The sequence below is a fragment of the Pan paniscus genome, chromosome 19 (genome assembly GCF_029289425.2).
Source record: "Pan paniscus chromosome 19, NHGRI_mPanPan1-v2.0_pri, whole genome shotgun sequence".
NCBI lineage: Eukaryota > Metazoa > Chordata > Mammalia > Primates > Hominidae > Pan > Pan paniscus.
This window is the reverse complement of record NC_073268.2, coordinates 58,175,768-58,385,000: the sequence shown is the minus strand read 5'-3', so window position 1 is coordinate 58,385,000 and position 209,233 is coordinate 58,175,768. Positions and strand designations below refer to the sequence as shown.

Here is a 209,233-nt window from a genome sequence, read left to right as displayed (position 1 = left end):
GGGCTCTGGATGCCACAGAATAGTCATTTCAGGACTTCAAGAAAGATGATAATGAGAACATTTTGATAATTAGAACATTTTTTCTCAACTTAGTTCTATCTCACAATAGCAGCACACATAGGCGACCCTCTATTTAGTGTCAATGATTATTCACACAATAGAAAGAATAATAGACTTTTAGATCTGGAAAGGAGGCCAAGTGGCTTTATTTTTATTAATGTTTTATCCTGGCGTGAATATTTTGTTCCCCAGGAAGTGAAAAGTATACATGCTTGCACTTTTATTTTCTGGGAAAGATTAATCGCTGACCTCTTCCTCTTGTTCCACAAAGCAAAGAATATTAGAAATCAAAGGAAACTAAAAATCATCCAGTTCAATCCCATTTCTTTCCAAATGAGGAAACCAAAGTATCACTTGATGTTATCAAGACTGTGTGGGAGTTCATCATCTTCACACCTGGGGATGGACATCTAGGCTTTGCTCTGAACTTTCAGATTTATCAATGTGCAGACAAGCTTCTTGAAGAAATCCCCCACAAAAAGAGGTCCCAATGCAAACTAGATGTAGATCTAGCTGGAAATGACAGGAGGATGAAGTGTCGGCTCACTTTGAAATAAACTTCAGGGTAATAAGGAAATACCAGGTGACCTCAGACTTGAACCACACAAAACACAACACTGAGTAGAGTAAACTGTGTTTAAAGAGCACTTAGAGGGTGCCTTGTCTTGAATAACCTGGCTATGTGACTTTTTAATTCTTTTTAAATTTAAACTTAGCACATGTCTGTATCCTCCTTGTAGCAAGTCAAGTGACACATCAGCTCATGGAAGAAAATCTAACAATTTTCTCATTACTCCCCCTCCTCTCTCACCCCCTTCCTCAAAGGTGAGCACCATTAACAGTCTGTTTTCTCTTTCTGTCATTCTAATGGACTTTTAAAATGATATTCTGGCCAGGCACGGTCAGAGGCCGAGGCAGGTGGATCACGAGGTCAGGAGATCGAGACCATCCTGGCTAATGCAGTGAAACCCCGTCTCTACTAAAAATACAAAAAATTAGCTGGGCGTGGTGGCAGGTGCCTGTAGTCCCAGCTACTCTGGAGGCTGAGACACGACAATGGCGTGAACTCAGGAAGTGGAGCTTGCAGTGAGCCGAGATCATGCCACTGCACTCCAGCCTGGGCGACAGAGCAAGACTCTATCTCAAAAAGAAAAAAAAAAGATATTCTAAATGTGCATAGTACAAAATCCAAAATGTAGCTCTCTGCCTGCCCACTATCCACCCAGTTTGAATGGAGAAGGCAATTTTTTATCAGTTCTTTTAAGTCTTTCCAGAGTTAGCCTGATAAGTATTTATTTATTTACATATTTCACACAATTATTAGTGTTCTCTACATACTACTCCGAATCTTTCTTTATTCTCACACAGACTGATAGTCTTTTCCCATTGATGTGTATAAAGCAGCCTCATTCTTTTTATTGGTGTCATAATTTATTTAACCTGCCATGTTGAAAGATATTTAGATTGTTTTCAAACTTTAAAATTACATTACAAATCTACGTAAACATTTGTAGAGTAAGTTTCTGGAAGTAGAATTTCTGTATCACAGGAGTGTGCATTCATAATGTTGATATCTATTCTGTTTCCCCCCTAAAGACACTGTTTCAGTTTGATTTCCCTCTAGGATTTCCTGGTCCTGCCTGCACCTGCCGCTCCCTCCAAATTTGTTAATAATATAATTGGGATTGAATTAAATGTATGTATGTTTCCCCACCCGTGACCAACATTATGTGTCATTCAACTTTTGGAATTTTGGCAATATGATAGGTAGTTGCATTTATTATTCTCTTATAATTAATGAGCTTGAGTATATTAAAGCCTATTTCTATTTTCTTTTATCAATTGTCTGTTCATATCCTTTGTCTGCTTTTCTGCTGAGTTGCTGGTCTTTTGTTGTTGTTTGTTTGTTTGTCATTCTTTATACCAGCGTTTCCCACCCAGTGAGCCACAGAGTTGCAAATGCGTACTGACCTCTGGCCCCAGGGTGACCAGTGGGACTGAGCCAGCCTGAGAAGCCCATATTCCGTGTGTGCCACAATCTGGAAACATTTAGCCCCAAGTCTGTGCACTGAACCACTATGCATGCATCCTCTTAGGTGTGAGGGTGGATTTAATATATTTTATCATCTGCAGTGGTCCTCAACCTTTTTGGCATGAGGGACCAATTTCCTGGAAGATAATTTTTCCACGAATGGGGAGTGGGGGGGATGTGATTCTTTGGGAATGAAAGTGTTCCACCTCAGATCATCAGCATTATATTCTCATCAGGAGTATGCAACCCAGATCCCTTGCATGCAAGGTTCCCAATAGGGTTCGCCCTCCTTTGGGAATCTAATGGCGCTGCTGATCTCAGGTGGTAATGCTCGCTCGCCCACCACTCACCTCCTGCTCTGAGGCCTGGTTCCTAACAGGCTGCAGACCCGTACCCCCACAACCAGGGGTTGGGGTCCCCAGATAGAGTAAGTATTCACCAATTCCCATTTTCCTAAGAGTTTTCAGCAAGATTACATATTGAATATTTCAAATGTCTTTTTAGCATACACATTTGATTTTTAACTTTTATTTGGTTAATAAGATGAAATACATTAATAAATATTCTTATCTTGAATTATCTTTTACATGTTTATAAAAAGTTTAAAAATAAAATTCTTTTTTTTCTTCTTTTTTTTTTTTTTAATACTCTTGTTGCCCAGGCTGGAGGGCAATGGCCTGATCTCGGCTCACTGCGACCACTGCCTCCCGGGTTCAAGCAATTCTGCCTCAGCCTCCCAAGTAGCTGGCATTACAGGCATGCACCACCATGCCGGGCTAATTTTGTATTTTTAGTAGAGATGGGGTTTCACCATGTTGGTCAGGCTGGTCTCGAACCCCTGACCTCAAGTCATCTGCCTGCCTCAGCCTCCCAGAGTGCTGGGATTACAGGCGTGAGCTACTGCGCCCGGCCCAAAAATAAAATTATAAGAAAAGATTTATAATAATGAAAAGCAGTTCCTTTACCCATCTCTTTTCACCTCCCAGTTCTACCTGTTAATTAATGGGCCAATTTTGTGTGATTTGTTAATGTCCTGCAATAGTAACTGATGATATTTGCATCTTACACCTTCAGGACCACTCTCCCATCCACGAATTCTTACTGTAGAATTTTATTACCAAGAAATTTATTATACCTTAATCGATGTTTACATGATTTCAATTAAGCAAATATTGTTCACTGCAAAGCCAAGTAGTAGTTTCAATATATTAAAATATTTAAACTTGCATATTTTTACTTGCTTATTTTTTCTTCACATAATTTCCTTATATGACTCTGTTCTATTTTGTTCACAACTGCTGCACGCCTGCGAGCCATGTGTTCCATATGCTCAACGTATCAGATCATCTGTCAATTCCATTTTTGTCCCCCCAAGTTCTCAAGACTGGCTGCTCATTAGGACTCTACACAGATTACATCCAGGGATTTCCACTTGCCTTTTTTTTTTCTCTATTAAATACCCTGTTTCTTGGCTCCCTTGCCTTCTTAATGTTTGGTTTTTTTCTCCCATTTTAGTGGAATAAATCCTTATAGCAGCCTATGCAAAGGTTTGTGGTCAGTAAAATTTGCGATTTCCTGTAGAATCATCCATTGCTTAACGACAGGGATAGGTTCTGAGAAATGTGTCGCTGGGTGATTCTGTCCTTGTGAGAACATCTCAGAGTGACATACACAAACCTAGATGGTACAGCCTGCTACACCCCTGGGCTATATGGTCTAGTCTATTGCTCCCAGGCCACAAACCTGTATAGCAGGTGATCATACTGAATACTGCAGGCAATTGTCACACAATGGTAAGCATTTTTGTATCTAAACATATCTAAAAACAGAAACTGTACGGTAAAAATTGGTATAAAAGATTTTAAATGATATACCTGTACAGGGCACTTACTATGAATGGAGCCTACAGGACTGGAAATTGCTCTGGGTAAGTTGATGAGTGAGTGGTGGGTGAATGTGAAGCCCTAGAACATTGCTGTACATGACTGCAGACTTTATAAACACTCTTCACTTCGGCTACGCTAAGTTCATTCAAACAATTTTTTTCTTCAATAATAAATTAACCGGCCGGGTGCGGTGGCTCACGCCTGTAATCCCAGCACTTTGGGAGGCCGAGGCGGGCAGATCACGAGGTCAGGAGATCGAGACCATCCTGGCTAATACAGTGAAACCCTGTCTCTACTAAAAAATACAAAAAAATTAGCCTGGCTTGGTGGCGGGCGCCTGTCGTCCCAGCTCCTCGGGAGGCTGAGGCAGGAGAACAGCATGAACCCAGGAGGCAGAGCTTGCAGTGAGCTGAGATCACGCCACTGCACTCCAGCCTGGGCGACAAGAGCGAGAGACTCCGTCTCAAAAAAATAAATAAATAAAATAATAATAATAAATTAATCTTAGCTTACTGTTAATTTTTTATTTACTTTATACGCTTCACTGTTTTTAAACTTTTTATAATAACACTAAAAACACAAACACATTGTACAGCTATATAAAAATATTCTTGGCCAGGTGTGGTGGCTCGCACCTGTAATCCCAGTACTTTGGGAGGCCGAGATGGGCGGATCACCTGAGGTTGGGAGTTCGCGACGAGCTTGACCAACATGGAGAAACCCCATCTCTACTAAAAATACAAAATTAGCCAGGCATGATGGTGCATGCCTGTAATCCCAGCTACTCGGGAGGCTGAGGCAGGAGAATCACTTGAACCTGGGAGGCAAAGGTTGCAGTGAGCCGAGATTGCACCATTGCACTCCAGCCTGGGCAACAAGAGCAAAACTCTGTCTCAAAAAAAAAAAAAACTCTATATTTATATCCTTATTTTATAAACTATTTTCCATTTTTAATTTTTTACTTTTTAAACTTGTTTGTAAAAACTAAGATACAAACACACACATTAGCCTAGGCCTACACAGGGTCAGGATCATCAATATCATTGTTCCCCATATCCATGTCTTATCCCACTAGAAGGTCCTCGGGGGCACTAACACACAGGGAGCTGTCATCTCCTATGATAACAATGTCTTCTTCTGGAACACTTCCTGCAGGACCTGCCTGAAGCTCTTTTGGAGGAAGTGTCACTCTTTTCATAAATATGTTCATAGTGATTTGCCTGGTTTACTTTTTTATCATAGGTTTGCATGAGTAATGTGTTGTGCTATGACATTACAAAGACTATGATGCCATTAGGTAATACGAACTTTTCACCTCGATTATAATCCTATGGGACCTCTGTTATATGCAGGTTCATTGTTGACTGGAATGTGTTTATGTGGCAAATAATTGCATATCTAAAAATGTCATTATTCTTCACTTATACACTTGATTAGCTATTTGTCTCATTATTAAATTCTAATTTGAAAATATTTTTCCTTCTGCCTTCCAAGGTTGTGTGAAACCACATTGATTCCTAATTCTTTCTTTATGAGACCTGGTTTCCCTCTTTCATCTTTCAGTGTCTTTTCTTAATTCCTATTGTTCTGAAATTTCATAAAAGATAGACTTGCATGAGCTTGTTGTTGTTGTTTTTATTTGTTCATTTTGTTTGTTTTACTTGTAATAGTTTTTGATCCTTGCTTATCTCTTATTACCCGGACTGTCATGTCCTTCAGTTCTAGAAAGTTTTCTTGTACCATGTCTTAGATAATTTCCTCCTCTTCATTTCCTCTGGATCTCCTATTAGATGAATTTTGTTTTTTTTAAATAGATCCTTTAGGCCAGGCACAGTGGCTCACGCCTGTAATCCCAACACTTTGGGAGGCTGAGGAGGGTGGATCACCTGAGGTCAGGAGTTCAAGACCAGCCTGGCCAACATGGTGAAAACCCATCTCTACTAAAATTACAAAAATTAGCCAGGCGTGGTGGTGCATGCCCGTAATCTCAGCTACTCGGGAGGCTGAGGCCGGAGAATCACTTGAACCCGGGAGGTGGAGGTTGCAGTGAGCCGAGATTGCATCACTGCACTCCAGCCTGGGAGACAGAGTGAGACTCTATTTCAAAAAAAAAAAAAAAGAAAACATATATATATATATATATATATATATATGTATATATGTATATATACACACACACACATACGTATACATATATAAATGTTCTTATTGTTTCTCTACGATTTTTCATATCTTTGCATGACATCTTTACATTTTGGAAGATTTTCTCAATTGTATTTCCCAGTCTTCCTCTAATGTTTATTCTGCTGTGATACTTCAAATTTCCAAGAGCTTTTATTGTTGTCTGATTTTTTTTTCTGAGAATGAGGTTCTTATTGTATGAATGCAATGTCACCTCTCACCTCTTTGGAGACATCAGTGTTACAGTATTTTTGAAGGTTTCTCGTCTGCCCTGCATAATTTCTTACCTGGTTTCTTATGTTTGTTTTGGACCCTTCCCCCAAATGTCTGATGAAAGTTGACTGCCCATGTACGTTTCAGAGTCTTAGGGGCACTAAGAAGATGACTGCAGGCTCAAAGTACACAGCCAAGACTTGTCAAGCAGCAGCTGCCACACTTCGGCACCTCCAGGTTTCAATGAATGGAGCTATTTTCTCTGGGTCAGAATTTTCCAAATCACATCCTTGTGTGTGGCTGTGGGCATATTGTGAGCAGAGCCAGGGAAGAGAGCAGAAGGATGCAGAGCTTCATTTCATACCCATTTTCATCCCTGTACCACACCACCTCATTGTGCCTAAAATGTTCAAGACCAGAACTCCTTCTATCTAATCTGTCTGTAATATAAACCTGCAACTTTATACATGGAGCAGAGGTCAGGCTAGATCAATCTGGAGACCCCCAACTCTGGATGAAGTCTGTGCTCCTGTAGCCTTTTTGCAGCCCCTAGCTTGCCTCCCACTTTCTGTGGGACCTGATGCTTTCAAGACCAGACTCTCCAAAGAGTTTTATGGACTCTATGAATGAAGTCACCTGTTTTCTTCCAGTATCCCCTACTCAACTAATTTTAGAATGCAGTTTTTGCCTCTTTGCTAAGTCAGTTCCTCTCTCCCACCTGTTTTCCATATTCCAGAAACTGGTTTAAATCTCTCACACACTGGTGGCTCCTGTCTTGTCTTCTGAGCCCCCCGGGAGGACTCAGAACCTTTTGTGTTTCTATAACGTTACGTTAGAGTGGTCTTGGGTGGAGAGTGGGGAAAAGAAAAAAAGATACACATAGATATTTGATCTGCCATGTTTTAACAGGTGTTTTCTTTTCCTTCTGCTCTTCTCCAGTTTCAAAGTTATGCCTGTGGTATGAATTGAGAACGTTTGCATTTTTTCTATGCTCTGGGAGAGTTAATATCACATAGTCTCTGGTAGAATGTGTCCAAAAAAGGATCCAGGCCTTCTATCTTTTTAAGGGTTAGATTTTTGACTGCCTTTTCAATTTTTCTGTGGTTATTGTTTTATTTAAGTTTTCTACCTCTCCCCAGACCATCTCAAATTTTGGTATTTGGAGCTCCTGAATCTATACATATCTTACCTTTTATTTTATTCTTTCAATGGTTTGTTCTATAGCATAAAAATCAGGGAATGGCATCAATAGTCACAATAGTCACAAGGTAGAAACAACCCAAGTATCCACTGACAGATGAATGGATAAACAAGGTGTGGTATTTCAGACAAGGCAATATTATTCAGCCTTAGAAAGAAAGGAAATTCTGACACATGCTACAATATGGCTGAACCTTGAGAGCATAATGCAGAGTGAAATAAGCCAGCCACAAAAGGACAAATGCTGAATGATTCCACTTACATAAGAGACCTAGAATAGTTAAATTCATAGAGATAGAAAGTAGAATGGTGGTTGCCAGGGGCTGGGTTGAGTTGAGGTGGGAGATTTTTTAACGGGTACAGAGTCTGGGATTTGCAAGATAGGAAGAGTTCTCTGGATGGATGGTGGTGATGGTCACACAACAATATGAATGTACTTAATGCCCCTGAACTGTACACTTAAAAATAATTAAGATGGTAATGTATTTTACAACAAATTAAACTTGTTTAATTTTAAATTTAAGAAAAAATTAGGAAGACTTTCTTGGTTTGGACGTTTAGCCCACTGATTTCGTTTTCACATTTGGTTATTTGCTCACTATGCTGAAGTTTTTTAAAAGTCACTTATTTTAAATTTGTAAAGTTTCTACTTGATTCTTGTTTTATACCAACTATTCTTATTTTGTGGCGATTCCCCCCAAGTAACCTATCATAAGATGTTAATAATCTTTAAAGTATTTGGTCATTTTCACTATTTCCTTAGAAGATAATTTCCTTCTCTGCCTTATTAAGCTTAGTGTTTTGTTGTTTTTTCTGTTTTTGTTTTTTGAGACGGAGTTTCGCTCTTGTTGCCCAGGCTGGAATTCAATGGTGCGATCTCGGCTCACCGCAACCTCTGCCTCCTGGATTCAAGTGATTCTCCTGCCTCAGCCTCCTGAGTAGCTGGGATTACAGGCATGCATCACCATGCCCAGCTAATTTTGTATTTTTAGTAGAGATGGGGTTTCTCCATGTTGGTCAGGCTGGTCTCGAACGGCTGACCTCAGGTGATGTGCCCACCTCGGCCTCCCAAAGTGCTGGTATTACAGGTGTGAGCCACCGCGCCGAGCCAGCTTAGTGGTTTTGTTTCATGTGTTTGTTTTTCTGGAGTGTCTGATGATTTTTGCTCTCTCTTTGTATTGGGAATTTCCTCCTTGCCTGTCTGTGGACACAGTTTATCGTCTGTGTCTCTTGCTCTTGGTGAATGTGCGGAGGGGTTTAATGTGTGTGGACAGGTCTCTATCCCTCTTTAGCTGCAGTAGTAGGCTCCAGGGTACCTCCTTCTTTCTGAGCCCCAGTTGCCCACCACACTATCTGCAGTCATGGCTTCTTGCTGCATAGCAGAAGTTGAGATTGAGGGAAGGGGCTGCCTTGCCTGCCTGGCCTTCCAACTAGTTGTCCTGAAGAAAGCCCCAGGACCCCGCCTGTGCCCTTGTTTCTACCTAGACTCTGGGTCTGGGGCTTCCTTGCCCCACCACATCTGCATAGCAGCCTTTTTCTGGGATGCCCTCTGGTTTACATCTTCTGCTCTTCTGGTTTGCCCCCACCTTGGAGAACTGACTAATGGTACTCATCTTATTTCTTGGTGCTGTCATGAACTTAATATTTCAAGTCATTTTTATCTGGGTGTTCAGTCCACCCCCTTGTGGTGCCCTTCGTTAGTCTTCATAATGACTTCTTGAGAGCTCTCTGAGTCAGGCCAGGTTGCTTCTGAGCTCCACATCAAGCTGGTAGAACTCATACTTATGAATAGTGCTGAATAGTTCTCCACACTTGAGTCATTCACAACTACAAGGGCCCAAACAGACAAAAATGATCCTTACAACGCGTGGAAGGTGCTTTTCTCCATGAGCTGCTGGATAAATGAAGCCTGTCATTTCTTGCATACTGCAGCTTCTCAAGCACTTTCCTGGGACTCCAAGGAGACCAACGTGTTCTGGCGCCGTGAGAGGAAACACTGGCAGTTTTGATACCAGTGCCATAAAGAATCAATGCACAGCCATGGAGTACAGAGAGACATAAGGCATCCTTTTGTTCAGCTGCAAATACTGCATTCCAGGAGAGCCAGTTCTGAGCAGGGGGCAGAGGGAGTAGCCACAAAATGGCCTTTGTCCGAACTCCCATAAAAAAATTCCAGCCAGTGGGAGTGAACACAGACACAGTCCAGACAGTCGATTGTAGATGTCCTGGATTTTGGCTTTTACAGTGAAACTATTCCAGGAATTCATGGACCGTGGTCTATTGAAGGAGGAGGAAAGCAAATACCTCCTCAAGAAAAGGTGCCACTTGCAAAAAAGTTGATTTTTATGGTTGAGGATTTATTGCTTACTAAGAACTTGGTATCTAGAAAATTGGGTGAGTTTTTATTAGTGGTGTATAGATACAGCCAAAGAAAAGTACTTCCCCCCTTTATCTCACCCTCACTCCTATCCTTAGTTCTCTCATGCACACACAGACATGTGAATTCAGCTAAATAATCTTAAAACTGTGTTACATCTTTGGAATTACAGATACACTGGTAAAACTTGTTCACTAGGTAGGTATTATTATTCCTATTTTAGAACTGGGAAAAATGAAAGATCCAAGAGTTTAAGTACCTGGATGAAGGTCAGCTGGCAGAGCTGCAATTCTAACCCGGATCTGTCTACCTGCACTACCTGCATTCCAGATCTACCACACAGGAGCCTCACTGCTAAAAGGAAATACTAGCTTAGTGGTGGGACTGCCCAGGTCCGAATCTTGCCACATTTGCCCAAAAGCTATGAGATAAGCACATCTCTGTACTTTGCCTTTCCCAACTTTATGATAGACATGATGGTCATGCCTCCATCATCATTGGAGCATAGAACTCTGGAAGCATTTAATGATGTAAGATGTGGGAGGTGTAGAACAAACAGTACCTAGTACTTGGTGAACAGCAAATGGACCTACTTCAATTGTGTCAAGGGCCACAGAGGAAAAGCCTACCCAGGATCAGTAGGATGAGCTTTGAAAGACTTTTCCGGCTTGGAAGCATTTGCAGTGATGCATTCATTTTGAGTCACTTTAGATTAGTTACATATAATCAGAAGGTGGCTGGTCAGATGAATGCTACTCAGGCATTAACTGAGCTCAGATACCATCTTAAGTGCTGACCACCGCTAGGCAGAGTGGCGAATATGGACAGAGAACACCCTGGTCTTGCTTTCCTTTCTTCTAAGAAGATAAGATTTGTTTCATAGACTCTAGGGAGAGAGTGTGCTAGGAAGCACCGTGAGCAAAAGTCTTAGGATCTAGGCCTGAGGCCATCTCAGTCACTAAATGGGGGTCTTAATTTCTTCATTTGTATAGATGGGGAAGGGAAATGAATTCACATTGGAATTTTCTTATAAATCTAGAAATACATAATTCTGCAGTTCAGTTTCTTTGCAAAAAAAATGAACCTCATTTATCTCAAGGCCAGTCTCCAACCAACCACCATACAACTTAGAAAATTCAATCTTTGAATGATGAATGGCATCTCAAATTGAATTGAAAAAACTTTAAGATGTCAGACCAGAAACAGCAAGAACAAACTTTTGCAAAATAATAACAGATTACAGTAAGACACAGCTGAGTTCTTAGGTGGTGAATTCACTTTCTTGCCTAGTACAGAATTTTTTTTTAAGAATTTCACCTTTGACCGGGCACAGTGGCTCATGCCTGTAATCCCAGCACTTTGGGAGGCCAAGGCGGGCGGATCACAACGTCAGAACATCAAGACCATCCTGGCTAACACGGTGAAACCCTGTCTCTACTAAAAATACAAAAAAAAAAAAAAATTAGCTGGGTGTGGTGGCGGGTGCCTGTAGTCCCAGCTACTCAGGAGGTTGAGGCAGGAGAATGGCGTGAACCCGGGAGGCAGAGCTTGCAGTGAGCTGAGATCATGCCACTGCACTCCAGCCTGGGTGACAGAGGGAGACTCCATCTCAAAAAAAAAAAAAAAAAAAAAGATTTTCACCTTTAATGATTCATTTCCAGTGACTTGGGCACATCATTTAATTTTTATGAAGCATGAACTTTTTGTTAGTAGAAGGGTAGGAGCAGGGTGTGGGTTTAATGCTTACATTAGGAATCACCTCTCTGTTCCATCCCAATCCACCTGAATTACTCAGAATGTTGTCGTTGTCACCATCATAGTAGCCGTCATCTGTTGGTCACTGTGTCTCAGGTGCCTAAAATATCCTTATGTAATTCTGCAAAGGAGAAGTTTTTGTTTTTGTTTTTGTTTTGTTTTGTTTTGAGACACAGTTTCACTCTTGTTGCCCAGGCTGGAGTGCAATGGCGCAACCTCGGCTCACTGCAAACTCCACCTCCTGGATTCAAGCAATTCTCCTGCCTCAGCCTGCTGAGTAGCTGGGATTACAGGCACGCATCACCACACCCAGCTAATTTTTTGTATTTTTGTAGTAGAGACTGGGTTTCACCATGTTGGCCAGGCTGGTCTCAAACTCCTGACCCCGGGTGATCCACCCGCCTTGGCCTCCCAAAGTGCTGGGATTACAGGTGTGAGCCACCACGCTGGGCCAGGAGAAGGTTTAAAGGTAGTTCCAATTGAGGAGTAACTCTCCCATTCTGTTTTAGAGTTTTCATCGTAATGAAATATTTTGATACTGTTGAAGTTCAGTTATTTTTATAAATATTAATATATTGATAATCAATAATAAATACAGTTAGTTCTTGTCATCTTGACATTTTTGCCAAGCAATAAGTACAAAACCTTGTTTCATATATGTTTTCTTTTAAAGACACTTAGTTTATACATGTTGTGGATTCATTAACACTGACTTCATGGCTAACTGCACTATCACTCATGCCCAGACAAAGCTTGTCTAACACACGCATTTTCTCCATAAGGCACATCGCACCCTTCTTGCACTTAGGAACACTAGACGGCATTTCAGCACTACGCTTGGAGGCCGTTAAAAACAATAAATCACCAACGATAAGCACAAAAAAAGTTAAAATATTGTACTAAAATACCTAAAATACTTCACAAAGGACACTCATTTACAGTATTGAGAGCCAAAACAGGAAAGCAAAGACTTTGTTTACATCTCAGACACTCACATTTTTTGCCACTTTGTTGCATATGTGTGTCTGTGAAGCCGAACAAAGGGCATGAGTATGAATCTTTTTTTTTTTTGAGACAGACTCTCGCTGGTCGCCCAGGCTGGAGTGCAGTGCACGATCTCTGCCTACTGCAAGCTCCGCCTCCCGGGTTCACGCCATTCTCCTGCCTCAGCCTCCCGAGTAGCTGGGACTACAAGCGTGCGCCACCACGCCCGGCTAATTTTTTTTTTTTTTTTTTTTTTTTGTATTTTTAGTAGAGATGGGGTTTCACCACGTTTACCAGGATGGTCTCGATCTCCTGATCTCGTGCTCTGCCTGCCTCGGCCTCCCAAAGTGCTGGGATTACAGGCATGATCCACCGCGCCCTGCCTGAATCTTGAGGTGACAAATACATTTTAGTGACCAGACCAACTCACAAATACAGAATTTGCAAATAATGAGGATTGATTGTAGTTTGAAAGCTATGGTCTTGAATAAGGAAACAGAATAATATACACGTTAAGAGCAAGAGTTTTAGAGGGAGACTACCTGTGCTCGAATCCTGGCTTGACCACATACTAAGTGGGCAAATTCTCCTTCATGTATTGGCTTTATTTCCTGTGAAACTGGACAATAAAAGTACTCACTACATAGGATTGGCATGAGGACTAAAAGAGTTAAAATATATAAAGTTCTCAGAACTGTGCCTAGCATGGAATAAATGCCCATAAATATCAGCTGGTTATCCTCACCTCCCTCCCCTGCCCTGCCTTTCTTGAGGGAGATAGAGAAAGAAAACCCCAAACTGAGAAGACCCCATTCTGGGTTTCCATACTTGAAAAAGCAGAAGCAATTCCCCCATTTTCCATCTAACAAAGAAAAACTCAAATAAAGTATTAGAATATTCAGTTGGATAATAAATATGCGTACTTGTGAGTTTCTAGAAGTTTCTGAGACTATTTCCCCATTCACTTCTGTAATAACTTATTTCCACTGAACTTCCATATATCATTTGCTTTTTATGAAGCTTGATATGCTGCTCACTGGAAGAGTAGGAAATGGGAACGAGGCTGATGTTTACACAACATGGCAGAGCTCAAAGATATGATTCACTGTATCATACCTAGCTGTTTAATCCCCAGATAAGTCTTCAAGAATGCACCTGCCTTATAGTCTGGACCATGTAGCAGAACCACCATCAGGTGACACCTCATCCACATCACAATTCCATTTTCTTAGAGAATAAATAAACTCCTTTTCATAAGATTGAATTTGCAAACTATGTGTATGGCTAGAGAGTAACTGAGAATCAAGAGATAAGAAAACGTACAAATAACATCATTAACAGTAACTTCAAGGATTTATTACTAAGAATTAATAATATTCACTTTAAGGTTACTTTCATCTAGTAAACAAGATTCTTGAAGGTATCAAAAGAAAGAAGATTTCTGCTTAGAGTTGGTGTTTGGAAAAATAATAATAATAATGAACTTTATTTTTACCACCATCCCTTATTAACGTTAGAGCTGGCCCTGTCCCTCTTTCTGAGGATGATTGAGGTGACCAAAGAAGGACGAGAGCAAGACAGTTTGCAGGAGATGGCACAAGGCTTATAAGGGAAGTTGCTTTCAGCTCAGGAATGGGAAAAGATAGCCACATACATTCACAGCTTGCATCTTCATTTGAAATTACAGCATCAGAACACCTAGGAAATGGTAGCACAGAGATAGTAAATACATCAGTTCACCATATCAGCTCACGTTCATTGGTGGTGATCTCTGGAGCCCTGTTGGGAAGGGGTCTGCAACCGAGATCTGAGGGACACAGTGCCAAAACATAAATTGGTAAATTATGACTCCACCTGGGTGCTGTGATGCTTTTTATGCTGTGATGCTCCACCTGATGCTTTTTATGCGTCAGCTCATTGCTTCCTCACAATGGGCGTGATTAAGATTGCCATTTTATTGAAGAAACATGCACAAGATCACATTGATTAACAAAGCTAATTGCTAATAGATGTCCTTGGATATTGTCATGGTGTTTCTTTGGTCAGAACCCCCTGGCTGGGAGCCAATACATTTGACTATAGTAGCTCCTGGTTATACCACTTGATAGCCATGGGACCTTGGGCACTTTTCTTTAACCCTTCTATACCTCCACTTCACTTAATAGAGGTGATAAATAGTTCCCTATTGCAGGGTTGCTGTGACTACGATAGTGTTGTGGAAAGTCTTAGCATAGTGCATGGCAGACAGTAAGTGCCCAATAAAAATGTCAGTTTTTATTATTGCCATTATTAGCTTTCCAGGGTGCACTGAGAGTCACTAATGCTGCATTTCTGGCCCCACCCAAGCAGTTAGCATCCAAAGTCCCTTGATGGGAACATATTGCAGACTCAGCCAAAAGGGATGTAGCTCACTCTTGGTGGATAAACTTTTATCAGACTAAGTAAAACTGCACCTCAGGCCCAGATCATATGTCTTTATGGAAAAATCATCAAACTATACCAAACGGTGCAAAACTCCTTTACCGATTTCCTTAGGAATTATATCAGGTATGTAATTGGAATATATGTTATTTCATTTTATGTATTCCATCTTTTCCCGTGAATTGATCACTCCTGCCATCTTGGGGCCCGCAGCTGTCTCAAGCACTTGTCAGATTTTCCTGACCCAGTGAGGCTGGCATCATTACAACCACTTTAAAAATGGGAAAATTAATGTTTTGAGAGAGTAAGTAAATTTGCCAAAGTCCACAGAGCTAGCAAGCAGCAGACCCAGGCTTCATCCCAGGCACCAAAGCCTGTTCCCTAAACCAGATGGTAGACTTCTAGCATAACCTTTGCAGTGGCTACATCTTGCATCCATTGTATCCACTGAGACTGAACCAGTATTTATTTGGCCAATACCCCATTATTGTGCATTTATAATGTTGCCAGTTTTTCCACTATTATACCTGTGACATCAGATACCCTTATATACTCTTTGGTTTTTTTCTTAAAACAGTGTCCCTAGAAGGGGAATTGCTGTTTTAAAAGGCTTGCTGAGTTTTTTAAGTTATTGATAAATAATGACAGATTGGCCTCCAAAAATAATCTGTCATTTAAAACTCCCACTAATGATAAATGAGTGTTAATTTCCCTTTTCTTTATTATGTGTTCCTTTAATCAACAAGAAACTTAAGCACCTATTAAGCAAGGCACTGATTAACCATAGTTCATTTATATGTGCTGATTTTTTTATTATTGTAATAGGTGAAAAATTATACATTTGTTTAGGGGTCCTCCAATAATCGAAGAGAAAGGCAGCTAAGAAAATTCTACGGAAGAGGAAACAGATATGATGTGCGTTTCAGTAGTACATCCAAGGTCGCGCAGCTGGTGAGGACAGAGCTGGGATTAAAGCCATCCAGCTCCAAAAGCAGTGCTCTCGCCCTTCTGCCTCCCTGCCAACCCCCTGGAACCAAGAGTATCCAAGGGTTTTTGTGCAATTTCCTGTCCCTTCCCCCACAAACTGCATATTTTGAGCAAAGTCAGTAAGGGGAAACAAGGGGAAGAGCTGACGGAAGAGAAAGTTGAAATGGGGTGATACTTTACAAGCTTCCAGGCTAACTTGAATGTCATGGATATCCTGATTCTGTCTGCCTGAGGAATCCCAGCAGCTGATAGATGCCAAGGCGATGGCTCTACAGTCCCGTGGCAAATGATATCGAAACTGAATCAGACTCTAGAAATCATCTGCACAAAACCCTTCATTTTCAAAATGTCAATACAGAAGCCCAGAGGGAATGGCTGCCTGGCACCCTGTCAGGTGCTGAGTGACAGCAGCAGAGGGATTAGAATCCGGGGCTTCTTAAGCTTCAGATCTGTTCTCCTTCCTTATATTCTTTTCTGAACAAGCCCAGATGGCTCTTGACCCTTTCCACTAATAACCAGCCCTCTTCTCATCTTGGCAGTCCCAGTACGAGAAGGAAAGGCGAGGTCCCTGTCAGGTATCTGGGATTTTTATCTCTATCTCTCACCCTTCACAATCCTTCTCATACAATTTAAAATTCCTCTGTTGAAAAAAAAAGAAAAAAGAAAAAGAAAAAAACAACAATAATCCCAGCCCTCTGGGAGGTCAAGGCAGGAGGATCACTTGTGCCCAGGGGGTTGAGACCAGCCTGTGCAACATAGGGAGGTCTCATCTCTACAAAATAATAATCATAATATAAAAATTTTAAAAGACAAAACCACCAACAAAACAACAAACTGGAAAAATGTTTGCAATTCATATTCAGATATATATGCAAATATTAATTCATAAGGAGGTCATACATAAATTTTTGAAAGATAATTCCATGAAAAATGGCAAATGGAGATAAGCAGCCATTTCAGAAAAAAAGAAACACAAATGGCCTTATAAGAAGCAGAGTCTCACTCATAATTAAATTCAAACAAGAATAATAGCAATTACTAAATGATGAAAGAGCAAAAAAAATGATAACTCATTTTAAATAAAATTAGCAAACGTTTAGAAAATACCTATCAATCTTTGGCTTCTCTTGCTTCTTTGCCGTGTTGTTCCAGTAATAGAAGGAAATGCTTGCCAGTATTTGCTTTACTGGTTAAACAATTTAATCTCTCTTGTCTTAATTCCAGTCAAATGAATAGAATAGTTTGTTTTTCTCCCAATAAATAAAATAAAACCCAGTTCTCATAAGGAAAAGATGTTTACTTAAAGCATAGCTTGCCTTGCCACAGACTAGGAGAAAATATTTGCAATACATACATCCCATAAATGATTTGTATGTCCTTATATAAAGTACTCTTATAACTTAATAAGAAGAAAACTCAATAAAAATTGACAAACTAGTTGGACAAACACTTGACCAAAGAAGATATGCAGATAGCAAATAAACATATGAAAAGATGCTCAGCACCATTAAACCATTATGGAAAAGCAAATTAAAACTATAATGAGCTATCACTACACATCCACTAGAATATCTACGGTTAAATAGACTGGTATACCAAGTGTTGGCAAGGATGTAAAGAAACTGGAACTCTCAAACTTTGCTAATAGAATGTCAAATGGTGCAACCGCTTTGCAAAACAGTTTGTCAGTTTCTCAGAATTGAAATATATGTTAAGAGTATAAAAAGATAAATTAGAGACTGGGAGAAAGTATCTTCAAACCATATATCTGGCAAGACTACCATCTAAAATATATAAAGAACTCCCCAAATTAACAAAACAAACAATTTGATTAGAAAGTGAGTAAAAAACATGAACAGATATTTCACTGAAGAGGATGGACAGAAGACACATAAGCACATGAAAAGATGTTCAAAACCATGAGCCAGGAGGGAAATGCAAATTAAAACCAAAATAAGATCTCACCACACGCCTATCAGAATAGCTAAAATAAAAAATAATGACAACACCAAAAGCTGGCAAGCATGTGGAGAAACTGGTTTATTCACACATTGCTGGTGGGGATCTAAAATGGTACAGCTGTTATGGGAAACAATTAGGCAGTTTTTTGTTGTTTTTGTTTTGTTTTTTGTTTTTGTGTTTTTTTGAGATGGAGTCTTGCTCTGTCGCCAGGCTGGAGTGCAGTGGTGCAATCTCGGCTCATTGCAACCTCTGCCTCCAGGGTTCGAGCGATTCTCCTGCCTCAGCCTCCCAAGTAGCTGGGACTACACCACGCCCAGCTAATTTTTGTATTTTTAGTAGAGACGGGGTTTCACCATGTTGGCCAGGATGGTCTCGATCTCTTGACCTCGTGATCCGCCCTCCTGGGCCTCCCAAAGTGCTTGGATTACAGGCGTGAGCCACCACACCCGGCTGGCAGTTTTTTTAATAAAATTAAACATACGACTACCAGAGAACCCAGCAGCTGCACTCTTGAATATTTAGCCCAGAGAGATGAAAACTTATTTTCACAAAAATCTGTACACAAATGCTCATAACAGCTTAATTCATAACAGACAAAAACTAACAACCAACTGTCCCTCAATTAGTGAATGATTAAAAGGCACAACTCGCATGTGCAGACTGAGATGAATGCGCAACTTAGACGAATCTTAAGGGAATTATTCTGAATGAAGAAAAGTCAATCCCAAAAGGTCACATACTGTATGATTCCAATTACATAACATTCTTGGAGTAACAAAAATTGAGAGATGGGAACAAGTTAGTGGGTTCCAGGGCCAAGGGCAGGGCTGGGTCACGGGGAAGGGAGGTGAGTGTGGATGTCATGGGCGCACACATGATCCTTGTGGGACTGGAACTATTTTGTATCTTGGCTGAGGAGGTGGATACATAAACATACACATGTGATAAAACTGCATAGAACTAAGTACAAATCTACAAAAATGAGTACAAACGAGCTAGGGAGATCCAAACAAGATCAGTGGATTATATCAATATCAATATCTTGGTTGTAACATTCTACTATAACTTTGTAAAATGCCACCATTGGGGGAAAATGAGAAAGATATTGTTTTTTACAGTTGCATGTAAATCTATAATTTTCAAAAAATTAAAAGTTTAACGTAAAAATATTAAACGTACTCTTACCATATGGACAAGCCATTTCATTTCTAGGTAATTATCCCAGAGCAATGAAAGTTTATGTCTACATGACAATCCCAGATCAAGGAAAGCCTATGTCTACCAAAACCTGTGCCAAAAAGTTTATAACAGTGTTATTTCTAACAGCTAAAAATTTAAAACAATCCAAATGTTTCTCAATAGGTGAGTAGATAAACAAATTGTCGCGTACCCATACAATAGAATCCTACTCAGCCATAAAAAAAAGAAGAAACTATTGCTACACACAACCACACAGATGAATCTTAAAATCATTATGCTTTAGTAAAAGAGAGTACGTACTGTACTGTGTGATTCTCTTCGTGTAAAATCCTAGATAATGAAAACTAATCTATAGTGCCAAAAAACAGATCAATAACTCCCTGGGGAAAGGGTTAGAGCAGGAAAGAGTGGGAGGGAGGGATGACAAAATGGGTCAAGGAAATTTTGGAGTGTAATAAATATGTTCATTATGTTGATTTTGTCACAGATATATATGCATGTATAGTATATGAAGAAACAACAAATTGTTTATTATGTATCACTTATACCTCCATAAAGCTGTTAAATGAACAACAATAACAACAGCACAGCTTGCCTTAAAGTTTTCCATTTCACCAACATACCCGGCACTATTCAATTCTTTCCAGTATCTCTTGCCCCAGCTCTTGAGGATTAGGTTCCTTACAGCGGTGTGTGCTTCTTGACTTGTTGAACTGTTACTGCATGGATTTCCTTCATGTTTCTATATCTTCCTATCAGATCCTCTTAGGAGTTTGTATCAAAAGAACTGGAAATAATAATAATATCATCCCAACAGACTCAAGGCAAGGAGAGCAGAAGCTACTGTCATCTGCCATGGAGAAGGAAACTCGAGCTCAGAGCAATTGAATGATCCAGATAAGATACAAGTCCAGGGCTGAAGCATCCTGGTCCAGTGCCCTTTCTAGCACACCTCATGGAACAGGGGAGAATCCTTTTCCTTCTTTCCCCATACTTGAGCCAGGAAGGTCAGGGAATTATTGAAACCTTCGTGAGATGATTCCCAAGAGAGGAGGGGCTGATCATCTAATTGATCTGTCTGAGTCTGAGAAATTCATCGGGTGAAATTTGACAAGAGGATGGGTAGTCACTGAACGAAATGTGGAGGATATTCACACATGGGCTCTCTTTCCAGTCCTCTGCCTCCAAGCCTTGGTGATTATGTCCAGTCCCATCTACTCTGGACAGACCATCCTAGATCCGAGGAGCAGGAATCAGTGAGGTCTCCTGAACCAAAGCTACATTCAACTGTTCAGTTTTACTGGGGAGCTCTGCCTCGGGAGTGAGGAGGATTTGGTATGTTCTTAGGTGTTTCTCACTCTGTCTTGGCAGGGAGAAGGGGTGTGTATCAGAATTCAAGCATTAAAAACCAGTTTGCAAATCCCTAACTGCACATCTCCATGGCTCTGCCATGCCCCACCTCCCCCAAAAGCCCAAGCCTTGCCTGCAGCTCGGGCGCTACTTCCCTTTTGGGAGAGAGACGCAGAATCTTAAGTAAGGTTAACTTTATGATCCAAGTGGACTCCTCAGAGCTTCTCAAATGGGGTTAGTGTGGCAAAAGCTGCTAGTTGACTACATTAACCCTTCCCTCCTTGGTAACAGAACTCCAAATGTGTACATTGCTAACTTTAAAAAAATAGACTACTTCCAGTCTTCCCTGCAGTTAAGTATGGCCTATGGCCATGAGACCAAGTTCTGGCCACTGAGACATGAGTGGGAGTGCTGTGTTGGGCTTACAGAAGGAAGGCTGCTTAAAAGAGCTGCCTGAGATGAGAGGGGCTTGTCTTTCCTCCTTTCTGTCACCTGGAATGTGGAGGTCTTGGCTGAAGTTCTGTTAGCCATCTAGGACTAAATATTGAGGGAGCCACGTGCTGAAGACGGTGCAGCAGAAGATAAGAGCTTGGCATCCTGATGCCCATGAGCCCTCCAGCCTGAATCACCCACTTCTGGACAATGTGTGTGCGAGAGAAATAAACTTCTATCTTGTGTAAGTCACTGTTATTTCTTGGGTTTCTGTTGCATACATCTAATCCTAATCTTAAATTAGTGAGCCTTCTCTCTTTCTTCCCATAGCACTTTGATGGCTCATTGGGTTCTGCTGGATTATCTCTTTACACATATTTACATTTCTCTACTAGTCTATGGCTTTGGTAACAGAGGGGACCATATATTAGTCATCCGCAGGTGCCTGGTACCTTCCTGCCTTGCACACAGCAGGTACCTTTTGAATATGTTTGAATATTTGAAGGAGAGAAGGTCCAAGATAAAATTCAAAAGCTGTCTGGAGTTGGAATGTCCTATAACCTTCACCCCTGGGGTAACTCTTGCTCCTCTATAGACGATTCATGAAGACCGGCCCCAGGGTTTTCCTTGCTGGCAAACTCAACTAGCGGGGCCCAGAAATAAGGGTGTAAAAAAGCCATTGTTGGCTCCCCTCCCACCCATCCAGGACCTTCCCCCTCACTCACAGATGACAAAGCCAAGGCTTTGTTTAGGCAAAGTGCAGCATTACATTTCTGACCTCTTGGTCCCCAACCAAAACTCTAGAAATGGAGAGAAAAAAAGTCTCCATTCTCCCATTATTCCTTGCATATCCAAGTCAACATTTATTTAAAATATCCAAACACTATTTTGGTATAGTTTTCTCCCTCTCAGATTTCTACCCTGGTATTGAACCTTCTATCTCCTCTTCTATCAGCTGCACATTCAACATTTCCACCTCTTTATTTACTACTCTCCTTTTTTCTGTAAATGAATTCATTAAATAAAATTATGTTGGAGGCACCCAATTAATGCTTCACATTGTACAAGGTGCTTGGAATATGAAGACAAAAAATATCATTCCAAGTTGGGTTTCTCCACTAGATGCAAACAAACAAAACACAACTTGGACGGTAGCTATCCTGGCGCTCAGTGCCACACACAGTGGTGGCCTTGAGGAAGGACCCCCTAAGCTTTTCCCAGACAGTTGGGAGAGGCTTTGTGGAAACAATGGAAATTGGGCTGACTCTTAGAGGACAAGTAGGATTTCACCAGGATAAAAGGGGAAGGGCAAGGATTTTGTGCAAATGTGAGTCGAACGAGAAATACCCTATAGGGTCTGAGCTCATGCTGAATGAGGCAGATTGTGGCAAGAAGAGGGATGGTCAGAGGTGCAGCTGGATTGATGGACAAAAGGCCAGGCCAAGCAGGGTCCAGGGAGCATTATATCCCAGTTTGCACTTGCACCTGTAGGCAGTAGAGAGACATGGAAAGGATTTGTGCAGTGGAGAACTGAAGTCCTCACCATTATGTCCCACTTTAGAGCAATCTTTCTGGCAAGAACATAGAGGATACAAAGAGATGAGGCCAGTAGCAGGTAGCACCCATGACGCTCTCAGTGAGAGGTGGTGGACGGGTCAGCATAGGAGAAGGATGGATCTAAGAGATATTGAGGCCTTGGAAACAACAGGACTCAGTGCCCACTTAATGTGGGTGCTAGTTTGACTGTGTGAGAGGGTGCCTCATTGATAAATGCAAGACAGAAAACACCCCATTGTTTCTATTTTGTTTTCATATTATCCTACCTGAAAGAAGAAGAGGTTACAGATAGAGGAAGAGATCTACGTGGCACAGGCAGCTCTCAGCAGAGGCTGAGCAAGGAGAGATGCCAGCCCTTCATTTTATGCTGCCCAGCCCTCCCCCTCCCTCTCCTGACTTCAGGCTAACCCATACCTATCTCCGCCTTCCTAAGACCTGACTTGTTGCCCAGATAATCCTAATCTCTAATTTTGAGAGCCTTTCATTTTCAGATGATAACACATGGTGGACGACGTGCTGTCTCCATGATGTGAGCACCCAAGAAACAGGGGAGTTGGCACTTGCTTCTTTACTGACAGATGGTCAAACGCACAGTGGTCAGCACCTGTGAATCCCAGGGGAGGCCCCAGCTGGCCTGAACTCCAGTGCATGACAAGAGGGATGAGAAACATATCACTCTACAGGGCTCTGGCAGCATCCGGAACTGGCATACCATTGTCGAACAGAGTCCAGGGGTGTGTTGGGCACAAAGACGTGCCACACAGATGACCACGGGCCTTGGGGCTTGGACAACTAAGAAAGTTGCCTGGGCCAGACCCATGCTCCAGCCAGCACAGTTCCATCCTGGCAGTGAGAAGGACTTCCTATTTGTACTACCTGGGGAAGAAGAGAATTTGTGGGTAAGTTGATATGGTTTGGATGTTTGTCCCTTCCAGATCTCATGTTGAAATATGATTTTCATGTTGGAGGTGGGGCTGGTGAAAGGTGATTGGATCATTGCAGCAGATCCCTCATGAATGGCTTGGCACCATCCCCTTAGTTATAAGTGAGTTCTCATCCAGTCGGTTCATGCAAGATCTGGTTGTTTAAAAGAGGGTGGGACACACACCCCCTTGCTCCCACTCTTGTCATGTGATATATCAGCTCCCTCATGCCTTCCGCTATGATCATAAGCTCCCTGAGGCCCCACCAAAAGCTGATCAGATGTTGGCACTGCACTTCCTCTACAGCTTAAAGAACTGAGAGCCAATTAAACTTTTTTTCTTTATAAATTACCCAGCCTCGGACATTTATTATAGTAACACGGTAACAGTTTAACACACAAGTTGAATCCCTCTTAGGCAGAAAATAAGAAGAATACATTTTCATATGAAAGCAAGTAAGTTAGGCATTCATACCTTGCTTGATGGAGATACAGCAAGGGGTCCAGGTATGAAAAGTCTTAGACTCCTTCTGCCTCTTCTATTCATTCACTTATGGGAAGCTCCAGTTGAAGTCTAACCATGAAGGAGCCTGACCAGGAACCACGGACCCCTCTGGATTTGGCAAACTGGACAGATTATCCAGAGCCAAGCTGAATACGGTGTTCTGGCTGCTGCAGCTAAAACACTGTTGTCAATCCCAGAAAACTGTCGAGGCAACTGCCAAGAACATCTCCCAGCTGCTGTGTCCTCAAGCTCCAGTGAGAAGGCGTGGGTTAACTCTTTAAGTCTGGCTCCTGACTCAGTCCTTTAGGCTTGCCCGTGGGCACTCCCTTGGATTCAAGACTGGGCGTGATGCTTTTTGCCCGGTGACCACAAGGTAGTAAGATGTGTTCATAACATCCTAGAGGGTTAGGGCTGGAGTTGACTTCATCATGATGTGGCTGGGGCCTTTAATTTATAGAGGAGGAAGCTACAGCACAGAGAAGAGATGTGACTCATTCTATGAGCTAAGAACTGTGCCCTGGCCAAGTAATGCTGGTGTAGCCAAAGATGTGTGGTCCAAACATCATCTAGAAAGTGTGTTTGTGTTTATCCAGCTCTCCATTGTGGAAGGAGACAGGGAGGGGATGCATCTGACAACTTCAACTAAACCCAACACTGGTGTGGCCCATAGTGGAGTGATATGCCTCCCAGTGAATGCAAGGCAACCTCTAAGCCTAATTTTTTCATTGCTCTGAGTATTTGTTCACAAAACACTCTTGACTACTAGATCCCAAGGTGTCTTGATCGTAGAACACAAGTTCCTTGGAAAGTGATATGAAGCCATAGAGATAGATATCCTACTATAGCCTCATATTCATTGGCACATCAGGCCCTTACGAGTTTGCTAAATGTGAATTACTTTTCCCAGAGTGAGATGATCCTTGTATCCATCCTTCTGCAAGGGTGACCCCACAGGCTCTGCCTGGAGGAGCCAATGAGATCTTCTCACTCTACTACCTCTCAATGACAACAAGCAGCAGATAGCTTCTCTCATCTAGTGGATGTTAGGTGATTTTGGTTAGTGTTGTCTCAGAAAAGTAGTGAGTGAGTATGCCTCATGCACCACCAACCATGAACACTGACCATATATAAGGAGGCAGATCATAGAATCCCATTCTTTATCCAGTAGCTGATTAATCTTCAGATGCCCCCAATGCCCCATTCTCTACCCCTCCTTCTTCTGAGTGATCCCTCTTTTCTCTTCTTTCTGTGCTCCAGTCTCCAATACGTTTTCTTATTCTTCCTTTCCTAATAAAATGTCTCTCAGAAGAATTATCTGAAAAATGCCTTGGGGGCAATATCTGAGGCTCTTATCTCTCCTCTCCATTCCCTCTGCCCCTGGCTTTATTCATTCCCGCCCCTTTCCACACCCAGATATTAAAACAGCCCTGCAACCGGTTTCACTGCCTTCATTGCTATCCGACTCAGCTCTGTTCTCATCAGGACACTTCCTTACCTAGATATAGTCAGTGGCTCCTCACTGCATATGGAATAGATTCTAGACTCCTTCATTCATTGTGCAGAGTCTTGCACAACCTGAACTCAGTGGTTCTTTTTAGTCTCATCTCCTTCTCTTTCCCCTTCACTGGCCTTCCCTCCGGCCAGCACATCCCTCTGTGTTTTTCCAGTTCTTACTTACACAGCCTTCCATTTCCTGGCTTCATGCTCACTCTGCTTGGAATATTTTTTCCCCAACCCTCACTTCCGTTTATCTAAGTCTTACCCATGTGTATGAGTTAGGATTCATTAGGAACAATAGAGACTAGAAATAACAGGTTTAACCATGATCAGAGTTTTTTTCCCCTCATATAGACATTTGGAGACTCAGGCTCCTTCTAGTCCATTGCCCCATCATCCTTGGAATGGTCCAGGATGGGCCAGGTGTGGTGGCTCACGCCTGTAATCCCAGCAATTTGAGAGGCTGAGGTGGGTGGATCACGAGGTCAGGAGTTTGAGAGCAGCCTGACCAATATGGTGAAACCCCATCTCTACTAAAAATACAAAAATTAGCCATGCATGGTGGTGTGCACCTATAATCCCAGCTACTCAGGAGGCTAAGGCAGGAGAATCGCTTGAACCCCAGAGGCAGAGGTTGCAGTGAGCCGAGATCACACCACTGCACTCCAGCCTGAGTGACAGAGCAAGACTCCGTCTCTCAAAAAAAAGTCCAGGATGGAGCCTAGAGTTCCATTCACTACATCTGTTATTTCATGAATCTGGGTGCAAAAAAAAAAAAAAAAGATAAAAAAAAAAAGGAAAAGGTGTGTACCAGCTGTCTTTTGGGGAAAGTTCCTGGAAACTGACAGTTCTAACATTTCAGCTTACGTCTTTTGGAACTTAATCATGTGATCACATCTAGCTACTACAAAGGCTAGGAAATGACTCAATTCCAGGTGACTACATTCCCAGTTAAAAATTAGGTGCTCTATCATTGTAGACAGAGAGAACAGCTATTCATGTCTGCTGCACCCTCGTTCAGCGCTACCTATCCTGCCCAATTTTGTTTCTGCACCCCCTCCTCCACAAGCCTTCTTTCCATCTCCTGAACTCCTAGAGTAGTTTATCTCATCTTTCCTCCTAGCACATGACACTTCTTACCCTCTTATGACCACCTATGTTCTTTTATCATGTCCCCTGCTGACCTATGGTCACCTGCAGGGCAGGATTCTGTGCTGATTCATTTGAATGCCTCCTGTCCTCACCACCAGTGGCTAGAGAGGGGTCAATATTTACCACGGTGGTCCACAGTTCCCTAGCTGTTGGCAAACCTTCTCATTCTGACCCACTGTAGATGAGCATCCTTAAGAGCATGGATCCATTTTACTTTCAGATCCTCTGTTTTTCTTGAATCCAGATACATGTTCACATGTTGCACAGTGGATGAATTTGAGTGACACCCACACAGACTTACCCCTCCCTTCCAAAAATTGGAAAAAGCTTTAGCACACCTGGGTCCTCATGCCTTAGGATGGGCTCCCTCCCAGGATCCACTTCAGGCTCTCATGAAAATACTCTTGCCAAGGTTCACCCCATTCCTCTTTCATGGACATGTCTGGATTCCATCTTGGGCTTGTAAGTGGTTACATAATCATAAGCTGTAGCATAAATAATCACAGACTGTTATATAAACAGTACCCAAAGCCTCTGGTGCTGTGCATACAGGGTGTGATAAACATTTGATGGATGGATAATTATTGTCTCCAATTTGCCAGTTCTCCGGACCATTTAGTCAGGCTTAATGTGGACCAGTTTTTGAAATGCGGGTAGATAACCGTGGAATCTCAGTTGAATGTACAGATGATGACAGTGAGGGGATGTATTATAGGTAAGTCAACAGAAACCTTGTCATACAAGTGGAAGGTAAGGATAACCGATGGTGTGCAGGCAGAGAAACCTGTTCTGTCTTCAAAAATGGTTTCCAGAGTCTTGTTTCATGAGAGATGTTAGGTGCTTCTTGGACGTTACATCTTAGCCCCACAACAACTTGAGGCTATGAGCTCCATTTTACAGATGAGAAAACTGACACACAGAGAACAGAACAACCGGTTTGACCTCTGCTACCTAAATCTAGATTTATTTCTCTCTTTTTGCCCAGGCTGGAGTGCAATGGTGAGATCTCAGTTTACTGCAACCTCTGCCTCCCAGGTGCAAGTGATTCTCCTGCCTCAGCCTCTGGAGTAGCTGGGATTACAGGCACACACCACCACACCCGGCTAATTTTGTATTTTTAGTAGAGATGTTAGCCAGGCTATAAATCTATATTTTAATTTAAGCTTGGATCTGTCTTATCTGAGCTCAAATTATTATTATCCAAGCAGATCCAGTGGGGTTTTTGCTACTGCATGGCCGTTTGGATACTTGATGAGCCTTTTGGAACACGCAGGGGTGGATGGGCAACGACCATCGACCCATACAGCAAGGCCATGCAGAGCAACCCATACAGAGAGGCCGCTAGGGTTCAGCAGCATGAGAGTGGCCCAGGAGGGAAATGATCCCTTCACTGAGGGCTGAACATCAAGGGCGGGTTTGAGCAGAAGTCTCCTGACCAGATGTCAGGAGGCCACGGAGAGGGTTGCATTTCACAAGATTGGTGTCTATCTCCCTACTGACTCCAGGACCGTAACCAAAGCAAAGGTTCTTCAGCCAAGAGGAGAGCAGGTTGCTCATGAAGAATGTGGATGAGAACACGGACTTAAAAAGTCAATGGAAAATGGAATGACAATGTGAAGGTACTTAGAGCCTTTTGAAATGTACCCTTAAAAATGACTGGGTAGGCCGGGCATGGTGGCTCACGCCTGTTATCCCAGCACTTTGGGAGGCCGAGGAGGGCGGATTACAAGGTCAGGAGATCGAGGGCATCCTGGCTAACATGGTGAAACCCCATCTCTACTAAAAATACAAAAAAAAATTAGCCAGGTGTGGTGGCAGGCGCCTATAGTCCCAGCTACTTGGGAGGCTAAGGCAGGAGAATGGCGTGAACCCAGGAGGCGGAGCTTGCAGTGAGCCAAGATCGCGCCACTGCACTCCAGCCTGGGCAACAGAGCAAGACTCCGTCTCAAAAAAAAAAAAAAGAAAGAAAGAAAGAAAAAAAAGAAAAAATGACTAGGTAAATTTTATAATAAATTGTATGTTGTGGGTGTTTTACCACAATTAAAAAAAAAAAGTCAGGAGAAGAAAAGTGACAAATTCACACCTAGATCAAACTGGCCCAGTGTGATTTCCAATGTTATAAGAGGGAAGGCTATTTGGTTTCATCCTTTAGACTCTAGGCAAAAAGAAGCAACTTTGGTATAAGACTGGACACCATGTCCTGGAACTGGAATAAAGAAGGATGAAAAAAATTGGTCTATAGCATTCTCTGCCCACCTACTGAGCTCACGCAATTAGCTCTGTGATGCAGGCCACCCTGAGTCCAGCTTCCCTGGTAAGTCAAAGGTTGTTCCATCACGGACTTTGCCATGATAATGAAAAACAACAACTGGGGCCAGACGCAGTGGCTCATTCCTGTAATCCCAGCACTTTGGGAGACCGAGGTGGGTGGATCTCGTGAAGTCAGGAGTTCTAGACCAGCCTGGCAACATGTTGAAACCTCGACTCCACTAAAAATACAAAAATTACCCAGGCATGGTGGTGGGCGCCTGTAATCCCAGCTTGGTCAGGAGACTGAGGCAGGAGAATTGCTTGAACCCGGGAGATGGAGGTTGCAGTTAGCTGAGATTGCGCCACTGCATTCCAGCCTGGACAACACAGTGAGATGCTGTCTCAAAAAAAAAAAAGAAAAAGAAAAAGAAAAAGAAACCAAAAAGAAAGAAAGAAAAAAGAAAAAAACTGGGTTTCTTATGCACTTACTACCTGCCAAAAGGTGCTCTGGTAAGCCTTGTGCTAACTCGGGCTGAGGGACTCAGGGTCAGCGTTAGAGAGGAGACAGTCGGGCCTGAAGGAAGGGTGGGAGAGGATAGGGCAGAGAGGATCTAGGGGAGGCCACAGACCTAATAAATGGGGTGGGGGAAGGGTGACGCCCTGCCTTTCTGGACAGGCTCTGCCCCTCTGAATGTGAGGGAACAGCACATTCAGTTCTCTGTGGTTGGCTGAAGACTGATAACAGATCAAGAAGTCTCTTAAGACCGTATGTATTTTCTGTTTAAATTCAAGTTCATTTTTTGGCTAGGATTCCTTCAATAATTCAAAGAACTGAGATTTTGCTTTCATAAATCTAGTGTTCTGACCTGCCAAAAATATTTGCATTTATGAAGAGCAGCAGTGTCCTTGGAGAGCAAATGAGCAGAGTCACGGGAATGGGCAAGCACTTGCCATGGCCAGGCGAAGGGTTTGCCAGTGTGCTTGCGCTCACCACCACCCCACCCCTGTCCTAGCCCTTTGTTGCCACATCCCTTGGTTATAGTCAAAGGCTTTTTCCTGGGGTCCCTGCTACCAGCTTCTCCAGACCCCAGTCTACACATTCAGGTGCAGAAACGTCTTCATCAAAGGCTGCTTCGGTCTTTTGCTTTCTTGCTTCGGAACCCAGCAGAGATCTTCAATCCCCCATCTGAGCCTCATCACTGTCCTCAGATCCCAGTTCACCTTCATCTCTCATTCCTGTCACCTCTCACTGTCTCCATTAGCACCAGCCAAGCCCATCTCATTAACAACCACCGCAGACAACTGGTCTTTTCTGGCATCTGTGCTTTGTCATGAGTCATTTCCTCCGTTATAAAACCTCCTCCCTCTTCATCAATTCAGGGCCACCACCTCCTGCAGGACTCAGCTCACCGCCACTGGGAAATGTTCCAAAACAGCCATTTGAGAATTGGTTCATTGTGCCCGGTGTCGCTCAGCCCAGAGACCTTCAGTTTCACCATCTCCAGAAGGAAAAATAATGTCTGGTTTCCTATCAGCACGGCGTACAGGCAGTGTCCTGGCTGTGCAGATGGAGGAGGAAATGGGGGGGTGCGGGGTCTCTAACATTTTCTTAAACAGTTTTTCAAGGCATGTTCCCTTTTTTGACCTCTGCTTCTAAAGGCACATGGTGCTGCCATTCCTGGGCCATTAGAGGGTTCTCTGGTCTCAATTGGACCTGCTTTTTGTCTTTCTTCACTCATGGTTAGCAACGAGTTTTCCACATCTGCTGAATCAGTTGCTATTTGTCCATGTGCTTTATACCTTCCAAAAAGCTCCTGCAACTGACTCCACCCTCCTTTTCTGTATCCTCGCAGCTTTCTGCCTTTTTGTTCCTTAACCCCTCTCTGTAATGTTGACAGAGTTCCACGAACATGTGGCCAAGCTGCCTCTTTAACTGGGAATCCCAAGTGACCGTCTGCTCTTTGCTGCCATGTTCTCTCTCCCCTGAATGTACCTCCCCTCCCCGGCTGTATAATAGACTCCTGGTCACTGTGCCTGCCATTACAGAGTGCAGCTCTCTAGACACACACAGAGATGGCTTTTAACGGATGCCTCAGCAGCCTCTGTTGACTGTGAGCCATTCCAGGGCCACGTGAGTCACTGAGCTTCCTCCAGTGTCTTGTTCTGTCTGCCAGGGCTGGCCAAAGCCCTGGGGAGAGAAACTGGTGTCCCTTCACTCTTTCCCACGTGGCAAGTTATGAAGTACATTCATTGAGCTACGTCCTCTGTCGTGTCACACGTTTCCCATTGGGTCTGTGTTGGGATATGGAGGTACGGTGTCAATCAGACAAACGCAGCCCTCAGCCTGATGTTCTTATTTCCCCCAGAGAAAACAGAAGATTCTTGGGGTTAAGACACTCAGTAAGAAGAGCTTCATACCCCTGGGCCTACACTGACTGATGACACCCTGGTATCGGATCTATTTCTGAACATTAGGGAGAATTGCCAAGGTCCAGCTCTGTTCTGGGCTCCTGCCCTTCCCCATGCACACATCTGGTATACACTGTGCTCTAATCTGCCAGGTGCCCCAGAGACAGGCAAGGAAGAACTGACCCAGGTTGGCGGGTTATTCCTTCCTTCTACCTATATTGTTGGAGTTATGGGCCTTGATTGGTGGAGAGTTTGGGCCTTGATTCAAATAACCAGAACTGGCCAGACTTGGTGGCTCATGCCTGTAATCCCAGCACTTTGGGAGGCTGAGACGGGTGGATCAATTGAGCCCAGGATTTCGACACCAGCCTGGGCAACATGGTAGAACCTCATCTCTACTAAGACACAAAAATTAGCCAAGCATAGCGGTATGCACCTGTAATCCCAGCTACTCAGGAGGGTGAGGCCTGAGAATTGCTTGAACCCGGGAGGTGAAGGTTGCAGTGAGCCAAGATCCTGCCACTGCACTCACTCTAGCCTGGGCAACAGAGTGAGACTTGTTCTCAATACTACTACTATTAATAACAAATAAATAAATAAATAAATAAATAACCTGAACTGCAGACCCCAGATTTAATCAGGTCTATTAGAGAGAGGGCAGCATCCCAAAATTCGGACCCAAGAAAGCAGAAACAGGGTGACTGTGGTCTCACATTGGAGTGCATGATCAATTTGCTCATTTCTTAAGTATGCATTGAGTCCCTTCTCTATGCAAACTCTGTGGTTAGATGCTGGGGGTTCAAGAAAAGCAAGTAGCCTTGGCCCTGTACTACAGGAGATTAGAATCTATAGAAGATGCAACCAGGTAAATGGGTACACTCTGTGTGGCAAGTGTTATGCCAGGGTGCTAGAGACAAGTACCAGGAGACTTCAAACTGTTCGTGGAAAAAATGGAATTAAAACATAAATGTTAAAAATGTAATCTTTATTTCTCAACATAACCTCCATCAAGTTCAACACACTTTTGTAAGCAATGATACCAGCCATTTAGTCCATCCTTAAAGAAATGAGTGTCTTGGCCAGGCGCAGTGGTTCAAGCCTGTAATCTCAGCACTTTGCGAGGCCGAGGTGGGCGGATCACAAGGTCAGGAGATCGAGACCATCCTGGCTAACACGGTGAAACCCCATCTCTACTAAAAAAGTAAATACAAAAAATTAGCCAGGCGTGGTGGCGGGTGCCTGTAGTCCCAGCTACTCGGAAGGCTGAGGCAGGAGAATGGCATGAACCCAGGAGGCGGAGCTTGCAGTGAGCCGAGATTGCGCCACTGCACTCCAGCCTGGGTGACAGAGTGAGACTCCATCTCAAAAAAAAAAAAAAAAGAAAGAAATGAGGGTCTTGAGAATTTAACCATGTTAGTGCAGTCTTTTTTTTTTTTTTTTTTTTGAGACAGAGTCTCACTCTGTCACCCAGGCTAGAGTGCGATGGCATGATCTTGGCTCACTGCAACCTCCGCCTCCTGGGTTCAAGCTATTCTCCTGCCTCAGCCTCCCAAGTAGCTGGGATTACAGGCGCCCGTCACCACGCCCAGCTAATTTTTTGTATTTTTAGTAGAGATGGGGTCACCATGTTGGCCAGGCTGGTCTCAAACTCTTGACCTCAGGTGATCCACCTGCCTCGGCCTCCCAAAGTGCTGGGATTACAGGCATAAGCCACCACACCTGGCCCCAGTGCAGTCTTTTTACATTATTAACTGAAGAAAAATGGGTGCCCTTTTCATTTTTTTTAATTAGGGAATGAAAAAACAAAGACAGAAGGAGCCAAATCAGGACTGTAAGGTAGATGCCTAATGATTTCCCATTGAAACCCTCACGAAATTTCCCTGTTTGGTGAGAGGAATGAGCAGGAGCATTGTCATGGTAGAAAGGACTCTCTGGTGAAGCTTTCCCAGGCGTATTTCTGCTAAAGCTTTGGCTTTCTCAAAACAGTCTCATAGTTAGCAGATGTTATTGTTCTTTGGCCCTCCAGAAAGTCAACAAGCAAAATGCCTTCAGCATCCAAAAAATATTGTTACCATGACCTTTGCCTTAGACTGGTCTGCTTTTGCTTTGACTGGCCCCCTTCCACCTCTTGGTAGCCACTGCTCTGATTATAATTTGTCTTCAGGATCATTCTAGTAAAGCTGTGTTTTATCTGCTGTTATAAGTATTTGAAGAAATGCTTCAGGATCTTGATCCCACCTGTTTAAAATTTCCATTGAAAGCTCTGCCCTTGTTTTCAGCTGATCTGGGCACAACAATTTAGGCACCCATCAAATGGAAATTTGCTCAACTTTAATTTTTGAGTCATAATTGTATAAGCTGAACCTTTGAGATATCTATGGTGTTGGCTTTGGCTATCGTCTCTGCTGTTATTCATCAGTCCTCTTCAATTAGGACGCAAACGGTATTAATTTTTTCTTTGAAAACTGATGTGGATTGTCTGCTACCGTGGGTTTCCTCTTCAATATCATCTCATCCCTTCTTAGAACAATTTATCCATTTGTAAACTGGTGATTGCTTTGGGGCATTGTTCCCATAAACTCTTCATTAAAAAAATCAATGATTTAATCATTTTTCCACCCAAACATTACCATATATTTAATGGGGTTCTTTTTGTCTGTTTTTTTTCTTTTTTTGTTTCAATTTTAATAGAATTCATGTTGCTCTGGTGGAGGCTCCTTTCAAACTGATGTCTTACTCTTCTTACTGCCTCAAACTAGATCGTGTTCACGCACATCATAACAAGTTAGTGCAAGTTTCTTTTGATGCCAACAAATTTTGAATTCATACATAGTTTTTTCACCATACCCACTTTCCATGAACTTTTTGAAGGCCCCTCTCATGTGATCCCAGTCTAGGGATCAAGGCTGACTCCAAAGAAAGGTGGCATCTGATGTGAATGATGAGTGAGACTTAGGCAAGCAGAGGAGGCAGCAAGAGGCCGGAGCTGAACCTAGAATTCCAGCATTGTTCCATGTGGCCCACTGGAGGGTTGTGGTGGAATGATGGGAGATGAGGGAGCTGCAGCTCGCACAGGCTTAGGGGTCAACAAAGAGTGTGAACCTAGCCCAGAGAACAATGGAGAGCCACCAGGCAGTCCTATATAGGGACATAATTTAAATTTTGGAAAATGTCTCTGATAGCTGAGTGCAAAATGAATTGCAGGGAGAGGGGTCCAGGTCGTGGCAGGAAGACGAGGCCTCAGCAGTGGTCCCAGGGAGAGAAGACGGTGGCCTGCACATGGGAATACAGTGGAGCTGGACTCTGAGATCTTCAGAGGGGGAGAATCAGTGGGATTTGGTGATGGATGCACTAAGGGGGATGAGGTTTAGGGAGGCGGCTGGATGGTGGTCCTGTTTCTGGTTTGGGCATCTGTGTGGTGACATTTACCAAGACAGGGAACCCCAGGAGCAATTCTGCAGGATTCGCTCTATCTTCTTTACTTAAAAAAAGGCGACAGTGAGAACTGAAGATGCCTCTTCCAGGAAACTGCACTCCACAAACTTGAGGAAGGGGCCAGCAGCACCTTGAATTCACCAGTCCTTTCTCAGCACTGCTCACTGTCAGTGCACTGCCCTGCTCCTCAAACTGTCTCTATAATTGGACTTTGTGTACAATAAGTAGTCAAGAAAACCCAGCGCCTTTGGCTGACTCCCATAGCATCCCAAACCCAGCCACAGCTATACTTGATGATTTCAGGTGTTACTCTCTGGCCCCTCACTGCCCTGTACCGACACACACACATATCTCAGGCACCGTAGCAGCCTACAAACCCACCAGGGCCTCTTCACTCCTGAGTCATGGGTGCACACCTCTGCCTGGAGCTCAGCCCCCAGCCACCCTCTCCCTATTCTCAGGCCTATGCTCAAAGCCTACCAGATCCCCAGGCCTCCTGAAATGTCTCTTCTAGCTGAAAGCCGAGCAGCGAATGCTGTGTCAGCCTGAACCTCCTCTCCTGCATTCCTATGTTCAATCACACAGAGACAGGTAAGCAAAAAGACACAACCCATCCTCCCACCATACAAAGATAACCACCTGGTTATCTTGGCCCATAAGGTCCAGACTCTCAGAAAAGGGAGTGTCCCCTTAATAGTGCTGAGCTGAACTTAACCCAGGGAAGAACACAGGGCTGACTCAGATGCAGTCTCTATCAGCCAGAAGGGGAACAGGCACTCACCTAACTCACTGCAGTTTAAAGTTAACTGTCATTGGTACCGTTATGGGCTGAAGTGTGTCACCTACTCCAAATTCTCATGTTGAAGCTCTAACTTCCAATACCTCAGAATGTGACTGTATTTGAAGACAGGGTCTTTAAATGGCAATTAAGTTAAAATGAGATCTTATGCGTGGGCCCCGATCCAATATGACTGGTGTCCCTATAGGAAGAGGAGATTAGGACACAGACACACACAGAGGGCAGAGCATGTAAGGACACGGGGAGAAGATGCCATCTACAAGCCAAGGAGAGAGGCTTCCAGAAAATGGTTCAAAAACCTGCTGACACCTCACTCTTGGACTTCCAGTGTCCAGCACTGTGAGAAAATAAATTTCTGTTTTATAAAATACTCTAGTCGCCCATCTATGGTATTTTGGATGGCAGCTCTGGCAAACTAACACAAGCGCTACAACAGAGGCACAGAAAATGCTGCAGGAACGCAAAGAAAGAGACAGAAATCCCCAGGAGAAGCGAGTCAGCACAGGGGTTACTTGTGTGGGCTCCAGAGTGGACTGGCTGGGTTCCAACCTCCCTGATCTGCTATTTCCCTCGTGAGAGTCCCCACCTGGCATGGTGGTTGGAAGGATTAATAAAATGAAGCAGGGACAGCAAGGATCAGAGAGTGAGGCACCGTAAGGCCAGCTATTTACAGAGGAAACCTGTGTCACCTAAACTGGGAACCCGGAGACAGAGGAGACTGCAGGGGTGCTGGTGGAAGAAAGGTCCTGTCCAGCAGAGGGGACCCCATGAGCCAGGGCTCGTGGTTGGGCTGGGCAAGGTCCAGGAAAAGCAAGTCACCTGGGGGAGCTGGGGCCAGGGGAGGGAGGCCTGGGCAGGAAAATGGGGGTGAGATGGCAGAGGGGAAACTGGAACACCAGACTAGATTCTGTTCCCAGGGAAGGAGAAACCATCAGAGGTTTGTAAAGCAAGGAAATGGCAAGATGGGAAGGGAATCCCGACAAAGCCGCCAGAAACAAGATTGGGATAGAGGAAGGAGAAACAGTTGCAGGCTTCTGTGATGCAGAGGAGAGGCCAGTGAGTGATTTGCATTCTTCTATTTGCTCATCTGAAATATTAATTTCAATGTTTGCATGCATAAGCAATGCGAGAGCCCAGACGCAGCCGCTCCTCTCCAGCTCTTAAAAGACTTTCTGTGAAGTGTTCCTGGAAGAGACAGTTAATGCCTTGCCCCTCTTGCCCCGAAATTGATTTCTGAGAAACAGGGCCCTGCTTTTATGAGCTGCCGCGGGGACGGAGGATTTCTCAGCCCAGCCCCTCGGCCCGTCGCACCTCCTGGGCATGGGTATGTAAGGAGACTCAGGAGCTCAGGTTGCCAAAGAGAGAGTAGTCTTTAGGGAATTCAGTGGGCAGTGGCTAATGAATAAATCGAAGACTGCCCTCTGTGCTCCTCCGTTTAGCAGTGCCATGCTGTTTAACCTTTGATCAGACAGTGTGAGCACGTGCCCTGTCTTTCTGCAGGAATGGAGACTGGCTGTGCCAACTGTCATTTCTTTCTAACTTACCCATTATCTGGGTAGCAGAAAAGTCGAAAGTTGCTGGTAGGTTGGATATTATCTAGTTCAACTCTCCTGTTCTGCAGATGAGGAAACGGAGGCCCAGAGAAGAGATTTACTCAAAGCTTTCCAGGTTTGTTAGTGCGACAGATGACACTGGAACTCGGATGCAGTGACTCCCAGCCCGGTGTATCATAACATTTCACGTCCACTGAAAAAGTGTTGCCTAACACAAATACAACACAAGCCATGTATGCAGTTTTAAGCCTTCAAGGAGCCACATTAAAAAGATAAAAAGAAACAGATGAAATTGGCCTTAATATACAGTCACACCACAGATATGTTCTGAAAAATACGTGATTAGATGATTTCATTGTTGTGCAAACATCATAGAGTGTACTCACACAACCTTAGATGGTATAGATCCGTTATCATCTTACCAGACCACCGTTGTATATGTGGTCCATCATTAATGAAAATGTCACGATGCATGACTGTATGCTGTCGAATGCAGTATACGCAAAATATACAGATTCTGTCTGTGTACACCTTCCCCTTCACTAGGTCAGATCACTTTCTGTACCTGCTCAGGCCTAGCCAGGCTGAGGGTGGAAAGGTAGGAGTCAGACTCCAAATAGAAGCATGAAGGCCTCTCCAAGGAAAGCCATCAATTGCAAGCCCATGAAGCCACACATTTAGCAGAAAATGTGCACTTCTCTCAGGAGCATTAAGCATATAGGGAAATATTCCCATAATCAAAGTGTAGGCTGTGGTAGACGCTGTCCCAGCCAACAACAGACAGAGGACCTTTTATCCAGCCACCCATTTCCAGGGTGCTTTTTGCTGACAAGGGACGCCTGTGGGCTGCTGGTATTCCATCTATCTCTTGAGGTGGCTGGACGTGGGTGGCCATGCCAAATCCTGGGCAGAATACTTGAACAGAAGTGCCTGGGGGGACAGAAGACTGCCCCTCACCCTGGGGCACTTATGAGGTCAGCCCAGATGACTCATATGGAATCCCCAAGCCCCCTGGATCCAGGAAACTACTCCAACCTCCGGAGTTCATTCTGGAACTATGCCAAGTGCCAGAAATCCACTTCTATCCAAAAGTTCAGAATTCCATTTTAATTCTCCTACAAGCTGCTGCCTGCTGACTTGGCCTCCGCCCTCCTCAAAGGTGTCAACGTGCTTTGAGGGCCAAGTGCTTCTTCTCCGACCCTCCAAACAAGTTCCCATATTGGCGCCACAAATCAGGTGGACCAACTAGAGCTGCTGATAAGCAGCGGGTTCCCACAATAACAAACCCCTAAAAGCAAAGTTGGCCTTTTCCCCACCACCAGCTGGTCCATGGCGCGGCTTACCTGAGTGCTGATCAAGGCAGATGCTCCCATCAGAGGAGTTAAGAAGCTCCTGGGACAACAGGTGGTCCCAGTTTGATTGTGCAGAGCTTGAATCTGCAACTATGCTGACCAATCCATGTGGGCTATTGAGTCCCTGAAGTGTGTGACTCGACCAAACGGAGACATGGTTGGTGTAAGTGCAAAATATGCACCAGATATCAGACATAGTATGGAGGGGAAAAAAGGATATAAAAATTTAAAATACCTCACTGAAAATATTTCTGTTGATTATAGGTTGAAATGATATTTTTTTATGTATTGGATTAAACACAATGGATTATTAAAATTACTTTTACCTATTTTTAATTTTAAGGAAACTATTTTAAAATTACCTATGTGGTTCACGTTTTATTCTCATCAGACCGCACTGTTCTAGTGGAAGCATTTCATTTTGGGGTGCAATTCTGATGGCATTGGCTGAGATTTGGCTAGCAGTGTGGGGACGGATGGCATGAGCCTGGTGGTCACTATCCAGGACATGGGATGTGAAGTGGGAGGACTGGCTGGGAATGCTGTTGGACATGAGAGGCCACACCCCCATCCCCTGCTCCATTCACTGCCCTGAACGTGCAGCTGAATTCATTGCCCCAGTTTAAACCATGGAACGAGAAGCCATCAGCCTAGGCCCAGGTCTCTCCACTGCTACCACTGTGGTATGCCCCAGAAAACCTAGAACACGATGCTCCAAAGGAGGGGCTGAGCTGTTTATTGCTTCTCGCCCTTTAGAAATGGAAGCTAAAATTTAGGGCTGAACTTGGGGGCCTTGTCAACACAAAGGATCCTTGCTCTGTATCTTGATTTTGGTGATGGCCATATGAGCCTACACAAGTATAAAATTGCACAGAACTAAATACATGTACACACACACACTCCCCTATATTATTTCCTATAACTGCATGTGAATCTACAATGATCTCATAGTTTAGGTCCATATTTGTACACCCATATTCATACCACCATTATTTGCAATAGCCAAAAGGTGGAATACCCTAAGTGTTCATCAACAATGAGTGGATAAACAAAATGTGTCATATCCATGCAATGGAATCTTATTCAGCCTTAAAAAGGAAGGAAATTCTGCCAGGCATGGTGGCTCACACCTGTAATCCCAGCACTTTGGGAGGCCAAGGCAGGCGGATCACCTGAGGTCAGGAGTTTGAGACCAGCCTGGCCAACATGGTGAAACCCCGTCTCTACTAAAAATACAAAAATTAGCCGGGCATGGTGGTGCAAGCCTGAATCCCAGCTACTCAGGAGGCTGAGACAGGAAAATTGCTTGAACTCAGGAGGTGGAGTTTGCAGTGAGCCGAGATCCCACACTGCACTCCAGCCTGAGAAACAGAATGAGACTCTGTCTCAAAAGAAAAAAAAAAAGGAAGGAAATTCTGACATCCACTACAACCTGGATGAACCTTGAGGACACTATGTTAAGTGAAATAACCCAGACCCAAAAGGACAAATGCTATATGATTCCACTCATATGATACATACTGAGTAGTCAAATTCGTAGAGAAAGTAGGATGGTGGTTGCCAGGGCCTGGGGGAGAGGGGAGTGGAGAATTGTTTAGGAGCTGTGGTGTTTCAGTTTGGGAGGATAAAAAGAGTTCTATGGCTGGGTGGCAGTGATGGTTGCACAACAATAAGAATGTACTTAATAATTAAGATGGCCAGGTAAGGTGGCACACACCTAGCTGTGGTCCCAGCTATTCAGGAGGCTGAGGTGGGAGGATTGCTTGAGCCCAGGATATCTAGGCTATAATTCTGGGCTATGCCAATCGGGTGTCCGCACTAAATTCCACATCAATATGGTGACCTCTTGGGAGCAGGGGACTACCAGGTTGCCTAAGGAGGGGTGAACCAGCCCAAGTCGGAAACGCAGCAGGTCAAGTCTCCCATGCTGATCAGTACTGGGGATGCATCTGTAAATACCACTGCATTCCACCCAGGGCAACATAGCAAGACCTCATCTCTAAATAAATAAAAATGTTTAAAATGGTAAATTTTATGTCATGTGTATTTTACCACAATTTTTTAAATCTAAAAATTAAAAAAAGTCAGAGCCTTTTGACCTAAAGATCAGTGCCTCTCTTTTACAGTTCACCCTGTTCAAGGAGGTGAACCCAAAAGCTATGGAGCCCATTAGAAGGAACCAGACTTCCAGCACCTGGGTAAATAACCTGTAAGGGAAGCAGGAGCAGAGAGTGGTCCTTGGTGAGGTGCTGGGTGCCGGGGAAGGTGGGGGCCAGGTTGGTGCCTGGTGCCTGTGCTTCACCCCAGTCACCCCAGCACACTGAGTACCCAGGTGGAGCTCTTGTGCCACCCAAAGGTGAAATTAACCTGTGATTACAAAGTTAGCTTTGATCAAAATTGTTGGTAAATGTAGGGGTTAGGGAAGTGAAAGCGCTAGAAGGAGGCATGAATGCCTAGGGCTGAAAGGGGATGGAGAAGGCAAGGACAGATCCCAGGGTCAGCAAATCGAATCTACTTAGGGTGCGAGATGCGGTGGGCATTTGGGGACATATTCTTCTATACCATATCACCAGAGATACAAAGGTTTTTTGTTTGTTTGTTTGTTTGTTTTGTTTGTTTTGGCAAACGAAAGGGGTTGACTTTATAGACCAACCCTGTTGTACCATTGAAACAGCCCCAGTTTTCCTAATTCATGGGAAGGGCATGAAGAACCTCCTGCGTAGGGCAGGGCAGGGAACCCATCTGCACTCCAAGCAGTTGGCCACCGAAAGGAGATAACTTCAAGATGCTTCCATTGAGAATCTCTGAGACAGTAGTTAGGAGAAGGGAACTGCCAGGCTGAGATTTTTCCCTCAACCGATCATGACTGAGTACAAGATAACAGGAGTCCGTTTTTGGTAATGGAGGCATTTCAAAAGAGAATGATTTTGTTTCCCTTAAGTTCACATAGGTTGGCCAGAAGCCCCCAGACTGCCTGGAATATGCATTAAAAACGCCAGCTATCTCAGCAATAATTTCCAGCCCCAGGCCATTTACTAAGACACGCAGCACCTCTACCACCCTGCTCTGATGCACCGCCACGGCCATCCCGCAGACCTGTGCCAGACGGCAGCGCCGGTGCCTCTGCACCCAACCGCAGCTGAGAATGTGTAGATGCCCGTATGATTCTGCTCAGTTCATGGTGTCTCCTCAGCCACTGTGTCCTGAGCCAAGAGATTTGAGTGTTTATGAAAACCAGCATTGTTTTCCCTCTTGGTCATGTAAGTCATGGGAAATTTTTGTGTGGTGATGCATAAATCCCAGAAAGTTTGGTTTAAAAAGTTCCCTAAAGTGTGGGTGGTTCCTCAAGTATGTCCAGATTTAGTGAATATCCTGAATCCGTAGAACAAGCCTGAGAGTTTCACCTAAATGCCATCTCCGTGAAGAGGCCCTCCAGATTCACGGACACCCTCATTAGTGAGTTCTGGCAGCTGGCCGTTAGATGTAGGACTTTTAAACTCAAATTTAAAATGAGTCTGCATGCCTGAGTGAGCAGAGTTGCTGGGAAATATTATGCTTCAAGGCAGTTCAGGCCAACTCTCCCATGATCTAAAATCCTTCTATTAAAAAAGTTATAATTCATCCCGAATAAATTAGCTGTCCTCTTTGAGAAATCTTCCTTTAATGTTTTGCTTAATCCATCAACAATTATTTCACGAGCACCTGCGCATCCAGGCTTGGCAATGCCACGGATTCTAATTCCTTCTCCTATCCTCACTCCTCATCCTCATCAAGAAGAGGATTTGCCTCTGATCCTCCACCATGACTTGGGCAGCCACTGAAAATGATGCTTTAAATAAATGTGTTGATGTGGAAAGACGGCAGGGCTTATGAAGGAGTATGTATTTCATTCCATTTTCATAAATATGTAAATAGTATGTGTTTAATCCCACTTTTATAAATATATATTCTTAGGCAGATTAATATATATTCATGTGTATATTTCAATAAAACAAAATCTAAAAGGATATATACCAAGGTGTTAGCAGTGATGATCTCTAAGTAGTGGAATTTTCTTTTCTTTTAGCTTCTCTGTGCATTTTTTCTAAAGGAAACACATATTATATGTTAAATCAAAAACGGAAAATGTTGTAAAGGAAACAGTGGCATTGAGAGAAGATGGTAGTTAAGTTTGGTAGCCATTTAAAGAGGTTTACGGCTGGGTGGAGTGGCTCATGCCTGTAATCCTAGCACTTTTGGGAGGCTGAGGCAGGAGGATCACTTGAGTTCGAGACCACCCTGGTCAACACATCAAGATCCCGTCTCGACCAAAAAAAAATAGCTGCACATGGTGGTGCATGCCTGTAGTCACAGCTACTCGGGAGGCTAGGGTGGGAAGATCACTTGAGCTTGGGAGGTCGAGACTGCTGTGAGCCGTGATCACGCCACTGCACTCCAGCCTGGGTGACAGAGCGAAATATTATCTAAAATAATATAAATAAATAAAAATAAAGAGGTTTATATGTTTCTGGTTGGGGAACTCAAAGTTTTTTCTGAGACTAAAGCCTTCTGTACAGGAACATTTTAGGCCTAAACAAAGAGAAAAGGTAAAGTTTATATTTTTCCTATGTGACTGGGACTAAAAAACATACATACATAAATATAATTTTATATTTTTAAAATGATGCCTTTGCAACCTCCTCCTTAAAATGAGGAAGGAATCTTCTCTAGTCTGGTCCAGCTGATTCCTGGCGCTGCCTTTGTTGTTCTTACTGAAACAAAGGCTGCAGAAGAGACTAGAAAAAGCAAAGAGAAGCTAAATTGATCTGCATACGGAAGAGCATAACGCTAGCAAAAACGGGGGAAATACACAAAATGGGGAAGGAAGTTGACAGAGCTGGAACAGAGAAGGGAAGGGAAAGTAGGGCAGAAGAGGTGCAGCTGGGATTTTAGGGGGGAAAAAGAAGTAGAGAGGAGAGAGAGCGAGAGAGAAGGCATTGAGCAATTGCTCTGTCTTGTGGCCTTTGGAGCAGGAGGAGAGAAGGGAAGTGGAAGAAGCGGAGACCTCATTCATCAAAAGAAACTGTAGCAGAGCACGCACTTTGCCTCCTCCTCCAGAAAACCTTCAGTGAAGACAGGCATTGCTCTTGAGGGTTGGGGCTCTGGTTTGTACCTCTGGGGATGGATTAGCTGAGATGAGACTTACAGCTGAAGCAAGAAGGCCCAAATTTAGTTGGATCTGAAATTTTGTTTTGCAAAATTGGAAATCCAGTCAGCCGAGAACTCCCTAGGACTCCACCTCATCTGGCAAGATCAGGAGACAGCCCCACCCTGTCTTTGCTGAGCAGTGAAGGGCAGTCAGATGGGCCATTGGGATGGGCCCTAATCCTGTGTGATTCTACTAAATCTGGGCCTTCTTGCTTCAGCTGAAAATCTCATCTCAACTAATCTATCCCCAGAGACAAAAACCAGAGCCCCAGCCCTCAAGAGCAATGTCGTTCTTCACTGAAGGTTTTCTGCAGCCCCTTTCCAGGGACTCCACCATCTCATCGTGAGCCCCAGCAACAGTATTTCCACTTCGCTGGCATCCTGGGTGCCGGTCCAGGGTACCCATCTGGATTAGTTTCCTAAGGCTGCTGTAAAACTGACACAAGCTGGCTGGCTTTAACTACAGGAATTGGCTGTGTCACAATTCTGGAGGCTGGAAGTCCAAGATCAAGATGCTGGCAGGGCAGGTCCTTTCTAAGGACTGTGGGAAGGAGCTGTTCCGGGGCCCTGTCCGGGCGTATGGATCCATCTTCATCACGGCATGGCCTTCTCCCTGTATGTCTGTCTCTGTGTCCAAATTTCCCCTTTGTTTGAAACCAGTCACACTGGATTAAGGCCCACCCCAATGACCTCACTTTAACTTGATCACATTTATAGAGACCCTATCTCCAAATGAAGTCACCTTCTGAGGTACTGGGGGTTCGGACTTCCACGTGCCAATCTGGGGTGGAGGAGACACAATTCCACCACCATGCGCACTGACAGCCCCATGGCCGGCGCACACCCTTGGTGCCAGCCCCAGAGTGACTGGCGGTCACTCTGGGGGCCCCTCCCTTTTCTTTCACACGTGCTCACTTTGCAGCTGTCCAGGCCATTCTGCCCTCATCTGAGGAATTTGCAGAAATTCCCCAGAACTCAGGCTTGGTGATTTCACCCTTCCCTGTTTTCAGCCAGCACAGAGTTTTGTCCTAGGCTTCTGTTTCTCTGCTGAATTCAGTAGGGATTGAGGAGGGAGCAGAGACTCATGGGTGGGTTCAAACCCCTTCCTTGAAGCTGATGTTGCTTTAAATCTGCTTCCCTGGAGGGCCACAAGTGGGCCAGGACGCTGTGTATGGTCCTGCAGACAGCTTCCTGCTCCTGCCCCGTCCTGCCCTTGGACAGAATTGGGCCGTGGACTCATTTTCTTAGGGGACTCCTCCAACCCTCATGGGGACACATCTGCTCCTTAAAGCGTGGGTTCTCTGCTACAGATTCTGAGGGAACGGTCTGTAGCTGGAGAGACTGAGGAATGAAAGGTACATTCAGGCCATGCAGAGTCACTTAGCTGAAGGGTGGGGCGGAGATGGACAGCTGGACAAAGGGGCACAGAGAGGTTCGGCCTGAGGAAAGTTGAGAGGAGGGACTGCATTATCACGGAAGGACAGGCTGCTTTGATCCGGATGAAGGAGCTCCCACGTCTTCTAGTCATCTAGGTGCAGCAAAAGATTTGCATTAAAACCCAAGTTACTGGAGTGAAATACTGAGGGGAATGTGGTTCATGAGAATAGCAATTTACATTTGAAAAACATTTTAAATCATGTCTTAAAGGATTCATAATTGTAGGGCTTCTTAAAACTAGTGGTTTTCATTCAGAGGCCCCAGGGCATGCTTGGATTTCCCGCACAGGCTCCTGTGGCCTCCTCCAGGGAAAAAGGAGAAAGGATTGGAGCAGATGCCAGAAGCACCCCGCTCTTTCCTCTCCAGCTCACCCTGGCTTGGAGCAGAGACGTCATCTATCACTTGTTTGGTACAACAAGCTCCCACATAGGATTTTATTTGGTAAAAGATCTCCATGATTACAAAAAATAAATGCATGCATGCATACAAGAATATATACATTAATTCCACTGGTTTAGCTAATTAGTTTTCCATGCATATATTTTTATAAGACTATATACATGGAAAACTCATTTACACAGGTACTCAACTATACAGTACAGATACTCAACATACCCGTGATTTCAAGGTCGTAACTGCTGCTTGAAGTTGGACATGTGTGTCTATAGTTCATTCCTAATAAGAACGATCATCTTCAACACGATAAGGAACACAGTTTAACCTAAGAGGGGTGTCATCTCCAGAGAGGATGTTCCAGCCATTGAAAACAAGAAGTGTTCTGAAGCAGATCGAACTCTGGCTTGGATGCTCTGGCAGAGTCCTGTGTGTACCAAATTAGCATTTCAAAATGAAGCCAAGTAAGAGAACCAGCTCCTTCCTGAAAGAGGCCATGAGAGTCTAAATGTCCCACGGATCTGGCTGTCTCTGTGGGAAACCACCTCTTGGAGAAGGAAGATCTGAGCTTGCAGGGCCGTGCATCTTCCCGAAAGCTCCGTGTTCCTGCTTCAAGGCTATGCTTCCCAAGAAAGCAGATCACGGGGTTATTTTCCTGACGCTCCCCTCCTGGGGGATTTAAATTCTTATATTTTGACATGGGGGCAGTGAGCAGAGTGGCCAGAAGGACAGTCTTTGGTGGCTGCTTGGCCCCTGGCCTGGTTTGATTCTGTTCCCGAATCATTAGTGGAGAACTCCTATATTCAAAGCACAGTGGTAAGAGCTGGGAGTACAACAGTGAGAGGGAAAAAAAAAAAACCATCTTTGCTCTTAAAGGGGCTTTGGTGTATTTGCAGGAGAGAGTCTCATGAACAGATGACTGAACGTCACGTGGAAAGTGCTATCCTAAAAGTGCACTCTAGCACCAAGGGGCACCAAGGTGAGGTAGAGTCCAGTGCAGAAGCTAGAGGCGGCCTCTGGAGCAAATTCACCTCCACTTCCTCACAGGACTCTATGGATTATTGGTCTATAAATACCTCTAGCCATCACAAATGCACTTTCGCAGAAGGATTGAATTTCAGCATTAGAAGCAACCTTCCTAGCCATTAAACCCTTCACAGATCTGATGCTGGAAGCCCCTCTAGGACACACCCACCAAATGGCTTTTTTGAGTTGCTTTTAGGACAGGATACTCACTACCATGTGGGGAGGTGCTTGGACTACCTGGGCGCCCATTGAGAGGCGTCTGGCTTTTAGAGCTTGCTGCCAGCTTTGGGGAGTGTGAAGGCTGAGGAATGACGCTCTGTGTGTCTGGCTCCGCCAGCAGGCACAGGGCTCCAAGCACGGGGATTCCAGGGCCTCAGGTTGCATCTCAAGGGGTGTAACTGAGCAGTCAGCTGCTGGCAGTCACTCTGAACACACGCTGCTCCTCAGGGCACGGCATGTGCCTCCTAAGGCAGCCAGCCCATTCCAAAGGGTCAGAGCAAAGCACACAGTGCCCTCAATAGTCTGCTCCCTTATTCAGCCTTGGCCTATGGTAACCTAAGCCTAGGCAGGGGCTGTGGGCACCGCATCCCTCAGCTCAGCTCAGCCTCTAAGTGCATTGTGCTCTGTTTCCACGTGCTGCTCACCTTGTTTTGGGGATTTCTAATCTCACTCACATCCTTCTATTTCTCTCATGGCCTGCAGGTCCCCTTTTACTATTCCAGGTGCATCAGAAGTTACGGTTCCCATGAGCATAGGGGCTGTGTCTCTAGTGAGCTTTTCCCAGTAAAGTCATATTATCCATGTAAGTTCCACCTTCAACCCCAACATTCCCTGACTTTGTCTTTCATCTCCCTTGTCCCCTATGGATCCCTCTTTTTCACAACTTCTAAGACACTTGCAGTCCACACCTTGTTAGCAAGTTCTCCATTATATGCTGCTTTGTGCTATTTTCCACTGGTTTCCTCTCTGCCATCCTCCCTCCAGCAAGCCCTTAATAAAGAAGAATTTTGTTTCATCCACCTCTGATATTCTTTGAAGGACATGTAGGTTTCAATGAATGTTTGTCGAATGAAGAAATGAATACACAATTTGAGCCCTGCTCCCCCAAATCTTATATACAGGGGCACAGAGAAACAATAATGAACAATTACAAAGAAGCAGGAGGAGTATGTGCAGGATATGGAGGCAGCCCAGAATTCAGACGCAGTAAGTACAGGTCCTCAGGAGGCATTAGATTGCTGGACAAGCAAGACATACACAAGATCCATTTCTTCCACCTCTGCTTATTATCCATTCCACACAAACACCAAGCCACCGTTCTTTCCTTACAACATGCATCTTGGCTTGATGCAAAAATAAGAAGAAAATCTTACCATGAAAATCACGGTGACTGCTTCTGTTCAATGCTTTATAGTCTTCAGGGCATTCTGTGAACAAATCACTTGTGTATGCCAATGATGGATGAGATGCCTTCTGCAGCTCTTTCTACATCAAATCCCTTGATTTGTGGAAAAAAGCAGAGATCACAAGTGACTTTCCTGAGTCCCCACAGGCAGGTCAACATGGGACTGGAACCAGGATCCAAGGAGCTCCACGTTATCCCACACTAAATCTCCTCTGTCCAGCTGCCTCTCCTGGAGTTGGAATGAACTCTTTCCACAGTCTGCCTCAAATGATCAGATTATTGGACAGCATCTTTGCTTTCAGGAAAAATGCTATGGCGGCCACAGTGACACCCAACTTACCTAGTGATGACAAATTATATGTGGCATTCCAAGCTGTACCTGGGGGTTTTCAGGGCTATTTGCACCTAATTATAGGCCCCCTCTAAGACTCCCACAGTTGAAGTCCATTACAGTAAAACTCTTCCCTGATTGCATTTTTTTTTTTTTTTGAGACGGAGTCTTGCTCTGTTGCCCAGGCTGGAGTGCAGTGGCACAGCTTTGGCTCACTGTAAACTCCACCTCCTGGGTTCAAGTGATTCTCGTGCCTCAGCCTCCCAAGTATCTGGGATTAGAGGTGGACGTCACCATGCCTGGCTAATTTTTGTATTTTTAGTAGAGACGGAGTTTCACCATGCAGGCCAGGCTGGTCTCAAACTCCTGACCTCAAGTCATCCAAACTGCTGGGATTACAGGTGTGAGCCACTGAGCCCAGACTCTCATTGGATTTTATTAGTAATATAGTGACAGAAGGGTGCAAAGAACCATGTTTCCACCATTAAAGAAATTTGGGGTCTGGGAGCGGTGGCTCACGCCTGTAATCCCAGCACTTTGGGAGGCCGAGGTGGGCGGATCACGAGGTCAGGAGATCGAGACCATCCTGGCTAACACGGTGAAACCCCGTCTCTACTAAAAATACAAAAAAATTAGCCGGGCGTAGTGGCGGGCACCCGTAGTCCCAGCTACTCGGGAGGCTGATGCAGAAGAATGGCGTGAACCCGGGAGGCGGAGCTTGCAGTGAGCCAAGATAGCACCACTGCAGTCTGGCCTGGGTGATGGAGCGAGACTCCGTCTCAAAAAAAAAGAAATTTGGGAAGGATCTTCTCTTTTAGTGTATTGACTTTAATAGGAACCAATTCCAAGATTATTCCTACGTCAGTAGAAGTATAATATTAGCAGTCATGGTGGTGAAGTGGTCTCTTCAGAAAAAAAGAAAAGAAGCTTGTAGCCTTTGCCAGTTGCTGTAGTGTAAATTCTCCCACCATGGCCAATTTTAAGCTACCAATGCAATGTCACCGTACACACACAGAGTTGGAAAGAGATTTACCTAGTTGGCTCCATGAGCCAAGACAAGTGGCTGCCACAGCCACCACCTTCACTGAGATTTTACTATGAGATAGGCACCCTTTCAGGCTCATTGAATCCTAGCACTTCACTATGATTTATCTATAACAATAGGGAAAATAAAAATAGGTGCTTACAGGTTTTGTGACGATTGATTGAAGTCATACACACTAACTGGTTGAGAGCAGTGCCTGGCAGATAGTGAGCATTCAATAAACAGAAACAACCAGAATTGCCATTATTACTGCCTGCATTGAATCTTCTCATCAGCCATGGGAAGCAGATGCCCCTCCCACAGCCGACAAGAGCCGCTCCTTGGTAAGCATGTGTGTGGCTACAACTTGGAACATTGTGCGTGGTCTTCTGGCCTCCTAGGGAGGGCCATGTCACAGTTCATCTTTTGACCCTGCCCCCCAATTTCCCAGTCCTCCCTGAGGATGACAAAGTGGAGTGCTCTGGGAAGACAGAAGCAACAAAGGGGACCTTTTGCGACAGAGGAGAGCATTTAAAAAGAGAGACACAGAGGGCAAGGCAGGAGTGACCTCAAATGGCCAGAGCTAGAGCCCTGGGGCAGCAAAACAGGAGGCAGGTGTGGCTTAGCAGCAGCGCCCATTAGGACATCCCACAGGCGAGGCCTCCTACAGGGGTGTCTGCCCCACCTGCCCCACCCCTACAGCAGGTCCTGCAAAACCACCTGTGAGCTGTGGTTGACACTGAACTGCAGGGAGGATGCTAAGGGTGCACTGAGCTGAAAGCAGGTGACTTCCTTTCCACCTGGACAGTACACATAACTCATTCACTCAAAACAACCTTCCAGTTCCCCTCACCTGCCCTTCTCCATTGCAGGCACACATTAGCGTGGTCTCTGAGAAAGGAAGGAGAAGATGCCCAGCTGTGTTCGCTGATATGTGTGTGAGGATGGAGGTGCTCATCTTGGCTTATAAGTACCAAGCTGTGGGCACCTTTCTACCCTGAAGTTTGAGTGATTCTGCAGCAATAGACGCTCAGGGGAGGATAGCAGAGGCATCCAACAGACAACTCCTGTGGCTCACCCAGGTCAGGGTGGGTACATTTCAGGCTGTCTTGTAGCTGCTTCTCTGAGGAGCTGGGTTCTGCTCCCCAAGCTCTTCACACACTCTCAAAGATGGTCTCTCCTGAGGCCACAGACGGCATCCTTGCCAAACTGCCCAGGGCAGGGGTACACAATGGGGGCCTGTTCCCGTGGAAGCCAGGAATATTCCATGAGAAAGAAGCAGAGAAGAAAAAAATGTCTAAATATCTGTTTTTGCTTCCTACACCTCACCCACTCAAAACATTAACTTCATACCAAGCTCCCACTGCATCAGTGTCCAGGGACTTCAGGAAGCCCAGGAAGGAGCAGAGGAAGCCGCGTCTACACCAGCTCTGGCATCATGTCAGCCCCACGGCCTCAGCCCCAGGCTTCACGAGCTTTGCATTTTCTTAAACGTTTGATGGAATCACGTGCACCAGCTGCAGGCCAATGATGCCAAGGGCCAGACATTTTTGTGTTTTGCATTTTTTTTCTATTTTGCTTTCTCTTTAAGTGGAAAACTTATATCTTCAGACTGCTACATTCATTGGTAAATTCAAGTTTTGACCCATCCCATTGCGTCTGCTACCGACAATCCAAGCCATAGCCCAACTTCAACGTGTCAGATTGCAGGAAGGGTTCTAACTTCAGGGGAATCAAAGGAACAAAGATGACTAGCTTTTATTTTACTATCTCCTTGTTATGAAGTTTGACTTTTCAGCAGGGAAACGGGGCTTGTTAAATAATAGGATCAAGAAGCATATATTCCATGCACTATTCTGGGCACCTAAAAGAAAAGAGGGCAACTGTACCCCCTAAAACTGCTTTCATTCTTACCAAAAGGCTCAGTAGCAATCAGAAAAAAAAAAAAAAAAACCACTTCAGAAAGGCCTTGTGTGCTTACTCTTACCAGAAATTAAAAGAGATTTCAAAGCTACATTAATGAAAATATTTGATTCTGGTGCATAAATAGACAGATGCATCAATGAGCCAAAGCAGAAAGCCCCAAAAGAGACTGGAAAATATAAAATAATGCATAAAGCAAATTTCACCTCATTGCAGGAAAGATGGATGATTCAATAAATATTGTTGGAAAACCTGGCCAATCATAGAGGGAAAAAAAAGTCACACTAAATCCTCCTTCATGTCTTTACACTAAAATAAATTACAGGTAAAAAAAATATTTAATTTTTTTTAAGTTTCAATGCATCAGAAATAAACATAAGGTAATCTTTTCACATAATCCTGAGAGAGTAGAAAGTCCTTCTAATCAAGACAAAACTCAAAAGCCATACATAAAAATATTGATAAGGTTGACTATATAAATATTTATAATTTCACATATACCAAAAATACTAAAGTGATATCAAAATACAAATGAAAAGGTGGGGGAAATATTTGAAAGACAAATTATGAACAAAGGACTAATATATAAAGGGTTTAATATAAAAACAGGACTGTGAACCACAAGTAAAAGGCCAAGGACTCATTTTTTTAATGAGTAAAACACATAAACAGGCAATTCACATAGAGAGAACAAGTGAAAGAAATGAAAAGAAGCAGCAAATTAAAATTGGTAAAAATGTTTTACCGAATACGTTAACAAAGATTAAAAAGTTTGTTGGCTGCATAAATGTCTTCTTTTGAGAAGTGTCTGTTCACATCCTTCACCCACTTTTTAATGGGGTTGCTTGTTTTTTTCTTGTAAATTTGTTTAAGTTCCTTGTAGATTCTGGGTAGTAGACCTTTGTCAGATGGATAGATTGCAAAAATTTTCTCCCATTCTGTAGGTTGCCTGTTCACTCTGATGATAGTTTCTTGTTTTGTTTTGTTTTGTTTTGTTTTGTTTTGTTTTTTGAGACGGAATGCAGGTCGGAATGCAGTGGCGTGATCTCATTTCACTGCAAGCTCCGCCTCCCAGGTTCACGCCATTCTCCTGCCTCAGCCTCCCAAGTAGCTGGGACTACAGGCGCCCACCATGCCTGGCTAATTTTTTTTGTATTTTTAGTAGAGACAGGGTTTCACCGTGTTAGCCAGGTTGGTCTCTATCTCCTGACCTTGTGATCCACCCGCCTCGGCCTCCCAAAGTGCTGGGATTACAGGCATGAGATAGTTTCTTTTGCTGAGCAGAAGCTCTTTAGTTTAATTAGATTCCATTTGTCAACAGTGTGGGATGTTCCCCTCCCTGTGTCCAGGTGTTCTCGTTGTTCAACTCCCACTTACGAGTGAGAACATGCAGTGTTTGGTTTTCTGTTCCTGTATTAGTTTGTTGAGGATGATGGTTTCCAGCTTCATCCATGTCCCTTCAAAGGACATGAACTCATTCTTTTTTTATGGCTGCATAGTGTTCCATGGTGTATATGTGCCACATTTTCTTTATGCAGTCTATCATTGATGGGCATTTGGGTTGGTTCCAAGTCTTTGCTATTGTAACAAATAACTAATGCATGCAGGGCTTAAAACCTAGATGGTGGTTGATAGGTGCAGCAAACCACCATGGTACATGTATACATACCTGTGTAACAAACCTGCAAGTTCAGCATATGTATCCCGGAACTTAAAGTAAAATTTAAAAAAAAGTTTGATAATGCACAGTGTTGACTAAGATATATGAAAACAGGCATTCTGACCAGCTATTGGGGAGAGTGTAAATGGGTGTGATGTTTTTAGAGAGCAACTTGATAGCATCTGTCATATGAGTCCATCTGCAAGATGAGTGAATTCGCAAAGGTCTAGGATTCTCTGCAACACTGTTTGCAAGGGCTAAAGACTAGAAACAATCTCAAAGTTCCTCAAGAAGAAACTGGTTAAATACATTCACACAACCGTATACTCCAAAGTGTTTAGAAGAATAAGATGATTCCATATGTTCTAAGAGAAACAATCTCCAAGATTGCTAAGTGGAAAAAGTGGGGGACAGAACAATATGTGTACTATATAATGTGTGTGCGTGTGTGTGTGCATGTTCGTGTGTTTGGTGGTGGGGTCATACCTGTGTATTCATTCAGCTAAGCTTTACTGAGCAACTGCTACATGCCAGGCACTGTTCTAAGCACAAGGGATGCAGCAGTGAACAAAACAGACAAACCAGCTGGCTCATGCCTGTTATCCCAGCACTTTGGGAGGCTGAGGTGGGTGGAGAACCTGAGGTGAGGAGTTCGAAACCAGCCTGACCAACACGGTGAAACCCCGTCTCTACTAAAAAAATACAAAAAGAATTAGCTGGCTGTGGTGGCGGGTGCCAGTAATCCCAGCTATTCGGGAGGCTGAGGCAGGAGAATCACTTGAACCCAGGAGGCGGAGGTTGCAGTGAGCCAAGATTGCACCGTTGCTCTCCAGCCTGGGCAACAAGAGCAAAACTCAAAAAAAAAAAAAAGAAGAAGAAGAAGAAGAAGAAAACAAGAAGAAAGAAAAAGACAAACTCCTCTGCCCTCGTGGAGCTTATTCTTTTTTTTTTTTTTTTTTCTTTTTTTGAGACGGAGTCTGGCTCTGTTGCCCAGGCTGGAGTGCAGTGGCATGATCTCGGCTCCCTGGAAGCTCCGCCTCCCGGGTTCACGCCGTTCTCCTGCCTCAGCCTCTGGAGTAGTTAGGACTATAGGCGCCCGCCACCATGCCCAGCTAATTTTTTGGATTTTTAGTAGAGATGGGGTTTCACCGTGTTAGCCAGGATGGTCTCGATCTTCCGACCTCGTGATCCACCCTCCTGGGCCTCCCAAAGTGCTTGGATTACAGGCGTGAGCCACCACATCCAGCCTATGGAGCTTATTTTCTAATGAAGAAGAGCAACAGTAAGCAGTAAGTGGACTCTGTGATGTGCCGCGTGGTGCAGAGTCATATGAGGAAAAATAAAGATGGGAGTATGTGAAGGAATCCAGCAGCAAAAAAGTTTCTTTGAAAAAAGCTTCACCGGAAAGCGGGTATTTGAGCCAAGACTTGTAGGAAGTGAGAGAGGGCACTATGCGCTCAGATGGGGAAGAGAGTTCCAGCCAGAAGGAAGGGAACTGCTACGATTGAAGTGAGGGTGCCTGGGAGCTGGGGCGGGTGAGTAAGAAGGAGAGGATGGGAGAAAAGGTCCACAGAAGAGGAAGGCAGAGGTCCTTGTAGGGGCTTGACAGACTCTGACTTCCACCTCGAATGCCATGTGACATGATCTGACTTAAAGTTTTTAAAATATGCAGAGAAGACTTCCAAAGAGATGCATACCAACCCGTGACAGTGGATGCCTCTGGGCAGATGGATGGTGGCAGGCAGGCAGGAGGTGTTGGGGAATTCCTTTGCATTCTATTCAGTGGGCTGTTTCATTTGGTTCTCCTCTTCCCCAACCTGAGTGCATAGTTCCCTCCTTGTTTTCTTGTTTTATAATGCTTTCTCGTTTTTTAAAAGAGCGTGCTATGTGCAGTGCAAAATAAAGAACTTCCCCTGCAAAAGGATCTTTTTATTCCTGGATAGCTTAATAATCTAGGGCTCGTTAGGATGATGACTTAGATTGGGTTCCCCAAAGGCAGAGCCTGAGAAGAGGGTTGGAGGACATCCCAGGTGAGGAGTCTATTTCCGAGGTGAACCCAGGAGACACTGGTAGAGGAGTGAGGAAGTGAGACAGAGAAGGCAAAAAGGGCAATACGGGGTGCATTCTTGAGCAGATTACTATTTGGGTAACTGAGGCACTTTCCTGCTGGGAACTCTGGGAGACTGTGTAGAGTACACCTCAGAGTTATTTGCTCAACTTAAGGATAAGGAAGCTGGGCTGTTTATCCACCAACTCATATTTGCTGTTACGAGAGAAGCTCTGTGGGAACTTAGCTCCATTTCCCATCCAGGGGATCAGGGCAAAGCTCCCAGGTGGAGTATGTTGGGTGCCTGGACCAGGGCGCCATGGGCAGGTGCTGAAATGGAGGGCACGTGGGCTCTCTGCTGCAGGGTGTGCTTTGCCTTTTTAAAAATACGTACGATGGTTTCACCTCAAGTTCTTTTCACCCTACTGTCCAAAATAGGCCGTGCTTTGACCGGGCGTGGTGGCTCATGCCTGTAATCCTAGCACTTTGGGAGGCCAAGGCAGGTGGATTGCCTGAGCTCAGGAGTTCAAGACCAGCCTGGGCAACATGGTGAAACCCTGCCTCTACTAAAAATACAAAAAAAATCGCCAGGCATGGTGGCATGTGCCTGTAGTTCCAGCTACTCGGGAGGCTGAGGCACAAGAATTTCTTGAACCTGCAGGGTGGAGGTTGCAGTGAGCTGAAATCATGCCACTGCACTCCAGCCTGGGTGACAGAGTGAGACTGTCTCAAAAAAAAAAAAAAAAAAAATAGACCCTGCTCTTTAATTCATGTCACACGAAGATGGAACAATAAGAAGAAAATGGGGTGGGCTTAGAGCTGCACTTGGGGAGTTGCATAAACCAGCAGTCTCTTGTACCTCTCCTGTAGCCCAACCAAGAAGGCCCTGGAACGGGGCCGTGCATGTAAACACTATCTGTCCATTCTGCTCTGGTGAGGGGAGAAAAAGCTTTGAAAACATGCCTTTAGGAAAATTTATGGTTCACTATTTTTTTAAGAGAAGAAATTGTAGATAGCAATGCACTTTTGGATTGAGCCAGGATGCCTCACCCTCCCCTGCACGCCCATTCATGTCACTCCGCTTCTTCAAGCCCAGCACTAAAATGCCTGTCTCTCTCAGGAAGCCATCCCAGAAGAAATCCACCTGCCTCCCTCCAGTCTACCAGGAGATGCTCAGCACACAGGCCACCAGGCATCAGCAGTGAGCCTGGAAAATGTGGGTGTATTGAATCCAAATACTCAACAAAATCACTGGGGCTCTCTGACCATGTCTCATCATCTTCAAAATGATTGGTGAGATTAAAGGATCTCTGTAAAATGATCTCAAACAATCAATCCTTCTAGTCACTTGATCTTTCTATGGTTTTAAAGCAACTGGTTTTGGGAGTCGACCGTGAACTGACTCAGAAAATGATTACCAGAAGTGGGGTTCAAAAAAAGCTCTGGGCAGCCCCCGCTTTGTTAGAATGAGAACAACCTTTCACGCCGGTAACTTTGAAGGAGAGAGCTCTCACTTGGGGATGCAAGTTCTTGTGTATACTTTTAAAAATTATCTGTGAGTCCTTCAAAGGCAGGCCTTAAATCCTACTTGTCTTCACCTCTCCATATTTAAGGTTCTGTGTCAAGCTGTTGATAAGCCAGTATTCACATTGCCAGGTCAACAAGAGAAGAAAACCAAGCAGGCTTTATCCTCTGCTTATAGCTTTAGCTGCTGTCCCGCCCAAAACCCTACATGGCTGTTCATTATTCTCAGGAAAAAGGTTTGTCTTTTTGTTTTGTTTTGCTTTTTAATGTGATGCACATTAGACCTCTACTTATTATCTTCCAGCCACAACGTGGGTCACCCAGCCCACAAGTCCTCCCACACAGGGTCCTCTCAGAGTGTCCTCTTCAGGTGAGCTGCTTGTGAATTACCCAAGATGCTTGTTTAAAATGCAAATATCTGGGCCCCAATCAGATCTACCAATCAGACTCTGAAAGTGAGCCCCAGGAATCTGCACTTCTAGCATGTGCATAAGGCAATTCATAAGAATGCTGAAGTCACTGCTTCCACTAGGCCATTTTGACCTCCTTTTAATGTCTTGAATGAGCTGAACTCCCTCCTCCCTGAATTAGTTATCTATTGCTGCATGAAAAATTACTCCAAAATTTAGCCTCTTAAAACGACAAACATTTGTTATGTCATAGTTAGGTTAGCAATTCAGGAGCAGCTTGGCTGGTGGTTCTGCCTCAGGATCTCTCATGAGATTGCAGAGATGTTGACCAGGGCTTCAGCCCTTTGAAGGGGCCACAGAATCTGTATTCAAGCTCACACCGACAGCTGCTGCCAGGAGGCTTCAGTTGTTCCTCCAGCATGGGCCTCTCCACAGGACTGCTGGAGTGAAATGTCAGCTTGTTTCCCCCAGAGCAAGTGATCTGAGGCAGAAAGAGTGGGCACCCACTATTAAAGCCAAGGTCTCTTTATAACCTAATCTTGGATGTGACATCCCCTCACTTCTGCCACATTCAGTTCATCAGAAGTGAATCACGAAGTTCAGCCCGCACTCCAGAAGAGGGGAATTAAGCTCCAACTCTGGAAGGGAGGGGTATCAAATAATCTATGGACAAAATGTTAGAAATACTACACACCGGCTGAGCACGGTGGCTCCAGCCTGTAATCCCAGCACTTTGGGAGGCTGAGGCAGGCGGATCACGAGGTCAGGAGATCGAGACCATCCTGGCTAACACGGTGAAACCCCGTCTCTACTAAAAATACAAAAATTAGCCGGGCGTGGTGGCAGGCGCCTGTAGTCCCAGCTACTCAGGAGGCTGAGGCAGGAGAATGGCGTGAACCCGGGAAGCGGAGCTTGCAGTGAACCAAGATCGCGCCACTGCACTCCAGCCTGGGTGACAGAGCAAGACTCCATCTCAAAAAAAAAAAAATACTACACCACCTCCACACCTTCTCCAATGCTGTTTTTCCTAAGTGTAATGTCCCCCTACCCCCAACACACACACACACAGACACAGACACACACACACACACACACTTGCTAGGCTAAATCTTACTTGCCCTTCAGGTATGAAATTAAGCACCACTTTCTTCCAGAGCTACCCTGTGTGGTGGCACAGGAAGTGCAATCGTACAGCTCCAGATGGTGCTATTCACCTGGCAGCCATTGCAGATTTGTGTGTTTATTAAGACCGTTTTCAGCAGGTGACTGACAATATAAACCTCATGCACATTCAGAACGGTCTACTGTTGTAATGGTAGTATGTAAGAGGCCTCACATCCTCAGATCTGTCCCAACTCCAACTAACAGGGAATCTTCACCTGCCTGAAGACAGTTGAAGCCCCATATCAGGAACCCCACAGCCCATCTTGGTTCTAACAGGGCAGAATTCTATGGCTATTTGCCAGGTGCATGTGTCCTGGAGCACAGAGGCTGCACCATGCCCTCGTGAAAGAAGCTGGGAGCTCTCAGCCTGCAGATGATCAAAAGCAAGTATTGTGGGACAGGCAGGGGTGATGATGATGACGCCTGCATGGGGAGGCCATGCTGTCTGGTTAAAAAAAAGCTGAGGCCTGAGGGACAGATTAGCCTCTCTGGTTGTGTGAACTTAGGGTGTTCTCTTAACATAAGTCTTCCTGATCTGACAGTGGTTGGGGCATCAAGTAAAGGTGAACACACTGAGAATAAACACAATCCATACAAATTGAGGGCGTTGCTAGGGTCTGCATATTTGCATGCCCCCAAAATTCATGTGCTAAAATCCTAATCCCCAAGGTCATGGTACTAGGAGGTGGGGCCTTTGGGAGGTGATTAGTTCATGAGGGTGGCGCCCTTATGAAAGACATTAGTGCCCTTATAAAATATGCCCCAGGAGCCCTTTTGCCCCTTCTGCCATGTGAGGACACAGCAAGAAGCTTCCATCTATGAACCAGAAAGCAGGCTCTCTCCAGATACCAAATCTGCTGGCATTTTGATCTTGGACTTCCCAGACTCCAGAACTGTGCCAAGTCTGAGGGTGGGGAGGCAGAAAGTAACACTAGAGATCTGGGACTTGAACTTGCCAAAATCAAATGATCAAATCAAATGAGGAAGCATTGATTACTATGGGGCATTACTCAGCTATTGGGAAGAGTGAGTTAGAGCTCTATCCGTTGACTTTGAGGATATCCATGATGTATTGTTATATGAGAGAATCAAAAGAAAGGTACTTTGTAAGATCTCATCTTTGTAAAAACAGTATTTTTTTAAAAAAGAGAACATTTACTTAACCATTTCTGCTATAAAGCCAGAGTTGTCATGTTACACTATTCCAAAGAACTCCATTTTCATTATGGTCCATGTGAAATTGTGTCTCCACTCCCATCATTCTGAAATTGTGCAGTGCTCAGCATGTGCAACTGTACAAGGAATCCTGTAATAAGACATGCAGAGACCTGGAGGATGTGGGAAAAAAAGAGTGAGGCAGTCATTACCCCTGCTTTGCTTCATAATTTGAAACATGATTTATATTTTGAGATCACTCAAGCACCAGGATCTCTGATCGTCCTGTTTGTGCATTCTAGAAGCCAGGACTCCCCCACCACCAAGCACATAGGTTTCTAAAGAACCTACAGGAAAAGAAGCTCAAATATGAGGTGCCCATACATCCCACTGCTTCAATTTCCTCAGGAATGAGCCCCAGAAAGCCACTGAGACACTCAAGGAAGCAGCATGGGAAGACGAGGGGATGAGCTGCCTCAGGAAGCTCATTTCAGCAATGGTTGGAGTGGAGAAAAAGTGGAACCAGCCTGAATACCCATCAGAAAGAGAAATGGATACATGAGCTCTGGCATTTCTCTGCAATCCAAAAAATCCAGGCAATTTTACATTAACAGGGAGAGATGTTAAGTGGAAAAAGCAAGTTGCAAGATATGTATAGTGATCTCATTAAAAACAACTGTGTGTATTATGTGTATACATACATTAAATATATATGTGTATTTGTACTGAAAAAGACGAGTCTGAAAGGATATATGCCAAGCTGTAGACAGTGGTTACTCCTTGGGGTAGATGTCAAGGGAGAGAAGTTTCCACCATTTACTTCAGATACGCAACAGAAGCAAGATTTGATAGGTGTTGAAGTCAGAGGAACTGACCTTATGTCAGGGGTTCTTAAATTTTTTTTAATAAAATACATAAGAATAAAAACAAACCCATTTTGTTGAAACTAAATAATCAAAGTTTTTTTAAACACAGATGTGTGCTAAGTATACTTTGGGTTTTCTTTACTAATGCATTAAATAGCAAGATGTAGCAGCAAGTCCAACGACTACCATCATTTCAAAGAAGCAATGAGCAGACGCAATATTTCAAGATATCTGCAACTGTCATGTGGTATGAAAATTTCTGTGATTCCCAGTGCCAACAAAGTCACAGGTATTGGTAATACTTCACTGAAGGAAATGCTCATATCCAGTGAGAGGTTTAATAAAAACAAAGCTATAATTTTTTTTCCCACCCAAGTGCAAGGACTCCTGAATTCTATTTGTGGATGTCTTGAAAGTCCGCGGGAGCCAGGTTAAGAACTCTGAGGATTTCTGCATTCTAGAAAGTCAGCATTCATTTCTTGGTCAAATCCTGCTTTTCTTCTGAGAGGGCTCACTTTGGAGTTTATTTGTGCGGATTTATGTTTTGGGGGTGTCCAGAGTTAGTGAGGTAACCCAAAAGCTATTGCCTTTGATGCGGATGTAAAACATTCTATTGGGTGATATGAAATCGGTCTTTTATTGAGACTGGGCCTTTGCTAATTTACAGAAAGATTTTTCAATAAAGAAAGAAATAAAGGCTACACTTTCTTTTTTATTTTATTTTTTTTTAATTTTTATTTATTTATTTATTTTGAGATGGAGTCTCACTCTGTCGCCCAGGCTGGAGTGCAATGGCACAATCTCTGCTCACTGCAACCTCCACCTCCCGGGGTTCAAGTGATTCTCCTGCTTCAGCCTCCCAAGTAGCTGGGATTACAAGTGCCCACCACCACACCCAGCTAATTTTTGTATTTTTACATTTAGTATTTCACATTTAGTAGAGACGGGGTTTCACCATGTTGGCCAGGCTGGTCTCGAACTCCTGACCTCAAGTGATCTGCCCGCCTCAGCCTCCCAAAGTGCTGGGATTACAGGTGTGAGCCACCATGCCCAGCCTAAGGCTGCACTTTCATTATTTTATTCAGTGTTTCTGGTGGTGATGGTGGTGGTCATTGTGATGGTGATGTTGACAGTAGAGGTGGAGGTGATGGTAATGATGGTGATGGCAGTGATGGTGGTGGTGGTCATGGTGGTAGTGCTGGGGTTGCAGGTGGAGATGGAGGTGGTGGTGGTGGTGATGGTGGTAATGAAGGTGGAGGTGGAGGTGATGGTCACAGTGATGGTGGTGGTGATGGTGGTGGTAGTGGTATGGTGGTGATGGTCATGGCGGTAGTGGTGGGGTTGCAGATGAAGATGATGAAGGTGGCCATGGTGGTGGTGGTGGAGATGCTATGTGTGTTCTGTTTGAAAGCTATGGGTGATTATAAGTCTTAACTTCCCCCATGTTCTGGCAGTGGGACTCTAAAGAGGACCAGACAAAAGCCCCCTGCTCTGCTAAATCATTCTGATGCTCCAAATGCACTGTATTTCCTGACTGAACAAGTCATGCAACAGAAAATGTACTCTTGGATGTTGCAGTTTTCTTTTCCACACCAGGAAAACTAAACTACATCTCATGGATGAGGCTGTTGTTGTTCCCAGGGGTAATTTTGTCTATGATCAAGAAAAGAGGGAACCCATGGACAGGGCAAAGTAAGGTGCAGGACGCCCCAATACCTCCAGGATTAAGGAAAAACTAGACCTGGATTTTGAGTTATGCAGATACACTGAGATCCATGTTGAAGGGTGAGCCGGCCCTCACCAGGGAACAGAAATCACATTTAGGTTGTGATTTAGGCCACCACCCTCCGCCCGCCATCCACCACCCCATCCAGAGTAGCCACTTATGGTAGCAATTGTAATTTACTCTGTTTAGCTTCTGATATCCCCAATCCATCACAGCAGACATGGTTGGCTGTGGTGAACCTAGCAGAGCTGTGCTTTGGGAAGCTGCAGGGGGACCGAATAGCTATGGTGGGAAAGGGCAGAACAGCAGTGGCCTGGGATCCTGCAGCAGCTGCTTCAGGGAGGAGATGGGTGGCCGGAGGGGACCAGTGGCCATTAGGGTGGTTTTGTGGAATACGCAGGCATTTCTTAGAGCTTCCCAGAAAGTAGGCGGAAACTCCCTTTTGTCCTCAGGCTGGAGCTCCTACTCCTAATATCTGAGTATTAAAGAACATATGCTCCCCCTAAAGTTTGACACGGTCAGCGTCACTTGTCAATTACACTTCAAGAAAACCTAAGTTACTTGCAACAAGCATCATTTAATTTTGCAATTTAAAAAATAATCAATGAAGCTCAAAAGGTAGAGAAGAAGGGAAAGGAGGGAGGGAGGCAATGGGAAGAAAGAAAGTTGAAGAAAGGAAAGGAAGGAAAGAAGAGTAAAAGACAGAGTGAGGAGTACTATGGCTATAACCAAAGAGGTTGGAAGGAGATAGAACGAGGGCAAGGTCACGGTTGAAATGCACCCCACACCGCAGTCTACAGAGAGGCCCCCGGAAACCTGGCCACGCCAGTAGGGAGCAGGGGCTGTCTGCCACAGTCAAGAAATGAGAGGCAGAGCTAGTCCTTTTGCTCTGGAGAACTAGAAATGTGAGGTGGGGTCCAGCAGGCCAGGAGCCAGATGCTGAAGGCTTAGACCTGGCACCTGTCCCAGGTCTGGAGAGGACATTGAGGGAGGCTTGAGGTCTCCTTTGTAGCTGCCCAGCTCAGCCCTCTAGGATAGAGAGGCAGTCAGGGAATAAGAGTCCTGGAACAAACAGTGTACACATGTTTGACACTTCCTCTGTGCTGTCACTATACAGGGCTACAGACAGAGATGCCCTAACCTAAAGCCTGTCTGAACCAGGGGTCGCTCCATGGTGCTACAGAAACAGACCTGGATGTAGGGGCTGAATATAACCCGAAAGCAGCTTTGCAAAGTTTTAAAAACTTACGCAGCCACTCACATTCAACTTGGCCAAAAATTCGCCATGACCTCACTCCTTTTTATGAGCAGCTGTCCTGATACTAATCCTGCCTCTTTCCATAATCCCTCTTTCATGAGACTGAGAGAACACGTCATGAGCCTAAAGCAAATACACTCACAGAGCCCTGCACTTCGTAACTCGCATCACCACTGCAATGTGATCATGCGCTTGTCTAATGCCCCACTGCCAGAACGTAAGCTTGATTGCGTCTCCTGTGTCCACGGCTGGGGCCCTGGCACCAAGCCTGGCACAGGCAGCACTGGGTGCATATTTGTTGGACGCCTGTTGGCATGCTGCAAACATGGGAACAAGGAACAAGCTGGGTCTGGGAAATTACGTCCCTTCTGATGAAGGCTAAAGAAAAGGAAATCTACTTGGAATTCCATCAGATAGGTATGGATTGGTCATTTAAAAGAATAGAATCACTATATGTTAAGTTTTTTGAACTTGTGCCTCCCGTCCCTTCTCTCTCTCTAATATCCCATAAGGAAGGGTACATGAAAGGAACTTACTGAAGAGTTCACTCAAATCATACTCTTGGGTCTAGACGGAACCTTCATAACCTTCATAGCAGAGCTGCCTACTCAGTGCTTCAAACTTTACAAAAAGCCAAGTGGTTTTTCCAGCCTGTGGACATGATGAAAGAAACCACCTCTTCCCAGTGCACTTTAGATTGGGTGCTAAGACTTGTTCTCACAAATCACTTGCTCAGTAAATACTTGAGCACCAACTCTGTGCCAGGCCGTTGCAGGGCTCTGGAAATATAACAGCAAACACAGCTGACCTCGCCCAGGTCTCATGGGACCTTCAGCCTCACCATCCTACCTCTGCTGGTCCAGGGACACACGGTAAATTGGCCACATGAAGAGGGGTCTCCAACGGGGCTGCTTCACAGTAGAGGAGCCATGGCTGAAACTGGGGTCAGCAGCCACTGGACAAACACATCTGCTCTACTTGAGGACACCAGCAGGGTTGTCATGGGTAACACCAATGAAGAAGAGATCTGAATTTAGGGGAAGCTGCCTGCACTTGGAGTTGAGAGGCCCAAGTTCCAATCTCGAAAGGGCTCTCCTCCTTCCATAATTATCTAATCAACTAGGGAGCATAGGCCTAAGCCTATGGGAGCTTAAACAAGCTCCAAAATGCAAAAATGTGAGCAAGAGACCTTGGCACACTGAAGGCCACCTTTCTTCCTTCCAGAAGTTAGAACTTCTGGAACTAACTTTGCTCTCCATAAAAACCCTCCCCATTGGCAGACACACAGAAACAACCCCAAGGGTCAGGTTTTTAACTTGCCTGAAATCCTGTGGCCTCTCACATCCCTTTGTCTACCAAAAATAATGGAATGCTCCGGGTGGCTGACCAACTGAATCTAGAAAGGAAGTGAATTGATACCATGAGCTTTGCTGGGCCCCCAGCAATAGAAGCTTCCTAGAAAGGCCATAGATGGGGTTGGGATTTCCATTGGCCCTGGAATATAGGGCCTGGGAGAAAAGACAAGGTCTCAGCACCAAGTCCAAGGTCTTTTCCATGCCATCTGCTGCCCTGAGCAGTGTGCTAACAAGAGTGGGCACCTGTATATTCTGGCCTGCCCCATAAAGAAATCAGATCATTGTCAGGCTCAAGGCAGAGAATATGGGGTGGCTTCAAGCCCCACCTAACGTGAGGTATTCCTTCATCTCCATCTGGCCCTGCCCAGCATGCCCCCATGTTCCCACACACATGCTCAGAGCTGGGGACAGGCCCAGCCTAGCCATGCCTTACAGATCTAGGACACTGTTGTGGGGTTTGCAAGCACCACAGTAGCTGGCTGAAGCCTTGGGTTCCTGGTGAGAGACAGAGGGAAGGTGATGTGGGGATGTGTAGTGAAAGAAGAAGACGGAGGTTTTCCTGATTGCTTGACAAACATAAGCCCAGCCCTTAGCTTCAGCCCAGGCTCTGACAACATCGGATCACAATAAACCTCAGGTTGTGTTTACTCCCCTTCCCTGGCTCTACCTCCCCTGGTTTCTCGATCTGTCTACTCTTATCTGGCACTGATAAGGTGTGGGCTCTGAAAATGTGCCCTTTGGTCTAAAAGTGTGGGGATTCCAAAAAGCCTCCAAGAATGAATGACTCAATCAAGGCTGAAAAGAGCCACATTGTCCAGATGTGTACATCTGCTTGGACCCAGCTCGCAAAGCACTTTAACAATCTTTTCACAACCGCTGTCCACATGGAGTGAGGCTGCAGGGCCGGCATTCCTACTCCTAGATTCTCGTCTTCCTGGATGCGTCGTCAGTCCCTGGTTGGGATTCCACCACCGAGAGCTGCGCTGCTCCATGTGACTCCTCCACTGCCTCTGAAGACCCCCTTTAGGACCCAAGGATCAAAATCCCTACCTCAGGGTGCCCGTCTTGTTTTCCCTGTCCTAAAAAAAAAAAAAAAAAAAAAGACTAAGGGACTGGTCATACTGCTCTGGTCTCATTCCAAAGTGGCTCTTACACTTGCTGTTGATAAACTCGACAACTGCTCCTTGTTTAGGTCTCACCTGACCTCTATTCCAGTTAGAGGGCTCCTGGGCCACCCCCAAATATCTGGCTTGCCCACATCTGCACTGCGCCTTTGTTTATGCAGTTACCTCCTTGAACACTTTCCTGCAGCCTTTTTTTTTTTTTTTTTTTTTTTTTTTTTGACACAGTTTCGGTCTTGTTGCCCAGGCTCTAGAGTGCAATGGCGCGATCTTGGCTCACTGCAACCTCCACCTCCCGGGTTCAAGTGATTCTCCTGCCTCAGCCTGCTGAGTAGCTGGGATTACAGGCACCCAACACCATGCCTGGCTAATTTTTTCTGTATTTTAGTAGAGACGGTGTTTCACCATGTTGGCCAGGCTGGTGTCAAACTCCTCACCTCAGGTGATTCATCCATCTCAGCCTCCCAAAATGCTGGGATTACAGGTGTGAGCCACCGTGCCCAGCCTCCTATCTGTCATGCAGACTAATCTCCTTTAAGACACGCTCCCAGGCCACTGCTAAAAAGGCTGCAGAATGTGGAACTATTTGATGTCCTAATAGCCCCTGCCAACATGAAAATGACCAGCAGGCTCAGTCATGTTGCCGAGGTTAAACTTCAACTGTTTAAACGCCAACCGTGGAATTTGCAAATGGGTAAATACCATACTCTGTACAGGGAGCCAAAGAATCTGCTCAAAGCAGCTGCTCAATGTGTGTCAGACGGGGCCTTAGTTACAGAGCAACACAGATGGACTAACAAAATACATATTCTGATGTTTCATGAACCTACTACATCAGGGAGACTAATTGAAACAGCTCTCCTGCCAAGCAGACAATTCCATATGGAGAGGAGATAAATAAAAAGAGGCTGCGGGCTGTGGAACATTAGAGAAAGCCAGGTCCCTCTGAGAGATGTAAGTTAAATATGTTTAGCGTAACCTGAGATACCCCGGGCCTCTCCAGCTTGGAGAGACCGATGAGGTTACATTAGGAATAACCTGCATTCCACTCCATGCCCTGGCTGCTCGTGATGAACTTCAGGCCTTAGCAAGGGCTCCATGTCTATTTCTGGGAGTGCCAAGGATGTCTCTTGGTTCCTCATGAGCAAAGCTGGTCCTGCCAACCACCCATTGGGTCTACCAGACCTGGCTGTTTCTTGTCCATACCCAGAGCGGTGGGACCTGCTTGTTGATGCATTGTGAAGTCAAGATCTCGCCCCACTTTTTATGTGTACCCCAGGGCCTTCCAGGATTTTTAGTGAAAGAGCTGTTTGAGAGTTTGAATCATTGATCGCCACGCACATGGCACTCAGGAAGAGCTGAACCAAGGGATAAATCTGAGCATCAGACATGGCAGGTCATCCTCCTCCCCCAGGATCAGCCTCCTCCCCCAGTGACCAAGGCTTCATTACTGGATCCAGCTGCTTCTTCTCTGGCAGAATTCATATAGTCATGGCTGGTTAAGTCTCAGTGTTAGCCAGACCTGCGAGTCCCAGCTCGGGCTTAAGCAGAGTTCCCCATTCAAAGGAATTAGACTCTTTTTCTTTGTTAAATTGCCTTAGGAGGTAATGCTTCTGGACCACAGTCACGGAACACAGACAATTTCTACCACAAATCAGATGTTAATGATATCCTAGGCTCATGCTTGTGTTGTTATAATAGGCTGAGAATTAAATTAATTTAAACAATGATATCTATAGAAAAATTATTTTGCCGGGTGCGGTGGCTCATGCCTGTAAATCCCAACACTTTGAGAGGCCAAGGCGGGCAGATCACCTGAGGTCAGGAGTTCAAGACCAGCCTGACCAACATGGGGAAACCCCATCTCTACTAAAAATACAAAAATTAGCCAGGCCTGGTGGCGGGTGCCTGTAATCCCAGGTACTCAGGAGGCTGAGGCAGAAGAATTCTTGAACCTTGGCAGTGGAGGTTGCAATGAGCAGAGGTTGTGCCATTGCCCTCCTGCCTGGGTGACAGAGCAAGACTGTGTCTCAAAAAAAAAAAAAAAAAAAAAACCCACACACAGAAAAATTATTTTAATTTATAGAGTGCATACTTTTCTAAAAACTATTAAATGCTTAGAAATTTTAAAAAACCAACTGTGCAAACTTCAGTAAGTTACCATACCACTCTGCCCTTGAAGGTATTAAAAGAAATAACCCCAAATTCCAATAATCTCTAGCACTCAATGAGTCTCTGTAATCCATACCTTCCCAAATATAACCTAGAAAGAAACACCCATAAAAGAACAAGAGATAAAAAAATTATTGGAGGAATTTATTGCCTGCCTCCATGTCTATAAATGTTCCATGGACACAAAATACAATCATTCAAATTCCCTGGAAACCACCTATATTTTTCCAAGAATTCATTCTGGCCAACAGCTGGGAACAAAGAACAGGTCTAGAGCTCCTAATTTAGGCAGCTGTCCCAACATAAAAGCACAGGAGCCAGAGGTGAGTTCTCTAAAGCTGCACCTGTGTCTGCAAACGTTTACACAAGACCCTTGAATGGAGAACATGCCTTGTAGGGCAAATTCAACTTTTCCAAATGACACTTCTATAAGTTACTACATCTCATCCTCTACATCTCTGTGAGGGATGATGGATTAGTATTAACTGTCTTGCAAATACGCATACAGAAACTCAGGTAAGGTCAGCCTTACTCAGTAGATAAACCCCAAACATGAAACCAGCTGGGTCAGCCTGTCATAACTGGATCCCTCTTGCATGTAAAGACAAAGGTTGTCTGCTTGGAGATGGAGAAGAGTTCAGCATAGCTCGCTTTGGGGCCAACTCAGAGCAAGGGTGAACCAATCCTAGCTGTCCTCTGACAAATAACAGCTGGAGTCCTGCCAGGAGCTCCTCCCCCAAGCACTTGGTTCCACAAGGCAAACCCCAGAGAAGTACAGGGGAAAAGAGCTCTCCATTTCTCAGCAGGAGACACCCTGGTCCCCACTGCCACTTTGTTTCCCCTCCAAGGGAAAAACCTCTCAATACCAGGTCCAGGAGCAGCTGGATGGGATCACTCAGAACCCAGCCGAGAGCTAATTCCCTCTTGGCTTCAAAATCCATCCTATGCTTGGAGATGCTGGGGCTGGGATTCTACAAACCACATTCTGGCTTTGTGCCCTGATAGGCTCAGCCCCCAGGGGGAGCTAGAAGGAATCTGCTAGGCTAAAGGAGGAAGTAGGAAGTGGCCCCTTGCTCACTTCCTGTTTGCTTCCTGTTCACTTTCTATCAGCTTCCTGTCCCTGCCAGACAGGCTGCTAACCCTAGCAGTGCTTTTTCTTCACCCAGGCAGTGGCAACTCCTCCCAGAAACATTTCAATGCAGTTTTTGGTTTTTCCAACACTCACAAAAGCAGCCTCATGGGGGTCCCCTCAGAGACACCAACAAAACATCTCCCCTATTCAGAGGCAGGGGCACCATCCCCACAGGACTCTCCTCAGAGCTCAGAGATACCGGCTGCATTGAGTGGCATCCCCACTCCCCCACCTCAGAAGTCTGAGATTCAGCCCCATGTCCCTTCTCCAAGCAACTACCTTTCAATGAGTCCAGCATCTTCCCCTTGTTCCCAAGCCTCAAGTGTGATGCCTGCTTCCTGTGGTGCTACCTCCATAGATACCTTTGTATTCCCTTCCTGCCCTTTACTGTCACCTGGTTAATCATTCTTTATATTATCTCTAATAAAAGAGCTTGCGTGATTTCTATCTCCTGCCTGGACCCAGACAAATCACCCACATTTTGGTCCTGAGAATCTGCAGCAGAGACTAGAGCCGGGGACTGCCCAAACCCACCAGAGAGCAGTGTGGGAGGGGACACACTCACCCACCCACCTACAGCTTGCATTCTGATCTGGTTTCTCTTAGCCAAGCTCCGCATGAGCAAGAGCAAGTTCAGATTTAAAGGACACTATCAAGTGAGTGGTAAATGGAGCTTAACTGCTGTACGTTCTTGGGGAATGGCTGCAGGGACCCCTGGCTAAAACATTTGCATGTTTCTCCTTGTTGGTCAGTAGCGAACTGTAGGGAGCATCCTCATCATAGGCTTGCGGGCAAAGATGATCTTGTTATAGTTTTCAGTTGGACAGTCTCTGGAATCCGCATGTAAGTGTGTGGGTTCTGGGATCATGGTAGGAGCCATGGCCAATACCGAATAAGCGCCCCACATTGATAACGTGGATTCTGACAGCGTGTCCCTGAACACAGCTTTGCCAGAAGACTTGGACGACTTCCTCCTTTTCGGCTGAATGACGCTGGAAGGTTTATTCTGCCTTGATGCCCAGGGTCTTTCCTCAAGGGCACGCATGCATTCCAGTTCTCTAGTTTTGCTCTTCTCAATGAGTCTTTTCACTGTCTGAGAGGTACAGGTGACATAGGCCGGCCAGGGGTCATGTTTTTCAAGTAGCTTCCGGGCAAGTCCAGTGTTTTCTGTGAGTCCTACCAACAAAGAGAAATGCAGGCCATTTAGAGGCAGTCACATGCAATAGCTTGATTCTTCAAAAAATGGGAAGGCATTGGAACCAGATTTTGAAATCCTCCCTATTTTGCACCCCTTGTATTCAGTAGGAATAAAATCCAATTCAAAGTTGGGGAACAGAACGACATCCTAGAAAGTCTATCAATTAAACAACGAAAGAATGGTAAGGAGCAAGAGACAGAGTCAAACAGATCTGATTGATTTTAAATATTTGCATAACCTCAAATTGTTTTACCCCTGAACTTCTATTTTTTCACCAATAAAAATGGTTAGTCTAAGGCCTGAGAACTAAAGAAAGTAATATATTTCAAGGGCTTGGAACAGTACACTTAGTGCTTGAAAGCATGGGTTCTGTACTTGTCTGCTCCAAATTCCTACTCTACCCTCTTCATAGCTGTGAACCTTGAACAAGTTTCTTAACCTTGCTAAACTTCAAGTGCTTAATCTGTAAAATGGTGATTAGAATAAGACAAAGTTCATGGAACTTTCTTGTGGATTAAAGATAACTTATGTTAAGCTTTTAGCACAGCGACTAAAACTTTCGGCTATGTCTCCCAGCCTAAACTCTTTCATTTACTTCTAGTTACACCTTATAAGGTAGGTATTCTCCCATTTAATAGAGGACGAAACTGAGGCTGACTAGCTTGCATGACTAACAAGTGGTGGGTTTGAACTCAAGCTTAACAAGGCTCAAAAAAACCAAAGCTTTTCACTATGGTTGCTGGCCAGAAGTTTGGGGTGTTTGCCGAGGGGGGTGGGTGTTGCTAGAAATTCAACGCATTAGTTTATCAAGCAGCCTGTTCCTTTACAGATCCAAAATCATGGGCATGTCAGTCCTTCCCATCTTTCATTAGCAACGTCACTCTATTTAGCAGAAATGATTCAATTTCTCTCCTGCAGCTGCTACCTTCCTCTGTGTTCTTATGTGGTGCATTCTTTCCCTAATTCTATATTTCTTTGGTCATTTCAACTGGAGTTTTGCAGGGAGGGGAGTTAAAAGAGTCATCTTGCCATCTCCAAATTGAATGCAGTTAAAAAAAAAAAATGCCGTAAATGGGGATAATCAAGTGAAGTGTAGGTCGTATAGTTATTCCCACGCTGCCTCGTGGCTGTCCAGGAGCTGGAGCTTGTCTGGGGACAGATCTGTCAGTAAAGAATGTGCTGTAGAAGGATTCCATCTCCCTGTAAAAGTCATGTGTGACATTACCTCTCACTAGAAACTTCCCAGCAAGGCCTCCAAGCACAGACTGTTCACCCTTGCCTCCTCCAAGCAAATGTAAGATCTTGTGGGATAGGGCATTTGCATGAATCTGGCAGAGTCCAAACTCAAACGCCTGGAGCAAAATGAGCAGCAACCCCGTTCCATCTCCTGAACATGCTGTGTCCTCTGCCAGCATAACAAGAGTGGCTGCCCACACTATTCACAATAGCAAAGACTTGGAACCAACCCAAATGTCCAACAATGATAGACTGGATTAAGAAAATGTGGCACATACACACCATGGAATACTACGCAGCCATGAAAAATGATGAGTTCATGTCCTTTGTAGGGACACGGATGAAGCTGGAAACCATCATCCTCAGCAAACTATCACAAGGACAAAAAACCAAACACCGTTATGTTCTCACTCTTAGATGGGAATTGAACAATGAGAACACTTGGACACAGGAGGGGGAACATCACACACTGGGGCCTGTTTGTGGTGGGGAGAGGGGGGAGGGATAGCATTAGGAGATATACCTAATGTAAATGATGAGTTAATGGGTGCAGCATACCAACATGTCACATGTATACATATGTAACAAAGCTGCACGTTGTGCACATGTACCCTAGAACTTTAAGTATAATAAAAATATATATTAAAAAAAAAAAGAGTGGCCGCCCAGTGGCCTCTTCCCACTGCAAATCCTCCAACCCTAGACGGCCCCAGTGCAGGAGCTTCCACTGGTAACACTCCCAACCCCACCTTCTTCTTTCTTCATCCTTCTTGCATCCATCTTCTTTTTAATATTTACTGATTTCTTAACATCACAGGTCCAGATTCCTATGGGAAAATACACTTGTTAGCCAGAGACTCCTCAAACTGGAAAGCAATTAGTAGCCACCCTGGGTGGGCGGGGGGGGGGGGGTCCTAAGTCCTATATGGTCACTGCATGAGGCTAAGATGACTCCACCCCCTGAGAAGAGGACATGTTTTTTGTGGAGCTGGAGACAGGCCAAGTGAGCCCCGCAAAGACCTGCAGGCATGGCCTTGCTCAAGAGCTGTAGACTGTCACGATAGTCTCTGGGTGTTCTGCTTTCCAGTCTCCTAACTTTAAAGGAGAGAGGCTGGGTAGGCTGGGGGCTGTGTGGAGGCTGGTCCACAGAGGGGAAGTGAAAAAAAAAAAGTCCCCGTTTCAAAACCTTTCTATCTCCTCTACCAGAGTCCAAGAGTGGTCACATTACTACAAGCGCGACATCCAACCTGCACTTCTCAGCCTGGAATGACAGAAGGTAGCAGAGATGGGCAGTGGCCAGGAGTCAGCTACCGGGGCCCCAAGCCCAGGCTGAAACATGGAAGTCTAATGCTCTATGCAACCATGCAGGGGGGAAATCTGATGGAAACCATAGTGTAGTGGTTCTCAAACTTGAGGCTGCATCCACCTGGAGAGCTTGTTAAAGCCCAGATTGCTGAGCCCACCTCCAGAATTGCTGATTTAGCAACCGCTGTTTTAAACCAAAAGGCAGAAAGAAAAAAAAAACTACTGGAGATTTGTAAGGTTATATTATTAACTACCTAGAGACAAGAAATGAGTCCAGGAGATCTTTTTGGTTCCTTTCCAGCTCTAAGACACATGCACATGCCTAAGAGTTCATTACATTTCTATGTTCGATTTTGCCATCTCTTTGGCCTTTAAGCACTTAAAAGTGCCATGAAGCATTTCCACTATCACCTGCAAAAGCCCATTGAGAAAGAGTCTCAGATGATTCTGAACAGCTCCCAGATGATGCTGGTGCTTTTGGTCTGGCGATCACACTTTGAGAACCATGGGTCGAAGGCAGTGCTTCTCAAATTTTACCAAGTACTAGAATCACCTGGAGACCTTGTGCAACCACAGACACCCAGGTCCCACCTTAGAGATTCTGATTCAGTAGGTCTGTTTTGAGGACCTGAGAATCTGCATCTCTAAGTAACTCCTAAATGATACTGATGTTGCTGGCCTGTGGTTCATACTCTGCGTAGCCCTGGTTTAGACTGAGTAGTGGGTGTTAAGCCTTTTTTATCAGCTGCCACGTACGTGAGGGCTGACTCATTTCTGCATGGAACACTCCTCCGAGATAAGCAGTTCCCAGGTTTTTCATCCCCCTTTTTCCCTAATCAAGGAACTATTGTGGAATGGTAGTGAGTGTGTCATTGACAGGGTCAACTTTAAATTCCACTATTTTTATAGAGTAAATTATTCACACATTCCAGCATTTTATTATAACACATCTAACAAAGGATGGCATCCCAGAGATTCACTCATACCCCCAAAAAAAATGCTCTTTTTGTCAAACCTATTTAGAGACAGATCTTAGCGAGTCCCTGCTGTGGGTATCAGTGCCAATCTTCCACAGCAGTGCAGTTCTAGAAGAATTCACAATGACATTATTCTGAGGCTAGGGAAGAAATAACGCTCAAATAGTCATCTAACCTAGAGAAAGTTTCATGTCATCATTTTTTTTTTAATTGTAAGGTAAAGCATCTTAGTTCTCCTTCTAAGACCTACCATAAGGCTTCAGAATTTAAAGTCACCCATTCCAAGTCCCCCATAACATAGAGCATGACACGCAAGTGGCCACCCAACTTGGGCCTGTCCACCTCTAGTGAAAATAGAACTCTTTACTTCTTCCATATTTTAGCATTGTTAGAAATTTCTTGGCTGGGCGCGGTAGCTCATGCCTGTAATCCCAGCACTTTGGGAGACCGTGACGGGCGGATCACCTGAGGTTGGGAGTTCGAGATCAGCCTGGCTAACATGGTGAAACCCTGTCCCTACTAAATATGCAAAATTAGCTGGGCGTGGTGATGCATGCCTGTAATCCCAGCTGCTCAGGAGGCTGAGGCAGAAGAGTCACTTAACCCAGGAGGCGGAGGTTGCAGTGAACCGGGATCATGCCACTGCACTCCAGCCTGGGCAAAGGAGCAAGACTCTGTCTCCAAAAAAAAAAAAAAAAGAAAGAAATTTCTTCATCTTCTCATCTGTAAATAGGATGCCAGATGGTGGAAATATGTTTCAGCTGGCAGTATTTGGAGGGTTTGGGAGTCATTCCTTTCATCATTGCTTCTAAGTTTCTAGTTGATGAACCCTGAAGCCTCAGGAAAGCCCAGTCTTACAAACATTTGTTTCCAGACTTGTGTGCATCTGTGTGACCCACCATCCTGCTCAGAGCCTCTGGCCAGGACTCACCTGACCCCTACAGCTGTGCCGTGTGGCTGATAGGACAAGTCTACGAATGGGGGGTTTTTCTCGTACCTGCTGAAGCAGGAACTAGGAAACGATAAAAAGAACCAAGGGAGGGAGTGTTTGAGACTGCCTCAAAACTCATGGGGAGGACTTGTTTGTTTGAAAATAACAGGAGACAAATAGTTGACATTAAGTCTGAAGAGAAGCTGTGGGCTTTTATAATTTCCTTCAATTCCAGCACAAAGGTTCCATTTTGTGTCCCTGTAAATGAAATGCAAACCAGCAGTCTACAGACAGAAACAGCATTGACGGGAGGGGCAGGAGGCAGAGCGTTGTAGCGGCTTTCTTGTTTTTCCTACAGACACAAAGCCCAAGTTCAGACCACTGGGCTTTCAGGGCCAGCTCCCCACTCCCCCGCTCAATCTCTCATCCCACCATTTTCAGAATCTAGTCTGACAGACTAGGTTTGGCCTAGATCATTCAATTACCTGGAACGTGAAACAATCAGCCTTGATCACCTTCCTTAACTTCTTAGGACCTCAGTTGTCACTTACAAAATGAGGAAGAGGATGAACTCCTGTCCCAGAAGACACAGTTCTGTAATTTCTTTTTCTTTCTTTCTTTTTTTTTTTTTTTTTAGAGACAGGGCCTCACTCTGTCACTCAGGCTGGAGTGTAGTGGCACGATCGTAGCTTACCGCAGCCTTGAACTCCTGGGCTCAAGCAATCCTCCTGCCTTCACCTCCTGGGTAGCTGGGACTACAGGCACACACCACCATAGCTGGATTTTTTTTTTTTTTTTTTTAGTAGAGACAAGGGTCTCGCTATTTTGCCTGATCTCAAGTTCCTGGGCCCAAGCGATCCTCCCACCTCTGCGTCCCAAAGTGCCGGGATTATAGGTGTGAATCATAACACCTAGCCCACAGTTGTTTTAAAAATGTCTGGTAATTGCTTTCTTTGCCACGTCTGCTGCAAGAATGAAGACCGTTCTCAGCAATCAGACTGCTAACATTCTAGAAAATGTCAACATTACTCTGAAGGGACACACAGTTATCGTGAAGGGCCCCAGAGGGACTTCAATCACATCAGTGTAGAACCCAGTCTTCTTGGAAAGAAAACAAAAAAGGCTCCGGGTTGACAAATGGTGGGGTAACGGAAAGGAACTGCTACTGTTTGGACTATTTTACTCATGTACAGAACGTGATCAAGGGTGTCACACTGGGCTTCCACTACAAGTTGAGGTCTGTGTATGCTCACTTCCCCATCAATGTTGTTATCCAGAAGAATGGGTCTCCTGTCGAAATCCAAAATTTCTTGGGTGAAAAATAAATCCACAGGGTTTGGATGAGACCAGGTGTTGCTTGTTCAGTATCTCAAACCCAGAAAGATGAAGGAAACAACATTGAGCTTGTTTCAAATTCAGCGACTTTGATTCAGCAAGCCACAACAGTTAAAAACAAGGCAATCAGGAAATTTTTGGATGGTATATATGTCTCCGAAAAAGGAACTGTTCAGCAGGCTGATGAATAAGATCTAAGAGATGTCCAGCTACAGAAACAAGATGCCAGATGATTCCTAAGACCTACTTGTGATATTGAAAAGATGCAATAAAAGACCTATTGATTTGGAAAAAAAATGTCTGGAAATTAAAATGCTTCTAAACCCAGTGGTCCCCAAACTTTGTAGCACATTGGAATTACTAGGGATCTTGGAAAAATACAAATGTAGGCGCCCACTCCCAACATCGTGATTTGATTGGAATGGGATGCAGTACAGGCACTGGAATTAAAAGTTTCCCAGACAATTTCTCTGTGCAGCAAAATTTGGGAACTGCTGTTCTAGAATCTAAAACAAAAAAAAATTGAAGATTTATAAAATATTATTATTAACTACTTAGAAACAGAAAAAGAACCGGGCGCGGTGGCTCACATCTGTAATCCCAGCACTTTAGGAGGCCAAGGTGAGTGGATCACTTGAGGCCAGGAGTTCGAGGCCAGCCTGGCCAGCATGATGAAACCCCGTTTCTACTAAAAATACAAAAATTAGCCAAGCGCAGTGGCAGGTGCCTGTAATCCTAGCTGCTCGGGAGGCTGAGGCAGGAGAATTGCTTGAGCCCAGGAGAAGGAGGTTGCAGTGAGCCGAGATCACCCCACTGCACTCTAGCCTGGGAGAGAGAGAGAAAGAGAGAGAGAAAGAGAGAGAGAGAGAGAGAGAGAAAATGGGTCCAGAAGATCTTTTCAGTCCCTTTCCAGTCCTAAGACACATGCTTTCACTCAAGAATCCCTGATTATAGTCAGCAGTGCATCTCAAGGGCCTTTAAACATTTAAAAGGGCCATGAAGTATTTCCACAACCACCACCTGCCAATACCAAAATTGACTTAGATCAAAGAAGAAGCAGTGGCTTTAAAGTACAGAGCTAAGGAAACTGTGGCCGCCATGGGATTCTCATGCAAATCTAATGATCTCACCCTCTCTGGCCGCAAGCTGCATCCTTATCTCAGGAAACCATCTTGCAAAAGGATTTTACGGGTTCCAGGCAGGATTGATGGATTAGTGCTCTGGCACAAATCGACCCCACTCAGACTTTTTGCCCCACTAATGCTGTGAAAGTAGTGCCATTTACATAGTCATGATGAGTGGATTATTATCTCAATCTAGTGTTTCCTAAACTGTGTCCCACAGAATGCAAGAATCTCTCCTCAAGATGTTAATAGGTATTACTTAAAGAAAAAGAAGGGGCCCATGGCAAAAGCTGCCCTATAAAGCCATACAGATTGTTCAACCCAGGAGTCGCCACATCTTCTAAATCTGCAAGATTTCAGGCCTATCCTCAGTCAACTAAGTTAGAAAAAAAATGCCATGTTAAAAAAATTCCTTTGGAGCAGGATTTTCAGAGTCTGTTATACGTTAACTTGTTCTGTAATTCTCCAAAAGGGAGACTGAATATGCAGCATCCCCTAATCTCATTTGACCAAGGAATCACTCATTCATTCATTCATTTAATGTGTGGGTCATCTCATGGAACTAGCAACCAGTGAAAAAATGTTCTTCTCCTGCCCTTGTTTTGGAATTGCAAGCCTCAGAGAATGTTATGGAGTAAGAGGATAGAATGATGAACTTGCTCAGGGTATAACAGGGTCTTCAATGAATCACCTTCCCTGAAATCAGCTGCAGAGTCCCCAAAACTGTCCCTATGCAGAAGAAAAAGCTCCACTGGAAACAAGACCTGTGTTCACTCTGTTCAGCCTCTTTCTTCTCTGCTCTGCTCCAATCTGCAAGGCTTCTTTTGTTTGTCTCACCTCCCACTTTTCTTCCTGAGCCATCCCTAAGTGTCTTGCCTGGCCCCAGAAGGAGAATCACATTTTCTCAAACAGGAGCCTGATGCAAACCCTCATTTCACCTCTGCATTTTATCCTCTTTGACCTTCCATCTCCTCCCTGCCCTCTGCTTTTTTCTTTTTTTTCCTTCCCTCTAGCCACTCCTCATTTATTTTTGGCTAAAGAGGAAGCTGCCACTAAAGCCAGAAGTGTCTTGAAAAGCTTATCTCTGAGATCTGGAAAGATGCTCCTGAGCAAGGATCCACTTAGCAGAACTTGCGGTTTCCATGCTGATCTCCACCCGAATGGGCCGACAAGAGACCCACAAAACTGCCCATCTCACAGGACCAGCACATGTGCTGACTCCCTGAACTTCAAACAGAAACGCTGGGAAGCACCGAGTGCACACCTACGGATTCTCAGTGGCGCCCCCTTCTGACTCTCTCCACTTCTTTACCCCGCCCCTATCCCATGGAAACTGTCACCATTGCCCCACCTCTAACAAATGGGTTCTGCGGGGTGCACACAAGAAGATGACCATTTCTTGTGCCTTTAGTGACACAGACACTGGGGACCCTTGGGAATCGTAGAAATGTTAAGGCAAAGGGCAATGGGAGTGGGGAGGGGCGAGTTGGTCTTTCGGGAAAGAAGGCATCTCTCTCCCTCTCCCTATGCAATAATTTGCTGGACACCTTCTCTTCCTCTCTAGCGCCCCTCCCCAGAAACGAACACACACACAAAGGAGAGAAACAAGTCCATTACCGCACTATCTTTAAAAAGTCACGTTGCATACAGTGGGCCATTTGGTAGTGTTAGCATGTTCTTATACAGACCGTGCCTCTTTCTGGTGGATCAGCTGTCTCTAACCACATCAGGGTGGGGAGGTGGGAGTCTAATCAGAATTGCTCATCTTCTAACACAGACTTGGCATTACTGATTCATCACTTATGATGGGAAGGAGGGGATATGTTGCTTCTTGATAATGCTTCTATACTTTATTTTCTGTAACGATTATATGTGTACGTTGAGGGCATTTTATTTTCCAATGGTGAAAACGCAGTTCAAGTACCTATGGCCATTCAACATATTCATTCATGCACACAGGCACACATTCAAAAAACCTATCCTGAGCTCCAAACATTACTCTTCTAAGAGGGACAGGTCCTGCACTCACCCAGGACCCACTGTGGATTTTCCACATTTGCCTCTTACTTTGGGATCTACCCTTCTCAATGTCAAGGGTCCGCAATCCAGGTTTCCCGTGCTGATAAATCCAGACTAATCATTGCTATCTGTGTTACGAGAAACAAAAGCAGAGGCCTCCCAGTACATAGGACAATACATGTTCCATCAACCACTCTGCAGTCAGGTACTGACTAAGCATCTCATACATCAGGCAGGCACTGAGTCTTTGTTCAAGGAGCTCACAGCCCCATGAGGAAGACAGACCACCAGTTTCCTAATTCAACCTGGGTGGGGAGGAGTGTCAAGAAGGAGGTTCAAGAAGAGAAAATGGTTATGCTGGATCCCAAAGGGCAAAGGAAATGATGGGCAGTGCGCATGGTTTAAATGCCAGCCTCAATGTTTCCAAATCCTGAGTGAAGTGCTTCCTCACTCGGGATCCATGTTCTTCTTCCAGCATGCAGATAATATAGGCAGTTTCCAAACAGTGTGTTTTCTGCATGTGAATTATAATGCTGAATTGGCTGAAGAAACACTTTACAAATTCACTGCGGGAAGAAGCATTAGGCACTGTATACTTATCAGGTACAACCATGAATCTGAATTTTATATTTATCCAAGGAATATTCAATTACAAATATTAAATTCCCACTTTAAGATGACATTGGAAGGCCCATTAAGCATAAAACACATGTGGTCATTATCTATTGATCTATTATCTACAGATCAAGTTCCAAATTTAAAAATAGAATTTCCAGAACTAGCCAAGCAGGCATAATCAGAGGAGAGCTTTTCAACCTTTTTCTTCCATGGACATTTTTGGGGTAGGCTTGCACACTGGCAGACTGGACAAGTAAGAAAGATACGGAGGGCCGGGCGCGATGGCTCACGCCTGTAATCCCAGCACTTTGGGAGGCCGAGGCGGGCGGATCACGAGGTCAGGAGATCGAGACCATCCTGGCTAACACGGTGAAACCCCGTCTCTACTAAAAATACAAAAAAATTAGCCGGGCATGGTAGCGGGCACCTGTAGTCCCAGCTACTCGGGAGGCTGAGGCAGGAGAATGGCGTGAACCCGGGAGGCGGAGCTTGCAGTGAGCCGAGATCGCGCCACTGCACTCCAGCCTGGGCGACAGAGCGAGACTCTGTCTCAAAAAAAAAAAAAAAAAAAAAGAAAGATACGGAGAAACAGGCAGCAAGAAATAGCCCTACAAACTCATATTCAGGAAAGCAAACATGAAAGGCTTTAAGCAATTTGTGCTCAGAGACCCTCTCTCTGCCTGACAGCTCCTGAGCAGTGTGACTATTAAAATGTGTTGCCTCATAATATCTAATCAATCAGAAAAAGGAAGTCCTGCTCCGTTGAAACAATAGGGACATTGTGAACCTGGAGAACACTTCAGGGAAACAGCCCGGCATTTCCCAGGACTGCGCTCAATCAATGGGCCAAGCCACCTCTTTTCAAACGCTCAAAGCACTAGGAATCCAGGCCAGTGCTGTTTTGAAGAAGGTGACTTGCATTTGAGATTTTACCTAGAAGAAGCCCCAGTCTCCACTTCTAAGGAACTGCACATCCTCCAAATATCCCAGCCCATAGCATGACCATGCAGAAAACACTTTCCTAACCCTTCCAGGAAGGGAATCACTCATGTGCTCTCAGAGGAAGGTGAAAGTGACTGTATTATAAATAGTGTGTGTCACAATTACATTGAGAAATTGCCAGAAAGCAAAAGGTGTAGGGCTTTACTTCAGGCCTCAGGTAAACTGATGACCTTGCATTCAAAATCTGAAAAGCTGAGGATAAGAAGCTGAAATGTGGAGACACACACCCTCTCTCCCTTCTGCCGCAGACACCCCTGGGACTTTCTGCCAAGAGAACTTTGTCAGGTCATCATCAGGAGACGCGCTCTCTCTCCTGGGCCTTTGCAGGCCTCTCAAGGAAAGGTTGTTCCGGAGCCTGGAGGCAGTCACTTTCCTTCCCCACTACTGCCATCCTCAAACCATTTTCCTTCCTTCCTCCTCCTCTGAAGCTTGTGCCCCCAGGCTACACCACCACCTCACCTGCCCGGTTGCTGCCAGCTCCTGAGCGCTGTCCTCTGCCCCTCAGTCCCTGACAACTTGAGCCCCAGGCACACTGTCCTCCTTTGCGCTGTTCCCTGTCATCACCGTGGCTTCTTCATTGTCTCCTGAATGATCCGTGCAGACCTCCAGCCCAGCAGTCCTTGACCTGCTCACTTCCAATCACCAGGTCTTCCTCTCAGTCTCCACCACCCGTGCCTCTGTGATCAGGCCACCGTTCTTATCATCCCCAATAACCATGCTACATCCAAAATCTAAGCTGCAAGCATCTCACTCTTACTCCTCCCTCCTCTATCCCTCCAGCTCACTCCCCAAGCGGTTCCCAGTCCAGCAATTCCTGGATTTCAATCCACTCACCCCACCTTCCCCTCAGTCTCCCCTTTGTGTCCCAGCTTCCTGCTTTATCTTGTTGATACCCCACAGCTCCTCGTTTTGGTCCCTTGCAAACAACCTTAACCCAGTATCCCTCTCCCATGTGCCGTGCAAACACATATTTGCATGGCAAAGCCTTAATACCTGTTCAATCCACCTGTGGGGCTCTTTTGGGTGCTGTCATCTCAGCAACTAAACTTGGTGAGAGGAAAACGCCACTGTGCCGATTGGTCCCACGTGGAGTAACAGCTAACATTTCTATGCCGTGTGGTGTGACCAGGGCACACGCTAAGTGTATTACCTATAGAGACTAATTAAATCCTAACAAAACCCATATGCATTAGGTACTATTGTATTAACCCCATTTCACAGGCAAGGAAACTGGAGCCTGTAGGGACATTAAGCAGCCTGTCCAAGGTCACACAACAATTAAGTGACAAAAAACAGGATTTGCCCTCAGGCAGTCTAGCTGCAGAATCCTTTTCTTTATAATTCCACACACTTGCTCCTCTATCTCCAAGTCAATCAACAGAGGTAGTCCAACCAACACTTCTCCCTTCCTACTCTTTTCACTTTTCCACTCCCCAAGCAACTCTTTCTTTTTTTAATATTATATTTATTTTAGATTCAAGGGTCCGTGTGCCTGTTTGTTACATGGGTATATCATGTCATGGTGGGCTTGGGATCCTGGTGAACCCATCACCCAAAATATTGAACATTGTACCCAACAGGTAATTGTTCAACCCTCACCCTCCTCTCATCCTCCTCCCTTTTGGAGTCCACAGTGTCTGTTATCTTCACCTTTATGTCCATGTGTACACATCGTTTACCTCCCAGTCATAAGTGAGAACATGTGATATTTTATTTTCTGCTTCTGGGTTAGTTTACTTAGAATAATGGCTTCCAGCTCCATCTATATTGCTGCAAAGGACAGTCTTTCATTCTTTCTCATGGCTGCATAGTATTCCATGGCATATATATGCCACATTTTTCTTATCCAGTCAACCATTGGTGGACACTTAGGTTGATTCCATGACTGCTATTATGAATAGTGCTGGGATAAACATATGAGTGCAGGTGTCTTTTTGATAAAATGATTTATATTCCTTCAGGTAGATTCCCAGTAGTGGAACTGCTGTGTCCAATGGTAGTTCTATGTTTAGTTCTTTAAGAAATTTTCATACTTTTTTCAATAGAAGTTAAATATTTTATATTCCCACCAAGCAACTATTTCAAACCTCCTCTTCACCTCCTTCTCCTTCCATTGTAGGTTGTCTTTGTCTTGCCCGGCTTTGAGAAAAATCCAAGAATCCATCAAGAACTCCCTCATCTCCCACCATCACTCGTACCAACTCTCCACCATATGCTCCCCTGCACTCTGCCTTCCTTCCCACTACTATGAATGAGGCATCTGTATTCCTGTCAAAGAACACCTCTCCACTTGCAACTCAGGCCTCTCACCCTCCACCTTCCAAAATGCAATGGTCATGGATAGAGTTGAGCACTCACTCTCACATTCTTGAAATGTTCTCCCACCTGGTTTCCATGATGCCACAGGAGTGGAATCCCACCATCACTCAGCAAGCTCCTTCTGTCTCCATTGAGGATTTCTAGTTCCCTTCTTTTTTTTTTTTTTTTATCTCCACACATCCCCAAAGTGATGGCAATCAGTTTTGTGGCTCTACATCTCATCAATTTGCCACATCTAACTAGACTGACTTCTTTCCCAAAGTCCAAATACATATATCCAACTGCCAATATACTACATCTTTATTTGTATATCTAATAACCTCTCAAACTTTTCATGGTTCAAACAAACTCTTGACCTTACTCCATAAAATGTTCCTCTCTGGTCTCTTCCATCTCAGAAAGAGGCATCATCATTCATCGAATTGCCCAGTTCAAACATCTAACATCTCTTTCTTCTTCATTCAATATCTCCAGCCCATTATCCTCCCCAAACCCAGCATGATTTAACTTCTCTACACCACCAGCCTCCTCTAAGACATCAACATCTACTAACTGAACTACTGAACACCTGCTACTGGTCTCCCTGCTTCCACTCTTGATCCCCTATGATATGATTTGGCTATGTCCCCACCCAAATCTCATCTTGAATCGTAGCTCCCATAATCCCCACGTGTTGTGGGAGGGACCTGGTGGGAGGTAACTGAATCATGGGGGTGGGTTTTTCCCATGCTGTTCTTATGATAGTGAGTAAGTCTTACAAGATCTGATGGTTTTATAAAGGGCAGTTCCCCTGCACATGCTGTCTTGCCTGCTGCCATGTAAGACGTGCTTTGCTTCTCCTTCACCTTCCGCCATGATTGTGGAGACCTCCCCAGCCATGTGGAACTGTGAAACCATTAAACCTCTTTCCTTTATAAATTACCCAGTCTCGGGTATTTCTTCATAGCAGTATGAAAATGGACTAACACACCCTACAACTCCTTCTCCAAAGAGGACCCAGAGTGATTATTTTTAAACATGATCAGATTAAATCATCCCCCTGCCTAACATTCCCATGGCTCCCCCTCCATTTAGAAGCCAATGTCAGTTCCTTATGTTGGCCTGCAAATCCTCTTTGATCTGGCCCCTGCCTCCCCACAAGCCTTAGCCAGAGCAGCTCCCCACATCACCCACTGTGCCCGGCCACACTGGCCTTGCCTCTCTTCTTTAAAAACATCAAGCTTGTTCCCACCTCAGGGTCCTTCCCCAGCTACTGCCTCTGCCTGGGATGCATGTGTCCCTGATCTTCACATGGGTTGTTCCTGCTTAGAAGTCAGGATTCAGCCTAAATGTCAACTCCTCAGCCTTCCCTGACTATGTAACATCACCACCAGTCACTATCACATCTCCTATTTTAATACTCTGTCTAACACTATCCCTGCCTGACATTTCTTATGATTTACTCATTTATTTTCTCTTAACCAACTAGACTATAAGCCACATGACAGCGGTGATCTCATCCATCACATTCATTGCTCTGTCCCCAGGCTCTTGGGTCAAAATCATCAGATAAATGGACGTTACTGCAATTGCCATAAGCAACTTCTCCTGGAATCTCCAGGGATCGCTGGAAATCCAAATATCCAGCAGCTGCACACTTGTATGGGACACAAATGAAAAACACAGACTGGCTCACTTGGCAGTAGCCACTACTAGAGAAGGTAAAATGGCAAAAGGTGGGACGTTATCCTGAAAAACATGACAAACAAATAGGATTAAGGGAAATGCCTGGGTTCAAATCCTAGCACTGCTCTTTACTGCTTTTAAGTGGGCAAATCCCTTGCCCTATCTCTCTCCGAGCCTTAAAGTTTTCCCCCATCCATAAAATGGGAATGATACATGTCCCAGTAGGTTTATTGTGAAGATTGAGTGCGGCATTGCAGGTGCCTGTTAAGGAGCAAGAATTCAAGCACATGGACCCGTGACGGTCCAGGATTCACACTTTGTTGAAAGAAGAAATGAAACCTTGTCTAACATGAAAAAGTCCATGGGACCTAAATGTACCAAATTCTAACTCAAGCTCTACTCTGCTTTCCCTTCGAAACTCCATTTCTAGTCTCACCTTGTCCAATATGTGCTTTTACCAGGGCCAGGTGTCATCACCGCCAAATATAGCTCCAGGGATATCTTCTGTATGTTGTTAACGGATGTTAGCTGCTCTTTCAAATGCATAGAGTTGCCTCCCTCATAATGATTATAAATTCACACACATGGCCCCTCCTCTATACACCCTTCATATCTCCTTCCCTTCCAGGACGGCTCCAGTGATACTTCTTTTGAGAGGCTGGCCCAGGCCTCTAGGTGGAATAGACAGGCCCTCCTCTCTGCTCCCAAGTATCTTATCTGAACCTTATCTATCAAGGCCGTCTATCCCATTACGTGTTATTTAGTTGGGATGTGTCTCTCTCTCTCTTTCTCTTTCTCTCTCTCTCTCTCCCTCTCTCTCCTTAAATTGTGTTTTTAAGGCTCAGAAGTGAAATCCTTACATTCCAAGCAACTCTTGGCCAACTGGAAGGATAGACTCTGGTCAAAACCCAAGGCCAGATTTGCTTACCTTGTTCTGATATCTTGCCTTCCTCTCTTCTCCCAGCTGAAAACTCTCTCTTAAAGTTCCTGGTGCAGCTCATTTCACTGGGTTCCTGAGAAACACAGAATGAGGAAGGTTAACTGGCAACATTTTAATATAATGTAACTAAGATGAATGATTTGGGGGTGGAGGGAGAATTGACACTTAAATACATAAAAAATTGTTGCCTATAATTAAAAATTAAAATAGCAATTGTCCATTCCCCAGAAGTCACAAAAGAGACCTCTTGAAATTGGGCAGAAACCTTTAATTATTCATTTCAAATGAGTCTTTCTAGGCACAAAGATACCCCAATAGTATACAATGAAACATAACTATCCACATAGAAAATATGTGTGGGTAACATGCCAGGAAATCCTGAAGTTCTGACAAAAGAAGTTTTTGTTGAGTCAGAAATCCAATTAAACAAAAAGGGTTTTAATGTGTCTTCTTGGCATGGTGGAGGGATGTGTCAAATACTTTTAAAATCCGGGAACGGGCCCTTCATGGAGCGTGTTCTGTGGCATCCTCTCCCCAACAAAGGCCTGGCCTTTAAAAACCACCCTCGTGCAGCATTGCAGAAAAACCACCCTCTCTTTACTGTTCTAGTGAGGTTCTGCAATATTATTGTGTATGGATTTCAATATCTGAAGACGGCAATTGATAGGAGAATTCACCAAAGTTCCCAAAACAGTAAAACTGCATATTAAACAATTGTTTTGGGGAAAGTGTAGCATGGAATTCAGAGCACGAGTTCAAGACAGGTCAGTGACTTAACTGCGTGACCAGGAACAAGGAACAAGACAGTTAAAATTTAGAAGCCTCCGTGTTCTTATCTATAAAACAGAGGCAGTAAGAGAAACTATCCTTGGAGTGCCATGAGGATTTCATGAGATAATTCATATACAGCACTGGGCAGAGGGCACAGGGCACAGGCACATGGTAAGAGCCTATTGGCTGGACTGTTATCATCATTAATATGCAGGATGGCAATGTCTGCTGCAATGCCAAAACAATGCAGTCCAATGTTCAGGCTGGAGAAATTAGTACCAAGACACATCTTGCCAAAACTGAGTCACTACGTTGAAGATCAGGGAAGGGACTGAAGTCATAGGAGGTCAGAAGACATGCTCAGGGGACCCTTCAACACAACTGCTGCCACAGTGCTGTCCCTACATCTCACCCATCCCTCCCCAGCCACACTACTTTTCACATCCCAAGAGTCCTGTTTATATCATCTGCTCACCAAAAGGCACTCTCTAGAGCTCATCCCCCAGCCCAGGTGGGTCCCAGGCATCTAGGCCCACTTGCAGCCACATACATACACATGTTAACCGAGGGATGTTTCCAGCCAACAGGCAGCAATACACACAGGTGCACATATATACACAGCCCTGAGCAGAACATCCGTATAGTCACTGGCATGAGAAAGAGTCTACGAGCCACACACACATGCTTGCATGAATGTGTACACACACAGGCACATGCATACACATACAGGCACACTCCTGTGTACCTCTCTAAGTCACCAGCCATGCCCGCTCTCCCTCACCCCAGCTTTGACATCCCTTGTCCCAGCTGAGTTCTATTTCTCTTTTCAGATCATTGCAGCCCTGGTCTAAAATGACTTAAGGAGCAAAACTGAGCCAAGAAGTCTCGCCGGATTCCTACTGGAAGTAATCTGGAGACTTAGATCTGCAAACAGCATCAAGGGGCTGTAGGGTAGAGCACAGAATTCGGAGGTAGGAGAACTCACGTTGAAATCCAGCTTCACCTCGGTATGTCCCATCTTGAGCAAGTTCCTTAGTCTTTCTGAACCTCAGTTTCCTCATCCCCAAGGTGGGAAACATCCTGCCCCATAGTATGTTATGATGATCCAATTGATGTAAGTAAAAGTATTCCATGATCCATAAGGAGCTTTGTAACCATTAGCTTTTCTGGTAAACACCAAGAACCCTGAACTATTGCTATACATTCTATTCTATGATTTATGACTGGGGGTTCATTCTGGAAACAAGAAAACTAGATAACAATGGCATCCAACGTGAGGACTAGATGAACTCTAGAGAGAACAAAAGTGTCACGTTGTTCAGAGAATGACAGGGACCACAGAGAAAGGGAAAACAAGTGTGGACGCTGTCTTGGGCTCATCTGCTTTCCTTGGAGTGGAGCTTGGATGGGATGGGAGAGTGGAGGGTAAATGTAACAATTAATAGCTTAGAAACTCAGAATTTTTTGCCCCTGAGAAGTCTCTAGATGCTATGCCAACAAAGCTATCTACCTCCCAAGAGGAGTAAGGGTAAACATGGAAATCGTTTTCCTCTGCCCCTCACAACTCACGTCTTAACAGAACTGCAAAGGTGACAGAGCCCATAGGATGAATGGCAATTGGGCCCATAAGGCCTATCCTAGGCAGGCTACAAGATGGCTTCCAATAATCTCACCTCTTGGTATTCACATCCTTGTGAAATCCCCTCCCCTGAGTATGAACTGCATCTAATGACTCACTTCTAATAAACAGAATATGGTCTAAGTGATGGAATGTCACTTATGAGATTAGGTCACAAAAAAAGTTGGCTTCCATCTTGAGCACTCTCTTACACTCTCTTTCTCATTCATCTTAAGGGAAGCCAGCTGCCATGTTACAAATTGCCCTATGGAGAGGCCCATGTGGCAAGGAACTAAGGGAGTTTTCCAGCCAAGAGGCAGCAAGAAACTAGCGTTTTTAGTTCAACAGCCTGTGAGGAGCTTAATCTTGCCAATATCCATGTGAGTGAATTTGGAAGTGGATTCTCCTCCTGTTGAGCCTTCAGATGAGACCACATCCTCGGCCAAAATCATGACTGTAGCCTCATGGAGAGACTCTGAGACACAGGCAGACAGCTAAGGCATACCCAGGTTCCTGGCCCACAGAAACTGAGATAACAAATATTTGTTTAAAGCAACTAACCTTTGGAGTGCTTTGTTACCCACCAAGGGATAACCAATAAAAAGCCCCTACCAGACCTATCAAGGAAAAATCTCACCCACAAAACTGAGACAGAGAAGGACTTCTACTCTGGCAGCAGTGGGAGAAATTTCACTGCATAATTCCTTCTTCCCCATTCCATCTCCAGAGGACACCATTTCTACTAAAGTAAGGGAACCTATGTAAGTAAAGAATTTAGGCCTATAACATACTACAAAAATGAAGCTGCCCTTCCAACAAAGCAGATTTTGACAAGGTCATTTTGACACAGTGGATATACTAATATGACCAGAGGGGTTGCAGGTGGGGTATGGATGTAGGGCAAGATACGGGGGGAAGGCTCAGAGATGGAGTTAGGGTACTTGCCTTACACATTACTGGAGAGGTATAGAGATCTGACATTTTCATGGATTCTTTTGAAAACTAAGTAAAAATGTTCTTGGCACCAAAATGACTTTGTGAAAGTAGCCAGATCAAAATGTCAGGTTCTGTCATAGGACTATTTTATTCAACCCTACTACATAAACACTGTTTGGACTCCACCTAGGCACTGAAGCCAGGAAGATTGCCGCTAATCTTCCTTTACACACACACACACACACACACACACACACACACACATAGGGCTCAGGAGTAGGTTTCCAGAATCCAACAGCACGGGGTCTAGAATGGAGTAAGTTTTAAGGCCATCATCCGTCACATGCCTGACTTGGATTTGGGCTGTTCTGATTCAGAGGCTGACAGCTGCCTGCCTAGAGACTGGCGCCCCACCAAAGACTCTGTGGAGCCCTGGTCATCATGGGGTCCTATGGGAGTTTTCCCTGAATTGCTCACCAACCCAGAACACAAGAACACAGAAACTATTGTGCATGGTGGACCCAAAGAGTGCCTTTAATTTGGAATCGATCCTGTTTGTTTTCTGAAGCTCTCTGCATTGTTAAAGCCATTGATTTACCAACACTTAATAAAGAGGAGAATGTTTCCTAAACCTCTGCAAGGTTGTGTGGTCAGAGATGGGATTACCCACTGCTCAGCACCAAGAGATCGAACCAGATGCACTAGGGACGAGCCCTTCCAGTCCAACATCTCAGCCCTCGCGCTACTTTGCCTCTGTACCTCGGTTTCCTCCTGGGTAAAAATGAGGATTGAGGTCTGCTGCACCCTGTCTCCCTTCCAGCTCGAACCTCCTGCATGTCTCTGAAACCTCTTGGCACAGCAGTCCCCAGGAAATGGAATGCACTGAAGTTTCCTAACGTCCCACCAAATGAATTCCTTATGAGCCCGACTTCTGGGTTTGTACTCACCAAGAAAACACTGCAAGCCCTGACCTTCCAAAAACTCGGCTTGTTCTCATTCCCGGATGCGTTTTCAAAAGAGAAAAGCTAACTTTTGCCCTCTAGGGTGGGAAATGTGAAAGGCACAAGTGCAGAGCTCTGTGAATTGAGACCACAACAAACCCTGCCTGGGCATGGAGCCCACAGAGCGGGTGCTAAACAGCCTTTCCAACCACAGAGTGGAAATTCTAGACGCAGAAGGTGCCCAGATGGGCCCTGCTTTCATTCTCTTGCCAACTGCCGTAAACCTGTTTCTGTCCCGTTGGAGCTGCAACGTGGAGCCAGAAATCTGGAAGAATTTAACACCCAGTCGATTCAGACACAGGAAAACATTGTTCAAAGTAAACACTGGAATCCCTCCCTCATCATCCAGGAATGTGGAGCCAGCAGGGTCTGAGCTCAGCAGCTTCTCAAAAAAGCCCCCCTGAGCTGCTTTGCTTTTGGGGCCACAGACAGGGAGGGCCAGGAGGGGCTCCACACGCTCCACACGCTGACAAGACAGGGATGAGGCTAGGAGGTCAGTGCACGGGGCTTCTCCTCTCCCAGGGAAACATGGGCAGTGTTGTCCACAGCCTCCAGCTAAAGAACCCTCTGTTCCCCCACAGGACCCAGCTTGTGTGCAAAGGCCGCTGAACTTGTGAAAGCCCGAAGGAAACAGAGAGGGGCTCAGGACGCTGTGAGACTTTTCCATTTCCTTTGCCTCCCAGCAGGCCGTGAAAGAGTCACTTTTCCTTGAGGAAGAAAGAAGGCTCTGTGTGCAGGGCAAGGGTACAGTCCTTCTAACCAAAAGATGTGTGTGCTGCATGGGATGTGGCCACCGACATTCATTTCGCTTTTACTGGGACTTAACGAATTCCATCTCTATAGCCATATGCCAGGGTCCCACCCTGTTTCCTCTGGCTCTGGAGGGTGGAGAGGAAGGACTTGCTTTACCCAGGGGTCTATAAGGAATCTTGGAAAGACACTGCCCCTTAAATCACTTCTGTGTCACTGTGTCACCTTTGTGTCACTGTGTCCCTCTGCCTAAAATTCCACCTAAATTCCATTCACGAAGATGCAGGCCTGAACCGAATTGTTGGAAGATTTCTCACAGTCAGAGTGGAGGGGGGAACCTTCACATTAGGAACGTTCAAGGAGAAGAATGAAGAGAGTCCAAAGACGACCACTTGGCCACCAGAAGCTCTGAGAAGAGTCCTACTCAGTAGTGGGGCTGCTGGGCGGCAGCAGAGGCAAGTCGGGTCATTGTGAAGAGGCCCAAGAAACAAACCGCTAAATGTCCAGCATGACAGTCTGTCTCATCCTGGCCTTCACTCCTGTCTCCCCGTGACAGCCACGGCGTTCACCCATTCCTGAACCCTGAGGGATACACCACCGAAGGCTTATTAATCCACTCATTTAATCTGAATTATTGAGGGCCTCCTACTGAGCCAGGTGAGCAGGAGGGATACTGTCCCTGCTGTGGGGGAGCCTGTATAATCCAGACAGAGGCTGTCAAGGGGTGGTTCTGGGATCACCATCACCAGCAGCAGCAACACCAGGGAGTTTGTTGGAAATGCAATTTACTGGATCCCACCTTAGCCTACTGAACTAGAAGCTCTGCAGGCTGGGCCCAGCAATCTATTTTCACAACCCTTCCTGGGGATTCTGTTGCTCATGAAAATTTAAGGACCATTGAGCAGGTCTGTCACTGCCTCACTTGGTAATAAAGAAAATCTGCAAGTTTCATGATTTGCCTTGGGGAGGTCACAGAAATGGCGTGAGGGCTCCTATGCTCCTAGACTCAGAACAGCTATGCCAAACTGTGCTGTCATTTGGAAATTTTTGGTTCCAGTTTCAGGAACACTTTTTCTACCTCAGTTTGGCCACTGTTTCATGGTGATTTCTAAAACTTTTTTTGCAGAAGAGGCAGGAACCTCCCCTCCACTCATGAACAACAAGACAAATGGGGCTTCTTTTGACTTGTAGCACCCACCCCACCCCAACAGGGGCTCTGCCATCCTTTCTGAAGGTGGCTCTGAGAAGGCCATTTGCACTGTTGTCTTCAGGCCCCTCCCCACACTGTTCTCTCACTCTTGATAGGTGTCAAGGAACATATACAGTCAGGCTTCTCTATTGAGTTGATTTCTTTTTTTTTTCTTTTTTTTCTTTTTTTTTTGAGACAGAGTCTCGCTCTGTCACCCAGGCTGGAGTGCAGTGGTGCGATCTCAGCTTCCTGCAAGCTCCGCCTCCCGGATTCACGCCATTCTCCTGCCTCAGCCTCCTGAGTAGCTGGGACAACAGGCACCCGCCACCACGCCTGGCTAATTTTTTTTTGTATTTTTAGTAGAGACAGGGTTTCACTGTGTTAGCCAGGATGGTCTCGATCTCCTGACCTCGTGATCCGCCCGCCTCGGCCTCCCAAAGTGCTGGGATTACAGGCATGAGCCACCGTGCCCGGCCTCTATTGAGTTCATTTCTAAAAAGATGCACCAACCAATGAGGTAGAATTCCATTCATTCACTCAGCAGATGACTTCCATGCTGCCAAACAGAATGATCTCCTTTGCCTCTTCTGCTTATCTCATCTGACCTGTTGGCAAGGGAGCCAGCAGGCCCCTTTCTCCTGAGTCCCAGCACCTCATAGGCCTCTCTTCTCAGGCCCCATGCTGGCCCCTGCTCCTCTGCTCCACTTAGGGTGAGGGAGCCCCTGTCCCAGGCACCCTTCACGTCTTCATCTGCAAACTCATCACAGTGCCCCAACTCCCAAAAGTGTGTTTCTAGCCATGGGCTCTTCCCTGAACTGCACGCTCTTATATCCAATCCCTGCCAGACATCTCCTCAGAGATGTTTTATAGGTACCTCAACCTACCTCATTCAAACAGCTCCTGACACCTCTCTCTCCCACCACATTCAAAACCTGCTTCCCCACTGGCCTTCCTCCAGTTTGTTAACCAGCACCCCTAATGAACCTGTTGCCAAAAAACTAGGAATCTTCTTTTCCTCTTCCCCTCATCTTCAAAATCCAATTTATTATCAAATCATGTCAATTCAACCTGTAATTGTCTTAAATCCTTCGTTCTCTTTATTCTACAATTATGACAACTACTACTGCTGCTAATAATAATAATATAGAAATAACTCACACTATAGGTGTTTATGTTTTATACTTATTAACTCATTGAGCCTTCCCAGCAAACCTGTGCATTAAGTGCTGGATTATTCCCTCTTACAGAGGGTAAAATTGAGGCATATAAATGTTCAGTGACTTCCTGAAAGCCATACATCTAATACAGTGGAAGCAGAATTCCACGTGATCAAACATGTTGCCCCAGTGCTGCCCCCATATCCGCCTGGTTGCCCCCACAGCCTCCAAACTGGCCTCCCTGCTCCCACACTTGCCCCCTGTGTAATTTGTTTTATCCACACAGCAGCCAGAGTGATCTTTCTAAAACCTGCACCAGTACACACCACTCCTCAACACAAACATCCCTTTCCAAGGGTTTCCTCAGAGCCCTTGGGATGAAATCCAAACTCCTTCCATGGCTGCCTCTGTCCACCTCTTAGATCTCTCTGTTTCTGTCTCTCTCCCTCCCTCCCCCGCCTTCCCCACCGCCAACCACCCTCCAGCCACAGTGTCCTCCTGTCAGTCCTCAAACTCACCAAACTCCAACCATTCCCTCCCTCCAGACTGACTTTCACAGATTTTTACATAGCTGGTGTTTGATCATTTAAATCTTAGCTCAATGTTGCCTTCTCAGAAAGGCTTTTTCTAACTTCCTACTCTAAACTAGCCACTCAATCCAAATCTATCACATCACCTTGTTCTGTTTCCCCGACAGCACTTATTGCTATCTGAAATTATTTTACATTTGTTTGTTTATGATTTATTTTCTGCCTGCCCTCTTAGAACTTGAATTCCATGAAAGGAAGGAACTGTTCTGTCTTTTCTGTCATGTATATCCCAGGACCTAAAACTATAATACGGAGCTCTGTGCCAGGCATAGGGATAGCAAGGCGAAGGCAGCAGAATCCCTGCCCTTAAGGAAGTCGGCCTCTGCAGTTCCGCTACAGCATGCGGGCTGCCACAAGGGCAGGAGTGATTCCTCACCCAGCCTAGGAATGCTGGGAAGACTTCCTGGGGTAGATGACTTAAGTTTATTTTATTTCAACATTTATTCTGGACCAGACCTGCCAGTTACAGTGATGGATGAGACCAGTGGTCTGCTTCCTTAGTACCAGTATCACCTAGAGAGCCTTTTAAAGCACAGACTCCTGGGTCTCATGTCCAGAGTTTCTAATTCTGGAGTAAGACCTGGAGTAAGCACCAGGAATCTGCATCTCTAACAGGTCTCCAGGTGAAGACCAGTGTCATCTAGGGACCACATTTTGAGAACCACCAGATCGGACCGTTTTCTTGCCACAGATCACCATCAGTATGGCTCAGTGCAATGCTGTGCGCCATTTGCTTTGATAGGAATATAGGCTATATATAAATATAGGCTACAGATAAAAGGTATCAGTAGGTACTTCTTGGAGGAGCTGGAACCTAGGTTTCATATTGAATAATAAGTAGGCATTACTGAAACAAATAAGGGATGAAAAACAGAAAAAACTTGAGGAAAAGGACAAAGTAGTATGTAGTCTTAAAAATTAAAATATATTTCAATATTGCTGAAGCATAAAGCATAAAACAAAGACTGGCCGAAGGTGAGACTGAAGTAAACAGCAGATTCGAGTCCCTTAAAAAATTAGTAGCAGGAGGCCAGGCTGCATAAAAGCCAGGTGAGCACAGCACACTTAGGGAACTGCAGAAATGACCAATACAGAGGGTGCTCAAGGGTCAGGGGAGAGGTCTCTAGCAAGAAAATATTCTAGGCCGGGCGTGGTGGCTCACGCCTGTAATCCCAGCACTTTGGGAGGCCGAGGCAGGCGGATCACGAGGTCAGGAGATCGAGACCATCCTGACTAACACGGTGAAACCCAGTCTCTACCAAAAATACAAAAAATTAGCCAGGCGTGGTGGCGGGCACCTGTAGTCCCAGCTACTCGGGAGGCTGAGTCAGGAGAATGGCGTTAACCCAGGAGGCAGAGCTTGCAGTGAGCCGAGATCATGCCACTGCACTCCAGCCTGGGCAACAGAGTGAGACTCCATCTCAAAAACAACAACAAAAAAAAAGATTCTAAAGAAAAGTAGAAGTCAAACCATGAAGGGACCCTACTTTGGGGCTGGGTCCTATGGGGAAACAGAGGGTTCCTTAGCTGGACACTGCAGACAGAATTGCCCATATATATGGGCATTCATTCAGTAGAATACTATACAGCAATGAAAAGGAACAGGCTACACCTATTGCAGCCACATGAATGAATCACACAAACATAATGCTGAGTGAAAGAAGCCAGGCACAAAAGAGTAAACATGAGTCGATTTACGTAAAGTTCAAAAACAGGCAAAATATAGGGTTTAGAAATACATTTAGTGTAAAGCAAGTGTGTGACTTCCATAAATTCAGGAGAGTAGTGACCTCTGAGGATTAGAGAAAGGGGTTATCGATGGGAGAAGGAAGGAGGGAGGTTTCTAGAAGCTAGCAGTGTTGCATTTCTTGTCATGGGTGACTGTTACTGAGTGTTCACTTTAGACACATCACCAAGATGTAAGCTGTATGCCTCGCTTTGAGCACTTCATATTTCAAATTTGTTTTTTTAAAGATATTAAGATAGTTGAGCAGGAGATGGGGGTGGGAGGAGGTGGACAGGAATGGAACAAAAACTGCTAGAAGGAGGGAAATGAAGATTGTCGAGATGACTGCAGGGCTATGCATGCGTGTGTGGGTGTGAGTGTGCCATTCTCTTCAGCATCAGTCAAGAGCCCTGGATTCAGGGTAAGGAGAGAAGATCAGGCGTGTTGGGAAACAATGGGGAAGTGGGTAGGGGAGGGCTGGGTTTTTATGAGTGGGGCTGAAATTTTGGATCACTGGGCCGGGGTGGAGAATGCAAAGCCTGGAGATGTGCCACCAGGCAGCTGCACCTATCAAAGAAAGACTCCACCATCAAACACTGACTTTTAGGCTGTAATTAGCAAGTTGGCTCGTGTCTCTCTAAGGCCAAAAGTAAGTGTCTAAAACCAGAACAAAATCATTCTTTCCCATGTTCCTAAAAACCTTAAATACAAAGGTAAAATAAACATTTATTTTAGAAATAAACGATGAAAACTCAAAAGCAAAGTAGGCCAACTATTTCCCAGGCAGCAGGCCTGACCTGCTACAAATTCTTGGTGTCCGGTTTCAGCTAGGCACTCACTGTAACTTGGCCAAATTTTCCTCGTTGACTTTCCCGGCACATTCCATGCAGCTCCACCCTCTGTGAGCCATGAAGCTGCTCCCAGCTGCCCTCTCTGCGGTGGGCTCTCCACTCTCCACTGTGCCATGTGCCAGAGGCTATGCTAGCTGATTCCAACCTAAAGTATCTCCTCCTTAACACCGTCTTCTGAGCATCCTCCCGCCTGCCTGTCTGTCATCAGAGATGTGGGTGGCCTGAGGAAATGGGGTCTGAGGGAGCCCCAGAAGGTCCTAGGGAAGATACAAGGCTGGGGTCTGGCCAGGGATCAGTAGCTGGTGGGGAAGTCTGAGCTGAGACTAACAAGCTGGGTGAAATCAGCAAGGGTCCAAGTCAGGCGGGCAGAGGAGCCAGCAAAGTGATACTCAAAGGTCAAGCAAGTAACAGAGTCAGAAGTCAGACAGAGCACGGGGACCAGGAACCCAATGCCCTCTAGGAGTATGGCATGGAGGGGCAGACCTTGAATGTTGGCATCAGGCAGTGCTAGGTTCGAGTCTTGCTTCTGACCAACTGTGTGACCTTGGGTAACTTATTAACCTCTCTGGCCGCGTTTTTCTCTGGTGATGTGTCACTGAGCTTGGGGATAGGGCCAGGGATGGGGATGGAGATGCCAATGGGTAGATGTGGAGACCCCTACGCCAGGCAAGCCTTCAGGTTTGAGAGCTGATGCATCCATACTCCAAATAGACCTTGAGCCCATCAAAGGCAGAGACCAGCACCTGCCCTAGGCTTGGCCCCTGGCACAAGTCAAAGGAGGAAATGATTAGCACGGGTCCATGAGCATTACATATCACCCTCACTGCAGCAGCGGCTGCCTTTTCCGAGCTCGCTTCTTCCCTTCCCACCCCTTGCTAGTTGGAGCTGATTCCTGAGAGGCAGCACTAGATGCTGGGCATTAGCAATCTGAGAGCTGGGTAACAAGTCCTGGGGTGGGGTTTCTGTGTCCTTTCCTGTGCCCTCACCCCAATCCCTGCTGGTGCACCTCCCTGGCAGCTTCACTCTGCTCCCCTCTCCAGCACTTTTCCAAATGTCCCTCCTTATGCACCCTTCCCCTTCTGCTTTCAAACCTTGCCAAGTCTCCCCTCCTCTAAACAATTCTTCCATTGACCCCCAAGCTTCCGTTACTTGTATTTTGCTCCTTTTCTCTGCCAAAATCCCCCAGCGAATGGCCCATACCAGCGGTTGCTCTTTCGCTCACTCCAGCCTGGCATCCACACTCGCAGCTCTGCTGACAGCCAGCACAGAAAGGAACCAGCAGGGATACGGGAACAGAGGCACAGACATCAAGCAGGGTTCAAGAAAGTGCAAGTGGGTGCAACACACACACACACCAACACACAGACACACACACCAACAGACACACCAACACACAGACACACGCAATACAGACACACACAACACAGACACACACCAACACAGACACACATAACAGACACACACCAACACAGACACACACCAATACAGACACACACAACACAGACACACACCAACACACAGACACACCAACACACAGATACACAGACACACCAACACACACACACCAACACACAGACACACAACACACACACCAACAGACACACACCAACACACAGACACACACAACAGACACACACCAACACACACAACACACACACCAACACAAACACACACCAACACCAGACACACCAACACACAGACACACACAACACAGACATGCACAACACAGACACATACCAACACCAGACACACCAACACAGACACACATAACACACACACCAACACAGACATACACCAGTACCAGACACACCAACACACAGACACACATAACGCAGATACACATCAACACCAGACATACAAACACAGACACACACAACACAGACCCACACCAACACCAGACACACCAACACACACACAACAAAGACACTTAGGTACATACACACACACCAACACACAGACACACATACACCAGCACAGAGATACACACCAAGACATTCATACAACACAGACACACACGCACAAAGATACACACAACACACAAAACACACAAACACACAGTCATATCACAAACACGGAGACACATACGCCTACACATGCACAGACACGCATGCTAACGCCTTCCAATATGGCAGCCAAGGGGCTCTTGCTGTGGTCAGGGAAGAGGGGGAGGGAGCCTGGCCATCCACCGTGGGGAGGACATGCAGCGCGCATCGTGAGGACTCCAGACCCCTGAGGGTGGTAGCAGCAGGAGGGCAACAGAGGATCCTAGAGTTGCTGCACCTGGGGGCAGATCCAGTTGTTACAGGGCCTGAGCATTCTACAGCTGGTGGGGAAACCCTCTTCGTGCCCTGCACAAGTGGTAAGCACTTAGAAGACATCCCTGAAGGAGGGAGAGAAAGGGAGGGAGAGGGAGGGAAAGGGAGGGGGAGGGAGGGCAGAGCCTACCAGGAAGCCTGGAGGAAGCCTGCGACCTGGGACCCAGGTCAGCTCCCTGACCCAGGCCAGTGGGTGAACTGACAAGTGACAGGGTCTGGATTTGAATCCAGGGACTCGGCTGCCCATGTTCTTAACCTGCGTCACCTATCTGCCTCTCTCATACTGACTCAATGTAGCTCAAACAAGTGTAAAGCAAGAGCTTCCAGCACAAACAGTGGGCTTCGGGCTCAGGCCTCCAGAAACACTGCCTGGGGTGGGAGCCTGGGCGCTGGGCCAGCTTCCACCCAGATGGGGAGAAGGGAAGGGCTGCCTCATCTGCAGAAATGAGTCTCTTCTGTTCTCTTCTCCCCACCCCTATCTACACCAAGGTGCATTCATGGATCGCAAGGTTTCTTACTAATTTTTTGTTTCATTCACTGGTGTCTTTTATTCCTTGTTCTAAATTACTTTTTACTTTTATAGAGACAGTCTCACTGACACCCAGGCTGGAGTGCAGTGGCACGATCATGGCTCACTGCAGCCTCAAACTCCTGGGCTCACACAGACACACACTCAATACAGACACACACCTGGACTCAAGGGGCCCTCCTGCCTCAGCCTCCAGAGTAGCTGGGACTACAGGTGCACACCAATGCCCAGCTGATTTATTTTTATTTTTATTTTTGTAGAAACGGGGTCTTGCTATGTTGCCTAGGCTGGTCTTGAGTTCTCGGCCTCAAACAATCCTCCTGCCTCAGCCTCCTTAAGTGGTGGGATTACAAGCATGATTAATTATTTTTAAATAAGTGACTTGATTATTATTGCTTTGTAAAAATCCTCTTAGTCACCTTTGTCCCTATAGGTTTCTATAGGTGCTTAATAATTTTTTAAAGGTATTTACCAGTTCTGGCTAAACATTCCTTTGGTCCTGAGCTCTGTGGAGAGGTAATGCATCTGTGGGAACATCATCACCCTCGTCCCCAACCCATCACCCCCAGGGGATGGGGGGGAGCGGGGGTATATTTTGTGTGTGTGTGTGTTTTGTTTAAGTAGAGTGGTCAGCCCTGAGTGTACAATAGAATCACCTGGCTGTCATTATAGACATACCTGAGCTCAAGCCCTCTGCAGACAAAGTAAATCAGAATCCTAGGAATGGGACGAGCTTGTTGGCAAGGGTTGGGCGTCAGTACGTTTTACAAAGTCCTGAGGGGATTGGGTGACCAGGATTGGGATCCACTTAAGGGAAGTAATGCTGGGGACTCTGGGGACCCTTTAATGGCAGGATTATTCTTTGATGAAGGACCTGACCTTCTCCTGGAAGTTGGGTGTGAGCCTTTTCACTTTCACCCTCGACTTCCCTCTCTGGGGACACCCAGTGTTCTGGCCCAGACTGTTACCTGAGAAGTTTCTGTGATTCCCCATCCTTCCTTCACTATCTTGGCTGTTCCCCTGCCTGGCGTTTATATTTTGTCTCCAGCTGTCCCCTGTGCTCTCAATCCCACTTCTCTTTGGCTCTCTCTTTGCTGCAGCTAACCATCCTCTTGCCCCTGCCCCAAAGTGACCCACGAGCCAGAAGTCAGGAGTGAAGGGGGGCACTGTGACATCAGAAGTTGCCATGCACCCCCTCCTGAATCTTCTGCCCTGCTTTCTTCCTCCTCTGCAGGCTCAGCGGTCACCAGCAATGCAGTCCTCAAACACGGACGTTAGAGTGATTATTCCCACCCCCAAGAGTGAACACCTACTACGTGCTGGACCCTAGACCAAACACATACACACATAAAGATACACAACACACACACATGCACACACACACACCCCAACATGCATGACCTCATTTGAGATCTCTGATCATTTCAACAAGCAGTTACTCTGGCCCAGACGCAGCCAACTACAGAGATAGACAAGACCTGTGGTCTCTTTCCTTAGTGCCAGAATCTCCTAGAAGGTCTATTAAGACAGATTGCTGGGTCCCACTCCCAGGGTCTCTGATTCAGTATATGTGGGGTGGGGCCCAAGAACTTGCCTTTCTAACAAGCTCTCAGCCTTCTTCTGAAATAAAATCCTCTTTAGATAAGCTGGAGAGAGAATGGCTGTCACTAACAGGCTGTTGAGAATTAGCCTCCTTCTCCCCAACTCCATTGACCGGCCCGTGCTTGGCAATGGAGAGAGTGAGCAGCTTCTAACCTCCCCTGTGGCCCCAACCATGAAAAAGTCCCCAAGATGCCAGGAGGACACAGTGCAGAGCAGGCTGTAAAGTCTGGCAGTTTAATTGCAGTCATCAACTCGGGGCAGCACCAGGAGACAGGCTGGACTTGCTCTCCCTGTGTTATCATCATGCCCTGTTGACAATCCTTTGAAATGTCTCTCCCTGTGTCTGTTCCTTCTGTTCCTCTCCACTCCCCCACCACCTCTCCAATCCCAGAGTTCAACCTGTCCAGCCAGGAATGTAAAGTCCCCTCACTTCTCTGCAACCACAGCAAGCACTTGAGCTTCCTCCAAATCATACTGACTCAATCATATATTTCCCATGATCTCCTTTTCTTCATAGTTCTCTATAATCTTCAGAGAGAGGTGCATTCTAGAAAAAGGCCAGGCAGAAAACACCTGCATTTCAGCCTCAGTTTTATCATTTAGTTGTAAGAAAACATACATCAAGTGGATCCCCAACAAAAATCTACCTCTCCTCACTGCCCACGAGTCAGTACGTAGAGCCTCAGGCAGAGCCCTCATTGCTGCGGTTCTCAAAAAGCCTTTCTCTATCCTCCCCTCTCTCCAGGCTCTAGTTCCTCTTCAACTCCAGCCTAAACTCTCTGAATTCATTCTCGCTCTGGAGCTCCCGTGTCAGTGGAGCCATGCCTTCAACCTTTCCATGGGCCCCTATTTTGTGGCTCAGTGTCCCTGAGCCCTGAGTATCTCCATTCAGTTCTTCAAACAAGTTCTAGACAAGGGAAGGATCTGAGCAAAGTCACGGAGGTGCGGGACAGCCTGGGCGTCTGGAAATGCTATGGGAAATGCACAGGTGAGGGGGATGGGGGGGAGTTGGGGTGGGCCAGTCTGACAAGGTTCTGCTCTCTCTCCCAGCAAGTCTGGGGAAGACAGTGGACATCTTTGAGTGCACAAGCCAGGTGTGAAGTGTAGCGGATGAGCAGGGGACCTCCCCTGTTGTTCCACAAGAACCTCCAAAGACTCACCCCAGAAGTCTTCTGCAGCTTGAAGTGACTCTCTGAGCTGCTTATACCTAGCGCTGATGTGCAATGGGCCAGGGCCCGGCAGGGAGCCAGACCCTCGGACTCGAGAAAGCCATTTGAGAGTGACATCAGCCCACCACCTGCTAGTGCGCACTCACAGTGTTTCCGGAAGCCATGATGCTAATCATGTCTGTTTCTGTGTTGTCCATGGCAACACTCCAAGCCCAGAAAAGAAAATCTGTAGCCCAAGTTATTTTCCTCCCACAGGGCTTGCCTGGCCTTTGATTGTTGGCTTTGGGGAGGTGCATTTCTCCCTCCTCTGTGGGCAGCAAATTCCCCGTGAGTCAGCAGACCCTGTATCTGGGCTCACCATGGGCTTCTACTGACACTGAGAAAGGGCAAGCTGAGCAAACATGCAATGTGACCCCAGTGCTGACCAACCCAGAGATGCCCCATGGGACTCAGGGACTTGACCTCAGTGCTTCTGGGGTCCCTCAGTGTATCTTGCTGGCCTCAGCACTGGGCTGCCTGGTAACCTCCCCACAGGCAGGTACTAAGTGCAGCCAGTCCCTTCATTCAAGGCAGAATGAATTAAAAAGCTGGGGTTCCAGAGTTGGCTCCAGGTCACCCGTGCACACACCCCATGCCAGGTACTGCTCTCAACTCTTCACACACTAGCTTATTCTGGGCTCAAAACTCCCAGGAATACCTTCGAGGCAGTTTCCACTACTCTAATCCCCATTTTACAAAGTGATGAAACTGAGGCACACAGTTCAGTAAGTTGCCCACGGATACACAATTCATAAGTAGAAAAATCAAAGTGCAAATTCCAGAACGTACACCACTAAGAAGGGGCCACGAGGCAGCTCTCCCCGCCTGAGAATCCCCCTGAAATCCATGGTGAGCCTGCCCAGAACCCCCACCCCTACCCAACTTACATTGGCTGCTCTTCCTTTTGCCCCAGAACCCCAAATAACTGGTCAAATGGACTCAGGTGTATCCCTTTGGCCTCCACGCTCAAGTTTTATATGAAAAAATTAAAAAACACAGAAAAAACTCAATGCGTTAGGTCAGTTTATTAACTCTCCCTCTTGGTCCCCAAATTGCCTTTCAGGGTGTTGAGCAGCTGCACACATCACCCCTTCCTCATGAGGTCCCCTTGGCCCTTTACCTCCAGCTGAGTAAGTCAAAGGAGGACATATGATCAAACCAGGTAGTCCACCGGCTGACCTCTGACCTACAGCCTAGAACAAAAAAGAGGACCTAGGCCAATCCAATTATCTCTCAGGAATGCAAAAGGAGGTAGGAAACTAACAGGCAATTGGCCTCAGAAGCCAAAGCACAGAGGATGCTCTGAGGAACACAAAGGCCACGAGAGGTCTTGACAAACCAAACTTCGATGCAAATTGGTCTATAAACTTCTTAAGTCCCTTTGCCTGTACAGTTTGCCCCTCCCTCTCCAATAATGTGTCCTTATCTACAGAAGGAACTGAGTTTCCCATGGTCTGGACTGAACTGATTACATCTTCACAGTGTCCTTTAGCAAGTGCCTCTGCCCCCTATAAAGCAGCTGTCATATCTAGAGCCTTGATCAGCTCTAGGTTTGCTTTCCATAAATGATGGTGTAAATATTTGGAGATACAGAATACAGGGCTGTCTCTCCTTTTGCGGTGTTAGCAGCTATTAATGATTTATTGACTAGAAACACTATTTAATTAACAGTTGCAGATTGGTAATATTCTCAAGCTATCATTTCTTTTTCATTTTTTATTTGGAACACCTCTAAAGGAGACACTTCTCATCAACTGTTTGATTTCCTTGCAGTTTATGAGAAAGGCAACACAAATGTTGAATATTTTCTCCTTTATTGGCAGGTTTTCAAAAGAATATATTGGATATTCGCAAACTCCAAAAGTAGCTAAAGTTATTGAGGATTTTTGTAGTGAACTGGTTTAAGGCAGCTATTGGATTTTCTGCCACTCACAACTAAATTTAATCCTAGCTGATACAACACAGGTAAAGGAGGAAAAGAGGCAAAATGCAATGCAATCTTTTCTCCACTGAACTAGGTGTTCCTTGAACACAGTTTATATCCCAGTCACTCTCACATCTCCAGAGCCTACAGGGATATCCAGCTTATAGTATATGCTCGATAAACATTTTCTGAATTAAAGACAAGAACACAACCATTTAGACCTATCAAAATGAATGAAAATGGATTATATGAGCCTTTACTAGAAATTGTAGGTATTGGCGAGAAATGCTAATTCTACCAGAGGGCTGAAAGCCCAGGCAGAAGAATGGACACCTCAAATAGTAATATAATGGTATAGGCCAGGTGCAGTGGCTCACACCTGTAATTCCAGCACTTTAGGAGGCCCAGGTGGGCTGATCACGAGGTCAGGAGATTGAGACCATCCTGGCTAACACGGTGAAACCCCATCTCTACTAAAAATATAAAAATTAGCCAGGCGTGCTGGCAGGCACCTGTAGTCCCAGCTACTCAGGGGGCAGAAGCAGGAGAATCGTGTGAACCCGGGAGGCGGAGCTTGCAGTGAGCCGAGACTGCGCCACTGCACTCCAGCCTGGGTGACAAAGCGAGACTCTGTCTCAAAAAATAAAAAAGGTAATATAATGGTATAAAACTGAATGTGCCTGGTGACATGGCTTATAATGTCAAGAATCTGGAAACAATCTAAATGCTGATCAAAGGGAGACTGATTAAAATATGGAATATCCATATAATGGAAATTCGATGTCTCTAAACTAATGAGGCAAATCTATATGCGTAATGATCACAATATATATTTAAGTAAAAACAGCAAGATCTTCAGAATACTACAGGACCCCCCAAAACAAGCAAAGCCAAAGAAAGTAAATGGCAAATTAAATAAGATGGGCAAAAGTGGATGACTGTTAGTGTGCTGAGTGATGGGTATGTAGATGTTCATTGTACCAGTCTCTCTATTCTTGTGTATGTTTGAGAAAATTCTGTAATAAAAATGAAAATAAAAACAAAACCACTTGTCTGAGCCCTGGTTTTTAGTGTGTTTTTCATTTTGTTTTCATTCCTTATTTAAAATATTTCAAAATTCATCCCTTGTGAATAATGGAAGGGAGATTAAACCTACATTTAAATGTTTGGATATTCATAGAAGACAGGTCTCTGGAATGCTATGAAATTCCAGCTGTAACTGTGATACTGTGAAATACATATTTGGTCTTCAACCTGTTTCCTGACATACAACTCCTAAAACCCTTACCACTTCAAAAGTGTTGTCCTTTTGTATGCTAATGAGCTGGCTGAGGGTTAGCATCCTCTAGGTAGCTTCAGGATGAGACTGGTCACCAGACCAAGGCAGGATTAAACAGTTGGGACTTTCAGCCCCCAGTCTCTGGGGAGGAGAGAGGTGCTGAAGGTTGAGTTGATCACCATTAGCCAATGGTTTAATCAATTATGCCTAAGTAATGAAGTTTCCATAAAAACCCAAAAGCACAGGGTTCAGAGAGCTTCCAGACAAACGAATGCATGGAGGTTCCTGGAGGATGCCCCAGGGAGGGCATGGAAGATCCCCTCCCCTTTCCCCATACCTAGCCCTATGCGTCTCTGTCCTTTGTAATATCCTTTATAATAAACTGGTAAATTTACATGTTTCCCTGAGTCCTGTGAGCTGCTCTAGTAAATTAATCAAACCCAAAGAGGAGTTCTTGGGAACCCCAGCTTGAAGCCAGTCAGCCAGAAGTTCCAAAGGCCCAGACTTGTGACTGGTGTCTGAAAGAGAGACAGTCTTGTAAGATCCAGCCCCTCACTCTGTGGGATCTGATGCTGTTTCCAAGTAGACAGTGCTGAAACTGAATTGGAGGGCTCCCAGCTGTGGCCACTGCGGAACTGACTGCTTGCTTGGTGTGTGGAGAGAAACCCCCACATGTTTGGTCACAGGTATTTTCTATGTTGATCGTTGTTATGGACTCAGGGAATAGAAAAATCACTTTGGGTGATGTGCTTTTCCACTCACAGTAACTGATGAGGAAGAAATGGGAGGCTTGCTCATTGTAGGAATGTTTTACCACATGCCTATGTGACATATTGATTATAGAAGAACTAATATTAAAAAGAAAGTATGAGAAAGAGCGACACCGGCCAGGCGCGGTGGCTGACGCTTGTAATCCCAACACTTTGGGAGGCTGAGGAAGGCAGATCACAAGGTCAGAACATCGAGACCATCCTGGCTAACATGGTGAAACCCCGTCTCTACTAAAAATACAAACAATTAGCCGGGCGCCATGGTGGGTACCTGCAGTCCCAGCTAATCGGGAGGCTGAGGCAGGAGAATGGCATGAACCTGGGAGGCGGAGCTTGCAGTGAGCCGAGATGGTGTCTCTGCACTCTAGCCTGGGCGACAGAGAAACTCTGTCTCGAAAAAAAAAAAAAAAAAGAGAAAGAGTGACACCAATCACCTTTTGCTCTCTGTCTGGCTAATTCAAAGCCAACCTTTAAGTTCCAGGTCAAAGGTCACCTTCCATGGTGGGGCACAGAACTCAAGCAACATTAATGTCCCTAACAAACCAGTTTGGTCCATTAAGGAGTGGTAGGGGTGACTGCCTGTCTAAAGGACTTGAATTTCAAAATCTTTAAAACACAACAGTAGCCCCCAAACATATTTTGTAGACCACATCTGGATCTAGGCTCCAGATTACAATCCCACATAAAAAGGATTCTTCTCCCTGACTACCCACCCAGTGTAGAACTGATGTTCCCTCTGCTGTGCCCCATGGCCCTTTGATCATACTTCTTTTGACACACTTATACTGTATCGGACTATAGTTCTTTGAATAAGAACTTTGGTAATTATTGCCAGCCTTTATTGAGGGCTTATCAGTGGGCAGGCAACATGCCAAAAGTTTTACATCCATGATCTCACTTGGCCCTCACAGCCACCCTTGAAGCTAGGTACAATTTTTAATCCCCATTTTTCAAATGAGGAAACTGAGCCCCAGAGAGGTTGAATAATTTGCTCAAGGTCATACAACTACCAACAGGATGGGCGCACAGAGCTAGGATTGGAACCCAGGCAGTTTGGCTCCACAGTCTACCTGCTTGACCAGCATTTTATTTTGAAAGACAGGACTTGTGTCCCAATCCTATTGGGAGATTCGGTGTCTAGCACCTTAGTTTAAATAAAGCAAAATTAATTCAACAGTACTTCCTTGGGCAACTACAGAATGCAAAATTTCCTTCTCTACTTCCATTAAGGCAATACAGAGAGTTGTGTTCATTTGTGTCTTACCTGATCCAAGGGTTCTTTTCAAGAAAAATAGCTACTGTGCAGATAAACCTTGAAAACATTAGGCTAAGTGAAAGTAACTGGTCACAAAAGGCCACATATTGTAGGATTCCATTTATATGAAATATCCAGAATAGACAAGTCCATTGAGACAGAAAGTAGAGTTCTTAGTGCTGGGAGAGAATAGGATATTTGGAAAGTGACTGCTAAAGGCTAAGAGGTTTCTTTTCGGGGGGAAAAATGTCCTAAAAATTGGTTGTGGCAATGGTTGTACAACTTAAGTAAAGACACTAAAAACCATTAAGTTGTATGATTTAAATTGTAAAATTATATGGAATGTGAATTATATCTCATAAAGGTGTTTGAAAAGAGAAATATCTAATGAACTTTCTTTTTCCAAATAAATGCTGAAAGCAAGATGAGAAAGAAAATAGATGAAAAATACAAAAAGAAAATAACACACAGTGGGCTGGGCGTGGTGGCTCACGCCTGTAATCCCAGCACTTTGGGAGGCCGAGGCGGGCGGATCATGAGGTCAGGAGATCGAGACCATCCTGACTAACAGAGTGAAACCCCATCTCTACTAAAAATACAAAAATGAAAAATTAGCCGGGCATGGTGGCGGGCGCCTGTAGTCTCAGCTACTCGGGAGGCTGAGGCAGGAGAATGGTGTGAATCCAGGAGGCAGAGCTTGCAGTGAGCTGAGATTGCACCACTGCATTCCAGCCTCAGGGACAGAGCAAGACTCCGTCTCAAAAAAGAAAGCAAAAGAAAAGAAAAGAAAAGAAAAGAACACACAGTGATAGACTATATTGCTTAGCTAAGTGGATATCTAGATAGATGATGGATAGTTTTAGACATCAGTTTCCTGTTGATTTTCTCATGTTCTCCCTTCCAAACCAGCAACCTGAGAGGATGAGAGATCAATCAACAAATTATGTAAGTTACTAAGTTGTTAAGAAGATGGCAAACAACCAACAGAATTAAACACCAAGCCACATATACACAAGTGCTCCCTCCATTGGCTCCTTCAGCACTTTCTTACCAGTTCTGGTGGCCCAAATCTTTTGAGTTGTCTGTTACTTCTCTTAGATGTACATCAAAAACCAGCTCTGAGTTGTGTTTTCATGATGGAGCACAAGACAGATTTTACCCAGTCAACCCTTAACTCTCAACTCAAGAAAGAAAGAATGTGGCAATACAGTTATCCAGAAGGGCAGGCAATCCCTTAGGAATTTCTTTCATCTTTGGAACACATTACGTAATTTATTTTGCAAGAGAGTCTCATAGTTAATTCCATTTTTCATTGGCAACTAATAGTATGAGTTCACACTCCCCAAAGTGACTCTGGAGATACACAGCCTGCTGAGACGGGAGGAGTTGAGCAGGCTGTGAAATGTTTTCCACGCTTTGAGTGCATACGGTGGGTAATGCACATAGAAATGTGTGTGGAGATTCACAATCACATCCACACAGCTTTCTAGATAGACCCATAAGATTTTCCGTTCCCTCCGCAAAATCCATAAGCCAGCGTTCCTTCCAACCACATGTCACCCAGTCCCAAAATGTGCAAATTTTTAAAGGTTCCCCTGGGTCTTATATCTTGGACTCTTTTGTCCAGTGTTTCTCAATCCTTGCTCTCTTTTTCATTATGATAGCCCAGTGTTCCCAAATGTCATTCCATGAAAGGTACTTCTAAATTACTTGGGAGCTATTTACAAACACCTATTTCCATAATCCACACCCTGGAATGTAGGTTTAATAGGTCTGGAGTGAAGTCTAAGAGGCTGTATTTTGTTTGTTTGTTTGGTTAGTTTTTGTTTTTTAGTGTTTTCTTAAATGTTTTAAGTGCATTGATTTATTTATTAATTTTAGTTGATAAATAATAATTGTGTACACTTATGGGGCACAATGTGATGTTTTTATCTATGTATAAATTATAGAAAGATTCAGTCAAGCTAATTAACATATCCTCAGCTCACCAACTTACATTTTTGTGGTAAAAAAACATTAAAAAATGGGCAAAGGATTTGAACTGACATTTCTCAAAAAAAGAGATACAAACAGCCAACAGGCGTATGAAATAATGTTTAACATCTCTAATCATCAGAGAAATGCAAATTAAAACCACAGTGAGATTATCACCTCACACTTGCTGTGTTGGTGAGGATATGGAGAAAAGGGAACCCTTTTACACTGTTGGTGGGAATGTAAGTTAGCACAGCTATTATGAAAAATGGTACAAAAGTTCCTGAAAAAATGAAAAAATAGAACCACCATATCATCCAGCAATTCCACTTCTGGGTATTTATCCAAAGGAACTAAAATTCATATATCGAAGAAATAACCACATTCTGATGTTCATTACAGCACTATTCACAGCAGCTGAGATATGGAATCTACCTAAGTGTCCATCAACAGATGAACGGATAAAGAAAACGTGGTACATATACACAATGGAATACTAGCTAGCCTTTAACAAGAAGGAAATTACGTCATTTTCAACAACATGAATGAACCTGGAAGGCATTATGCTAAGTGAAATAAGCCAGACTCAGAAAGACAAATGCTGTGTGGTCTCATTTATAAGTGGAATCTAAAAACGTTGATCTCACTGAAACAGAGTAGAAAGCTGATATCAGAGGCTGTGGTGGGGGCAGCAGGGGTAGATAGAGGAAAGAGGCCGGGAAAGGAGAGATATTGATGAGGACGCAATTTCAGTTAGACTGAATTCATTAGTTTTAGTGATCTGTTGCCCTGCATGGTGACCACAGTTAATAATAACGTATTGTACATTTCAAATGTGCTAAAAGAATAGGAAGCTGTATCTTTAACAAAAGTCTGGGAACCATTGGCCTAGATTACCACAACAGCACCCAACTGGCCTTCCTCCTTCTGCTGTAATAGTCTAAATCTATTTTTTTTGACTGCTGACAACTTTTTTTTTTTTTTTTTCTGAGACGAGGGTCTCACTCTATCACCCAGGCTGGAGTGCAGTGGTGCGAACACAGCTTACCGCAGCCTCAGACTCTGGGCCTCAAGCGATCCTTCCATTTCAGCTTCCCAAACAGCTGGGACTACAGGTGCACACCATCATGTCTAGCCATTTATTTATTTATTTGTTTATTTATTTTTTATTGTTTGGAGAGGCAGGAGTCTCAATATTTTGCTCAGGCTGGTTGCAAACCTCTGGGCTCAAGTGATTCACCCACCTAGGCCGCCCAAAATGCTGAGATTACAGTATTTTGAGTCACGACACCCGGCCTGCTAACAACTTTTAAGCCTTCCCTTTCCCTCACCCCCTTGTGCCTTGCATCTGGGCAAGCTCATGTGAAAGTCTGGATGCTCTTTGTTGGTGCAAGCAGGAAATCCAAACCACACAAGCCCTTGCCCACATTGTAACCACTATTAAAAATTCCAAGCCTTGGCCGGGCATGGTGGCTCATGTCTGTAATCCCAGCACTTTGGGAGACCAAGGTGGGAGGATCGCTTGAGCCCAGGAGTTCAAGACCAGCCTGGGCAACATAGTGAGACCTCATCTCTAAAAATAAAAATAAATGAAAATCAAATCCCAAGCCAGTCTTTTTTCTTGCTCTCCCAAGCTGTTTTGAACTAGCTTGGGATGTCTTCCCTGTTCTTCCCCAGAAAGCCTCAACATGTAAGTCAGGGGCGTCCAATCTTTTGGCTTCCCTGAGCAACACTGGAAGAAGAATTGTCTTGGGCCACACATAAAATACACTAACACTAACGATAGCTGATGAGCTTAAAAAAAAAAAACAACTAGCAAAAAAAAAAAAATCTCAAAATGTTGTAAGAAAGTTTATAAATTTGTGTTGGGCTGTACTTAAAGCCATCCTGGGCCACATGCGACCCGCAGGCTGTGGGCTGGACAAGCTTGATGTAAGTAATAAACATGTGCATGCTCTCTTGGTATGTGTGATGGCATCAATCTTGACATCCAAACTAAATTTAGGGTGGGGATCCACCTTGCTTCTGCAAGGTAACCACAGCATCTGGTCTCTTGCCATTAAAAGAATTCTCCACACCACTGCTGGAGTTATCTTTCAGAAAACTCGCTTTGCTCGGGTTCCAGATTTGTGCCATGATGTCCCTCGGTTCCCCTCCCTACACTCCCAGTAGTGCCAGAGCACTCTGCCTTGTCAGCCTCATCTTCCTCCACCTTTCCTCTCACACGCCTCAAGCGGCAATCACACCACAGTGGTGATGCTACAAAGCACTGATAAGTTTATTTCCAATGTATTCCCACTGCCTTCTTCTTTCTCACTGAAAAGCTCAAAGAAACCACAAAGAAACCAAAGCACTTCTATAGTTAAAAAAAATCTGAAAGCAGACCAGCAGACCTCGTTTTCCTGCCCTCTAAGACCAGACAATAGCGGGGCTGGGGAAGTGGAAAGGATCTGGTGGAAGGAAAGTGAGGAGACACAGGAAGAAGGGAAGAGGAGAAAGAGCAGAGCCTCAATCAAGAGACACTTCCCTTCCTCCCAGCCCAGCTTCACCTCTGTCAGGCCTTTTCTGATCCTCCCTCTTTGGGGCTCTCCTGACATACCACTCACACTTATTTCATTGTGATATTGTTGGTTGTTCGTGTTTGTTTACTCCACTGGGTCAATGGCTTCTTAAAAGTGGGGAGTGCGCTTTAGTTGCCCCACGTCCAAGGCACACAGCGCTGGCAGGCCTCCTGCCATACACTATTAAATTATTAATTTTTAGAAATCCTGCAATTAACTTAAGATCATATGATAATATGACACTGCATTTTTAGTAGACTGACAAGCATTATTTTTCAATGTAAGCATTGTGAATATCTCAGTGAGCTTGGAACCTTGTTTTCTTGTTTCTGCTTTTCACAGTTCCAGGAACTCTGAAGTGGCCTGTGGCTCCCTTGATCTCCAACAACCCCTATGCATACATCAAAGTCCTAGACAGAAAATGTTCAGGAAATAACCACTGATCAGTTGCTACCTCAATGCAAAATTCCTTGAAGATGGACCAATGCCAGAAGCCAGTGGTTTTCCTACAGGAAGAGAAACTTGATACTTCTCCCTGTCTTTTCCAGCCCAGATGAAAGGGCACCATATGCCCATACTTATCCCATAAGGCAGGTCCCAGCCTCCTGAGCCACTCTGCAGTGATTTTTTCCTAGCATGTTTCTCCCATGGCTACTAACCACCTGTGAGACCCAGGCAGTAAGTATTTCAGTTCCAAGCAGTTTATGGCACAGTAGGAAGTAGGTTCTGCCTTTTACAATGTGTGACCCTTAGGAAGCTCCCTTTCCCTCCCTAAGAGCTCAATGTCTTCATTATAGAAAGGAAATTATAATAACGTCTGCCCTAGTCACCTTGCAAGAATGCCTTTAGTATTAAACTAGAGAAATAACAGTTGTGGAGAGGTTCATAAACTGTCCAAGGGCCATGCAAAAGCTTTACTCTTTGCTTCTCCTTTGTAAGTGGATGAGCCTGGCTTGCCAAGGAGAATAGTCCCGTTTGCATGCCAAAAACACTTGACACAGCATATACTCCCTATGAAATGAAGCTAGAATTAATAATGCACAGAGGTGTAGGCAGGCCCAAGTGTACTGTCTAGTAGGACAGGCTTTTGCAACCTTTTTTATAATGCAATCCATCTTTTGAAAAAAAGAAAATCTCGTTCCTTCCTTTTATCTTATTTGAAATTCCAAATAAGTAAAATAATCATAATCATTAAATATCATGATTCCAAGATGACCCCCTACTACTGTCCCTTGCCAGCTGAAAACCACTTTTGGGGTTATTAGCTATCTTGTTTCCAGATGAGGCATTTATAACACAAGCTAACACTTATTACAAATGTATATGTGTCAGGCCCATTTCTAAACTTTTACAAATCCTAACTCAGGAACTAGCAGCACCTCTATGAGATCCATATTCTTACTTCTCCCATTTTATAGATGAAAGACCTGATGCCCCCTCAAAAGAGGAAAAGTTGGCCGGGCAGGGTGGCTCACGCCTGTAATCCTAGCACTTTCAGCGGCCGAGGTGGGAGGATTACCTGAGGTAAGGAGTTCGAGACCAGCCTGGCCAACATGGTGAACGCTCATCTCTACTAAATACAAAAATTAGCTGGGCATGGTGGCGCACACCTGTAGTACCAGCTACTCGGGAGGCTGAGGCAGGAGAATTGCTTGAACCCAGGAGGCAGAGGTTGCAGTTAGCAGAGGTCGCACCAATGCACTCCAGCCTGGGCGACAGAGCAAGACTCCGTCTCAATCAATCAATCAATCAATCAATCAATAAGAGGGAAAGTTATTTGCTTAGACACACAGCTAGAGCGTGGCAGAGACAGGCTTTGACTCCCTAAACTCTGAGAGGTTTAACAAACTCACTAACATAACACTCATCGTTTAAATTTGATTTTCATCCAGCAATGGATAAGCCATTTTGGAGCATCTCCAGATGGAGCTTCTACCATGTGAAGCCCACCTGGGAACCGGATGCAGCAGCGCTCAGCAGAATAGCTGCCCTGGGAGGCACTGATTCTAGAAGGCCCCTGCCTGAACCCACTCAAACACCATGCGCTCTCGTGGAGCCCCTCCTGTGTCACCCCTAACAACCCCACAAAACAGGTATTTTTTTAAATCCATGTTTCCACATGAGGAAGCTGAGCCCGGTGAGACTGCCCCCCAGGTCTTCCCTAGAACCACGGTCTTTTCCCACCTTACTGCACCCCCATCCCAGACAGAGCCTTTGAGACGCCTGGGGCTGTCCACTCCCACCACGAATAAACTTGCTCAATGCCGGATGAGAAGCCGCTCTCAACTCGCATTTCCTGGAACAGGCACACATCATTTCTATTTTCCTAATAGCCCACTCCCTTCTCAGGAATCAACCTCCACCCAGCCTGAAAGCTAAAGAGATTTTTCTAGAAAACTTCAAAAACATCCCATGTTTGAAGCATGTATTACATTTCCAAATATGTCTGTACTACATTTAATGACTGAATTTTTTTTCTTCAGCCATGGAGCTAGAAGCTGCTGAACATAAAGGAACAGAGATATTCATGGTCTATGCTGGTTCCAGGCATAGAAAGCCCTAGAAATAGGCTAAACCATCAAGAGTATAGGAACCACAGCAACCAAAGAAGAAAACTAAAAATCAGCCTTGTCACTGGGTTATGTGTCCTTTTGGAAGAGTGTCTAGGTGAAATGAAATCCAAAGAAAGCCTGGTAAGAGAGAGGTACACCAGGGCAGACCCCCAACCCCTGTTTATGATGAGTGGAAATGACAATGGTGACAGGAAATACTGCCTCGGCATGAGAAGGATGACATTTACACCCACAGCCGGGTAGAGGGCACGCAGGACTGGACCCCACAACTTCCCCTAATTTGGAGGTACACAGGCTGGAGGCTTCCTGATGGAGAAAATCAGAATTACCCCATGCCAGTCTGGGAGCCCAGCCCTATCACCCCATAAGCAACATCAAAGCAAGGCTGTCTCCACACTTATCCACCCTTTAGTGACTTCTCACTAAAAATGACGGGGTCAGGCGTCTTTACAGTATTGGACTGGCTTCCCCGACTGAAATAGGAACTCTGCTAACCCTATTGGAATATAAGCTCTGTAACATCCATGTCTGTGTATTCCTTGCACACTGTTGTGTCCTCAAACCTAGAAAAGTGCCTGACACAAAAGAGGTACTTGCCATTCTTTTGTTTACTCGCTAAGAAACCAAACAAACAGAGAAGTGAAGACATAAATTTATCCACCCGGCACCTGGGGCATCTGTCACAGAGAAGATGCCAATGGGGACATGAGCTCCTCGTGCTGGGGCAGCCGCCAGCTCCAGCCTCTGCCCCTCCCTGCGTAACTCTGAAGCTGCTGGGCTGGGAAACCAGCATCCTCTGGAGAGGTTTTAACGGCATCCAGGTAAACAAGGAGAATCACTTCTGGGGAGACCAGCCAGAGTCAGGTTAGATATGGTTTTTATTTCAGGATAAACACGTGAGGAAGAAAGCATAAAAACTGTGAGACATTCTAAATTAGAAATGTAGAGATGATTGAAAGATGATGGGTAAATAGAATTACATAGAATTCATATATATATACACATATATGTATTCATATGTATATGTGAACATATATGAAGATATATATGGTACAGAATGCAAGAAATATACAATGTTGCCTTCTTCCCCTCAGATCATTTGTTTTGTTTCTGGCCAGTGAAAAAATTATATGAAAAAAATGGAAATTCCTTCTCTTTATTTGAATGGCTTCCCATAAAATACGAGATTTTCTACATGGAACTGAAACGTTAAGCATGTAAGGCTCTCAGCTGCAAGAGAGAGTGCTATAAGTTGAACTGCGTCCCCAGAAAAGATGTTGAAGCCCTAACCCCAGGACTTGTGTATATGTGACCTTATTTGCAAACAGGGTCTTCACAGAGCTAGTTCAGTTAAAATGAAGTCATCAGGGTGGGTCCTAATCTGGTATGGACTCAGAAGAGGGGGAAATTTGGACAAAGAGATGTGCACACAGGGAAAATACCAGGTGAAGATGAAGACAAAGATTGGGGTGAAGCATCTACAAGCTAAGGAATGTCAAAACTCACCAGCAAACCACCAGCAGCAAGGAAAGGGCCATGCAACAGGTTCTCCCTCGCAGCCTTCAGAAGTAACCAACTCTGCCAACACTTTGATCTCAAATTTCCAGAACTATGAAGCAATAAAGTACTGTTGTTGAAGACACCCAGCTTGCGGTACTTTGTGATAGCAGCCCAAGGAGCATAATACAGATAAGCACTGGCTTAAGCACAGAAAGCAGCAGCATCAGGACTCAGTTCATCTAGGTTTCTGTAAGTTCTGCTTTCCTCAGTCTGGGCTCCACTCCCCAGCAAGTGGTCACTATGTGGTGGAAGTGGTCACTACGTGGTAGCCCCCAGAAGCCCCTGACTTACAATTTTCCAGTTTCAAGTCCTCTCTTGGAGGAGGGCTTCTCTTCCCAGGAGTTCCAACAAAAGACCTGGAATCAAGTTTTAGTGACTTGAATCTTGGGGAAGTGGCCAGCCTCCACCACACCACAGGGTCTGAAAGGGGGATGAAGATTTTTCCTTGTGGAAAATCATTACCAATTATATATCATTACCAAAGAAACAGCGGGTGGAGGCTGAATGCCAAACATGCAAACACACGAAGGTATCTGGAATACATTTTAACACAAGGGATCTGTGCATCCATCCAATCAACAGGTATTTATTGATTCATTCATATCTCATGAGTGACTATTATGTGCCAGGCACCATACTAGTAGCTAGAAATAAAACATATAATGATCCCGGCTCTTATGGAGTTTATATCCAAGCAAGGAGAAATAGTTGATAAAATACAAACCTAAAATGTAAATTATATAGGATATTAAAGGTACTGTCAAGCTCTAAGAGAAAAGAAAATGTAAAGCAAGTTCAGGAAAGTGTCCAGTTTGTGATGTTTGGCAGGCAAAACATAACATGCTTCATTAAAAAGTAAGAGTGAAATAAATATCTTTTAAAAAATGAGCTGGAATAACTATATGGGTATCAGAGAGAAGAGTGTTCCAGGCAGAGAGAACAGCTTGTGCAAAGGCCTTGAGACGGAGAAGTGCCTGGAAAGTTCAAGGAACAGCAACGAGGCCAAGCAGCTGAAACAGAGAAAGCAAGTGGGGAAAAGAGTGAGAGATGAGGTCCAAGGTCACAGGAAGCCAACTCACATACAGCTTTATAGGCCAATGTGTGGACTTGCACTCATGTTGAACGATGTGAGGAATTGTTGCAGAGTTTTGAGCAGAGGAGCAGCATGACCTGATTTGCATTTGTAAAGGACCTCTTTGGTCCCTTGAGAAGGATGAAGGAAGAAGATAAGTTAAGAATATTTGCACTTTTTCAAGCAAGGGATGATAATGGCTGTGTTCTAGATATGTTGAAGATGAGATTGACAAATTTCTTGATGAATTGGATATGAGATGTAAGAGAGAGAGGAATCAAAGATGACCGCAATGTTTTCAGCCTGAGCAACTGAAAGGGTTGACTTGCAATCATTGAAACAAGAAAGGATGCAGGGAGAGCAGATTTGGGGTGGGATGGGATTAGGAGTTCTGTTTGGAATGCATCAAATGTGAGGTGAAGAAGTTCAGGAAATGCCACCCGAAAGCTGATGCTTTGGTGTGCCGATTACTTTTAACTGAGGGCATTTGGGGAGCAGCAGATGCAGGCAGAGGCTTTCTCTGAGATCCCCTTATCTGCCTAAGGACAGATCCTCCAAAAGGAATTCAATTGTCATGAATTCCTTCCCCAGGAATCTCATCAACCAGGGAAGAACACAGGAAAGGAGATAAGATTGACACCAGCACTGACAGACCATCACTTACTCCTCTCAGGCAACGTTTATTACCTGAGAGACGTTTAACAAGACAACATTTATTTGCCACTCATTTCCTCCCCTCACCCTCCCATAACTTGTTCCGCTACCACCCCCCAGAAGTTCCAAGTCCCTATTCCTTTCTGTAGCTGAGGATGCTATACAAGCTTCAATCACTTAACCTCTCAAGACTCATATTTTGTGGGACTCCCATGTCCCACATAATTAATGTATTAATTAATTAATACATAATTAAATGTAGTTTTTCTCCTGCTATTCTGTCTTATGTCAATTTAATTCATAGCCCAGCCAAGGAGCCTAGAAAAGTAGTGTCTACCAGAGAATTGGTGAGTAGAGAGGTCAAGCAAGAATAAGCAAACAGCTAGAGGGCATTTGGGCTGCAGAGATGAAGTTTTTAGTAGAGACAGGGTTTCACCATGTTGGCCAGGCTAGTTTCCAACTCCTGACCTCAAGTGCTCCGCCCGCCTAGGCCTCCCAAAGTGCTAGGATTATAGGCGTGAGCCACCACACTCAGCCCTAAAATAATTTCTTAATAACTCCTACCACACTAGCATTCAGTCCATTGCAAGAAGATATTTGAAACTTAGAGACTGGGTGAGGTCACCTAGGAAGTATATATAAAGAGAAACCAATCTGAGTCCTGGGGTGCTCCAACATTTACCACCTCCATGGCTATCACCCAGGCCCAAAACATCCTCAACTACATTTCAGCAGCCTCCTAACCAGCCTCCCTGGTTCCACACTTGCCCATCTCCATTTATCTCCACACAGCAGGCATAGTGGTCCCATCAAAATCAGATCCCACCACTCCTCTGCTCAAACCCTGCAAGGGGCATGCAGATGTGGTACATCCATATAACAAGATCCTATTTGTCAATAAAAAGAACTCGGGTACGGATACATGTTCCAATGTGGATGAACCCTGAAGATATTATCCTGCATAAAATAAGCCAGTCACAAAAGACCCTATATCCTGTGGTCCATTTACGTGATATGACCAGCATAAGCAAATCTGCAGACAGAAAGTACATTGATGGTTGTCAAGGGTTAGGGGAGAGAGGAATGGGGTGTGACTATTAATAGGGATGAAGTTTCTGAAATTACATAACGTTGTTTACACAATTCTATGAATATACTAACAACCACTGAATGGTACACTGGGCATGAGTGAATTTATGGTACATGAATTCTATCTCCATATAGTAGTCCCGCCTTAACCACAGGGATTACATTCCAAGACCACCAGTGGATTCCTGAAACTGTGGATAGCACCCAACCTGATTGCCAGTAGTCAGAACGTGGAACATGTTTCTGTTCATGTCTTCTACCCACAAATTTAATGCTTTTTCCATCTTAACTAAGCACTTATCATACATCATGGCCATAGCTTTTGCAGTTTGAATTGCGACAGCAAAACTAGTAGGAATTTCTTTTTCCTGATTCACAATTTCACAGTTTCACAGATAGAACATTTGTTCTTTTTCTTTCTTTTTTCTTTTCTTTTTTTTTTTTTTTTTTTGAGACGGAGTCTCGCTCTGTCACCCAGGCTGGAGTGCAATGGCGCAATCTCGGCTCACTGCAACCTCCACCTCCCGGGTTCAAGTGATTCTCCTACTTCAGCCTCCTGAGTAGCTGGCATTACAGGTGCGTGCCACCATGCCTAGCTAGTTTTTGTATTTTTAGTAGAGACAGGGTTTCATCATATTGGCCAGGATGGTCTCAATCTCTTGAACTCCTGATCCGCCACCTCGGCCTCCCAAAGTGCTGGGATTACAGGCTTGAAGAAGGTTCATTCTTACTGTAGAACTTAACAACGTCAGCAGATGTTTTTTTTTTTTCCGTCATTGAGAACTTTCACCTTTTCACTTGAAGGAAGCACTTTATGACTTCTCTTTGGCATATCTGAATTGCCAGCACTGCCACTCTTGCACCAAGGGGCCATTACTAAGTAAAATAAGCGTTCCTTGAACACATGCACTGCAATGCTGCCACAGTGGATTTGATAACTGAGTCAGCTACTAAGTGGCTAAGAGGTGCAATTTAAAATATGAATTATTTCTGGAATTTTCCATTTTATGTTTTTGGACCACAGTTGATGGCTGGTAACTCAAGCTGGTAACTTTTGGAAAGCAAAATTGTCAATAAGGGGAGGGACCACTGTAGAGCTATTTTAAAACTCTGCCCTGGCTCCCCCTACTATGCAGACAGAAGCATCATCATTCAAAGCCTCACATTCTACCGACGCTCTCTCCCCAATCTCTGATCTTCACTTCTCCTACTGTCCCCCTCCTGGCTCCTCCTGCCCCAGCCACTGTAGCCTCCTTGTTGTGCCTCAAACATGCACACTACAGACTCAAATCTTTGCACCTGCTCCTCCTTCTCCCTCCATTTATCTATGTCATTACTATGACATATGTCACTACTTTACCTCTCTCAAGTCATCATCCAAACATCACCCTGTCACTTGCCAAAGCGGCCCTCCTGGCAGCCCACATCTGCCCATGGTGGTGGTATACGCTCCCCAATCACTTTCTTGCTTCATGTTTCTTCATTATCCTTCTGATTATTTAGGCCACTAGATACTTATTCATTTTGTCTATTACCTGCAACACCAACTAGAAGGTAACTTGCACAAGGGTGGGAATTTTCACTGGATGTATTCATTGTCGAATCCACAGGACCTAGAACAGAGGCCAGCACCCAGAAGGCACTCAATAGACATCTATCTTCAGTGGTTATGTGGTTATTTCTGTGCACTGTCTTATGGGCAACCAGATTTCTTTTCTGAGGTTGTTTGTTGTTTGGGGAGATTTTGGGGCCTTGCAAGTTTTGTACAATGAATATACATTACTGAGGTAGTCAGGAAAAAATGTTATATAAGGGGGAAAAGTCCTACTATTGCTCCCACTGCCTGTGGGATGCAATCCTGAACTCCTTAGCAGGCCCTGGCTTTTCCAAAGTCAAAGCTCTTCCTCCCCTCCCTTTCCACTGCCCTAGGTCAAAATGAATCCAGTGGAGTCCTGGTTCCCCGAGATGAAAGTAGATGTTCTCTGAAACAAAAAGAGAGAATTCCCTGTGCTTAAAAATGGTTAAACAGGTTTTGTCGTGTTTGGTTTGGTTTGCGAAGAGCCTGCAGTAAGCTTTGCGCATCGTGGAACTCTAAGAAGGCCACATAGTGGGCTACCCACCCTGACATATTTGACCCCAGAACCTCCTCTTTTAGTGGCTCATCTCCAAGGACTCGAGTTCCAAGGAACAAGTCCCAGGGACGTCGCCCCCATCAGACAGGACACTTGGCTGTGCAGCAGCCCAAGCTCCTGGAATCCTCTCCCCTCCTCCACCTGTAGAAACTCTACCCATGCTTCACAAGACAGTCCTGCTTGTGCCCTATCTAGGAATCCTTCTCTACTCTCAGCCCCTCATTCCCCTGTTTCTACAGAACATCACATCTATGATGAAAGCTCTTATCATGGTCATTGCTCCAGCTGTCATCAACTGGTGTCTTCAACACCAGACTGCAAGCCCCTCGGGTGCAGCAATGGGGCCTCCTCCACATGGGTTTCCCAAGGGCATGGTGTGATGCTGGGCTCTGGGAATGTTTATGCCCCAGAACTGCCACTTTGGAGGCAGGTGGGCCTCCCTTCTTGGGGTGAGCAGCCCAGCAAGCAGGCCGGCGAGGAGCTTCATGCAGCATCCTTTCCGCTTCCCCTTCTCAGTATCTCTGCCTAGGGACAGAAAGTCCCTGGAAACTTAGGGGTGAGGATCTTGGGTGTCTTTTTCTTAGCTGTTCTCTTTCTTTATCTTTGGAATTTCTTTAAAAGGCTGTTTTTTAATTTAATTTTTATTTTTATTTTTATTTTTATTTTCATTTTCATTTTTTTTTTGAGACGGAGTCTCACTCTGTCATCCAGGCTGGAGTGCAGTGGCACGATCTTGGCTCACTGCAAGCTCCGCCTCCCAGGTTCACGCCATTCTCCTGCCTCAGCCTCCTGAGTAGCTAGGACTACAGGTGCCCGCCACCACGCCCGGCTAATTTTTGTATTTTTAGTAGAGACAGGGTTTCACCATGTTGGCCAGGGTGATCTCGATCTCTTGACCTCGTGATCCACCCGCCTCAGCCTCCCAAAGTGCTGGGATTACAGACGTGAGCCATGGTGCTGGGCCTGCAGAGAACTGTCTTTCAAAACGTTCTAGTGACCACATAGTACAGTCTCACACAGGGAGGCTCCGTGGCCTCCACCACCAGCCAGCAATGTCAGAGGGGATTGTTCACGCCCTTGCTAGTGTCTTCCAAGATGGTCCTTTGAGAGGTTTGTAGTAAGTTTGTAGAATACTGGTAAGTCGGGTCAGGGACAGCTTGAGTATGATTCGCAACCCCCAAAACCACCTCCCTATGGGCAAACCGTATCCACAGAGCACATTCATAAGCCTGATTTAAAATACTCGGTCCTTGTGCCTCAGCCATTACTCTCTTTCTGTCCAGGTCTCTTATTCTGACTTAGTGGAAAATAAGGTTGTTACAGCAATGGCTCCATTCGTCCTGTGGGCAGGAAACTCATGGAGACAATTAGTCAATTCTTCCTGGACATTCGGGAGCTTCTGGGTGGAGGGAAGACAGCGAAGCAGAAACAAACAGAAATCCTAGAGAGGCAGTCATCTGAGCATTCGTCACAGGGGCACTCCTAGGATCCACCCTCAGAAGCCGTGAAAGGCCCATTGATCTGGCTGGGGCAGGGAGTGGCCCTGAGCTGGTGACATCTCAGGCGAGGAAAGGCACAGATGTCTGTGCTGGCTGTGATAAGAGGCTTCTCAGGAAATCTGAGTCACCTCGGGCCGGCTCTTCGAAGCATAGAGGCCCGGCAAGCACCATGGCCTGGAGGCAAAGCTTCCTGCTAGCCCTGGGACCCTGGGACTTTGCATTTCCTGTTGGTGTCCTTTGACTTGGGCAGCCACCACCCCTGGGAAGTTTTCCAACACCCTCACTCATGCATTTTGAACCTGGTGTTCACAGCTCTTTGTCTCTGCTCATCTCGCTTTTGTTTCCTCTGGAATGTTCCAAGCCCCCTGCATCACCCCATGCCAGGAATCTGACATCCCAGAGTGGAAGCCGGCTTCATGTTACTCACCCCACCCTGTGATTTCCTGATGGAGGATCCGGAGACCTGAACTCTGGTCCAGGTTTACAGACAACTCATAATCATGGTTGAGGCCCCTTTCTAGGCCTTACTGTTCTCATACTTTTAACTGGGGATGGGGGCAGGATGGGAAACTTTTGGAAAAACAGACTTTTTAAAACGGGAATGATGCTAGACATTTATTTGCTACTACCTGCTGGCTGCTGCCTGTCATTTCATCATTACATAGAAAAGAAATGCTCCAACATTTTGTCATGCATTTACTCCTTGGTATAAGGGAAGGATTCAAGAAACGTCTTATGGAAGCAAAAATAACAGTAAATTATGCAAAGGCACTGGTTCCCTTCAGGGGCTGGAGTAAGACTGGTGAGAGTCATGGGAAGGGAAGAAGCACAGAGAGAAGATTCCACTTCACGCATATTTTTTAGGGTTTGGCCTAAATAAAAGGACTTTCAGAGATTATAAGAGAATATTTGTGTTTAAAAAAAACACTTTAGATAAACTTAACAGAGTTAATTGAGCAAAAAATTATTCAAGAATTAGACAGACTCAGCACACCCACAGTGACTCTGGTGCATGGTCGGAGAGGATTTATAGACAGAAAAAGAAAGTGACCTACAGAAAACAGAAACAGCTAGGCTGCTTACGGCTCCGTGTCTGCCTGATTTGAACACAGTTTGAGCAGTTGATCGCCTGTGATTAGTTGACACCCAGCTGCTCTGATGGGCTGACACTGGGCTACTGGCTACAAGCCTCGGTTACAGTCTCTGTACACATCCAGTTAGGTTATCATCTGCACAGCGGAATGTTTAGGTGGAACTTAAAATATGTAAGGAGGCAGCTTGGGCTAAACTTGTTAACATTTGCTAGAGAAAAAAAAAAACATCTGGGAGTCAACCAATCCATCTTTGATTTCTCAACTATGGAGACCACCACCTTGAGCATCTTCTCTAAGGTCCCGTAGCCAGGAGTAATACCTGGTATCTTGACTTCATAGCCCATGACATTGGACAAGCCTCTCAACCTCTCAGGTCTCAATTTCCTCAATTGTCAAACAAGGATGACAGTAGGATTGTGGGGAACTAATGAGCATATTTACTCGATTTTGAAACAGTAGGTGTGCAATAGATGTTACATTGCCATCATCATCATCGTTGTCATCGTCATCATCATCATCGTCATCATCATCATCATCACCATCATCATCATCATCATCATCATCTCACTATCGCTACAGCTGCTGTTCCTGCCACCCAGGTCTCCCAGCAGCAGGTTGTCCCCTAGAACCACACCCAAACCATCCTCCTAACCAATGCTGTGCACCCTTCAGTAAGACTTTTCAAAAATGGACATAAAACAAAATAGTTCTTAAATGAGCCTACTTCTATTTTTCACATCCCCATTTCCCCAAGACGTACCTGTGCTCCAGATGGAAAACCATCAATTACAATCCTGCTCCTTCTGGGGCAGGGCAATGGGGAGTCACCCAAAGGAGCAGCGATGCTCAAGCCCCCCACAGAAGGACCCCCAGACTCCCAAAGAGAAATGGATGTGAACGTGGGTGAAGTCTTGGGCTGATCAGAGAGCAAGCAGGGCCAAGGGACATGAAGACAGGTGTGTTCTTGGAGACTTGTCACAGGAAGGAGCAGACTACCTGCCCCCTGCCCCCTAGTCCAAGCCTGGTTCTAGGTTAGAAGCGAATCAGCTGCAAGAGGAACAGCTGCTGAACAGAAAGCACAGCCTTGTGCCCTCCCAGAGAGCAAGGCATGGCGTGCACAGCCTGCCCCAGGCTGCTGCCAGGGCCACCGCGGGGGGTCAGCTTCCATTGCTGAGCTGTGCTACGCCCTGGGAGCACCAATCTTTGTCAAAAGAATGGATTTGTGCAGCTAAACCCCACAGGGCCTGGCCATTGTGGACCTGTCTGTCTGCATTTCAACTCTGGGCTTCACTCTTTGGTGAACGTGAATCTCCAGCGGCACAGGCAGCCAGAACAGAAACGCCACGCAGTCTCACCCTCTCATGCCAAGAGCTTTGTCCGCTTTGGGACAGAGCCCTGTGCTGGGAGTGCATTGGGGAGACTCACGGGGATCCGGAAACCTGCTCCTGCCCTCAGGGAGCCTGCTGTGTAGCCTGGAGAAGGAACTCATAGGCATTTGCAGTACTGTCTATCTTGGGGTCTGTCATTCTCATCTAAATTAACGTTAACAGCACTAACTTAGCCTTTCTTACATGGGTGTGAAAACCACCAACATTCCTGGTATTAGGAGGTGGGCCTTCAGGAGGTCATTAGGTCATGAGGCTGGAGCTTGATGAAGGGGATTAGGGCCCTTATAAGGGGATAAAGAGACCAGAGCAAGTGTGCTTGCTCACTCCCCTTCTCTCCCTCCCTCCCTCTCTCTCCCATCCTCCTGTTCTCTCTCCCCTACTCCTCCCTTTCTCCCTCACCCACCCCCTCTCTTCCTCTTTTCCTTCCTCTCTCCCTCCCTCACTCTCTCTCCCTCCCCTTCTCCCTCTCTCTCCCTCTCTTCCTCTTTCCCTCCCTCCCTTCCTGTCTCTCCCTCATTTCTCCCTTCCTCTCTCTCTCCCTCTCCCTCCCCGTCTTCCTCCTTTCCTGTCTCTCCCTCCCTCACTCTCTCTCCCTCCTTCCCTTCCTTTCTCCCTCCCTCCTCTCTCCCTTCCTCTCCCTCTCTCTCCCCTTCTCTTTCCCTCCCTCTCTCTCTCCCTCCCTCCCTTCCTTTCTCACTCCCTCTTCTCTCCCTCCCTCCTCTCTCCCTCCCTTCCTCTCTCTCTCTCCCTCTGCAGATGCCTGGCCATCTGCAAGCCAGGCAGAGGGCCTTCACCAGACACTGATCTCTGCCTTCCCATCTTTCAGAACTGCAAGAAATGAATGTCTGTTGTTTAACAGACATTTAATGTCTTGTTACAGCAGCCCACACTGGGCAAGATAGTGCTATCCAAAGAAAAGGTAACAAGTCCAATTATTCACTACATTTTCACATATTTGAAAAGTGTATGCAAACAGTGTGTTCCCAGTAGTTTTTTTGTTTTGTTTTGTTTTTTTCTGGAGACAGAGTCTCGCTCACGCCTGTAATCCCAGCACTTTGGGAGGCTGAGGAGGGCGGATCACGAGGTCAGGAGATCGAGACCATTCTGGCTAACATGTTGAAACCCCATCTCTACTAAAAATACAGAGTGGTGGTGGGCGCCTGTAGTCCCAGCTACTCGGGAGGCTGAGGCAGGAGAATGGCGTGAACCCAGGAGGCGGAGCTTGCAGTGAGCCGAGATTGCGCCACTGCACTCCAGCCTGGGCGACAGAGCAAGACTCCGTCTCCAAAAAAAAAAAAAAAAGAAAAGAAAAGAAAGAAATTATATTAAACCACTCCCTGGGAAGTCAATTAATTTTCTGTAGAACAAGTGCAAAATAATACTTACCAAGAAAAAAGCTCATTAATTTGGTCACTAAGAGAAGAAACCAAAATATAGACACATCTTCTAAATTATACCCAAGTAGCAAAAACAGTACACACTGTTTGTAAGATGCTGGAAAAAGAGACTCCATGATAAATGTTGAGCTTAGCATAAAGCAGATGGCTTTTATTCTGATTTATTAATAGGCAAATTCCTTTATCAGATGATATTGTTGGATACTATAATATCAGTAATACCACGTATAAGAGCACTTACTACTGACAGTGACTGCAGATGTTTTCATCTGTAATTTGTCTAAGCCAGTGCTTCTCAACAGGGGTCAATTTTGCCCCCCAGGGGACATTTGGCTAAATCTAGAAGTATTTTTCATTGTTACAGCTGAGGAGGAAGAGGGACAAGAGAGTGCTACTGGTGTCTGTGTGTCAAAGCCAGGAAATCTGCTAAAATCCTACAGTGAAAAAGCCAACCCCCACAAAGAATTTTCTGACCCAAAATGTCAGTGGTGCTGAAGTTGAGAAACTCTGATCTCAACCACTAATACACAGAATATGAATCAGCTGTATGAGGAGAGACAGAGGAGGGGATGGGGGGGTGGAGGAGAGGAGGAGGGAAAATGATAAATGAAGGGCTTGAAGACTTTTTGTTCTTTTAAAATTGATGCTGTAGAAGAAGAGATGTTGTTGTAGCTAAGATAATGATTACTTTCTGATTCATGAAGCTCAGAAGGCATCTTGCCCTCCATATGATGAAAAGCTAGATATTGGTACAGCCTGCTTGATTAGCAGAGGTTAGGCCAACAACTGACTGTCAAAATAAATCATGAAAACTGGGAATATGGTCACATTGTGGTCACTGAAAGTTCATCTTTTAAACTTCTCTTGCGAAGAAATGAGCCCAAGTTCACGATTCTCCTTTCCCACTCAGAAGAATGCAGTCACTCAAAGGGAAAAGTACTTACTTGGGGTTTTGAAAGGAGAACTCAAGTTAATTTTTTTTTCTTGATGAAAGCTATGTCAGGAAAGGCCATTTTTACCATTTCAAGTTAGCTTAACGTGGGTGATATATCACATTGATATTTTGAAGATGGATTTTTCAAGGCAAAAGCAACATTCCCACTGGGAGGGAATGGAGTTCAGAGGTGGGCTTGCTGCCATTTGGGGGCTCTCTTATCCACCTCCTAACCTCGTGCTTTGTAGTTAACCTTGTGAGAGAGAGCAGGGGGCAGGAGGCCTTCTAACAAAGCTTAACTGTGTTAAAATAATTAATTGGGAGGCTATCAGGCTGAGGCAGCTGCAGCATCTTGGGTTCCTACTTAAGCAAATCAGAACCCAACTCAATGCAAGCAGTAAAACAAAATGTAAGCCTAACCAATCAGAAACAGCCAACTAACCTCTATCTAGGGACTCTCCACTTTAACCAATCAAATATTTTCTTTGTCTTGCTTTCTTAAACACTTTATGAAAGGTTCTCCTGAAGCCGCTGCTGTGTAGCACCCAAACACCTGTCATCCAGTGCTGCCCAGTTCATGAACTGCTGAATGCTCAAATAACGGTGTTAACATTTTAATGTGCCTGAGTTTATCTTTTAACAACTCTTTTGCTTCCCCTTCATCTTTCTCTCCTCCATAAGAAGCTTCTAATCTCAAGTGATAATATTTCAACCCCACAATGGGAAAGAGACCAGCCACCAGGAGAGTGGAGTAGACAATCCTGCATGGGGTATCCAGGCTTCTGAGCCTGAAGTAACTTCATAGAGTCCCACACACCCTTCAGGGTTAGGGAGCAGCCACATGTTTGTTCTCCCATGTAGCACAGAGGGGAGCAGGGATGGAGCTGAGAGCCAGCAGACCTGATGTGCGAAGGCCAGGATGCCAAAGCAGATACAGTGGGGACCACATGACTCAAGACCAGATAGGGATAAGGACACATCACTGGGTACCAGTGCAGACCTATTACATCCCTATGACTGACATCTCTCACCACTACCCCACTCCACCCCTGCCCCACTGTTAGATAATGGGTGTCCGAACTCAGATACCTTTCCTGAAGGACACTGGGAGGTGGAAGAATTCTAGACTTAAATTTAAGAAAGAAACACAGAAAGTTCTTGAAGTGACTGAGTTCTCAATTGGTAAGACTGTGCTTTCTGGTATTAAGTGAAACTGAACCTCAGGATTGAGACTCTAGTCTCTAGCAATGATAGTAATACTATAATGATTATAATAAACAAAGCTTCCTTTCTTGCAAAGCCAAGTTACAAGGCTTGAAAATGGGAGCCAACCCCCACCCACCCTACACACTAAATTTGTGCAGAAATGTAGAGGCTGAAAATAAAATGTGGATTTTTATTCTATAGATGGGGCAAACAAAGCTCAAGTGTGTAAATACTTACCCTGGAGTCACCAACATCAGACGATTAAAAACCAAAACCTGAGGACAGCTATTTTTGCCTTGGCTTTCATTCTAACTACCATACAAGCACGTGCTCAATGACTATGCAAGAAGTGCTTTGGCCTCAGAGACATTTGGAGAGCACCGAGAACAAACATCTGTAATTTAGAACGTTTCCTTGGAACAGATCATTTGAGCGTTGGGGTCTTCAGAAGCACTAGAAGTTCCTTTACAGAAACCAGGGTGAAGGCAGGAACTGGAAAGAGGAGGTGGTTAAAAGAAGCTGGAGTTCTGAGAAGCCTGTGGATCCTTTTCAATAGAAGAAAATAAGCAGTTTCAGACAAGTTCTATCTTGAAATTTCCATACAGATGCAAGTTCCCAGAAAGCAGCAAGTTAATCCCAACAAGTGATAGCTATAGTCAAAGCAAGTCTTCTTCTCCTGGCAAGGGGGAGAGGGCGTAACTACACAATTCCCATCATTTTTAAAGCCATCCTTTAAAGCTTACCCCAAAATTACACACACACCCCACTCACATAAATCAACTACAGAGCTCATCAAACCTTAGAACTGAGAAGTGTTTCCAAAATTATCCAGTCTAGGGACCTCATTCTGCAGATAAGGACTCAGACACCCAAAGACAGTGTGCCCCACCCATTGTTACCAAGTCAGTTAGAATTGAAAATAAAACTCTGGTCTTCTAATTCCTAGTGCAGACCACTTTTATCTATTGCTATCATTCTAAAAAAAAAACAAAAAACAAAAAAAAACTGGTGGTGCTGTTTGTTTGTCCAGTACTGACTTTCTCCAATATGACAGCAGGACACAGCAAGGAAATAAAACATAACAGTGTAATTGGAAAGAGGTAAGTGGACAAGAGACTTCAGTCAGGTGGGCACTGGCCCCTGAGTGAGGAATTAAGTTGGTTCCAATAGTCTGGAGCAGTGGTTTCCAAATGTTTTGATCACAAGTCATTAAAAAGTTTGGGCATTAAACTTTTTAATGACATGTGATCAAAACATTTGGAAACCTCTATATATAAAAACATATATATATGTGTGTGTGTGTGTGTATATATATATATAGAGAGAGAGAGAGAGAAACATAGCAAAAGAGGGAATTTTAAAAGATGATATTTTTAAAATAAATTTTAATAGAAGTTGACATGATACAGGTGAATCTCTATAACAAATATATCTCCCAAATTTCAGTGGCTTGACAGAATAAAGTTTCTTTCTTTCTCATGTTGGGTTTGGTAGAGAGGGCGTTGGCCCCTTGCATTCATTTGAGGATGCAGGATCTTTCCATCTCATGGCTCTTTCATCCTCTAAGGCCTTGGAATCCTCTTCTTTTAACCAAAGAATGGAGAAAGAGAGGAAGACTTGAGGCCTGCATGGTGCAAGGGGACTTAAGACCTAGACCTGGAAGGGGCAACATTATGGCATCATGGCTGCCCTGACTCCATTCGTCCAAAGGCAGTCATGTGGTCCCAGCAACGGAGGCTGGGAAATGTAGTCTAGCTCATGCTTGGGAGGAAAAGGCAATGAGGTTTAGTCAATACACAGCAAACTCTGACACAGAAATTCAAGTCTCCCCATATCCCAGAAAAGTTTTTGAGCACCCTGCAAGGTTTCCCATTTGGAAACTATTAGCCTGGAAGATTAGGCATAGACTGACCCTGTCAGCCCCTATTCCTCTCCCACAGAGCAGGACTTCCTGAGGAGAGCCAGATTTAGGGCTAGATGGGAAGATGTTAATAATAGCTAGCATTACTGACAATTTACCCTGTGTCCAGCACCAACTAAGCAGTTTACACGCATTAACTCATTTAATCCAGCAAAAACTCAGTGATGTAGATGCTATTAGTATCCCCATTTTCCAGATGAGGAAATGAACTTAAGCCCAGGGAGACTGAGTAACCTGCCCCAAATCACACAGTGTCAGATATGGAATTTGATGTCCATCACTGGCTCTAGAGTCTGTGCTGTCCGTCACTACCTTGTGCTGAGTCTAGAGGGAAAATGGGAGATAATTCCCAGCTCTGCAGGCTTTCCACACCAGGTAAAGACAGGACAGAAGAGCAGCAGGCTGGGGCTGAGGTGGGTAGGTGCCATGAGTGGGGCTGTACAGGGAAAGCAGAGTCAGACAGGGATAGAAGGGTGGGCACAAGGTAAGTGGGAGTGAAGAAAACTGAGCTTGCAGAGTCAGGCTATTGGAGCTCAGCCATGCCATTCAGGAAGCAAGTGCAGCATGGAGGACTCAGAGCCCAGGTAGTGCCCAATGCCCAGAGGAGCCCCTTGCACGCTGGTCCCTGTCCTTGATTAAACTTGCAATGACAACTGGGAAGAAGTCAGCACCACAGAGGTGGCCATGGCCTGCCCACATCCCAACTGCTCCCAGAGCTCATGACTATTTCATCCCAGGACAAGCTCAGCTACTCGCCTGCCCTGGCAACAGGTTCCGAGTGTCACCAGCACTGCAACAGCCCCTGTGGTGTGCTGGGTCCTCCAGGCTCACTCTGGCCCTTCTGATGCCCTAGCCCCTTGGGCCACCTTCTAAGGAGTCCACCTGTCCTCTTCACGCCAAACGGACCTAATTTACCCAGGTAGAAAAACTCTCAGTGGGTGTCTCCAGGGTACTGTCCCCACTGTCACCGCATCATATTCTAAGCCAGTGGGTGAACAACCTCGGTTCTGGCTCCCCTTTTAATGTGATCAGAGTCTGCCCATGGGCAAGAAAACAGACTCGGTCAGATCATGCGTTCTTGTGTTGCTCCTGCCATAACTTTGACCTCCAGCAAATCACTCAGTGCCTCAGTTTCCCCACCATAAAAGTAGCTCAGAAATGTGATGACTCAAGCCCCCAAAGAAATTCTGGGTAGTTCTGTGTGTCTTCAACACTGCTGAGTCTTTTTTCCAGGTGGCTGGATGACAAATCTTCCTCTAGGATATGTGGGGTTGTAATGTGCCCTCAGAGATGCAGGTGCCCCAGGAGTCTCCTTTAACAAATGAAAAGCCGGTCTCTGCCACATGCCAGGATGCTTGTGAACATCACAGAGGCCACCCTAACCCTATCACAGACCTTCCCTGCTCTGGTGGCTATTAACTCTCCTTCTGAGAAAAACCTCTGAGGATCGGAGCCCACATTTTGTTCAGGGATCCAGCCTGGGCTATTGCCCCAGCTCCAGGAAAGAAGGAGCTGCATGCCTTCTCTGCTTCTATTCTGATTTTTTTTTTTTTTTTTTGAAGTGGAATCTCGCTCTGTCGCCCAGGCTGGAGTGCAGTGGCACGATCTTGGCTCACTGCAACTTCAACCTCCTGGGTTCAAGCGATTCTCCTGCTTCAGCCTCCCAAGTAGCTGGGACTACAGGTGTATGCCACCACAGTCGGCTAATTTTTGTATTTTTAGTAGAGACAGGGTTTCACCATATTGGTTAGGAGGCTGGTCTTGAACTCCTGACCTCGTGATCTGCCTCTAGGCCTCCCAAAGTGCTGGGATTACAGGTGTGAGCCACCACACCCAGCCCATTCTGATTTTTTAAAAACTGTCTCACATATCAACCCACCATGTTACCACCTGTTTTAACCAATTTGTATTGGAAGTAATGGGCAGAAAGTGTTAAGCTGTGCCGCATATTATAAAATATGACCAGCCCACCCTGGAACACTTTGCAAGGCTCTATCACCTCCACATCCTACTTAACCCTTATAGCTGTCCCAGGAGAGCCCACTCCCTCCACCATTGTATAGACACAGAACTGCTGCACAAAGAACAGAACATAAGCAATTTGGTCAAGATCACTGAAGCAACTGGGATTCGAACCTAGGACTTGCCTGACTCCAAATCCCAGCTATTAACACTTCACTCTGCCTCATCAGGGGGAGAGAAAAATTACATAAGCCAAGGAGAGGTGGTTACATGGAAAGCAAATAAAGAGGAGAAGTGAGTGATCTCAGCAATGGAAGGTTGACAATTCAGGCCATGCAATATATGCTTATTATTATGGTAGACTTCCTATTTGACCTCTTTGAACTTGTGAGATCACTTTAATTCTATAATTTACTTATTCATTCTTTCACTAAGAATTTGCTGAAAATTTATCATGTGTGAAAATGTCTTGTAAACTCTTTTTTTTTTTTTTTTCCCCTGAGACAGAGTCTTGCTCTGTCGCCCAGAGCTGGAGTGCAATGGCGTGATCTCAGCTCACTGCAACCTCCGCCTCCTAGGTTCAAGCAATTCTCCTGCCTCAGCCTCCTGAGTAGCTGGGATTACACGCATGCGCCACCACGCCAGGCTAATTTTTGTATTTTTAGTAGACGGGGTTTCGCCATGTTGGCCAGGCTGGTCTCGGAATCCTGACCTCATGATCTGCCCACCTCGGCCCCCCAAAATGCTGGGATTACAGGTGTGAGTCACTGCGCCTGGCCACAATTATTAATTTTTAAACCTTGTGAGAGATGCAAAAGATGTCTGCCCTTAAGGAATTTATAACTTGTTGAACCTAGAATACATATTTCCCTTCTTAGAACAAAAATCAAGCATCTTCTAATAAAAGTGGGAAGGTACAGGATGTAGCTAAAGCATTTCTGTCAGGGTTTTCCCACTGTCCCTTCCTGTTCATCACTGTCCCTTCCCGTTGACTCATTTCAACTTGGGATTCACTATGACCACTAGATCCTTTTCCTCTCTATTTCTCTTGAAGTCCATTCTAACCACCTGGACATTATTTAATCCCAAATTCACAATGCCCACCTTCCCAATCTTTAACTGACTTGGTGAGCTATTAACAAGAGTTCTGTTTCACCCAACGACTCACGGAGGAAAGAAGAGAACTTCACATTTGTGGGACTGGCCACAATATGCACTCAGGAGCTGTAGGACTAATGGCCACTCCTCAGAGAGTCCTTGGGGAAAGTGAGGCATAACAGAGAGGCTAACTGCAGTAAGTGGGCTGAGCCTGGCCTGGTTGCTCTCAGCCTTTTCCGCCACTCATTTCCATCAAAAGACTGCCTTTAGGAGCAACGGAGGTTAATGAAGCTGTCCACAATGGGGCAGCCAGCGGTAGTGCGACTGAAGTGGAAATCATGTGAGTTAGGTGAAAAAGTACAAACTGGCCTGATTCAGGGAGCTGCCACCCAGCTGGAGAACAGGTGTTACCTCTCAATGGGCAGAGCTGCACAAGGCCAGATCCTCTCCCTCCTTAGTCACGAAGGTGCCCTGTGGCTCCAAGGGGAGGAGAGGGAACCAGACCTCACTCCCCAGGCCTGAGAAGGGTCACCACTGAGGCACAGCCCGGGAGGGAGCTCAGAGGCCTCATCGCGCCCCCCCCCCCCCATCTCTCTCCATGTCCTTCCCGCTGTGACCTCCTTTAACGGTGTAATCACTCAGCCTGTTAGGCACTAAGTAATAAAACTGGTCAACCTTTAAAACCACTTTTCATTACGAAGGCCCAGAAAAAGATAAAAGACGAAATTAAATGGGGGGTGGGGGGGGCACAAGACGGTGATTGAAAAAAACACAGATAATTTCTGGAATTGGATCTGTTAAGCCTTACACATTAGTCCCCGCCCTCGGAAGTAAGGGCCTGTCATTCTGTAAAGGGACGCAGCCACACGCAGAGGAGAAGGTGGAGGCCTCCACCCCTTCCCTCTTCGTCCCCGCCTAGGAGGGACCGTGGTGCCAGTAAAAGAGGGACTGGCTGGCCCAGAGCCTTGGGGATCCCCTCCTTTGTCTGGAACCCTCTGGCTCACCGCATCCTTCCTCGGGGCCGCATGGCCCTGCCCCACAGAGCAGGCGTGCTGGGGGCTGCTTGGCCAGGAAAGCGGACGCTTGCAGGGACCACGCTGCTGCCTCTCTTCTGCCCTTTTCCCCTTAGTTTTACAAGTTCCCTGTTCGTTCGTTCTTTCTTTCTCTCCTCTCTCTCTCTCCTCTCTCTCTCCCGTCTCTTTCTCTCCTTCTCTGTCACTCTCTTCCCTCCCTCTCTCCTCTCTTCTCTCCTTTCTCCTCTTCTCTCTTTCTCTCTCTCTGTCTGTCTGTCTCTCTCTCTCTCTCTCCTGCGAGGAGCTTCAGATTTGTGGGTTGTTTTTAATGCATTCCAAATGCCAGATGAAATTTTGGCCCGGGCTCACCAGTTCCTGTGCTATTGGGACTCTCCCCACCTCCCCTCCAGGCCCAAAGCCGCAAGGAGAGAAATAGGCGGGCGGGCGCCATCTGTTGGCAGTTGCCTGGAGCCGCACGAAGAGGTGGAGAACTAAGGCGGGGCGCAGGTTTCCAGTAAAGAGCTCGATCCGTGATCCTCGTGAAAGAATTAATGTCTACCTGATGAAACTTCCTCGAGGGATGGCCCGGGCAGCGGCTCACGCCTGTTATCCCAGCGCTTTGGAAGGCGGAAGCGGGAGGATCTCTTGAGCCCAAGAGTTTCAGACCAGTCTGGGCAATGTGGCGAGACCCTGTCTCTACAAAAAATAAAATAAAAATAAATTAGCCAGGTGTAGTGGCGCGCCTGTGGTTCCAGCTACTTGACAGGCCGAGATGGGAGGATCGCTTCAGCCCAGGAAGTCGAAGCTGCAGTGAGCTGTGACCACGCCACTGCACTCCAGCCTGGGAGACAGAGCAAGACCATGATATTTCAAGAAAAGTCCTTGAGGCAAAAGGTGACCTGCTTTAGAACGCCTCAGTGCTTAGACATGAACAGTGAAGGGGATTGAAGATTGTTGGAACACGGTGCAGAACCCTCTTAGTCTCGTTTTGTTGCCTTATTATGTTCTAGTTCAACTTTCAAAAAAAATTGCTGGCATTAGAATGTCGAAAAATTGCTGACATTAGAATGTCAAATTCTTTGAAGGATAGGGATTTTTGCATTCAGTTTTGTGTTCACCAAAATAAGCTAGCAGGAGATTCTGTGCAAGTTGACTTATAAGTATATGGTTTGCTGAAATCTAATGAGGAGAGGGAAATGTAAAGTAAATGAAGTGGAAATAAGTGGTTGTTATGGTTAGGAAAAGGCCATCGTAAGGCTTCATGGCTAGCATGCAGGCCACCGAAGTTCTATCCCAAACAGAAGGAAGCTCTTGTAGGATGGTGAGTTATGGTAGGGTTCTAGGAGGAGTGGGTGTCAGCCTTTTGGAAGGGGGAATGGAAGGGCTGGGAAGGGTGGGAGGAAGTGAATGAAGTTCCAAAGCCAGGAAGCTAGGCACAACCCTGTGAGTAAGTACCAATACCTAAGGATGGTTTCTCAGGGACACTCAGAAAAAAGAGCCCAGTCTCCTGAGAGCAAGCGTGCAGCCCTATCCCCACATTTTCCCCTGAACATGGTCCTGTCCACCAAATCAGGCCTGAGGATCCTGAAACACCTCCAGGCCCTGGGCCCTCACCCACTAGACAGCCCAGGAACCAGGAGCCTAGGCCTGAATAATGGGAAGCTCTGGTACTGGGCTTTATATTCCTGCATTTTCAACAGGAACAAGACTATTATGTGTGGGGTTTCACACCCTTTCTCCCTCTCTTTTCCTCTCAGAGCCACCTTTGTCTTTGCCAATTTGTCCCTGGGGTTTGGTGACACAGAGGCAGTGGCCAGAAAAGAGAGGCAGAATTGAAGTCGTGGTCATGGGGCTTTTGCTTCTGGACAAGGCTAAGATTTACTTGGATATGAACATAAAAACAAGGAGTTGCTGGAAGAGAAGAGCTGCGCTTTGGATGGGTTTATTAAGAGTTGAGAGCGCGGAAGATGAGGCAGCTTTGGAAATCAGCTGCAGTAGCATGAAGGATACTGAGAATCATTTTAATAAAGACAATTTTTTTTTTAAGAGACAGGGTCTTGTGCTTTAGCCCAGGCTAGAGTGCAGTGGGGCGATCACAGCTCACTGAAGCCACAATTTCCTGGGCTCAAGCTGGGACTACAGGCACGCACCACCATGCCCAACACATTTTTAAAATTTTTTTGTAGAGACAAGGTCTCACTATTTGACCCAGCTTGGTCTCAAACCCCTAGCCTCAAATGATCCTCTCTCCTCAGCCTCCCAAAGTGCTGAGATTACAGGTGTGAGCCACTGTGCTCCACGGAGGATGAGGTTTATAAGGTGATTTCAGGTGCATCAAGAAGGTATCTTCCTCCCCTCCCTCTGACCTTCAGGGGCTTCTTGAGGGACCAAAACTTGGTAGGTACTTTCCATTGATCTTCTGGAAGAAGGAGAGGGTCCAATAAAACTGCTGTTTATTTGAGTCAGCATCATGCACAGCCCAGGCCACACAGACCTGCAGTTATATACTGATTACACATTCAATGCATGTGTGTTCTCAACACTGAAGAGGTAGTGGTAATGAAGGCAGCCATGGAGCTATAGTCCTAGACATTTTATTCCTTTAATATTTAAAGCAAACCTATCCAGCAAAACAAAGGAGGCAAAACAAAACAACAACAACAAAAAAAAACCCTGCATGTCAGTGTTTAGAAAAAATCTGGACTATATGTCTTTCCAATATTCATGGAAATCTTTGATCCAAGGTGATGCTGATGAGCCTGTGGGTGGGCTGGGAGTTTGTTGGTGGACCTACAAGGCTGTGGAGCGCATGTCAATTCTCCCACCAGTCTCAGGCAGTGACGCCTACTGGCTTAGAGCACAGATTCTAGATCGAGACATTCCTGGGTTCAAATCCCAGCACTGTTGCTTCCTTCCTGTATAACTCAAGAAAGTCTTGGCTTTTGCAGATACCACCGCCGCCGGGAGCCCCATACTATTGAGAGGTGACAGCGTGCTGGCAGTCCTCAGAGCCCTCGCTTGCTCTCGGAACCTCCTCTGCCAGGGCTCCCACTTTGGCGGCACTTGAGGAGCCCTTCAGCCCACCACTGCACTGTGGGAGCCCCTTTCTGGGCTGGCCAAGGCTGGAGCCCACTCCCTCAGCTTGCAGGGTGTGGAGGGAGAGGCGCGAGCGGGAACCGGGGCTGCGTAGGGCGCTTGCGGGCCAGCTGGAGTTCCGGGTGGGCGTGGGCTTGGCGGGCACCGCACTCGGAGCAGCCGGCCAGCCCTGCTGGCCCCGGGCAATGAGCACCCGGGCCAGCGGCTGCGAAGGGTGTACTGGGTCCCCCAGCAGTGCCAGCCCACCGGCACTGTGCTCGATTTCTCACCGAGCCTTAGCTGCCTTCCTGCAGGGCAGGGCTCGGGACCTGCAGCCCGCCATGCCTGAGCCTCCCACCCGCTCCATGGGCTCCTGTGCGGCCCGAGCCTCCCCAACGAGCGCCACCCCCTGCTCCACGGCACCCAGTTCCATCGACCACCCAAGGGCTGAGGAGTGTGAGCACACGGCGCAGGACTGGCAGGCAGCTCCACCTGCAGCCCCGGTGCGGGATCCACTAGGTGAAGCCAGCTGGGCTCCTGAGTCTGATGGGGACGTGGAGAGTCTTTATGTCTAGCTCAGGGATTGTAAATACACCAATCAGCACCCTGTGTTTAGCTCAAGGTTTGTGAGTGCACCAATCGACACTCTGTATCTAGCTGCTCTGGTGGGGCCTTGGAGAACCTTTATGTCTAGCTCAGGGATTGTAAATACACCAATCAGCACCCTGTGTCTAGCTCAGGGTTTGTGAGTGCACCAGTCGACACTCTGTATCTAGCTGCTCTGGTGGGCCTTGGAGAACCCTTATGTCTAGCTCAGGGATTGTTAATACACCAATCAGCACCCTGTGTTTAGCTCAAGGTTTGTGAGTGCACCAATCGACACTCTGTATCTAGCTGCTCTGGTGGGGCCTTGGAGAACCTTTATGTCTAGCTCAGGGATTGTAAACGCACCAGTCAGCACCCTGACAAAACAGGCCACTGGGCTCTACCAATCAGCAGGATGTGGGTGGGGCCAGATAAGAGAATAAAAGAAGGCTGTGGGAGCCAGCAGTGGTAACCCGCTCGGGTCCCCTTCCACACTGTGGAAGCTTTGTTCTTTTGCTCTTTGCAGTAAATCTTGCTACTGCTCACTCTTTGGGTCCACGCTGCTTTTATGAGCTGTAACACTCACCGCGAAGGTCTGCAGCTTCACTCCTGAGCCAGCGAGACCACGAACCCACCAGAAGGAAGAAACTCCGAACACATCCGAACATCAGAAGGAACAAACTCCAGACGCGCCACCTTAAGAGCTGTAACACTCACCGCGAGGGTCCGCGGCTTCATTCTTGAAGTCAGTGAGACCAAGAACCCACTAGAACAACTATCAGCCATGGTCAACCCCATGATGTTCTTCAACATCGCCATCAACGGGGAGCCCTTGGGCCGCATCTCCTTTGAGCTGTTTGCAAACAAGATTCCAAAGACGGCAGAAAACTTTCGTGCTCTAAGCACTGAAGAGAAAGGATTTGGTTATAAGGGTTCCTGCTTTCACAGAATTATTCCAGAGTTTATGTGTCAGGGCGGTGACTTCACATGCCATAATGGCACTGGTGCCTCTACGGGGAGAAATTTGATGTCGAGGACTTCACCCTGAAGCATACAGGTCCTGGCATCTTGTCCATGGCAAATGTGGGACCCTATACAAACGGTTCCTAATTTTTCATCTGCACTGCCAAGACAGCGTGGTTGAATGGGAAGCAGGTGGTCTCTGGCAAGGTGAGAGAAGGCATGAATATTGTGGAGCCCATGGAGCGCTTTCGGTCCAGGAATGGCAAGACCAGCAAGAAGATCACCATTGCTGACTGGACAACTCTAATAAGTTTCACTTATGCTTTATCTTAACCACTGGACCATTCCTTCTGTAGCTCAGAGAGAGCACCCTCCACCCCATTTGCTCACACTATCCTGTCATCTTTGTGTTCTTGCTGCAGTTCCCTTTGGGTTCCATGTTTTCCTTGTTCCCTTCCATGCCTAGCTGGATTGTAGAGTTAAGTTTATGAATATGAAATAAAAACTAAATAGGCCGGGCGCGGTGGCTCACGCCTATAATCCCAGCACTTTGGGAGGCCGAGGCGGGCAGATCACGAGGTCAGGAGATCGAGACCATCCTGGCTAACACGGTGAAACCCCATCTCTACTAAAAATACAAAAAAATTAGCCGGGTCTGGTGGCGGGTGCCTGTAGTCCCAGCTATTTGGGAGGCTGATGCAGGAGAATGGCGTGAACCCAGAAGGCGGAGCTTGCAGTGAGCCGAGATGGCGCCACTGCACTCCAGCCTGGGTGACAGAGCAAGACTCCATCTCAAAAAAAAGAAAAGAAAAAACTAAATAACAAAAAAAAGAAAGTCTATATCCTCTTATGCCTCCATTTTATCTGTAAAGTGGGGATAAAAATAGTACCACTCCTTTCGAGTTCATGCAAGGAGTAAATGAATGAGTAGGTGAAAGTGTTAGCATAGTGACTGCCATATTGTAATGTTTATTAAGTGTTAGTTACTAGCCAGGCAAGGAGAATCATCTCTTGATATAGGCAGGCTCAGGACCTTTGTAAATACGTGTGGTCTGACCATTCAGTCAGATCAACCCAGAGGCCAAGCTGCATACGCGTCCCATGGACTGACTGCATCCCTAGGAGGTACTCCTCTGCTGGGCTGAAGGCATCTCTCAGTTGGTGAGGACTGGCTCCATGACCTCCACCTGACCCTGGGGTACTCTGATTCTCTTGCCCACCTCCCTCTAACAGCCACCCCACCTGCCCCTCACTGGAGATGAGAAAGGAAGGAAAAACAGAGCTGGGCTTCTGTGGTCTTTGTCCTGTCCCCAAAGCCCTCTGGAAGGAATAGAGAGAAATCATAGGATGAGGCTTTCTACCCAGACCCCATGTAACTGCCCGGCCAAAATGGGCCAAGGTAGGCAGCATCCCGCTCAGGTCCTGCAGATGCTCACACACCCTGCTCCCACCTGGCCAGGAGCACCCCTCCTGTTCCTCAGGGGACTGGGGAGTCCCAACTTCCAGTCGCTCTTCCCTTAGGACTCACATGCCTTTGCTCCCCTCCCTGTGGCTTCGCTGGTGCTTCTCACCATACCCAAAGCTCCACCACCTTACTGAGTCACGCATTTACGTTGTGCAGTACTGCTCTGGGACCAGGAAAATGACCCACTAATAGCTTACAAACGAGCATGGGCCAAGGTATGGTTGTAATGTTTAAAAATACTTCTGGGTATTTCTGGATCTACTTCTTGGTCTTGTCTCTTATCGCTATTTCCTTCCCTGTGTTCCTCATGCCTCTAACGTGAAGAGTAACTTCACTGCAGCCCCAGCCTCTCCAGTGTCTAGACAGCACCCTGGTAAACTAGGGGCACTTGCCAGGGGGAAAGACCCCGATGAGTCACTGCACTGGGGACAGAAAATGTTCTGACTTCAGTTTTTATTTATCTCATTTTTTAACTTCTATTTTGGGGTATGTTTTAGATTTACATGAAGGCACAGTAATAGCTGTTTACATTAGTAAATAAATATGCATTAACTGAGGATGCATGAGAAAATGTGGAAGGGCACAATTTTAAAGATTTGGTGGCCAAAGTCCTGGCCCACAGCGCCTGTCTGTCATTCTCTGATCTGGTTTCAGGGAGGTTTTCTTGCTATATCAGCTCCCAGGGTTGTTCTCCAACCAGAGTAATAAGCACAACCTCTAACAGAGGGAGGCGCCTGGCACCAACCAACCAGTCAGAAGGACCTGGAGGCTCTGGGTTCAGCCCACATAAACCCCTTAGTTGCTGGACCAAGGGGAGGTGGTAGGGGGACAGCCCAGGGGACAGGATGCACTTGGGAGGCCTGAAGCAGCTGCTGGCTACAACTAGTCAGGAAATACTTTAGAAAGTTGACAGCCAGGAGTGCTGAATATCAGCGCTGACTGCACCTTCTTTCCAAGTGGTGGTTCCTACCAGCTGCACCTTTGCGAGTTTCTTGGTCTTTGCTTATACAGATCCCTGACTGTAAAATGCCCTTCCATCCTTCCTCTGCCTATTAAAATTCCACTCATCTGGTTGGGCACAGTGGTTCACACCTGTAGTTCCAGCAATTTGGGAGGCCAAGGTGAGAGAATCGCTTGAGCCTAAGAGATGGAGGCTGCAGTGAGCCATGATTGTGCCACTGCACTCCAGCCTGAGCGACAGAACAAGGGAAAAATACAGAAAAATCCACTCATCCTTCAAGCTCTAGTTCAGATCCTCCCCCTCTGATGCTCCAGGTTAGAAGGAAGTGCTCCTTCCCTGGCTCACACGGCATGCTCTCACTTAGCTCTTACTGTGCTCTTGCCTCACCCTGAAGGCAGACTGTAAGTTCCTTGAAGGGATAAACTATTATATTTCAACAAACCTAAGATGCCATGGTTGTAAAATGAATCATTGTTTCAAGTACCTCTAAAAAAGAAAAGAACCTGCCAATGGGCTATGAGTGGTAAGACATACCCTGATTTCGGAGACGTTGACTTTTTTTAAAAAACAGCAAAAGTGCTACTTAGAATGAATGACATGTGGTGGCCAGCTGGCCTGTGTCTCTGCATCACCCATGTCTAGAATTGTGTTTGATTTGCAGCAAGCATTCAGGAAATGTTTCTGTTTGCTTTTTTCGGGGTTCTAGTGAGGAGTTCCAGAGGAGGAAGTAGAGAAGAGACCTGGGCTGGAGGAAGATGATGGTGAGACCCGAGGGACTAAGACTTGAGCTAACAAACAAATCAACAAGAAATAAGCAAACAACCACATAAAAAGTGGGCAAAGGACACGAACAGACACTTATCAACACAAGACTTACAAGCGGCCAATAAACATGAGAAAATGTTCACCATCACTAATTATCAGAGAGATGCAAGTCAAAACCTATGAGATACCATCTCACACCAGTCAGAATGGCTACTATTAAGTCAAAAAATACCAGACGCTGGCCAGTCTGGGGAGAAAAGGGAATGCTTATACACGGCTGGTGAAAACAGCTGGCTAAGAGCCCAGTTACCTTAGTCACAGTTCCAACTCTGCAATGGCCTGTATGTCACCAAAAAGCCACTAATTCCTCTATGATTACCCATATTAAATGAGACAATAGGATAATAATAACTACCATTTACCAAGTTCTAGCAACATGTCAGTGCTTTTATACATATTCATGTATTTTCTTAAACAAACAGAAAAGCAGTTATCACTGGCCCTTTTTATTTTTAAAAAGATAATGGGGCCGGGTGCAGTGGCTCATGCCTGTAATCCCAGCACGTTGGGAGGCCAAGGAGGGCAGATCACGAGGTCAAGAGTTCGAGACCAGCCTGGCCAATATGGTGAAACTCCATCTCTACTAAAAATACAAAAATTAGTTAGGCGTGGTGGCAGGTGCCTGTAATCCCAGCTACTTAGGAGGCTGAGGCAGGAGAATCGTTTGAATCCGGGAGACAGAGGTTGCAGTGAGCTGAGATTGCACCATTGCACTCCAGCCTGGGTGACAGGGCCAGATTCCGTCTCAAAAAAAAAAAAAAAAAAAGATAATGGAAGAGGCAGCCACCCACAGGTCATGGGACCTTAGACAAGCCCCTTCCTGCATTTCATAGCTAGGGAAACAGGATCATAAATGTTAATCACAGGTACCCGGTTTACAGTAGAGAGGTTTTATGAAAATAAAATACAAGACTAAATTCAAAGAGCTTTAAAAACCACAGAGCCAGACAAATGTGAGAGGTTATTATGAGCAAACAATGACATTACAGAAGTGAAAGTGCTCAGTGCCATCAAGAACAAGGGCTCTATTTCACTCCCATGTGTCACCATAATAAAGACAGAGTCCCTGATCTTAAAGGCATCAATTTTGCCCCACTGGAAGCCTTAATTATAATTCATTAATAGAGCAGCATCCTAAAAGTTACTGCCGTTTCTAGGAATCCAAACAACTGGTTTTAGGTCCTAAAGAATTTGAATCATTAAGAAATTTAAAGTACTAATAGAGTTTCTGGGAGCCCTACAATTTTAGGTTTCTGCATGGTTAAGAAACTGAAAGAGATGATTTCTTAATTGGTTCCATTTTCCCAGTTCTTTTTGTTCTAATTCAAGAATTGTTCCAGTCCTTATCCTTCCTTCAATCAGAATGTCCCCAAGTTTATGGAATGGGCTTCCTTGTCCCCACTCAATGGCTCAAGAATACCACTGTTATATTTTTTTTCCTTTCAATTGTGTTTCGTGACTCTGGAAAAATACTGGATACTTTCAATATCTAATGTGATATGATCTCATGATAGTTTCATATTATTTTTGATATCTAATATGTAAAATTAAGTAATCTGATAGTTTTAATGTTTACTTGCAGAGAAATTAATTACAGAAGTGCCAGGAAGATTCAAGGAATTGGAAATTATGGTTTAATTAGTGGGTATTTAGAACAGCTCTTCTCAAAAATCACCTGGACAACTTGTTGAAACACAGGCTGCTGGGTCTCATCTCCACAGCTGCTGATTCAGTAGATCTGAGTGGGGCAGCATGATTTGCACTTTTAATAACTCCCAGGGAATGGTGAAGGCTGCTTGTCCTGGGACCACACTTGAGAACCACTGATTTACATGGTTATTGGAAGGACCAAGAAAGACAAACCACAGAGGCCTCCTCTTCTGTCTTTCTTGGGATGTGGGTTGCTCTGATGTTTAAGTGGATGGGGTTAGGTAGAGACTGGGAAAGACACTGTAAGCCAGGATGACAGGTTTCATTTGTAAAATCTTTGCCAGAGTTGTCTTCTTTAATCCAGGCTTTATCTCGTGAGCAAGAAATCATGAGATCTAAAGTCCTTCTGGCAAGACCAGGCTCTAACTCTCTCCATATCACCCTGGGATCCCAAAAGTACCTTCCATAAGAAGACACAAAGGGGACAAGTCTACAGGGGGAATTCACCAATACCAGTAACTATGACAACACTCAAACAATCCCTGCAATGTTCGAAGGTTCATAAGAAAGGAGAGTCTGTTGTCCCATCTGGTGAAATCCAGTCCCCAAGTGGAAAGCAATCTCTGTTGCCACAATCCCCAAACTACTAGAAGCCATGCTCTCTGCTTTGCATATTGCTGGCTTCACGAACATCATATATATATATGTGTAAATTTTAAATAGCCGATAGAAGATCATTGATACATCTTTATTACAGATATATAGTTCAGATCAGGAAATATTAAGTTACCAACTCCCAAAGCAGCCATTGTATTTCAAGCAAGTCAGTCCTACCACCATGACCAAACCTAACTGGACCAAAGAAAGATGGCTGATTAAGGACTACGTCAAATCAAAAGGGAGATGACCCATCCATCCCCATGGAGTCCCCCTGCTTGGGAAGGCTGAGGACATTTCACAGATGGGCTATGTAGGACCTTAGGCAAATCCCCTCTCCTCCCTGGGCTTTAATTTCTTCTTCTAGAAAGCTAGGATGCTAGATTTCATTCTCTCAGAAGCACTTTTGGTTCTGATGGCCATAAACACAGTAACTTTCTGTTCTTTTGCATGCCACTCCTGGGCCCCTTCTCTTTGTACTATGCGAGGAACTTGCCCCATCATCAGATTTGAGTGGGGGAGTATTGGGGGCTCCAGAAGGCCAGGAACAGTCCTTAGGAGGCCAAGGCAGACTTCAGAATATACGGTCAGACTCAAATGGCAAGGAGCTTAGACAATGTCACATTGTGGAGTTTAAAAACATGCATTTTTAAGAGCCTGGGCTTACTGAGTCAGCGATCTGGAACATTCTCAAGAGACTAAAAATATCCTGAAAGTGGACTGAATTTTAAACTAGGCTTTAAAAAACTTTCTATGTGAAAACAATTGAGTATTTCTTCTTTAAAACAGTTATCCGTTTTCTTTATTTAGATTTTCACAACTGGAATTGATAAGTATAGAGGAAGCTCCAGCCTGAGATGGGGGATTGAACATCATGGTTGAAGGGCTGTCCAGTCCTAGCGTCGATAGCAAGGGACCAAGATTTATAACTTTAAATCTCTCAAGCAATCTAAAAAGCAAAGAGGTAAAATGCTTTCTCTTTTCTTTCTGACAGTTTGAGGATTCTCTTTCACAGCATCAAATAGCAGGACAAAGGGTTCTTTTCAACCAGGAGGTTAGTATCCGCCAAATGCTTAGCTCTTGGCATTGCCTGGCTTTCCCCAGCAAGACATGAGCAGCAGATCTGTAAACAGTCTGAAACATCCAGTAAAATGGATACCTGAGTCCCTAACTATCACCTCCCCACCGGCTCCATGCAACCTTTCCCTAATTCACATTAAAATAACACAGAAACATAGAAAAGGCAGTGAAGTAAAGCCACTGTCTGAATCTCAGCATAGGGCAGAAGCAGCTGGATGTAGAAAGTGCTTTCCATGATTTTCTCAAGCATGCTCTGAATGCAGGGGCGGACGGTGAGGGAGGCCCAGAGACCCAGGGCCTGTCACTAACCAAAAAACCACAGCATTGAGAAGCATCCTCCGCACGCTTCCAAGAGAACGTTCTTATCACCGTTCATGGGGTGCAGCTATTTACTCTGGGCTACTTGCTTAGGAGCAGAGGCTGGACTTTCAAGGTGAATATGGCCCATCAATCCGGCAGCAAACATACTTTTTAAAGCTAAGAATCTTCTTTCGAGTTGGAGCAGCCTTTTCAACTGTCCTGCCTCAGCTGGGACATAACAAAATACCATAGCCTGTGTGGCTTAAACAAATCAAACGACAAGTAAGTAGAGACACTTCAAAAGAACAGGAAATGTTTCTAAACAGACACTCAATCTTTAAAAATGAATCTTAGGATTTCTGTTGTAACATTAAACACATTACCTCTTTTCAACTTAGTACTGCATGTTAAAATGTTTGTAAGACCTATATAGCTTTCTGATTTATTTACTTGGTTAAAAAAGCGTGTGCATGCTCTGGCATTTATTTATTACTTTTAAGAATGACAAAAAGGCTAAACTGTATGTGATAGAAAACAAACAGCATGAAAGAAAGGAAAAAAATGGAAATAAGGAGCACAAAATTCCAAAGGTCAGGGAAATAGGCAAGCTGACATCAGTGTGGCAGAGTATAACGTAGGCAATTTATGGCAAAACTGGTAAAACAGAGAGAGTTCTACAATGTAAACGATTGGGGTCAAAGATTAAACACATAAAATAATACAAAATCTTGCCATGTCAAAAAGGGTTCACTCTACTCAGCACTTGAGACCTCTCCTGTTACAAGGGCTACTTACAGGAAATACACATGAAACAAAAAGCCACAGAGGACAACACAGGTGTGAAACTGAGCAATGGGATCCAACCTGAGCCCCTTCTCTGGAGGATGAGACAACAGGGAAGTGCACATGGCTGTGGCAAACACCATGAGTGTGCCACCCAGATCCCCGCGGATCCCTTTTACAGGTTAGGGGCATCTTTCCCCAGCTTCAGTGTGCTTTAGGTTTCCAACAGCCCAGAAGTGCAACTCCTTTTTTGAGGATTGTCTTTGGGGTACCGGAAACACAGCTGCCAGAATACACAAGCCGGAAGTGGCTAGGGTGCCCATATCCACAGTGGGCGTGGCCCTGAGTCGATGACTGACAGATGTGAGAGCAAGAAAGCCCTGCTCCCTGAGTCCCAGGGACAAAGGAAAAACGTGCAAAGGTATAACGTACACTCCAGAGTCCCCCTGTGTAATCCAGAACTTAGCCTGGAACCCCTTGGAACTTAACCTAAAATTACACCCTCCTACCTGATGCTCCCCCAACTCAACTTTACTCTCATGGAACCAGAAATAAATCATTTGTGAAGGAATCCTCATGTAAGCGTCTGCTCCTGAGGACCTGACCTAAGACAAGCACCCATGTGAACCAGGCACCAGGCCAGGCGCTGTTGGGGAATTAACCCCTCAGAGGGGAATCCTGCCTCCACTCGGGAAACATATAGGCCCAGTTGGGAGCCTGAGACATGAGCAATGAAAAATGAACTACACGAGATACGATTTTCATGCTGAAAAAGTACTTTGGATTCAGAGGAGAGTGCGAATATGGGTATCGTTATAAATTGTTTTTATTAGTGGAGAATCAGAACCCAGGAAGGCCAGGTGATAGAGGACAAGTCTCTGAACACCACACCCAAGGAATGGAGACCCTAATGATCCTAAATCCCAGCTTTCACCACGCCCTTCCCTTGCCCTAGGGTCTCCAAATGTCTTCTGGGTGGATTGCAGACCTGAGCAAGATGAATGAATGATGGGCACAGTGATAGAGTTTGGATCTGTGTCCCTGCCTGTCTCATGTTGAAATGTAATCCCTAATGCTGGAGGTGGGGCCTGGTGTCAGGTGATTGGATCATGGGGGTGGCTTCTCATGAATGGTTTAGCACCACCCCCTAGTGCTGTTCTCCTGATGGAGTTACCATAAGATCTGGTTATTTTAAAAGCGTGTGGCACCTCCACCCACTCTCTCTGTCCTTCTCCTGCCAGGTAAGACGCGTGCTCCCCCTTTGCCTTCTGCCATGAGTAAAAGCTCCCTGAGGCCTCCCCAGAAGCAGATGTTCTCATGCTTCCTGTACAGCCTGCAGAACTATGAGCCAATTAAACCTCTTTTCTTTGTAAATTACCCAGTCTCAGGTATGTCTTTAGAGCAATGAGAGAACAGACTAATACACACAGCGAGGCCAAAGGCCACCTGCCGCAGTGCACAGCCAGGAGGCAACAGCAAGAATGGAGAAGAAATACAGGTGTTGGTTGTGAAGGAAATCTAGGGGACTTGGTAACGGATGTAACGGGGAGCAGGAAGAGATGGTTAGTACATTAGTCAGCTCAGGCCGTCATAACAAAGTTCCTTAGACTGGGTGGATTAAACAACAGAAATGTGTTACTCACAGTTCTGGAGACTGGAAGCCCAAGATCAAGGTGTCAGCAGGGCTGGTTTCCTCTAAGGCCTCTCTCCTTGGCTTGTGGACGGCATCTTCCCCGTTCGTCTTCACACGGTCCTTCCTCTGTGTGTGTCTGTGTCCTAATATCCTCTTCTTATGGAACACCAGTCAGACTGAATTAAGGCCTACCCATATGACCTCATTTTATCTTAATCATGTCTTTAAAGGTCCTGTCTCCAAATACAGTCACCTTGAAAAGTAATGTGGGGTTAGGAATTCAACATATGAATTTGGGGGTGGGGGTGGACAATTCATCCCTTAAGAGTTAGCAATATTATGGTGGGTTTGATTCCAGAAAGACTGTGTTTGAGGTGATGGCCACACATCCCAAGTATGAACATCCAGCAGGTGTATCACAGACCTGGGCATAAACTTCAGGAGAGAGGCCTTGGCTACAAGAGACTAGAAGATCCTGCTTGTCTGCCCTACTTCAGCAGGGCATCCCACAGTGTGTGCTGTCTGGGAAAAGCACAGGCATGGCATCTCACCCTAGGTGTGCAAGCTCAGAAACTCGATCATATCTATTCAAGTGGTGAGCAAGCCCCCCATCAGTCAGTACTCTTGCTGAGCCAACCCAAAAGAGGCTGCTTTATAAAAGAGAGTGTCTATTTAATAATTTACCCACAGAGATTCCTGGCAGGATAATGCACACCAGTCATTTCCATGGGACATGCCTTTTTGTGGACTACTTGGCTGTCTACCCTTTCCGCCTCCCTGTCACCCCCCAACTGATAATAAGCTTTCTGTGGCCTGGGACTATGTCCCACTCAATTTCATAGCCCTGTTCATTCAGTCCTAAATGTACCTTACTAATATGTGTATCCTCCCAGCATCTAACACAGTTTCTTTCAGGGGGAAGGTGGTCAATAAATATGCATCAATAGTTAGGCAGAGAAATGGGTACTGATCTCTAACAGGTGCACAGTAGTTAAGAGCACAGACTTCTATGATCTGCATCTTGTCTTTACCAAGTATTAGCTGTCTGACCCTCCCTGAGTAGAATTAGCTACTCCACGCCTCAGTTTCCTCATCTTATCCAATAAGGGTGATACTTCTATCATCCACCTCATCAAGTTGTTATGAGCATTAAATGAGTTAATATATGTAGAGGGCTTGGAGTAGCACATGGTGCACAGTCGACCTATATGGGTGCTAGGAATTGTTTATATCCATCACGTGCTTGACACATTACCTAGGTTGTCTCATTAAACCTCCAAACAATGGTTTGAGGTGGATGTTGCCATCCCACCCTAAACAGGAGGAAGCCACATCCGATAAAGGAAGTAACATCCAGATGACTACACAGCTGGCAGGCGGCAGAAACAGAAGGTGAGCTCAGAAGGGCTGAGTCTCATGCCCATTCTCTTCCCACTGCACCATAAGAGAATTCTCACTCAAGAATTTTCCCAGCCTCAGCCAGACGCGGTGGCTCACACCTGTAATCCCAGTACTTTGGGAGGCTGAGGCGGGAGGATCATGAGGTCAGGAGATCGAGGCCATCCTAGCTAACACTGTGAAACCCTGTCTCTACTAAAAATACAAAAAAAAAATTAGCTGGGTGTGGTGGCACGCGCCTGTAGTCCCAGCTACTTGGGAGGCTGAAGCAGGAGAATCACTTGAACCCAAGAGGCAGAGGTTGCAGTCAGCCGAGATCACATCACTGCACTGCAGCCTAGGTGACAGATCAAGACTCCATCTCAAAAAAAAAAAAGAATGTTCACAGCCTGTCACAGAGAACCCAACAGGCACTAAGAGTCAGGAGGTGAAGCCAATACAGCATCAAGATCTACCCAAATATAAGGGGGTTCAGAGATGTGATTGTGTCCCAAACCCTACCCTATATGGTTGCAATGCTACGTATTGTATCAACGGCACATCCAAGCTAAAAAGCTTTTCATGTGCATCATCCAGAAGGCGTCCCTAGCATTCAGGGGCCCAAAATGTCCCCCTTGGCACTCAGCTGAACCATCAGCATGCCAGCAATACCCATGTAACTCCTACATCTGGAAAGCAGATGACAGCTGGGCTCTCAGCAGCTGGTCAGCAAAGTAGACTGTGACTAGGACAGGTTGTCACTGTGCCTTAGAGAATCCTAAGCATTCCTTTAGCTCCGGGATGACAAACAGACAGTGTCTGTGCTAACTGTAATTAATTAAAAGTGATTGTCGAGAATCTGTGTTTTCCAAAGAATTCCATGGCTAAGACTGGGCTCAGTAGAGAAGAGCTCCACTGGGCTCAGTAGAGAAGAGCTCCATGGTTGACTAGTGATGTCTGCCCAGGATACAAGAGGGAGAGGAGAACACTAGATGAAGGTTTTCCAACCCTTCCTCAGGCCAAGTCACCTTGTGATATGGTTTGGCTCTGTGACCTCACTCAAATCTCAAATCTCATCTTAAATTGTAATCCCCACGTGTCGAGGGGGGACCTGGTGCGGGTGATTGGATCATGGGAGTGGTTTCCCCATACTGTTCTTGTGACAGTGAGTGAGTTCTCACAAGATTTGATGGTTGAAAGGTGTGTCGCAGTTCCCCACTCTCTCTCGCTCTCCTGCCATCATGTTAAACGTGCCTTGCTTTCCCTTCACCTACCACCATGACTATAAGTTTCCTGAGGCCTCCCCAGCCATGCAGAACTGTCCACTACACCTCTTCTCTTTATAAATTACCCAGTCTCAGGTGGTTTTTTATAGCAGTGTGAAAACAGACTAATACATCTTTCATTCACTTAGGTATTGAAGAAGCACCTGGTATCCACATACTACCATACTAGAACATGAAAACATGTATATGACATGGTCCCTGCCTTCAAGAAAAGACACACAGAGGTGAGAAGCCAAACAAAAATATAAATACAAGCCAAGCATGGTGGCTGCTGAGTGTAATCCCAGAGCTTTGGAAGGGTGAGGCAGGAGGATCATTTGAGCCCAGGAGTTCGAGGCTGCAGTGACCCATGATCATGCCACTGCATTCCAGCCCAGGTGACAGAGTAAGACCCCATCTCAAATAAATAAATATACACACACACACACACACACACACACACACACACACACAAATTGCGTGTTAAGCATGGGGAAAATTCTCTTTTAAAACCCTGTCTACTCAGTTTTTTAAAGGTTGGGGTCTTCAAGGACTCATTTTTCTCAACGTGCCTTAAAAGTACTGTCAGTTGGTGGCCAGGCACGGTGGCTCACACCTGTAATCCCACCACTTTGGGAGGCCGAGGTGGGTGGATCATGAGGTCAGAACATCCAGACCATCCTGGCTAACATGGTGAAGCCCTGTATCTACTAAAAAATTAGCTGGGCGTGGTGGCGGGCACCTGTAGTCCCAACTACTTGGGAGGCTGAGGCAGGAGAATGGCATGAACCCAGGAGGCGGAGCTTGCAGTGAGCCGAGATCGCGCCACTGCACTCCAGCTGGGGCAGCAGAGCGAGACTCCGTCTCAAACAAACAAACAAACAAAAAGTACTGTCATTTGGTTAACAGCTGCCTTTTATGGAGGCCAAGCTATGCAAACCAAACTATGAAAAACTTTAAGAGTAAAAGGGACCCTGGATGCCATTTAGCTTGGTCACTTGCCACTACAGAAGCTCCTTCAGCAACAACCCAGCATGCTTGCTCAGTGCCTTCATCCGCCAGCTGAGGAAGGCTGCCCACTCCAGCCTGATCAACCATGATTGCTAGAAAGTGTTTCCTTGGATTTCACCAAAATCCTCTTTCTCTCATTTCCATCCAGCTGTCCTAAACTCTGTCTTTCAGGGCCATACAGAACACAAAAAACCCCTGCTCAACATGACAGCTTTTCTAATCTCTAAAGACAGTTTTCATATTGCCCCTCAGTCTTCCCTACTGCCAGTTAAACAGCCCAGGACTTCTAACTATTTTCCAGATGACATGGTTTCAGATCACCTAACGTCCTCTGGGTTCCCTTTTTTGGGTCATCTTTCATCTTCTCAACTCAGAGAGGATTTCAGGCTCTATTTAGATTCCTCCTCCCTTATCCTATTGTCAGAAATTGCCTCCAGGTAGAAAGCCAAGGCAATTATAGGGTTCTTTTCACTTATGTCCATTTTCCCAGGGATCACAATCATGTACTCCCTGAAATAAGTTATTTTATGTATCTTGTCCACTTTCTAGTTACTCACAGTGGGAGGATAAGTCTGGTTCTTGTTATCACATTATGGCTGAAAGTGGACATCCACACATGTTCAAACAAAGCTTTCAACATTTTACCATTAACTGAGATATTATAAATGTTCCCCTTAACACTGGGGGCAAGCAAGGGTGCTTGATACCACCATGTCCTTACAAAATTATACTGGAGTTCCTAGTGAAAGCAGTAACGCATAAAAAAACATGAAGATTGGAAATGAAGGAAAAAAAATCTGTCATCATTTGCAGTTTGCATGTTTGTCTAGATAAAAATCCCAAAATATCTACACAAAAATCCTAAAGTATATACATTTAAAATGAACCTTTAAAAAAATGTGATGGCATAAAATACTACTAATGATAGCAACAGAAAATGTAAAGTACCCAAAAATAAAGCTAACCACAAATAGAAAAGACCTCTATAGAGAAAATTATAAAAACTTTACTTAAAGAAATCAAGGACTTAAGAGACATACAATGTTCATGGATCAGAAGATTCAATATTACAAAGATGAGAATTCCCCCCACTTGATACACGGTTTCAATGGAGTTATGATCAAAATTCTAGCAGAGCTTTTTTGGTACTTAACAAGTTGATTATAAAATTATTATAATCTGGCCAGGTGCGGTGGCTCACACCTGTAATCCCAGCAGTTTGGGAGGTCGAGGCAGGCAGATCACAAGATCAGGAGATCAAGACCATCCTGCTAACATGGTGAAACCCCATCTCTACTAAACATACAAAAAAATTGGCCAGGCGTGGTGGTGGGCGCCTGCAGTTCCAGCTACCTGGGAGGCTGAGGCAGGAGAATGTCGTGAGCCCAGGAGGCGGAGCTTGCAGTGAGCTGAGATTACGCCACTGCACTCCAGCCTGGGCGACAGAGCGAGACTCCGTCTCAAAAAAAAAAAAAAAATTATTATAATCTCTACTAATTAAGTTAGTGGGTATTGGTATAGGGATATTCAAATAGAGAAATGTAACTGAAAAGAGAAGCATGAAAGAGAACCACGTATATAGAGAAACTTAGTTTATGATGGAGTTGGCATTGGAGAGTAATGTGAAAAGGACCCATATTTCAGTAATTGGTTAGCCACATGGGAAATAAAAAGAAATGTGATTCTGTGTTAGCCATGTTGCTGCAATTTTGCTGTGCAGCAAACAACTTCCACATCTCAGTAACATATAACGACAAACATATATTTGTCACACAGAGGTCTATAAGTCACACAGAGGTCAGATCAGGTCTACTCCACATGTCTCTCATTCTCTGACCCAAGCTGAAGGAGTGTGGCCACCCGGGGCATGCACTTCTCATGTTGCAGGTAAGGAATACACGAGAGTAAATCAAACCACACATTTAAAGTTTCTTATTGGGTGGGACATACATTATATCTGCTCACATTCTAATCACCAAAACAAGTCACGTGGTTAAGCTAAAAGACAGTGGGGAAGTGGAGTATATTCTGCCCAAAATGAATCATGGCACAGGCAGGAAGGAAAGAAAGAATTGTGAGCAAATAATACAAATTACTACAGATTCTACCTCACACCATACCAAAAAAATCAATTTGAGGAGGCTTAAAGACATAACTTATGAAACATTTAAGAGACTATATAGGAGAATATCTTTATGTTCTTAGGGTAAGAAGGAAATTCACAAATATGAAACATAAAACAGAAACTATAAAAGATTGATAATTTTAATTGAGCTGCTATTCATGAGAAATTCAAAGTGAGATAAGACATTCACAGTATATATCAGTGGCAAAGAATTAGCATTCAGAAAACACAAAGTACCCCTATACATAAATAAGGAAAAAATAGACCTATTCACACCAGGAACTTGGTATTTGACAGAATGGCATCACAAATCAGTGAGGAAAATCTGGATTATTCAATACAGGGTGCTGATACAACTGGCTGTCTACATGGGGAAAGATAAAATGAGATCCCTACTTCAGTCTATATGCCAAGATAAATTCTAGATAATTTTAAAAGATAAATATGAAAAGCATTTTATAACTTTAAAAGAAAATGTAGCATATCATTATTACATTGATAAAGAGTGTTTTCAATGAATATTGAAAAGAGAAGTCATAAAAGTTGGTAAGTTTGGCTACATTTTTAAAAAAACTTATATAAGTCAAAACACTCCTGGCCAAGCACTGTGGCTCACACCTGTAATCCCAGCACAATGGGAGGCCAAGGTGGGCAGATCACCTGAGGTCAGGAGTTCCAGACCAGCCTGACCAACATGGTGAAACCCCATCTCTACAAATATACACAAATCAGCCAGGCATGGTGGTACACACCTGTGCACCACCAGAGCGAGATTCCCTCTAAAAAGAACAAACCAAACAAACAAAAAACTCCCTAAACAATGTTAAAAGTGAAGTTATAGAGCAGATTTTTTTTTTTTTGGAGACGTAGTCTCGCTCTGTCGCCCAGGCTGGAGTGCAGTGGTGCGATCTCGGCTCACTGCAACTTCTGCCTCCCGGGTTCAAGTGATTCTCCTGCCTCGGCCTCCCGAGTAGCTAGGACTACAGGTGCAAGCCACCCGGCTAATTTTTTGTATTTTAATAGAGATGGGGTTTCACTGTGTTGCCCAGACTGGTCTTGAATGCCTGAGCTCAGGCAGTCCACCCACCTCGGCCTCCCAAAGTTCTAGGATTACAGGAATGAGCCACCTCGCCAGGCCTTTTTTTTCTTTTTTTTTTTCTTTTTGAGACAGAGTCTCGCTCTGTTGCCAGGCTGGAGTGCAGTGGCACAATCTTGGCTCACTGCAACCTCTGCCTCCCAGGTTCAAGCGATTCTCCCACCTCAGCCTCCCAAGTAGCTGGGATTACAGGCACCCGCCACCATGCCCAGCTAATTTTTGTATTTTTGTAGAGACGGGTTTCACCATGTTGGCCAGGCTAGTCTTGAACTCTTGACCTCAGGTGATCCACCCCCTTTGGCCTCCCAAAGTGCTGAGATTACAGGCATGAGCACTGCACCTGGCTGGAAGATTTTTTTTTTTTTTTTTTGAGACAGAGTCTCACTCTGTTGCCCAGGCTAGAGTGCAGTGGCGCAATCTCGGCTCACTGCCAGCTCCGCCTCCCAGGTTCATGCCATTCTCCTGCCTCAGTCTCCCAAGTAGCTGGGACTACAGGCGCCCGCCACCACGCCTGGCTAATTTTTTGTATTTTTAGTAGAGATGGGGTTTCACCGTGTTAGCCAGGATGGTCTCGATCTCCTGACCTCATGATCCGCCCGCCTCGGCCTCCCAAAGCGCTGGGATTACAGGCGTGAGCCACCACGCCCAGCCTCCAGAAGATATTTTTAACATGCCAAGAAGACAAGGTTAAATATCCAGAATATTTCAAAGATGTCCTATACGCACTACAAAACACTGCTGAAGAGAGCTTGGTGCATTTGAAGAACAACAAAGTGTTTCTTGTGGTTGTGGCAGAGTGGGGTGTGTGTGTGTGTGTGTGTGTGTGTGTGTGTGTGTGTGTGTGTTACTCCCGTCTTTACATGATAAATTCCTTTGACTTAGAATGCCCTTTCACCATTTTGTTCCTGGAGTTAGAAAATACCTCATGAAAATTAGCATGACCTTCCTTTATGCTTCTCTGGTTTGTTTTATATTCTCTATCGACAAATTTTAAAATATTATAATTCATTGAGAGTACCATTTTGCCTCCCCCTACTCCCTACTCCAAATATGAGTTTTTCCTGTTTGATTAAACAGCCTTTGAGCATCTGTCACAGATCCAGCTCTGTTCTAGGTACTTTAGAATAAAGATGAATGCTTGGTTGTTTCCAGGCTATGCTGTAAATTCTAAGGAAGGGGGTTAAGGACAGGATTCTTGGAGGCAGTATGATGTGATCCCAGAGACAGGAGATAGGAAAAGGTAAGCACATGTTCTAGATGTGTTTAAATTCTCATCAAATAGGAGGCGACGCCATTCTCTGATGAGGAAGGAGATATGAAATCAGACACCCAAAGAGGCTTTCCAGAGGACATCCTAACTTTTGATAGATGTTTCCACCATCTGGGTGGCGTCCTCTTCTCCATCCCTCTGTTTTCTCAGAAGCAGCTGCTGGGGTCCCAGAGGGATGCACACAGTGGCTATAGGTGCTCACAGATCCACAGTGAAACACTCTTATCTAACCCTGGAAAGTTTTGCTGCTTGAAAACCTTTATGCCTTCATCCTAAGATACAAGGTTGCAAATAGCACCAAGAGCTGGAAACAGATGCCAGCTGAAACCTAAGAACAGACACAGTGCATGAGCAGTGTCCTGCCAGGACCACCACTTGGCTCTTGGCAGTGGCAGCCCTCCTCCTGGCTTCTGGCAATGACCATCAGTTGCTTCATCTTCTGAAAAGGAAAACTACCCAGTTGGCCAGGCCAGATCTCCAGGAAGGAGGTGTCTCTGTCTCCTGCTTTGAGATCAGTCCTTCCACTGCTCCATCCAGGGAGCCCCAGAGAAAGTAATGTGTGAGTTGAACACACTGAAAATCTGTACCTAGCACAGGTCAGCAGTTGAAAACAGCATGTATACAATGGCTTTCACCTACACTGTTAAAAGACGGGCACATGCCCAATAAATGTTTATTGAGTGCCATTAGGTGCCCGGCACTGGGTCATGCACTGACAATGGGAAGGCGAATGACAAAGATAGGCTTCCTGCTGTCATAGCGTTTACAGACAGCTGGAAGCGTGTGATGGTTAATTTTTTGTGTCAGCTTGGCTAGTACTGAGTTATTTAATCAAACACTAATGTAGGTGTTGTTTGCTTTGAAGCTATTTTATAGATGTGGCTAACATCTACAATCTGTTAACATTGAGTAAAACAGGTTGCTCTTTTACTGTGTGGGAATGTCTCAGCCAGTCAGTTAAAGGCCTTATGAACAAAACTAAGATTTTCCTGAGGAAGTAGAAAGTTGACCTCAAGATTGCAACATCAGCTCCTGCTTGAGAGTTCCAGCCTGCTGGCCTGCCCTACAGAATTTGGATTTGTCAGTTCCCACAACTGTGTAAGCCAACTCCTTGAAATAAATCTCTCTCCGTGTGTGTGTGTGTGTGCATGTGTGTGTGCATGCACGCGTGTGCATGCACCCACGTTCATCTCTGGCACGAGACCCACATACAAAGGTGGTGTCCTAAGGTGTATGATTGGGGAAACTGCATGTGGTGCTTAGCACTGTAAGCCTAAGGCAGACTGTCCAGATAGGAACCTTGGATCCATCATGTACTAGATGCACCATGACCTTGGGTCAACTCCTACATTCTCTAACCCTCAGTTTCCTCATCTGTAAAATGGTGGTAGTATCTCCCTCACAGGGTTATTGCAAAGAGTCAAAGAGATTAAGTATCTCATGATATTTAAGAGGTTAAATGCCCATGACCAACACAGCAAGTAAGTATGAAGCCAGGATTTAAACTCATGTTTGTCTGCACTGCGTATGCCCTTTACCCGCTGCCATATCACCTTGGTCTTTGGGAATTACACTTCAGTTATCAGCTCTTTAACAGACACAGTTGCTGTAGACCACTCCTACATTGTTACAGCTTCAACTCTGCTCTACAAAGATGCCTCTTAAATGTATACCTTTGGCCTAATCCTGAGGTTGAGTTCCAGGTTTCCACTGCACTTTGCTAATTTGATATGCTCCATTGGCTTCAAATCTGACATATCTTAAATTCAAGCTCATCATCGAAGCCTCACCATTGACAAGTCCTGGCTTCACCTCTCTCTAGTTATATGACCCCAGGAAAGCTACTGATCCCCCAATCCTCAGTTTCCTCACTTGTTAAATGGCAGGGTTTGCCGAGATCAGGAAGGCAGACACATAGCACTCATAGTTCTTCTTATGTCTGACTGTGTCTACAGTACCTGTCTTGCTTGATCTCTGGTACATTGTGGGTATTATATTGTACTTATTTATTCAGCATCTATTCATTCCCTGGCACTGATTTTGACTAATTTCACAATAAGATGCATGGATTTAGTCCTAACTCACCACTTGTAGGAAAACCATCATTTCTTACTAAACCAAGTAAATTGGCTGCTCCAGTATGCATTGGTTTCATTTACATCATATGTTAGTATATTGCCATCTAGAGGACCAAGTGCAAGCTACAAGCAAGAGAGAACTGGGGCTTGGGGAGAAAGGCAACATCCTAGAAGAAATGTTTAAAAACATTAAGACTCATTCGTAGCTGTGTTGGATTTCAACAATTATGTGAAAAAAATAAATAACAGGATGTGTTTTAACTATAAATTAGAAATGAATGCTATAGTAAGTTACCGGCTCATAAACTTATGATCTCTGTTAAATAAAATTTATAGGAGGTCATTGGTTTGAAGTAAGTTCCTGCACTAGGCCCCAGTAGACCAAACCAAAATGGAGTTACTCACGGTAAAGTTCCAGGCCACCAAGCCAAAACTACATTGTTATCTGACCTTCCAAGAAATCAAGAGCGAGAGGGAGATAATAGCCACATCTCCGAACAGCCAGTTTTAGCCTGCCTGATAAGGAAGTCCCCCTACTTTAACCTTCACAAGGCAAGTAACTTTGAAAAAACCAATCCACTTTGTGTTCTTTGTTTCTGCATTCTTCAGCCTTTTTCTGCCTGTAAATACTCACTGCCCATGTTTCAGAGCAAAGCCCAATTCCCATGAATCATTCTTTGCTCCGTTACATTTATTTTGTTTAAAGTTTTACTTCTATCATCTTTAACTTGTTCTAAACAAAATAAAAAAATAAAATGAAATCAGCATTCTTTCCTATAATTGACTGTTTTGCTGCATTTGGATTATCCATGCCATATACTAGATGAGAATCTAAATTAAAAGAGGAGCCACTTAACTAGGGGTTAGCTCTCCTGACTGCTGCACCCTTAGCTTAGCAATTCGGTTTTCCATCTGAGCAAGTTACCATTATCGAGTGCTTACTGTGGGCTTGGGACTATACTGAACATTTTACATGAGTTATCTCATTTAATCCTCACAAGCTCCTTCCACCTCAAGAGGGTAAGTATTTACTTGTGCTTATGACTCTCAGCCTGCTGCTTCATCTGTAAAAATGGGATAAGTGACTTTCTCAAAATCTAAAAAAGGATATTGAACTGGATCCACAACTCAGATCTGCCTGAATCAAATACAAGTTCTTAATGATTACAGTTTACTAAATACAACAGCTTCTGCATTCTAAGAATGTCACGAGGATGAAACAATTCGTGGAAAGCACTTTTTGGAGAAAAAACAGTGCTCGAATGCTTACATAACAGAATGTTCACACAAAAAATAGGTGTAAAGTGATGTATATTCTATTGGGATAACCAATCGCTTTACAAAAGCATTCAGTAAGGATTGCTTTTTCAGTAAACAGTAGTGGTATCTTTTCTTTCAATCTGATTCCAGGTTTGTCAATTTTGCTAATCCTTTCAAAGAACCAACTTCTAGTTTTGTTGTTTTCTCTACTGTTTTTCAAGTCTTTATGTTTTTTCTTTCCTTTCTAATCTATTATTTCCTTCCTTCTGCTTACTTTGATTTACTATGGTCATCTTCTAGTTTCTTAAGATGAAAGGTGAGACTTGATTTGAGATCTCTTGTTTAAAAAAAATAAGTGTTTACAGTTACAGATTTCTCTATAAACACTGTTATATATGCATCCCATAAGTGTTGGTATGTTGTGTTTTCATTTTCATTAATCTCTAAGTATTTTCTAATTTCCCTTGTGATTTCTTCTTTGACCCACTGGTTATTTAGCAGTATGTTGTTTAATTTTCACATCTTTGTGAATTTCCCAAATTCCCTTGTGTTGTTCATTTCTAATTTAAATCCATTTTGACCAAAGATTATACTTTGTATGACTTCGATTATTTTAAATTTATTGAAGCCTGTTTTATGGCCTAACATATAGTCTATCGTGGAGAATGTTCCATGTTCATTTGAGTAGAATGTGTATTTTGCTGTTGTTGGACAGAGTCTCTACAGATGTCTGTTGGGTTTTTTTGTTTGTTTGAGATGGCCCAGGCTGGAGTGCCGTGGCGTGATCTTGGCTCACCGAAGCTTCCACCTCCCGAGTTCATCCTGCCTCAGCCTCCCAAGTAGCTGGGATTATAGGCATGCGCCACCACACCCAGCTAATTTTTGTATTTTTAGCAGAGACGGGGTTTCACCATGTTGGCCAGGCTGGTCTCGAACTCCTGACCTCAAGTGACCTGCCCGCCTCAGCCTCCCAAAGTGCTGGGATTACAGAAATCAGCCACCATGCCTGGCAGATTTAGTTTGTTTATAGTGCTTTTGAATCCTCTTTTTCCTAGTTAATCATCTGCCTACTTCTATGCATTATTATAAATGAAGTGTTGATGTCTCCAGCCACTATTGTTAGATTTTCTGACTTCTTTACCTTTAACTAGCAAAGCAACTCAGTTTTTCTTTCTAAATAAGAGTTATCATTATCAAGTGCTTACCGTGTACCTGGGACTATGCTTACTCTTTTACGTGGATTATCTCATTTAGTTATTAATAATTATTAAGAGTAAATTGTTATGCCAGGCTCAGAGGCTCACGCCTGTAATCCCAGCACTTTGGGAAGCCAAGGGAGGCAGATCACTTGAGGTCAGGAGTTTGAGACCAGCCTGGCCAACATGGTGAAATCCTATCTCTACTAAAAATACAAAAATTAGCCTGGCATGGTGGTGCAGGCCTGTAATCCCAGCTAATCGGGAGGCTGAGGCAGGAGAATTGCTTGAACCTGGGAGCTGGGGGTCGCAGTGAGCCGAGTCAGCGCCACTGTACTCCAGCCTGGGTGATAAAGTGAGACTCTGTCTCAAAAAAAAAAAGTAAATTAATTGTTAATAATTATTCAATATGGAGAGTTTTGTCAGCTTTTGTTTCATGTGTGGGATTTTTTAAGTGCATATTTGTTTTAAAGTGTTATGTTTTTCTGATGAATTGGTCCTTTTACCAATGTGTGATGTCCTTCTTTGTCCCTTGAAACAGTTTTTGCCTTAAAATCTACTGTTTGACATTAGCATAGTCACTCCAGCTATCTTTTGATTACTGTTTGCATGGTATATCTGTTTCTATACTTTCACTTTCTACCTGTGTCTTTGAATCTAAAGTGTGCCTCTTGTAGACAACATATAGTTGGATCATGTTTTTTGCCAATCTGTTTTTTGTTTTTTGGGGTTTTTTTGGATGGAGTCTCGCTGTCACCCATGCTGGAGTCCAGTGGTGTGATCTCAGCTCACTGCAACCTCCGCCTCCTGGGTTCAAGTGATTCTCATCCCTCAGCCTCCAGAGTAGTTGGGATTACAGGTGCCCGCCACCACACCCAGCTAATTTTTGCATTTTTAGCAGAGATGGGGTTTCACCATGTTGGCCAGGCTGGTCTTGAACTCCTGACCTCAAGTGATCCGCTCACCTAGACCTCCCAAAGTGCTGGGATTACAGGCGTGAGCCACTGTGCCCAGCCGCAAATCTGTCTTTTGACTGAATTATTTAACTGGTTTTCTTCTAATATAATTACTGATAAGGTGGGAGTCATTTGTGGGATATCTGCTCTTTTCCTTTTATGCATCTTATGTCTTTTGATTTAATTTCTCCACTACTGCCTTTTGTATTAAATAGGTATTTTCTAGTATATCATTTTGATTTCCTACTTGTTCCTCTTATTGTATTTTTTGAGTTTTTTTTCCTAGAGGTTGCCCTAGGGACTATGATTACTATCTTAACATAAAGTAGGTTCAGATTAATGCCAACCTAATTTCAAAAATACTCAAAAACTTTGGTATAGCTCTATTCCCTTCCTCCTCCTTTGTGCTATTATCATCATACAAATTGCATCTCTTATAAGTTATAACCCTATCAACATTATTTCATAAGCACTGCTTTATGTAGTTGTCTTTTAGGTCAGACAGGAAAAGAATTACAAACAAAAATACATTTATACTATATTTCATATTTACCTATGTAGTTACCTTTAATGATGTTTTTTATTTCCTCATGTGGATTGGAGTTATTGTCTAGTGTCCTTTCATTTCAGTCTGAAGGATGTCTTTTAGCATTTCTTGTAAGGCAGGTCTGCTAGCAGTGAATTCTCTTAGTTTTTATCTGGGTATGTTTTAATTTCCACTTTTTTTTTTTTTTTGAGGGTGTCTCACTGTGTCACCCAAGTAGGAGTGCAGTGACACAATCAAGGCCTCAACCTGCCAGACTCAAGTGATCCTCCTGCCTCAGCCTCCTGAGTAGCTGGGACCACAGGCACATGCCACCACACCCTGCTGTTTGTTGTATTTTTTGTAGAGATGGCTTTTTGCCATGTTGCCCAGGCTGGTCTCAAATTCCTGGGCTCAAGCAATCCTCCTGCCTCAGCCTCCTAAAGTACTGGGATTACAGGTGTGAGCCACCATGCTCATCCTTTCTTATAGTTTTGAAGGATAGTTTTGCTGGATCTAAAATTCTCTGTTAAGTTTTTTTCTTTTAGCACTTTGAATATGTCATTCTACAGCCTTCTGACCTCTGTAGTTTCTGATGAGTGGTAGGCATTTAATCTTACACAGGATCCCTTGTATGTGATAAGTTGTTTTTCTCCTGCTACTTTAACGATTGTCTTTGTCTCTGGCTTTTGACAGCTTGATTATAATGTGTTTAGTAATAGATCTCTGAGTTTATCCTAGTTATAATTTGTTGATCTTCTTGAATGTGTAGCTCCTGCATTTCATTGAATTTGGGAAGTCTCAGCCATTATTTCCTCAAATATTATTTCTGCCTTTTTCTTTTCGTTTTCTGGAACTCCTTTAATGCGTATGTTGGTAACTTGATAGCATGCCACAGATCCCTCAAGCTCTGTTCACTCTTCATTCTTTTTTCTTTCTGTTCCTCGGACTGGATAATTACATTTGTCCTATTTTCAAATTTGCTGATTCTTCTGCCTGTTTAAATCTGTAAACCCCTCTAAGAAATTTTTCAGCTCCAGAATTTTTCATGTTTTCTATTTACTGATACTTTCACTTTGTTTATACATTATTTTCCTTTCTCGTGTTCTTTGTCCATGGTTTACTTTAGTTTTTAAAGCATATTTAAAGGTTGACAAACTTTTTGTTTAATAGATCTAATGTCTGCGTTTTCTCAGGGATGGTTTCTGTTTTCTAAGTTTTTTCCCCCATATATAGGCGGCTGTAATTGCTGTTTCTTCACGTCTTTTGTTGTTGTTGAAAACTGGAAAATTTAAATAATATAAGGTGGCAACTCTGCAAATCAGATTTGTCCCACACCCCCCATCTTTGTAGAGTTTGTTACTATTTGTTATTTTTATTGCAATGGTGGTATGTCTAGTATCTTTCCTCGACTAATTCTGTTTAGTCTGTGTTCTTTGTCATGTTGCAGTCACCAAAATCTCTGCTTGGTTACTTTAGTCTTGAGCATATGATTAGACAGGGATTTCCTTAAGTGGTTGAAGCATAAGTCTCTCACCTTTACCTGACTTTCTAGCTCCCAAGAATATTTTGGCACTTTTCAAAGCCTCTGTAGACATCGCACTCCCCTTTTTTTAAGTTTTCTGGCCAGTCTCATTTGTCCCAACTAGTATAGCCATGTCAGGCAACTGTGCTATTTAAATAATTGCCACCAATTGTTTATAACAAACAACCTGAGGATAGTTTCCTCATTGAGTGACCTGAGTTGGGTTAAATGAAGACAAGCCCTGTGATTGGGACTATTCCAGGGAGCTGCCAGACAGGTCAAGGAGTGACAAATCTCTGGGGATGGGGCATCTTGGATAACTCCAAACCTATCTTGGGGGGACTCTAAATTCCTTCAGTGGTTTCTAGGCTACTGGTTTTCACAGCTACTGTGGTCTCAAGGTTGCTGATTTTCAAGGCTACTGTGGAGCTGAGAAGAAAATGGGGACAGGACAAGTTAAAACACCACAAACCTTATTGATCATACGGAAAGTCAGCTTTTTTCTCAAATACATTTTCTTTGGGTTGTTGCAATCGTTTGGTTAATTTCCAGAGTTTAAAAAAGTTTATTTTGATCATTCCTGCCAGTGTCCTCACTGATTTTATGCAGAATCAGATATTCAAAGATCCATACTCCACCATTCTGGAAATGTTTCTCTATGATTTTTTTTAATGGGATATATAGGATTTCTCTTAAATTAATATAAGCAGCATCTATAGGATTTCTCTTAAATTAATAGAAGCAGCATCTACTACATTCACTTAGAACACTAGACATTACCACCCATGATAGACCATCTAAATGAGAAAACTGCTTCTCTTCTCAAATTTCATAGAATGTCCATGCTGGTTTCCAAAGCACATGGCATCTACCTTCAGTAAGCAACACAGAATATTAGAACACCAGAGTTCAAGTTCGTATCTATACACTCTCCAGCTCCAACTAAGAGGGCCTAAGGCACAGACTGTTCATCAATGACTGTAGACTAATGGTTTTCGCCCCTTCAGGCCCACAGCCACTTTTTATCAGAAATATTTTTAAACATGTTTTATTATTCTAAAACACAAACAATATAACTTACGTGAGGCATATTTTTAAATCATCTATCATGATTAAAGGTATCTTTAATCTCTAACTGTAATGTAACAGAGAAATAAAAGGAAGCAACTTACGGTAATGTGTAATTCAATCTGGAGATGGCCAAAACTCCTGATGACACAATCATTAGATGCTTGCATATGTACATATAATTACCATTAATGTGCCCACTACAAATGCAGACTACTGCAGTAGTTTTGACCTGGAACTCAAATGCCATGAGCAATGTTGCCACTAGTGACAGTTTTTAAAATGATAGAAAACTCTTGGTTACGTACTGAACAAAGACTACAACCTTCCCTCACTTAACTGGTAATTGCATTTTTGAGCAAATCAAGTACTGCAGATCTACAACAAAAATATAAAATGGAGTTATAATCTAAGCTCAAAAAATTATTGTCAACGTCCACCCGTCAGAGATCATGAGGAACAGATCTGCGGTTGAATCGAGTTGGGTTTATCGCACACTTTTACACAAGAGAGATCACACACCATGGGGAACCATGGGGTGCCTCAGTATGAGGGTGCTGGGAAGGGCTTTTTAAAGGATTTGGGGTTGTGTTGGGTGATTTCAAGAAGGGCTCCATGAATCATGGTTTTACTCTGGATTAAGTGCTTTCAGAAAGCAAGGGAAATTCTAAATGAGTGTAAATATTGAAATTTTTAATCTAGGAGGAAGAAGGAACAGAGTGATCTAATGGGTAATGGAGCAAATATCACACATGTAAGCCAAGAGACAAGAATGTTTGGTCGCTCTATGATTTACACAGAATCTTGCTAAGTTCCAACATGCCTATGGAGTGTCTTAATTTTTGTCTTCCTCCACCACACTCAGAGTGGCCTTGTCAGATGTTGTTGTTATATAACATTGTTTATATTCAACAGAATATAATAGCCTAGCCATTAGGGCTAAATCAGCTTCCAGCTGACAGCTGTAGGGGTTGCTCTTCCTTTCTCATTATAAACAGGATTTCTATGTACATAATTATTCAGCGAGGTTCAAAGAAGTCATGAGATACAGGACAATTCTTTGTTGTCTAAAACTGTCCTATGCTCTTCAGGCACCTAGCATCTCTATTCACTTTCACTCACATTTCATTGGCCATTGTTAACCACATGGCCTCAAATTAATTAAGGAAGCTGAGAAATGTAGAACAAATGGAACGTTTAGTGAGCATTACTATCTCTACTACATGCAACCTTCAATAAATTATTTTACTTCTCTCAGTATCAGTTACCTACCTGTAACATGAGGTTACATGGTACATAATGGTCATTCTTCCCTCTTGGGGAGAATCACATGAGATAATACATAAAGGAACTTTAATAAGCTCTAAGAGTTATATAGATTTAAAAGGCCCATAGTATCTATATGTTGGAGTTAATGTGCCATCACTTCTACACACACACACACACACACACACACACACACACACACACACACCCTTACCTATTTAGAGGTCTGGGTCAAAGAATACATACTCTGGGGGATGTAGAATTCGAATGTGATTTTACTACAGCCAGGCGTGGTGGCTCACACCTGTAATCCCAGCACTTTGGGAGGCCAAGACAGGCAGATCACCTGAGGTCGGGAGTTCAAGACTAGCCTGACCAACATAGAGAAACCCTGTATCTACTAAAAATACAAAATTAGCCGGGCGTGGTGGTAGGCACCTGTAGTCTCAGCTACTTGGGAGGCTGAGGCAGGAGAATCACTTGAACCCGAGAGGTGGAGGTTGCAGTGAGCCAAGATTACGGCACTGCACTCCAGCCTGGGCAACAAGAGAGAAACTCCATGTCAAAATAAAAAAACAAAAATGTGATTTTACTTCCATTTTACTAGCACCATTCAGTCAATTCACCTGTATCCAAGGCTGACCCAGGGAAAAAAAATGGAAAACCACTTATCCTCAGTCTCTCCTAATTTCTTCAGTCTTAATGAAATGATTAAAGTGTCACATATTTTATTTTCTAAAGACTATCTCCCATCCCACATACTTCTTATTATAATGTAATCTTAACACTCCTCTCATCAAGTACTGGGCTTTATGTACCCTTCTATTGAAGCTGGATGGACCTTGGTTACTGCTTCATCCAATGAAGTATGACAGAAGACACATCATGTGAATTCCAAGACTAATCATTAAAATGCCATGCACTTCTCTTGCTCTCTTGGAAGGCTCATTGTTAGAACCCAGTGCCAGGCTGTGAAGAAGTCAAATGTGCCCACAGGGAGAAACTACACAGTGTAGGTGTTCCAACCGAGAGCCTAGCTGAGGCCACAGCTGACAGCCAATGTCAACCTCCAGGCCAGTAGCTGAAAAGCTCCCTGCCACTCCCTGGCTCCTTCCCCAGCCATCACTGTGCTCCATCCAAATTCCTGTCCCACAGAATTTGTGAGCATAATAAAATGACTTTTCACCAGTAATTCTAGGAGTGGAATTTTACGTAGCAACAGCATCTGAACAGTGCAACTCGGCAGCAACTACAATATTCACTTAATTACTACATAAAGGACAACTATGTATTTACTAAATTATTACATCTCTAATACTGTACTAACAACTGGAGTTGTTAGTACAATATGGAAAGTTAGTTCAAATGGAAATAATCATGGATAATGCTCAAAGTGCACTGTATCGACAAGAATCCAGTTAAGCTATGAGCAACAGAGAAGCCAGAACATTAACACTTGAAGAAGGTAGTTCCTCCCTTCACTTTTATTAAAAGTTCAAACAGGTCGCCAGATACGATGGCTCACGCCTGTAATCTCAGTACTTTGGGAGGCTGAGGCGGGCGGATCACCTAAGGTCAGGAATTCGAGACTAGCCTGGCCATTGTGGTGAAATCCCATCTCTACTAAAAATACAAAAATTAGCCAGGTGTAGTGGCAGGCTGGTAATCCCAGCTACTAGGGAGGCTGAGGCAGGAGAATCACTTGAACCCAGAGGGCAGAGGTTGCAATGAGCCGAGATCACACCACTGCACTCCAGCCTGGGTGACAAGAGCAAAAACTCTGTTGCAAAAAAAAAAATTCAGACAAGTAGTTCAGGGCTGCTATACCCACAAGATGGGATTCAGACAGTATCTACCTCATTTCTCTGCCATTCACAAAACGAAGCCTTTATCACATAGTCCAAGATGGCTGCTCTAGTTTCTGCTATTGTGTCTACCTTTCAGGAGAAAGGGGGAAGGGATGGGCATGCCTCCTCCTTTTAAGGATACTTCCTGGAAGTGTATCCATTGGCCCAAAGTTGGTGATGTGGCCACACCAAGATACAGCAATAAAATCTAGGAAAAGTTTTATCTTTATTCCAGGATGCCATTCCCTAGCTAATTAGGTGGGAAATCTGTAGAAGGAGAAAAACGAATATTAGGGAATACAGGGTAGCTCCTACCACATGCATATTCTAAAATTCATTGTTACTTGGTTTAGGATGCAGTTCAAATAACACAGTTACCTAAAGAACTACACCAATGTATCCTTTGTTAGACTCTCAACCCTAAAGATTTAGGTTAGATCTTTCAGATTGTATTTTAAAATGTCTTTAGTGCAGTATCAATTCTCACCAGACAGAACAGCTAAGTAAAATAAACAAGCTCTTAACAAATTATTAATTTTTAAGAAAGGAAAGGGCATTTAGAGCAAATATTTTCTCTAAAAAATACTAATATATCATGTTTTATATCCTACAGATATTCCTGCAATCTGTTTTCCTTGGGAAAGTCACTCAATAACCTGAAGTTCAGTTATATCATCTAAAGTATTACATATTTATCATGAGGGTTAAACGAGATTACACATGTCAAATGCCTTGTAAATAGTAGAATTTTATACAAATATAAAGTTTTGCACCTTCAAAGCTATCACTCCAATAAGACACTTATTCAATTAAACAAATAATCTTAAAAACTATTTTAACAATGTACAAATATATTCACAACATAATCTGCTGATTAAGACTTCAACAAAGTTTATAATACCTACAACAGAATTTACAGATGCCTACAATAATTTGTAGATTGGTTTAATTTACAGTTACATAGATTGCTTTAAGAAATACCATTAATACAAATGCATAATTTACAATATCCCCATTATAGCAAGAAAAAAATAGATTCAGAAAATAAAATGTCTTTTAGGCATTTATTATGCCAAGTATATAAATTATTATTCTCATTATGACATGAGAATAATGCTCTTTTAGTGGTAAAAGATCTATTAGCTCAAGGTCCACTGAAGAGCTTTCAATCTAGCTATCCTTTCTGTAAAATAAACAGAACAGCAGCAATCTCTGGGTATTCCTTAAACTATGATGATTCCACTTATATTAACTGGGCCTTAAGTAGATGACTTCTTACAAACAAAAATAAAATTTTATAAAGTAGTTAATACCACTGGCCCTAATTGTTTTCACTTGCTTGCATACGTCTAAGAAATTTCCCCATGAAGTACATATTAAAAACTAACAATTATTTCTAACTTATACATAAGCCAAAGTGCTCACTCTTACCATAGAAGCAAAACTTTCTCCTGAAAACAATCTACAGAAATAATATGTAAACATATAGAGCTTTGAGACAGACTAAGAACATCCTCCTATGTTCTATGGATCAAAATGCAAAGGTCTCCATTACCTATGTAAATGAACACTTTCATTAACTTGGGATATACAGGTATTACATGGCCGTGTGCATACCTATGGAATGTGCATACCTACACCACAGAAAAAATCTTGACAATGTTTCTAGTGCCAACATATACTTTCTAGCCCCAACTGCTGGAAAGGAAATAAAAACTTAATATGAAAACTACTTTTCCTTTTTATAAATAAAGTTTTTAAGTGGAAAAACAAAGCCAATACTCCTCGTTGCAACATGGACTAAGCTCTAAAAGGTTGAGTCAAGAATCTCTTCAGTTGTTCCCCAATGTAACAAAGCACATAAGCTTTCTCTATTCAGGAAGTCTGATCATCTCCAGTGTTCCGCAAAAGACAAAAAAAAAACTCCTTAACATCAAAGTTATTTCACTTCACACACCATGGACTTGGGGCCTAGACCTAGGAAAACATTCTATATTTCTAAGCAGAGCATTATCTTACATACAATGGCCCAATCACATTAAAAAGTAGACATGCTAGGCTGGGCGCCGTGGCTTATACCTGTAATCCCAGCACTTTGGGAGGCCGAGGAGGGTGGATCATGAGGTCAGGAGATCGAGACCCTCCTGGCTAACACAGTGAAACCCTGTCTCTACTAAAAATACAAAAAATTAGCCAGGCGTGGTGGCGGGCACCTGCAATCCCAGCTACTCGGGAGGCTGAGGCAGAAGAATGGTATGAACCCGGGAGGTGGAGTTTGCAGTGAGCCGAGATCGCGCCACTGTACTCCAGCCTGGGCAAGAGAGTGAGACTCTGTCTCAAAAAAAAATAAATAAATAAAAAAGTAGACATGCACTAATGAAGTAAATCCATGGATACCATCATCCACCCAGCTGTCCAGTTTGTCTCATTTGAGCAGACGCCGGATACCATGTAAGACACTAACCCTATCTATGTTATGCCAGGTTTAAGGTTTAATTTCACCTGTATTCCATGTCCCTCCCCACCTTCAGAAACACTGAAAATTCTAACGAAAAAAACCTAATAAGCACATACATGAAAGTTACCCTAAGGTGGACCACAGTAAAGGTATATTGGGGCCATGCAAAAATCCTTCAGAATGAGATGATCGTGTCCCTACATGAATATTCATTTTCTCTACTTTTCATCTTCTGTGAGAGAAACTGTACAGTAGAATAAAAAGAACAATAAATTTTGAGTACAGAGGGCTGGGTTTAAGATCTAGCTTTGTACCACTATTAGCTGTATAATCTTAAGTAAATAATTTAATTTCTCGGGGCTTTAGTTATCTAAAATGTAATCCCTGGACCAGTGCCCTCAGTACCACCCAGAAACTTGGGAGAAATGCAAATTATGAGACTCCACCCCCAGATCTACTGAATAAGGAGTCTGGAGGTGGAACCCAGCAATCTTGTGCCCTCTAGGTGATTCTCATGTACGTTCGAGTTTAAGAATCCCTGTCCTACATAATATCACTTGCCCAACCTACTGTACTAACCAAATGCAACGTATTACTCATATAAAGACCTAGTCACGGCCAGGCGCCGTGGCTCACGCCTGTAATCCCAGCACTTTGGGAGGCCGAGGCGGGCGGATCACGAGGTCAGGAGATCGAGACCATCCTGGCTAACACGGTGAAACCCCGTCTCTACTAAAAATACAAAAAAGCCAGGCGTGGTGGCGGCGCCTGTAGTCCCAGCTACTCGGGAGGCTGATGCAGGAGAATGGTGTGAACCCGGGAGGCGGAGCTTGCAGTAAGCCGAGATCACGCCACTGCACTCCAGCCTGGGCGACAGAGCAAGACTCCATCTCAAGAAAAAAAAAAAAAAAAAAAAGACCTAGTCACTTTTCCCAAGAGATTTAACCAATAATTATTTACCTATGACTATTACTCATCCTGCTGAAAACCCTGATGTTGGGGTATTATAGTAAAATCCTTATGTTCTAGGGGGAAAAAAACATCTGAGTACAAATGTTATGGTCTTCTTGTGATTCAACTGTTCTCCCTAAAACCATACAACATACAGGCTGGGCACGGTGGCTCACGCCTGTAATCCCAGCACTTTGGGAGGCCGAGGTGGGCAGATCACAAGGTCATGAGATGGAGACCATCCTGGCTAACACGATGAAATCCCATCTCTACTGAAAATACAAAAAATTAGCTGGGCGTGGTGGCATGCGCCTGTAATCCCAGCTACTCATAAGGCTGAGGCAGGAGAATCACATGAACCCGGGGGGCAGAGGTTGCAGTGAGCCGAGATTGCACCACTGCACTCCAGCCTGGGCGACAGAGCAAAACTCTGTCTCAAAAATAAAAATAAAAACATACAACATACATTCTGCAAGGGCATTCACTTAAAGCTCCCATAATTGATGAAAAACAACTGAACTTAAAAGTAATTTTTAAAAAATAAGTTATTATCAATGATAGTTTATCCTTCCTGGCTTTAAAATAATTTTAGGATACTGACAATACACTTCCAGACTGTCTTGAACACCCCCAAAGAGCAATTAAAACATCTTTATCATTATATTTATACAACTATATGCCTTTAAAACTTCTGTTCAGGAGTGTTTCATAAAAATTAAACTATGAAAGTTAGAAATAATTGCATTAGTCACTGATCACATCCAGAAAACAGTTACTTGTCTTAAAAACTGCTTTCCAAAATATGAAGTAACCATGCTGGTTAAATTCTTTCTGCTGCGCACCTTACACCTGATGTAACCATACAGGTTGGCACCTTGTAGCACCACACCCATGATAACCACCGCCTGGGACAAGGGAAAAAATAATCAATGGTTACGGGCCTGAAATTGACCTTTCTCTGTGACATAAATGAGACAAGGCAGATTGTTATGAGAAAGAGAAGGAAGAGGAAGCTCTGCAAAGCCATGATTGTGCCAGTTGAGATTTTCCAGAGACAGTTGCCAGAACAGACCCATCTGACAGACGCTCTGCACAAGGCACGAGTCATTCACCCAGCAAATATTTACTGAACACAACTGCTCTATGTGCCAGGCACCATGCTAGCTGCTGGGGATGCAGTGCAGGGTGAGCCTTCTTGCTCTCTGTTTCCCATTGGTCTGTGAGTAAAGTTAGGAAAAGCAAATGAGACTCAGGAAAGGTTCAAATGTTAATTATTCCTATAGGAATTACAAAAGAACAGTCAAGAGGTAGATCAAGTTCAATAAACTGAGAGCAGGTAGGGGTGAATCTCTGCTCTATGTGACAACTGGCTTCTGGTAGAGGGGATGCAATGCCCTAAGGCATAAATCAACCGATGCCTGCCTTCCCTGAGGAGGGAGACAGCTCCAAGGGGAACTGTACTTTTGCAGAGCTGTTTGTTCCTTTGAGTTTCATTTTCTCACCTATGGTGATCCCACTAGGATCAATGAGAAGTGAGAAAAAGAAACTCAAAACCCATTCTTTAAAAATTTCTAATTAATCTTAATTAGAAAAATTGAGACAATGTGAGGGATTCCCAAGGTTAAAGACTCTAATACAGCGATCAGCAAAGTTCTCCTGTAAAGGGTCAAATCATAAATATTTCAGACCATACGGTCTCTGTTGCAATTACTCAACTCTGCTGTTCTAATCCAAAGGCAGCCATAGACAATATATAAGTGGGCAAGGCTGTTTTTCAATAAAAACTTACAAAAACAGGTGTCGGGCTGGATTTGGTCTGCAGGCCATAGTTTGCCAACCCTTGTTCTGGAATAAACAGCTCATCGACCATTCTACTCTTTTATACCTGTGACAAGCAAAGCAGCTCAATGAAATGTCGTTTTCCAATCTAGATTTATTCTCCTTACCCTTAACAAGATGTATAGCTGATTTTAATGTTTAATTAATAGATTTAAATGTTTGATTAATGAACAGGTTCACATTCCTAGTAAAAGAAGAGGAGGTGGTACTTTCTGTTCTAAACTTATGTTTCATGGAATTAAACGTGTTAGTGTAATAAGAGGGTGCTAGTTTCCTAAATAAATATAAAACTGTGTATTTATTTGAATAAATTTCCTTTTAATTTCCCATGCTTCTCAAGTGGGGCACTGCTGGGTATGTATATATCAACATGCCAGGGTACACCTGAATTCAAAGACCAATCACGGGTCCTGCTAAGGCATCGATTTACTCAATGGCAACAAATGTTAAAATCTGTAAGTTAAACTTCTGGTTTAAGATGGTGCAGTGAAGTCAGACATGAAGATCTCCCTGCCCTTAAGGTACAAACAGCAAACAGCGTTTTTAAAAACACAAATAAACTAATACCAACAAACATAAAAAAGGGCTGGTGGCCAAAGAAAGAGCCAGGTTGGAGCAGCTCTACATAGCTCCAAACTCTGCAAAGAAGCTCTAAGGAAAATTTCACTAATAATTACCATCCCCAGGAACTTATAGAAAAGCAAAAGACCCGAGAAAAAAATGCAGAAATAGCCATGACAGCAGAAACTCCTCCCAACTAACAATGACCCAAACAGGCAGGAAAATCCCTGCAGCTGGCCATAGTGGTGCCACCGGGTGGGAAGAAGGCAGGAGACGAAGCGCAGAAGGATCAATAATCATGAGAGATGATCGTCTTAAGAGAAGTGAGGAGGTGGGAGACTCATGGAGAGACTGGGTGAAGCCCATTCCCGTCCTGTGGTCTTAACCCATTTATTTTTATTATTTTTATTTATTTATTTTTATTTATTTATTTTTTGAGATGGAGTCTCGCTCTGTCGCTCAGGCTGGAGTGCGGTGGCACGATCTCAGCTCACTGCAAACTCCGCCTCCTGGGTTCACTCCATTCTCCTGCCTCAGCCTCCCGAGTAACTGGGACTACAGGTGCCTGCCACCACACCCGGCTAATTTTTTTATTTTTAGTAGAGACAGGGTTTTACCGTGTTAGCCAGGATGGTCTCGATCTCCTAACCTCGTGATCCGCCCGCCTTGGCCCTCCCAAAGTGCTGGGATTACAGGCATGAGCCACCATGCCGAGGTCTTAACCCATTTATGCTGTAGGCTGCAATTTTGTGAATTTTTGCATGAGTGAAAAATCAGACCTTGGTGATGACCTTGAGCAGTAGGATATAAATAACTCCTACATGCTTAGCGTTCCAATAATGGAACACTAGGCATAAGTAGGTTAACACAGGATCAAACTGGCTTTCACATAACCTCTCCCTGTTTTGTTTTAAGGAAGTAGAAACACTGCTAGAAAAAGACTGGGCTGACTCTCTTGGATGGATGCTAAAGCTCTAAGGTCTTACAAACAATCCAAAGCAGAAGGGAAGAACCAGAAGAGAGTGCACAGCCAACCAGCAGAGAAGAGCCCCACTAAGGAAGAGAACGCAAAACCAGGCAGCCCAGCCAAGACAGCAAGAGCCTGGTAAGTTCTCCACATCGCACATCACACCTGTGTCTTCAGGCTACCAAACCCAGCACTGCAACTCCAGCTCAGAGCAGCAGCCACGTGCCTCAGACATCAGGAGAAGGTGGTCAAGGGGGATTCACCCGCACTAAACCAGCAGAAAGAGAAGGGCTGGACAGGACTGTCACTGTAAGGATAAGCAAAATGGATAAGGAAAAAGGGAAGTGCATTTATGCAAAACTATAGCGAAAAAAGAAAAAAGAAGCATAGTATACAGAAGATAGGTGAAGAATCTACTCGAAAAGAAAAAAAACCCACCAAAATAAAAGCATTCCTGGGACTATTTCACCCTACAGAAAAACCTAAAGATAAGAACTCAAAAAGCATGAGGGTGAGATAACAGGAGATGAAAATGGAGCTGACAAAGCTAAGGAAATACAGAGAGAAGCCTTAGCTGAGCACTTAAAATAGTTACTGTTCTCTCCTCTGCACTCTCTACCCCATTACTTTGTATCATTAACTAACATCCCCTACTGTATTTTTTACTGTTTGTCTACCTTCCACTAGAACATAAGCTCTACTGGAGCAGTCAACTTGTTTACTGTCCCCTAACTTATCCCCCTGTGTCCCCAGACAGCTCTGACATAAGAGTGAACTCTTAAAATTGCTGAATAAATAAGGAAAAGATGAATAATTAAAGCAACAAGAAAATAGTAGATGAGAACAAATAAAAATGATCCAACATAAACGTGACTGGTACTTCAAAATGAAAGGTCAAACCATAGAACATAAATAAATGCAAAGATTTAACAGAAAAAATTTTCCTGATTCCAAGCAAAACTTTAGTCTGCCTGTCAGAAAGGCACAGACTCCAGAAAACTTGATATGGAAAGATAAATACAGATACATCTGGGTTACATGAACTAAAAAAAAAACACCTTATGAGGAGAGATTACAAAGGTTAAGTAAGCCTGGCCTCAGACTTCTCCAAGATATTCAGTGAAAGAAAATGATGGAATAGCATCTTCCAAAAAGAAACAAACTGTGACCCAAGAATATTAATCTAGCCAGGTCATCATTTAAGAATAGTCAATAGGCTCATATGTTTAAACATGAGTCAAAAGAAAATGTAGCCAACCAATAAGCAAAAGGAGAAGCTGCAGTAAGACTGGTGATAGGCAATGAATCGACTTTTTTAAAAAACAGATCAAAGACTGAACAACCAGTAAGAAATATGTTTTCAAAAGATAACTATTATAAAACTTGGTAACACAAAAATAACATTGGAACAAACAAGAGAGAAAGGAGGAAACTCATAGGAAGGAATATGAGTGTTTATTTTCTTCCCTTTCTAAACAGAGTCTATTAAGTCAATAAACAGGTTTAAGTACATTAATTAATGTTACAAAGAAAACCACTAGAAGGACTAAAATAAGACTATAATAAGCAAAACTCTAGAGGTAGGAGGAGGGAGAAGTTAAAGAAACCATATTAGCGTAAAGTTTCCCATTTTCCAGGGCAGGAACTCCATAAATACTGAATACATTTCCTAATTCATCAAAGAGGGTAATGATATAACATATAAAGTAATTAAAGGTAACTACCAGAAGAACTGAAAAAAGACAATAAGCTTCCAATAAGCTTCCAAATCCAAAGAAGGAAAGTATGAATGTATGAGCACACACAAAGAAAAAAAGAATCTATATCACAAAATAGGACTAAGAAAATACTACAAATTAGGAGGAAAAACATAATTAAGGCCAAAATATATCTGATATCAATAAATATTGTGTGAAAATTCACACAATATTTATTCATATCAGATATAAGATAGAATAAGAAAAAATAATATGAGATATAAAAAAGAGTAAGACTCACTCACAAATTGGGTCAAGTGACAAACTATATTTTCCAAAGACAGCAGCAACAATATCTCCTCTTCCACAAAGTCTTCTAGCACCTTCTTATTCCTTATCAAGAGTAGAGCCTAATTCCCATTTCCTTGAATGTGAGTGGGCAGCAGAAGCGATGCTATGACATCTTAGGCTAGATTGTAAAAGCTTGTGAGCTAGAACACCCCACAAGTGAAGTACTGGGCTGCCACGTAAGCAGTCCCACCACCATGAGGCCACCATGCCATGAGGAAGCCCAAACCAAGGCACATGGAAAAACATGTGGAGAGGCCATGGGACCTCATGAAGAGGAGATGGCTCACAACCCCCATCATTCCAACTACTGTCTGACTACAACTACTCAAGACCCCAAGCCAGAATCTCCCAGCAGAGCCCTTCCCAAGATCCTGACCCATAGAAACTGTGAGATAATGGCTGTTGTTGCTCTAAGCCACTATGTTTTGGGGTGATTTTTTAGGCAGCAATAGGTAACCAAAACAGATTACCAACCATTATTTCCAGAAAAGACCACTAATATCCTAGAAAACTGGTGGGAAAGGGTTTTTTAGGATCTCTTCTCCAGTATTATAGAGAAAGGTAAAGTTGGGAAGCAAAACTTGGGAATTACATGATGAAGCTGCCTATTCAAGATAGGTCCCTAATGACAAGGACTCAGTTGCAGTTGTTGCTTCCTATGATTACCATCAGACATCTTAATGGATTATTTGAAAGTTCTACACTGATACTCACCAACCACTTTACTCTGAAGGAGAAGAGTGCACTAAAGGCAAATATCACCCACAGTACTGAACAGGCAATAAGTCCCAACCAAAAGATTCTTGATTCAGCCTCTGACACAGTTTTATTCTCTTGAGAGGACTCCTATAAAAGAACATAAATTCAATTATCATGTTGTGAAATTTATCAATAAAAAGTTCAACATATTTAATAAAAAACATATTACCCACAAGTTCAAATATTAATACACATAGCCCAACTCCTAAGTTAGAACCCAAAAATACATGACTATCACTCTCGTAATTTTAGGAACTGATCTATATTAACTCAAGAATTTTGCATTTTCAGGGCAGGATGGATGGTTTACCACAACTCATGACAGTAAAGAGTGGTCTCTGATAGGCTTCTATTCAATTCTTCTTGCACTTGTACTATTTATTCATAAGGAAGCTCTAAATGATACCTTTCTGACCAATGATCAAGGAAATCACAGTTATAATCATTCTGGAGACTAAAAGGTCAAATTAGGGTCCAGAGGAAAAAAAAAAAACGGAATCAAGGGATTCTGGACAATAATCCAAATGTCTTAGCAATACCCAGGAATTTACAAGGGTGGTAAGTTGTTTCCAAGGTAGATTCCATAATATAAAGGAATACAGGCTCATTGAACACAGTGCCACTTTCTTAAAGTAACTTGTCAATACCCTTGGTGTACTGTCGCCAAGAATTTGGTCCTCTGCTTCCAAAACTTATTTCCACAAGGAAAGTGAATATTCACTATAGCGTAGCAGGCTAACCCAAAACAGACCAGGATCCCCAGGGCTCCTGAAGGCAGAAGCTTAGGAATAGAGTGCTCCGATCAGATATTCTATCCAGCTGCACTCCTCCTCCTTTTTCCTGCCCAGAAATGAAAGACGACCACAGGAGCAAAGACAGAACAAGATGTTAAAAGCAGTTATCTGCTGGGCATAGAGGGATTTATGGAGACACTAACAAAGGCAACACAGAGATCTTTTATCAGCAATCCCTGACAGGCAGCTTAGCACACTGTATGAACTCAGACCCAGTGTCTTCCCTCAAAGGATTCTGTTCTGTATATTGCTTGTTTCTGGTCTGAACTAGACAGAAAAATGCATTAAATTCTAGAAGGCCATCTCCTTTAGTGCTGACATGCCAAGTGATTTGGTATAGTGTTTTTAATTCTGAATACTTCATCTTTCAGTATTTAAATATAGTCTACAAATAATTTAGCTGATAACATTATTTAAAACAAAAAAGGCACTTTACCTTTCTAGATTCAAACACCCAACGGCTCTTTCCATCTTCATCATCAATGTGATTCCACCAACGTAGGCCAACCATTAGTCTACCTGTGACATTCTGGTGAAGATTAATATAAACAGGCACATTTTAAAAGCATTATTTAAAGATCTATCACAAGCTCCTATCTTAGTGTAACATCTCACAAACAAAAACCTTCAGCTTTACCTCCATAATATCCAGTTAGCAAAGACTACTATGTATCAGGCCTGGCTAAACGATTAAGTAAAATGGTAATGGCAGGACTAATAGGGGTAGAGGTGACAGAGCAAGCAACAAGTCCACCCATAAACATTACACCTTCTCTTTTCCCTCATGAACAATTTGCCCTTTCTCCAGTTCCCTAATTTTCCCTAAACCCCTTGCTATTTGGTTACTGTGACCTACTTTACATCCTGACTATAGCTACATATATTTTACAACTACATATCCCTGAAAATGATTATAGACACTGGCCTTCAGTCAGTCTCTCAAGTGTATCAAGCTCTTTTCCTACTTACTAAGGTAACAAATTAGTTTGATAGCTTTCCTAATCTTTATTTACTCAACAAATATTTACTGAGCATCTACTATGTGCTGGTAATACAACAGTGACTAACAGATACCAACTCCTTCCTCAGGGAAAGAGGTGAAGAGAGGCAGACAACCAATGCACAAATGTACCATTACCAACTGAGTTAAGTCCTGCAAGGGAAAAGTGTGGGATGCTTGAAGAGTATCACAGGGAAATTTGATCTAGTCTGGGTATCAGAAAATGACTCTCTGAGGAGTCAACATTTGGAATGAAATATAAAAGATAAATAAGAATCAACAGTACCATGGATGTTTAATTAATGGTGTCCACTAATAGATTCAGTGGTTCTGTGAACCTCGATGGGTAAAAAAAAATGTTACCTTCATTTTCATTAACCTCTGGCTAAAATTTAGCATATCTTTAAATTATGAATGTAGACAACAAACTATGAATGTAGGTAAAATTAAAAACACCCTGACACAATAGAAATCACAGGCATTTTTTTATTTTGTACTATATTTGCTGCAGTTACCTCAAAATATTGTAGTTTTGTTTTTTGTTTGGTTTTGTTTTGTTTTTTGTTTTTGAGACAGAGTTTCGCTCTTGCTGCCCAGGCTGGCATGCAACGGGGCGATCTCAGCTCACCACAACCTCTGCCTCCCGGGTTCAAACGATTCTCCTGCCTCAGCCTCCCAAGTAGCAGGGATTACAGGCATGCGCCATCATGCCCAGCTAATTTTGTATTTTTAGTAGAGATGGGGTTTCTCCATGTTGGTCAGGTTGGTCTCGAACTCCCAACCTCAGTGATTCACCCGCCTTGGCCTCCCAAAGTGCTGGGATTACAGGCGTAAGCCACCACGCATGGCCTCAAAATACTATTTATGCTCACCACTGCTTTGAAAGTAGTTAGCATATCATTAAATTATGAATGTAGACAACAAACTATGAATATAGGTAAAATTTAAAACACCCTGACACAATAGAAACCACAGACATTTTTCATTTTGTACTATACTTGCTGCAGTTATCTTAACATATTGTTTATGCTCACCACTGCTTTGAAAGTAGTTATTAGACCTGCCACTAGATCTTACCATTAATAAATTCATAAAGTATAGTAGTCCTCCCTTATCTGCAGGGGATACATTCCAAGACCCCCAGCAGATGCCTCAAATTGTGGTTAATACCAAACCTTATATATGCTATATTTTTTCCTATAAGTACATACCTATGATAATGCTTAATTTATAAATAACGCACAGTAAGAGAATAAGAAATAAAAATAGAACAATTATAACAACATAATCTAATAAAAGTTATGTGAATGTAGTTCTCTCTCCTCACACAGTATCTTACTGTTTAGTGTAGCGTATAGCAGTACTGAAACCGCAGAAAGTGAAACCTCAGATAATGGGGGAACTACTACACATATATCTCAATCAGAAATTTACTTTTTTAATATTTTTAAATTATATTTCAATATAAGTGACTTCCTTTGAAATCTTATGTATTTTATATATGTGAAAACTTATTCATGAGTTTATGAAAGGGGCCCATGGCATAAAAAGATTAGGAATCCCTGTATGAAGGTGATGTGGGAGGAAGAAGAGCATTCCAGATAGAGCAGCAGGCACCGATGCCCTAATGAAGAAAGTACAATCTATGGATTTATGGGACTTGGTCATTAATTGGATATGGAGTAGGAAGGAGGCAACTGATACATTTCTGGTTTGCTCAAGTAAAAAAATAGTGATTCCAGGCCCCACGAAAGGGAACACTCAAAAAAGAAGAGCTTTTGGGGAGTGGAAGATGACAAGTAGTATTTTACACATGTTAAGATATAAGATGCCTGGCCAGGCATGGTGGCTCACTTGGGTTCAAGACCAGCCTGGCTAACATAGTGAAACCCTGCCTCTACTAAAAGTACAAAAATTCGCTAGGGATGGTGGTGCATGCCTGTAGTCTCAGCTGTCTAGGAGGGTAAGGCAGGAGAATCGCTTGAACCCCAGGAGGCAGAGGTTGCAGTGAGCCGAGATCACACCACTGCATTCCAGCTTGCGTGACAAAGCAAGATTTTGTCTCAAAAAAAAAAAAAAAGATTTGAGATGCCTTCAAGACAGCCACATAAAAACGTCAAGAAGACACATGGAGAGGCCTTAAGTTGTGAAGACAAACCTGAATGGAGATACAGATCTGGGAGGCAACACAGCTTACAGATCAGCAATTCAAACCAGAAGCACAGACGGCACTCCTTAGGAAAGGAATACAGGAGAAGAAAAGGAAGAGTCTTATGAGACCAAAATTCCTATGGGAGAGATGCTAAGTAAAAAAAAAAAAAAGAGCTGGCAAGGGAGACCTAAACCAGAGGTCTCTTCTATAGGTATTTTCAAAGAATGCTCTCAGAATACTTTCAAACTCTTCTGTGTTCCCATTTTCTAACTCTTTATTTCCTGCTTTTATCTTTATTAGTTTATTTTCCTGATTTCTCACACTTATTGCTTGTTTTTGAAATTTCTGGACTCAAGTAGTCCATTATTTTCCCTCTTTCTTGTCTAAAATAAAAGGCTTTAGTCTATTATTTTCCCTCTGAATTCAGTTTTTGACATATTCAGAAAGTTTAACTGTAAATGATCACCATTAAGGTATAAATAACCTATATTTACAGTTTTTGCTTCCTTTTAAACCCAAGATATGTAGTAGTTTGCTTTTTAAAAAGAATTCCAATTTCAACAACTACTTTCTATTAATTTCTAGTTCTGTTTCTTTGGAGTAGAAAATGTAGGTGCTTTGGGCAATTTTATTTTGATTTTCTTCACAGTGATATTTAGTCAATTTTTGTAAATGTTCCACAGGCATTTAACAAGAAAGTATTCTCTCTGTCATACAAAGTCCCAAATACTGCTATCAAATTGATGTTGCCAATTATTTCATTCAGATCCTTCAGAACTTCTTTATTTTTTGGCACTTTGGTTTGTTAAAGATAGTACTTTGTTAAACTCATCATAATGCTTTTCTATTTTCTAATATTTCCAATTTTTTTACCATACATAGTTTGATATAATTTTACTCTGTGAATGATCTTCACTGTGATTCATAAAATCACCTTTTTTTGTTCCTCTTAGTGCTTTCTTACTCTGATCCATATCTCATCTGATAATAATACAATGCCAAGTTTCTTTTTGTTTGAGTTGATCTTTGCCTTCTTTTATTTTTGCCTGATGTTATCTTTGCCTTCTTTTATTTTTTCTAATGTCATTAATTTGGTTAGATCTTTTGTTTGGACTTTGATTTCTGACCAATCTTAGTATTCTTGTCTTTAAATGGGTAGTTTAATCAAATTACATTTCCTATTATAATGAATTTGCTATTACTTACATTACTTTATACATGTACTTTCTGATTTAAGCTTCCTTGACAGTTGCTTTGTTTTCCTTCTTTTGCTCTATGAACTGTTTTACTTGCTCCATCTTCTCCAATGTTGCAGAAGATACACGACTGGTTTTAAATTTTACTAATAGTTGCCATTATTATTTTTTTTTTTGAGATGGAGTCTTGCTCTGTTGCCCAGGCTAGAGTGCAGTGGCGCAATCTCGGCTCACTGCCAAGCTCCGCCTCCTGCCTCAGCCTCCTGAGTAGCTTGGGACTACAGGCGCCTGCCACCATGCCCGGCTCATTTTTTTTTTTTTTTTTTTTAGCAGAGATGGGGTTTCACCATGTTAGCCAGGATGGTCTCGATCTCCTGACCTCATGATCCACCCACCTCAGCCTCCCAAAGTGCTGGGATTATAGGCGTGAGCCACCGCGCACAGCCATAGTTGCCATTAAATTTTTAAAACCATTATTTAACCTTTTTTACTCAATTTGTCAGAGTGAAGAATAAAATAAAAACCAATATAAGCTTTAGCATTTAAGCATACCTTTAAATTATTTTCCCTTCTCTACCTCTTCTTTATCTTCATTAACATCACCTAGGGCAAGCCTATCCAACCCTCTGCCCACAGGCCTCATGCTGCCCAGGACAGCTTTGAATGCGGCCCAAGAGAAATTCGTAAACTTTCTTAAAACATTATGAGATTTTTGTGTGTGTGATTTTTTTTTTTAAGCTCATCAGCTAATGTTAGTGTATTTTATGTGTGGCCCAAGATAATTCTTTCTTCCACTGTGGCCCAGGGAAACCAAAAGATTAGACACCCAGGGGTTTAGATGAAGATTGATTTTTTGTTTTTTTAGTAAGTACATTGAGATTTATAACAATTATGACACATCTCTATCTTAACTGTTTCAGAACCCTACTTATCCCAAGTCCACTTAATAATTTCCCTATTCTTGACTTCTTAATTTTGCTTTATATCTCCATTGTTTTGCTATCTATAAGTAATTTTGCCAAGGATAAAAGGGTGCCATTTTTTAAGCCCTTGTTTAAAAACAAAAATAAACAAACAAATAAACCTTATCAGAAAATAAACTATTTTGATCGCATTTTTTAAAACTCTAAACCCAGAAAAATTTTAAGAATTTGGAAATTACCAGGAAGAACTGACTGGAAAGCATGTTCTATTTGGCTGAACAGAAATTTTATGAACAACAAAAAGAAACGTGTATCAAAACTGTGAGCAGTATGTACTAAATACTTTGGAGCATAAAGTAACAGAAGAAATTCAAAGAAATGCAAGCCAAAGAAGACTGGACAAAAGAAAAACCTAAAGAAAACAGACCTTTGAAATCTTCCTTCTCAGCATTATGCGGCCTATGGAAACTGGCCATCACCAAGCCAACCACTTCAGATATCTTTAAGAATTAAAAGATGGCCAGGCGCAGTGGCTCACGCCTGTAATCCCAGCACTTTGGGAGGCTGAGGCGGGCAGATCACTTGAGGTCAGAAGTTCGAGACCAGCCTGACCAACATGGAGAAACCCCGCCTGTACTAAAAATACAAAAAAATTAGCCAGGCGTGGTGGTGCATGCCTGTAATCCCAGCTACTCGGGAGTCTGAGGCAGGAGAATCACCTGAACCCAGGAGGCAGAGGTTGCGGTGAGCCAAGATCATGCCATTGCACTCCAGCCTGGGCAACAAAAGTGAAACTCCGTCTCAAAAAAAAAAGAATTAAAAGATCTAAAAATGGCTACATTGGTGGGTGTGAATAGGGTTGTAACATCTTACTAGTCTTTGAATCAGTATATGTCTCTGAAACTCCAAAATCAGCCTTTGATTTTTTTCTCCACTATTTTACTATATTTTCGAACACACACAGTTAAATTTTACAGTGAATACCCAAATATCTATCATCTAGAGTCCATATTTAATATTTTATTATGCTTACTTATCTATTTATTATGTACCTATCTATCCATCCATCCATCTCTCTAATCATTGTTCTTGAGTTTGAAACCATTTCTTACACTCCTTTCTATCCCCTACAGCAGGGTGTCTCAACCTTGGCACAACTGACATTTTGGGTCAGGTAGTTCTTTGTTGCAGAGGGGCCGTCCTGTGTGTTAGGATATTTAGCAGCGTACCTGCCCTCTAGCCACTAGATGTCAACAGCACACTCCTCCCACCTCCAGTCATGACAACCAAAAACATTTTGGACACTGACAAATATTCAGTGGGTGGCACGCTTGTCTCTGGTTGAGAAACACTGCCTTAAAGCATCCATAGGAGCCTTTTCAAAAGGTAGGTATTTTTTAGGTATTTGTGGACAAACTACACTGGGGCCTTATCTAGAAATTATATACAACACACCTACAGGTAAGCCTGAAGCAAAACCCATGGTATGGATTAGAAGCAACATTGTAGGGTCTATGGTTGCTAGTCACATTTGTTTGTTTATTTGACTTTAAAGCTGATGTAGGTTAGAATATGGCACAGAAAAATCAGCAGCACAGTAACCTACATGTCTCATCTTGTATTGTCAAAGGGAAAAAATGAAAAAAAAAAAAAAAAAACTACATGCAATTTGATATATCTAGCACTTCAACACAGATGAGGTTTGAAGTAACAAAAGATTAACAATAATGCAAAATGCTAACTGTCATATTTTTATACATCATTTTCATATTAAATATAATTTTAAAATAAAAACAATCAAAATTACCTTCACTGCCCAAAAGTCACACGACAACAACAAGATAATTGTAACCATACAGGTAATAAAGCTGCTGCTGAGCAACTCACAGAGAAGACAGACGATGATTGCACTGACTCGAAAGAATAAGTGGAAAAACGATGCTACTGGATGTCTGAAAACCAAAACACAATGAAAGAAATGCAATTACATTTTACTACAGGTACTAGCAAATGTAGAGAAAAATGTTTTAGCCATCGTGTAACCGTGAAGAGTTTTGTCAAAATAAAAGAGGTGACTTTAGTAGGAGGAAGCAAACCTCCTAGCTCTCTTTTTCTTAAGCCCCACTATTTGACTAGGCCCTGTAGTTACAGAAAATACACTATGCACAGATGACTTTAACACCTCATTGAATATAAACTTTCACAAAATAGATAATAAAGAATTTTACCTCTCTTGGAGAAATAAGGAAACTGTATCTTAGAATTTGAATCCTGTTTTCAAATCACGCCAAAAGAATTCCTTAGCCCTCAGAAATCACTCAGACATTAAGACAAAGTTATCAGGTAGTTTTTTTTTTTTTTTTTTGAGATGGAGTCTCGCTCCGTCGCCCAGGCTGGAGTTTGGTGGCGCAATCTCGGCTCACTGCAAACTTCACCTCCTGGGTTCACGCCATTGTCCTGCCTCAGCCTCCCAAGTAGCTGGGACTACAGGTGCCTGCCACCACGCCTGGCTAATTTTTTGTATTTTCAGTAGAGATGGGGTTTTCACCATGTTAGCCAGGATGATCTCAATCTCCTGACCTCGTGATCCACCTGCCTCGGCCTCCCAAAGTGCTGGGATTACAGGCGTGAGCCATCGCGCCCAGCCTGTTTCTTGTTTTTCAATAGCTTTTTTGAGATATAATTCACATATCATACAATTTACTTATTTAAGGTAAACAATCTAATGGTTTTTAGTACATTCACAGATTTGTACAACCATCACTCCAATTTTACAACTTTTCATTACCCCAGACAGAATCTTTGCACCCACTGGCAGTCATTCCCCATTTACCTTCAAACCCCTCAGCTTCTAGCAACAGCTAATCTATCTTCTGTCTCTACAGATTTGCCTATTCTGGACATTTCATATAAATGAAATCATACAATATGTGGTCTTTTGTGACTGGCATGAAAGATGAAAGAAAAGTAAAAAACAGCATTTTAGCAGGGTTCAAGTAGAATTTGCTTTCGATAAGTGAATTTCTTTAGAGAGAATTAAATTTAGAATAGAAATGTTATGTGATTTTGAAATGTGCACAATAAATCAAAATGTAAAGTATCTATAGAAACTATATAAAGAAATGGTACATTCTTGGAAAATAGCACAGAATTAAAAACACAGGTGTTCAAATAATTGGATTTGCTGATTTAAAAACTCAGTATTAAGTATGCCAATTATTCACAGGAAAATCTGAAATGTCATCTTTGTCTTACACTAAATGTCAAATTAGCAACATGCAGTATTCACAAGCACATTGAAACAACTCTGCCTTGACTCCCATCAGCTAGCACTGACATACATACAGAACAGCACTGGACACTAACACAGCTCATGCAACTTCTCCTCCTACCTGATTTTGGCTTTTCTTGGTCTATTAGTCGTCTCCTCTTCCGCATCAAACAGTGAAACATCTTTAGTGTCATCATTACTATCCTGGTAGGAAAAATAAATGGTCAAGAAGCAAAACAAAATTCAGTGTTTACACAGCCACTGCATGCAAAGCTGCATACTCATCAAAATAGAAGATAAAATAATGTGGTTACAGCATCAGGAATTCAAAACCTAGGAAAAGGACACATGCAGATCCTCCACCCCGCCTCCTCAAATCATCTGGCAAAAACCCCAGAGAATAATCGAAGTCTCAGCTCCTCCATCCCTGCCCCTAGGCTGCACCATCTGAGAACTCTGGGGTGCAGATGAGGCTACTACAACTTAACACCTATCCTCCTCACCTGTTCTCTCCCAAGTCACAGAGCAAGCCGAGGCTACTGGGGATAATCTCAAGGTTTCTGGCTCCTTCACAAAATCATCTGACTGCAACCTTAGTTCCATGACCCCTTCTCACAACTCCTTCTCTTCTTATCCAAGGCTAAACCAATTATTTGTGCTCAGAATAACTTCTTTTCATGCCTCCTCGGGGATTTGTTTCATCATTTTCCCCTGTATTTACACTTTCTTCTATCTTCAAGTCTATCTATTGGATCTTTCCTTTTTGTTGTTGTTGAAATGGGGTTTTGCTCATCACCCAGGCTGGAGTGCAATGGCATGATCTTGGCTCACTGCAACCTCCGCCTCCCGGGTTCAAACAATTCTCCTGCTTCAGCCTTCCAAGTTGCTGGGATTACAGGCGTGTGCCACCACACCCAGCTAATTTTCATATTTTTAGTTGAGACAGGGTTTCACCATGTTGGCCAGGCTGGTCTTGAACTCCTGACCTCAGGTGATCTGTCCGCCTCAGCCTCCCAAAGTGCTGGGATTACAGGCCTGAGCCACCACGCCTGGCCTCTATTGAATCTTTCTAATCAGCATATGCATATAAACTTCTTCAAGGCCACTTATTAGGCAAAAAAAGATTTTTTTAAGAACCCTGATCCTGAATCTCCTCTTCAATCCTCTACCTTCCCAAAGCATTGCTTCCTTTTACAACCTTAGGCTTTTTTTTTTTTTTTTTTTGAGATGGAGTCTTGCTCTGTCGCCCAGGCTGGAGTACAGTGGTATGGTCTCAGCTTACTGCAACCTGACCTCCTGGGTTCAAGCTAGATTCCAGTGCCTCAGCCTCCTGAGTAACTGGGATTACAGGAGTGTGTCTCGGCTAATTAGCCTGGCTAATTTTTGTATTTTTAGTAGAGACAGAGTCTCACCACATTGGCCAGGCTGGTTTCAAACTCCTGACCTCAAGGGATCCGCCCACCTCACCCTCCCATAGTGCTGGGATTATAGGTGTGAGCCACCATGCCCAACCAAGACTGTCTTTGCATTGTAGTAAACCCTAGTGTCTAGCAGAGCATTCAGCCAAGTGGTACAGTATTTGTTGAAGGCATGAGTAAATAAGCAAAGGAGACGATAATATACAGCTGACTGTGATCAGGGCTGAGAAATCTAAGTGCAAATGGGAGCCAGGGAAGGAAGCAAATCATTCCTACTACAGGGCACTGGAGAAGCTTTCTGGAGGAGAGTTTGTCAGCTGGGCCCTGACAGTCCGCGTAGGCCTCCCTAGACTAGGTATATTTTGAAAGGCACAGGTGGGAATACAGGAAGTTTGTCTAAGAAACGGTCAAGTAGCTCATGCAGTAAGTGATGGGTGCGAGAAGCTCCTACTGAGCTAAGGCTGAAAAGGTAAAATGGATTCAGGTCTATGAGACTAGTGGTTCTCAACCTTGGCTACAATTAGAATGCTCTTTTTCTTAAAAAACAAACAAGCAAACAAAAAAAGGCTGATACTTGGGTCCAGCCCTCAGTGGTTCAGATATAATTGCTTTGAGGTGTGATCATAACGTACAGCAAGATTGAGATCCACCGTATGATGTTATGAATAAAAAGCTGAGGCCTTCTGCTCTCGATCCCAACAGTCTAATCGCCATCCAGTGGCCAGGGACACTTTTTCACATCAAATCCTATCATTCCCCTACTGAAACCTCTCAGCACTATGACTGAAAAACAGACTCCCTATCATGACCTATCATGATCTGGTCCCTGCCAATCTCTAAGACCTTATCTCAGGCCACTCACTCTTCATTAACTGTGGTAGGCTGAATACCTCCTCACCCCTCCCAAAAATGTTTAGGTTCTAATCTCTGGAACCTGTGAATATGTAAATTTACTTGGCAAAAAGAATTTCACAGATGAGATTAAGTTAAGGATCTTGAGGTCAAGAGATCATCCTGGATTACCCAGGCTGGTCAGATGACGTGATCACAATGGTCCTTACAAGGGAAACAAAGGAGGGTCAGTGAGAGAAGGTGATGAAACAAGCAAAGTAGAGGTGAGAGACAGAGATTTGAACAGGCTGCGCTGATGGCATTAAGATGGGGAAGGGATCCCAGGTGTTTAGAAGCTGAATCAGGCAAGGAAACTGATTCTCCAGAACCCCTACCCACACCTTGATGTTTAACCCCTTGAGCCTCATTCTGGACTTCTGACCACCAGAACTTTACAACAGTACATATGACTTCACTGCCGCAGTAGCAACAGGAAATTTATACAGTACCTAAGCTCCTGCCAGACTGGCCTTTTTTTTTTTTTGACACAGGGTCTGGCTCTCGCCCAGGCTGGAGTGCAGTGGAGCAATCAGGGGTCACTACTGCAGGCTCTACATCTCAGCCTCCTGAGTACTGCAAGCCACCATATCTAATATTTTAATTTCTTGCAGAAATAGGGTCTCGCTATGTTGCCCAGGCTAGTCTCAAACTCCCGGGCTCAAGCAATTCTCCTGCCTTAGCCTCCCAAAGTGCTACGATTAGAGGCATGAGCCACCATGCCCAGGCTGGCCTTCTTTTCAGTTCCTTAAACATGCCAAACTTGGGCCCCGTCAGGTTCTTTTGCACTTATGGTTCATATTACCTAGAACACTATTCTCTTACCCTGCTCTTTGAAAGACTGATTTCTTCTCATTTATTCAGTAAACACTGAGTGCCTACCAAGTGCCAGGTACTGCTGTAAGTGGTACAGATTAAAAAAAAAAAAAAAAGACAAATAGCTTTGCACTCCTGGAGTTACATTTACTAAGATGGGGAAGACCATGGACACAAAAGATTTCGGGGCAAAATCAGCAGTTTGATTTTGGGCATTTTAAGATGCTAAATGACATTTTAAGATGCTAAAACCAAAAAAGCATTGAAAGGGAGATCCATTGGAGTGTTTTAAGTGTAAGACTGCATGTTCTGACTCACCTGTTAGAAAGAGAATTCTGGCTACTGTAGTAAAAATCTGGAGGGGGAGGGGAGAAGAAGGAGGGACAAAAGCACAACACTAGGAGACTGGTTAGGAAACTACTTTAATCACGAGGCCAAGAAGTAATGGCTTGGTCTAAGATGGATGCAGTGGAGGTGATGAAAAATAGATTCCAAGAACATTTTAAGGTAGAGCTGACAGGATTTGCTGATGGACTGACTGGGGAGGTGGAGGAAGGGTAAATACAAGGAATCAAGGAAGATTCCAAAGTTTTTGTCCTGGACAACTAAAAAGATAAAGATGGCTAAGACAGACTCCCGGCATTCCAATAATTAGAGATCACAAAGATAAGAAGGAATAGGCTGTGCGGACTGAAAAAGAAGTACCAAGGAACATAAGGTGAGCCAGGAGGGGTAGTGTCCTGGAAACCAAAGTGCCTCCAGGAGGAGGATCCATCATCTGTGTCAAATGCTGCTCACAAGTAAGATGAAAACCAAAGAGAGACCACTGTATTTTTTTTCTTTTTTTTGAGACGGAGTCTCGCTCTGTCGCCAGGCTGGAGTGCAATGGCGTGATCTTGGCTCACTGCAACCTCCGCCTCCCGGGTTCAAGCGACTCCCCTGCGTCAGCCTCAGCCTCCCGAGTAGCTGAGACTACAGGCACAGGCCACCGCCCCCAGGTAATTTTTGTATTTTTAGTAGAGACGGGGTTTCACCATGTTGGCCAGGATGGTCTCCATCTCTTGACCTCATGATCCACCCACCCTGGCCTCCCAAAGTGCTGGGATTACAGCCATGAGCCCTGCGCCCAGCCATGACCACTGTATTTTTAACAGGTCATCGGGGAACTCAGTAAGAGCAGTTCCAGTATGGTTGGGAGAGGGGAAGAGAGACTGACTAGAATGAATACAAGAGAGACTGGAAGAATTAAAAGACAAGTATATATGATACAAGTCTTTAAAGGAAAAAGAATGGAGTGACCAGTGAAAGAGCATGTGGTGTCAAGTTTGTTTTTTTTGTTTGTTTATTTGTTTTGAGACGGAGTCGCCCAGACTGGAGTGCAGTGGCACGATCTCGGCTCACTGCAAGCTCCGCCTCCCAGGTTTACGCCATTCTCCTGCCTCAGCTTCCCGAGTAGCTGGGATTACAGGTGCCCACCACCACCCCCGGCTAATTTGTTGTTTTTCAGTACAGACGGGGTTTCACCGTGTTAGCCAGGATGGTCTCGATCTCCTGACCTCGTGATCCACCCGCCTCGGCCTCCCAAAGTGCTGGGATTACAGGTGTGAGCCACCGCACCCGGCCAAGTTTTCATTTTCTAAGGTAAGAGAAATTAAAACACGTTTATATGTTGATGTGAGCAAACGTTTAAAAGGATTAAAAAACTGATGATGCAAGAAAGAGAATTACTAGAACAATGCCTTCCAGTAGGCAAGAGGAGATGGAAACCAGGACACAGTAGACAGGAAGACCTAAGAATGGAGCACTGACAGTCCAATTATCATAAAAGAATATGAGACCCTGAGTAAACATGCAAATAAATAGGCAGCTAGTGTGAAAATTGTCTTCCGACGGCTTCCATTTTCAGTGAAACAAGAAGCAACGTTACCAGCTGAGAGAGGATAAGAGAAGAAACGTTGAAGATTTGAGTTTTAATAGTTGCCTAAGGCGAGAGGGTGAAGGGGCTATGGAAATGTAGAATGACCGCCTGGCAGCACTAAGGGCTCGACTGAGGTTCACATCACAAACTTATCAAGTGGGAACAGTCGGCCGGGCCTGGCGGCTCACGCCTGTAATCCTAGCACTTTGGAAGGCCGAGGCGGGTGGATAACCTGAGGTCAGGAGCTCAAGACCAGCCTGGTTAATATGGTGAAACCCCATCTCTACTAAAAATACAAAAATTAGCCGGGCGTGGTGGCGGGCGCCTGTAATCCCAGCTACTCTGGAGGGTGAGGCAGAAGAATCGCTTGAAGCCGGGAGGCGGAGGTTGCAGTGAGCCGAGATCACACCATTGTACTCCAGCCTGGGCAACAAGAGTGAAACTCCGTCTCATAACTGAATGAATGAATGAATGAATAAATAAATAAATAAATAAATAGTGGGAACAGTCAACATGGTTGCGTTTCTCCAGCCTCATCCGGCCTGGGCGCAGGTTCAAATGTCAGAAGCATGTGAACCTGAACAACTCCATCTTCAATAGGAGCTGGGTAAAATGAGGCTGAAACCTACTGGGCTGCATTCCCAGACAGGGCATTCTAAATCACAGGATGAGATGTGAGGTCGGCACAAAATACAGGTCATAAAGACCTTGCTGAAAAAACAGGTTGCAATAAAGGAGCCAGCCAAAACCCACCAAGACCAAGATGGCCACGAGAGTGGCCACTGGTCGTCCTCACTACTAGACTCCCATCAGCGCCATGCCAGTTTACAAATGCCATGGCAACATCAGGAAGTTACTCTCTATGATCTAAAAGGGGAGGAATGAATAATCCACCCCTTGTTAACCATATCACTAAGAAATACCCATAAAAATGGGCCACCAGCAGCCCTCCAGGCTGCTCTATGGAGTAGCCACTCCTTTACTTTCTTAATAAACTTGCTTTCACTTTGCACTGTGGACTCACCCTGAATTCCTTCTTGCCTGATCCAAGACTTCTTTTGTTTTGTTTGAGACGGAGTCTCCCTCTGTAGCCAGGCTGGATGGAGTGCAGTGGCCCGCGGCTCACTGCAACCTCGGCCTCCCCAGTTCAAGCGATTCTCCTGCCTCAGCCTCCCGAGTAGCTGGGACTACAGGCGTGCACCATCACGCCCAACTAATTTTTGTATTTTTAGTAGAGACAGGGTTTCACCAAGTTGGCCAGGACGGTCTCGATCTCTTGACCTCATGATCCACCCACCTCGTCCTCCCAAAGTGCTGGGATTACAGGCCTGAGTCACCAAGCCCGGCCAAGGACCCTCTTTTCGGGTCTGGATCGGGACACCTTTCCTGTAATACAGCTGAATTTAACCATTATTAGATTTTCTCCACTCAAGGCATCTCCTCATAAGCAGTCTTTCCTGACCATAACTCTTAGTTGTCCTATCCTCAGACACTTGTTATTTCATCACCCTGCCTTTGCAATTATCTGAAAATATCTTTGGTTATACAATTTATCGTGTCTCCCCACCCAACCCCCATCTCCCAGAACCCACTTCCCTAACCCGAAAATACGGGGCAAGAAACCTGTCTGTACTGGTCACAACCCTATCCCTGGGCCTACAACCGTGTCTGAGTCATAGTAATCCCTCAACAAATTTTGTGTGAACCGAAAGAAAAAAACACTCAAGACAAAAGTGACCATAAACAGTAGTTTTTTCTAAAAATATTATTATTCTTACGAGTCTCTGGTTGCCAACATGTGGACTACAATTAACTCTAAGAGCACAAAGGAGAGAATCACCAACAACATTAGTTTGGAAACAGCAATTTGAAAGCGAGGCTCTGGCGGTGTCGCCGATTCCTACAAGATAGCATCGCACCCCTGGGTGTCAGGAAGCTAAGAGGCCCGCAGGCCGCTCCTCCTCAACTCCACCCCGGCAATAAGGGTTGAAGAAAGAGAGACCCCCACTCGCGCTGGTTAACAACGGGCGTCCCCACAGCCGCAAGAAGTACTTGCTCTGCGCCGCACGGATCACGCCTCCCCCAGCGGCCTCAGAACCCCCAGCAGCCCTCCTCAGACAACTACCCACAGCCCTCCACTCCCGGCCGCCCCGCTCCTCCTCGAGTTCGAGTAGCGGGCGCGGGGGACGCGGGCTCCAGTCCCACCGAACCTGCAGAGCCAGTCCCAGGAGCCGCCACCCTCCCAGCGCGCCCTCAGCCCCTCACCTGCGGCAACACGGCGGCCCTACGCCAGCCCTACTTCCGGGAGCCACGTCAGCGCAGCAGCGTACGGGTCCGGGTCGGAACTGACGCGACCCGTCACCAAGGGCCAGCAGGGACCACTGTAAGAGCCTCAGTCCGGCCTCACCTCCGCTTTGAGGGAGCAACTCCAGGGGCGAGGCGAGCGGGGGCGGGGCGAGCGGGGGCGGGGCGAGCGGGGGCGGGGCGAGCGGGGGCGGGGCGAGCGGGGGCGGGGCGAGCGGGGGCGGGGCGAGCAGCCCGGACACGGCGAAGGCGGAGCCTGGAGCAGGAGTGAAAGGGAAAGGCATTGGGGCCACAGTGGGCTCCAAGTGGAAAGCTTCATGGTCTGTTTTACGGAAGTATTTGCTGTCCACCCAATGCAAATTCTAAAGTCGTTCCCCCAGCGTTGCTGCCCCGAATGCAGGGGGGCGGGGTTTTATTGTATAATATAATTTTCTTTAAATATTTTACAAAGACTTACTCCTGTACAGTATTACTTTTGTACTTTAAATTGTAGAAGCAACTTTTTAAAATATGTTCTTGCAGAGAAGTAAAACGTTAAGAAAAACAAGGCAGGAGGACTCTAGAGTAACTAATGGACGGTATTATTATGGGAGGTATAAACTTAGACTCCAGGAGTTGAGACCTTGCGCCCTGGAGCTTAGGCGCCTGGGAACTCTATTGCCAATCATATCACCAACCTTTATGTACTTCTTTCGTCGTTGTAAAGTGGGGGTGATAATGGTTTCCTTACAGTGTAAGTATCTAGTAAATGGGAGACGTTATACTTATTACAGTTTTAAGTCCAGCCGCTCATGCTGTGATCTTGCCTGAACAAAGGATGTGAAATTAAGGGGCGTTAAGTCATCTTTGAAGCGGTGATGATGACAATATCCTATCTGTCTGGCCGAGTCAGACTGCTGTTGGCATAGTGGTATTTGCACGTTTCCTTAATTGAAGGGATTCTATTAAAATCACAAATTTTATGTGGCTGTTTGCCAGTGCCATTTAAAACCTAATATTCTAATAATGAAAGGGGGAAAACACACACACGCGTTTCTCAAAGGCGAGACATTTCGGCAGCACAATTGCATTCGTGCCCTTGGAGATGAAAAGCTGACAAATTTGGGGCCTGTACGTCCAGCCTGCCCATGGCAGGTTTTCAGTGGTCCACTCAGTGCTGTGGAGTTTTGTGTTGTTTTTCGTAGTTTTTGGTTTTTTAAGGCATTGTGTTTGAATTCATTATCGTCTTTTAATTTTTAATAGCTAATTTTTAAAGCTAATTTTATATTTTTAGTAGAAACGAGGTTTCACCACGATGGTCAGGCTGGTATCAAACTCCTGATCTCAGGTGAGCCACCCGCCTCAGTCTCCCAAAGTGCTGGGACTACAGGCGTGAGCCACCGCACCTGGTCAAGGCTTGAACTTTCTAATGGGCCATAGCTCTTGTAGTGGGCTGCACTCTTCTAAATTACCTGGTCCCTGCACCATAGTCCAAAGGTTTAAGCAGAAACCTCAATGCACTTGATGTTACTGGCCCTCTTTGTACAGAGGATAAATATGCTAATTCTCTTCCTTAGGAGTTAGCCCTGAGAAGGAAAAGCTCAATGTTGTCAGATGCAACAGGTCAACCCCACTGAGGGCTTCCCCTTTTAAATTCTTAATGGGTTTCATCAGGCTTCTGTGCAAAAATACCAGAAAACTCCAATGCATTACCCTGATATAATCCCATAACTTCATTTGCCAGAAGAACTAATAGCACTAAATTGGTAGTGATGAATGGTATCTAATTTCCAGTGATCATCTCCCCATCCCCCATCAACGAAACTGGGCTTTCCTAATGCTCACTAAATTGTTTTCAGTGGGACTACAGATGCTAATCTCGCCCAACCTCCTTCTGTTTTCTTATTTTGATGATATCAAATATTTGGCTCAGAGGAAGATAATTGGGAGTTCCCACATTAATTACCAGGAAGAAACAGTCAAAAAAAAAAAAAAAAGGCCAAATAGCAACATCCGCTTGGCTTTCTGTTTATTGTAAAACATTGTAATTTCCCAAGGCTGGTTTAGATAAATACATTTTGTCCAAGTTCAGGGGCCGCTGTTTTCCCTTGCTTCGTGAAATTATCAATAGGCAGGCCTTTGATCTTCCTGATCCATGCAGCTTTGCTGGCTTTTCCTGGATCAACCACTCCAGTGGACTCCCTGGCCTGATATTCCTTCATCTTGGCTTCCTGGTGCTCCTTCTCCTCCTTCACGGTCAACAGCACAAACTCAGTGTTCACTCTAAAAGGATCAAGGGATGTATAGATGCGAGGCCGTTCTTTCTTAAGAGACAGGGTGGCTGTGCCCACTTGTGGAGCTAGCATGCGGTTTGGTTTAATGACCTGCATACTGGTCAGGGGACCCATACTGCACACAGCCCTTTCAATTGAACTGGTCACTTGGTCTCCACCCTTTAAGCTGCCAGAGAACCTGGAGCGGATAATCATGGGCTGGGGTATGGTGGACTGGACTCTAGGACTGTGCAAAGAGATCTTCAAGTTGGGCTGCAGTTTCTGGATTTCAAGGGGAATACTGGTTCGTTTCACATCCATAGGAGGATTGCTCAATCTCAACTGATCAACTGCACGTTGGATTGATTTTCCTTTGAAATTCAAGACCTTCCTTGGGTATGAAATTGAAGGTCCCCAGACATCAGTAATTTCTGTTTGGGGCCTACAGGGATAGGCAAATTCCCTGGAATTATGGGCTTGCTGCAGGGCGCTAACAGTCAGGAGGAATTGGTCAGGTGACATAGGGATTTTCCAAGACTTTTTCGTTGGGTGACTGGGCAGTTTTCCAGGAGTTTCCAATTGTCCTTGTTTTTGTGCTTTCTCCACATCATCTGCTTTTTCAAAAAAAAGAAAATTTTAAAAAATTGGCGTTCTATGAAAAATATTAAGTACGTAGGCATTAAGTACTTGGGCATTCAAACTTCGAAGCACATTGAGGTCTTTGTTGCCCAACAGGTATGCCATCATACAGGCAGGCACCCTGAGTGGTATTAGAAATGCTGATACTAGAAACAATTTAATAAAACAAATTTTTTTGTTTGTTTGTTTTTGTTTTTGAGACAGAGTCTCGCTCTGTCACCCAGGCTGGAGTGCAGTGGCATGTTCTCTGCTCACTGCAAGCTCTGCCTTCCGGGTTCACGCCGTTCTCCTGCCTCAGCCTCCCAAGTAGCTGAGACTACAGGCGTCCGCCACCATGCCCGGCTAATTTTTTGTATTTTTTTTTAGTAGAGACAGGGTTTCACCGTGTTAGCCAGGATGGTCTCGATCTCCTGACCTCGTGATCCGCCCGCCTCGGCCTCCCAAAATGCTGGGATTACAGGCGTGAGCCACCACAGCCGGCCAATAAAACAAGTTTTTAATAAAATGCTAGTATTGAGTAAAGAGTATATTAGCCTCTAAGTGTGCATATTTTGAATGCAACAGATGTGATTTCAATGCTACACATATTTTTGAAAATGTGAAGTTGAGGCCGGGCGCGGTGGCTCACGCCTGTAATCCCAGCACTTTGGGAGACCCAGGCGGGTGGATCACGAGGTCAGGCGATCCAGACCATCCTGGCTAACACGGTGAAACCCCGTCTCTACTAAAAATACAAAAAATTAGCCAGGCGTGGCGGCGGGCGCCTGTAGTCCCAGCTACTCGGGAGGCTGAGGCAGGAGAATGGCGTGAACCCAGGAGGCAGAGCTTGCAGTAAGCCAAGATCGCGCCACTGCACTCCAGCCTGGGTGACAGAGCAAGACTCCGTCTCAAAAAAAAAAAGAAAATGTGAAGTTGGGAATGACCTTCACATCTCATTCATGATTCACACAAAGCAGATCTTATAAATTTATAGTAGCATAACTGTATTTTTCAAAATAATTATATTGCAAAATTTGATCTTTACCTTATTAATCAAATTTGACTCCAAATAATCTTGAATGTTGCCCAAAATAAAACCTGTCTTCAGGCTGGGTGCGGTGGCTCATGCCTGTAATCCCAGCACTTTGGGAGGCCTAGGTGGGTAGATCACCTGAGGTCGGGAGTTCGAGACCAGCCTGACCAACATGGAGAAACCCCGTCTCTACTAAAAATACAAAAAAATTAGCCGGGCGTGGTGGCAGGCGCCTGTAATCCTAGCTACTCAGGAGGCTGAGGCAGGAGAATCGCTCGAACTCAGGAGGCAGAGGTTGCGGTGAGCCGAGATCATGCCACTGCACTCCAGCCTGGGCAACAGAGCGAGACTCCATCTCAAAAAAAAAAAAAAAACTGAGTGAAATCAAGATGTCAAAATCTTCCCTATTCTCCTTGCAAACTCAAAAAGAGAATTTTTCTCCTTTTATAAAAAAAGGAATTGTGATGAGCTCATTGTTTATTAATTTGTCTTTTTTCAAATGATAATGTATTGTGGATCTCTTTCCAAGTTAGTATATACAGATCCTCATCATACAATTTTTAGCTGTATATAATATTCCATACAATATATTTTTTTATTACTTAGCCATTGCCCATTGATGGACATTAAGTTTGTTAATGGTCAACCTAGAAGAAAATGCAGACCCCATTTTGGGAGGCTGAGGCAGGAGGATTGCTTGAGCCCTGCATTTGGAGGTTACAGTGAGCTATGATTGCACCACTGTACTCCAGCCTGGGGAACAGAGTGAAATCCTGTCTCAGAGAAAAGAAGAATTCTAACCTGTTCATCTCATAACATTATTATGGATATAATAATAAGATCACTAAAATCATGTAAATAAAAGTACATTGTTAGGGAAGAGGTTTAAAACTATAGAGAAATATAGAGTTGTTTACAGAATTTGAATGTCTTTTTAAAATTTGCTTTAAAATATAATACTTGTCAGCTAATAACATAAAAAAGAAATTCAAGTTATTTTCAAAGGATGGGGAGAAGTAAGCAAAAACACATGCTGAATTAGCAAACTCAGAGTGAAAACTGTGTTTCCATTATGATTAAGTTGGTAGGCAAAAACTACTCAGTGGAAAGTAGAGTGGTGGGTTATTGAACCTTTCCCTCATACTATCATCATCGGAACACTTTTGTGGAGTGTTGTCTATGTAGAAAAGCATGCTAGTTCCCAAGGTTGCAGAGAGGTAAATAACATGGTCTTCATTCTCTTGGAATCATGTCGAGGAGATGGCAACACACGTGCATTAAAAGGACACTAAGCGTTGTCAAAGGTACATTTCACTCAACAAATGTGTTTTTTTAGTGCACATGCCAGCCAGGCATGGTGCTCGACCCTGGAGGTGCAGTGGTGACTAAGGCACACTTCTGTGTCTTGTGGGGTTCTGAGTCATGAAGCACCTCATATGTGTGTAATGTGCTAAATACTACAAGGACAGGCCCAGTGTGACGTGGGAGCACAAAGAGAAGTATCTACCTCAAACTGAGGAGACCAAGGATTACTTCTCAGGGAATGCGTCTTGAAGCTGAGAACCAGAGGTTGAGTAAGAAATAAGCCATTCTGCCTGTTCCCTGCTGAGCTCTTGTTTCTGTTCCTTCCTCCTCCACCTACTCTAGTTTGGTGGTCCTTAATCTCCTCCTCATCTCACTTCCCTGCATTTGCTACACTCCACACTGTCTGTACCTCCAACCCAGATTGCTTTTCTGAGCCTAGTTCCTCTGAAAATCTATTGGGCTGCCCCTGCAGGCAGCTCACATTTTGTGTGTATTCACCCCAATTCACTATCTTTCCCAAATCTTTTTCCTTAATACCTTAATTTATGTTCCAAAGTCAGGCACCTATAAGCCATCCTAGACACTCCTTTTCTGTTATCTCCTTCATCTGATTACTCAACAAATTGTGTCTTTTCAACCCCCTGATTTACCCTGGAATCTGTGCCCTCTCACCTCAGTGCTTTAGCTTCAGCCCATCATCAGTTTTGCGTGGGTTATTACAGCACATCCCAGCTGACTTCTCTGCCTTCTTCCTAACCCTCCTTCCATCTGTCTTCCACTCAACTGGCAGATAGGTCTTCCGTAAGTGATCACTGTTTCACCAAACATATTTAAGACAAAACACATATCTTTGCTGTGATGAAAAGTACTATAATAAACACGAGTACAGGTATCTTTTTGATTTATGTTGATTTCTTTCCTTTTGGGTAGATACTCAGTAGTGGGATTGCTGGATCAAATGGTAGTTCTATTTTTAGTTATTTGGGAGATCACCATACTATTTTCCATAGAGACTATACTAATTTACATGCCCCGTCAACAGTGTGTAAGAGTTCCCTTTCCTCTGCATCCTCATCAACATCTTCATTTTTTGTCTTTTTATGATAACAATAGCTCTTCTGACTGGGGTAAAATGATATCTCAGTATGGTTTTAATTTGCATTCCTCTGATGATTAGTGATGTTGAGCATTTTTTCATATACCTTTTGGCTATTCGTATGTCTTCTTTTTTTCTTTTTCTTTTTCTTTTTTTTTTTTTTTCTTTTTTTTTTGAGACAGGTCTTGCTCTGTTACTTAGGCTGGAGTGCAGTGGCAGGACTATGGCTCACTGCACCCTTAACCTCCAGAACTCGTGATCCTCCCACCTCAGCCTCCCAAGTAGCTGGAATTACAGGTGCCAGTCACTGGGCCTAGGTAATTTTTTTTTACTTTGTGTGGCCGGTTTCAAACTCCTGGGCTCAAGCGTTTCTCCTGCCTCGGCCTCCTAAAGTGCTGGGATTACAAGTGCGAGCCAACACACCCAGCTAATTTTGTTTTTAAATTTTTTGTAGACACAGTGTCTCACTATGTTGCCCAGGCTGGTCTCAAACTCCTGGCCTCAAGTGATCTTTCTGTCTTGGCCTCCCAAAGTGCTGGGATTACAGGCATGAGCCACCATGTATGTCTTCTTTCAAAAAATGTCATGTCATTTGCCCACATTTCAATGGCATTATTTGTTTGTTTGTTTGTTTTTACTATTGAGTTGTTTGAATTCCTTGTACATTCTGGGTATTAATACTCTTGTCACATGGACAGTTTTAGGCACCATTTTCAATACTATATTACAGAGGTGAACAAAACAGAAAAATTCTTGCTGTCGTAGAGCTTGCATGCTAGCCATTATACCTGGCAGGTAGCTAATGCTTAATAATGGATGGATGGGCAGGTGGATGGAATGATAAGAGAAAGAAATGACCTCCTAGGTGGGAGAAATACAGAAATAAAGATACCAAAGAAGGAATACATGGCATCTGCTGTCAAGGCGATGAGAAGGCCATTCGGACAGGAGTGGAGAATGAGCGAAGAGACAAAATGAACATCAAGATAGAGAGACAGGCTGTAGACCTTGACAGACAGACAGACTTTGGATAGGTAGAGAATGAAGCAAAGACCATGTCAGGCAAGATGAACATGGTGAGCAAAGATGCAAAGATGGGGGTGCAAAATATATGTGTAAGGATAAAAACAGGCAACCTGGCCAGCTGTAGAGGGAAGGATGTGTATAGGAGAATTGTGAGGAAATAAAACTGGGAAGAGGTTAAGGAAAATGTACGGACCAGACTACACTGTGAAGGCTGTTCTATAGGAACTGGACCTTGATCAGTGTTGTTCTGGAGCTCCTGACTAGTATATAATAAGGCAAGAGAGAGAAAGAAAAGGCACATACATTGGAAAGAAATGAAATTCTTTTCACAATGTGATTGTTTACGTGGAAAATTCAAAGGAATCTACAGAAAAGCTACTAGGAGTAATAAGTAAATCTAGCAAGGGTATAGAATACAAGGTCAGTATTCCAAAATCAGCTGTGGAATTCCACTTCCAGCATGACAACATGGGCTGCTCCCCAGTGAAACTGGGCTCGGCAGAGGACTCTTGGATAAAACACAAAAGCCCCAAACCATGCAAGAAAAGTAGATAAACTGTACTTCATCAAAATTAAAAACTTCTGCTCTTCAGAAGACACTTAAAATGAAAATACAAGCCACAGAGTAGGAGATAACATTTGTAAAATACAGACATGATGAAGAACTCATGTACAGAATATAGAAAGAAGTCTTAAACTCATTAAGAAAACAACCTTAAAAATAGACAAAAAGGGCCGGGCACAGTGGCTCACGCCTGTAATCCTAGCCCTTTAGGAGGCCGAAGCAGGAAGACTGCTTGAGCCCAGGAGTTTGAGACCAGTCTGGGCAATATAGTGAGACCTCATCTTTACAAATTTTTTTTTAAAAATTAGGTATGGTGGCATGTGCCTGTAGTCCCAACTACTTGGGAGGCTGAGGAGGGAGGATCACTTGAGCCCAGGAAGCAGATGTTGCAGTCAGCTAAGATCATGCCACTGCACTCAAGTCTGGGTGACAGAGCAAGACCCTGTCAAAAAAAAAAAAAAAAAGTGCATAAAAGATTTAAATAGGCCCTACTCCAAAGAAGAAATACAGACGTTAAATAAGCAAAAGATTTTCAACATCAGTAATCATAGGGGAAATGCAAATTAAAAACACAATGAGATACCACTACACACCTATTAGCATAATTAACATTTATTAAAAACAACAATGCAGTGCTGACAAGGGTGTGGAATACCTGAAGCTCTCATATATTGCTAGTGTGAATGCAGAATGGTACAATCAATTCCAAGAACAGTTTGGCAGATTTCAATAAATTTAAACAAAATTTACCATACAATCCCATTCCTATGTATGTATGGACACACATCCATACAAAGATCTGTATATGAATATTAGCTTAAATATCACTAAAGACAACCTAAACATCCCTCAGTTGATGAATAGATAAACAAATTATGGCTGAAATACTACTCAGAAATTAAAAGGAACAAACCACTGGTACGTGCAGTGACACGGGTGTGTTTCAAAAGCACTATGTTAAGTGAAAGAAGACAGAGACAAAAGACAGCATGTCGTATGATTCCATTTATATGACATTTTGGAAAGCCAAAACTAGGCACAAAAGTAAGATCAGTGGTTACTGGGAACGGGGCGGTGGGGGGAGGCGGGGGCGGGGTGACAGGAGGGAATTGGCTACAGAGGGGCATAAGAAACTTTTTGAAAAGATAAATTTATATGTTCTATATCTTGATTGTGGTGGTGGTTACACTATGATTACCTTTTTTTTTTTTTTTAACTCAGAACTAACTGTACACTTGCAATGGGTAAATTTGTGTATTGAAAATTATGGTCTGTTTTAGACTAGATTTTCAGAGCACTTGGTTTTTCCTTGGGGAATAGAATGTTGTAGAACATAAGATTTTGGGGTCTGACTGCCTGGAATCAAAGCCTAGCTCCTCCGCCTGCTTCACCATGCAAGCCTGACCATATTACTAAACTTCTCTGAGGCTCTGTTTCCTCGCCTATAAAAGAGGTTCGTGCCTTCCACCTCATAGAGTTATGTGAGAAAACGACTGTTCTTATAAAGCCGTCAGTAAATGATACTGCTGTCATCATTGTTACTACTTTTTTCAGAATTGTGTCCTCAGCATCTCTGGATGTTACACTCTGTGCTAAATGCTGGAATATGACCAGCATGACCTGATCCCTGCCTTCATTCCAGTCAGGTGGGGAAGGTAGAACTTTAGCCAGTGAACAGTTGAGCTCTAAAAGATCATTCTAGGTGGGCATCAATGGTGCCAAGGAAAGAGACAGAATGATAATACAGAACAATTGGGAGAGAGCACTCCAGAGCGGGAAGGCACTGGGAGGGAGTGGATTGGAGTTGAGAACTGAAGGAGAGTGATGCAGAGATCTGGGGGAACATACGGTGGCCAGAGTGGGCTTCTACCTGACACTATAAATAGAAAGGCCAGTGTGGTGAGAACATAATGAACAAGGGGCAGGGTGGCACAAGATGAAGTCAGAAGGGCTGGAACTCCATGTGCAGTGGGAGAAGCCAGAAATGAGTTGTACAAATGGGGCTGGTGTGATCAGATTTAGGTTAAAAGAACCCCTCAGCTGCCTGGGTAAAATAGACCATAGAATCCCAGGAGAGAGACTTGGGGCAGCTCCTGGCATGACTTGATGATAGCTTGGACCAGGGTGGTCACAGCAGAAGTGAAGTTCTGCTGTTACTCAGCTCAAAATTCAGGCTGGCTACCATTGCCTACTCTTCTCTGAAATGTTCCCGTCTCTATTGCCTATGTGTATCTTCACCTTTGTTACAGTGCTATAGCTCTGTCTACCTGTAATTCATTATAAGGGAGAGGAGCAGAGGTGACATTAGAACGTAATCCCAGAGAAGGTGCAGCTCCCCTGTTCAGTCAAATCCTCACAGCCAGCACCAACAGAAATACATTTCTGTTTAGCCAGGCTGCCAATGCTTGTAGCATGAAGAATAATAGAGTAAACCCCGCAGGGAAACAGAACCCCATAGAATTCTCCACCTCTCCTCTACTGAGAGTCTCCTTAAAGGCAGAATGGTTTGAATGCCCAGCCATCTAAATATAGGCTTTTCTTTTGTTCCCTCTTAATTTAACTGAGTGATTCTCAAACTCTAGTGAACACAGTCATTATTTTCCAGAATTGTACATACATAACCTTCCATGTACTTTATGGATGAGTTCAGGGGATTTTAAAGGATAATTTTGAATATAATGTAGTTTCACCTTAGGGCTGACCTAAATAAACTGAATAAACTGCAGCTCCACTGTTTCAAGAAATTGAAAATGCATCTGGTCCTAATACAGCTTTGAGTGCCAGTCTTGGTGCTGCTTGCCTGTTTGTTACTGAGCTCCCTTTTGTCTATGTTGTTTCAAATGATGGAGAAAGTGACCTTGAATATATGTAATAAACAAGGAATAGTAAGATAATTGACTGTTTTTGAAATAGTTACAGTAAAAACCCTTTACATTTTAAGCAACATAGAAATTTTCTATAATTTTTTTTTGCAAATCAAAGGGGAAAATGTTTATAGCTAAAATACCATTTAATGACAACAAAATCAATGCAATGACATTGTCATTTGTTTCATTTTCCCAAGGAGAATACAGAGGACAGTACTTAAGTTTTAGTTATGTTGATTGCTTGTGTGAAATGCTGATTCCTGCCAGCAGTCGCCAGGTGTCTCTCACACTGCTGGGAGAGGAATGTCTCGACTTCTTCATCTGGTTGCCTCCGTCACTGTTCTAGGGGCTTCTGGCACTGGTGCAAGGCAGAGCTGTGCTTCCTTGAGAGTGTGCCAAGCATTTACTTTGGTTGTTTAGTTCTAGTCTGGGAGCAGACACAAAAGGAAAAAAAAGAAAATACCAACTCCATATGTCTGAGGTATCACTTATAGTTTAAAAAAAAGATTGTCTTATCATGTTTGGGAAAATACTGGTCTCCCTGTTTTCCTCCTATTTAAATTCATCCTAAAACTTCCAGGGACACAAGAAATTATTAGCTATTTTGACCATCCATTCCAGAAAAGACGGTGGCCTTACAATAATTGCAAGTGGTTAATAGAAACACCCTTTTACAGCTTCTATTTACCAAATGTAGTTCCTGTGGAAACACTTGACCCCGTGGCTTTCTGCTTTTTATGTCAGCTCTGGGGCCTTTATGATAGAATTATTTATCAGAGTCTTTAATGGCTCGGGGCCACTTGATGAACTTGAGTACACTGTACATCACATCACTTAGGAAGCATCCCAGATGCTCATGGATAAATCTAGAGTCGTGGTGCATTTGGCTAAAGAGCTCCTACATGTGAGGAAGTCTGGAGAAAAGTGCTCCAGAGGGGTCACAATGGAGCTGTCTTAACCTCCGCTGTCAGCTTCTCACCATGGAGTTTATCCCTATTACTTGGAGCGAAACCACTGCATCTGTTCTCCTTAGGCTGTGTCAGCGCAGCCACCTCACAGCCTCAGGGACCCACGGCTTCCATTCTGGATACTCACACTGGTAAGTGGGACTTGGCAGAGGCCAAATCAAGTAGTTTGTTTCTGACACCTCTGAGCCCATTTCTTTGCCAGTTTTATATCATCACTAGTAACTCCCTTCCCTGTACCTCTTACATATCACACAGGCAGCCAGTGTCCTTGAACACCTTCTACTTAACGAAGCTGCATATCTGCTTGCAACACTGGTCCTAATAGGATAAAAGGATTAAGTAGTTTTAGGGTGGCCAAGAGGAGGGGACAGCAGGAGACAAGTGGTTGAAAGTGAACGTTCCCAATATTTCTTCTAAAATATACCTCAGTTCTTCTCAGGAGGATAAAACTAGGTGTTTTGCCCTAGCAGATTATAGCTGCCAGAGTCTAACACCTATTTTGGAATGTTTCCGGGGGTCCTTGGGACCCCTTTTCTGTCTTATGGTCTTCCGTGCTGTAAGACCTGGAGACCAGCTGGCCTGAATGGAGGTTGTGGGGCCTGAGGGCTCTTCCAGCACCTCTGCCAGCCCTGTTGCCTCATTGGTTCCTTCTCTTCTGACTTCATATTTGACAGGTTGTCCTTCTGTCTTAGACAAAAATCTATTAAATTCGCTGCTCCATCCAGTTACTCTTCTATTTCTCCTCTTTGTAGCCGACTTCTGGAAAGGGTGGCCTGCTCACCACTTCACTAGTTGCAGCTCAGCTTCCAGCCTCACCATTCATCTCTGCTTTTCTCTGTACTTTCACTGCATTTTTCTCTCTGCATGGCGGCCCTTCCAACCACTCTTCACTTAAATGGACTCATATCAAAATGGCAACCTCAGCCTTAGCCCCTAGGTCCTCCAGCTGAGTTCCCTGTCCCAATTCCAAATCTTTATGAGAGAAAATTTGATTGCTCCAGCTTGGGCCTCATAGTTCCATTTCCCTGGGGCAAAGGAAAGGGTTATAAGGACAATTAAGCATTAGGGATGGGAATGGGAGGACAAAAGTACTTAAGGCAAAGGGAAGGATCCAGGGCAGCTTCCACGGGACTTTACGTGGCACTTGGCCAGATGTGTATCTAAAGCTATGATTCTGCTTTGTAACTTTCTAGCTATAATCCACCTCCCCAACTTTCAACAAACACATTATGTCAAATTCTTTCTGTGTGTTATAATTAAAGCCAAAGAGATTCTTAATATTTACCAAGTCTTAATTTCGCTTCAGAGATGTGTTTCCTAGTTCGGTTAAAATTGGAGTTTCTGTTCATGTTCTCCTTGTTTTCAGAGAAGACAGAGAGATGTAGACACCGTTCATCTACCATCTTTTATCAAACCTGAGGTCCTTCAGACTTATATTGTTAAGGTATCTTATATATATATTTTTAGTGATATCCTTTTTGCTGGTCTATCCTAATTTAATATTTCTTAAGGACGTCAAGGCCTACTGTTTCTTTTAAATATTTTAGAATCAAATAATTATTTTCTTCAATTCATCAAGAGTGTATTGATCACCTGTAATGTACAAGCACTGTCAGTTTTGTTTTTATAATGCTCAAAGTTTTATAATCTGGGTGAAAAACTAGCCACATGTATAAAATGCTTAACAGACAGCATAAGGCAGCCCAGAAATATGTGTTGAATGAAATGAATAGATCAGTACAAACAAGAATTTCTCTGGAAAGTCAGACAAAGAAGAAGAACAGAGTGGACAGTGAAAGCTTCCTGCAGGCGGAGCCAGGACTGGGCCTTTCTTCTTGTTATTTCAGAGACATCTGTATTTTGATTATGTCTCTTTTGAATTATCTATTTTCCAGCTTGGTGACGCTGACAGGGAAATAATACATGTCAGCATTAGTTTTTCCAACTTAATGGATCAGATGAGAGTGATCCATAACATGTAAGCTTTAGGTGTGGGCTGTAAGCAGGAGAGATTGCACGATAAGAGCAGAGCAAAAGGTTATTTAGAGAGGATAAATTAAAACACTTGGAATTGGGGTCAGTCAATACCTGGTTTTGAAATGAATGATGAAGATGGAGTTTTAGAAATGAAATGAATGGATTGTTTAGTTGGCATTATTAACTTAAAGAACAGGGTTTAGCTTAAGTATTATAGGGCTTTACAGGAGACATTTTTCAAATTTACTGAGGGTTTTACCAGTAAGCACTTAAGCAAATGTAAACATTTTGTGGGCTGCAGGGGAGCTGTGGATATTATTCATCACCCAGGCACACTAGTCTAGCAGACGGGTACCCAGCCAGGCTAAAGCTCTGCAGAGTTTCTAAGGGTTGTTATGATTAGTCTCTTGGTGTGTATATATTGCTAATGTAATAAGAACATAAACATTTTATAAGTATAGAAATTTCTTTTTTTGTAGTGTTAACCAGTGAAGTGGCAGGAAGAACAAATTTGGCCTCAACTTAATAATAGTGGTGTTAATGTAGAGAACTTGTTCTTAAAATAAAACTGTTCTCTATTAACCATGGTATGAAGAGTTCACAAAAACTTTTTGTACATATTGTCATGCTTAGTCATTACAATGGTTGAACAAGAGGAACGCTGCTGGGATTTTCTGAAAGTTACACTCCTTTCTCTCATCATGAGAAAAAAGAAAGCATTTGTGACTATTTTCAAGCGTTGTGAGCTGTGACAGTATTCCTAGGGATGAAGGATTCTTCTGTTCTCATCTCCCTTTTTATAATCGGAAAATGCCCAGATAGTCTAATAAATATGAATATGAAGAGTTAACTGTCATAGTAACTTAGTCTATCACTTGTAGCCAATTAAAACATATGTTTTAGGAGCAAATATCTTTTACTAATAATCTAGGGTCATTTTGCCTAATGTCTCTTCACTTTGATTCCTCTCTTTTCACATAAGACGATGTGAAAAGATGGGACACAATTAAATGCTGTTTTCATTGGTTGGTGTTAGATGAGTGGAAGTCATACCATAGCGTTCTCTCTTTTGCATGGTTTGTAAAGGTTCATTTGGGCACCATTCTTAAGTTCAGAGAATATAAAGATGAGTAGTGCAAAGTCACTGCACTGAAAAAACACAGCATAAGGGGATGGGCAGCCATGGCAGCAGCTCATGTTAGCATGAGGTCTAAGAAGTGCTGTGAGAGCTTGGGGACAGACATGGAGACCAACCATGTGGAGGGGCTCAGGAAGGTGAGAATGGAGAGAGAAAATGTCCTTGGAGGAGTTTTTTGATGTCTAAGCTGAGTCTTAGAGGATGAGTAAGAGATGGCCATACAAAAGATGG

At 44.2% G+C, this 209,233-nt stretch overlaps 3 protein-coding genes and 1 pseudogene across 12 annotated transcripts; 2 read left to right on the top strand and 2 right to left on the bottom strand.

Annotated features, from left to right (window-relative positions):
- Window positions 1–67,778: 67,778 nt before the first annotated feature.
- CDRT4 (CMT1A duplicated region transcript 4) lies at window positions 67,779–194,308 on the bottom strand. Of its 10 annotated transcripts, XM_063598718.1 has the most exons (9): window positions 192,878–193,040; window positions 186,935–187,017; window positions 185,430–185,494; window positions 181,430–181,505; window positions 178,708–178,800; window positions 177,433–177,564; window positions 85,445–85,529; window positions 71,971–72,048; window positions 67,779–69,963 (listed from the first exon to the last, which is right to left on the bottom strand). In XM_063598718.1, the coding sequence occupies exons 5-9, from the start codon at window positions 178,780–178,782 to the stop codon at window positions 69,536–69,538; spliced, it is 798 nt and encodes a 265-aa protein (XP_063454788.1). In that variant the 5' UTR covers window positions 178,783–178,800; window positions 181,430–181,505; window positions 185,430–185,494; window positions 186,935–187,017; window positions 192,878–193,040; the 3' UTR covers window positions 67,779–69,535. The 10 variants fall into 10 exon arrangements, with proteins under 10 accessions (XP_063454788.1, XP_054957917.2, XP_054957916.2 ...); XM_055101942.2 differs by lacking the exons at window positions 185,430–185,494; window positions 192,878–193,040 and adding an exon at window positions 194,119–194,308; XM_055101941.2 differs by lacking the exon at window positions 181,430–181,505 and having other exon boundaries at window positions 185,350–185,494.
- LOC129394468 (large ribosomal subunit protein uL6-like) lies at window positions 72,578–76,203 on the top strand (annotated as a pseudogene).
- On the top strand, window positions 138,499–138,762 carry LOC134729452 (peptidyl-prolyl cis-trans isomerase A-like). The gene has a single exon (XM_063598721.1). It carries the CDS (start codon window positions 138,499–138,501, stop codon window positions 138,760–138,762), a length of 264 nt encoding a protein of 87 aa, XP_063454791.1.
- A 139-nt stretch (window positions 194,309–194,447) lies between the features above and the next one.
- LOC100968714 (F-box/WD repeat-containing protein 10-like) lies at window positions 194,448–201,082 on the bottom strand. The gene is made up of 2 exons (XM_034942344.3): window positions 200,038–201,082; window positions 194,448–197,020 (listed from the first exon to the last, which is right to left on the bottom strand). Exon 2 carries the CDS (start codon window positions 196,929–196,931, stop codon window positions 196,200–196,202), a length of 732 nt encoding a protein of 243 aa, XP_034798235.2. The 5' UTR covers window positions 196,932–197,020; window positions 200,038–201,082; the 3' UTR covers window positions 194,448–196,199.
- Between the last annotated feature and the right edge of the window lie 8,151 nt (window positions 201,083–209,233).

Excerpts from the sequence above, each read along its gene's own strand:
- LOC134729452 (XM_063598721.1), top strand. The coding sequence starts at position 138,499 with ATGGTCAACCCCATGATGTTCTTCAACATCGCCATCAACGGGGAGCCC.
- CDRT4 (XM_055101941.2), bottom strand. The coding sequence starts at position 185,397 with ATGGTTACAATTATCTTGTTGTTGTCGTGTGACTTTTGGGCAGTGAAG. Across the intron at positions 178,801-185,349 it reads GTGACTTTTGGGCAGTGAAG|AATGTCACAGGTAGACTAAT; the intron begins GTAATTTTGATT and ends AATCTTCACCAG. Across the intron at positions 85,530-177,432 it reads CCTTCAGAGTAAAGTGGTTG|GAACCCAGTGAAATGAGCTG; the intron begins GTGAGTATCAGT and ends TGTGTTTCTCAG.
- LOC100968714 (XM_034942344.3), bottom strand. The coding sequence starts at position 196,931 with ATGTCACCTGACCAATTCCTCCTGACTGTTAGCGCCCTGCAGCAAGCC.